At 42.3% G+C, this 288,358-nt stretch overlaps 4 protein-coding genes across 7 annotated transcripts in view; 2 read left to right on the top strand and 2 right to left on the bottom strand.

The window, feature by feature from the left end:
* The window catches only part of Gucy2c (guanylate cyclase 2C), a 76,269-nt gene extending 41,382 nt beyond the window's left edge, over nucleotides 1–34,887 (top strand). The window contains exons 13-27 of one of the 2 annotated variants that reach the window (XM_036182475.1): nucleotides 3,079–3,141; nucleotides 3,928–3,999; nucleotides 4,493–4,597; nucleotides 7,306–7,392; nucleotides 8,522–8,654; nucleotides 10,077–10,214; nucleotides 11,394–11,482; nucleotides 15,006–15,097; nucleotides 17,562–17,720; nucleotides 20,409–20,601; nucleotides 22,029–22,203; nucleotides 26,622–26,720; nucleotides 28,174–28,268; nucleotides 31,817–31,893; nucleotides 34,470–34,887. In XM_036182475.1, coding sequence (XP_036038368.1) covers nucleotides 3,079–3,141; nucleotides 3,928–3,999; nucleotides 4,493–4,597; nucleotides 7,306–7,392; nucleotides 8,522–8,654; nucleotides 10,077–10,214; nucleotides 11,394–11,482; nucleotides 15,006–15,097; nucleotides 17,562–17,720; nucleotides 20,409–20,601; nucleotides 22,029–22,203; nucleotides 26,622–26,720; nucleotides 28,174–28,268; nucleotides 31,817–31,893; nucleotides 34,470–34,644 — 1,752 coding nt within the window. In that variant the 3' untranslated portion in view covers nucleotides 34,645–34,887. The remainder of the gene's footprint in view (nucleotides 1–3,078; nucleotides 3,142–3,927; nucleotides 4,000–4,492; nucleotides 4,598–7,305; nucleotides 7,393–8,521; nucleotides 8,655–10,076; nucleotides 10,215–11,393; nucleotides 11,483–15,005; nucleotides 15,098–17,561; nucleotides 17,721–20,408; nucleotides 20,602–22,028; nucleotides 22,204–26,621; nucleotides 26,721–28,173; nucleotides 28,269–31,816; nucleotides 31,894–34,469) is intronic. The other variant, XM_036182476.1, reaches the window with a different exon arrangement.
* Nucleotides 34,888–68,602: 33,715 nt separating this feature from the next.
* Plbd1 (phospholipase B domain containing 1) lies at nucleotides 68,603–125,079 on the top strand. Its single transcript, XM_036182426.1, has 11 exons — nucleotides 68,603–68,862; nucleotides 77,288–77,507; nucleotides 86,788–86,871; nucleotides 88,352–88,490; nucleotides 91,437–91,577; nucleotides 92,239–92,383; nucleotides 111,566–111,766; nucleotides 111,884–112,024; nucleotides 121,385–121,570; nucleotides 122,827–122,933; nucleotides 124,803–125,079. The coding sequence occupies exons 1-11, from the start codon at nucleotides 68,733–68,735 to the stop codon at nucleotides 124,983–124,985; spliced, it is 1,677 nt and encodes a 558-aa protein (XP_036038319.1). The 5' UTR covers nucleotides 68,603–68,732; the 3' UTR covers nucleotides 124,986–125,079.
* A 574-nt stretch (nucleotides 125,080–125,653) lies between these two features.
* On the bottom strand, nucleotides 125,654–216,785 carry LOC118579450 (activating transcription factor 7 interacting protein). Of its 3 annotated transcripts, none has more exons than XM_036180733.1 (15): nucleotides 216,627–216,785; nucleotides 170,710–172,256; nucleotides 168,001–168,078; nucleotides 166,490–166,635; nucleotides 164,599–164,736; nucleotides 159,734–159,799; nucleotides 155,958–156,031; nucleotides 155,348–155,436; nucleotides 151,259–151,894; nucleotides 146,284–146,348; nucleotides 142,134–142,212; nucleotides 139,690–139,842; nucleotides 136,238–136,420; nucleotides 133,530–133,642; nucleotides 125,654–129,898 (listed from the first exon to the last, which is right to left on the bottom strand). In XM_036180733.1, the coding sequence occupies exons 2-15, from the start codon at nucleotides 172,247–172,249 to the stop codon at nucleotides 129,479–129,481; spliced, it is 3,780 nt and encodes a 1,259-aa protein (XP_036036626.1). In that variant the 5' UTR covers nucleotides 172,250–172,256; nucleotides 216,627–216,785; the 3' UTR covers nucleotides 125,654–129,478. The 3 variants fall into 3 exon arrangements, with proteins under 3 accessions (XP_036036626.1, XP_036036625.1, XP_036036624.1); XM_036180732.1 differs by lacking the exon at nucleotides 216,627–216,785 and adding an exon at nucleotides 202,419–202,777; XM_036180731.1 differs by lacking the exon at nucleotides 216,627–216,785 and adding an exon at nucleotides 193,058–193,652.
* A 32,267-nt stretch (nucleotides 216,786–249,052) lies between these two features.
* On the bottom strand, nucleotides 249,053–252,201 carry LOC118580331 (zinc finger matrin-type protein 2-like). The gene is made up of 2 exons (XM_036181989.1): nucleotides 252,161–252,201; nucleotides 249,053–249,650 (listed from the first exon to the last, which is right to left on the bottom strand). The coding sequence occupies exons 1-2, from the start codon at nucleotides 252,199–252,201 to the stop codon at nucleotides 249,053–249,055; spliced, it is 639 nt and encodes a 212-aa protein (XP_036037882.1).
* Nucleotides 252,202–288,358: the final 36,157 nt, after the last annotated feature.

Raw genomic sequence — 288,358 nt, 5'->3', positions numbered from 1 at the left:
CTCCAAGGACCATGGGCCTCTTCTCCAGCTCTATCCTCCACAGTACACACAGCTTGTCTTCTAAGCTCAGGCTGTGACTCCACCTCTGCTGCCGTCCTTGGCGGTCATCCCGTGTTACTGGCTGTTGGTTAAGCGCTCATGGCTGGCCGCCACGGGATGCCGACAGATATTTTGGTGGCAGAAGAATCACGGGCCATGGTTACCTTTCTAGAGCTTTATTGAGAGAGAAAGAGAGAGAGAGAGAGAGAGAGAGAGAGAGAGAGAGAGAGAGAGAGAGAGAGAGAGAGAGAGAGAGAGAGAGAGAGAGAGAGAGAGAGAGAACGAACAGAGGAGAGAGAATACAGGAGAGGTGATACAGAAAGAGAGGGCACAGAGAGAGCATGCTTGCTTTTTAGGCTGGGACGCCGTCACAGGCTGGTGACATAATTAAGGACATAATCCTTACACTGGCATCTCCAAAATCCTGGGGCCTTTTGCTGCACCTGGGCTGCGCTTTCACCAGTAGCCTCTCCTGGGCCTCTTCAGGGACTCCAGCCTACCACACAGTACCAAGCCTCAGCTGCTTTCCATGACCCCTCATGCCTTCAAAACCAGTACCACCTGGGTGACTCTTACATTACCAAGTTTGGCTGCCAGCACGAGGCACAACCTTGCTCACTTCTAGAACACAGTTCCTGGATGCTGACTCTGTGGAAGCACTTCTCAGAAGATTTTACCTCAGTGATGCTGGTCTCTTCTTTATCACTGCTAATTTCTCAACTCCAGTGGACCAGCGTCAATTGTCCAGTAGAGCAAAGGTTTTACTTCAGTGGTTCTGGTATCTTGTTAATCACAGCTGACTCTTCAGTGCCAGCTAGCCAGAACCATAGATTAAGTCCAAATAGTAAATGGCCCTGATAGTGACTCTCAGACTTTCCTCTGGAATTCCACAAGCCAGGCATTTCTCTCAACATTATTATCTCCCAAGTATCTGCAGAGCAGCTCACCAAGGTTTGAACACTCAGTGGCTTTTCTGGTCCAAAGTTCCAAATCCTTCCACAATCCTCCCCAAAACAACATGGTCAGGTCTGTCACGGCAAAACCCTACTCCTGGTACCAATTTCTGTCTTAGTACAGGATTCGGTGCTGTGAGGAGACATCATGACCAAAGCAACTTGGGAGAAAAGGGTTTATTTGTCTATGCATCCACATCACTGTTCATCTTTGAAGCAAGTCAACATAAGAACTCAAACAGGGCAGGAACCTGGAACCAGGAACTGATGCAGAAGCCATGGGGGAGCTCTGTTTTTTGGCTTGCTCTCCATGGCTTGCTCAGCCTGCTTTCTTATATATGGAAGTACCCAGGAGTCCCGGGGTTTAGCTACATCTGGTGTGGGATATCTGAGGGGAAAAAAAAAATCTACGTATACTATGTTCTTATGTCTGTTAAATATTCCTCCAAGACAAAATTCTATCATTTCAGCTACAGCTCCATCAGGCATTCAAGGCAGGAGTAACTCTAGACATACCAAGCTCTTTATCCGTCTACTTTATTTCTCTGGGATGAAATCCTGTCTCCATAACTACAGTTCCGTCCAGTTCCCTAGCTCAGAGCCCTGCTAACAACTAACTCCTATGCTTACAGCCTCATCTTCGTCCCCTGTGTCCTCTTTCTCCATCTCTGCTGCTCTCTACTCCTGCCACTCGGAAAACTCTACTGGAGATCTGCTTACCCTCTACGGAGCCTCTGTGGTCCTCTCTTCTCTCGCCATGCCGTTCTGTCGCTGTCTACAGAAAATGCCTGCCCTTTCTTTCCCTGGGCACATGGTTCTCTGCTTCCTCTGGAATATTGTTTTACTTCCCACCTTGATATGTAGAAAACCTCTTTTGTTCTCAGTCAATTGCTCTGGAGAACCACCTCCTCAAGGCCAGGGGTGGGGGGTGGGGGATGGTCTGAGCTTCATTAACATAAGAAACAAAGCTATGAGTCTTCCCCCAGCTTGTCTCCTAAGCTCAGCAAGGCAGTTAGTAACTTAGTTCAGCAGGTCTGGGGAGCTGAACTGTTTACCAATTGGTCTGGACACACAGAATTTCATAGCAGAAGACAGCTGGGATATCAAAGGCTGGATAACATCAAATATTCATAATAAATGGCTTTGCCTTTTGATAGACCCTTGGCTGGTCAAAGTTTGGCTTTAATACACAGCTGAATATCTATGCTTGCAGCCCACAAGACTTATAGAACCCAGGACCACCGCTCAGGGGTAGCCCCACCCATAATGGGCTGGATCCTCCCCCATCAATCACTAATTAAGAAAATGCACTATAGGCTGCCTACAGCCTATAGTTCATTTTCTCAACTAGGGTCCCCTCCTCTCAGGTGTCAAGTTAATTTAGCAATAGCTAACACAGCACCCCAAGTTTTTATGATATGAAAATTGAAAGGTATACAAGTCTTAACTTTTTTCATGTGTTTAAACCAGAAGTCAGAGGCAGGAAAGGCAGGAGCCACATCTAACCTGTAGTGGTGTACATATGTTCATCTATGTGTTGTTCTGTGTTGACATTTTTTAAATCAATTCCCAACATATAAAATCACAGAATATCATATAAAAATCCACATCTCAGGTTTTTTGTTTGTTTGTTTGTTTTTTGAGAAGCCAGCTGATCTGGCAATTCTAAGCCAAACTCAGGATTGATGGACACCTGGTCCTCACACCCCACTGGCATCTCTGCTGGGCCTTTAGGCATAAAAATACAACTGAGCTTTTGTAACATCCTTCTCCAAGAGCCTCTGCCTGGAGATGGCACAGGCCAGGGTTTCCAACAGGAGGAGAAAGAGGAAGCAAAGTGGAGAAAGCAGAGAGAATTCTTGGTACTAGTAAGACCTTGAGATGAGGGGGGGAGCCCAGAAATTGAGGTGGTAGACACCTGGGGAGAAGGGTAGGCATCAGGAATCAGAGGAAGCAAAAGGGTGCGCCCAAGAAGCACCTCGGGGGACCTGCCCAGCATGCTGTGGAGTACTCGCAGACACTCTAAGAGCCTCTTGGCAGTGAAGGGAAATTGAAGTTCTGGAACAATTGGTCTTTTCTCTGCCAGATCGATGATGACAGGAGACGAGATACAATCCAGAGACTACGGCAGTGCAAATATGACAAAAAGGTTGGTATGACATCCCCCACCCTGCACCCATTGTCCCGAACCCTTTCAGGTAGTATAGCACCCCACTGTCCTAAACCCTGTTAGTTTGTACAACCGTCATCATCTCCCTCCCCTGCCCCGTTCTAAACCCTTTCAGTTAGTAGGGGTTAGTTCCCCTACCCCACCACACCACACTCCTGCTCACTGAACCCTGTTGGTAGTTAGACTAGCCCTCACTGCCCTGAACCTGTCCAGGGATATGCTGGGTGTTCTGACACACAGTTGTCCTAGCCCCTGACCTTGGCAATGCAATGGCAGAGGTGCCCAGGTGGCTGCAAGAGTTTCACATGGAAGGCGCTCTGGGAACATGGACGAACAAAGGAAACATTCTTGTGAGAAGTACAGGACAGGAAACGTGAGATTCAGGTCACTCAGGGAAGCCCTTATACATTGGTTTCAGGAATCCCCTGTCAGGGAGGGGCTCCATTCTTCCTCCCTTGTTTTTCCTTTCTTTCCTCCATCCTTCCCCCCTCCTTCCTTCCTCCCTTCCATTCCCCCTGGTCATTCTTCATGAAACGTTTAAACTACTATATCCCAGTCACTAGGCACCGGAGATAGAAGCCTTAGTCAAACACTGTGGGTGCTCCAGAAAGTTTACAATACAATGGGGCCCTCAAGCAAACTTCTACGTTACACATATAATGAATTGCACCGCACTCTGCCATCCTGTGGCTCAACTGGTTGGAGACTGTCCATGAAAGACTTGGGCCACAGCAATCCCCCTCTTTCCACAATTGATCTCGGCAGAAAGTGATTCTGAAAGACCTCAAGCACAGTGATGGCAACTTCACGGAGAAGCAGAAGATCGAACTAAACAAGGTATGTGCCCTGTTAGGCCCTTTAGAGTGAGCTTCATCCCATTTCCCCAAACACTGAGGTCCCCAGTGGAACCACTGATGAGAGTCCCCAGGCAAAGGAAAGGGTGACTTGGCTTCTTGTTGACAATCTACCAAGGGATGCTGGAGACTGAGACCTCATGTTGCCTACAACACAACCCTGGTATTATTTAAAGGTCCTTAGAATTTTTATCCAGTGTATGAGTAAGATGTGACGTGTGTGGGAAGGAGAAGATGCTGGTGTTCAGTAGTAGAAGTCTTCTTGCCAAAGACCTCAAAGAAGCACACTTTACTGGCACATAAATCTCCGTCATAGCACCCCACCCCCATCTGCCCTCTGCTGCTTTGCTTTGTAAGTTGCCTAGCTGCCTGTTCACTGCCCCCCACACCCTACTCCCCCCCACCCCACCTCCTATCCCCCATTCCCCACTCCCTCAGCTTTACTCTGTAAATAGCTGATTCACCTGCTCTCTTAGCTGCTACAGTCCGACTACTACAACCTGACCAAGTTCTACGGCACTGTGAAGCTGGACACCAGGATCTTTGGAGTGATCGAATACTGTGAGAGAGGGTCCCTCCGGGTAAGGAACCATGGTCGCTTCCTATTGCCTAAGTGGTCCACGATATGAAAAAGAAAAAAAGACATACTGGAGATGATTCCATGTGCACCTGTAACTCCAGTTCCAGGGGATATAATAACACCTGCTTCTGGTCTCTATAGACCCCCCCCCACACGTGGTGCACAGACACACGTGCAGGCAAAATGCTCATACATATAAAACAAGTGAAAAATCGTACTCAATGAAGTGACGTCAGAGGGTTGTCAGGCGCAGTGATCAGACTCATCGGATTGCATCACTCAGTCCTATGACATCATTACAGGCAAGCCAGAGAGATTCAGAAAAGCAGACCAGACAGGAATGCGAGCAGAGGGAATAAGTGACCTGCCCTAAGTCCTGCTTCTGCTCTGTCGAGGTCTCAGAGTCCCCCTCTCCCTCAGGAGGAGTGGAAGAGGACTCTGCAGGGCCAGGTGGGCTCCGGGATTCTGGACGAGCAGGTCCAGAGCTGAAAAAGTAGGATAGGGCTGAGTCAGGTTTCCCAGAACCTAGCTCAAAGCTGGGACCCTCAGGCCACTGAGCACTCTGAAGGGCCTACACAATTGACATGCACAGGGGCAGATGTCAGAAATGGGACTAGAAGAAAGCAACAACAGGCTGGCATCCAGAACCAAGGGGCTAAAGCACTGGATCCCGCTCTGCAGAATGGCTGGGCTCTGGTGCTCTGGGCCTTCAGACACCTTTGGGCAAGGTGGCCACGAAATTCATCAGGATGCTTTGAGAGCAAAGGAGACTATGTTTATGCCAAGCAGATAGGAACCGACTCTGGCAGGGCCGTGTGCTTTATGTGAATATACATTAAAGAATTAAGGAAGAGGAGCCCCAGAATAGGTCAGGTGATGTAGCCAGTGGCGATTTTTTTCTACCTTCTCATATTTTGTAAATTCTGTTCATACTTTATGAAAGATACATGTTTTCCTTTTGTATTTGAGGCAGAATCCCACCAAGGGGTGCACGTTGGTCCATGAGAACAGGCTAGGATGGGCAAGTACTGAGCCAAGGAGAGGAAGTTCCTGCAGATTCTGGCTGCTTTCAGCTTCCATCTTGCCCCAGAGCCTTGTCTGAAATGACTAATAACTCTAGAACCTCCTGAGAAATCGTTGATGCCACACCCAAATTAAACCACAACTCCAGTCCTTGTTTTTCCTGAAACAAGACAAGATTGGTCTGCTCCAGGTCATACTGAAAACAGTTGCCTGCTGGTTTAACTAAACCCCATATAGGAACCACACTAATGTGAGATTAGTTCAAAGCCTAGCTCCTCCAGTTCCTAGGAAAGTCAAGAGCTCTCTTAAGGACAGAGATCTTAGCTACTTAAAGAAAACTCAGAGCAATTAAGTCAACTGAAGTAATTAGCATTGAGAGTAGAGACAGAAGCCTAATGAAGGAATTCCCAGGAGCAATTCCCTGCTTAGAAACACTGGTCCAGCCAGGCGTGGTGGCACACACCTGTAATCCCAGCTCTCAGGAGGCAGATGAGGAGAGAATCTCAACTTCAAAGCAGCGTAGGGAGTTCTGCCTATGTGCCGTGTGCCAGATACAAAGGGTGCTTCAGGTCTCATGGACTACCAAGGGAGACCCTGCCTCAAAACCAAAGTGTTTAAACACATACCAAACAAATCCATTCATCCAGTCTTCGTGAGATGGAGCAGGCAGGGCAGATACTTTTTGGTCAGACTTCCCAAGGCCAGCCTCCAGGCAGAGTCTGTGTATCTTTCTCTCCTACCCGATGCTGAATACACCTAACAATGCCTGTTCTGTTTATTTGGAGGTTTTGAGACAGTCTCACATAGCCCAGGCTGACCTCAAACTAATTATGTAGCTCAGGCTGCTCTTAAAATTCTAGTCCTCCTGCCTCCACCTCCTAAGTACAATACATGTTTGATAATGACAACCAATGGCTATGATTCTGGTTTATGTATTTACTGTACTATATGCTTTATTGTTATTTTAGGTTACTATGCTGTAGTGTTATTTTAGAATATACTTCCATTTATTTAAAAAAAAAAAAACTTACTGAAGAGCAGCATGCTGTGTTAGCCAGCAACACAATACATCTCATCTTCCTTTTCCTCCCTCCCCCTCTCTCCCTCCCTCCTTCCCTCTCTTTTCTTTTTTCTTTCTTGAGAGAGGGTCTCACTACATAGCTCAAGTTGACCTCAAACTGGTAGAAATTCTCTTGTTTAAGACTCCCGAGTCATTTTGATGGCACTTGATCTATTCTTGTGTTGTTTTGTTCTTTGTGACCCTGGGAGCAAGATTGTGGAGAGAGACAGACAGAGAGGCAGAGAAAGGAAGGGGGGCAGGTCTGTGTGTATGTGTGTGTCTGTGTTGGCGTCAGAGCATGGGAGAGAATACCACTCTACACCAAAGCATGTCAGTGATATCTAGGCTTTGTGCCCCGTGGCCTGGACTTTGAAGGTCCTAGGCTCTAGGTCTATGTGAGAACGCCACATGACAGTCACCCAATAAAAATGCCAAACATACTTCTCAGCCTGTAGCTCTGTCCAACAACCTGTGATGGCATGTGATGATAAATGATGGTGGTGGTAACCCAGTTTGTTCCTGACTCAACAGCCTCATGATTGGCTTGTTTGACTCATGATCTCTCCATGCTGTCTTTCCCTGCAGCGGTTCATGTTTTCATCGTGTGTGTTTTCTCTCCTATTCAGGAAGTTTTAAATGATACGATTTCCTACCCTGATGGCACATTCATGGATTGGGAGTTTAAGATCTCTGTCTTATATGATGTTGCTAAGGTAAGAGACATACGTACACAAAAACATTCGTGAAAATGAAGTAGTATAACAAGCTGTGGGCATCAGCCATGGTGGTTTCGTCCATAAACAACAACAGTGGTAGCTATGTAGGACTTGATGAAATAATGTGTGCGCTCACACATTCTCACAGACTTGTTAGAAATAAAATACCATGTGAAATAATCTCCAAATCTGTTAGATTTTAGGAAATAATTGAGTCCAGTCATTTCCTTCATAAATGTAATGTTGTCTTATCAGTCTTTTTAGGTCAAGACAGCAGAGAGCTAGAGACATGTACTTGATCACAGTTCACATAAGTAAGAACATGCAAGCAATAAAAACAGGGCTGACGAGATGGCTCAAAAGGTAAAGAGTTTGCCAATAAAACAGGGAGAAGTGAATCCAGTTCTCAGTACCCATGTAAAAATGATCAGATATGGTGGCACATGTCTGTGATTCTAGAACTGGGGAGGAGGAGATAGACAGTTTCCCCAGGGCTCACTGACCAATCAGCCTGGCCTAATTGGCAAGCTTTGGTCCCAGTGAAATACTGTCTCAAAACACAAGGTGGGGGCTTTGCAGATGGCTCAGTGGCTGACTCGCTTGTCACACAAGCCTGACAATATGAGTACCATCCCCAAAACCCACAGCGGAAAGAGAGAACCAACTCCTGAAAGTTGTTCTCTGACCTCCTCATGTGTGCTGTGGCATACATGTACCCATATGCGTACTTCAAACACACAACAATAATAAAACATAAATTAAGAAAAAATAACAAGGCAGATGGAACCTGAATAACACAGCCAGAGACTGACCTCTGACCTTCCCACCCACCCCACACATGCATAATCACAAAGTCCTATGCCTTGTATAGCATGCAGCTTCTCAACTGGAGTTTACATTCAACTTTTTTTATTTTTGTTATGGAACTATACCTCACAGCGTATAGGCAAGCAGTAGGGTTTTCATAATACCTTTAAAGCAAAGTCCACAGCACTGAATTTAAAATTGGATAGCATGGCAACATGTACAGAGAAATAGATTCAAAATGCCACTTCTTTCTTTCAAAATGTCATTCAGCCAAAGTGTGTGATGTGTCTTTGTTTTCCCACCATCTGGAAAACCTCAGGGCATGTCGTATCTGCACTCCAGTAAGATTGAAGTCCATGGGCGTCTGAAATCCACCAACTGCGTGGTGGACAGCCGAATGGTGGTGAAGATCACAGATTTTGGGTGCAATTCCATCCTACCTCCAAAAAAAGGTCTGTGCCTCTCTTATTAGCATTTTTTTCTTTTTTGAAATTTCTACCTAATTTATATAGAATATTCAAAAAATGGAGATGAAGTGGGCAACATTCTGACTCATTCTCCCACACCCCTTGCCAGTCAATGAAAGCTTTCAAAAACTGTGTTGTTGTTTGTTGTTTGTTTTTTGGTTTGTTTTTTTTTAATTTTATGGGTATGGGTGTTTTGCTTGTGTGAATGTCTGTGCACCATGTGCATGCAGAGTCCAGAAGTGGGCATCAGATTCCCTGGACCTAGAGTTACAGATGGCTATGAGCTGCCATGTGGACACTGGGGACTGAAGTCAGGTTCCTTGTAAGACCAGAAAGTGCTCTTAACCACTGAGCTATCTCTCCAGCCCCTCAACAAAGGCTCTTTGAGTTAAACGGTATTCCACTGTGTCTCCTGAGATAAGTGAAAAGATTGAGGAATCTACAGACTGTGGAAGCTAGGATGGGAAGAACCATCTCACTGAACTCATCCTTTGTAGGAGACAGGAGTGAGATTCCAGGCTGGGGTTTTGCACAGGAAGACAGAGAACAGAGACCCAGTTTCCATGTGGACATTACCACGCACTTGTCTGTGGTGACAAGATATGTATGCATACATATAATATGTGAAATAGAGCCTCATTGGTCATTCTCAGTATTGTCCAGGAAAGGCACATGAAGACTCGCAGGTTGGATGAGGGAAGTCATACAAGCATTTCTCCTCCATTCTTTAGTGTAAGTCACAGCTAAGTGGCCTCAGAAATCTAGGCCTTATTTCAACAAACTTCCTAGCTCCAAAAGTGAAGGTCTTATGTCCAATTCTGTGTAACAGTCTTTTGGGTCTCATTCTCCTAAATAGAAGAAAAATTATAATTCTGCCTCTATTTTCACAATCCTGTGAAGTTTAACATGATATTGGACTAAATATTTCCATTTGTGTGTGTGCACATACATGTGTATGCTCAGCAGAAGCCCGGGGCTATGGCAGGAGCCTTCTCCACTTTATTTACCGAGGCAGAGTCTCACAACTAAACCCAGAACTTGTTGATATGTCCATTCTGATTGACCAGCCCACCCTGGAGAATCCTGTCTCCGCATTCTGAATGGCAGACAGTCACCACACCCATCCACTGTTCACATGGGTACTGGAATATCCAAACTCAGGTCCTTACGTTTACACAGGTGCTTTGCCTACTGGACTATGCCCTCATATGTTCTTATAAAGATTTGCTGGGGTGCCAAGTTAATTCATTAAGCAAAGAAACAGAGCTTTTAATCAGATAAGACAAACCCCATCCTCCTTAGTATTGCTAAGCTGGATCTGCTGATCATGGATGTCTGTAACCTGAACTTTCAGCCTAAGTAAAACCCCCTCCCTCCAACTTTGTCTTGTGGATGTCTCACACACAGACCTGTGGACTGCTCCTGAGCACATGCGCCAAGCCAGCGTCTCTCAGAAAGGAGATGTGTACAGCTTCGGGATCATTGCCCAGGAGATCATCCTTCGTAAGGAAACTTTCTACACACTGAGCTGTCGGGACCAGAATGGTGAGTCAGACTTCTTTCACAGCCTGGCACAGAGCCAGAAGATCCCAGGCCTCTCCTCTGCTAAAAGAATGGCTGTTTCTCTGAGTTGCACATTCTAAGAGGATTGCAAAGACCTGGTGTTACAGAGCTCAGCCAGGTGCCATTATTACGCATCTCACACATCAGTGTTAAAGGATCTTCCTTTACTTGCTAGCTGTGGTGGTCCACACCTGTGATCCTAATACTTGGGAAGTGGAGTGTCTTAGAGTTTTCTATTGTTGTAAAGAGACACCATGATCACAGTAACTCTTATAAAGAAAACACTTAATTGGGGTGGCTTGCTTACAGTTTCAGAGGTTCAGTCAACTAGCATCATGATGGGGAGCATGGTGGTGTGCTGAGAGTCCTATATCTTGCAGGCAATGGGAAGTCAACTAACAGTCACACGGAGAGAAGCTTGAGCAAAAGAGACCGCAAAGCCCGCCCCCACAGTGACGCACTTCCTCCAGCAAGGCCACACCTCCTAATAGTGCCACTCCCCTTGGGGGCCATTTTCTTTCAAACCACCCCATGGAGGCAGGAGAATCAGGAGTTCCTAAGCACTTTAAAGCCAGCCTGGCCTGCATGAGACCCTGTCTCAAAAAGGCCAACAGAAAAAGAATGCCTCCTGCCCTCGCAGCTCTCCTCCTGATCACAGAAGGGAAGGTACCTGCTTCCTAGCTAGACTAGCCCATGCTAAGGAGACAGCACCTGCACTCCATTCTCATGGGAAGCACGGCTTAGTTTCCTGTCACGTTCTCACTGAAGGAGAGCACTTAGTTCAGTTCCTCCAGTCTTCACTTTCTGAGCACTTACTGGGCACTAACTCATGACTGTCTTGGAGGTCAGATGACTGAGGGATCTGGGGGTCAGGGGATGAGTGTGTGTGTGTGTGTGTGTGTGTGTGTGTGTGTGTGTGTGTGTAAGAGAGAGAGAGAGAGAGAGAGGACCTGCTGAAACAGTAATAGAATCTGAGGTGTTCAAGAGATGGCTGTCTACTTGTAAGTCGCTCCTGGGTTGTGAGAGAAGACTCTTCCCACTTCACTCACATCTGTCACATTCCTATTGGCTGAAGAGTCATGCAGGGGTGAACCAATTCAGATGTGCTCAACAGTCCTCGTTGGGGTTCTTCTTGTAATGGAATTATTCTCATCCAATCAGAGAAGATTTTCAGAGTGGAAAACTCCGACGGGATACGACCTTTCCGCCCAGACCTGTTCCTGGAAACTACAGATGAAAAGGAGCTGGAGGTGAGTCGATATTCCTGGTCTTCAGTAGTCTGTCTACCTGTAATGGTCTACCGCAGAGTCTGTGGGCACAACAGCAAACATGTTCACAGAGAGTTTTAGAAGCTCTACACAGCCTCCAGGTTCTTTGCAGGTGGCCCTTTCCTCCTTTCCAAGCTCCCAGTGGCTTCCCTTGGTTCGTTGCCCCTGGTCACATCCTCCTGCTTCTCCTCTCTTGCTTCTTCTCATCTTGTCTTCCAATTAGAACGGGAGTGACTCCATCTGGACCCACCCAGGGAACCCAGTGTAATTGCCCCCTCTCAAGGTCTTTCAGTTAATCACATTTGAAAAGGTCAGTCTCCTCTATTGGTAGTCTTTTCTTTGTGGCTTCAGTTACCAGAAACTACTGAGGTCCAAAATTACTAAATGGAAAATTCCAGAGTAAACCATTTATAAATTCTACGTTGTGCAGCATGATCAAACTTCATGCCATTTTGCTATGTTCTATTGAGACAAAAGCCATTCCTCCAACGTGTCCACTCTATGTATGTGCCCCTGTTAGCCACTCAGGGGGCATCTAAGTCATAAGTTTACTGTCGAGGAGCTGAACAGTGAGTTCAGCCCTGTGACTCAATAATGGCCCTCAAGTAGGTGAGCCGTGATGCTAGCACACCTAGTAATTATAATTGTTTTACTTTATCATTAGTTATTATTATGAATTACATCTAGTGATAAGTACATACAGGACTACTCTCTATACTTGAAGTTGTTGGGTGGGAATGAGAATCGTCTCTCCCAGACAAGGAAGGGCTGCCCTTTGGTGGCATTTACAGGACACAGGGATTAGGACGCAAAGATCTGAGACAGTTGTTCTTACCCCTCCCCCAAGGCCTGTTCCTCCCCCAGCTCAGGAAAGAGCTGGTGGTTAAAGTACGCATCATAGTCTACATGTGTATGTGATGTGTGCATGAGGCTTATAAACACCTCTATTGATTTAAAGAGAAGAAGGAGCCAGGTATGGGCGTACACGTCTGCAATCCCAACACTTAGAAGGCAGAGGGAGGAAGAGCAGGTATTGGAGACTGGGATACATGAGATGGAGTCTCGACATGAACAACGACAAACTCTCATGTGTGCAGATAAGGAGTTAATATTCAGATACAACTGATTTACGAGCTAGGACTAGTGCTTTGTAAGCTAAAAGAATTTGAGTGTATTTTGTTGTAATTCTACTTTAAAATTTACTAAACTGGGTGTGGTGGCACATGCCTGTAACCCCTGCCCTGGACAATCAAGAGTTCAAGGCCATCCTCAGCCACAAAGTGAGTTAGAGGCCAACCTGGGCTACGTGAGAGCTGGTCTCAAAATAAAACCAAATCAAAACAAAAGAAACTCAAAACAAAAAAGTAGTATGCTTCACTTAAAAACATAGAGAAACATTTAAACAAGCCTTCAAGAAGACTTTTAAAAGTTAGGCACGGTGACTCATACCTATAATAATCCCAGCGCTGAGGAGTCTGGGGCAGGAGGATTTTGAGTTTGAGGCTAATGTAGGTTATATAATGAGGCCTTCATAAAATTAAGGAGAGGGGAGGGGAGAGGAGGCAAAAATGAAAAGAAGGAACAGAGGATAGGAAGGAAAGAGAGAAGGTGAGAACACAAGAGAGGGAGTGGGGGAGAGGACACTTTAGCCCTGTAAGAAGAAGAGGTAGATTCCAGGATCCTGCAACCTCCCAAATGTTGCCTGCTAGAGCCCATCAGATGGTGTGGCATGTGTAGATAACCTACACACAGCATCCTGTATGCTTTAAACAACCTCTGCATTACTCATGATCCCACAACAACATACAATAAATCCCATGAAAAATCACTGTTACATTATATGGTATTGTATGTGTTCAGCACAGACTTAGTTTTCCCATGAATAGTCCCAGCCCGTAGTTAGTTGGATCAAAAATATAGGAGAATAAAGAGGGCTGATGGTGTGCACAGATGACTAAAGCCTCTGCCACCAAAGCAGCATCCTCAGTTCAGTTCTGCAGCCCAATGGTCCTGCAACTGGAAACCAGGCAAAGGTCTCAGGCCCAGTAACTGGTTTCAGTAGGAAACAAGCCTGAAGCCCACCCCTCAGCAGTGCCCATGGCTCACTCTGTTTTGCTCCCTAGAGGTGTGTGCCCGTGCTGAGGCAGGAGCATTACCCAGAGGCTAGGTAAGCAGACAGAGGCAGTTGTGGCCTTAGTTTCCTCCCAAGAACCATTTTCCAAGGAAAGGAAGTATGTACTGAACCATTTATCAGCCTGTTTTTAACCAGAGTGAAGAGCAAACTCGTTAAATAAATGACTGTGTGGTGATATTTTATTTGTGCTGAAATGTGGTGATATTTTATTTGTATGTTAATAAATAAAGTTTGCCTGGAGATCATAGGACATAGCCAGCCATAAACAAAAGTCAGGCAGTGGTAGCACACGCCCTTAATCCCGATCACATGGCAAGCAGAGTCTCTGTATGTTCAAGGACACACTGGGGAACAGCCAATCATGGTGACAGTACCAACCATAGAGACCTGGAGGTCTGTACAGACAGACAGTGATGAGGAAGTGAGGTAGCTGGGCTAAGAGCCAATGGGAAGGCAGAACAACAAGGCAATAAAAGCGTGGGTAGACAGGAATTAGCTCCCTCTCTTGGGAAGCATCATGGTGAGCTAAGGTTAGCTGGTGACTCTCACTATTTCCCTGATATCTACGGCTTTCACCCCTGTATTTGGCTCTGTGTTTCTTATTTAATAAGACTGTTTAGAAATTTGTCTGCATGACTGTTGCCTCCCTTTTGGATCAAGTCACAAATATTGTGGCAGGTAAGATGATGGTCCCACAGGCTTCCCCTCTATTGGCTCTTCCTCTCCACCTTCCTTTTCTCTGTGCACGTCACCACCACAGCTGGGCCCCACTGCGTTGAGGAAAATTAAACATATACATTGCCTTTTGCCCATACAAAATTCAAAGTTCAACTGGGGTGAAGCCTGAACGCAGGAAGTCTTCTGCATGGTCCTCAGGGGAGTGACTCCTCGCTACAGTTGAGATGAGTGGACCCTCAAGCTTTGTCCTTATCCATTTGCCTCATTCCATTGAGACTTACTAGTTTTTGTTTATTACTTTTACCTCTGCTTGTGTGTGTGTGTGTGTGTGTGTGTGTGTGTATGTGTGTGTATGTGTGTGACCTTAACTTGCTAAGGTGTCTCGCCAACCAGAGCCTTATTTTTTTTACCCTCCCTGACACCTAAACACCACATGTTCTCATAAAGCATTTAATCCTTCCCATAAACCCAGCCTTTTCCAAACTGTCAGTATGTTTTAATGAATTGCGAGAGACTGGCTGGGTGTGGTAGTGTAGGTGGTGGGGTCCACACCATGAGAAGTAGAGAACTGCAGAGGGGTTCTCATGGCAATCCTTGTGAGATATCCCCTGCCTTGATCACGCCCATCATAGAGGAGAACACAGTGAGACTATTCTGGAGTCCCAAGCTAAGCCACCCGCTTCTTCTTTGCAGGTCTATCTACTTGTCAAAAACTGTTGGGAGGAGGATCCAGAAAAGAGGCCAGATTTCAAGAAAATCGAGAGCACACTGGCCAAGATATTTGGGTATTGCTGACATTTTTACTTTTCTTCCCATAACTGATATTTAGTGGCACCAAGGAATGAAAACACTTATGCTGATAAAATTCTCAGGCTATCACCAACACCTGCCATATAAAATGCAAAATTTCAGAGATAAAAAAAGGACCACTTCTCAAGGACATACTCATAAAGTTAAACACTCAAAGTCAAAATAAATCATAATCATACTTTTATTAAAAATAGTTTCTAGGGGCTAGAAAGATGGCTCAGCAGTTAAGAACATGTGTTGTTCTTGAAGAGGACCCAAGTTTGATTCCAATAACCTACATCAGGAGGCTCACAACACATTTAATTCTCCCTCCAAGGGACAGGATGCTTCTGGTTTTCCTGGGCAATTGCATTCAGGGGCACAATTACACACACACACACACACACACACACACACACACACACACACACACAAAGAATAAATCTTTAAAAAAAATATAAAGTTTCCAAGAGAACATAAAAGTTGGGGTGCATGGGCAAGTGGGGAGGGCCTGGGAGGAGCTAAGAGAGTGGGAAAACACAGTCAAAATATATTGTATGAAAAAAATTTAATTAAACATATAATTTCCAGACCCTCTGTAAGTCTAACCTGGGCCCTGAGATTCTATGAAGCTCCTGGGCAATCCTTTTTTAAAATTTATTTATTTTATATGTATGGGTGTCTTGCATGCATGTATGTCTGTGTGTCATGTGCATGCAGTGTCCATAGAGGTCAGAAAAGGCATCTGACCCTGGGACTGAAGTTACAGATGGTTGTGAGCTGCCACAAGGGTGCTGGGAATCAAACCCAGGTCCTCTGGATGAGCACCCAATGTTCTTAATCACACACTCATCTCTCCAGGCCCAAGTGGGTAATTCTTAAGATTAGCAAGTTCTTAATTTTTTTTAAGATCTAGTTTTCATTTTTTTATTATTTGTGAATGTGTGAGTTTGTGCACATGTATGCAGGTGCCCGAGGACAATAAAGGCATCAGATTCCCTAGAACTGAACAGGGATTGCTGGAGGCTGTGAGCTGGGAGATGAGCTCAGGTCCTCTGGAAAGCCAGAATGTCCTTTTACTGAACCATCTCTCCAGCCCCCAAGGTCAGCAAGTTTTAAAGATCTTCAAAATCACCAGCTTTGGACCTAGACAATTTAAGATTTGCATCTCTGAATCAGAACAGCATTCAAGGTCAAAGAGGGGAGGGTGTTCCTCATTATCCAAGATCTGGGTGCTCTGTGTTTTCTGGTAACTCGGTGCAGATGGGAGAAGGGATAGTATCGTGAGAGCTAGAAGACCATGTTTCTGTGGGTAGACACAATAATGGCCTGCTGAGAGACAGGGCAAAACACCTCCCCTCACAGGCTACCAACTTCTTCATTCATAAAATTGGAGTGCCCCAGACGGTTTCCATCATTCTTCCATCTCTGACTTTCTTGAGGTACCATAGGTCCAAAGATTGAGATACCTGCTGTGGTGTCCAAGGCTGGGATGGCAATTGAAGTTAATTGAGACCGTGTCTGACTGGCAGAACTGTCCACTGTTTGAATAGAGCAGGAAATAACCACAGATTAAATTCTTGTCTTTTCACTCCTTCCCTGACCTGTCACTGAGGTCAGAGGGGGCTGTGCAGTATCAATGACATGGATTCTCATGGAGATACAGGGGCCCCTAGTCTTTAGCCTTGACTGTGGTTCTCAAATATGGCTGCACATTTGAAATCTCCTGAGGAGCTTTAAGAAAACTGACACCTGAATTCTACCCTAGAGCATTTGATGCACTTGGTCTCAGGTGTAACCTGGCATTGGAAGTTTTAATAGTTCCCTAGGTGATGAAGATTCAGTCAAGGCAGGGAAACTTTTAATTGAATCTATTCATATGGAATAAAACAATCTCTCATTATTCCTTGTACCTGCTCCTGACCTCTACCTGGTAGAGTCAAGTTAGAATCCCTTGTGAGCTCATTAAAAAAATAATTCCATCTCTTGGCCCACACAAGACTAGCCACCTGAATCCAATCCCCAGAACAACCAAGTTGTTCTCTGACCTGCTCTAAACCCATACCATAGTGCGTGTACACACACACACACACACACACACACACACACACACACACACATTCACAGAGAGGTGGGGGAGACAGACAGACACACAGACAGGAACACAAAGAGACAGAGACAAAGACAGACACAGAGAGAGAGAGAGAGACAGACAGACAGACAGACAGACACACACACACACACACACACACACACACACACACACACATACATTCACACATTCACACAAACAAGCCTTCTCCTGAGGGCAGAAGTGGGAGCTTGCTGATGATGTGACATCTTGGAAGCTTCCCCCCATGCCTTCACATGCTGTAAGCATTCTCTTTAATTCACACAACACTGAGAACCTCACATGAACCTTCCCCGAGATAGGTAAGAGTTCTTTGTTTCCACCTTCAGCCTTTTTCATGACCAAAAAAATGAATCTTACATGGACACCTTGATTCGACGTCTACAGCTGTATTCTCGAAACCTGGAACACCTGGTGGAGGAAAGGACCCAGCTGTACAAGGCAGAGAGGGACAGGGCTGACCGCCTTAACTTTATGCTGCTTCCACGGTAAGACGAGTCTCCTGCAGCTGTGGCCTCCCATGATTCCACAGTCAGGCTCCTTGACTCTCGGTTGAAACCTTCAGCATGCCCGCCTCTCCCTGGTACTGGTTTGTTCTGGATTTGGTCTGGCCTTGTATTTGTTTGGGACTGTATAGGATGGTTTCCTTTTATAGACCGAAGGCAGATTATTGGGGTTGAAGATGCTTATGTCTTGCTGAGCCCCGCTCAGATTTCACTCTGAATTCCTACAGCAAGAAGTTTTGGGAGAATCACGGACTAGGCAGATGGCAGTGAATTCTAACACCTTATTAAGCCCGCAGCCTTCAAGCAAGGCACTGTCTGTCTGTCCTCAGTCTCAAAATGGTGATTTAAGCCTGCCTCTGCAGTGTGTGAACTGTGAGACATTTAAGTATTAAGCATTAGTTTCTTTGTTTTCCTTCTTTAAATCACAAGGGAATTCCAAGTCAGTGGGAGAGGAGGTGGTAACACTTGTCAGATGTCTCGCCACCCAGGCATCCGCAAGCCAACGTTGGCCTCTTCTTTGTGAAGCTATGGTTTAGTAAGGACAGAAGAAATAGGGCATTAATACAGAAACCCCAAGATAGAGTCATGTTTTCCAAACACTGACATTCGAGTAAGTTCCTGAGGAATGTTAAGATGAACGGGAATCACACCAGGATGGTTCGGCCCATGGCTTAGAAGCAACGGTCTCTCCCCATCAAGGTGTGGCGAGCTGTTACTTCAGTGTAAGGAGAAGCTCTAGTGAATTCATGGGGACTGAGGCAGGCGTCACAGAAAACGCTGACATCCACGCCGGGTTACACAGTAATGGTGGCTTGTCCGGGTTACCCCTTTCTCTCAACCCCTCCCAGATCCACCCCTCCAATACTAATGACTGTCTTCCAAATAAAAAAAAAAAAAGTCGTTTCTTCTATATTAGCCTGGGCAAACAGGTGGGGACACACACATGCCCCACTCAATCCCCAAAACTAAAAAAGCCTAATTGGAACTGTGAGCCTTTCAGCTCCTACATGCAGGCTGGGAGAGCATTCTGAAAATATGCTAGAAGCCGTACCCCCACTCCCACACCCCCATTCCCAGACCACCGCACTATGTCAAAGAGAGTAGGTATTGCCCATAACCTTGTTATATTATGCAGAAATCCTTGCCTGGAGACTAATGCCTAGTTGACAAAATAATACCTTGGTTACCTGGCTGATAGGTATGGGGTTTCTGGAAGATCCACAGGCATTCTACAATTGTTGTTCTCGCCTCTAAATCTTCTCCATCTCCCTGAACACCCAGGGTCTGGGTCACAGAGGCTCAGAGTGCACAGGATTGATGTTGCTTCGTTCTAGCAATAGCTCTGTCCAATGGGATCACAGGATTCCCACTTCCTTTTCAGCCCTTCATTTTCTTATCTGTATAAAAATGGAGGATTTAGGGACTGGAGAGATGGCTCAGTGGTTAGGAACATTTGCTGCTCTTGCAGAACACCTGAGTTCCCAGTACCCACATGGTTGCTCACAACCATCTGTAACTCCAGTCCCAGGGGATCTTGTGCCCTCTTCTGGCCTCTGCAGGTACCAGGCACATGGGTAGTATGTACTATACATGCAAGCAAACACTTGTATGAAATAAAGTAAAATGAGGGATCTGTTCTCATAGGCTGCTGTGGCATTTCCCAGCTTCTAGGTTCTGATGCTAATGTTCTATATTTCTACTCAGGCCCCCTTCAAAATGACCCCAATGGCAACAGAGAGTGCTTGACCTCAGTCAGCCCCCATGCCTCTTCTTCCATGGGAAAGGCAACTTGGCCCCTAAAGGAAGGCCCAGTCCATGTGGTTGCTTCTGTTGTATTCCCTGCTCTGAGAAGCTGCACCTTCTGTCTCTTCAGTGAGGCTTTCTGAGTGGCTTCCTTTGGCATCCTTTGCTGCAGTTGTAACTTATACAGGGTGTGGTTGACTTTGTTTTATTGTATTTAACATTATGTGCATTGGTCTGAAGGTTTCAGATGCCTTGGAACTGGAATTACAGACAGTTGTGAGCTACTATGTGGGTGCTGGGAATTGAACCTGGGTCCTCTGAAGAGCAACCAGTGCTCTTAACCACTGAGCCATCTCTCCAGCCCTGGTGGACTTTACTTTTCAAAGGACCCAAACCTAGTTCAGAATATCCAGTGAATTCTGATATAAATATATTATTTGGCATGATATTAAACAATACCCTGAAGTACACAAGAGGAGCAGAACCATTGGCTTTGATGAGAGAGGCAGTACTCATAGCCTTGGGGTCATTTTCTTACATCCATGACACGATCCTCATCCAACCTTCTGAATGTGGTGCTGTGCTTGGTTAACATTGATTATCAGTGGAGAGGTAAAGAGTGGACATGTGGGTGTTAGAGATAGACAAGTGTCAGTGTTGTGAGTTTATGTGTATTATTGATAATCTGAGTTAAAGTTGAAAATGCTTCTATTCATCCAAGTTCAACTACATACACACATGTATGGGCCATGTATTCATATACACAGTGCATGCAATCTGTTCACTCTGCTTCCTGGACACTCACTGGAATTCATTAGAAATCTCAAATTTTTAATCCAGTTGACAGCGGCTTCAATCTGAATTGTTTATGTAAGGAAAGAAAACTCTACAGAGGTTAAAAGTGGTTTTCTCCCCTCCCTCCTCTAGGCTGGTGGTAAAGTCTCTGAAGGAGAAAGGCATTGTGGAACCAGAGCTGTATGAAGAAGTCACAATCTATTTCAGTGACATTGTCGGTTTTACAACTATCTGCAAGTACAGCACCCCCATGGAGGTGGTGGACATGCTAAATGACATCTACAAGAGTTTTGACCAGATTGTGGATCACCATGATGTCTACAAGGTGACTGATTGCCCTCAGGCTGAGACAGTTGGGCAGCCCAAGGCCACCAGAGCCTGGCACAGTTGCTCCTGTTAGGTACACCTCCTGTCTCCCCATCCAACAAATAACAAAAAGCCAACTGAGAATGCTTCCTATTCTTCCACAGGTCCCAAGTTCAGTTCTCAGCACTCAAGTCAGGGTGCCCAGAACTGCCTGGAACTCTAGCTCCAAGGGATATGGCTTCCCCAGGCACCTGCATGTCTATGCACAAACCCACAAATAGGCTCATACAAGTATGCCCATAAAGATAAATAAATCTTTAACACTTAGTGAAGTGGTGGTTGAATCCAAGCTGAAATGGGGGAGATGTGGAAGAATTAAGAAAGGTCAAATGTCGGGGCTGGAGAGATGGCTCAGAAGTTAAGAGCACTGGCTGTTCTTCCAGAGGTCTTGAGTTCAATTCCCAGCACCCACATGGTGGCTCACAACCATCTGTAATAAGATCTGGTGCCCTCTTCTGGCCTGCAGGGACACATGCAAGCAGAATGTTGTATGCATAATAAATAATAAATAAATTTAAAAAAAGAGAAAGGCCAAATGTCAAAATGACCCCCTACTTTAAAGAAGTAGCACAGAAGAAATAAATTAGAGCAAAAATGAATTTGGGGTGACAGATATAGAGGAAATGGCAGAATTTCAAAACACCTCCAAAGCAATGGGCAACATTTAAGTTGGCTGAAAATGAAGTGGAGACAGTGGAGTTATGATAAACACAGCACAAGACCCCCAAAATGCTTCATTCTTGAAAGAACCTACAATTACTATTGGTAAAATACTATGTAGGAAATGACAATCACTGAAGAGAACTTTGCTGGTAATTTAGTGTATTGCTAAAATTATATAGGATCGGTCAGATTAATTATTTAGTTTTAATTTTAGCTAAGTGCATGGGTGTGTATGCCTCCTTGTCTGTACCGCTTATATGTAGGTATCCACAGGGGCCAGAATAGGGCATCTGATCCCCTGGAACTAGAGTTACAAGCAGGTGTGAGCCACCATGTAGGTGCTGGGAGCTGTACCCTGGTCTTATGCAAGAGCAGCAGGTGATCTCAATCACTGAGCCATGTCTCCAGCCCCACAACCAGATTATTTGAGCATTTACAGGATTTTCACTACATTTGCACAATCTATATAATTATGAAACAATGTTTTATGGTTAAAATCTTCCATAGCTGTTTTGTCATCCAGTTAACTATACTAGGAAAACAAAAACAAAAACAAACAAAAAAACAACAAGAAACAAAAAACCCTGGCAAAACTGGCATAGAACTGGCCCTGATTGAGGTGGCAGAACTGTGCTCATATCTATATTGCAATCAATTCAGGCCTCTCTTCAATTCTGGTGCCTTCCCATAGGGCAGAGCCACTGATAGAAAGTGTCCCCACAGGTAGAAACCATCGGTGATGCCTACGTGGTGGCCAGTGGTTTGCCCATGAGAAATGGCAACCGACATGCAGTAGACATTTCCAAGATGGCTTTGGACATCCTCAGCTTCATGGGGACCTTCGAGTTGGAGCATCTTCCTGGCCTCCCAGTATGGATTCGCATTGGAGTTCATTCTGGTAAGGAGTTGGGCATCCTAACAAGTGGGGGTCACTCACAGCAGAGGACACAAGAGCATCTTGATGTGGTTGGTTTTTCCATCTGACACATTTTAGATTCTGTGTGCCAAATGTGGGGTTCATTACACATCCTGACACATTTAGACCTGGTCCCTAGAGAACACTTGAAATGACACCATGGATGGCACTGTTGTTGCTGGATGCACAAACACTGACCACCCCGGAAAACAAGAAGTTCTGGACTCCCCATTTAAATCATCACATCTACTGTCTCACTTATCGCCTCCCCACACAGTCCTGACTGTAAATGGACGGTTCTCTCCCACCTGCCAGTTCCTGAATACCCAGCAACCACTTCCCAAATTACCACACAGAGGCTTATTTTAACTATAAATGCTCAGCTGATAGCTCAGGCGTATGACTAACTAGCTCTTACACTTAAATTAACCCATAGTTCTTATCTGTTTAGCCACGTGGCTTGGTACCTTTTCCCAGTGTGGCGTTCCCATCTTGATTCTCTGCATTTTCTGGTGACTCTCTTCATTCCGCCCTTCTCCTTCTCATCATCCTTTTGGTCACCTGTACTTCCTGCCTGGCTACTGGCCAATCAGCATTTTATTAAACCAATTTGAGTGACAAATCTTTACAATGTACAAGAGGATTATTCCACAGCACCCAACTCCTGTTAATATCCCATTAAAATAATACAATACTGGGGCTGGAGAGATGCCCTAATGGTTAGGAAAGTACACTACACTTGTAGAGGACCTGAGTTTAGTTCCCAGCAGCCATGCTGAGCAGCTCACAACTACCTGTAATTCCAACTCCAGGAGCTTTGATGCCCTCTTCTAGCCTCCTCCAGCACCTGCATTCACTTGTACCTACCCACAAACAAATGGACACATACACATAATGAAAACTAAAACCTTTTTTAAAAAAGAAAGAATACTATCTGAGAAATATGTGGTTCATAGATATAGGTTCATACCTACTCCACTGCAGTGCTACAGAAAGTACATGGGTCCCTAAGAGAACCAGGGAAGTTTGATAGCCCCAATGAGAGGAAAACTCTAGACAAAACTGATAGTTTATTTAAGAAAGAACAATTCACAAATTTGTGTCACAAAGTGCTTCAGCAGGCAATATGGGCAGGTAGCATCTACGGACAGAAAACAGAAGTGAGTGGTGCCTGCTCAGAATCCTAGCACCACAAGGCCAAGAGAGGAGGATCTCAAGTTTGAGGCCATCTGAAAGAATGAGGTAGGGACAGAAAGAGAGAGAGCAGAGGTGAGAGACAGAAAGCATCTGATTGATTAAAGCTCTAGGCTACCACTATCTGAGGATCTGATTGCTTAAAGTTCTGTGCTACCACTCTCTGAGGATCTGATTGCTTAAAGTTCTGTGCTACCAATATCTGCAGCATCATTTGATCAGTCATCAGCCTGTGACTCACTGGAGCTTGGGGACTATGACTACATATTTCTAAATTAGGCTTTTAGTTTAGGTAGCAAGTTAGGATGCCTCAGGCTTACAGTTTAACTCACAGCCTTGAACATAGAGACTTGAGTAGATAAGGAAGCAGTCTTACAGAAACGCATAGTTGGAGGGGAACTCATCCAACCAGCAGAGGAATGGAAAAAGAACACGTGGCATGTAGGCACAGTGGAATATTTTTCAGCCATAAAGGAGAAGGAAGTTACATTGTTTACAAGAAAATAAATACAACTGGTCGTAATCATAGTAACTAAGTAAATTAAGCCAGTATCAAAACCAAGACCATGCTTTCTCTCATATGTAGTTCCTAGATTTATATACATATGTAAAGCTGTGTGCATGTATATAACATGAGAGAAGGAAAGCTGTCTGGGGAGACAGGGGACTAATGAGGGGAGAGAGGAAGGGGAAGCTGGGGAGGGGGAGGGAGGAATATATATGAGCAGTGAACATATAACTATGGGAAAATGTCTTTCTGTAACACAGCACCATGTACAATGAATATTTAAGAAGAAATGTTTTTTTAAGTCATCCTCACTAATGCTTCGCATGACACATTGTCTTGCCTTTCACACACACACATGCAAACACACATAAGTCTTCCCTATTCCATCTCTTCTACATTTTCATTAGGGGCTTGTTTGTCCTTTTTTGTTTTGTATCAAATCCAATAATGTAGGGCTCAAGACTCAAGGTAAAATCCAGTATTTTGAACTGTTTTGGTTTATTTTGATCTTCACTGGTAGGATAAATGTATAAAGAAACTCTTGTGCTCTAGGGTTTTTTTAATTATGTACATGTTTGTGTGTGTCTGTACACATGAGTGCAGGCACCTGCGGATCCTAGTAGAAGGTGCCAGATCCCCTGGAGTTGGGGTACAGGCAGTTATAAACCTCTAAACTTAGGGCTTGGGACCCTACTCAGGTCCTTACTCAGGTCCTCTAGGAGAACAATACACATTTAATCATAATGGCAGCACTCAGGAGGCAGCAGATCTTAAGTCTTAGCTACCCTCATCTACATAGTGAGTTCCAAGACCCAAGAAGGCAAAACAACATAGTGAGACCTTGTCTCAAAAACAACAACAACAACAAAAGAAAGCCAGGTATGTTTAAATAAGAAAAGCCAGTCAAAAAACTAGTAAGTCCTCTAGCTCACTGGTTCTCAATCTGTGGGTTACAATCTATTGGAGGTCGAATGACCCTTTCAGAGGGGTCGCCCAAGACTGTCAGAAAACACAGAGGGGGCTGGAGAGATGGCTCGGCCGTTAAAGGCTAGGCTCACAACCAAAAATATAAGAAAACACAGAGGTTTACATTACAATTCATAACAGTAGCAAAATTACAGTTATGAAGCATCAATGAAAATAATGTTATGGTTTGGGGTCACCACAATAGAAGGCACTGTTTAAAGGGTCTCAGCATTGGAAAGCCAGTCTTCTGTTTCCCTGTCGATGTTTATCTCTGCATCCAATCATCCCTGCAAATGCTGATTGATGCAAAGACCCTTCTTCTCAGTGGTCACATTGACCTTTCCTGGGGAACTGTGAACGTCTAATTAGGGCAGCTACCAGAGAAAGCCTAGTGAGTGACCAAAGAAACACTGACATCTAGCTTGGTGGGCCAGGGAGTAGTTTAGTGGGTTTACGTACAAGAGTTTGGGTGATGCCAAATAACCACATCACCCAAAAGGCCCCAGGATGATGGCTCCTTACAGCTGCATAGATGGTGTCCCTGCTTCAAACCATCCCTCACCTCATATGTATGTACTGTAGCAACTCCCTAGAACACATGCAACTGTGCAGAACCACAGCTGGGAGGAAGACATGGGAGGGAAGGAGAAGGAGAGAGAGAGGGAAGGAGGGAGGGATGGAGGGATGGAGGGAGGGAGGAGGGAAAGGCTGAAATATCAGATAAGGGTCTAAGGATCCTCCTATAAAGGAATATCAACAGCTGCTCTGATCAAGACCATGCTGTTTATACTTAAGGAATGGAAGTCCACAACACTCACACTCTTTTCTTGTTGTTGTTGTTCTCTGTGTTAGAACATCCTTGTGCCATAGACTTAACCCGGCAACATTTGTGTGCCTGTGATGCTTACGGAAGACTCTGCCAAGTCCTTGTCTGTAGTCGGAACTTTCTTGGGTCCCATCTGGACCCATAGCCACTTATAAAAGAATCATTCAGAGGCTTAATTACCAACTGTACAGCCTTTGGCAGGCTTCTTGTTAGCTAGTTTTTTCATCTTAACATATTTTTATTAATATATATATCAACATGTGTTCCGTGGCTTTACCTGCGACCCATTACATGTTGCTCCGTGGACAGCAGTTCGGCATCTCCTCCCCACTCTCCTTTCTCCTTTCTCTGTCTCTCTTGGGTTTTCCCACCTGGCTCCATCCTGTCCTGCCATGGGCCAGTGCAGCTTTATTTACTAACCAATGGCAACAGCATACATTCACAAGGTACAGAAAGACATCCCCAGCACTTGTCTTCCGAGCGTTCTGTTATATACCACCAATCCTAGAAATAGCACCATGAAACAAACATAAACATGGGCAACTGTGTCTTCGGCTCTGTGGTTCCTTCTAACAATCCAGAGTTCAGGGTTGTATGCTTTAGTACAGCAGGCAAGCTGTGGGGTCACCTGAGCTCTTCTTGAGAGTCCTTGATTTTAAATGTTGGCATTTTTGTGACCTGGATCTATGAATGCCTTTGTGTTCCGTGAAAATATAAGTGTTTTGTTTTGTTTTTGCTATAACCCAAACCTAAGAGCATGCATTCATTCATTAAAAGAATCACACATGTGTTCAGTCATGTCTCCATGCCTTGAGTATTCAGCCTCATGTCCTGACTGTGAGAAAGGCTAGTCCCAACTCCATTCTTCCATGTGCATGATGCCTCCTCTTCCTTCCTTTTCCCCAGGCCCCTGTGCTGCTGGTGTTGTGGGGATCAAGATGCCTCGTTATTGCTTATTTGGAGATACCGTCAATACCGCCTCTAGGATGGAATCCACCGGCCTCCGTAAGAAGGGGGATTGCTGTTTTTCCCAGAGACCAGAGATTCTCTCTTCCAGGAGATGCACTTGTAGAATTCACTGTATAGTGCTGGGATGTAAAGTGTCAGCGAAAGGCAGATGGATCCCTCACAAGGGCTAGACTTGAGCCTGTTTTAGCAGGATTCTGACATTTGATTTTGTTGCAATTACTGCTGATTGTTTTAGCCTTTTTTTTTCCTTCAGTTTTAGACTGCCTCTGTATTTTTGGTCCACATGCAATGAATTCAGGAATGTTCTAGCTGCAATAGTCATGAACTTTAGCATAGATCTATGTGAACTGTGTGGTATACAATGGAAAAGATGTGCATCAGACACACCCTGGATCAGATTCACCTTTGCTGTTTATTTGGTTTTTCTAGAAACTAGTTTTAGCAGAGAAAAAGTGTCTAGGGATTTGTTAATACACAAAGGTTTCAAGTTCCTCTTCAGATTGGATCAACCTTTGACATTTTACAAAGGCATGTATCTGGCAAAATTGAGGAACCATGCCCTACATGCAGTAGATGCTCTATCAATATTAATAACAGTAATAGGAATGAAGGTGTGTAGTAGAAGGAAGAAAAGCCATGGTAGATGATGTTTAAAAGCTAACAAAAACAGGACCCGGGACAGGATTTTGGTAGTTAGACTGGCAATCTGTTCTTAGCATGTATCACAAAATCAAACTATCAAATAGATTTAGATTAAAGTAAAAACTGTGTTAACCTTCATCTGCATATGTTGGGGGAAGTAATTCCATCTTTCAAGGCCTCAGGAAGATGAACACAGAGAATGAGGTGACAACCTTGTTAGGAGGATTTCTGCACAGGACTTGGATGATGCAAGGTTAAGCACTTGGCAGGCCTCTGGCCTACGGAGAATGTCCACTATTCTGTCCTGTGTCATGGCTTGTAGTGGCCGTTGAGCATCCATCAGAGAGCCTTTGGGTGGGAATCCCTCATCACTTGTTTTTCAGAAAGATAATAGTGCTGCCGAAGAGGAAAATTGGAGGAAGCCCAGAGCCCAAATCTTTACCTTGTTCACAGCGCCTTAGCTGTTTCCTGTAACTTTAAACTGCAGACTGCTCAGCCAGAGCCCAACCCCAGGCTCAGCATGAGATGCTCCATCTAAAGCCAGGTCCAAAGTTCCCACTCTGAGCTGGAATGAGACTCAGTGGACAAAACTCAGGGAGAGACAGCATTCAGAACCCTAAAAACACAGTGCCGGGGACCCTTTTTTTCTTCGTGGGTAGTATTTCCTCTTCTCACTGACGCTGTGTTTAAAGTGACACATATGTCTACTCAAATAGACACATATGTTTCTCCATGATGAAGAATAGGTGCTTAGGGTGTTGTTGACACCTAGAATCAGAGAGAAATAAATGTGGCCATATCAGATTTCAATGCGGGAGACTTTCACTGATCTGGTTTGTGTTTCCAGCCTTGAGGATTCACATGAGCAGCTCTACTATAGCCATCCTGAGGAGAACGGATTGCCAGTTCCAGTATGAAGTGAGGGGAGAAACATACTTAAAGGTGAGGAGGCTGCAGACCCGTGTGAGCAAGCACTCAGACACATGTGGGCCACGTGTGACCCTCCACCAAGAAAGTTAGAAAAGACAAAGGTGAAGGACCCTTTCTGTCCTCCTTGCGGCGACCTCCAGCATCACTAGAGAAAGAGCTTGGGTGGAGACCCAAGCACGTGAATCCAGAACTGCTCTGGACTCCAGCAAGCCCTTTAGATAATCTGTGCTGTGACCCGTATGCTGTAAACCATTGCTACCAGGCTGGAGAGGTGGCTCAGAGGTTAGAGCACTTGCTGCTCTTGCAGAGGACCTAGGTTCAATTCCCAGCACCCACAAGGTGGGTCACAATCATCTGTAACTCCAGTTCTAAGGAATCTAATGCTCTCTCTTGATCTCCATGGGTAATGCATGCACACAGTGTGCATATGTGCATGCAGGCAAAACACTCACATAAAGTAAAATGAATAAATCTAAAAATAATTCTAAAAATCAAACAATACCAATGGCAACAACAAAACACTGCCACCATTCCCTCCACACATATACACCGTCTGTTCCCAGTGTCCCCTCCCAACCTAAGCGTTCAAACCAGTCAGGATTTATTGAAGTCACAGCCCTGTCTGCGCACTTTTGAATATCGCTTTCTTGACAGCTGCTTTTGTCTCTGAGCTCTTGACGGTTGGCTACCAAGATGTGGCCCCATTGTCCTCACGACTGAGTCCTTGTTAAACTTCAGGAGTCTAGACACATTGCCAGGCCTCCTGAGACTCTGAGCGAACAGAACAGGCACGTGTACTTTGAACAAGTATTCTGATGTTCGTGACACGTAGATGTTTAGGATCAAGGCTCTAGGTTCTCCATGCTGTGTCTCACTTTTTCTCTCTCGTGTAGTGTGTTTGATACATGTGCATCTGTGAGAGCACACCTGCATGTGTACACACTTGCGAGATAGAGACCTGAAGCTGATATCAGAACTATCCCTTACTCTGCGAAGCAGAGTCTTTCATTCAAATCTGAAGTGAATACGGCTCATCTAGATGCCCGGCCCAGCCCAGGGCTTCTCTCTCTGTTTTCTGAGGCTGGCGCCCACCCAACATTGATGTGGGTTTTTGGAATTCAGACCCTGATCCTCTTGCCAGTGTGATAGCACTTGCTGAGGCTTCTCCCCCACCTTGCTTCTCACTTTTAACACAGCTGCCCGGTGAAGCTACCACTTGTCCCCAGCCAGCTCTCAGATGCTCTTTAAAAATTGTCAGAATCTTTTACAACTGGTCCGAAACCAGCAACTGACCGGACATTATGCTTTTGTCTCTAGGATCCATAAATTCTGTAGCATGTACTTTGCAGTTGCAAATTGGAAAATGTCACCTTTTACATAAAACTGTCTAATAACTGTAGCTGGAAGTTTTCTCTGGTCCTGACCAGCCCCACAGACCCCTAGCTACTTATAAACTAATCACTCAGAAGCTTATATTAATTAAAACTGCTCGGCCATTAGCTCAGGCCTACCACTCACTAGCTCTTACATTTAAACTCAGCCTATTTCTGTTAATCTGTATGTCACCACATGGCTTTACCTGTGTGCCATTACATGCTGCTCCCTGGACAGTGGGCTGGTGTCTACTCTGACTCTGCCTTCCTCTCCCAGAATTCTCCTTCTCTGCTTATCCTGCCTATACTTCCTACCTGGCTACTGGCCAATCAGCATTTTATTTATCAACCAATCAGAGCAACACATTCGCAGCACACAAAGCAACATCACCCATCATTTCCCCTTTTCTTTCTATTTAAAAGGAAGGTTTTAACTTCAACATAGTAGAATTACATATAACAAAACAGTTATCTAGCAATAATTACAGTTATAATATCTAAGTGGATGTGGGGTTCATGGGGCTGGTCAGGACCAGAGAAAACTTTCAGCTACAAATAACACACTCTGCTTTTGAGTCTTCCACTAATATATTTACTAATTCAAGATCATTTCCCTAAAATGCTGCTTATAGTCTTGTAAAAATGTACATCTGTGGATACTTATTTAATCTAGACCCGTCTGATCTCCTTCTCAGATGCAAAACTTAGCAAAAATAGAATTTCTTGTACGTTTTTCCATTCATTTCATGACCCCATTCACCCATCATGAAACAAATGTCACTTGTAGGTGCTTATTATGATACATGGATTTGTAGTTACATACCAAGGTAATGAAGCTGTGGCAACAATTTTGTCTCAAAACTTTGTTGTAAAGGGTTAAAAGAAAACACAGAGCTAGAGAGAGATGGCTCTTAACTTCCAAGTCTGATCACCTGATAGAAGGAGACTACCAACTCCTGAGAGTTATCTTAAGTGCACACGAACACACATACACACACACACACACACACACACACACACACACATACACACACACAATAATCAAAACAAAGAAAACATACACAATGGAAACTGGTTATGTTTGTTGGCATGGCAGAACTGTGGGTAGATCTCTTCCTTAATTTAAAATTTACTTTGTGTGAGTGTGTGTGTGTGTGTGTGTGTGTGTGTGTGTTTTGAATATGCTCTTGTATGTGGATGTACAGATATCAGATGTCAACACTGATGTCTTCTTCAGTTGTTCTGAACCTTATTTACTTTATTTATTAGTGGTGTGTGTTTTATACACTAGAGAACACCTCTCTCTCTCTCTCTCTCTCTCTCTCTCTCTCTCTCTCTCTCTGCGTGTGTGTGTGTGTGTGTGTGTGTGTGTGTATACACCAGGGAATACCTCTGTGGAGTCTGTTGTCTCTCTCTCCACCTCTGGGTGTGTCCAGGGACCAAACTCAGGTTGTCAGGCCTTAGTGGCAGATGACACATGAGCTGTCTGTTCCACTGTCCCCACTTTGGTCTCCCTCTAAACCTGAAGCTCACTGGTTTGACTAGACTGGTGCCCAGTGCACTCCAGGAACCACCTGCCCCTGCTCCCTAGAATGGGGGTTAAAGACATGTGCCTCACCCCGCTTTGTTCTGGGGTGCTGGTGATCTGAACTCAAGTCCCCATGCTCTCACAGCAAACACTCTCCACATAAGCCATCTCCTTGGGCCTGAATTTCTTTCTCTGGAATTCTTAAAATGTTGGTATATTGTAATCTGAAATATTTTCTGGGGACAAAGAAAACTCTATTTTGAAAACAACCAATCTGGCTGGGCATGGTAGCTCATGCCTGAAATCCTGGTGCTCAGAAGTCTGAAGCAGGAGAGCTGCTATGAGTCTGAGGCAACCTGGGTTCCATGGTGAGCTCCAGACTTGCCCTGAACCGTGCGTAGTGTGAACTCCTGTCTCCAGATAAATAAGTAAGTTAACTTATTAATTAATAATAAAAAAGAAAGGGAGGGGAAAAGAAAAAGTGAAAAGGCCAGCCTGGTGGGAGACTTCTTAAATTTTTTCTAAATTTTAGGGATGTATAATGTGCTTAAATACAGGCACTGATGAGCAACGTGGGGGTAGTGTGCCTCCTGGAGCAGATCACCCTTGGGACAGTGAGTGAGAACAGCCCTTCAAGGGACTTTCTTTTGTCTCCATAGGGCAGAGGGACAGAGACCACATACTGGCTGACTGGGATGAAGGACCAAGAGTACAACCTGCCAACCCCACCGACTGTGTAAGCTTCAGGGGTGGCGGGGAGGGAGAGGAGCCCGAAGTCCTGGGTCGTCAGTTAGCACACTAGGCTACTTAGAGGTATTTAACCCAACAAGTGCCTGGGGACATGAGGAAGTCTAGAATGTTCCCTTCTCCAGCTGCTGAACTGGAGTGTCCAGAATGCCCGTATCTTTCTGAGACGCAGTGACACAGGAACACATCTGCTGCTCTGGAGCGCTAGATTTCTCTCATAAGTAAGATGTGTGTATCACGCGGGGGCTACCGTTGTCGTGTTTTCCCAGGGAGGCGCCACCTGGGAAAGGGGGAGGGGATGCTCTAGAACTGGAAGAGATTCTGTTCTTATTTCACTGATTTTGGTTTCATTTTGTCTCACTGACTCCGTTTCCTTCTGTCCTCCTAAGGGTTAATTTCTAGTTGTGCCAATGATGTAGTTGCAAGATGATAGATTGACAGATGAAATAGAGTAGATACTCCATGAATATGCAGAGAGAGAGAGACAGAGACAGAGAGAGAGAGACAGAGACAGAGACAGAGAGAGAGACAGAGACAGAGAGAGAGACAGAGACACAGAGAGAGAGACAGAGACAGAGAGAGAGACAGACAGAGAGAGAGACAGACAGAGACAGAGAGAGAGAGAGACAGACAGACAGAGACAGAGAGAGAGAGACAGACAGACAGAGAGAGAGAGAGAGAGAGAGAGACAGAGAGAGAGAGAGACAGAGACAGACAGAGACAGACAGAGACAGACAGAGAGAGAGAGACAGAGACAGACAGAGAGAGAGAGACAGAGACAGAGAGAGAGAGAGAGAGAGGGAGAATATGTCACTATGTAGCCCAGATTGGCCTCTCAATCTTCCTGTCTTGATCTCTCAAATGCTGGCTTTCTAGGCATATGCCACCATGCCTTGTCCAGTTCCATTTTAAACAGCATATCCCCTTTAAAATCTACTTGATTTGCCAGCTGTGATGGCACATACTTTTGACCCCAGCACTCTGGAGGCAGAGGCAAGCAGATCTCTGTGAGTTTGAGACCAGTCTAATTTACATAGACACTGTCTCAAAAACAAAGGTGGGCGAGGCACTGGAGAGGTGGCTCAGTGATTAGGGGACCTGAGCTCAGTTCCCATCTCTACATTGGTTCTGTAACTCTAGTCCCAGGGGATATGACGCCCTCCCCTGGACTCTGTGGGTACTGCAATACATGTTACCCCACCCCCATCCACACATAATTAAAAATAAAATAAGTCTTGGGGCTGGAGTGATGACTCAACAGTTAAGAACACTTGCTGCTCTTCCAGAGGACCTGAGTTTGTTTCCCAGTACCCGCATCAGGTTCTGATTACCTGCAGCTCCACTTCCAAGGAATCTGATACTTTCTGGTTTCCATAGGCACCTACACACATGTGGCATACATTCATACAGACACAAAAATACACAGAAGAAAAATAATGAGAATACAATCCTCTTTCGCTGGCTGAAAAGCTGGTTGAATTCTGCTTGTGAAGCATCAGAAAGCTAAGGTTGTGTTCCTGGCTTGCTCAGGAGAACAGAAGGCAGCTTGGAGCCCACTTCATGCCTGTTTGCTTCTTACACCGGAGCTAGAGAGGTGGCTCAGAGGTTAAGACACTGGCTGCTCTTTCAGAGGACTTGAGTCAAGGGGACCCAGGTTTGATTCCCAGCACCCACATGACAGCTCACAACCATCAGTATCTCCAGGTCCAGACACCCTCTTCTGGCCACCTGGGCACTAGGCACACACAGACAGACAAGCAGACAGACAGACAAAGCACCAATACACAATAAACAAACAACAATGACAAGATGGGAGATGCTGGAAGCTGAGAGGCTCTCTGCATTTCCACCCCTGCCTCCTGTCTGCACTATCCCCAAAGAGGAAGACACCAGCCTTGCCTAAAGCCATGGTTCTGGGGTTTAACATGGAGTCTGCATTCTCCCTATGATAGGAGGAAGATTTCCTATCTACCTAGCAGGTTTCCATTCTGAAGGTGACTCAAGTTGTCCTGCTCCATTAGCAAGCCTCCAGCCCTCAGCCCTGTGGCTGTTGTGATGGCTTTGGCCGAGAAGAGACCCTATGATTCAGAGGCCAGACAGACAAAAGGCAAGCTACTAGAGATGCTGAGTCAACCTGGGAAGCCTGGCTTCAAACTAGGATTTCCTAGGTCTGTTCTAAACTTTGGAGACCTCCTGAATCCTGAGCCCTCTCCAAACAGTCCTGGCATTCACAGCTATGTGGGCACCAGTGTGTTTCCAGGGTTGTGTGGTGAAGTCCTGACCTCCCCTCCTTTCCCTTCCCGGGTCTCAATGGCTCCTCTACCATGTTCCCCAATTCCAGCAACATGTTTCACTTTGAAAAGGAAAGATCTGTTTCCTGTCTGTGATATATTACACTAACACATGGCGGGGAAGACAGTTCTTTGGAGTCATTGAAGGCAACGGTGATATGCTCCCTGCATTTCCTGTGTGTAGCACAGACTAGACACCCACTGGGTAAGGTCTGAAACTAAGGAACATTCTGTGTGCATGGCTGACAACTTTCTCTCCCCACCCTCTTTCCAGGGAGAATCAACAACGTCTGCAGGCAGAGTTTTCTGACATGATTGTCACCTCCTTACAAAAAAGAGAGGCCTCGGGCATTAAGAGCGGGAGGCCCACACGGGTGGCCAGCTACAAAAAAGGCACCTTGGAATACCTGCAGCTGAACAACTCAGACCACGAGAACACCTATTTTTAGACCAAGGTGAGGTCTAAGAACTGATTGCAGCAACCTCCAATGTCTCGAATCTGCATTTTCCAGAGACCTCAACAACACAGACAAGTGCCTAGGCTCACACTGCCCTGCCTACACATAGAATTCCTCTTCAAGTCGCATGGGTGTTCCGGTTTTGCTTTTTGGTTTCTTTGTTTGTTTGTTTGTTTGTTTGTTTTATTGAGACTGAGTCTCTTGGATCCCAGAATGTCCTCAATCTCACTGTGTGTGTGTGTGTGTGTGTGTGTGTGTGTGTATGTAGCAGTGGATGGCCTTGAACTTCTAAGATCCTCCTGCCTCTACCTCCTGAGTGAGATGTGTGTTCTTGTCAGAGTGATAGTCCTATACTCCAGAGCTGTGTCCCATGGTTGTCTATGGAGCATCAACCTGGAAAAGAGGAGGGAGGAATATGCTACATAGAACTTGGGGTTTTGTTCTTATTTTTTGTCTTGTTTACTGGCTCTTTCTTCTGCACACATGAGAGAATTTTTTTTAAATTGTCTCAATTGTATTTTAAATGGCCTATCTCCATGAAAGTGTGCTTAACTCATAATTTTTGCAGAAATCATGCAGGATATTAAGAAAAATAAAGGTTTTTAGAGTCTTGTATATGTTTCTACTGTCTGTTCTTCTTCCTGGGTCTACCAGCCATCAGCTCCTGCTTGCTGAAAGACAAGTGGCCCGTGGAGAAATAAGGCAAAACTAACATCACTGCTCAGGGGCAAGAACCTTGAAGGTCACTAGTGCCCTCTGTGTATGGTGAGATTATTGAGTTTAAACAATGGTTTTACCTTGGCCTGTCTACTTAGCATCATGTAGACAGACATTTCCTGTTCTGACCGCCTGGTCCAGAATAATGGACTCAGAGGCTGAATATGAATTATAAATGCTCAGCCGATAGCTCAGGCTTCTTACTAGCTGACTCTTACATTTAAATTAACTCATATTTCTATTTGCTTTGCCACATGGCTCATGGCTTATTACCTCATTTTCTGCATGTCCTGCTTGCTTGGCAGCAGGCTGGCCAGCATCTCTCCTGACTCTGCCCTTCTCTTTCCCATCATCTTTAGTTTGGTTACCCCGCCTATCCTTCCTGCCCAGCTACTGGCCAATCAGCATTTTATTAAACCAATTCAAGTGACAATTTTTTTAAGATTTATTTATTCATTATGTATATAGTGTTCTGCCTGCATGCCAGAAAAAGTCACCAGATCCCATTATAGATGTTATAGATGGTTATAGGCCACCGTGTGGTTGCTGGGAATTGAACTCAGGACCTCTGGAAAAGCAGTCAGTGCTCTTAACCTCTGAGCCATCTCTCCAGTCCTTCAAGTGACAAATCTTTACAATGTGCAAGAGGATTATTCCACATCAGCAACATGAATGTGCAATACATGTCATGATGGAGACCTAAGAGGTTTGATTCCTATGCTGCTCTGTTCTGTCTAGGAAGTCACCAGTATCCCTAAGTGTCTGCTTTCTCTGACTATCTAGCTCCTTCATAAGTGACACATGGCTTTCCCTGAGTATATGACAGTTTATACTTATCACATGTGATATATATATATATATATATATATATATATATATATATATCATATATACCCTATAATTTTAATACATACTCTGTATTAGCTAGTTTTTATTGCTGTGATAAAATACCCTAACAAAGGCAACTTACAGTTAGAGTTTATTTTAGCGTGTGGTTCCAGAGGCAAAGAGTCCACAATGGCAGGGAGTCATGGCAGCAAGAGCCCGAGGCTGACAGAGTATATCTTTATTGGCATTCACGAAACAGCAAGAGTGAACTGGAAGTGAGGGAGTCTAGAGAAAGCCCATCCCTGTAGTTGGAGAGCTTCTCTCCAGGTTCCACCAAGCCCCCGCAGTCTCACAACCCACATATAAAATAATCATACAGACACGTATTATTTAAACTGCTTGGCCATTAGCTCAGGCCTACCATTGTCTAACTCTTACTCTTAAATTAACCCATTTCTGTTAGTCTATACTTTGCCACGTGGCTTGTGGCTTACCGGTGTCTTTACATGTTGCTTCTCATGGCAGGGGCTGGCAGTGTCTCCTCCCAGCCTTCCTGTTCCCAGCCTTCTCCTCTTCCTTGTCCCTCCTACCCTATCCTTCCTGCCTGGCTACTGGCCAATCAGCACTTTATTTATACAGAGTGATATCCACAGCACTTCCCCTTTCAGAAAATCTATAAAAAAGACAGGACACACAGAGGTAGCTCTCTTGCGGAGAGGAAGAACAGCAGAAGCAGTGAAGGGTAAGGTTTCCCGCTCTTGCTCTGACCTCGTGGTTTTTAACTCTGCAATTGGTTCTGTATTTCTTATTTAACAAGCCGATTACATCTACACATCCCCAGTGACTTCCAACCTCCAGCAAGGCTCCACCTCTTAAAGGTCCCACAACCTTCCCAAACAATGCTACCAACACAGGACCAAGTGTTCAAATACATGGGCCTATTGGGCACATTTGTTCAAATCACCACACTCACCTTATAAATTTTTAGATTCAGCTTGTATGAAATCAATATGGAACTATTAATTAGACATTTTCATGGTAATTCTAAAAGTAGTATATATTTTAAAGCATGTTAAAAGCCCTCAGTAGTCAGTCACATATCACTTATCACTACTAATTACTGCACAGCGGTGCTCAACTGCACAGGCACAATCAGCATGCATGTGATAAAAATCAGGTGCATTATAGGAAGGATTATGGGCAGTAAGAAAAATCAATAATGTATGACCTAACCTACACCCAAACTTTGCCCTTTAATAACCAGCTCCTTCTCTTGAACCCCATAAAAATGAGCCCAAAACAGTAACTAGGACTTTTAGGGACTATCACTTATGTGGCCCACTGTCAATCTGGACAGTGTCTCCCTCTATAACCTGCACTACCACTTTGCTCCAAGTAGAGCTGTCTCGCATCTTATGCAAATCTGTGTGAGCCCTTACTTTGTTTTTTGACCACCACCATTGACAACAAAGCAGTTTGAAATTACATTACAGATCTTTTTTCTGTTTTCTGGCTCCCTCTTCTGGCCTCTTTGGGTACCTGCACACAGGTGAAACAAAAATAAAACACATTTTAGAAGGGGAAGACCTTAATTCCCAGATTCAAGGATTTGGTTTGTTCTTTGACAGGTCAGGAAATATCATAGAAAAGGAGCATGACACATGGAAACCTGTGGTTTAGGAAAGGCGTTCTGACAGAAGCACATGAGAACATATGTAATAGACAGAGAATAAAAGCTTCTCACATCCATGCAGCTGGAAGTTTTCCTGTGTCCCACTTGGCCCCGCAGCCACTTGGTCCCAAGTAAACACACAGAGGCTTATAATAATTATGAACTGTATGGCCTATGTCTCAGGCTTCTTGCTAGTTTATCTCTTTCATCTGAAATTAACCCATTTCTATTAATCTATGTATTGCCACATGGCTGTAGTAATACCAGTCTGTTGGCATGTTGCTACTTGGGCGGTGGACTGACGTCTCTCCCATCCCACCTTTCTCTTTCCTGTATCTCTGCTTGGATTTCCTGCCTGCCTCTAAGCTGTCTTGCCATAGGCCAAAGCAGCTTATTAATTAGCCAATGGAAGCAGTACATATTCACAGTATACAGAAAGACATCTCACAGCACATCTACCTTTGATTGGGAGCCTCCAGGAGTCTGGACCTGAGAAGACATATACCTGCTGTGGTAGCAATGAGTATTTGAAAATTCAAATAGACAGAATTCAGTGACCAATTAGAACCAGAATGTAAGGAAACAGGAAAACAAACAAAACCAGCATTTGCATTTATGTAAGAAGGGAAATATAATATTCTTGGTGTGACAAATGAAGCCATGTAGCAAAGCTGCTTCTAGGGAGAAGGTGCTGAATATGACTGTAACCTTGCAAACCTTTTGCATGGTGGGTCTCCTGTGGCATTTTGATCTCAGGGTAGGAAAACAGTGATAAGTAGTTTGGGAATGATACATGAACAAATGGATTAGTAATCAATGAACATACAGATGGGTATGTTTGTCAGGTAGTAACTTAATGACAGAGCAAGGATGAAGCCAAAACTCTTAACAGAAATTTAGAAATGGTGCGTCCACCTTTTACATCACTGAGGCCAAATTCCTGATAGGGGTAACTGAAGGGAGAAGGATTTATTCCAGCTCATGGTTCAAGGGCTGCAATCCACTATGGTACCTGAAGGGGAGAGGCCTGGCTAATATACCATTCTTGATGTTTTGTAAAAGCATGTGCACCTTTTCCTGTGCTCATTCATGTAGTTATTGTATCTGGATAAATAATATGTGTAAATAATGAATTCGTGTTAATGAACCACCTAGCTCACAGAGGTTCAGAGTGACCCCATCTTGGCATCTTATGTACTAGCTCTTTGTCACCTCTACAGTCTCATGCTATCTTCTCTCCCCAGAGGACTTAACATGGCCTTGGCTACTTCATCAGCTACTATTTATATCTATTCCAAAATGCATTCTAGTCCTCTGCCTCTCAGCATAATGCCTGCGATTGATTTCAGATATCATCGTTCAAAGAACCACAACAACGAGAATTTTGAAACCTCTGAGATTGCACAGATCATCATTTCACAGAGTAAGAAGAGGGTTATGGGTGTGTGCTGCTCAGCTTGTGAGGGCCAAAGTTACATTTTAAGTTTTAATTACTAGGACTAAGAGATCTATGAAACAAAAATGTCTCTGATCTGCAAGTCCCTTGCCCAAGGACAGATAGTTCCTGAAACGCTGGAGGCTATTGTTTATGGGAGATAACAAGCCACATGTTTACACTCCCCTAAACAAGTTTGTTTAACCCATCTGCACTGGATGTGCTTGATCATATGTGGCCAGGAAATACGTCAGGATGTATGCTTGCCCCTGATTGGATGTAGGCCAGAGGAACATCAGGATGTACACTTGCTCCTGATTAGACCAGATGGGAAATACTTAAGTCACTTCAAAACTTGATTCAGGGCCATTTTTCCGTGGAACTAGAAGTGGACCTGGCCAGAGCCCATCCACCTGGCCAGTATTTAATTAAAGCTTGCTTCAAATTTGGCTTTAAACTGTGGTAGTGGTCTTGTTCTCAACAGGTGGGTTAACAAGTTCCCATCTGAAGCAGGGAGCTGCTTGCTCTTTTTCCTCTGATGTCTGAATCTAAAGGCACTATTGGACATGCCAGTCGGTCGCATGATACATCTTCATCTATACAAATGTTATACTTATTGTGAGTGAATGCACTCATTTTTATGCAGTTCACTCCTGTTTCTGAACGAAGCAGTCCCCAGGAGAATAGCACGTGCCAGTGAACTTCCTGCACATGAAAAGCTGAACTAAAATCCCAGACTATGGGGATACCACCTAAGCGATCTCCTCGCCGGCAGTGCCCCATCTGGGCTCCCAGCCACCGGGTTCCGTAGAAAGTATTGTGTCACTCTGCCTGCAGCGATTCCTGCTCTACTCCACTCCTGGCAAGGAAAGCTGCATCTCCTTGTTATACCGTCTCCTAACACCTTCTTTCTTACACATCTTTCTCATGGGCCGGTAAGTGTCAAATGACCTTGTAGGGTTATAACTTTGATTTACCAAATGAAGTGTACGTGCCTTTGAATTGAACTGTGAGGACGGAGACACTTTAAGCCTGTTCCCAACATGCTTCTGTCTATTGCTAACATCCAAGAATCATCTCAGTTGGCCTCACTCTGGATGACTTCTTGCATGCCCCTCCTTAGTCTAAGCCGTGCACTTCCCTCTTTGAACTTCCAGAACAGCCTGTGCTTGTCAATTACTGAAATTACTAAACTGCATTTGAATGGTGTGTTCACGCCCTGCCTGACCTAAGACCGTGAGATCACCGAGAAGACAACTCTAGTCCATTCTTCTGTGTCCCCAATGCCAAGCGAATGACGGGTCTAAAGTACTCGCCCAACCTGTAGGCCAAGGATGGTTGAATTACTGCGTGTTTATCTGCATTTTAGCCATTTAGTATATTTTCATATTTAGTTGAGCAAGCCTGTCCATCTAATCATGTAATTATATTACAAAAACAACAATGAGAAACTTTAAACATGCTGGGATGTGGGGCCTTTGTATCCACTAGCTTTGGGTTGGTTGGTTTGAGACTAGGTCTCACTATGTAGTCCTTGCACCACAATGGTCAAGCCTGTATCCTTTATCCTTTGAATCTTCAAAATAATGCCACAGCAGTAAGAGGCAGCTATTGTTCTCTTAGATTTTCAGACAAAGGGATGAAAACCAGACCCATATGAAAGTCCTGGTCTTTGAAATATACTAGTTTACCAAGCAATAGTTAAAGGCCCTCTGGTGGTCTGTCACAGCCTCATGTTTCCTCTGTAGCTTCCCCCTCTTCTCAGTGTCCAGAATTTGTGTATGAGTTGTCTCTATTATGTACCATAAACCCCAAGATCTGTGACTTGAGAAATTAGGCTATGAAGAAAAGAAAAATGGCCAGTGCTTGGAGGAAGGAGGGGGATGGTTTTGTTACTGTTTAGGTTTTGGATGGCTTTTCTGGTGGTAAGGATTGAACCTAAGGCCTTGCATATACTTAGCAAGGACTCTACCCCTGAGCTGCATCCTCAGCCCTGCCCTGCCTTTAGAGTTATATTTCAACAGGCTGACACGCTTTGCAAATGGAAAGCTAAAGAGGGAGGCCAAAGATAGATCAGAGAGACTAGAGCCTTAGACCCTAAGGCTCAGTCGTGAGTGGAAAGGGGAAAGAGGCTGGAAGGACCAGAAAGCAAGTGAGAGGGTGGGACTTAGATGGCGGGGAGAATGCATCACTGGAACAGAAAGATGCTAAGTGGAAATCTAGGTAGTTGTCTACGGTTCTTAAGGGGAAGTTATGGGGGTTCCCACACTACAACTTCTGCTTTCTCTTTGTAGTAGGAGGCAGGCTGCCTACTCAGAACAAAATCAGTGCTAAGGGAAGTTTGAAAACTGGAAACAGGGGTTGGGGATTTAGCTCAGTGGTGGATCACTTGCCTAGCAAGCACAAGGCCCTGGGTTTGATCCTCAGCTCTGAAAAAAAAAACAAAAAACAAAAAGGAAAACTGGAAACAGTTTGAAGTACTTTGAGGAAGTGAGGAAGGTGGGCTGAGCAAGGAAATCTAATAGGATGGCTGTGGTGGTATTGTGTTCCCCAAAATATTGTGCACCCTAATAAACTTATGTGGGGTCAGAGACCAGAACAGCCACTAGATATAGAGGCCAGAAAATAGTGGCACACACGCCGTTAATCCTATCACTTGGGAGGCCGAGATCCATCTGGATCTCTGTGAGTTCAATCTGGATCTCTGTGAGTTCAAAACCACACTGGAAACAGCCAGGCATGGTGACTCACGCCTTTAATCCCAGGAAGTGATGGCAGGAAGCAGAAAGGTATATAAGATGTGAAAACCAGGAACTAGAGCCTGGTTAAGCTTTCAGGTTTTTGAGAAGCAGTTCAGCTGAGATCCATTTGGATGAGAACTCAGAATCTTCCAGTCTGAGGAAACAGGACCAGCTAAGGAATTGGCAAGGTGAGGTAGCTGTGGCTTGTTCTGCTTCTCTGATCTTCCAGTATTCACCCCAAAACCTGGCTCCAGATTTGTTTTTATTAATAAGACCTGTTAAGATTCCTGCTACAGATGGCTAAGTAGATTTTTCTTCATGTGTGTTCTGCAGCAGACAGAGTAGCTGGCTGGATTCATTTAGGTATTTTGGTGGCTGATGTCTTATTGTCTTTGTTCCTATGATAAAACACCATGACCACCGGCAACTTAGAGATGAAAGGGCTTATTTTACTTTATACTTACAAGTATCAGTCCTTCAGGGAGGGAAGTCAGCAGGAACTGGAAGCAGGAACCTGGAGGCAGGAACCAAAGCAGAGGCCAGGGAGGACTGCTGCTTACTGGTTTGCTTCTCATGATTTGCTCAACTTGCTTTCTTATACAACTCAGGACGACCTACCCAGGGGTGGCAACCTTCATCCAGCATGGGCTGGGCCCACCCACATTAGTCATTAATCAAAAAACTGCACTACAGACTTGCCAACAGAAAATCTGGCTGGAGGCATATTCTCAATTGAGGATGCCCTCTCCAAGATAACTCTAGTGCATGTCAAGTAAAAATCACCAACATAGACAGCTGAGTTAACAACTGTGAGGCCTCCATAGGTCTGCTGTGATGCACAGAGGTCTTAACCAAGCCCTAGGAACTCTGTAATGTCAGTTCTGTCTTTTTCAAAGCAAGCTATTTTGGTCCAAAGAAGTCAGTTTACAAAACAAGAAGTTTGAATATAAAACAGAACCATAGCAAACCTTATCCAAATCACATCTCAAATAAGTGGCCTGGTGACTTGACATTTATGATTTCACTTTAATGGAAACATAGCAGTGACACGTGTGTTTTCCTTATTTACACATTACATAAAAATCTACAATTGCTTTACTCTTTACCTTATCTCCAGTAGTCAGCATAACACCTGATACATGTTCAACGTTAAGTGTCTTATGATTAACACCATGCCATGACTTGCTTTTTTAACAGTAAACATAAATGTGTTCTTAAGAACTGTGCTCTGAGGTAATGAGATTCATCGGCATAAAGATGTTAGGGTCTGGCCTAGGTGTGTTTATGGGTGCCTTGACTCCCAGCATTCAGGTGTGTCTACATAGGAAGTTCCAGGCCAGCCAACAATATAGTGAGATCTTGTTTAAAATAAATAAATAATATTAGACTTCTTAAACTAATTTACAAAATGAACATGATCTTAACAAATACCAACCAAACTCTTGTAGAGGTAGACAAGGGTTTATTAAAGTATAAATATGTAAGAGCAGACAAGAAAACACTAAGACAAGCAAACCAAGAAGGACAAATATAAACATATAGTGTAAAACCTTTATGGTTAAAACAACATTATAGATACAAACAGCTGGATAGAAGAGGAAAGAACTAGAATCAGTTATGCATAGAAATTAGTGTATTGTAAAGATGGTGTACCAAGTCACCTAGGCAACAATGACCTTTTGCAATAAGTATGCTGAGACAACTGTGCAGCCATTTGGAAAAGGTAAAATTGTATCCCTCGTGCATAAGAATAAATTTCAACAGAGCATGTTGCTGTACACTGCACACTTGTAAACCCCAGCACCTGGGAGACTGAGGCAGGAGGATCATGAATTTGAGGCCAGCCTACATAGCAAGACTGCATCTCAGGTGAATAAAATCTCCAAATGCATCAGGCATATAAAAGTAAAGAAAGAAGCTATGCAAATATTGAGATAAAGCTTGGGCGCACTCTTGTTCAGCAGTCACATGGGGAGGAACTTTAAAATCGCCAACATGCAGAGAAAATAAAATTAAAGGTTTATCAGTGTGACTGCATGTTTGTACAATTCTTCCTGGCAAAGACGATTGTAAAAAGCAAAGCTTAAAGGCAACTGTAAGCTTTGTATATGTGTATGTGCATGTCTGTGTACATATGTGTGTATATGCATGTGTGCATCTCTGTGTGTGTGTGTGTGTGTGTGTGTGTGTGTGTGTGTGTGTGTGTGTGAGTGCTGGGAACTGAACCCAAAGCCTTGTTATGGCAGGGTCTTCCCCATTGAGCTACATCCATAGCTGCCTAGTCACTGCAAACATGTAAATATTTTTTTGTTACATGTGTCACCAATGAGACCTAGCATCCCCCACTCAGAAAGAGCTCTACAGTTTCAGGAACTAGTGACTAAATAGCCAGCAGAAGGAAACCATGCTGAAGCTGTGAACAGTTAATAAGAAACGTATAAAGTGGCTCTTAAACGTATGAAGGAGTGGTCAAGTTCACTGCCAGGGAAACAAGCTAAAGCAATCCTGAGATGCTCAACTTTGCTCATGAGACTGGCATAAATTCTTTAGGCGAGACCTGAGGCAGTAGGCACTAACACACTAGGTGCTGGGCACAGGGTCTAGCACAGTGCTGTGGAATGGTGGGCATCCAGAAGAGCTAGCGTAACTAAACTACACAGGTATTTACCTTTTGAATGTGAAATATCACTTCTGGAGACTGACCTTGAAAACACCTTGGATGAAAATACCTATCAATGAATAAAGAATAAAGCAGAAAGCTCAAACATCTCCTAGCTAAGTTAAATTTCAATAGGCAGCTTCAAAACCAGATTAGAGCAAGCAGAGGGAAGAATTAGTAAATCTGTGCGTAGATTATTTGAAATTACACTATTAGAGAAGCAAAAATTAAAAAGGATGTTTAAAAGTGAGAAAAGCTTTAGGTATTCCATGAAATGAGAACCACATCTAGCCTAGTCTCAGAAGAAGCCAAAGGACAACAAAATAACAATAAATATAAAAGGCAAAAACTTCCTAATTCTGGGAAAGAATTGGACATCCAGGTCTAAGCAGTTCAGAGGACACTGGTTAAGATGGACCCAAGGAAGTCCAAGCCAAAATTTATTATAATAAAGCTGCTGGACGTCAAAGGCAGAAATCCTAATACAGCAGAGGAAAATCAGGTTTTTTTCTAACCAGAGCAGGAGGAGCTTCCTAGGGTTTTGTTGTTGTTGTTGTTGTTGTTGTTGTTGTTGTTGTTATTTGTTTGTTTGGTTTGGTTTGGTTTGTTTGAGACAGAGTTTCTCTGTGTAGTTTTGGAGGCTGTCCTGGAACTCACTCTGTAGACCAGGCTGGCTTCGAACTCACAGAGATCCGCCTGCCTCTGCCTCCCAAGTGCTAGGATTAAAGGTGTGTGCCACCACCGCCTGGTGCTTCCTAGGGTTTTAAGTGGACTTATTAACAGAAGACTTGCAGACCAGATATGAAGGATGACATATTCAATGGACTAAAGGAGAAACTTCTGGGGCTAGAGGCATGGCTCAGCGATGATAGCGATCTGAATGAGAAATGTCCCCATAGGCTCACATACTTGAACATAATCCGCAGGCAGTGATGCTGTTCGGGGAGGTTGTGAGACTTCTAGGAAGCAGAGCCCTGCTGGAGGAAATACATCACTCAGGGTAGGCTTTGAGGGTTTATAGCCTCACCCAATGTCCCATCCACCACTCTACCCCCAGGCCCTTCTTTCTGTATGTCATATGAAACAAGATCATCCATCATCTGATCCTGCTGCCATGTTCTCCCTGCCTGTTGTGACACCTCCCCCACCATGATGGACTCTGTCACTGTGGGGGTTAGAGTTCATGATGGCAGAACCAAGGCAGTGGGCAGCGGGCAGCAGACAGCAGGCAACAGGCAGTGGGCATGGTGGCTTGTTGTGGAAGACTATTTTAAGATATGTTACATTTGTTTATGTTGTGTAACATTTGTTTAATAATGCAAATCTGTGTTGCATTCTTTTATATTGTATTTGTTTAACTATGTATAGCTGTGTTACTTTGCCAATAGTGAGGCAGGAGAAAGGATAGAGGGGGCTGGGAGGCAGAGAGAATAAATAAAAGGAAAAATCTGGGAGGAAAAGAAGCAGAGCAAGAGAGATCAAAGAGCAAAAAGAAGAAGCCCGCCACACAGGCACACAGGCAGACACAGAATAAGAAGGAAAGAAAAGATGTACAGAAATAGAGAAAAGTAGAAGGCCAGAGGCAAAAGGTAGATGGGATAATTTAGGTTAAGAATAGCTGACTAGAAATAAGCCAAGCTAAGGCCAGGCATTTATAAGAAAGAATAAGCCTCTGTGTGTAACTTATTTGGGAGCTGGGTGTTGACCTCTGCAAAGAGCCAAAAAAGTAAAGAGTAAAAATGACCAACTACAGTGGCCAGCACAGCAGCTGGAAGCTCACATTCTGAACCCCAAGTACAAAGCAAAGAGAGTGCATTTGAAATGGCCTTGTGTCTCTTCACAGCAATAGAAAAGTAGACAAGACAGAGTTCAAGGCCAACCTGGTCTACAGAGAGAGTCCCAGGCCAGCCAGGGCTACATAGCAACACCCTGTCTCAAAACAAAATAAACAAAAAAGGCATGACAGCATAAACCATTAGGGTAATGCGAACTAAAACAATAATGAGATGTAATTAAATAACTATTAGTAAGTAATGGCTAAAGTTTGACATAGATCATAATAAGTGTTGGCAAATACCTAGGGCAGTGGTAATATTCTTACCTTCTGGTAGAAGTATAAATTGTGCAAACCTCCTCATGGAATGAGTTGGAGAGTCTTTAAAGGTTTAACATATTCATCATATAACTCATCCACTTCACTCTAGGGCAGTTTCCTAACTAATAGCCAATGTCCATACAAAGGCTTAGACATACATGTTAGAGAACCCTTAATTATAACAGCCGAACACTGGAAACAATTCAAATGTTTATAAATAGGGTAAATGGTTTGCCAGCTATGGTGGTACATACCTACAATCCCAGAGTTGGAGAGGAAGATGCAGGGGGATTGCTGCAACAACAGGGGGATTGAGACCAACAACAACAAATGTAAGTGAGTAACAAATTATGGCATCCGGACATGACGAGACAGTGCTCAGCAGTATTCGGAAACAACTCCTGTAGGTCTTACAGTGATTAGGCTCTACAAATGCAACCAAGTGAAACTAGAAAAGGAACATACAACGCAAGATTCCACTTACGGAGAATTCTAGAAGCTGCCGAAGGCATTCACCGACAGAAAGCAGATCCGTGACTCAGGATGGGAGAATGGGATGGAAGAATGACCAAGTAACTCAAAGCACAGGGCTAGCCAGGTGTGGTAAGACGCAGCTGCAAACCCAGCACTTGAGAGGTTGAAGCAGGAGGATCACAGGTTGGAGACATGCCTGAGCTAAATACTAAGAACTGCCCCACATCCACATCAAAAAAAAAAAAAAAAAAAAACGACAACAACAAACTATCAGGAGTCTTTATCTTGACACAACAATGATCTTCGTGTCCAAGCACACCAAGGTATACTTTGAAGTGTGTGGTTTCTTGTAGCCCAATTACTATTCCACAATGCTGCATGAAACAAAACAAATCCATTCCGCAAAACTCAGGATCAAACTTGTTGGACAGCATCCTGGTGTCTTCAACAAATCAACAGTACAACAAATTAAACAAGAAGAAACAGATGTGATAGGCTGAAATGACTAAAGATGCATGTTAATGAGCACGTACTCTGCTTGGATCCTAGTCCAAGGAAATGAAATTTTAAAAATCTGCCTAATAAATGGAGAAAATTATAAATTGACTAAATAGTCAATATTCACCGCTAACTTCTACATGTAACAATGGCATTGCATATTTGTGTGTATACATATACATGTATAATAAATATATTATGTGGGAGGCCAGCTCCCACCTTTTCCAGGGTTCCTATGAAGAGGAAAGAGGGATAAGAAAATATTAGGTAGAAAGATAGCGAAGAAGAGAAAGAAGAAACACAGGATAGCTTCAGGAGGGCCTGGGTCAGCCTTTTCTGTTTGCTCAAAAGGACTTTTTATAACAATGTCAAGGGGTGGGGCAGAAGACCTCCCCCTTGCTAGATCAAAGCACACCACACAGCCAAGGGCAGACCCTTCCAAACACCTGGTAACTCCCCTTATCATCCCCTTATGCAGCCCTGCTGGGTAAAGCAAGTTCAAATTCTGGGACCCTGAGTAATTTGGACCTCCACAATATTATGTCCCAGTGCTTAGATCAAACCCAGGGCTTTGTACATGGTAGACAAGTGCTCTGTTCCTGAGCTGATGCCTAGCCTTTTCCTACTCTGTTTTTAGAGAAATATTCCCATTGTAAAGGGAAGAGGATATGAGGCACATCAATAGGTGAAAACCGGCCAGATTATTGAACTGATTTGTACAGTGTGGCTAAGATTCAAGATTTCCATGATAAAGCTGGATTTTCATAACCTGGGCAGGATGGGGACACACCTGTCCTCTCGGCACAGAAAGTGGAGTAAGAGGATGAGGAGTCTGTCCAGTGGTTACTCCCCCTGATGAAAAATGACAACAGCCATCTAGGGGAGGAGGGGCTTGTTCGGGCGCACCTTCCAGAGCCAAGTCTTTAATGGAAGAAAGGGGATCGGGAAAGAAACGGGGACTGAGCTCGGGCCCTCAAGCTTACACAGGTCGAGCCATCTCCGCAAAGGCACAGCTTGTTTCTTAGGACCTCCGGAGAGAGCGCCAAGCCACAGGAGGGCCGCAGTTGCAGTTGCTGGTGGGCTCAGGCGAGCGGGAGTGACAGGGAAGGGTGTGCCTAGCAAGCAGGATGTGTTTAGCTCAGTCGGGGGCTTCCTGGGTGTTCGCAAGCGTTTTACAGGCTGGAGACCACTGACAGGATGGCTTGGATAGTGTGAGTCAAGGGTGGTTGTGAGTCCAGAACTGGACCCCGACCAGGGAAGCAGTGGGCACGGAGGAGCTTAGCAACCTGCCCACAAAGCGGAACTGGGAGAGTTTAGCTGTGACTTCAAAGCTGGGTCAAGGAACACTGAAACATCACCCAGGCATCCTTCAAACAGGGTAGGCTGAGGCAGGAGGATTGCCAAGAGTGTGGCTTCATAGTGAGTTCATAAATAGCCTAGGGCCTGAGGCCTTGTCTCAGAAAACCAAAACAGCTAAGCTAAACAAAACAGAAAAACCTATGCACTGGAGACTGTCATTATGGTAGTTATACAAAGAGAAAACAAGCCCGTGGAACTGTAAGTTACTTAGTAGTTAGTGGCAAAATGAAGTTTTGAAATGGTATGATTTTAGCCCAAAGCCATGCACTTTACCATATTTCACTCAGCAGAATGACGGAAGGAAGGAAATAAAAGGGTGCCCAGGAGCTGAAGAGATGGGTCAGTGGTTAAATCTCATACTGATCTTGCAGGGAACCCCAGTTCACTTCCCAGCACCCATATCAGGAGGGTCACAACTCCCTGTAACTCCACTGCCAAGGAAATCTGGTGCCTCTGCCTCCTCAGCGCCTGTACTCACATGTACATACCCACACACAGACACACAGGCATCTACATAATTTAAAATAATAAAAAAATTCAGTCTAAAAGAAAAAAAAGGGGAATATCCAATCTTGTCACACTGTGAAACATTATCATCTCCAAAGTTTATACCTAAGAACAAGAAAATCAAGTTACAAAAGAAAATCTCTACCCTACCCCACCCCTCTGCACACCACTGCAGCTCACTGCACTCCCCACCCACCCCACTACTGTGTTAAGTAAATTTACCATTTTGTGTGAGGTTGCTTTCAGAGCTGAACTTGGCCCCTTGTGGTCTTCTGGTGGGTTGAGGATCGGACACATCTCAGAATGTCAACAAGGGGTTTGTGAGGCTGTTGTTCCCACATCGCAAGACCCCTGAGCAAGACCACCACAGAGCCGATATCCGATGCAAAACACACAGGGGTTTATTGATAACAAGCAAGCCCAGGCTTGGTCCGTGTCCAACACACTCTGACTAGCAGGTGGAGGAGGATGGCCCTGAGCTCTCAGGGTGAGGGGTTTTTAAAGGGAAAAACCACAAGCAGGGTGGTACAAGCCTTTGCATCGTATGATTGGGTGAGGGTGTGTAACCTTTGAATTTACTGGTTAGGTGTTACAATTATCATTTTTGGGCAGGCCTGGACAAGTCCCAGGCTCTGTCTTTGAGCTGCCATGGAGGCTGGCTGGCCTCGCACATTCACATTGACCCATGCACGTAGCTCTAAGTTGGTGAGGGGTCCCAGACAGTAAACAATTGACTGAACCTTGAGCAATCCCAGTAGTGCAGAAAGGGAGCTACTGCAAGGACTATGTCTTTTGTTCATGGCCCTCCCAGAAACTGCTTGCTCAAGTCTCAGGAAACTGAAATTGAGGCCTGATCTCTGCAAAAACACTGACAGCCTGTTATGGCATCTGCTTGGTCCTTTGAAGGCATACAGAGAACATCCAAAGGCAAAACTCCACCTTCATCCTCTTAAGCACACCAGAATTTCTGCATGTGAAACTTGGTCCATGGTGGGGAGGTTAGAGAACACACTGGCTGTTTGATTTATTGTCACTCAGAAAGGCAGAGCCATCTCTCATGGGAGGGTGGAGAGTCTAAAGCCATTTCCTTTTCAGAACTGTGTGAGGCCGTCATTCAGACTTGATAACCCACCTCAGCTGCAATCCTGTTACAATCCTGAGCACACGGAGCCCACTGTGTCGGGGTGCTCTAGGGAAAGACAGAATTCATATTGATTTGACCCTGAAAGCCAATAGCTCTGTAAGGCAAGCACTTTGGAGGCTGAATCAAGAAGATGTTGTTGGGTTCACGGCAAGCGTAGACTACAGAACAAAACTCTTAATTCAAACAAACAAAAAACCAAAACAGCAGACTTAGCTTGATTTCAAGGGCTCTAAAAGCGGATCTGTCTGCACCAGGCATGAACTAGATGCTGGCCCAGATGGGACATACAGCCGTAGTGCATGGAGGAGTCAGTCAGAGCTAAAGCAACTGACTAAGGCTGTGGGCCACTGTTTCCTCCCTCTTCGAAGCTCTTGGGACTGAGGATTACTGCGTGTCTGTCTGTCTGTCTAGTAGGAAAGCCTTGCGTGTAGGGGGTGATCCCTCTGAGGGCAGTAGCTGGAGCTTTTGACTAGACACCATTGCAGCGTGTAGCATTGTTTGCTGAGCACATCTCCCTTGGATTACAGCTGAGGTCTGTATAGGTCTGGTGATGTTAGGTGATGTTAGGAAAGGAGGGAGGGGATAAGATAGGGACATGCTCTACTCAAAACCGAAGAGCAAGAACAAAGCCGATGAGTGGTAGTCCAGCAGAGAGCTCACTTGGCAGAAATAAAACTCAGGAAAGACTGACTTGTGCCGTGAAGGCTCAGATGTGGAATCTAGCTGTCCCCAAAAGGACGTGGACTTTCAACAACACTACCAATATGGGAAAACTAGTGTTCCAGGGAAAGGTTTTAAAGTTCTGGGGAGTCATTGTGGTAGTGCACTGTTTAATCCCAGCACTCGGGAGGCAGAGGCAGGCATATCTCTGAGTTTGAGGCCAGCCTGGGCTGCAGAGTAAGTTCTAGGACACCAGGGCTACACAGAGAAACCCTGTCTCAAAAAAAAAAAAAAAAAGAAAACAAAAATCCCAGGGAAAATAAGAGCAAACTGAAAAGCTCACAATGGTGCATTGAGCAACCACGAATGTTTTGAAAATGATTCTGATGACTCACATGCCTACTTAAAGCTTTAGGCCAGGGAGTTTCAGAAGGAAAATACAGCAACTACATAAAAATGTCACAAGTGCTACCAAAGTCAGAGGAGGAAGGCTTGATATGAACTATGTTGTGTTTCAAAGAACACATCAACCCATTTAAAACTCCTGGTTTTAGTTATTCAGTTAGAAAATTTATTCAACCAGAGCTTTGCAAACATTTTGATGTTGTAATGGAAAAACTATCACATTCTTGTTATAAACACTTGGACAATACTAGCATAGGAGGGAAGAAATCATCACCCAAAGTACGGGGGGCAGCCATTATCACAAGCTCTCATTATGCATTTCAATAAAGCAGAGATATTCCTGGAGATAGCTCAGTGATTAAGAGCACTTGCTGGTCTTCTGGAAGACCCAAGTCCCGTTCTCAGCACCCATGCCAGGCAGCTCACAGTCACCTGTAACTCCTGCTCCTGGGAATTAGAGACCTCTGGTGCCAGTGCGCGCGCGCGCGCACACACACACACACACACACACACACACACACACACACACTATTAAAAACAAATCTAAAAAATCCAAAGATTCTCCTAGGATATAATATAATTGACAACTAACTGCCCCCCTCCCTCTGGCGGCCACTTTCATTTGATTAGCCCCAGCCACTAAACTGTTGAAAAGTTTTATTCTTCTACAATGTCAGAATTTACTGACTAATGGTGAATTCACAAAGCCCAGTATGCCTGTAACCCAAGTGCCTGGGGAGTGAGGGGTAGAGACAGAAAGACTAGCTGTAAATTCCAGTCCATGTTTTTCTGCAGAGTGAGTTCCAGACCAGCCTGGGTTACAGAGCGAGACCCTGCCTCCTAAATAATAACAAAAATAAATAAACAAAAATCCAACAAGCTTTGTCAATCTGTTGGCAGTAACTGCCTAACTATTTCTAATTTTACTTGGTGGTGTGGCCATCAGCAATGTGTGTGTGTGTGTGTGTGTGTGTGTGTGTGTGTGTGTGTGTGCAGGTGACTATGCACATGTGTGTAGAGGCCAGAGGTCCACATCAAGCACCTTTTTCAATTACCCTTTACCTTAGTTTTTGAGGCAGAATCTATCTATCACTGGACCTGGAGCTAGGATGGCTGGCAGTTGGCTGCAGGGATCTCGGCCTCCCCAGCGCCGAGCCTACTGGCATATACCAACCATACTTGGCTCTTACGTGGATGCTGAGACTCACACTCAGGTCTTCGTGCTTACATGGAAAACACGTAATCGATTGAGCCATTTCTCCACCCCCGTTTATTCCAACTTTATTGCCTAATATTAATACTCAGATCAAAATTATACCTCTCCCAGTGATGAACAGGTTACAGAAGGCAAGAAAGTGTAAGGATGCTACAAGATTCAAAGAGGCCACCCTGAAGACACAGGCGGGGGATGATAAGATGCAAAAAAGTCTTGGTACAAGACCCTATATGGTTTTTCTGTTTGTGTGTGTGTGTGTGTGTGTGTGTGTGTGTGTGTGTGTGTGTGTGTGTGAGAGAGAGAGAGAGAGAGAGAGAGAGAGAGAGAGAGAGAGAGAGACGTGTTTGTGAGTGAAGGTGTGTTCATGTCATGGCATGCATGGGGAAGTCAGAGGTTAGCTTTTAGGTGTTTATTCTCTCCTTCCAGCTTTATGTAGGCTCCATGGATCAAACTCAAGTTGCCAGGCTTGCAGTAAACTGTCCTGTAGGCCCCAGGACAAATAAGATTATTTTGTTGGTGGTGGTGATAGTAGTTCTGTTCTGTTTTGTTTTCTCTTTTTGTTTATACATTTACACATCCACCCATGCATGTCATTTTAAATCTCAGTTCTACATGTGAGAAAAATGCCATCCATTGTCTTTCTGACTTTAGCGTGTGATCATTTCCAGTTCCACCCATTTTCCTGCAAATGTCATGGTTTCATTTTGGGCACAAGCTGTTTAGGGCCCAGAGTTTTCAAATGCAGTGGTGGAAGCTGACTCTCCTATTTCTGCCTTCACTGTTGATTTTTAATATGGGTAAAATAATTTACTTCACCCACTAAAAACTAGCAGCCTCCATCCCTCTTATTATTCAGCTCCTAGACCTGCCCTGGAGTCCTGATGTTTATACTTATATTTCTAAGGTGAACTAAGATTCAGGTTCCTATCATGTAGACTGTTTTTTCAAACCAACAAACCATGAAGACCTTCAAGACCAGGTAGACTCAATGAGGCCTCTGAAACTGGCCAGTCACAATTATCTCAATAACTGTAGTCCAGGCCAACTTCCAACATGTAGAAATTGTCCTGCCTCCATCTCCAGAGTGCAGGAATTACAGATGTCAGCCACCACATCTGGCTTCTTTTATCTATTGCCTTTTGGATTTGAGACAGGGTCTTGCTGCATGTCTAAGCTGACCTTGAAATGGTGATCTCCTGCCTCAGTCTCCCTTGAGCTACTAGACCCTGCTTCTGTTTGTTTTCAAGTGTTTTTTGGTTACTTATAGGGCCTACTGTAAGTGCTAAGTAAATAGATGTTGTTGAAATTAAAAAAAAAAAAACTGCACAGCTAGGCATAGTGGTGCAAGGATTGTAATCTCAGCTTGGAAGGGAGGTGGAAGCTTTCAAATCCCATGAGTTCTAGGCCAGCCAGATCTACACAGTGAGAACTTGTCTCCATAACCTAAAGTGTGTACATGTCTAATATGGTCACCATTTCTGTTTCTCCAATACTTGTGACCTCCAGTTGGCTGACTCTCCAGATGCATAGCCCATGGACAGTGAGGGCCAACTGCATAGCTCCCTGTGGTCATTTGCTTTTCATAGCTAATCTTAAAAATGTACGATTTATTATTCAATAGGAGTTGTCAGGATGCACAAAAGCATTGCTCAATTTATTTGGCAATGGAAATGGCCATTATGGTTTTTTATGTAATCCTGCTTCTGTTATGTAATTCTTGTTGACTACTGAGCCATCCATGTTACTTGGTAGTGAGTGACGCACAGAAAAGCACTCACTCAAAAGTGCCTTATGCCATCATCATTCCAAAACAGACATTGATGGGAGCCATACCGTAGAGGGTATAGCTTGTGGAACATAACTATATCACTTGGCCAAAAAGATATGTTAGACTTGATGGAAATGCTGAGGTCAAGCTGTGCCTGAGTGGCAGAAGCCACATGAGAAATCCTTCTTTATTCCTGGATAAGGGTCCAGAGTTTACTAAACCAGGTGGAAGATACCCTTTGATTTTTTTCACATTGTTACTTCTATCTGCGTTAGTTCGTAATTTGAACTTGTTCGTCAGTTGGCCTGCATCAAAGTAATTCTTTCAAAAATAATTCCTAGAAGTTATGTTTCCCATGACTTTGAAAATTCACCTTCATGTCTGAACTAAAATTAACTGTGCCTAAAATGTGTGGTCAACATCTGAGGATGGGGCTGGAGAGATGGCTCTTTGGTTAAGAGCACTGGCTGTTCTTCCAGGGGATCTGAATTCAGTTCTAAGCACCAGCATGGTGGCTCATGATCATCTGTAAAACTAGTCTTCAGAGATCAGAGACCCTCCTTAACCTTTCTGGGCACCAGGCATACACAAGGTGCATAGCTATGCATGCAAGCAAAACATTCATACATGTAAAATAAAATGAATCTAAAAAAATAACTGAAGGTGGTACTCCATACTATTTTTGAATTTTGTAACAGAAGTGAAAGCCAATCTGACTTTTAATACTCTTCCAATGACATCTTCTCCCTCTCTCTTCTGGAATGTTCGCAGTATTTATTTTCTTTGAGTGGCTACCAATTCCAACGTAAAAAAAAAAAAAAGATTTATGTTACTCTCTCTTCTCTCTCTGTCTCCCCCACCGTGTGTGTGTCTGTGTGTGTGTGTCCTCAGAGGCCAGAAAAATGGAGTCAAATTCCCTGGAGCTAGAGGTCTAAGCAACTGTGAGCCAGCCAGCATGGGTTCTGGAATCAAATTCCTTTGCAAGAGCAGTAGACACTCTTAACCACTGAGCCAACTCTCCAGTGCCCAAGCCTGCTATTTTCCTTATAACTGCTCTTCCACTGCTGGTAGCTACCACCTCTGTGGAGAGGAGAGAAGAGAAGAAGAGAAGAGAAGGGAAGGGAAGGGAAGGGAAGGGAAGGGAAGGGAAGGGAAGGGAAGGGAAGGGAGAAGGGAAGGGGAGGGGAGGGGAGGAGAAGAGATGTGCAGGCTCCCAAGAGGAGCCTCAGGCTTAGGCAGGAGCAGTGGAATGGAAAGGAAGGTTCTTGACCCAAGAGAAGCTACCTAGGAGGCCAGTGAGCGAAAGTTCATTAAAAGCTGGTCTCTTTAAACAATGTGGAAGGTTCAGGGGTAGAAAGAGCACTTGCCAGTGTGTGTGAGGCCTGTGAAGAGCAGATTCCCGCACATTGTCCGTTGTCCTCCACATAGATCCACACACTAAACAATGAAGTTTGAGTCCCAGAATGCACGTAAAATAAAGCCAGGTGTGGTGATGCTGGGACTCACTGGCCAGCCACCATATCCTAGTTGGCAACTCCAGCCAGTGAGAGATCCTGTCTCCAAAAACTAGATGAGGGACTAGAGAGATAGCAAAGTGGTTAAGAGCACAGACACAGTTCCCAGCACCCATATCAGGTGGCTTGCAACCACCTGTAACTCCAGCTTCAGGAGACATGATATCACTGGCCTCCACAGGCATCTGTACTCATGAGCACATACCCCCCCACACATGCACACACACACACATACATATAAATAAAAATAAAAGAAATCTTAAAAACACATGGACACACAACTAGATAGACGGTGTCAAGAAATGACACCAAAAGTTGAACTCTGACCTCTGTAAATTGACATTTTTCTCCCACCTGCCAGTTTCCAAATAACCACTCAGAGGCTTAATGTGAATTATAAACTTTCGGCCAATAACTCAGACTGGTTACTAGCTAACTCTTGCATTTAAATTAACCCATTTCTATTAATCCATGTATTGCCACGTGGCTCATGGCTTTGCCTGTCCTCTAGCATGCCTTGCTTCCTGGGTGACTGGCAGGCATCTCTCTTGACTCTACTCTTCTCCTTCCCATCATTCTCAATTTGCTTTCTTACCTAACTTCCTGCCCAGCTACCAGCCTGTCAGCTTTTAATAACCAATGAGAGTAATACATATTCATAGCGTAGAAAAGGTTTGTTCCACAGCAGACCTCTACACTCACTCACACACAAACACACAGAGAGGAACACGTACCCAAACCCAGTGGCATAGCACTTGCCAAGTAAACACAAGACCACAGTTTGATCCCTAACTGAAGGTGAAAAGGGGGGCTGCAGGTATTTGACACAGAAAGATTTTGCATCTACAGTCACAGTTAAACACCACTAGGGAAGGGTCTTGGTACTTGTCTTTACTTGTCCCTTGTAACATCTTGTACAGTGAAGATAAGCACCAAATATGTAGCAAAGAGAGGAAGCTGACAACAGCGTTGGGATGTGGCCATCCCACTTAGGAAAGAGATGCAGGAAGATGCCTAAGGGAGCAATGAAGAAAGACCCTCCCTCCACCGTGTGTGTGTGTGTGTGTGTGTGTGTGTGTGTGTGTGTGTGTGTGTGTAGTTTAAAGCTATGTGCTTTAGACAATGCAGAGAGTGGTCAGTTTTTAGCCTCTTTGGAGATGAGGATGGGAAGAGGTTTCATAACAGCAGGATGGGATGTTGCTGACTTTGCCTTTGACCAAAATAAATGAGCAAATTGATTGACCAATTGATAAATAAATAATCCACATGCACCCTCGCCCAGTTGGTATCCAACTTTCCCAGAAGCCTCCTTTTTAGCCTCTACTGTTGTGGTCAGCACATTCTTGGTTCCCATCTCACAGGGTTTACGGAGCAGCGGCATCCCTTCCTTTCTGTGCCCAATTTACAAGACACCTGCAGGCTGGATCACAATGGGAGGTGGCATACATGCAGGGCTAGCAAAGATACCACAGGTCCTGGTTTAAGTGAATGAGACCAGTACCACCGGCTGGACTAACCCAAGCCCTGGACCTCTCTGGCTTGGGGAAGGGTTTTTGTTTTTGTCTTTTAGGAGAATGAAGGCTAAGGAATCTGAAGAACACTGGACAAATGAGACAACTGAAGAAAAAGGACAAATCATCTGTCCCAGGAAAAAGAGTAAAATGGCCTATTGGCATATCATCTACAAAATTTCATAAATCTTCCTATATGTTTGTTTCTGCTCTCCTCTAAAAAAATTAACACTATTGGACTTCTTGTAGTCCCAGTTCAATTAAAATTTAAAGCTGACTTTGGAGTTGGAGAATGGCTCTCTCCTTCTTTAAACTCAAGCATGTTGTTAAAAGGAAAATGCAAACTCCCTGTATCATACCAGAAGAAAAAGCCATCTTCTGACATGGGGCAGGAGAAAAACCAAATTAATTAAGGGACTATTCTATTACTAATCTCAATTCTTTGACTCTATTCTGATTCTTTAAACTTTTCTTAAAGTATGAATTTTATATCAAAATTTAATATATATATATATATATATAGATAGATAGATAGATAGATAGATATAGATATAGATATTAAACTTTGTTAAGATAATAATGGTCATATGAGTACTAATTAATTTAGAGAAAAGGCTTCGATTAGCTACCTATACATGTCTTTGTGTTCGAGTCTCTTTTCAGTTTTCTGCAGGAAATCATGGCCAGGCCTAACTTCAACTGAAATCTCCAGGAAGAAGATGGGATCCCACAACGACAATTCCATGTGGACAATAATAATATCACTAAGCTGACAAACATCATCTACAGATCAGCTTTGGACTACAAAGTGCTTACAGCAATTCTGAGATGGCTAGCTGAGATGATCCAGTTTCAAAGACTACTTGAATAAGGACTTGAGATAAACCCTGAACTTTGGCATTATGGATAACAAAGAATATAGTTACTTTTCCTAGAACTTGACAATTAACCCAAAATTTTTCTTTTCAGAATAAAGATACCTTTGCCCATACCCAGCAGGAAGCAATTTTAAGAATACGACTCCCACATTCCCAAAGGGGTGGTGTGGGGTGGGTGGTTTTTTGGTCTTTTAATGGGTCTTGGGTCTGGGATAGTTTTCATTGTTTAGGAGGGTTGGTTAGAAGTTGTTAAGGGTTAGGAAAAGGGCTAGGCAAAGGAGATTAGATTTAAGGTGCTTGTTTAAAAAAAAAGAGAAAAAAGGAAAAGACAATTACTAGTTTTAAATACTTTACATTGGATTGGATTGTTTTATATTGTATACAAATTATATATATATTGAGATTGAGATTGTTAGAATATGCCATACACATATTTCTAATCTTGCTTGAGATGTTGTACTTATACCATTCATTTAACAATGTAATGCAATTTACTAATCCTTGAATGTTAGTATTACCAACTATTAGGATATATAGAAAGGAAAATTAGTAGGTAGACATTACAATTGAACTTGTAGTCATATTAGGTGTGTTTTCAATATCGAACAGATATATTTTAGATAGGCAGGTCATCTTCAAACCCTTCAGAGATCTACAGAATATGGCATTTAAAATGTTTTAATAACTTAGGAATTTTTCTTTTTTCCTATGACTATGAGACATGACAGCTCCTGGCAGTACCAATCTACTTCAGAGAAAATATGGGCATTGAAGAAACTGCATATGGAGTTAACTTTCATTGTGGCGAAAGTTAGTCACTGGACAACAAAGTATCCTCGAATCAACTGCTGACAAACAGGACATGAAACCAAGGACTACCGATTCTTGCCAAAACAAGTGTGGTTGTGGCTTTAACAAAAGGCATCTTCTGAAGCCAGGACAATATGGCACCATCCCTGAAGTGAGTGACCTTTGCAATCTGTAAAAGGTACTGTGCCCTTTTCTTTGAAGGCAGCTGAACAGGGAGTGAGCCAATGGCTTCTGATGTGCAATGGAACAGCAGATGAAACAGTTATTCTTGAAGAGTAACTAAGCTCACCCCTCGCAATAGTAGACTGGCATTTAATAGAGGGATGTGGAGAAGAACGGGATGCCGAGATGAAGCCACATATACACAGCCAAGAAAAATGGACAGCTGAATTGAAGAAAAACATCAATTATTTCCAGAATTTAAAATCCTGACATGACATCACACTAATGGAATTCAGGTGTTTCTGGTACATGGACTGCTCTCACCAAATGTGAGGTCAAACTGTTGACCTTGTATACATCCTAGTTCACAAATGAAGCTGAAGATGATGCCCCAACACTGTGGAGAAACCTCATGTGACTGTCCAGGCAGCTGACTGTTTCTGTCAACTCACATTTTTTTTTTTTTTGGAAGCTGCTTGCATGCACTTCCTGTTTTTATTTTTTATTAGGTAGTATTATTTCCCTCTTCGGTCTCTGAGGGAGTTGAAGATCAGTTGGTTATAGTTATAATTTTCTTTGTTAAGGATTTCAGAAAAACTCACTAAGAGCTGTAAGTGTATAAATTTGAAAGACATTATAAGACAGTTCCGACAGTAATATAAGTTAGGATAGAAAGTGAACCAGGTACATTTTGGACTTACCAAAATAGGATAGATAATGGAATTATTTTCTCTGAATTTGTCAAATGCAAATGGACTAGACATTTTTTAGGTATTTATTGCTTGTATATATGGTATATAGTTATTGTACTTTTGTATATAGTTTTTCTTATATTAGTTATAACTTTTTTCCTTTTTTTCTTTTTATTAAAATAGAAAAGGGGAAATAAGGACAGGTCCCTGGTCCTACAGCCTGGATGCCTCCCAAACAGTTCAAGCTATTCAATTGTCTCACTTATCCAGAGGGCCTGATCCAGCTGGGGACTCCACAGCCTTTGGTTCATAATTCATGTGCTTCCATTCGTTTGGCTATTTGTCCCTGTGCTTTTTCCAACCTTGGGCTCAACAATTCACGCTCTTACAGTCCTTCCTCTTTCTCGACAATTGGACACCTGGAGCTTCACCTGGGGCCTGGCTGAGGATCTCTGCATCCACTTCCATCAGTTATTGGATGCGAGTTCCAGCACGATTGTTAGGGTGTTTGGCCATCTGATCACCAGACTAGGTCAGATCAGGCTTTCTCTCGACCATTGCCAGCAGTCTACAGAGGATGTATCATTGTAGATTTATTTCTAGGGACCTCTCCAGCACTCTGCCTATTCCTGTTCTCATGTGGTCTTCATTTATCATGGTCAGTTATTCCTTGTTCTCCCTTTCTGTTCTTGATCCAGCTGGGATCTCCTGTTCCCCTTAGCTTTCTTTCCCTCAAACCTTGCCCTTCTTTACTCCCACTGTTGTCCAGGTTGTTCATGTAGATCTCATCCATTTCTCTGTCATTGGGTGATCCCAGTGTCTTTCCTAGGGTCCCGTTTTCTAGGTAGCCTCCCTGGAGTTGTGTAGCAGTCTAGTCATCTTTGTTTTATATCTAGTATCCTCCTATGAGTGAGTACATACCATATTTGTCCTTCTGAGTCTGGGTTACCTCACTCAGGATGATTTTTTTCTAGATCCATCCATTTGCCTGCAAACCTCATGATGTCATTGTTTTTCTCTGCTGAGTAGTACTCCATTGTGTATATGTACCATATTTTCTTTATCCATTCTTCAGTTGAAGGGCATCTAGGTTGTTTCTAGGTTCTGGCTATTACAAACAATGCTCATATGAACATAGCTGAGCAAATACCTTAGTGCATGAGCTGGCTGTTTGGAACCTTGGGCTTCCACAGGGACACTTTGTTCAGCCTGGAAGGAGGGGACTAGATCTGCCTGTACTGAATCCACCAGGTTTAAATGAATCCCCAGTGGAGTCTTGGCCCTGGAGGAGATGGGGATGGAGGGGAGGGGCTGGGGGGAAGGTGGGGGTGGGAGCAAGAGGGGGGAGGATAGGGGAACCCATGGCTGATGTGTAAAATTAAAATACAAATATAATAATAATAATAAAAGAAAAAAAGGGGGAAATATAGTGATAATTTTATTTGTATTGAAATGTGATTTTATTTGTATGTTAATAAAGTTGCCTTGGGGTCAGAGCAAGCCATAGCAGAAGTTGGGCGGTGGTGGCGCACGCTTTTAATCTCAGCACTTGGGGGGCAGAGCCAAGTGGATCTCTGTGTGTTCAAGGATACAGCCAGCATGGCGACATATGCCTTTAATCTCAATACCAACCATAGAAGACCTGGAGGTCTGTACAGACAGGCAGTGACGAGGAGGTCATGTGGCTGGGGTTTACAACCAATGAGAAGGCAGAACAGAAAGTCTATAAAAAAGAAAAAACACACAGAAGTATGTCTCTGGTGGAGAGGAAAGACAGCAGCAGCAGTGAAGGATAAGGTTTTCAGCTCTCAGTTATTGCTCTGACCTGTTGGCTCTTAACTCTGCAATTGGCTCTGTGTTTCTTATTTAACAAGATGGTTACATTTACACCCTGGACCTCTCTGGGATACTCATTCATACTTCATTTCTACAGTAAGTTGACTCCACACTATGATATCTATAACCAATGGTAGGTTTAACTGCTGACCCAATGTACACAGAGAGGCAAAAAGAGCATAAAAGACAAGCTCAGTGATACATATGAATGCACGTAAGATGCTAGACATTACACTGAGTAGCGCCTTGCAAACTTTCAGTCTCAAAACATTCTTATGCTGGTGAGATGGCTCAGAGGGTAAAGGCCCTTGCTGGACAAGTCTGATGACCTGAAGACGATCTGTAGAACCCATATGTGGTGGAAGAAGAGAGGTGACCCCATAAAATTGTCCTCTGACCTCCAGAAATGGACCATGGCATGTGTATTCATTTTCTCTCTCTCTCTCTCTCTCTCTCTCTCTCTCTCTCTCTCTCTCTCTCTCACACACACACACACACACACACACACACACACACACACACACACACAAAATTTAATCCAATAAGTATTATTCCACAAGCATCATTCTAAGAGTTGATTGCTCAAGGGAGGAGAAAACAAACACATTGGAAAAGCAGAACACTTTGTGGCTTTGGGAGGCCTCGTGTGTACAGAGACAACTGTCTTCAAAGCCACTAAATTGTAAGACTTTGAACAAGGAAAAGTGTTTTTGAAATAGTCAAAAGCTTGATTTAGAAAATGGGACAACATAAATAGAGATACAGGGTGCAGGGCATACTGAAGAAGGGTAAATTAGAATGTGAATACACCTAACACAGGATCAGCTCCTAGGCACAGAGGTACCGGACACATCTGTGGAGCTGCTAAGGGAAATACAGGAGCCAAGACAATGGGTACAGGCATGCAGGGGTGGGGCCACACTCTCAAGGGTGTTTCAGGGTGTGGAGATATTTAGTAAGCAAATGCAGGACCGGTTTTTGAATTACCAGGAGACGATACTACAACTTCCCACACTGTAGCCCATGAACTTGCAGGCCTTATAAAGCAGCCGTAGACCCACGTGGTGCTGGGGCTGTGTAGCATGGCAGTGAGCAAGGAAGGCAGAGGAGGTGGGGGACGAACCCACACCAGACCAACTGATGCACACTGGATCAAAACATCTTTAAGTCCCTACTGCCAGTGCCACAAGGTTCAGAGGCGGCGGAGCAAGAGCTTAAGGCCTCAATAGGATCTGTGTTGGGTATCAAGGTCTCCATGAAGACACCAAGGCTGTGTGTGGTTTCTGTAATGATCGGTGACATCTCAGCTCTAAGCTGCACTTTCCAGCCTTGTTAGTGTCATCATCACCAGGACAGCAGGCCTAGCTCTTGTCAATGAAGGTGAGCAGAAGTGATTGCAGAGCAGGTGTAATTTCCCACTGCCCTTTGCCTCTTCTACGGTTGAAAGGAAAGACTCTAGCCTTTGGGCCATGCTCTTCCCTAACATCTGACAATCACAGTCAGTTTGCAGAGTGTAATAACAATATCTTTTGAACACTTCAAATGGAGAAACAGGTGAGTGACTAGTATTAAACTGACAAACTGTTGAGCAAAGAAGCCGGAGAGATGGCTCAGTGGTTAAGAGCACATGGTGCTCTTCCAGAGAACCTGAAGTCAGTTCCCAGCTCCACATCAGAAAGTTTCTATGGACCTCGATGGGTACCCAAATACATATACATGAAAAAAATTAAATAAACTTTAAAGCTGTTAGGTATTTCTTTTGGTCTGAAGCCTTGGGTATATATTACTGAGACTCCAAGATCATTTATCAATAACAAAAAATGTTTGGGAACTTCTGCCTTAGAAGGATGATAGATCAAAAGATGAAGGAGCGCAAGGCTCCTAAATGTCTACATGGAGAAAAGGCAGTTATTAATGAGGAACTCCCACACCAGGTTGGTAGAATAATAAACTTTTGTTGCATTAACTCTATGGAGTTTGTTATCACAGATAGCATTACTCTAAACGAGGCTCAGAGTATGTGGGAATCTTTTCCTGAGGCCACAGGTGGTAACAGTAGAGCACTCACAGTCCCTGACAGTAATGAGCCAAACCACATCCCGCTGGAAGCCACTAAGTCAAGAGAAGGATATACCTATGGAATACTCGGTCAATACACATCTCCCCTATCCCTCTTGAGCTAAGGCTGACCTCAAGGAAAAGGAGAAGAATGTGGACAAGGCAGAGGAGGCTAAGGACTTATTTTTTCTAGTTCCATTTCTGTGACTGTGACGAAACACCCTACCAGGAGCAGCTTAGCAAGGAGAGAGTTTACTTGGCTTATACTTCTAGGTCATAGTCCATCACTAGGAGAAGTTGAAGCAGGGTTTCAGAGCAAGAATCTGGAAGAGGGGACCAGGGAGGAACACTGCTTGGTGGCTAATGCAGGCTTCTCCTTAGCTGTCTTCCTTGTATAACCTGGGACCACATTTCCAGGGAATTGTAGCACCCACAGTGGCCTGAGCCCTCCTATATCAATTAACAACCAAGACAATCCCTCATAGACATGCCCATGGAACCTCCTGGGGAAGACAGTTGAGAGTCTTCTCAACTCTGTGTCAAGTTAATCTAACTAGGACAGAATCAAATGGTATCATGTAATTAAAGTAGTGTTTGTCCATCAGAGGGTAAATTGCGAAGGGTTTGTGTTGGGTTTGTTTTTCAACTAGGTCCCACTAGTCTAGGCTGGCCTTGAATTCATGAACCTCCCTGCTTCAACCTCTCGAATGCTGAAATTACTCGTCCTCCCCACTTTGCGGGGGTGTTGGTCCAGCTGATGGGGTTCTCTGCCCACTGGGTCAGGAGCCTGAGCCCCTGCGGTGCTGCTAAAGTGGCTACTACTTTAAAGTGGCCCATTAGCCATTTCTTTAGGGCACAGTTGTTACCAAGGAAGTCAGGATTCTATCTTAAAAATAACTCCTGAGGGGTACCTTCTGAGGTCCACGCATGTGCTGAAAGCGTGTGCCCCGCTTCACAGTGGAATAAAGAAATATAATTCCTTAAAAATTCAAAAACAAATGCAACTTCTAACCCTAGACTCAAAACAAAACAAAAACCTTTAAAAACAGGCTCAGAAGGAAGCTCAAGGAGTGTTTTTATTTTGTTTGGTTGTTTTTGTTAGATTTTGAAAGAAAAACACCAGGGCAGGGGCAGGGCAGGGCAGGGCAGGGCAGGGCAGGGCAGGGCAGGGCAGGGCAGGCAAGCTTTAAACTTCAGTGGCTGCTAGAAGGAGGTAAAAGAGATTGACTTTTTTGAAGTTCAAGGAAGCCAGTGTGCTCGGCAGTCAAGGAACTGCATGACAGTTAGAGGACTTCAGAGAAAGAGAGAGGAGGCCCAGAGGTCAGGGAAATCATGGGCCAGTGTTCAAAAGGAGAAAAGGAAGGAAGATGGAAATTTATTTTGTTTTGTTGGGATTCGGAAGAGTGGGTGAGGTGCAAGCTCTGCAGAGTTGGCAGGGGAGGGGCTTCGGGAAGGGCGAGTCAGGTGATGATTCCTCCCTTCTCTCCAGTACATCTCCAGGTAAATCAGTTTTCCCCTGAGGGTCTGTCTCCAGGCCAGGCAGTTGATAGGCCCAGCTGCCGACATCAGGATGTGATGTTCTAATCTTTTTGGAGCAAAGATGAATGTCACGTCTCCACCCAGGGCCAGAGGCAGAACTCCATTCTTTTGGAGAGGAGGAGACATCACTCCATCAGAGAGCCTCCACTGATACTACCAGTTTTTCTAAACCCTAAAGAGGGACAGTTGTGATGTTTTCCTTGTGGTGTTTATAGGGGAATGGAAGGATGGGGTGAGGATGGGGGCCCATCTGACAGACTGTCTCCTGAAGCTAGTTTGTGGTGGTGCTGGAGATGGAACCCAGTTCTTCACTCGTGGTAGGCAAGCGCTCTAACACTGAGCCACATCCTAGTATCATCTTCAGGGGACCTTTAAATGACCAGGGAGAGTTTTCAAACTCCATTTCAGTAATACTAGCAACAATCTCCAAGTGACTGGAATTTTTCTAAGACTCTCATGCTACAACAAGGAATATTGAAGCTTGGTGCCAGCCATGGGAGTGTAGGGGGTACGCCTGTATCCCTGAGATTCCACTTGTGATGACTTGAAGAAGAGGGTGGAGCCAAACAAAGATGGGTCAGTGATGGGCAGGACCACACCATGACCAGGATTGCTTGGCCTTGCATGCCCTTTCCCTAGGATCCTGAGGGTGGTGGACTTGGGGTGACTGGATCCCTTTGCTTGTCTTCCCATTGTGGCCACATCGAATGGGTCTCCTCTGTTTTCTACTCTTCTTTATCTCTTTCATTAGTGTGGTGGGGATGTGTTGCTGTTGGCTCCCCCATTGCTGTGATAAAATACTGACTTAGGGAGGCAAGAGTTTACTTCAGGTTTTAATCCATTATTTAGGGATGTCGGGACAGGAACCCGGAGGCAGGAACTGAAGAAACACTGCTTATTGGCTTGCTTCCAGGCTCCTTTTCTGTTACCTTTCTTATACAGCCCAGGCCCACCCTGTTTAGGCATGGTACTGACCACAGGACTGGGTCCTCTGCATCAGTCAGACAAATGCCCCCACAAACATGCCTGTAGTCCGATTTGATGAAGGAGTGTCTCAGTTGCTTTTTCCAAGACATGTGAAGTTGACAAGTAAGATTAGCCATCACAGGGTATGTGGCTGAGGCCAGCCTGTTGGGGCTGTTGAATCTCCAGGTTTTGCCCTATGGATTCCAATTACAATTTTTAACCAATATCCTTGGGATTCTAATGTAGAGTTTGCTGTCACTATTCTCCATGTTTAAAACCTCCACAATTTAAATGTGTCCAAATGTACCACAACTTACATCAACGGAGCTCAGCAGCTAGGGACAGTATTTCAGCTAGGGGAACACTGGACATCATCTGGAGCATTTTTAATGATTGTGTGCAAGGCCTCAGAGTGCACAGGACACACACACACACACACACACACACACACACACACACACACACACACACTCACACACCAAAAAAATAACTGGGCCAGAATTTCAACAGTATTGAGGTTGAGAAAGTCTAATCCAATTAATTTGCTTATAGGAATAGTCACTTCCTCAACTCAAATGGGGTTCTGTAAGGACAAGGTGTCATATAGGGCTCTAATCCTGGAACACTGAAGACAATAAATATGCACACAGCCAGCAAATTATCAGGTGAGTGAGCCCAGCTCCCATTAGGCGCCTTCAGAGAATCACCTCCTTAGTCATATCCTCCAAACAGTTGGCTCCTTGGATCAGGAGGGTCAGTAAGGTTACCGAGGCTGGGACATGGAGACATGCCTGGAATATTTGAGGGGACACAATTCATCAGGTGTGCACCACAGGACCCAAAGGTTCAATTTGCATTCATTTTTATTTTCTGCACAGTCCCTACATTGCCCTCAGCTTCTCCCTCCATTGAATAAATGCCACCAAACAAAACTGTGATTTGCATTCCATACTTCACATGTGTCATTTCTAATAATTACAAATGTATTTGTAGTTCCTCTAGCAAAAGTACTCCTTCATTGGTATTACTTCTTTATTATTTGGTATTATTTATTTATTTACCTAGTATTTTGTTTTGTTTGCTCTTGGGAGACAAAGTCTCATTCTGTAGCCCAGGTTGACCTCAGACTTCCAGCCTCGGCCTCCGGAATGCTGGGATTTCAAGCCTACCTGTAGGGGCTTGCTTTTAGCTGTCTTAACGGGGTCCGGTGGCAAAAACTGCGTCCAGTCAGCCTGAAGTCTGTTGCCTACTTCACAATGTCACCTAGGGCACCCTGGACCAACTCACAATGTTACTTTCAGTGAGCCCTGCCCAGAAATGGGTCTCTATAGAGGGTCAGGGGTAGATCTGCTTCCAGCCCAGTGTGAATCAGTTCCAGCCAATGAAGCCAAGGCCGGGAGGTGTCGAGCTCCTGAGGTTAGACAAGCTGGCACAAGAGGCCCTGGTTCCTGACGCATGAGGGACCCGAGAAGACAGAAGGCCACAGAATCCGATCTGCGTGTAGGCAGAGGCATGCGACCCAAAGCTGCCTGGGGTACCTCATCTGCTGCCACAGGGGCCAAGGCCACCTTGAACTGATTCCTTAGCCCTGAGCCCCAAACCTGCAGGAGGTGGCCAGAAGCAGCGCAGCCCCTGAACTTCCCAAAAGCGCTACTGAGAACTCTCCCGGCCCGGCCCACAGGTGACTAGAGGGTCAGACGAGACGGAAAGGATCCGCCTATCCCAGCCTGGGGCTCAGAAGGGCGAAGGTTGGTTCCCAAGGCCACGCGAAGCGCCCAAACAGGCAAAACTAATGCCAGAAGAAAGTTAAGATCGCCCAGGCCTCTGCAACGCAACGCCCCACTGCCACCCCCAAGTGCGGCTCTTGCAACAGCTGTCACCGCCGGCGCCAGCGGGACCTAATCCAGCCCGGGCCGAGGTCACAGCGGAGGAGCGATGTCCCACCGCAGTCCCGGCAGGAGCCTCGGGCCGCCCGCGCCGCCGCCGCCGCCGCTGCCGCTGCTGCTGCTGCTGCCGTTGTTACTGCAGCTTTCCTGGGCAGCCGCCCTGGAGCCTACATCAACAGGTGAGCAGAACGAGCGGCCGAGGACGGGGGGCCGTACCCCCCTCACTCGCCCGCGGCTGGCCAAAGTCCCAGCAAGTTTACACCCAGGGGCGTCTTGGGTCGCACTGCTTGGTGGGGAGCTTGGCGGGTTGCGCTCCAGCCCTGCCGTAGATCAGCGGTGGCATTTAAGGCGGGAAACTAGGGGTCTGTCAACATCTACGTATGTGTACCCAGATCGGACAGAGGTGTGATTTGAGGCCGGCCTAGGTTCTGCTTCCACAGGCAGGCAAGCGACTTTGGCTTAAGAGAATCGATCGCAAACGGGTAATGTCAGCTTGATTCGGGACAGGGACAGGACAGAAGGGAACTATGTTCTTGCCTCCCAATGGCCTCATAACCCAAGAGGATAAAAATCTCCATTCTACAGCCCAAAGAGCTGGGACGGGGAGGAAGTCAGGAATTTGCATAAAGATAAGACAGCTGAATTGCCAGAGGGCACTGGTGTAATCCTTCCTGTCAGTAAAGCAGGTCTCAACAAGCGTCCTTCCAATCTCATCCTTCCATTTGCAAGAAGACCAAAATGAATTGTTGGGTTATGCAGACTTGGAAGACTCCAAAAGTCAAATTTGGAGAGGATTAATTTGATTTCATAATCTTCTCCATGCTGGCCTTGCCCAAGAATAGGGTGGGATTTGGGCAGGGTCTCCTTCCCAAAATCGCTGATTCTTGCTATCTTCCAGTGACAAGCACCTGCACCCTGGGGGATTCTGAGGCATTTGCTTTCAACATCTGCTCCAGTCACTTGTCACACATTACTTGTCAGGCATCTTTCCAGTAAGCCCTGGCCCGTGGGATGAGAAGGCACTGGTCCAGAAGCAACTGGTGTCTCCCCTGATTGAGCTGCATGTTCTTTGGTCTCCCCCCTCCCCCCCCCCACACCCCTTTCAGTCCTGAGAAGTTACTGGTTCCTTACTGTGGCCAGCAGTCCTGAAAGGCTCCTCAGCATGGGTTTGAGGATAGTTCAGGATGCTGTGATGGCTCTTTGAACACATGTAATTCCCTTTGTTCCTCTTTATTCATCTGTTAGTATTAATGTTGGTTCTCAGTGGAGCTTTCTCAAACTTCCGGTAGATTGCGTCAATTTTGAATCGTAAAGAGCAGGGACTTTGCTATCTATCTCCCTGTGCTCCCTTAAGCACCTAGCTTAATACTGAGCTTAGTCAGATTTTGTCCTCACTTTTCCTGTGGAGAGGTGAACTAACACATATTCACCCCAGACAGACACCCCCTAAGCCATCTTACTGGCTCACTTCTTTTATTTTTCATTTTGGGTTTCTTTTTATTCTAGAAATTGGCAAATGATATTACAGCCACCTCTTCATATTGTTCCAGGTGGCAGAGGACCTGTCCTTGAAGGCTGAAAAGCCCATAAGTATTTTTCAGAACATCCTTGTATGTATGGTTTTACTGTGCATGCATGCATGTGTGCATGTGTGCAAAACTGGGAATTGAACCCAGGTCCCCATAAATGTTAAAACATACCCTCTACTATGGAGCCTCCCCAACTCTTGCCAATCGAGAATAACCCTCTTAATGGAATGAATGGCAGAGTCGGATGATCACTGGAGAGAGAGTCAACCTCTCTGAGACTCAGAGTGTAGCACATTCTTTTGTAAAACTGGTTCTTCATCTGGCTGTCAACCTTGCAGGGCAAGACTCCAGAAGTCAGTATTTGCAGCATGGCAGATGTGATCAGATCTATGGGAGCCAATTCACCCTGATACACACCCAAGTCTGTTCCCAGGCTCATCGTTAATTATTCATTAGAAATATAACTGTCAGGCTGACTGGGTGCTCCTGTAGCAAAACACACATATTGGGTTCTACATCTGGGGGTCTGACTCATCTGCCCTCAGAAGAAACTGGAATCAGCAGGTGGGAGCACCCATTTGGGTAGCACTTGTCTGGTTGGGCCATCTAACTAATGGTGGGCATCTGCCTGGCCACACTGCCAAGCCTCACCAATGTGCTCTTACTGTCCTGGATGTCATTTAGTCTCCTTGAGGTGTCATGGCCGACTGCTGGCTGAGTCCAGTCTCAATGAATGCTTTAACTCTGAATTTACTAGTGGGTCTCAGGGTTGCTCCGTGGGCTTATTTGTAGCATGGAAGTTCTTTATTATCTTTTATTCTCTTAAAGACAAGTTATCAATGTGTAGCCCTGGCTAGCCTAGAGCTCACTGTGTAGACCAGGCTGACCCAGAACTCAGAGAGATCTGCCTGCCTCTGCTTCCTGAGTACTGTACTTAAAGTCATGAGCCACCACACTCATAGGGTCACACGGTCGCGTTGTCCTTAAGCAGTGTTCTAATTGCTCCTGTGTGCTGAATTTTTAACTTTAAAGGGTGGTTGGTGAGTTATTGCTAGAGTTATGATGTTGCTTCTTCGTACTAGGGCAAAAGAGGAACTTACTTAATATTGTTTAAAAAGAGAGAGGTAGTGAAATTATGGGGAAATGTTTGTGTAAAACCAAACTTGTAACTCTGTCCACACTGTTCTAGATATCACATGACATGTGTCAATCTTTTGGGGGGAAGTTGTGGAAGTCTTTTGATTGAGGTTTGAAAACAGAACAAACAAATCCCTGAGAGACTGTCCTGCTCTGAAAGACATCTGTCCATCCATCAGTCTGGCAGGTGCTGCAGTGGGCCCAGCATGAGAGCTGGCCAGCTACTGAAGCATGGTTCTCCTCAAGAGCCTCCGGAAACTCAAGTGACCACCATCTTAATTCATAATTTGAAATCATGAATCAATACACCTGGGCCAGTGGGATTGTTCAACCGGAAAGGCTCACAGGGCATGAGACTGGCCTGAGTTCGATCCCTGGGACTCACAGGGGTGGAGAGAGATACCCGATTCCACTCTCCACAAAGTTGTCCTCTGACCTCTACTCTGTGCTGTGGCATGCGCACTCACATACATCGGCATACTATGAATTCCATGTGAGTGTGTTCCCATGTGTGGCCTTCCAGTCAGGGTTCCAGTTTGGGATTTAGGTGGCCATGTAATCAAGAAAGAATTGTGCTAGGCCTGAGGGAGTGGATGTGATGACAGATGAGACTCACCTCCCGTCCCCAAGGAGCTCGTAATGGAGACTATTAGGCCAAACACACACAATATGTCTCCTTAATGAGTGCTCTAGATGAGTGGTGACTCAGAGTACCAAATCTGCCAGGCATGGTGACACACACCTTAACCCAGGCAGAGGAAAGATGATCTCCATAAATTGAGGCTAGCCTGGGCTACACAGCAAATTCCAGGTCAGCCAGAACTGCATAATAAGACACTCTCCCCAAAGTGGAGGGTAGAGTGGTGGGGAGAGTTGGGAGGGGAGAACACAGGCCAAATCAGAATGAGGCCAAGTTGATGTTCAAGGGGGTAAAAGAGAAGGACCGCTTTGGATCTGAGAAATCTCCAGTTGTTCCCTGCATTCATGTTTTGTTGTTTCTTAGCTATTCTTCAGGGCCATTGGCCACTTGCGCCAGCTTCTCACAGGTGTGCCCTACTGTGCCTCATGCCTTGCTCAGGCTGCACAATGTCTTGCTTTCCACTTCAGCGCATCTCTGACTGCAGACTTTACACGGGGCTCTTACAAGCCTGCAGGGGAGGGCTTTAGCCTGAGGCAGGGCACCTTATGACTATGTAGGGCAGGAACAGAGAGAGAAATGTGCCCTTTTCCATCCATGTTTGCATCTTTGTTTGTCTGGAGATGATGTCTGACTATGGAGCCCAGGCTAAGCTCAGATTCACAGTGATCCCCTGACTCAGTGCCTCAAGTGCTGGGGTGACAGGAGTGAGCATGGTCATGACCTGTTGTTCCTCTCCCATCCTTGGGATGGGGCCTGCAGAAGCTTGTTCCACACACTTCCACAGCAGGGCCAGTCAGATCAGTCAGTCCACAGTTGGGTGGACTCATCGGCTTCCCCCATTTTCTCTGCTCTCCCAGCCCTTCCTTCTAGTCCCAGGGAAAACTTGCCCAAACATCTCTCCTCTGAGCCAGAGATGTGTGGGCTTTGATCTCTGCACAAAGAGGCAAGCTGAACCCCATTTTCTTGTCTGGACACTGCAAGACTCACAAACCAGTTATTTCCTCAGTAACTCTGATGGAGATTCAAAGTAAGTCTAGAAGCCAGAGTGCAGCTTCCTGGGGGCCCCTGTAGGAGGAGAAAGTCTGAGGAACCACTGCACACAAGCCAGGTGCACATAAAAGAGGAAGGAAGCGGGAGGTACATCAGTGAACATGACCTCAACCCAATCCGAACAGAATAAACCTCAGTGTTGGTATCTTATTTCTCTCCCATATCCTACATGCTCATCTCTTTTCTCTCTCTCTCAAGGACTGACCCAGAAGGCCAACACTGTTGCCTAAAGTTAAAAGCCATTCACTCTTCCATAAAATGAGATGCAAAGAAAATTAGGTTCTAGACATGAGAGTTAGCCAGACTGGTAGCTCATACCTGTAATATCAGCTCTCAGGGAGCTGAGGCAGGAGGACCGTCATGAGATAAAAGCCAGTCTGCGCTACATAATGAGTGCCAGCTCAATCTGGGCTACAGAGAAAGATCCAGTCTTAAAGGATAAGTGGAGAGAATGCATCTTACAAATTTTAAGGGTTAGGGTTTGCTTGTTTGTTTTTTCAATTGAAAATAAGCTCATACAGAATAGTAAAACGCACAAGAAATGTAAAGAGGACATTTGAAGTTTGTTTCATGGAAAATATGAAAACCACTGGAAGTGCCCCAGCTTTATTAAGAAAAGAAAAATCCTCTCTTTGTAAGGTAACCTTTGTACAGTCTGACAAATGATTTTCAGTTTTGAATGAGTTTATTAGGTAGTAAAAGAGGGATACAAAACATCGTCACATTGGGTGCTCAAAGCAGCCTACAGAAACCAACTGGGAAAGCCCCGTTAAGGCGACCAGATTCAGTCCCAGGCAGAGTTGCCCTGGGCTGAGGCTTCCAGACAAAGGAACAAATAACTGCTAGAGACACTGTCATCAGATTCAATGCTCAGGACTTCCTGCAGAAACTGGCTGGGAAGTTGAGGTGTTACCTGGACTTCAAATTGAGCTTTCTCTCTGTGGATGAACATCCACTGCTGAACTTCCAGCCCCCCCCCCCCCCACACACACACCTTTTCACTGCAGGCACCTTCACATTTTGGGATAAATAATAGTGACCTTGGATGGAAGTGGTTTAATTTCTAAGCTGTTCTGAAGGACACTGGGTTTTTAATTCCTGGGCTATTTAGCTGTTCTCTGCTCTCCGACAACCCCCAGCCCCAGCCCTGGTCACAGATTGGGGTGGGGAACCTATCCCCAAACCTTGGAGGACTTTTTGAGACAAACATGCTTGGGTCTGAAATGAGGTCAGGACAACCCTGATCCTAGGTCCAGCTTCTCAGGGAATTCAGAGAACACACACAGTTTAACAATATAACGCACATTACAGCAGCATTTCAATAAAGTCAGATGTGGATCCAGTGTGTTGATTTTGAGGGTGCTGCTGTTAAACAAGCTTGAATCTAATCTTTCATTGCCACAATTCTAAAGAGAACACCTACCCACTTAGCACTTGCCTCTTGGGCTAGACAGACGTCAGCAGAATGGCCGAGCCATCCTCAGGCCTCTTATGTTTGCAAACAAAATTACAAGAGTGATGTTGGGCCAACCTCTATGAATGAATTAATGTCTGAATAACCTTGCTTTGCATTAGAAGGATGAGCACAGAGCTGAGAATTAGATAGCTCAGAAGGAGGAGGCCAAAGGGTCAGAAGTTCCAGGTCTTCCTGGGCAGGATATGGAGTTGGAAGGCAGCCTGGGCTACATGAGATCATTTCAAAATACATAAATAGGGCTGGTGAAGTGGCCCAGAAGTTGAGAGCATAGCTCCTGCAAAGGACTTGGGTTTGATTCCCAGCACCCACATGGAGGCTGATAACGGTCCTTAGCTTCAGTCCCAGGGAATCTAACACCCTCTTCTGACCTCCAAATCGACCAGGCACACATAGGCACCAGACATGCACATGATACATGGCCACACATGGGAGCAAAACCCTCATAAAATAAATCTTTAAAAAAAAATCACACAATGAGAATCCTCAAAGGAATAGCATCTTGTTAGGGACAGCAGCCCTTGGCAGAGGTGGGTGGATATGCTCTTTTGCTTTCAAGGAACTGCTGAAAATGAGGTCAGGGTTAAAAAGACACAGTCTTCCCCTCCAGGCCACTTTCTCCAACATCTGCCCCTGCATAGAAATGCTCTTCAACAGTAGAAATGTATGATGGATTAACATGCTAGAGGATTTGGAAAAAAATAGTACACACACTAGAAAACAAGAAGGAACCGATAGAAACCACGGAATGAGTGAAGTCTATTAGGAGTGGACCAAACCCCTCAGATTTGGGGTCAATTTTGAAAGCATACCCTGTGGGTAGTAAGCTGTTTTTGGTGGATTCTCCTGAGGATGGGGCTGAGGTGTCATGTGGAGGTATGCTGATGTCAGAGAAGCTGGCGTTGGTGGTCAGGGAAGCAGGTAGTTCTAGCAGGAGCGAACTGAGAGCCAGCCTCAGCGTGCAGCGGAGGGCTTTGGAGAAAGATACATCTAGGTGTGTTTAAGGGCGCAGCAGAAAGGGAAGAGACCTGTGGGCTCACTTGCCTTCCCTCTTTCTCTTAATGGTTCCTGTTTTGTAATTTCTCCTGGCCTCAGTTTTTGTGGTAAAGCCAACACTGCTTCCTCATTTCCAGAGGTGAGGGATATGTGTGTGTGTGTGTGTGTGTGTGTGTGTGTGTGTGTGTGTGTGTGCTGTTGTTGTTTTGAGACTGTCATTTTGCTCTGTAGCCCTGGCCAGTCTGGGACTAGAAGGCTGGCCTCAAACCTGCAGGTATCCTCCTGCCTCTGCCTCCTGAGAGCTGGGATTACAGTCATATGCAACCATGCCAGACCCACCAGGAATGTAATGCAAAACTTCACTTCCATTTAAACCTTTTGCAGAAAGGCCTTCTGCTTAGGTCTGATGACATATATTTGCAATTCCAGCAAATGGGAGTTTCAGGCAGGAGGGTAGTGAGTTCTAGTCCAGCATGAGCTATATAGTGAGTCTGTGCCTCAAACAACAGCACAACAAAAACCCCTTCTTCCTGTGACCCTGTTTATCTTCCAGTTCAGTGTGCATGGTGATTCTTATCTAGTCCAGAACCCTAGCCAGGGGATGGTGCCACCCACAGTGGGTGGGTCTTCCTACCCCAGTTCATGAAGTCATGAAAATCCCCCACAGGCATGCTCAAAGACCCATCTCCCACATGATTCTAGATTCTGTCAGCTTGACTGTTAACATTTACCATTACACAGTTGTACACCACCATGCTGGACTCCTTCCACAGTTATTTACCGAGCACCTACTATGTGCCAGGTACTATATCTGATGGAAGAAACTGTCTCTGGATTGGAGCGGTTCGCCATGTAGGGTTAGGTGTCAAGGAGTGGGGACAGTGGCCCCTGTGAGGCGGGACAGTTTCCTGAATCCTCAGTAACCATTTCCACACTGTTGGCCTGTTAACAAGAGAGGGATTAGCAGGAGGAAGAAGTGGCAGGTGTGCATCAGAAGGGCTGACCCAGTTCCTGGCAGGATGGAGAGCTGGATGTAGGGTTTTGAGTCCTGAAGTGCTTGGACCAGTGATGTTCCAGCTAGACACCCGGATAGAAAGTAGGATCAAGAGGATGAACTGACGAGTTTATTTTTAAAGTTTTTTAAAAGTGTTTATTTTGGGACAGGATCTCACTGAGCTGTACTCAAACCTGAGGTCCTCCTGCTTCAGCTGTCCAAAAACTGGGATGACAGGTAGGCATGTGTCACCATGCCTGGCTTAAAATGGAAATCTGTCTGTCTCTGTCTCTGTCTCTGTCTCTGTCTCTGTCTCTGTCTGTCTCTCTCTCTCTGTCTCCTCTCTCTCTCTCTCTCTCTCTCTCTCTCTCTCTCTCTCTCTCTCTCGTGTGTGTGTGTGTGTGTGTGTGTGTGTGTGTGTGTGTGTGTAAAGCCTGAGGTCAGCCTCAAGTGTTCCTTGGAATGCTGTCTACCTTTTTCATTTATTTATTTTCAAGACCCGTTTCTTACTGGACTGAGGCTAGACTATCCAGTGACCTCTGGGAGCCAATGGTATCTGCCTCCCAGCACTGGGATTACACACACGTCACCACACCTGGCTTTTACTTGGTGCCAGAGATCAAATTTAGGTCCTTACGCTTGCTTGGCAAGCTCTTCACTGACCGAGCCAGGTTTCCAGCCTATAGGACAAAACCTTTAAAAACAAACACTGGAATTTTGGCCACACGGGGGAAGGCACAGGCCATGGTTGAGTGGCATCCCTCACGGCTCCCTTTTCCTACAGGAGTCTACTATGCAACCGCATACTGGCTACCTGATTCGAAGACAGTGGAAATCAAGAATGTACTGGACAAGAGTGGGGATGCCTACGGCTACTACAATGACTCCATTAGAACCACAGGCTGGGGCATCCTGGAGATTAAAGCTGGGTATGGCTCTCAGGTCCTGAGCAATTCCATCATCATGTTTCTGGCTGGCTACCTGGAGGGCTACCTCACTGCTCTGTAAGTACACCATCCCTTTGCTTCATCCAGCGATGGCTCCTGGACCCTGGTGGGCTGTGTTAGGAATGGAAGGTAGCGGGGTGCACTCAGCATCCCACTTTACCCATAATCATACCTGCCTAAAAGACTCAAAGCACCCATTCATTCTCATAACACTTCTTTCCTGACATCTTCCACTTTTTTGTTTGTTTGTTTGTTTTGTTTTTTGAAATAGTGGTTTTTTGTGTAACAGCTCTGGCTGTCCTGGAGCTCACTGTGTAGACCAGGCTGACCTCAGCTTTCCATGTTTGTTCTCAGGGTCCTCATGCCTATGTGACAGGCACTTTACCAGCAGCCATCTTCTCAGCCACCAATTCTTTCTTATGAAACCATTTTTGAAACATTATGCCATTCTACTAGTCATTTGCCATTGGGTAGAGAGCAGATAAGATGTGGGATGACGTCCTGAGAGGACAAAACGGAGGATTTATTAAATGTAATATGTAAGGGGTCAAGAAATGGTTCAGTGGGTAGAGGCAATTGCCGCCAAGCCTGACAGCCTGAGTTCAATCCCAGGGACCACAAGACGAAAGGACAACTCTCCTTAGGTAACCTCTGACTTCCTCCATATACCATGACACACTCACTTCCTTACATCGTCAATGAATGGAGGAATGAAAACATAATGGAGATTGTTTAAATTAAGAAAATGTAAGAGCATTTATTTTCTTCCATTTTGAAACAATACTTCCTAGTAGACCAAGAGGTTTAAATGGAAATCTTAATGAGTAGACGGTAACTATTTCTCCTAAGTCTATTGTTATTCAATCCTGGCGTCTCCACCTCGTTTTATAAAGACAACAAGGACATATCTGATAATCCAATCACCATCGTTAAGCTTTTCTGGAGTTTGAAGTAGTGTCTCATGTATCCCAGGCTGGTCTTGAACTCATGAAGTTAAGAATGACCTTAAACTTCTGACCTTCCTGTCTCCACCTCCCAAGTGCTGAGATTATAAGCGTGGACCACCATGCCCAGTTTCCTGCTGTGCTGAGATCTTAACCAGAGCTCCAGTACTCTACCAACATCAAGCTACCAACTAAGCCGTGTCCCGGTCCACTTTGTTTGCTTGAAACAGGGTCTCATTCCACCTCACTTATAGCTATGACTGGCCCGGTAGACTGGGCACACTGACTAGAGTCATTAGAGAGGAAGGAGCTTCAGCTGAGGAAATGCCTCCAGGAGATCCACTCAATTAGTGATCAGGGGGAGGGCTCAGCCTGTGGTGGGTGGAGCTATCCCTGAGCTGGCAGGCCTGGGTTCTATAAAAACCCAGGGAGGGCAGAGTAAGCAGCCCTCTCCATGGCTTCTGTATCAGTTCCTGCTCCCAGTTTCCTGCCCTGCTGGAGTTCCTGTCCTGACTTCCTTCAATGATGAACAGCCATGGGGAAGTGTAAGCTGCATAAACCCTTCCCTCCCCCATTTTCTTTTTGCTCATGGTGTTCCATCACAGCAATAGAAACCCTAATTAAGACACCTGGGATTCATTAAGCAACCCAGGCTGACCTCAAAGATGCAGTGATCCTCCTGCCTCAACCTCCTGAGTGCTGGAGAATTACTTTACAGAGAAAAACCTTTAAAGGGAGCAAAGTTGCATCTTGCTCAGTCTCATCACATTTGATATAAAACTGTCTTTCCAGCTTGGCTTGCTTCTTTTATTCCCTGTGACCTAGTTAGGTACAGTTTTATCTAACCTTCTGGGGGCTATTAGACGCTCATTGTGATGAGTTAAATACGGATCTTAACCTCCTGAATGGTGTCAGTTCTGAACCCTGGCTCCTCTTTTATTATTTAGATGTAAGTGCGCCATGTGTGCGCAGTACATGTGGAGACTGGAAGAGAGCATCAAGAGCCTCTATAACTGGAATTGCCATGTGCATGCTGGGAACTGAACCCAGGTCCTCTGCGTGCTTAACCACTGAGCCATCCCCAATCCCTTGGAAATACTTTTAAAACATGGTTAAAGCTATATTATATGTGTAAATCCAACGTCTAGGTTCTACTCAACTCTGTTTACACTTCCTTCTCCAATGAGTTGTCCTTGTGTTATTCAACTGAGTTGCAAGTTTGGAGACATAGTTCAGACTGGAATCGTTTGACGATGAACGGATAAGGTTAAGTCTCAGCGACATGTAGAGAGGCACTGAGGGAAAGTGAGTTCTGGGGGAGCAGCTTGGGTCTGGGGGACATGCTAAGGATAAAGGCATCTTCCTTGGGTGTTTCCACCGAGACCCACTGTTGGAGAGAGCCCATGGGGTTTGACAGGCTTCTGACTGGGTGTGTGATGTCATTCTCATGTTGCAACATCTCACTGCAGACACTGGGGGTGGGTTAGCATTAGGGCATGGGTTTTTCAATACTTCTCTCTCTCTCTCTCTCTCTCTCTCTCTCTCTCTCTCTCTCTCTCTCTGTGTGTGTGTGTGTGTGTGTGTGTGTGTGTGTGTGTGTGTGTGTGTATCATGGCATGCATGTGGAGGCTAGAAGACACTCTGTGATGCTTAGTTCTCTCCTACTGTGGGAATCAAACTCAGGTTGTCAGGCTTGCTGGCAAATGTCTCTACCTGCTGCGCCACCTCACCAGCTCTGTACCTCCATTCTAGATATTAAGCATTTATCTTTGAATAACTTTATTCATTTGCCCCACTACCACCAAAAAAATCCATTAAAAGCACGTCTGTAGTAAACATTACATTAATTTTTTTGTCCCTCTGGGTTTTTTGTTTGTTTTGTTGTTTTGTTTTGTTTTTGAAACAGCATCTCACTCTGTAGCTCTGGCTGTCCTGAACTCACTAGCTGGCCTTTGGCTCACAGAGATCTGCCTGCCTCTACTTCTCGAGTGAGTGCTGGGCTTAAAGGCATGAACCACTGTGCCCAGCTGTTTAATTTTATTTTTAAAAAAGCAGCTATGATTTAATGACTATGATTTCTTTTTTTTTTTTTTAATTGATCAGCTTTATTTTGTTTTTTGAAGTAAATTCTCATGTTTTGACTCTGTGTTTTTGTTTTGCTTTGTTGTTTTTGTTTGTTTGGGTCTTTTTTTTTTTTTTTTTTTTAATTGTGAAAGGGTCTCATGTAGCCCTGGCTATTTTGGAACTTGTTCTGTAACCCAGGTTGGCCTCAAACTCACAGAGATTCACTTGCCCCTGCCTCCCAAGTGGGATGATGTGGGCATGGTGGTTGCTACAAGTGACCTGTGAGAGTTCTGTGAGCATATTATGCACAGTTCCAGGGAACCCATATCCAAAGGAACTGCCCCTCAAGATCTGTCGTCCTGTTTACTGAAAGGCAGACGCAGGCTGGAATCTCAGCACAAACCCACTTTCATAGTGACTGTGCATGCTTCAGACCCACACTTGGCCAGAAGAGGGCATCAGATTCCCCCAGAATTGGAATTGTAGGTGGTTGTGAGCCACCTGATGTGCGTGCAGGGCACCAAACTCAAGTCCTTTGCAAGAACAGGAAAGAGCCCTAACCACCAGGCCATCTCCCCATCCTCCAGCGATGTCTTCTTGATAAAGTTTCTTAGGATTGTATCCCCACTGACTTACAGCTCCATCTCTCTCCTCCTCCATCTGTGGGAGCTTCAAAGTAGGGTTCCTGTCTTAACCACATTTATGCACCCAGACACCTGGCTTGGCGCTTCTGCCCCAGCTGTTAGTTATATGCTCATTAGGTTTAATTGAATCCCGTTGTTGTAGTTGATGAGTCAGAAAGAGCATGCATTTCCATATAACACAGCAGGTTGTAGTCCCAGCCATGCCGAGTTTCTTGCTTTGTTTTTGAACTTGATTGGGTGGCTCCCCAAGAGTTGTAAATTCAGTCTCTGATGTCTTCCTGATTATCTAAAGTTAAGTGGTCTTGGATGGGTTATTGATAAAAGGAGGCATTGAAACCTTTCTGGGAAGAAAGGGGAAAGAGGATGTGGGGCCCTAGGATGCTCCTTCTAGTTGTTTAACTAAAGTAGCTTAAAAAAATGGGGTGTCTGAGGCAGCTTCTGAAGCCTTCTCCTCTGTGTTACATGGAAGGAGTGGATTCAACACTACACACCTGTTTTGTTGCTCAGACAGAGAGACAGAGATGGGCACAAGGGCATTCTTTGGTGGACAGTGTTTAACATGTTGACACAGCATTACTCAGGCTGCTAAAGTTTGCCAGCACCATGGTCCCAACAGAAGAAGCCAACAGTCCATCTCTTGTGTTTGGATACTGTCAAGAAATGCCTTGAGGATTTCTCCCACATGCCTGGCTTGCTCCTGTTGATGTTAGAAACTGAATATGCTTTCAGGTCAGGTCTATAAGCAAAGGCAAAAATTAAGCTAGAGCCCCACCCTCAAAAATATCTAAGGAACTATCAACTTGTAGATATTTGGAGCTTAGTGAGGACGTTGACAATAGAAGACAGGATGACAATCCTGAGACGCACGACAGTGGTCACTGCCAGCTAGCTGCGAGCCAACTAGTGCCCCAGAGTGTTCAGAGAACCTTTGTGCTAACTCTTCTGTCTGTACTAATTCTGTGTTCACTGGTGTCCACACACTAGGAACATGAAAACCTGGGCACAGAGAATGTTTTAGGTAGTTGAAAGTTAGAAAGCCAGTAAGTAGGTGTCTTAGTTAGGGTCTCTATTGCTGGGATGAAAGACCATGACCAAAAAGTTTACACTTCCACATTGTAGTTCATCATCAAAGGAAGTTAGGACAGGAACTCAGGCAGGGCAGGAATCTGAAGGCAAGAGCTGATGCAGAGACCATGGAGGGGTGCTGCTTACTGGCTTGCTCTCCATGGCTTGCTCAGCCTGCTTTCTTATAGAACCCAGGACCACCAGCCCACCCACAATAGTCTGGGCCCTCCCCTATCAATCACAAACTAAGAAAATGCCCTACAACCAGATCTTATGAGGCATTTTCCCAGTTGAGGTTCCTCCTTTCAAATAACTCTAATTTGTGTCAAGTTGACATAAAACTAGCCAGCACCATAGGACTCCAGATCGGAAACCAGGCTGTTCAATCAGAGTTTGTCCATTTGTGCAAACACATGCATATAGGTTAACTACTGTGGAAAATACTAAGCACCCTGTCTGGTCCCTGGCCCAGGAGAGCCAGACAAACAGAAGAGTAGGATTCAATGCTTGACAAGTGCTAAATGATGTGATATGGACATGAGGCAAAAAGATGGGTGGTCAAGTGTCTTCGAGATTTTCCACATCTGAACGCGTATGACAGGACACGTAGAGTGAACAAGTGTTAGCCCACTTAGGAGGAACACAGCAGGACCTGAAGCTAAGCTTGAGAGATCCACAAAGTTCATGCTAGTGCCAGCTCTGCTGCATGAGACACGGAACCACGGAGAAGTCAGCAATCTCGCTTTAGTCGTTAGCAACTGTAGGAGCAAGCTTTGAACTCAGAATTCAAAGTCTATGTCCTTGGGGCTTGGCTTAGCCTGTAAAGGGCTTGTCTTTGCCCGCATGAGGACCTAAGCTTGATCCTACAACCCACGTGACAGAATAGCGTGATGACACTCCCGGGAGGCAGAGACAGGCATGTCTCTGGGCTCACTGGCCAGCCAGCTCAGCCTGCTTGGTGAGTTCCAAGTCAAAGGAAAACACTGTCTCAAAAACAAGGTGGAAAGTGCCTGAGGTGCAGAAATCATGGTTATCCATGTTCATGCATGCACGTGTACACACACACACACACACACACACACACACACACACACACACACTGTGTCCTTGAATGTATCACAGATAGCTTCATAGCTCCACTGCTCACCTAATATATTTCTTCCCTGTTTGAATGTCAGAACAAGAAATAAATAAATCTAGTCTTAGGGCTGGAAAGATGGCTCAGAAATTAAAAAGTATGTACTGCTCTTCCCAAGGACCAGAGTGGCTCTCAATCCCTAGGATCTGATGTTCTCTCCTGATATTCTCAGGCCCTACACACACACACACACACACACACACACACACACAAGAATATGATAAAAAAAAATTTAAAAATAAAGCCTCAACAAAATAAACAAACAATAGTTTAGTAATTGTATCTCAGCTGTCTTTCTGTATTTCCATCTGTCTCCTGGTATGTAGGTCTCCTTAGCAACCATCTCCAAGTCAAGATTGACATACCTCTGCTTCGGGATTTCTCTGTGTTGAAATACTGACATTTGGGGTGTGAGTGTTTCTGAGGGTTGTAGGATGTTTGACAGCCAACATGTCTCCACAGATGCTCTCTGGAGCAGAATCCACAGAACTTTCTTCACTTGAGACGTAGTGTTGCTATTGACAGTGAAATGTGCAAAGAGCTGAACCCTAGTTCATTTAAGGTGCAGGGATGGAGACTGTGAGCAAAATACCCAGTATTTTTGTTTCCTTGCTTAAGTGAGCATTGTATATCAAAGTCCACAGTTTACTTTTTCTTTTAAAAAATTAAATTTGTATATAAAGTATATTTTATATACCTTTAAAATATTGTTTAATTTAGTGAGTGTGTGTGTGATGAGAGAGAGAGAGAGTGAGTGTGTGTGTAAAACGTGGTGGGGAGAGGAGAGGGTGCTTGCCATGATGCACCTGTAGCTGTCAGAAGTCAACTTTCAGGAGTCAATTCTCTCCTTCCACCTTTATCTGAGTCGTGGGGCTTTGCAGAACAAGCACTTTTATTGGCTGAGCCATCTTGCCAGACTTCTAACAACAACATCAAAAGCAACCTTGTGGTTTCATTGTTTTAGTAACAGAACCAGCTTAGACAGTTAGCCCTGTCTCTTAGCACCTCCCAGTTCAAAAATGCTTGCATCCTTACTACCCAGCATTCTCGCAGATCTACAGGTGACTCCTTTTCCAGAAAACAGGTTTTGTCTGTCCATGGCAGCCGCTTGGCTTCTGATCCCAATGCCACTTTCCCCAGACAGAGAGGCCCCTTGTGCCTCCTGTACTGTGTTACTTAGAGGGCTTGGTGTTCTAGGAACACTCACCATGTTTGTAGGAGAGCTTGCAGCTCAAAAACTCATGCACTTGTAAAACTTGTTCTGTATTTATCTTATTTTGTTCAAGAACGTTTTGCCTGCATGGATGTGTATGCACTGTGTGTGTCTGGTGCCCATGGAGGTCAAAAGGGAGCATCAGATCCTCTACAACTGGGGTTACTGATGGTTGTGAGCCACCCCATGGGTGCTGACACACTCAGCAGCAAACAAACACTCTTAGCCACTGAGCCATCTCTCCAACCCACAAAAATTATATGAGCACATAAGAATATAACACGGAGGGGTTGGGGATTTAGCTCAGTGGTAGAGTGCTCGCCTAGCAAGCGCAATGTCCTGGGTTTGATCCCCAGCTCAATATATATATATATAACATGGAAAAACAAAGACTTTGAATTCAGTATTCAAGATTCAAAGTTTGACTCCATTATCCTGGGCTAGATTCTATAAGCAAAATCCTGACTTCTCTGTGGTCTGAATCTCCTTCCTCCAGACAAAAGTCTTAGAGAAGTCACTTCTACATAACCCAAATAAGGTAAGATTTTAAAATAATCAATCCATACTTCTCCCCACCTCCACCGACCAGTGACCCCCCAGAATGGGTCTATGTTACTGATGGATCTTGTAGGGAGGAAGAGGTTTAGTCAATGGTTGTGTTGTGCCATCCCCCAGCATCCACCACAATAGAACAATCCTTTATTCTTTCGCTTTTTTGTTGTTGTTGTTGTTTTGTTTTGTTTGTTTTTCGAGACAGGGTTTCTCTGTAGCTTTGGAGCCTGTTCTGGACTAGCTCTGTAGACCAGGCTGGCCTCAAACTCACAGAGATCCACCTGCCTCTGCCTCCCGAGTGCTGGGATTATAGGCGTGTGCCACCACTGCCCGGCTTCTTTCTCTTTTTAAAAATCATCTGATATATGACAAGACCTGCGCACTCTCCATAGTCTGAATCTGTGTAACCATTGCTACCTGAGATTTCAATAGGCATCCCCTATGCCTGCCAGGTCTATGGTCTTCAGTGTCTTCTCACTTCACTCAAGGCCATAAGGAACTTTTGGTTATCTCCTGAAACTCATTGAGATGTGTAGGGACGTCTTGGACTAGGAACCCCTAAATCTGTTGCCCTGAGAAACCAATTCAAATCATCAACACCCTCACCCAGGGTTCTCGATTAGTTTCCCATCTGTGACAAGACACTTAAGGTGAGCAGCTGTAAGGGGAAAGGCTTGCTGGGCTCCGGGTGTCAGAGGGTTTAACCCCTGGTCATTTGGGCCCATGGAAGTGGTGTGACATGTGGGGGAGCCTGACAGGAGGGAGCGGTATTAGTGACTGTCCCATTACTGGTATAAAACACTTGCAGGAGGCAACTTTAAAGGAGGGAAGATTTACTGAGGGTTCATGGTTTGGGGAGTAGAGCCCATCATGGCAGAATAGGTAAGGCCACAGGAGTAGCTTGTGGCTGTTATCAGCAGGAGCATGTGCAGGTGGTTACACAACGTCCAGAGTCCGAAAGCACAGGACTCCAGTAGGATGACCCAGAATTCTCTAGCCCCAGTCTCACAGTTCTACCTCTGACTTCTAGGTTGCATGTCCAAAAGATTTCAGTGTCCCCAAATAGCACTGTCCAAGAGGAGCTACTGGTGGACAATGCACATTGAAACCACAGACCGCAGTCGACGTATGGTGGCGTGTGTTTGTGTGTATGCGCACGTGTGCATGTGTACACACAAGGAGACAGAGACATGTTGGATTCTTTGGTGCTGGAGTTATAGGTAGTTGTAAGCTTCCTGATGTGGTTGCTGGGAATTGAACTCAGGTCCTCTACATGATGCATATGCACTCGACCACTGAGCCATCTCTCCAGTCCCACTGCCTTATTTTTTAAGGCAAGGTCTCTTCGCTGATCCTGGAGCTCATCATTTCACCGGTCACTGAGCTGGCTGGTCAGCAAGCCCCCAGCATCCATCTCTCTGCATCATCCCATCACTGGAGTTATGTTCACATGCCACCACACCTGGCATCTATGTTGTGTGCCGGGAACCAAACTCAGGTCCTTTGGGAGAGCAGTGAGTAAGTGCCCTTAGCTGCTGAACCATCTCTCTAGCTCCTGGAAGTGTTTCTCAATTTTAAGTTATGCATTTGTTTAATTTAAATTTTAAAGAATGATGGTGGAGGTTTGCAAGTGGTGTACATTCCAATTAGATGGAACAGCAAGTTATTGCAGCCGTGAAAACTGATAGAAACTGGAGTGTAATGTGTTTTGTTTCAGACACATGTATGACCACTTCACAAACCTGTACCCACAGCTGATCAAGGACCCTTCCATCATGGACAAAGTGAAGAACTTCATGGAGTATGTATAAAAGCTTCCTGTCCTCATCACCAGGGCTGCCTTGCAACCCTGCCCTTGCCAAGTTCCCATTCTGTCTCTTCAGCAGAGCCTGGAGTGGGTCACATTTTCTATAACAGTAAAACCTGTTGCTAGCAAGCTCAGCTCTTTCAGGGTCAGCTTGAACATTACATTACTAATAGACAAGACAGCTAGAAGTCATGTCAGGGCAAACAGACTAAGCCATATCCCGGAAGCCTCCCACGCAGTGTCCCTCACTTTCTTTCTAGGCATCCCTTCTCCTCTTTCTTTGAGGTGTTTCTTGGTCGTGCACCCAGCAGTTAACTCTAGCTGGGTGTTAGGGAATATCTAAATCCCTAGCCTGGAAGGTGGGGAGACCATACAGGGTCTTACTGTATAGCCCAGACTTACCTCAAATTCATGATCCCCCTGCCTCAGCCTCCAGAGTATAGAGATTACTCATGTACCCAATTCTAAAGTCAGACTCCTAATGCTTTCTAGGGGGTATTTCCATTTTAATTAAATTTTCTGGAAAATAAATTTTAAATATAATCAAATCGATGGCATGACAGGAGAGTCACCTGAGGACACAAAGGTTCTTGTGTGGCCTGCTGAATCACACATTAAACATCCCATTCGTGAAAGGCTAAGAAGCCAAACTATGAGGCTGGATCCCAAGGTGTGCACTGGATTGTCTTAGCAGAGACACCCTAAACAAACCAGAAATAGCTTTCTGTGTGAAAAATTATGTCAGACCATTAAATCATTCCATAGAAAGAACGGAGAACTACAAGAAGTGAAAATGAAAGAACTGTTAAAATAAATCATCTGTGGCCTGGAGAGATGGCTCCACAGTTAAGAGCCCTCGCTGCTCTTGTAGAGGACCTGCATTCTGTTTCCAGAACCCACGTGGTGGCTCACAACAATCTCTAACTCCAGTTCCCGGGGATTCAGCGCCCTCTTCTGGCCTCCACAGGCACTACATGCACATGGCTCACAGACTTATTGGCAGGCAAAATAATCATACTGCATAAATTAAAAAATAATCTTTTTTTTCTGAGAATGCTAGAACAGAAATGTTGAGGCAGATACCAATAACAAACTGAGAAGGGATAGAGAGATGTGAGACAAGCAAAACCATGTTTAAACAGCCTTGTCCTCAGAGCCTTGTCTCCCGTTGTCCGTTCAATTCTTCTCCACACAAAAGTGAAGTTAACCTGCCTGTCTTTATTGCTGAAGCAGTTGCTTTAAGGGCTGTATGGTGACAGTCTGCACTTGGCTTTCACATGCTGGATAGGGCTCCCAGGAAGCTATGAACAAGTCAACATCCTAGGGTGAAATTAGAAACATTTGACGTGTGTACTGAAATTTAGAATTTAATTATACCAGCATGTGTGGGTAGGTGACCTCTAGACTCCTGGTTTGATTTGGCTTTGAGTGAGTCACCATTGAGATCTGTGGTCAGATCTAATTTCTCCCCCAGTAAGCAAGATACGTGGACTCGGAAAAACATCAAAGAACAGACGGATGACCCGTTTTGGAGACACACCGGCTATGTTGTGGCACAGCTGGACGGGCTGTATGTCGGAGCCCTGAAAAGAGCTACAGTGGAAAACGTAAAGGTAAAACTTCCCCAAGGTGCCTCGGAATGTGTGTGGTCTGAACGATGAAAAAGGATTTTTAAAGCCAAGGTTAGGGATATGGCTAGATGCATGTTCTGGGTTCTATCACTAATCTATAAACAAAACATAAAATAAAATTTCCTCACCTAATTGTCCTTTCTGCAGAAATCCATTTAAATAAATCCAACTAACAAAACAAACAAGCCAAATATCAAGAGTTCATGGTCAACCTGGGCTACTTAGTTACTTCCAAGCTAGCCTGGGCTACATAGTGAGACTCTATCTCAACAAAGCAAAAAAAGCATTCCAAGTTAGTAGCCGATCAAAGTGGGATAGAATATGCATTCCTCCCCGACAAGCACCGCTCTGTCTGTCATACTGTGATGTCTAACTGCCCAACACGAAGTGTTGGTGCAAAGCAGCTTGTTTCTGTTGTTCCAGTCTTCTCTATACACAGCTCAGGCTGACATCAAAGGGCGAGTTACAGATGTGCAGGCCTTTTAAGCCAACTTGACAGGAGTTTTAGTGTTTTAGATTACCATCTCATTAAGGCAAAAATGTCTTAGTATATAAATTCTGATTGCCACACCCAGTGATAAACACATCAATGTGCAAAACTATGTGTATTCCTTCTGGAAGGAAACTAAGAAACCTTGAGGCAGCTGACAGTCCTGAAAGTTATGGATATTTTGTTCCCTTGGGGTAATATGTGGTGTGTGTGTGTGTGTGTGTGTGTAGATCTTTATGTGTATACATAGGGCAAAATATTTGAAAAAGCTCACCAAAATGATGTTCATAATCCTTAATCATAGGAGACTACCCTTGCTCATAAATTAGAAATACAACTTAAAAGCTGGGCATGGTGGCTCACACCTGAAACTCAAGCCCTTGGGGTGTGGAAGTAGGGGGATCAGAAGTTCAAGGCCATGTGCTGGTTTGTTTTAACTGTCAACCCAACTAAGAATCATCAGGGAAGAGACTCTTGAGGGATTGTCTAGGTCAGGTTGACTTTTGATGGTTAACTGAGATGGGTAATGCACCCTTAATGTGGGGGCACCATGGGATGGGCTGTGCCCTGGACTGTAGATGAGGAGAGAACGCTGGCTGAGTACCAAGTACACAGCAAGGATGCATTCTCTTCCTCTTGGCTTGGATGTGTCTTGACCTCCCTGACATGATGGACCGGAACCTGGATGTGTAAGCCAAGCAGATCCTTTCCTTCCCTCAGTCACATCTTGTCAGACATTGTATCACATCAACAGAAATGAAACCAGACAGCCATCTTCAGTTGCTGAGGGAATCTGAGGCCAGCCTGGGCTACATGAGACACTTTATGTGCTGGCTGGTTTCATGTCAACTTGACGCAGGCTAGAGTCATCTGAGAGACAGGGGCCTTTACTGAAAAATGCCTGCATAAGATCTGGCTGTAGGCAAGCCTGTAGGGCATTTTCTTGACTAGTGATTGATGGCAGAGGGTTCAGCCCATTGTGGGTGATGCCATCTCTGGGTTGGTTTTCCTGGGTTCTAAAAGAAAGCAGGCTGAGCAAGCCATGGGAAACAAACCAGTAAGCCGTGCCCTCCATGGCTTCTGTATCAGCTCCTGCCTCCAGGTTCCTGCCCTGTGTGGGTTCCTGCCTTGACTTCCTTCAGTGATGGACTGTGATGTGAAAGTGTAAGCCACATAAGTGCTTTTCTCCCTAAGTTGCTTTGGTCATGGTGTTGCATCACAGCAACAGGGACCCTAACTAGGACACTGCATAGGAAAGAGAGAAGGAAAGGAAAAAGGAAGGGCAGGGGAGGCCGGAAGGAAATGTGAAACCATCCTGATAAAAAGTTCCGCAGCAGTCTGGTGCTGATGAGGCTGTAAGAAAAGAGGACATTGTCCCAAACACTGGTCAGAACTGGTGTAGTTTGTATGAAAACCAGGCACTCGTGCCCCTGACCCAGCAGCCCCCTTCTAGTGTTATCCCAAGGACACACTGGCAAATATGCAACAAGGTGGGTGTGCGAAGCTGCTCATTACAGGTCAGGAATCAGATTCAAACTATCCAAATGCTAAGAGGACCAACGTGCAAAGGAAGGAGCTCTGACAAATCTGTTTGGGGACAGCCTCAGGGGTTGACACCAAGTATAAAAGAAAGTAAGATAAAGAGTGTGCTTCTTACATGCTGCCTTCTACATAGGAAGACAAGGATGGATGGAAGGGTAGAGACATACATATGACAGGTAGGTGGGTAGATGGTAGATAGATAGACAGAAATAGATAGATAGATAGATAGATAGATAGATAGATAGATAGACAGACAGATTTTTTTTTTCTGATCAAGAATAAATAAGTCTAGTGAGGGAGTTAGGGGTAAGGTATCTTGTTGTCAAGCCTGATCTGGGTGCAATCACTATGTAAACATAGTGAAAGAAGAGAACCAAATCCTACAAATTGTCACCTGGTCTCCATATGTGCAGGGTGGCATGTGCGCACACACACACACACACACACACACACACACACACACACACACCTTCCATTCCTCCTATACAAAAATATAAAATATAATTTAAACATTTAAAATAAAACCCTCTGGGCGGTGGTGGCACACCCCTGTAATCCCAGCACAGAGGCAGGTGGATCTCTGTGAGTTCGAGGCCAGCCTGGTCTACAGAGCTAGTCCAGGACAGGCTCCAAAGCTACAGAGAAACCCTGTCTCGAAAAACCAAGAATAAAAAAAAGCCTAGGGCTCTGAAGAGACGGCTCAGCAGTTAAGAGCACTGGCTGCTCTTGCACAGAACTCAGGTTCAATTCCCTCCACCCCCAGTTGGGTTCATAACATGTATGTGACTCCAGTTCTTAGAAGATCTTGTGCCCTCTTCTGGCCTCCTTGGGTACTACATGCATAAAGATGACACGTCACCAGTCAGGGCTCAGTGATATTGTGTGTCCTTTCACAGCCCTTGACGATGTCCCAAGTTCAGTTTCTGAATGCCGTTGGCGACCTGCTGGACCTCATCCCCTCGCTATCTCCCACAAAAGACGACAGCATGAAGGTGTTTAAGAGATGGGATATGGGCCACTGCTCTGCTCTTATTAAGGTGAGACCCAGATCTCCTTATCTTCTTCCCCACATAGACTTTTTGTTTGCATATACTTTGAACCCACTTTTTCCATATGTCTGTCGCCCATATATAGCAAACCTCCCCCCACCCTGCTCCCTGGCTGGTTATGGACCACTGCATAGACCCTCTGTGGTAGTAAAGAACCAGCAGGCACCTGGATGGGGGAATGGGACACGATATTGCCTACTTCTTCCACAGTTCTGCCTGTGCTGGATACATGTACCATTCCTACCTTCCAGATTCTTCTGTTTTGAAGGACAGTCTGTGTCTCAGACATTAAATGTTAATGTTGGACTCTTTGGCCATATTTTCCAACAACAAAGAAAGCAATAATAGTGGAAGAGATTGCTCAGCAGGTGAAGGCTCTTGCCCCAAGCCTGATGGCCTGAGTTCAATCCCTGAGACCCGGAAGGAGAGAACTGATTCCACAAACTGTCCTCTGACCTCCACATGCACACCACAGCACCCTCAAATCCATAGGAATCCACACACATGCTCACACAAGTAAACAAATGTAATTATTTTTAAGAAGAGAGCACCATAAATATGAGTTGGCACAATCCCTGAGGGCCACCCACATGTGTTATGCACCCAGTTACTATGCGCCTACAACACTAACTGCGATTTTTGCCTGCAGGTCCTTCCTGGATTTGAGGACATCTACTTTGCCCACTCGAGCTGGTACACATATGCAGCCATGCTCAGGATCTACAAACACTGGGACTTCAGCATAAAGGACAAAGACACCAAAAGCAGCCGGCACTCCTTCAGCAGCTACCCAGGTAAATACACTTAGTGGGAGATCTGAAGGTGTTTTCAAATAAAACTTTGGTGATCTGAAGTTAACTGGAAGGAAAGATGAAATGTCCCTAGTTGGGGTACAGCTGGATGTTTAGAGGGTTGTTGGAAGAAATAAAGTTGTCTTATCTGATAGAATGCCGTATGTGGGTTCACAGAGCTGCCAAGTACTTTGCAAAGGTAAGTAGATGTGTCTGAACTTCTGTCAAATGCCAAGAGAACACTGAGGTGTCTGTTTCCCAGGCTGTGTGGTGCTAGCCAAGGAACTCCCTGTGTAGCTAGAGTTTTCCTGGGCCTATCTGGTCCGCAGTCAGGACAAATCTCTCACCTACCAGTCCCACAGACGCCACTCAGACCCAACCAAGTAAACACACAGAGACTTATATTGCTTATAAACTGTATGGCCATGTCAGGCTTCTTGCTAACTATTCTTATATCTTAAATCAACCCATTTCTGTTAATCTGTAAGTTGCCACGTGGCTTGTGGCTTACTGGTATCTTAACATGTTGCTTCTCATCATGGTGGCTGGCAGCATCTCTCTGCCTCAGCCTTCTACTTCCCAGAATTCTCTTCTCTGCTTGTCCCACCTATACTTCCTGCCTGGCTACTGGCCAATCAGTGTTTTATCTATTAACCAATCAGAGCAACACATTTGACATACAGAACATCCCACAGCACCCCTGCCTTCGGTGTCTCCGTTTCCCCCATTCACAGCGGTGGTGCCCATACTTCACCTGACCTGTGAACCCTAGGACATGGCCAACGGATGACTGAGTGTGTAGACTTTGAGCCCTTGCACAGCAGACAGGAGATCTGGGACTGCAGTATCATTGCATAGCATGGGTTCTGTCTTAGTTACTTTTTCTGTTGCCGCAATAGAATGTCCTGACGAAAGCAGCTTAAGGGAGAAAGGTTTATGTTGGCTGACAGTTAGGGGTGTGGAAGTCCTAGAGGCAAGATCTTGGCCATGTTGTATCCACTGCATGAAGCAGAAAAGAGATGACTGCTCCTCTTCAGCATCGTTTCTTCTGTTTCTCCAGTCTGTGACCCAAGTCAGGGAAAGGGGCTGTCACCTGCTTTTAGGCTGGTGTTCCCACCTCCATTAACCTAGTAAAATAATCCTCCACAGGCTTAGCCAGAGCTAACCTGATCTAGGTAATCTCTTACAGGTATGCCCAGAGGCTTGTCTCCTGGGTGAAGATCCTATCAAGTCGATGATCAGTATTAAATTAACCATGACAGCTATAGAAGGTTTTTTATTTGTTTGTTTGCTTGGGGATTTTTGGTTTTGTTTTAGTGTGGTTTTTGGTTTTGTTTTTCAAAACAAGGTTGCTCTGTGTAGACCCAGATGTCATAGAACTCACTCTGTAGACCAGGCTGGCCTCAAACTCACAGAGATCAGCCTGCCTCTGCCTCCCGAGTGCTGGGATTAAAGGCGTGCGACACCACCACCCAGTGAGCTATTGAAGTTTAATAAACTTTAGGATTAGCCCAGAGAGGACAAGCACCACATCTGCTTTGTGAGGAAAGAGCAGTTGACATTTAAGATGAATTGTAACTAGAATTAGAACAGTAGAGAGGGATAGGAGTTCTCAGAGAGGAGGACTAGCAAATGCCAATGTCTAGAAGACAGTTGGGGATTGTCTGTGAACAAAGGCCAAGGATAATGAGACAGAGAGGGCACAACTGTAGTGGTCAGTGGGCATGTTGAGAGATGGGGGCAGAAATGTGAAGCCAGTATTTCCAGAGCCCCAACTTCTTGAGAATAGAATATAGATTTAGGGATGTGCACAGTGAAGCATGCCTTTAATCCCACCAGTCAAGAGCAGGCAGGGCCTTGTGATTTTGAGGTCAACCTGGCCTACAAAGAGAGTTCCAGGTCATTTGGGACTATATAGTGAAACCCTTTATGAAGAAAGAAAGAGAGAGAGAGACAGAGAGAGAAAGAAAGAAAAGAAAGAAAGAAAGAGAGAGAGAGAAAGAAGAAGGAAGGAAAGAAGGAGAGAAAGAGAAAGGAAGGAAGGGAGGAAGGAAGGAAGGGAGGGAGGGAGGGAGGAAGGGAGGGAGGGAGGAAGGAAGGAAGGAAGGAAGGAAGGAAGGGGGAGAGAGAGAATGAATGACAAAGAGAAAGCAGAGAAAAGAGGAAAAAGAGTAAAGAAGGATAGACAGACAGACAGACAGACAGACAGTTAATGAGATGACTAGTTGGTTAATGAGCCTGCTGCCAAGCCTAAGGACCTGAGTTTGATTCTCAGGACCCTCATGGTGGAAGGAGAGAACTAACTTCTGCAAATTATCCTATGACCTCCTCATGTGCATTGTATGTTATATGCTCCCACATACAATAAATAATTTAAAAATGTAATTTTAAATGTTTTAAAAGAATACGTAAGTCAATACAAATAATACAGAGACCCTTCTAGATCAGCTGAAACTCCAAAGACAACAAAAGACTTTTAGAAGCAAGGTCTTGCTGTGTGGCCAGTCTGGTCTCCATACCCCTGCCCTGACTCCCCGACCATCACCCCCTGGGCCTCCACACCCAGCACAAGAGGCATTTTCATCCTCCAGGTATTTTTTCAGGAGCCCACAGAACAATGTAACCCATGTGTCCTCTAATTAGTCCTCTGTTTTCAAAAGGGGCTAGAAGACTGAATTGGAGACAACTAGTTGGTTAAGGGATCAACCATGTTGGATTCATGCTGTAGATGTGGAACTGGCTTTGGCATGAAGCTGGCACCTTGGAGATTGGTGTTCTCCTCTGTGGAGAATGCCAGGGTGGTTAGGTAGAAGAGAAGTAGGGTGTTAGTTTGCAGCTGAAGAGCTGTGACCTGGAGGCTCTTCTAAACCTGAGGGAGGAGATTAAGAATCCCTCAGTCAATAGTTGAGTGCAATGTGTCACACTTTTGAGATTTCCTGGCAGCAGATCTTACATGTTCTTACCATGTACACACACAAAAAGGTGGCTATGTGAGCCGATGGAGGTGGTGTTTGGCTACTGTACATGTATAGTCCGTATAGATGGCTTAGTAGTTAGAGTACTCTCTGCTCTTTGTGAGGACCCAGGTTCCATTCTTAGCACATATATCGAGCAGCTCACAGCTATATGTCGCTTCAGCTCTAGGGATATAATGCCCTCTGGCCTCTGCAGCACCTGTACACAAGTGTTACATATAAACTCATGAAGACACACATATAACACACACACAGAAATACAAATTAAGATTTTTAAAAACATGTTAAGCCTTGAATATATACAGGTTTTATATGTCGATTATGCCATAGTAAAGCTTGAAGATGGAAATTAATTAGGACATAAGCAAATGACTTAAGATAATAGTTCAGATATATTATACTAAAATTAAACAAAAGAAATATAAAAATTTTTAAATTCCTGTGTCTGAACATACATATCAAGTCATGAAGCAAAGACTCAACACTTATTGGAAATGACGGTGACTGGGATGATCTAGACTCCTGCAGATTCAGTCATGTTGGACATTTCATATGTTCATTTCACAATGTGCTATGCTCTTGACCTGGGTTTATGAAGTGGCTATTGAGATGATTTTCATGGAGCTAGGTATGGTAACTCAAGTCTATAATCACAATACTTGAAAAGCTAGGACATGGGCTGGGTGGTGGTGGTGGTGGTGGTGGTGCATGCCTTTAATCCCACCACTTGGGAGGCAGAGCCAGACAGATCTCTTTGAGTTCAAGGCCAGCCTGGTTCCACAGAGCAAGATCTAGGACAGGCGGACAGGCACTAAAACTACACAGAGAAACCTTGTCTCAAAAAAAAAAAAAAAAAAAAAAGAAGAAAGAAGAAAAGCTGGAGCAGGAGGACTGCTGTGGGTTCAAGGCCAGCCTGGGCTGTGTTGTACTTCTGTCCTGTAGTCCTGGTTTGTGGGAAAAGGAAGCAGGAGGATCAGGTCAGAGGAAACCTCTGTTCACAGTGAAACCCTGCCTCAAACAACTGCTAATAAGCATTTTCTTTGAAGTTTCTAAGCTTGAATGCCTGTTAAACTGTGCTCAACATTCCCATCCTGCTCCTTAAATGTTAGAGAGCTTCAGTTTTTTTCAAAAAAAAAAAGGGGCTAACAAAATGCCACTTTGTAAAGGTGCACACATTAGAGTGTATTTATTCAACCTTGATTTTCTATTAAATCGTTTTTTATTTAGTAATTATTGTTACATTTTTGGCAAGATATTTTGATGAGGAGCTGGAGCTGCTTTTGCAGAGGACCTGAGTTTGATTCCCAGCACCCACATGGCAGCTCACAACATCTGTAACCCAAGTCCCAGAGGATCCAATGTCCTCTTTTGCCCTTGTGGGCACCAGGCACACACATAGAATAATAAAATAAAACTAAAAAAGCATGATGGAGAGCAAGAGAGGCACAATGTTTAATAGTACAAAATGTACATTCTTATGACACATGGATGAAATTAAAATAAAAAAGTAATGGCAGGGATGAGCAGTTGGCTCAGCAAAGGGACTTGCTATCAGACCTCATGACCTAAGCTCCTACCTCAGGACCCACAAGGTGGAAATAAAGTGACTCTTTTTTTTAATTTTAATTTTACATGGATGTAAGTTTTGCCTGCATATATGTCTACATGCCACCTGTGTGTCTGGTGCCCATGGGGGCCAGAAGAGGGTGTCAGATGCCTTGGAACTGGACTTACATATGGGTGTTGGAAATTGAACTGGGTCCTCTACAAAAGCAACAATTGGTCTTAATCACTTAATCTCCATCCCCCTAAATATTTTTTAAATAAAATAAAATTTAAGTTGAAACACAGAAGACAAGCCAAGTTAGCCATGCATTGGAGGGAAGTTAGTAAGACAATATTGCATGGGGATCAAACATTGCATGGGTGAAAGGTCATGTAGAGGAGGCCAGGAAGAAGGAGGTCAGTGCAGGACCCTTACAACAACATGTGGAAGTGACCTAAACAGAGCTTTGCTTTCGGCTGCCTAGCTCGTCAGATGTGGAGAACTGGAGTGCTAATTGGAATATGGGAAGCCAGTGCAGCCCTTCAGGTAGCTGGCACCACCCTAGTGCTTCCTAAATGGTCTGTGTAGAACACCGTTGTCCATCTTCCAGAAGGACACAGAATGTTAAAAGAAACCTCTAAAGTGCTGCCACTCATCATGGCATTGTGTGTGCCCTTTGTCCTACCTAGCCAGGATCTTGTCAATTTAGTGTGTGTGTGTGGTGTGTGTGTGTGTGTGTGTGTGTGTGTGTGGTGTGTGTGTGTGTGTGTGTGTGGTGTGTGTGTGTGTGTGTGGTGTGGTGTGTATGTGTGTGGTATGTGTGTGTGTTATGTTGTATGGTGTGTGTGTGTGTGTGTGGTGTGTGTGTATGTGTATGTGTGTGGTGTGTGTGTGTGTGTGTGTGTGTGTGGTGTGGTGTGTATGTGTGTGGTATGTGTGTGTGTTATGTTGTATGGTGTGTGTGTGTGTGTTATGTTGTATGGTGTTTGTGTGGTATGTGTGTGTGTGTGTGTGTGGGGGGGGGTGTAGTGTGTGTGTGTATGGTGTGTGTGTGGGGGTTGTGTGTTATGTGTGTGGTGGTGTGTGTGGTATGTTGTATGGTGTGTGTGTGTGGTATGTTGTATGGTGTGTGGTGGTGTGGTATGTATGGTGTGTGTGTGTGGTATGTTGTATGGTGTGTGTGTGTGGTATGTTGTATGGTGTGTGTGTGTGGTATGTTGTATGGTGTGTGTGTGGTATGTTGTATGGTGTGTGTGTGTGGTATGTTGTATGGTGTGTGTGTGGTATGTTGTATGGTGTGTGTGTGGTATGTGTATGGGTGTGTGTGGTATGTTGTATGGTGTGTGTGGTATGTTGTATGGTGTGTGTGTGGTATGTTGTATGGTGTGTGTGTGGTATGTTGTATGGTGTGTGTGTGGTATGTTGTATGGTGTGTGTGTGGTATGTTGTATGGTGTGTGTGTGGTATGTTGTATGGTGGTGTGTGGTGTGGGTATGTTGTATGGTGTGTGTGTATGTGTGTGTGTGGTATGTTGTATGGTGTGTGTGTATGTGTGTGTGTGGTATGTTGTATGGTGTGTGTGTGTGGTATGTTGTATGGTGTGTGTGTGGTATGTGTGTGTTAAGGGAGACAGCTTGTCGGCGTCAGTTTTCTTTTTCCCATGTGGGTTCTGGGGATTGAACTCAGGTTGTTAGGCTTGACCGCAGGCCCTCACCACTGAGCAGGAATCCTTAAAAGTTAATAACCAGGGTTGGGGATTTAGCTCAGTGGTAGAGTGCTTGCCTAGCAAGCTCAAGGCCCTGGGTTCGATCCTCAGCTCTGGGAAAAAAAAAAAAAGAGTAAAAAAAAAAAGTTAATAACCTACAGCAGGTGTGTACCCCAGCACAGGGAAGTAGAACGAACAATATTTTCCTTCTCACTCTGTCCGTCAATATGACCGAGGGGATTTACTTGTAGCGAGCACACTTAAGCTTGTCAAAGCCGACCTGTGTTCAGCCAAGCCTCGGTTCGCTCTGTGGAGACAGGGGAGGTGGTGTGCCTTGGCCGGGAGGGCCAGTGCAGAGTTTCTCTCCCATCCTCATGTCAGTTGTTAGGCAAAGCAGACCATGACGTTTCTAAATATTTCTAGCGAGGGGCAGAAAGCTTCTAGAACAGTGGTCCTCAGCTTCCCTCATGCTGAGAGCCTTCTGTTCAGCTCCTCATGTTGTGGTGACCCCAACCATAAGGTGATTGTGTCGCTACTTCAGAACTGTAATTTTGCTACTGTTATGAATCATAACATAAGTATCTGATATGCAGGATGGTCTTTGGAGACCCCTGTGAAAGAGTCCTTCAACCCCCCCTGAAGGGGTCGTGACCCACAGGTTGAGAACTACTGTTCTAGAATGAAGCTGCCCAAAGGCTGTCTCTAGAGCTTCTGAAACTGTGAACAAGTATCTTCTTGTAGTATCACCACCTATGGAGACAACTTTATGTAACGCAGTGGGAGGCAATAAAGCCCTTGGAAGCCAGGTTTGTCTTTGAAGCAGCCTCCGAGGGGGCAGGAGCTGCTGCTCTGAAGACTGCCTACCACATGAAAGGAGCCTGGGGGTGAGCTGGCGCCGCAGGGCCAGAGGCGGAGCTGCGAGTCCGTTTCCTGTCGCGTGGTCCATCCCCCTCCCCTGGCCAGAGCTGGAAAGGGAGAGGTGCCGCCCTGTGAACAAGGCCCACAGGTGACCTTGGCGAGTCTGAGGCTTTGAGCACACCCTCTGAGATAAAAGTTGCTCCAAGTCATGTTATGCTCATACGACAGCTCGGACATGAGCATGCTGCAAAGAACAGACCGAGGGCCAACTGAAGGGGTTTGCTCTCCAGGACCACATAACAGGCACTAGTTCTGTGTGTGCGCGTGTGTGTCTGTGCGTGTGTGTATGTGTGCATGTGTGTGTGTGCGTGTGTGTGTCTGTGCGTGCGTGTGTCTGTGCGCGCGTGCGTGTGTGTATGTGTGCATGTGTGTGTGTGTGTGTGTGTGTGTGTGCATGTGTGCATGTGTGCGTGTGCGTGTGCATGTAGGGAAGCTAGGAAAAAGGGTCCCAGGAAAAGAAACAGGTAGTAAGGGCCCATACGAGTTCCTCTCTGCTCTCAGAGATGCCTGGGCTCGCCCAGGCATTCTTGGCCAACAGAAGGAGATTTAGAAATTTTCTAGAAAGATTGTTTCTACGCTAAACACCAATCAGGAACATGGTATCTACTGTGATCTGCCTGGTTAGTCACAGGGTGGCAGAAGATGTAGATGATGCTAAGGAAGACATTTCAGAGCCAAGTAGGTAGGTGTATGGGTGGGGTGGGTCTTCAGCCCAGAGCTAAGGTTAGTGTTTAGACCAGCAGTACTTGGTTGGCCTACCTTGCTATTTCTGCAGCTTTCTCAGGACATCGCATGGTAAATGCTACAGACCATGATAACAATTAACGAAATGACTAGTAATTATCGGCATTATTTGAGTGTTAGTACTTAAAAAGAGTAAAACTGAAGCTGGGTGTCGTGTTTATCTATATCCTTGGTACTAAGCACTAAGGAGTTCAAGGCAGCCTGGGCTACATGAGACCTTGTCACAAAACAGAACAAGCAAACAAGATCAACCAGGTTGGTGTAAACACCAGATTCATAGCAAGTGACCCTCTTCTTGACTTGAGCATACATATTCACTGAAGTGTTGGGGTGATGTTTTGTAGTTTTACATACAGCATTAATCAGTTTTTCATCACTACAATGAAATACCAGGTCAGGCATAGTGGCTAACCCCTCCAATTCCAACACTCAAAAGGCCGAGATAGGCAGACTCTGTGAGTCCCAGGCCAGCCAGGGGTACATGGAGAGACTCTCTCTTAAAAATAAATAACCAGAAAAAAATGCATAAAAATGCCGGGTAGTGGTGGCGCACGACTTTAATCCCAGCACTTGGGAAGCAAAGGCAGGCGGACCTCTGAGTCTAAATCCAGCCTGGTCTACAGAGGGAGTTCCAGGACAGCCAAGGCTGCATAGAGAAACCTTGTCTCAGAAAAGGAAAAAAAAATCCAAGACAAACAAATGAATACATAGACAGATAGATGGATAGGTGGGAAAAATGAAATGCCTGATAGTCGACATGAAGAATGAGTGGTTTACTTAGCATGTGGTTTGGGGAGTTCCACAGCAGTGTCGGCAAAAGCTTAGTTCTGAGCTACATCACAAAGCCAGAGCATTGTCAAAGCCACTGCTTCTCAAGCCAGGAGCAGGGAAGAGGGAGGAGTGCTGGACAGCCCTAAGACCTTCTCAAGGAGACCATGAGAAGCATTGGTCAGCTTGGCCTCTTGGAAGGTCCCACCTCCCCAAAGTGCTACTGTCCCCCCAAAACAACAGTAAGACCCCAATCTTAATAGACCCTTGAGGGACCCTAAACCATATTGAAACTTGGGCATATATTTTAATTAAATTAATTCTTGAATAAGTTTTGGTGCTACCGTAATCAAAATGAATTTTTTTTTATTCCTTTTTCCAATTGTTTATCATGTTTGTGTGTGTGTATTAATAAGTCCTTGCTACCTAACAAAGAGTCCTAAAAGTTAGCAGCTTAGCACAGTACTAGTCATTAGCATCTCATAGGTTTTGTGGACCCACAACTCAGATAGGTACAGTGAGTAAAGAGTGTCTGGGCCTCAGCTAGAAGACACACAGACAGAGGGCCTGGAGGGCTTGATGTGCTGGGGATTCCAAGGGCACTCACTGGGCTGGTAGGGTAGCTGCCACTCCTTCCTCTCCTCTTTAGGCTCTCCATGACAGGGTGCTAGGTCTCCACTAAATCAAGAGACACAGGAGACCGCGCTAATCTGCCTATTGTGACCTAGCTCAGAAGTCACACATGACCTCGCCTGCCACATTCTATTTATTAGGAGTGAGGGACTATGGCCAGCCGACACTAAGGCAACAAACTAAGATAACTTTTGAAACAAAAAGTGTCCAAGTGGTTGTGGGCAATTCAAGGCCACCACTGTACCCTGCATTCAGGTGGCTGCAAGAGAGTATTGTGAGTTTGAGGCCAGCCTCAGGTACATAGTGAAACTCCCTCAAAAAACCCAAAGCGAACAAAACACTATGTACATAGACAGTGATTTTTTTTTTTTTAATTTTGTTTTTGAGACAGGGTTTCATTATATAGCCCTGGCTGGCCTGACACTTGCTATGGAGACCAGGCTGGTATCTCTCACAGACACACCCCTGCCTTCACCTCTAGAGTACTGGGATTAAAGGTGTGTGCCACCTGCCTCAGACAATACCTCTCATTGTTACTCACTTCCCCAAGACCTTTCTATATTTGTTTATTGTACATGTAGGTGTTTTCACATGTGTGTGGAGAACCAGAGGGACTCTGCTCTCTCCCTGTCATGGGTCTGGGACTAGAACTCAGGTCTTCGGGATTGGGGGCAAGTACTTTTTTTACCCACTGAATCGGCTCTGAGTTCCGTGAATTTGCTTCTCACCAGCCCAAGACGTCTCTAAACTGTTACTCCTACAGATTTTGTAGGTGCCTTGGGTTTTTTCTATACCCAAGAGAATATCACCTCTGACGGACGTTTTACTCCTTCCTTCCTTGCGTACCTTTGATGACTTCCTCCCATGGTTAGTCTGGTAGACCTTGATGGAGACTTGGCTGGATGAAAACCTTCACCTGCCTCCTGCTGTCAGGAAGCAAAGATTCAGGCTTCAGCGCAGGTTCCTGTTAGCTGTGGGCTCTCTAGCGATGCCTGTGCTGTGATAACTAACCCTTCTCTTCCTACTGTGCTGAGTGACTTTGTCAATGAGTGTTTGGTTTTTACCAAATCCTTCCTCAGCACCTATTGAGAGGAGCATTGACTTTTCTATTAACATGGTGATTGCTTTATGTCTATTGATTTTCAGATATTAAGCCAGTTTAACATTCCTAAGTTAATCCTAATCATGATCCATTGTTCAGTTTTTTTTTTTTTTATTTTTATTTATGTTAAAGATTTTTTTTGTATATCCAAGAGATATACAAAAGGTATTTTTGTAATGCCAAGAGATATTGGTATGTTTTCCTTCTGTGTTAGCACCAGGGTAAGTGCACCTGTATGTCCTAGAACTATTCCTTCCTCTTAAATCCTGTGAAGGAATCTCTAAGACTGTCATTATTTTCTCCTGTAATAGGATTTGAATAGGCTTCACCAGTGCAGTCACTAAGGCATGGGATTTCTCTGGAATGTTCTTAGGAATTTAGTTGTTTTGTTTTTGTTTTGTTCTTTTTCCCTTGTTACAAGCTCTAGTTGTCTAATACTTGAATTTGTGTCTTCTAAGGGTTTTTTAGGAAACAGTAAAAGTAAATAGGGAGTTCTTTATAACATGTCCCTTGACATTTGCCGTCTACGTTGACTGTGGTCATGTTCCCGGTCCTTCTCATTATCGTGCTAGTTTGTATTGATCTTGTGCATTTGATTGATTTTTCCAAGAGCCAAATTTTAGTTCATTCATTTGCTCTTGGTTCTTCATCAGATCTTCTCCTTCATTATTTCCATTTTATCATTATTTTCTTTCTTTCTACGTACTTCACAAGCTTATATAAATGATTGTGATCTATCATGAGCAAATAAGACTATAAACTATTGACAATATCCTTTCACAGCAGTGTTTGGTCCATTAACAGTTAAGATAATACATATTTGGATTTAAGCCTGCCAGTTTAACACAGCTTCCTGATATCATCTGTCTTTTTTCTCTGTTCCTCACTCCTTGGCTAATATGAGCATTTTAACACAATAGTCTAAAAACTTCTGTATTTGGGGCTGGAGAGATGGCTCAGTGTTAAGAGCACTTGCTGCCCTTGCAAAAGGGCCTGTGTTTGGTTCCTAGCACCCATATGCAGCTCACAGCTGCCTGTAACTCCAGCCTCAGGAGATCTAACATCCTCTCTCAGGCTCCACAGACACCAGGCATGGACTCAGTACACATATACAGGCAGGCAAATACTCAGGCACATAAAATAAGTAAATCTAGAAAATTCTAGGTTACTAGCTAGGTTGGTTGTCTGACTGGCCATCTCTGTACTATCACTGATACTTAGGGGCTATAGTACACATCTTTAACACACAATTTACTTCATGTTAATATTTGATTATATCTATCAAAACATGGGTAGGGGTGGGGATGTAGTTCAACTGGCAAAGTGCTTGGAAGTCTCAGGTCCAATCCCTGTACCATATAAACTGGGACTGGTGGCTTTTACTGATAATTCCAGAACTTGGGAGGTGGTGGGAGAAGGATCCAAAGTTCAAGATGATCCTCAGCTACATAGTGAGTTAGAGGTTAGCCCAGGATACAGGAGGCCCTGTCTCGAATAAATAAATGATAGGAATCTGGAATAGTTATAATTCTTTGCTATTCTTTTCATATGCACATATACACACATATACATATATAATCTTTATTCAAATGTCTTCTAATGAAATTAGGATTATATATATGAAGATTGAAGTAAATTGCCAGTATTTTGTATTTATATTTATATTTATATTTATTTTATATTTGTCTATGTGGCTGGTGGTTTTTGTTTTCTTTGTGTTTATTCTCATTTGGCTTGTTGAACTTACAGGATTTGTAAAATAATATTTTTCATCATCTTTCAAGATTTTCAGCAATTACAGTTTCAGGTATTTTTCCATCCATCTCTCCTCTCATTGGGAGACTCCAGTTCCAGCTGACTACGTCCTGAGGACGGGGTTTACAGGTGTGCTACCACACCTGGCTCTTACTGTTCCTCTAAAGACTGTAACTGGGTTAAGCCCCCACCACGGGGTCTCAGATCACCTAAATGACCTCTTCCATGACCCCGTACACAGGAGGGGTCAGGACTCCAAACCTTTCCATTTTAGGGATCATAGTGCATAACAGATGGGGGAAGGGAGCCTCATTGTCATTCTTAACCAGGGTTGTGAAAGAGTTCATTTCTTCCCACATTTCGCCATTTTCCAGAACCTTCCTAGTGATTCTGATGAGAAATAGCATGGAGGCACACACCTCTAATTCCAGCACCCAGGAGGCAGAGGCAAGCTAATCTCTGTGAGTTTGAGGCCAGCCTGGTGAACTCCAGGACAGCTACATAGTAAGACTCTGGAGAGAGAAGAAAATGGCAAAGATGGGGCCTGTTAAGCACTGTGAGAATTAGACCACACTCAAAGTTTGAATTAATTGCTATAAAGCTTGTTTGTGTTCATCTGTTATAGAGTAAAAAGAAAAACAAAATCTCTTTTTTTTTCTTTTTTAAATTCCCTACTGTGTGCCTGTGACTGAAATGTTGATAAACATTTGTCCCATACAGATTGGGTCATTTAATTTCAACCACAAAACAAAAACAAAAACAAAAAACTGACCAAGGGTATTTTATTCAATTCTTCAAAGACAGAAACAAGTAGAGAGAAGTTAAATAGGTCACATGGATAGATCCAAGTCACACAACAACATATCTACCTGTCGATACCCATGCCTCTTTCCAGAAATGGCTACAAGGAAGGGAACCATGAACTCAGCCCCCAGGTTTGAGGAGCATTTGCTGAGGGACAAAGGCTGGAACCCATTCAACGTGTCTCTAACTGAATCCAGTAATGGTGATCCCCAGGAGACTGAAGCTTCAAGCTTAATTATCTGTAATGGAGGCTTTCTGGAACATTCTGAGTGTGTGTCACCAAGCCTGCATGTGTTCCCACCTTGCATTGTGGCTGAGGCTCCTGTCTCCACCCAGAAACACACATCTACAAACCTCTTAAATGCAATTGCCCCTCAAAATTTTGGGGGGAATTTGCTGAAAGTCCATATACAGTGTCACCAAGGGAATACTCCTCCTCCTCCTCCTTCTTCTTTTTGGTTTTTGGTTTTTGGAGACAGGGTTTCTCTGTGTAGCTTTACGCCTTTCCTGCAACTCGCTTTGTAGACCAGGCTGGCCTCAAACTCACAGAGATCCACCTGGCTCTGCCTCCTGAGTGCTGGGATTACAGGCGTGCGCCACCACCGCCCGGCTAGAATACATCTTCTTTAAGTGCCACAGTGATTGTGTGAGGTCAGAGGACAACATGGAGGGAGGGATCAGTTCTCTCTGCCCACCTTTCCATGGATCCCAGGGATCAAACTTGGGCCACTAGGCTTGTGTAGTAGGGACTTTTACCCACTGAGCCTTCTGGCTGGCCCAAAAGGGCTTCTTTCTTATTCCCAGGTAGGGGTGTTTAGAATAGCTCAGTAATGCTAACATGCTGGGACCAAGCCCATCCTGTGTGGTCCCAAAGAGCACACTTTGCAGCAGGCACACATGAAAATGGAAGCCCAGGCTCCAAGCCCCAGGAGAGTTTAGTCAGTCTTCCAGGCCATAACGTGGTGACTTTCCTAGGTTATAAAGTTGTCTGTTTAGTAAAAGTATGCTGTGAACCTTTTAACATACCATAATTGCTTTTCCTAATTTCATGTTACCTCTTTGATCTTGGAGACTCTGTCTTAAAAGTGAAATCTATAAAAAACAATTCACAAGCATGCACAGGCCAAAGTCCCTGCCCCCTGTTTGGAAAGGCTTGAAGCTAGAGAGTCAAAGCCGGACGCACTCCCGCAAAAGATGACAGGCAGATTTTGTAGTGTTTGATTCCAGTTACCTTAGGCTCCTTTTGTGTGTGTTTTACCTTCTTGGCACCATTCCTGGACAGGATAGGATGTCTTCTGTGGGTCACACCTCTCTTAGTCAACCTCCACAGCCTGGCTCAGACAGCATCTCTCCCTGATGAGCTGGCCACTCACTGATCCCCCAGTTCCACCCCGTGTAAACAGCTCCCTGAGTCAATCTGCTTGTTTCTCATGTAGTTGTGTCGTTGTACATGTGAATAATCAGTTCTCTTTCGCATGACTACACATCTGTTCCCATCACCTTTGTCAGGTATGTGTGGCCAGAAAGGAACTGTATTCAAAGTCTGTCTGGGATGATTCCTGACTTGTTTACTAGCTTCGAGTAATTTATCTTCAGTGTGTGTGTGTGTGTGTGTGTGTGTGTGTGTGTGTGTGTGTGTGCATGCTTACGTATGTACATTAAACGGTGGCTTCTACCTTTCCAGAGTGAGAAGCCCCACATGTAGTAGATGCCTAAACATTATTCACTATCAACTTCTTTTTCAATTAATTTTACAATTAATTATTGAGTACTTACAGTATGTTAAACCTTTTTGTGATGCCAAAATGAATAGGTATGAGGCAATAAGACAAAATTCCCTTTCTTGGTAGAATTTATATGCTGTGGGACAGAAAGAAAAGATACAACAGGTAAATAAATAATGAGTCCAGAGGAGAGGATTGGGTCCTCGGGGACCTGGAGTCACAGGCAGTTGTGAGCTACTCAATTTGGGTGCTGGGAAGCAGACTCGGATGCTCCTGAAGAGCAACCAGTGAACTAGTTATCTTTTATTTGGGTCTTACCCTTTCAATCCCCCTGCCTGGGCCTTCTGAGTTCTGGGATTAAAACAGGAATCATTACACTCATCTTTATAAATCTTACAGTCAGCATTAACCTTTTTTTTTTTTTTTCTTTTTTCGAGATAGGGTTTCTCTGTGTAGCTTTGTGCCTTTCCTGGAACTCACTCTGTAGCCCAGGCTGGCCTCAAAATCACAGAGATCCTCCTGGCTCTGCCTCCCGAGTGCTGGGATTAAAGCCCACCACCGCCAGTGCATTAACATTTTTTACTTTTATTTATTTAGTGTGTGTGTGTAAGTGCCATAGCATGTGCTCACCTGTGAGTGTGTGTGTGTGTGTGTGTGTGTGTGTGTGTGTGTGTGTGTACATGCCCATAGCATGCATGTGGAGGTCAGAAGATGACTTTCAGGAGTGGGTTCTCTGTTTTCACACATAGACCTAGATCATCAAGGCTTGGCGGCAAGTGCCCTTACCTGCTGAATATCCTCATTGGCCCTTAAAGTTTATTTTACGCTTTATTTACTGGAAAAGCCCCTTTCATTTCTTAATCTCAGCAAGAAAGTTACCACTGGAAGTTTTCACTTTTCCCTAGCTGCTAGCAATTTGCCTTTCAGGGCTGCTAGTGGAGGATGGCAGCCAGAACAGAGTTGACAGCCATGGTTCCCTTCAGGGCCCTGTGTGGGGACTTTGTACCCTCTTCAAGTCTTACTTGATGTCTTTATGCTGTACAATATCGAGTCACCCTCCCCAAGTAGTCTTTGCAAACCAACTCGTCCTTTTGTTTTTGCTGTTCCAAAACTCTGGGCAGCCTGTGTTTTCCCGTCTCTTGGTAAGGAAGATCCATCCTCTACAGTGCGAGTTCATCCCTCAAGCGCTCATTCACCTAAGCACGCCTGCCCTCTTGTGTCCAGAGAGGCTGCTACAGCAGGACGGAGTTAGCAATCCTGCTGCATCGAGCACTGGTTCTAGGACCAGGATCAGATTCCTCCGAGGGCTTACTCACCTAGGCCACACATGCTTGTACAGTTTGAGCACTTTGAAGGAAACTCAGACATGAACGAGATGTCCCTGAAAACTGACCCACCCTCTGTCCTGTGCCTGTGTCTTCCCAGAAATTGCACTCAAGGGTGCCATCCAGCCTGTATAGACTGGAGCAGATAAGTCACTCTGGCTTCCGAATCTCCTTGTGTAAGCTGATCCACCCTGTGGAAAAGCTCATGAAGTCGTTTGGACACCCTCTTACAGCTTCACCATCTTACTCTGAGACCCTGCGGATTAAAGTTAGGCTGTGCGAGCAGACGGTGTCGCGCACTCTCAGGCTCTCAGAGGGAAGATGGCCAGTGCCAGGTTTGGGGTGAGCCATGACGTGATTGAAATGCAGTCTCAGCTCTCAAGCCATTTTGTTCTCATTTATTGAGGTGGATGAGAGTTTCATGTGGCCCAAGTTGGCCTTGAACTTACTGTGTAGCTGAGGATGACCTTGAACACATGGTCCACTTTTCTCTACCTCTGATGCACTAGAACTACAGATGTGACCACCACATCTGGCTGTGCTTCCAAGACTTTGCCTTGATGTGACCCCCTTTTTGAACCCATCCTTCCTAGTCCATTCCAGGCTCCCTGTGGTTGCACAAAGACACACATCATTCTGCTGGTGTGGTTTCAGGTATTGCATGCATGCTTTTTTTGTCCATAAGAAGACATTTATTTTAGTGTTTTAGGAGAGAGAAAATGAAAATCAAACCCCTGTTTCTTTAGATATTAATGTATATGAAAAGCCTAACATATTTTTAGTGTCAAAAGGAAGTTAGTATAAAGAAAAACATTAAGTAACATATGTTAAAGAGTTTGAGGCCGGGCGGTGGTGGCGCACGCCTTTAATCCCAGCACTCGGAAGGCAGAGGAAGGTGGATCTTTGTGAGTCTGAGGCCAGCCTGGTCTACTGAGCGAGATCCAGGAAAGGCGCAAAGCTACACAGAGAAACCCTGTCTTGAAAAACCAAAAAAAAAAAAAAAAAAAAAGTTTGAGTTAGCCACTCACAATGTGTACATTTATTTAAATATCAGATGTACTCCATAGATATATACAGTTTTACCTTTCAGCTAAAAACCCAAACAAGGGAACTCCTAGGGATGATTCAATGGTTAAGAGAAGAGCACTAGCATGCTGTTTTTCAGAGGGCCTAGATTTGGTTCCCACCACCCACATGACAGCTCACAACTATCTGTAATTTCAGGCTCCAGGGATTCTGATGCCCTCTTCCAGCCTCCTCAAGCACTGAACATATGTGGTATAAGGTATACATACATACATGCAGGCAGACTATTCATACACATTGCCTGTGTGTGTGTGTGTGTGAGAGAGAGAGAGAGAGAGAAAGAGAGAGAGAGAGAGAGACAGAGACAGAGACAGAGACAGAGTATTTGCTTTTCAAGACAGAGTTCTCTGTGTAGCCCTGACTGTCCTGGAACTCACTCTGTAGACCAGGTAGGCCTTGAATTCAAGAGATCTGCTGGCTTCTGCTTTCTAAGTGCTGGGATTAAAGGTGTGCACCACCACTGCCTGGCTAAATTTAAAATATCCAAAAACTATAATACAAAGAACCAGCAAGATGCCTCAGTGGGTAAAGGTGCTTGCTTCGAAATCCTTGGAACTCATACAAAGGTAGAAAGAGAGAACTGTTGATTAGAGTTCCTACTGTTCTGATAAACACCATGACCAAAGTATGTTGGAGAGGAAAGGATTTATTTCAGCTCACAGCCTATAGTCCATCACTAAGGGAAGTCAGGGCAGGAACCTGGAGGCAGGGACTGAAGCAGAAGCCATGGGGGATGCTGCTTCCTGGCTTGTTTAGTTTGATTTATGTGTATCAGAACCACCAGCCCAGAGATGGCCCACCCACAGTCATCTGGGCCCTCTCAGAGCAATCATTAGTCAAGAAACTGCCCCACAGGCTTGCCTATAGGCCATCTGATGGAGGCATTTTCTTAGCTAAGACCCCTTCTTCCCAGGCATGTCCAAGTTGGTGTCAAGTTGCTGAAACCAAATGAACAAAACCAGGATAAGAACCAACTGCACAAAGTTGTTCTGTGGTCTTCACTTGTGTGCCACAGCACAAGTGTCTGCACACATCACATACACACACAACACTGAGAAACTGAACACAATAAAAACAAAATAGTAAGTGAGTAACAGTTTAGATAACAAAAACGTAGATAATAGTACTCAGATATGCCAGAAAGAATGGGGAGGATATAAAATGGTAGACATCTGAGCCCAAGTCATCTGCTCTGTCATAGAAGAAGAGTTTAGACAGGGTGATTTTCAAATAGAAGTTTGTTACCTGCCGTTCTAGACACTGGGTAGTCCAAGCGAGGGCAGGGGCAGACTCGCAATTGTCTGCTCCCTCTGGCCCCTCTTCTGAAAGCTCTAAATTCACCTTTGAGAAATGATCTGAGGGGCCTGGCCTGAGTCTGGGATCTCAGACATCCCTTTAACACTCTCCATTGTCGACCTCCGCCAGCGATGCCGATGCTCTGCCTCGCACTGCTCCAGCTGAGACTGAGCTGCCTGTCCACACTAGCCACAGCACAGATCTCAACACAATTCCACATTGTCTCCAACATTTAGAAAACTCCGTGAACCAGGGTGTCAAAGTCTACTTTCAAAGCCATGTTCAAATTTATACATGTAGATTCATCTATGTTTAAAAGTCTCAAGTAAAATTTGTAAAGCACAGATTAGAAAAAGGAGGAAAATGTCTACATTCTTAAGTGCCTAGCAATGTAGCCTACTGATAGCCTCCCTAATTACAAGTTCCTCAAAGACCTGCCAAACAGGGATCTAGTTCTGTCTGCTGTGTAAACACATAGCACCTATCCCCTAGCATCCATACACACACACACACACACACACACACACACACACACACACACACACACACACACACACACACACCCTCAGGTTGCCAAACTTTTCTGAAAGAGAATCTAAGAGCATGTGGGGTACCTAAGAAGCACCTGTGTATGCAGGAGCCCAGTAGCTACAAAGTAGCCATGTCAAAGTTGGGAGGGGCTGCCCCAGAGAAAAGGAAATCACAGCTGCTACTTTGCCAGATCCACAGTGTGTGTAAAGTGCTGTGCGTGGCTGCCTGGACTGTGTGTACATGTGATGACCTGTGCGTACATCATTCCTCTAGGGTTCTTGGAGTCTCTGGATGACTTTTACATTCTTAGCAGTGGCTTGATACTGCTACAGACCACCAACAGTGTATATAATAAAACCCTGCTGAAGTTTGTGGAACCTGAGACTCTCCTGGCCTGGCAAAGAGTCCGTGTGGCCAACATGATGGCAGACAGTGGTAAGGACTGGGCAGAGATCTTTTCAAAGCACAACTCTGGTAAGTGGTTCTATGTAATAATCCTCAGGCATGCACCTATGTTAATTAAGCTTTCAGTTGTTAATCAGTTGACAAGTTGATATACCCATGTTGCCCTTGTGTCTCCCAACATTTCAGGTACCTACAACAATCAGTATATGGTCCTGGACTTGAAGAAGGTTCATATCAAAAAGCGCCTTGATGAAGGCACTCTGTATATCGTGGAGCAAATTCCTACATACGTAGAATATTCGGAACAAACCAATGTTCTAAGAAAAGGTACCATCTTCCCAGACTGTCAGGACTGAGTGCCTGTCTGTGTGTTCTGGTATCATTTCTGTTGTTGTGATACCCTGAGAGAAAGCAGATTAGGGGTAGAACGGTTTATTTCACTTGCAATCCCATGTTACATTCCATCATGGTGGAAGAGTCAAGGCAGGAATCTAAAGCAGCTAATTCTTCATGTCTGTAGTCAAGAGCAGAGAGGAAACACACCCATACACATGCTTACCACTCAGCCAGCTTTCTCTGCTCTTCCATAGTCCAGGATCCAAGCCCACCTACTTTTAGGCTGTCCTCCAGACAGGCACACTGATTGAAACCATCCCTCACTGAGGTTCTCTGACTGGATGAGTCTAGGCTGTGTGAAGTTGAAAGTCTATGTATGATGGGAAATGTGCCATGTGACAGTGGGTGATGGGTCTGTCAGTGACAGTTATCCTGGTAAAGAGTTATCATGTTCAGCACAATGTGTGAGAGGGTACCTCATTCTCTCATGGGGGGTCGGGATGCCAGTCGATCCCCTCTGACCTCTAACAGCTCTAACATTGCCTTCTGTCTTGAATTCTGGAAGTTAAGTTTTAAGTTCCACTCAGCACATTTCTGTGGGGTGTTACTCTGACTCAGGTGTGTCTATAAACTCTGGAGCATCATAGAGCAAAGGTCATGAGTCCAGAATGGGGAGAACTGGAACAGGCCTGATGTACTGGGCCTAGCAGAACCTAACTAGAGAGTACCATTAGTGTGAGGGGTCAGAGATGGTGGCTTTAGCCATCCAGGGTACAGTCCAGACAGATGGAGCCCAGGAATTGAATCTTGGCTTCCCAACAATCTCAGGTAAATGTCTCAACCTCTCCAACCCCTGCTCTCATCATATATAAGTCTGGGCAATTGTGATGCAGACCTACCAATCACTTACTCACTATTTTAAATGCCAGAAGTCAAAAGTCAAACGTTATTGTCTTGCCTACTGCATTACTTGGTAGAAAAATATGATCCAAACTAAACTAATTTGGTAGGAAAAAAGCTTCCCCCAAACTACAAAACTGGGCTTGAGTGGTCTTCTGTCTTCACCCCCTCATAAAGACATTGCTTATCATGAAAGTCATTTTTTTGTGTCTCTGTGACAAATCACATGATGAAAACTTAAAAGAGGCAAGATTTATTGTGAGTCACTATCCTGTGTAACAGGTCCACAAGTCAAAATTTAAAGACTTGCCACTTTCCTACTTCGACTGTTTAAAAGTGTTTTCCTTGATACATATTGATTGTCTGTAACATCAGATTTCACGCTGCCATTCTTACCCAGGTGCGTGCTTTTAGCATTCTCTCCCTCACTTCTACCCACGCTAATCCCTTTCCTCTTCCAAACTGTCCCTTCTGCTTTTATGCCTTATTTTTCTCTGGGCATGGGCGAGACACGTCGAGTTTAATTAGGATGATTGACAGCAGCTTGGGTAACTTGCCAGTGGTTACACTACAGAGGAAAATGTCTCTAGGTCCCCTTAGGCCAGTGGTTCTTAACCTTCCTCATGCTGAGACCTTTTAATACAGTTCTTGTTGTGGTGACCCCCAACCATAAAATAGTTTTGTTGCTACTTTATAATTGTAATTTTGCTACTGTTATGAATTGCAGTGTAAATATCTGCTATGCAACCCTCAAAAGGGTAGTGACCCACAGGTCGAGAGCTGCTGCTCTAGACACCCTTCCTCATGTTCTAGACACCCTTCCTCATGTTCTAGACACCCTTCCTCATGTTCTGTTGCTTGGTCTTCACAGGAAAGTTCCAGATAAGCATCATGTTAACCATTCCACTGAGAGGATAAAAGGCTCAGGAAGAAATAGGAGATGCTCTCAAATAAAGATACTGTGTAACCATTCTTTAAATTAAAAAAAAAAATACCTCCTAGCCTTTGAAAGCAGCTCTGGGATGGAGGTAGTATTGCTTTTGAGAGGCAAGGCAGGCAACTGAGCTTGGTATCTTGCTTACAAAAGGGGATGGTAATGCTTAAACATCACCAGGTTGATCTGGAAATAAATAAGCTTTCATAATAAATCTATCTATCTATCTATCTATCTATCTATCTATCTATCTATCTATCTATATTTATTTATTTTGGGTTTTTTGAGACAGAGTTTCTCTGTGTAGCTTTGGAGCCTGACCTGGAACTCACTCTGTAGCCCAGGCTGGCCTTGAACTCAGAGATTTGCCTGCCTGCCTCTGCCTCCCAGTGCTGGGATTAAAGGTGTGTGCCACCACTGCCCAGCTTTTTTTTTTTTTTTTAAATTATGAGACTTTATGAGAAAGTGAAGGACAAAAGAGACATTGTTTTGAGAGAGCTGTTCTTATAGTATTAATTATCAATAATTCATTTAATACAAAGTCTGGCACTGCTGTAAGTAACTGCAGCTGCTTGAACACATTTAGTGTCTACAGTGAGCCTTAAAAAGAAAGGATTATTTATTTGTATGATACTGGATTAGTTACATTGTATTGTTGTGATAAACACTGTTGTTGCTTGAATTCTAAAATGATCTTTTAATAAAAAAACCCTGGTGGCAGATAATAGGGTAAATGCAGAAAGATCAGAGAGACAAAAGAACAAGCCATTGTCACGTCTCACCTCTAGGACTCTTCAGCCTGAAAAAGCTCTAGCCAAAAGGCCTCAGGTCAGCTGAAAGGGGTCCAGCCAAAAGCCTTTCTCCTGTCTCCTCATGCCTTATGTACCTTTCTCCTCCCAGCCATCATTTTCTTCCTAGTGCTGGGATTAAAGGCATGAGTTCTCCAGTGCTAGGATTAAAGGTGTGCGCCACCACTGCCAGGCTCTATTTCTCTCCTAGATTGAGTCAATCTCATATCGTCCAGGGTAGCTTTGAACTCACAAAGATCCAGAAAGATCTCTGCCTCCTGAGTGCTAGGATTAAAGGTGTGTGCCACTACTGCCTGGCATCTATGTTTAATCTAGTGGCTTGTTCTATTCTCTGATCTTCAAGTAAATTTTATTAGGGTATACAATAAATCACCACATTTCCCTTTTGTCTAAAATAATAAAAGTTACAACTAATATAAGAAAAACTACATACAATAAGTATATATATTATATACAGTCACCTGGCGGTGGTGGCACATGCCTGTAATCCCAGCACTCGGGAGGCAGAGCCAGGAGGATCTCTGTGAGTTTGAGGCCAGCCTGGGCTACCAAGTGAGTTCCAGGAAAGGCACAAAAACAAAAACAAAAACATTATATACAGTCAAGAATTACATTAACAATGTTCAGTCCATTAACATTTGACAAATTCAGAGAAAATACTCTATTATCTATCCTATTTTGGTGAGTCCAAAGTGTTGTACCTAATTCACTTTCTATCCTAACTTGTATTACCAACTGAAAACTATCTTTTGATGTCTTTCAAACTTTTACACTTTACACCTCTTTAGTGAGTTTCTTTTCTGAATCTGATAGCAAGGAAAACTATAACTGTCTATTCTTCAACTCCCTCAGAGACTCCAGAAGGAAATAATATTTACTGAGTTAGCAGAAAGTACAAATAAGCGAGTTCCAAAAAATGTGAGAAATGACAGAAACAGCTGGCTGCCTGGACAGTCACCGAAGGTGCCTCTGCAATGTTGGGGCATCCATCTTCAGCCTACAGGCCTGGTATATCTGACAGACTTTTCTATGAAGCAGGATTTTCTGAAGGGCCTTGCTACCTTGTCTTGGCAGAGTTTGGCAGTCCTTTCTTTTGTGTCCTGCTTGTCCATTTTGGACAGCATACTGTCAGCAGTCAAGCAAGGACACTTTCTTGCCCAGTGGCTAACTTTTGCTGCAAAGAAAGTAAACTCAATGTAGACTTCAATGCCCATCATTTTCTCTGAAGTAGACTAGTGCTGCCAGGAGCAGGCATGTTTCATTGTCATTTTAAAAAAAAGAATTTATGTTATTAAAACACATTAATTGCCATATTCTGTAGATCTCTGAAATGTTTAAAGATGACCTGTCTATCTATCTGTCTGACTTTGAAAGTATACCTAACCTGACTACAAGTTTGATTGTAATAGGTGACTAACTACTAACCTGCATTTCTTTATTTCCAAATTAGTTGGTAATATTAACTTTCAAGGACTAGCAATTTGCATTACATTGCTAAATGAGCTATGTAGGTACAAAAAAATATTTAAGACTAGTAGTTGCTTTTTAAAAGTAGATTCAATAATTTACCTTTTTATCTTAATATATATATACATATATATATATATATATATTATGTATATATATATATACCCTCTTTTCTTTTCAGAGAAGATTCAATAATTTACTTTTTTATCCTATCATTTCTATATCTTTTTTTCAGATTCAATCATCTACCCTCTTATCTATATGCTCTTTTTTTAAAAACAAGAATCCTGAATCTAATCTTCTTTGTTTAGCTTTTTGTCCTGACCATTATCAATTAGCAACTTGTAACCAACCATCCTAAACAATGACAATTATCCATAATCCATATTTTGGGAATGTGGGCATAGTCTTCTAGGCTAATTCCTGCTGATTGGGGGCACTGGTAATCTTATGGGGACACAAAGAAAATTTAGGATTATGGTCAAGTCTTGATTGGAATAGTCTGTGAGGTTGTATCATTTCAGCTAGCCATCTCAATAATTGTCCTGAGCAGTTTGCAGTCCAAAGCTGATCTTTGGATGGTATTTGTCAGCTTGGTGGCATTATCATCATCCTGATGGGATCATCATGTGGGGTCTCATCATGTTTTTGGATACTTCAAAGATCACATTGGGTTAGATTATTCCTTTTCTTGGTCATTTTTTCTGGGTAGTTCTCTCATCTTTTTTTTTTTTTTTTTTTTTTTAGCTGAGGATTGAACCCAGGGCCTTGGGCTTACTAGGCAAGCGCTCTACCACTGAGCTAAATCCCCAACCCCTCTCTTCTTTTTTGAATGCTTATTTGTCCAAAGGTCTTTAAATTCTTCAAGATGATTGTTTTTATTTTCCTGAAAGACAAAAACAAAACCTTTCCCCAACCTTAACTTTGGGGAGGTTCCCAATCTAATCTTTAGCAATTTTGATTTATAGTTTCTCCTGATTTTTTTGTTCTCTCTTATATAACTGTTTTATCATCAGAGCTGTATGGGTTTTTTTTAATAGTAGATATTAGGTTCTTTAATTGTTCTGGGAAGGAGTTTCCTCCACAATTACAGGGAAAGACTGGATGGAATTTGACATAGAGGCCTGTGAGAGTCACCTCAGGGCATTTCCTGAGGGGAAAAGATTACCTTGTCTGTCCCTTGTTGATCTACATTAATTAGTCCAGTATCTGTTTTTACCACATAAAGACATAATCCAGAAGGGAAGGGTATTCTGTTGGGATTATTCCTTGAGAAAACATTATTTCTAGAAACACCTTGTTTATAGTCCCTTTTTAGGTGACCTTGTTTACCACAGTTGAAACATTTGCCATTACTATTTTTCTTAGTAACCTCTGGAAATCACCTCTCCTATCCAAGATCATCATGGTCATGAGATTCAATATTAATTGTATCTTAGATCCATTCTTCCAAGGGTGCTGATCTTGCATTTAATGGCCTAATTACCCTTTTGCATTGTGCATTAGCATTTTCAAAAGCCAGAGATTCAATTATTATTTGTCTAGCTTCTGAATTTGGTATCATTCTATTCATTGCTGAAGTCAATCTTTGTAAAAAATCAGTGAAGGTTTCTTTGGGCCTGTATAACTTTAGTAAATAACTCAATTTTCTTTCCTACTTCTTCAATTCTGTCCTAAACATTAAAGACTGCCATTCGGCATAAAGCTAGGGTATGATCATCATATAAAGCTTTGTCTTTGAATATCAGCAAAATTGCCTTCTCCAAGAAGTTGATCTTGGGAGATTTCAAGACCTCTAGCTCTACTTCATTGTTCAATGGTCTTAGCCTCAAGCTCCTACCAGGTCCTCCATTGTAATTGGGGACCAGCTTCTAAGACTGCTGTAACCAAATCTCTCAAGTCTTGAGGGGATGATTCTATTACAAGTTGACTATAAGTTTAACATCTGCGTCACAAAAGATGAGTGGATGTCATATGAGACTATTGCTTCTTTGAATCTCCTCAAAGCTAACATTTGCACAGGAGTCCAGTTAGCTCTTACACACAGCCTTGAGGATATCTATCACTGGGTTGTTCCTGTAAGGTTACTGGATAGATTAAGGTTGGCTATTTGAAAGCCTTAGGCTGTTTTTCTGTAACCTTATAATGCAATGTTGAGATTGGTTCTCCTTTAAATTCTTCTGTCTGGGTCTGTATATCTCTATGATTTGTTTTACCAAGTTTTCTAAAACTTTTATCTTGGCACTCATATTAACCAACATTTTAAATGATAAAACAGAAATGATCAAACAAATAATATTTATAATTGACATTACAGAAATCCCATCAACATTATCTTCTCATGTTCCATTTTTAGACCATCAATCATATTATCAAAGACCAAACTCCCTTCATTGTAAAAATGTTTCTCATTTTTTAATGTGTGTGTGTGGGAGGACTTTCTTTCAACTAATTCCTCCTCCCTTTAAGAAATCCCAATTGACTCACCAAATCTGCTGACAGTGACAGTTCAGATGACGGTAAAGTGAGACAGCCACCTAGTGTGGCAGCAGCCAGAGGAGGTGGTACAGGGAAAGCCAACAAGAAGAAACTAAAGAGCCAGCTGTCTGCACAGGGCACCTGTGAAAGCAGCTAATTCTTGTGGTTTTGGAGCCCCAAACCTATGGAGTCTGCTGCACAGAGGCTGCAACAAAAACCTAGCTGGCAGGGCAGGGACTCTGGCTACGTAGCTCTGGCAAGTGGCTTTTTCATGAATTCATGTCCCCAAATTTGGATGCCAGATGTTGCTCTAATCTTAAATGGTCTTTTAATAAAAACCCGGAGCCAGATATTGAGGCAAATGCTGAAAAGATCAGAGAGAGAAAGAAACAAGCCACTGCCATGTCTCATTTCACCAACTCCATGAATCCTCTGATTGGATGCCTCTGAGTCCTCAGCCAAAAGCTCTCTAGCGAAAGGGTCAGTTGTAAAGGGTCCAGCTGAAAAGCCTTTAGTTACTGTCTCCTCATGCCTTATATACATTTCTCCACCCAGCCATCACTTCCTTCCTAGTACTGGGATTAATGGTGTATGTGTCACTACTGCCTGGCTCTGTTTCTCTCCTAGACCAAATCAATGTCATGTAATTCAGGATGGAACTCATAGAGATCCAGATGGGTCTCTGCCTCCTGAGTGCTAGAATTAAAGGTGTGTGCTACCACTGCCTGGCCTCTCTGTTTAATCTAGTGGCTTGTTCTGTCCTCTGATCTTCAAGCAATTTTATTAGGGTACACAATATGTCACCACACATCATCATCAAAAGTGACTCACACAAAGGTGTATTTTGGCTGATGGCTGCAGAGGGAGAGTCCACAATGGCTTGGGAGGTATAGCAGCAAGCTGCAGGGGCAAGAAACTGAGAGATCATATCCTCAGTCACAGGCAGGAAGCAGACAAAGCAAACAGGAAGTGGGGCCAGAATATAAACCCTCAAAGCCCACCCCCACTGATGTACTCCCTCCAGCAAGGCTGTACCTCTTAAAGTTCCCATAACCCCCAAACAGCACCACTAACAAGAAACCAAGTGTTCAAAGATAGGAACCTATCGGCAGCACTGGTCACTCAAAACACTACACATGCCAAAAAAACAAAACAAAAAACAAAAACAAAAACAAAGCACTGCTGACATTATAAAGATGAAGACATTAGCACAGAGAGGTGAATAATTTGGCCAAGGTCACATACCTAACAATGTTGGAGCTAGGCTCTGAGTCCAGTCAGTGTCACTTATGAGTCTGTGTGACCTAATGTGTCCTAGCAATGAGTCTGTCTTCACCCAATAATTTCAGTATTGTCCTTATCTCCATTCTGCCTGGTGCTGGTTCTGTGCCCGGGCAAGGTTAAACATTTGCTTTGTCTCTATAGTTTCTTCATGGATTAGGAGAGTCCCGCACAATAGTAAAGGACAAAGACACACAAGGGCCAAGAGAACACAGAGGTAGGAAATTATTTCCTGGAGTAGAGAAACCCCTCATTTGAAAAACTAGAATAGCTCCACTGTACATAATGATGGGCTTCATAAAGGCGTTTTCATTCAAGTCCATCATGCACTTTGCCCTCGTCCACCCAGGATACTCCTCCCTGGCTCCCTCCATCCACTCCTTTCCTGCTAGGCCCCTCCCTTTGTCCACACAGTCTCAGTTCTGCTTTGAACCATATATACAAAGCACGCGGGAGGAAATGCGATGTTTGTCCTTCCGAGTCTGCTCATTTGCCTTCCAATGACCATCTCCAGAAGCATCCGCTCCAGCAGATGACATTCTTTGTGGCGGAATGTCCCATTTTCTTCATCTACTCATTCGTTGCTGGACAGTGAGTTGGTTTACTGGTTAGCTACTATAAACAGTACTACAGCCAGCGTGTATTCACAGGTGTCATAGCTTCAGATTTCCATGTGTGCATTCCCAGGAGCTCTAGAGCTGAAGCATATTGCAGCTGTTTTTTTTTTTTGAGAAACCTCCAGGTTGATTAACATAGTGGCTAGAGACAACACCCTTATTTTAAATGATGGTCCTGTGGGCAATAATCTAGGCTGGTGCAATCTACGATGTTCCTAAAATTGTGTCACATGTCTACTGCTTAGTGACTTGAGGTGCAAATTTGGGTGACAATGGGTCCTGTGAAATTTTTCAGCCCTGGAAGTTTATAGCTTGCTGGAACATGAAAGGCAACCCCCACTCCCATACCCACTCCTCTTGGGCACCCCCTTCCATTCTAGTCTCACAAAAGGAAAAATGGGGTGAGGTACCTAAGACCTAATTACTCATCCATGAACTTAGCTAGACCTTGTGTTTTCTGATGTCAGTACTGTATCTTCCATTAGTGTGATTAGTAGCTGCTGTCCTTTGCAGGGCACCATATTCACCGGTGGACTTCAGAACACTGCAGCATCCTTCAATCTTCTGGTCTATAGAGAATAATGCTGTTCTCTAGGTTGCACTAACAACTTGGCATGAAAATCAAAGACTTCTTAGGCACTTCTTCCCTTACAGTAATGTAGAGGCATACCAACTCTGGGGGTTTAGAGGGATCATTGTGGCTGGCAGGTTCACATTCACAGCTGCATTACCTATGGCATTTCATTTTGTAATTACACATGTGGCAATTCTCAAATATACTATCATTCAACAACTTCCTTGTTTTGTTCCCCTTCTCTCCTGTCTCCCTCTGTTCAACCCCCCTTTCTCTTCCATTCCAAATCAGGATACTGGCCTTCCTACAATATCCCTTTCCATGAGAAAATCTACAACTGGAGTGGCTATCCGCTGCTGGTTAAGAAGCTGGGTTTGGACTACTCTTATGACTTAGCTCCCCGAGCCAAAATCTTCAGGCGCGACCAAGGGAAAGTGACTGATATGGCTTCCATGAAATATATCATGCGATACAACAGTACGTAGCACATTTCTCAAGAGTCATTCTTCAAAACTCCTTTTCTTCCCCATGGAATAAGAATCTGTGTAAGTTTATGTACTAGAAGGAATTATAAAGTTATCTGAATACAGTACTCAGGATACTAATGCTGTGCACAGATTGCTCAACAAATAGAACATTTGCCTCCTTTATAAAATCTCAGAAAGTTTTTGAAAGGCTCAGCAGATAAAGGCACTTGCTGCCAATTCTACTGGCCTGAGTTCCATCCCCTAGACCTACACAGTGGAAGGAGAGGACTGACTACCCCAGTTTGTCCTCTGACCACCACATACATGTCATGCATGCTTACGTGCACACACACAATTAAGCACAGACACACATACACAAATTCAATTTTTGATCCTATCTTCACTTCCCAAATGTTGGAATTGTGAATGTATACAACCACACCTGGCTGTACAGATCTTTCACCTGACTGCCCCCCCCCATTAATGTAAAATATAGAAGAAATGATCCATGTACAGCCTTTTCCTTAGCACCTCATGACCTACTGACAGCATAATTCCCAAAGACAAAAGCCGCTAAAATACTCACAAATGCTTTCTTTTGATGAAGACTCTCCAAGGCTAATTTGTATGTATTTTATCTGTTAGAAAATGATGATGCATATAAATCTTCTCTCTCTTTCTACTCTGGGTTATGGTTCTTGAGGCAGGCTGGGCCTGGGGACAGAGGATTTGCAGCTAGTCACTCCCTACTGCAAGCCTAGAGCAATGCCTGTATTGGGAAGCAGGCTGGGCTAGAGTCTTAGTTAGGGTTTCTATTGCTGTGAAGAGACACCATGACCATGGCAACTCTTATAAAAGAGAATATTTAACTGTAGTGGTGGCTTACAGTTTCAAAGAGGTTTAGTCCGTTCTCATCATGGTGGGGAACATGGCGGTGTACAGGCAGACATGGTACTGGATAAGCAGCTGGGAGTCTCCATCTTGCGGAAATAGGAAGTGATCTCCATGTCACACTGAGGGGAGCTTGAGCAAAAGAGACCTCAAACCTACTTCCTCCGACAAAGCCATACCTATTTTAACAAGTCCACACCTCCTAATAGTGACACTCCCTTTGAGGGCTATTTTCTTTCAAACCACCATAGCTGGGGAAGCCTGTGGGACATACTCTTTGATGATCCAGGCATGACTAGATCAGAAATCTTACTTTGGATAAATGTACCTCAGAATAGCCAACACCTGTTCCTTCCCCATCACTGTGTCTCCTAGATTATAAGGAGGACCCCTACAGTAAGGGTGATCCCTGCAATACCATATGCTGTCGTGAGGACCTGAATGAAGCCAGTCCAAGCCCTGGAGGTTGCTATGACACCAAGGTAACTAACACACCATTGCTTTCCAATTTACTTCTAATGAGGAGTTAGGCTAGAGGCAGAGATTTTTGTGGCATAAGGCCCAGTATCTCCAACCATATATTAATTAATTCAGGAAGCAGACTATTCCTGCAAATAATAGAACATCCCTACATCTAGAAGTGCTTTAAAAAAAAATTTTTTTTTTCTTTATTATGTATACAATGCTCTGCCTGTATGTATATCTGTATGTCAGAAGAGGGCACCAGATCTCATTCTAGATGGTTGTGAGCCACCATGTGGTTGCTGGGAATTGAACTCAGGAGCTTGGAAAGAACAGTCAGTGCTCTTAACCTCTGAGCCATCTCTCCAGCCCAGAGCTCTTAATTATAAATGTATTCATGGGGCTGGAGAGATGGCTCAGTAGTTTAGAGCACTGACTGCTCTTTCAGGGGACCAACTTTTGATTCTCAGAACTGACATGCTTGCTAAGAACTGCCTGTAACTCCAGTTCTGGGGTATCTAATGCCCTCTTGCCCTCTTCTGGCTCCCACTGACACTCTATGCTGCTTGTGCACATACACACACACATGAAGAAAAAATATTCATACACAAAAATACTTTTAAAATTTTAAATGTATATAATTTAGTGGTATTAACATTTTATCAGGATGGCCCTAAAGCCAAAGAACCATCTTGCTGAGAGTACTGTGACTGTGTATTAATCATGAATTTAGCTTAAGGTACACATTTTAGACCAGGTGGCCAAACCACTTCAGGTTTTTGCAGCAATACAAAGCTAGCTCATGTTGGTTTCAAGAAAAGCAGTAACAAAAGCCAACTAACAGCCTGTTGACTGACTGCCATCGTGGAAGGACATGAACACCAGAGACCAGTGAGGGCTACAAACTTTTTGTATGCCTCTTTCTTGAGAGCAGGCTGCTCCAGACCTTCCTGTACATCAGCTGGCCTTTTAGTTAGTGTGCTCAGTCTGCACATACAGCTTGAAGATGTGTCTTTCATCTCTTTGGCTAGTAAAACAAACTATAGAACTCCCACATCACTTACACTTACCTTCTGTCAGTCATCCTTCAAGTGGGAGATGCTTTTCAGAATCCGAGTCCTAACTCCTCCTTCCAGCCAGCTTCCTCTTCCCATGCCATACAACCCAGGTAATGAAGAGGAAAGTGGCATCAGGAAGCCCCAACACGTGTTGGTTCGTTTCCATGGTGTTCATATATATTCAAGAGCAAAGGGTGGCATTTGTCTCAGACAACATGCAGAAAATCATCTCTGTAGTCTTGTGTGGAAGAACCCAAGCCAAGCTTCCATCTGCCAGATGCTGCTACCAGAATAAGCTTAAAATATAATTTGTCTTTCAGCTACTTCAGATACATGGTGTACTTTCCCCTCTAAAGCTAGACATGGTTCTATCCCCAGGGTCAGGTATTCGAGAGCCCTTTGAGTGTGTGGCTCCTCCTTTGGAACTCTTGTTACTGCCCTAATTAACACCAGCCCCCAATGAGGATTTGCTGGCTCTAGGCTTTGTTACTCCCAGTAATTCTTTCTTTGATCTAGGAGGAACAGACATGAGCCCACTTTCTGAGGAGGAAAACCAAGTCATGGAAACGCTAAGGTGGTTGTAAAGTAACTTGTGGAGCTACAGTTCTGAATTAGTTCTCACACTGCAGATCTCACGTCTATGCTGCTCTCCTAGTCAGTTCCCATTTGGATGCCAAATGGATACAGAAGTGTGTCATGGAAAGGATGCAGCTTCTAAGAAACTTGTCCTTTCAAGGAGGCTCGCAGTATGCCCTTGAGAAGAGGGATGAAGTCTGCACAGTCACATTGTAGATGCTCTGTTAAAATGGTGTCCTCTCTTTCTTTTTCCAGGTGGCAGACATCTTCCTTGCATTTCAGTATACAGCCTATGCCATTAGTGGTCCCACGGTACAAGATGGTCTCCCCGCTTTTGACTGGAATCGGTTTAACAAAACTCTTCATGAAGGGATGCCAGACATCTATAACTTTGATTTTGTTACCATGAAACCAATTTTGACAGAGGACATAAAGTGAAGGATGAGGAGGAAAAAGAAAGCTGCGAATAAGACTCCAAAGGCACTATTTTAGCTATATTTTCCCATCTGTACTCTTAATAAAGAAATATTAAATTCCCTTCCACCTTACAGACTTTTGTTTTTAACAGCAAAAACATTTCCCTGCAGGGTGGAAAGCTACAGACTAAACATTATGTGTGAGATGAATACATGAAGATTGCAGAAACCCTCTGTCCGAATCCATTATCCTCCGTTGATTCCTGCAGATGCCAATCACAGTCCATGGTACAACCAAGTTCTGGCCAATTGAGCTTGAGGTAATATGAGGGCCATTTCCAGGCTTATTAGACACCAGCACTTCCCATGGTCCTTCTTCCCCTGATGGTCAATGCTAACAGCAAAGCCCTAGGGGTTTAGGGAGCACAAACAGGAGGCAGTTTGTGGTCCTTTCTGGTCATCAGGCTAGACAAGTAGTTGAAATCACCCTGTCTAAACCGGGCAGCAGTTCTGCATGGCAACTTCTTTAAAGCTAGGGAGTATCATGTGGGTTGAGTGCTAGGGGATTGCCAAATAGATTAAATGTGGCGCATTGAACAGTGAACAAGGGGTAATTCTGAGCAAAGTGGGTTTGTTTTTTAAGAAACACACAGAGGCTGAGAACTCTCTGAATGAATAAGAGTACCCAGGAATGTTAAAAACCCAGTCATTTATTTCAAAGTATAAATTTCAGGCTTGCTGGACAAATCCCCACTACAGTTAACATTTACACAGACAGTATTCTACTGTACATTTAGGAAAGAAAATTAAAACTTTCAAAACCTAATAAAAAATGGGGCAACTTGCTACAGCCCAGTTAATATTAGACCTTAGAAAGGTCTTACATCATCTTATTATTTACACTTCAACTGTAACAAACAAAATCAGGATGCAAGTTTTCCTACGAGGGGTTTATTTTTACATTTCCATTTGAAATTGTTGATAAAATCCTCAAGCTAGGATCTCCAGAAGGTGTTGGATTGCTTAGTTCCCTTATTTACAAAAGGAAAGGGGACGGGGTCATTTACATATTTAAATGATAGGTATTCAGCTATCTCTACATATAAAACAAAAACAAAAGCTCGAACATGATAAACCATTTGAAGATGAGAGCAGTGTGTCCTCAGCTCCTCCCTTTCAGCTGGCTCAAGGAGATTAAGAATTAAGTAAGTCTCCTCCACTGACAAACCCCTCATGGTAACTGCTCTAATCTTGTGTGCACCGCTCAAATCTTTCTTTAAAGCCATTTGCCCTGAAAATAATTAAGGAAGGCAGAAACACACACGACTATACAGTTATTATCTATGCACAAGGACAAGTGTATTTCCATGAGAATCAAACAGTTGACCCAACCACAGGGAAACAGAAAAAAATATATATATCATATTGAGGATACTGAAATGGCTTGAGGAAGTGTCAGGGAGAACACTTGGAAGGCTTTCTTGTAGTACCTATGGGGTGAGACCACAGCATCTGAAAGTGAGCCACACACAGCATTTCGAGGACGTTTAAAGTAATGGAGCAAGCAACAAGAGGAGCCATTCAGCACGTCAAGAAAGTTCTGCAGAGCTGCACCTGAAATTCCCGAGACACGTTTTTAAAGGTATCCCATATCTGGCACACGGGTGGGGGTTTGCAGAGGACAGCTCTCTGTGAGGTAAACAGTATCCCAACAAGTATTTTCAAGGAAGAAAGCTCGTTTCTTTCATACTGCATCACACAGTACGAAGTATTCTGCAGTTTAAAAATTGAGCCCAGAAAAACAGAGGGACAGCCACCTTGTAAGTTAGCTATCACAAAGGATGCTGTCTTTGTATGCCATTAGCAAGAACACAAATGAAAGAGGTGTACTCGCACTTAAAATAGGGTGAAAAGTACTCTAACAAAGCGCAAAGTGGAGAGTAACAGACATTACTGTTACCACTCATTACTGTATAAACACCTGACAGTTCACAATTAAATTTCAGGAGTTTCCAGGATTCCCAGTAAGGAAATACTTACCAGTATTGTCAGGCTAAAAATGTAGCAAACTTGAATTCCCAAAATGGGACAACTGAGCTTCTTTGGAATACTTTGAGAAGAGATACCAGGGGGTAAAAGAGAGCCCCCAATGTGAAGTGCTATTAAATGTTCTGATGGCTAGAGCCTGCAGCTACTTCTGGAGAAGTCCTCCTCCTCCCCGCCCCTCCTCCTCCCCCGCACAGGACAACCTTGACAAAAGCCAATGCCCATCAGCACTTAACGTTTACCCCAAGGAAAGGCCCAGCACATCCCAGGAAACCCAACACGGCCACTGCCCAAAGCCTCATGGCAGGTTATATGAGGAGACAAGTGTATGTTCCCCCCAACAATTACAGTCTCTCCTAATACATTCTTTCCAATCTGGAATAGTTTTCAGTAACTATTTTCTGCAGTAAATCTACATCTAGAGCCATTATTTGACATTTTTTTCCCTTTGACAAAAAACCCCCAAGTAGAAGCCAAAGCAATGAAATAAAGTAATTCCACTAGGCTTTCTTCGCCTGATTATATAACACTATGAAAACTTAAAAAAAAATAAAATAAAAAAACTAGAAAATATAAAATGATTAGTAAATAAAAATATTCATCCAGGGAAACCTCCATTGGCTACTGAGCAGACCAGCCAGTGAAAACAATTTTGAATATGTTTTTCTACTATTATAGACAGGAATGATGTTGAACAGAATACCAATCCTGTGCCTCCCACAACAAGTGAAGACAAAACCATTTTGGTACAAAGAGGTGCTCATACAGTCAGAAAATAATTTCTTCCTTTCCAATCTCATTCCCGTAACACTGACAACACTTTACTATAATCACGAATCTAAGGAGTCCTTCCTACACAACTGCTCGCCAAACTTAACTTGTGGAAAATGATTCTCCTGTGGGCTCCTTTTTCTCGAAGTGGAAGGTCAGGAGCATTTGCAGGCTTCCTTCATCAACCAAAATTCACTGAGGATGACAGAACAGAAGTGAGAAGTCACCACAGACAATTCCTTCACAACTCAACGATTCCTGCTCTAACCATCAAAGGAATAAATGCAGAGCTGCCCACTTTTAATGCCAGGAAAAGTGAATGATTGATGCATTTTCAGAAGGCAGAAATAGGACTTAAAATGTTGTAAGGGAAGATAGCCTGAAAGTGACTTCACAAATTCCACAAGGCCTCACTCACTCATCCCTAGCGCTCACCCTGATGTCTTCAGCTCTAAAGTACCTGTCTGACTCCACTGCAGCTGGCGTTTCTTGAAAATGCAAGGTGAGCCTGCATCTGTTTACTCTGCAGAGGAAGGAGGAATACTGAAGTGATTGGGTCTAAGAGCTATGTGCAATGACCCAAAAGGATATGCTTCTAAGTTCTGTCCAACGCTACTGAAATCAAAACACACTTGGCACCACCACAACCAAGGGGAGACAAAAGGAGGAAGGGCCTCAGAGAAGGACTCTGCTCTTTTATGAAAGTGAACATTTACTGCCTTGGAAAGGATACTTTCCCACAAGTGATGTGATGAACCAGAACTTCCTTCAGATTCTCTAACAATGCAACATGGATAGCAAAACAAGTTTAAGGAAAAATTTTCTTAAACAACATGGCCTATTTTATGCATATGCAGAGTTAATAATGGGCAAAAGTAAAAGTATGTTCTTAAAGCAGAAAGTCAAATTTCTGGAGTTAAATCTGGTGATGTACAGAAGATGAAGAGAACACGCTCTAACACCTTGGTTTTCAAATGGTAAAAGGTGTGGCGTTCTTGGTGGCGAGGAAGAAGGAAGCTGAAAGAAGGATAAAGTGGGCATATGGTCTGTGTGTTTCTGTAGCTTGTAAGGCACAACACAAAAAGCCAGATTAGGAGTTTGGGGTGCAGGTCCAATGTTTTCACCTAATCAGCAACTCAGAAGAAATCAAAGAAAATATGGAGAGAATACATCCTCTGTTCAAATTCATCTATTTTATGCTAAATATTTTTCTTTTTCATTTCTTTGGGTTTTGTTTAGATTCTTTGATCTTCTAGATTCCCCCCTTAAAGGCAGAGCCACACCAGCAACCTACCTCAGAGTCTTTCATCTACTGACTTCCTACAAGAAGAGAGGTAAATTGAGAGCGAGAATGGAGACTGCACTGGGAGAAACACACAACGAGAAATTTAAAAATGAAAACAAAACAAGACAAAGAACCAAAGATGACACACACAAACACCTATACAAATTCCCCAGCCTCATAACTAAAGCAAGGACCAATGTACATTTCAAACCCCTGAAGCTTAACTTGTTCAGGGGAAGACTTGCTTTATGGGCTGAATTTATTATACTTCAGTTATAAACAAACGTAGTGTACACACTCATCTGTCCAAGAGATCTTGCACAAGGTGGATTTTACATTGAATTTCATGCACAAGATTAAAAACAAGCCCAAAATGTGGAACTTTGAAAAGAGGAAGCTAAAGGCTCCAAGGTCTAACTGTTCTGGGAGGAAGAAATCACGTCCGTGGACTGAGGGTCACAGAAAGGCCCAAAACGGCCGTATATGTCCTTTGCGCGCACTGCAAAGTAGTACTTGCTGCCGGACACAAACTGAGTGAGGGTGCAAGCCATCGGCAAGGGGAGGGCTTTGACTTCGCCAATCTTTTTCCACTGAGAGGGCACAGTGGCACTGGGTTCCTCGTGGTAAGCATAGAGATGGTAGCTGTCAACAGTAGCACAACTTCGATCCACTTCCAGGACACTCCACGACAGCACAATGCCATTCTGACTCTGAACGCGTGCTAACTTCAAGTGTGGCTTCTGAGGCAGAGAAGTGCTGGCCGCTTCCGGGGGCAGACGCTGTGGCTGTGGGGCTTCTGGTAAGGGTGCTGGATGCATAGGGCGTGGGGGCTCCTAACAAAAGAAGAGACATGTTGATTTCTAGTGATTACAGAATTATTTCAGAAGATACCTTGGTGATCACAGAGATACCATTTTATATCAAGAACTCTGAAAAACGCCAATACCAATTTTGGCAATTCTATTCAGGTATCCACAAATCAATAATGCCCCAAACAATGGTGCTGAACTTACTCAATTGTATTTCCTAGACCAAAAATACTAAGTTCTCCTTGGAAAACAAAAATCCTTTCCTAATGGACTATCACTGAAGAGATATTATGTTGATACTAATGGGAATCATCTATGTCTAACAAATAATTTACAATTTAATCTACTGTAGATTCTCATTTTAGGAAAGCAATTTAAAATTATGTATTACATATAAATTGGCACATACAACCATAGTCACTTTAAACCTATGCTGTTATATAAAGAGAGCAGCACACACATGAATAATGCCGAACATGTGTATGTTCTTGGTCAGTCTGGATGAAGAAGGTGATACTACACAAAACACAGGAGGACCTATAAATGCACAAATGGCCGAATGCCCCTACCCAACAGGAAAAGTATGAGCAGAGACGGGCAGAGGGAGCGGGAGGTTAACAGACAAGTTTGAGTGTTAACACTTTCTTGGGCACTGGTACATGAAGCAAAAAAAGATTGGGGGTGGTAAGGCTCAGTGACTCAGAGGCATGGCACTAACCTTGGAAGGCCTGTTAACTTAATGCTGCACAGCATTGCAGTTACTGCAAACATGGCTGTCACAGCTATTTTAAGATGACAACAGTCTTCCAAAATAGAGCCAGAAAATAGATGCCGTGAATCCAAGTGCAACATACTACTTGCTGACTTTGTACTGGAGTCCATTCCTTACCAAACTTCATGCAACAAAATCTATGTCTAGAACACATGTATTTCAGGGTGGGATGCTCAGTGCAAACACAGATGGATGAGGCCCTAGGTTGATACCCAGTACGCAAACAGAACAAAGTAAAGCAAAGCAGTACTTCATTAGACAGTTGGAGTAAACTAGTGAATTCTATAAGGTCCAATAATACACTACTGAATTCCAATGCTTTATTACAGTCAAGCTGTCAGAAGTTTAAGACAAAATATTCTAAAACCTGCAAGGAAAAAAGTGCCAAAACACAGCTTCAGTGTGACTGCCCTAAGGGATCAGCCTGGCTGGAGTCCAATATCCAGAAAGGGAGGTCTGCTAACTTTCATCAAAGAGAGCGTGCAAAAACACAAACCCTACTAGAAGAGATACACAAAGGACAAAGACCAGAGCTGAAGCCTGAGTCATATACTGATGATTTCAAGGAATCTGCAGATGTTCTGCTGCAAGACACTACTTCTAGTAGTAAAGAAATCATACACACATTTGTAGAGAGATGTCCAAATCACCAGTTCACAGACAAAAATCAAGTTGAGACAAGGCCTGACAGAGCAGCAGCCAGAGCTATCCTTCTTCTACTTATGTCTTCCTGAGTGACTTGATCATCTCAGATCATTGAATCCGTACAGCCAGGCTTAGGAAAAGTACTGGAAGTGAATGGATTTGCCCAGAGCTTGTGTGGCCTGCTCTATTCCTTCTAATATTCTGATTATTTATGCTTGTTCAATCTACTCATGCCCCCTTGCCCCACTAGTTAAAACTAGTCATGAGTTTTGTTTGTCAGTGCAGATGGGGTTTCTGTGAAATTTTGGAAAAGAAATACATCACTAGGTATTCACTTAAAATAAGCAAGTGTGGCTACCCAGGTCAGTGGACCCTCTGGAGACTAAGGCAAGAGGGCCATGAGTCTGAGGCCGGTGTGAGATAGATGGAGACCAGCCAATCAGTGCCGCCAGTGCTGTTTGAACACAGTGACACAGACAAAATCAAGCTGTCAAGTGACAAAAACTGTTCAAAGTCTTATAGGGAGGCAGAAAGTCACACTTTAAAAAGCTTTGTAGCCAGGCAGTGGCGGCGCACGCCTTTAACCCAGCACTTGGGAGGCACAGCCAGGTGGCTCTCTGTGAGTTCGAGGCCAACCTGGCCTACAAAGCCAGTTCCAGGAAAGGTGCAAAGCTACACAGAGAAACCCTGTCTTGAACCCCCCCCCCAAAAAAAAAGCTTTGTAATTGGGTTGGGGGTTTAACTCAGTGGTAGAGTGCTTATCCAGCAAGTGCAAGACCCTGGGTTCGATCCTCAGCTCCAGGAAAAAAAAAAAAGCAAAAAAAGAAGCTTTGTATTTGGATTAGAATAAAATTAGAAGTCAGTATCTCTAACAAAACAATTTAAGTTACTAGGAGTTCTAGATTTTCAAACTAAACATTTCAAAAGTTTTGGTGGATTATAAAGTGGGAAAACATCCTTGTTTACTGCTCTATTATAACTCCCTGAAGAAAGCAAAGCTTTCTTTTTAGCTCCAACAGTAATGGCAAGCTTGCCATGCACCTCAGCACAGCTAGACCTGAGGCACGGGAAGCTCAAGAGGCAGAGGAGATCTGGTTGGCTCTGGGCGCAGCGTGGGTAAGGACACTGAGCAACAACCTGACACTTCATGACATACTATCCTTATATACTTATGTGAATTTTTTTGCAAAATGTGAGTACCACGGCTAATACTCAAGGATTATGTGGGCTAGAGCAAACAATAAAGTTCTCAGAGTGGCCAGGACACAGATGCTAAGTCAATGATTGTACTTTTCCACTAAAACTAAGTAAGAAAAATCACAGCTTTTCAGTTCTAGGTTCTAGGGCTGGGGATGTGGTTCATTCACACATGTACATACATAAGCACTGGGGAGTATGGCTCTTAGGAAGCACAAACAGCATTGTTGATTATTCAACCTCTAAGTATCAGCTGCCACACATGCAATAAAGACTTCAGAAGCTCCTTCAGCAATAGCCTTAAGGTGCTCTGTGTGAAAAGAAGCGTATCACCATGTGGGGAACACGATGAACTCCCTAGGAGAACTGTGGGTGCCGTAAAATCACATGTGGCTAGGTAACATCTGTCAGCCTTGACTTCCTGCCTTCCCTCTCTGAAAGCCAGCATTTCTCCTCATATGTCATCATGACCTGTATCCTTTATTTGCTATCCTTTTGTAACAAATGCATCCAAAACCAATGGCTTGTTTAAGATAAACTGGTGACAATGAAGTAGTTATAAGTATAAAGTTACAACCCAAGGAAATACAAAGCATCCTTTAACTTACATCTGAGTTAGAAGTGCTGTCTGTCACCTTAAAAGCCCTGGCTATCCCTGTCTGTACTCAGGGAGCAGTGGCCCTAGCTAGACATGTTCTCAAAAATGGGCGTATCACTTTCCCTAAAATAACCTTCTACTCAAGGGGAGACAGAACTATCTCCTTCCTTTGATAATATTACTTTAATATAAGTTAAAAAAAGGAAATAGTAGCCAGTTGGTGGCAGCACCTGACTTTAATCTCAGATGAGGGAGGCAGAGGCATGCAGATCTGAGTTCAAGGCCAGCCTGGTCTACAGGATAGCCAGGGCTACACAGAGAAACCTTATCTCAAAAAATCAAACAAAACCAAACGAACAAACAACAACAAAAAAGGAAATGTTTCTGGAACAACAGGACAGCTTAGTAACTGAGGATGTTTGAAGGCAAGCATTGACATTTACAGTATGCACTTGTGGTGGCCGATGATGCACCGTGAGCTGAGGCCCTGCTGATCCCAGGGTCAGGCCGTTGTTTACAACATAGGTGGTTGTCTGAGGCACTCGAACTGCAACACCTGCAAAAGAAAAGGAAATAGAACATAAAGGAAATATCAAAATTCTACTGTAAATTTGCTGGGGCATTGTAAACATTGCTAATAAAACATTTTCTAAAAAATTCAAGAGATGGAGGGTGGTGGCATACACCTTTAATCCCAGCACTTGGGAGGCAGAGGCAGTGGATCTCTGTGAGTTCAAGGCCAGCCTGGTCTACAGAGTGAGTTCCAGCACAGCCAGAAAGAACTGCTTCACAAAGAAACTCTGTCTCGGGGAAGGGAAAAAAAAATTCAAGAGGAAAAAATCTTTCCAACTGAAAAGTCTCCAATCATCTAAACTGTGACTTAACCATGAGGATAAAGAAATCATAAATTCTAGCACTTTCACAAATGTTTCCTTAAGGGGCACTGCAGGCTATACACAGCAACGGGACCCACAAGCACAAACACAAGAACCCTCAGTAGGAAGACTAGAAATAAAACCCTACAACACTGGCTGTGCACCCCAACTGTGGGCAACAGTCAACAATTCAAAGGATGGCAGACGGAAGCTGGACACAAGGTTCAGCAGTGAGGAGCACAAACTACTCTTGCAAAAGACCTGACTTTGGTTCCCTGAACCCACATCAGGTAGTTCTCAACCTCCTGTAACTCCAGGTGATCTGATGACCTTTTCTGTCTGATGCAGGCAGACACACACACACACACACACACACACACACACACACACACAGAATAAAATCTTGTTTTAAAAAGTCACCATTCCTATGTTAGTGGGGTTTCCAACTTTCTCTATACTGATAATCAGCTGAGGACACACTTTACCCAAGAAGAGAATTAGGAGCTATGTATGTACTCTCCCAATCCTCTTTCCACCAGACATGCAGTACCTGATCCAAACTAGTCTTGCCAGGTGCCCTGGCTGTTCCAGGACTTATTCATGCCCCAATCAAACAACTGACTAGAGAAAATCCTTACAAACTTGAGAAAGTTAAAGCCAGACTACGATCCCAAGACTCTATTTAGTTTAATTTCTCATAGAAGCTAACACTTAAAAATGGAATTATTACAGTTTTTGAAAACAGCTAATGTGTGCTATTTTACAAATATAAGTATATATACACAAATACATTATCAGCTTTGTTTTATATTATATGTATATCTGTATGTAAGATAAACATACACAACATTTAAAGGACAACTACATTGATGGCAATAAATAAAGAAAAGTGAGGATGGTGGACAGGAAGACAGGGAGGTAACAGGGAAAGACAGAAGAGTGATAAAGTTCCACTTCCTCACATGGTAAAAGTCACTTGTGGTTCACTTTTATTATTTTCCTTTAAACTTTATGCATTTTTGTCTGTTTATTTGGGCTTTTTGAGATAGGGTCTCATGTAGCCCAGGCTGACCTTGAAATCATTATGTAGCCAAAAATGACCTTGAGCTCCGGATCCTCCTGCCTCCACTTTCCAGGTGTGTGCACCTCATGGCCAGCTTCTAAGCTTTAACTATAAACCTTGATTTCATATACTACATTCTATTATGAAGACATATATTCTATGCTACTAAAAGACGGTATCTTCATTCAATACAGAATGAATGACTCTAATTAGAGTTTAATAAACTCTAAATTTCCTTTAATATTTTTCTTCCATTAATTTCTTCAGCTGCTTTCATGCCTTTAAGACTGACTACAGGGCTGGAAAGATGGCTCAGAGGTTAAGAGCACTGACTGTTCTTCCAGAGGTCCTGAGTTCAATTCCCAGCAACCACATGGTGGCTCACAACCATCTGTAATGAGATCTGGTGCCCTCTTTGTATACTAAATAAATAAATAAATCTTAAAAAAAAAAAAAAAAAAAAGACTGACTCCAGAGACTAGCGTTACCATGACTTCCCTCTTCTGGGTTGAGCCACAACTTACCATTCCAAGATGGCAATTATTAAGAGTAGAGCATAACATACACACCTCTATACCTCAGCATGCAGGGGCAGAGGGTGGGCAGACCTCTGAGAGTTTGAGGTGATCAGCATAGCAAGCGTCTACCCAGCCAGGAATATGTAGTGAGACCCTGTCTCAAATCATTAATACATATCAAATGGGGTGCTATAATACAGACCATTAACAAAGTTAAATTGAAGACAATATGAAGACTACAAATCCTACGGTATATATGGCCAATTTCTTTTTTAATCATAAGAAGGGCTAGATATAGTGGTGCACACCTCTAATCCTAGCACTTGGGAGGCAGAGGCAGGTGGATATTTGTGAGTTCCAGGTCAGCCAGGGATACATACTGAGTAAGACCCTGTCTCTAAATAAATAAGTAAGTAGGGAAGAAAAAGTAATAATTTATTTCAAAATCTATCTTAATGGATAAAATTTTTGGTGCTCTGAGAAATGTACACATTGTGGAATGGCTAGGTTGAACTAACTACCTCACATCCTTACATTTTTTTCTATGAAATCATTTACAATCTCCAGTATCAGCATCACTAACTACATCATCACTAACTATACCATGCAAGTGGTATGTCCCCTAACTTGATAATCTAATGTCAGCATAGAGCAGGACATGTACTTCAAAGCCATATATAAGAAGAGTCTCTTACTATTCTGAGGATTGACCTGGCGGACAGCAGGAGCCTGCATAACAGTTCCTCTCAGGGGAGTCTGAGCTGGTGGTGCTTGGACAGTTGTATAAACCACCTGGTGGTTTGCAGGAGCTCTTGGTACAGGGAGTCTCGTGGTCACCTGAGTTACTGGACGATGTGTTACATTCACGGTGGTTGGAGCTAATGGAAGCCAACAAAAGATATAAAGAATATAGTCAATTCTATGTTAAGACAACATAACATAGTATTTACCATTACACAAAATCTAACCATGGGAGGAAAGGCTGTCAGAACCACGCGTAGATCACATACCACAAGACCTTCCTCCAGTCCCTTGGGTCACATGCATTTTCCCCTCTTCAGGTGTCTCTGTCTAGCTGAGTTAACTATATAGCAATGGACAGAGGCAGAACAGGCTATTGCCTACCAATAAGGAACAAGTTCAGTTGAAGCCTATCATCCAACACCCAGCCAGACTCATCAACTCAGCAGACTGAACAAGAAAAAGCAGGCATAGCTCAAAAACAGGCCTTATCCAATGCTACGTAACGGCCCCGGACTGGGGAGCGGAGGGGTGTGATCTGTAGGAGGGACTTGTGCTCCAGGGCCAAGTTTGGTTTGTGCAAGCACATCTATGGCCTGCATTGTACAGATGGCTGGCTGATGAGGTCATCTTCATCCCTCCTGCACCAAGCCTGCTTTCATCCCACAACAGTCTCTCTCGCCTGACCAAGCCAACCAACACTTCTGGTGGTTTGGTCTTTTTTCACTGAACTCAAAGCACCAAGAACTATGAATCAGTCACACGCGCATGTTTCTGAAAACTTGCTGGGTGGCTATAGATAAGTATGTAGAAACATAGAAGTAGGAGGCTTTGTGAGCAAATCTTGAACCCAGTGTTTATTAAATATACAACTTCACTTAGATCTGTTCCTGCTCCAATACACAGGCATTGTATACAGTGTTCTAGCAACTGTTTAAGTTGTGTTCGATGAAATTGGGAAACAATGTTTTTTTGTTTGTTTTTGGTGGTGGTGGGGTAGGTGGTGGGGAAGCAGGATATGAAGTTATTCTCTTTCCCTTTCCACATGAATTCTATTCTGAGGGTGCCAGTGTCCAAATCAAAGCCTTCTTGAAAGTGACATTTTATAATTGCGACACAAAAAAGTTAAGATGTTTTTTTTTTCTACATTTTATTTTTTTGTATGCATGTGTGATGATCAGATGACAATTCTGGGGAGTTGGTTCTCTCCTTCCACTATGTGGAAGTTAAAGATTGAACAAGCTGTCATGCTTGGCAGGAAGTGGCTTTACCTGATGTTCAATCCTGCATCTCTACAGTTCATAAAACTGCCTGGGTATTATAATTTACTGTTTGAAAAAAAAAAAACCAAAAAACCCAATCCATGTCTTTGGCTGGCCACTATGATCTGCATTTTGTCCCTCCTCTGTAGGTGGAGTTCTCCTCTCCCAGCTTTCCTGCCTAACTTTATCATGTTCAGCTACTGGCCAGTCAGCTTGTTTATTCAACCAATCATAGTGACATACTCACAGAATGTGCAGAAAGATTATCCCACAGAACTCCTCTCCTTTAATGTTCCAAAAGCATTTCTTTAAACAATGTTAGCAGATGCTCATCAAAAATAAAAATAAAAAAGCTGCAACAATATGGTCATTTTCATTTCTATAAATGATGTTTTGCCAGTGAATCACCTATGTGCCCAATGGATGAAGATGGCAGAAGAGCCAGAAGAGGGCATCTGATCCCCTGGAACTAGAGTGATAGACAGTTGTAATCCCTGATGCAGGATCCTCTGAAAGAGCAGCCAGTGTTCTTTACCTCTGAACCATCTCTGCAAACCTAGTTTCCATTCATTTTAAGAGATGAGGCTTCACTATGTTTCCCAGGTATACTGTAGGTGCAGGTGACCCTCTGTCTCCCAAACAGCTGAAACTATGCCACCATGTATGTCAACAATGGGAATTTTACTTTTAAATAATTATTTTGAACTCTGTACTGTATGTCTACTCAATTCCTCTGTTCTATTTGCTTATTTAAACATTTACCTATTTATTTTTTGTGGTGCTGGGGATAAGTCTAGGCTCTCATGTATGCTTGCTAAATGTTCTATCAGAGACAAAGAATCAATATTTTCTTGTTAATACGGCTTTGAATTAGAAATCAAGCATAATTGAAAACAGTAACAAACTACTTTCATGTGGAGACAATGGGTTCTATAATAAAATTAATGTGGAGAAAAACAGATTTAACAATGTCAAAAAGGCTTCCTTACTAAAGTCTTCCCATATAAGTGGTGATACTTGCCTTGCAAAGAATGTGGGGCCTGGATATGGTCTCTAGGTGAGAGTGTGTGTGCACGCACATGCATGCAAACACACACACACACAGCCCCTAAAGACCCTCAGGCTTTCTATGCCTTGACTCTCCATGAGAGCATTCTGAACAAGAAGTATATAAGAATTCTTCAGCACCTGATGACAAATGCCAATGTATCTGTTTGCATAAGGACACTTCCTTCTAAACTATAAATTAGGTAACTGTCACTATAACTTTGGATCAAGGTAAGGAGACACAGAAATGTTAAGGGTTGAATGCAATAGTAGTTATGTTTATAAAAAAATGGGATTTAAATATAAAGACCAACATAAAACATCTATACCCAAAATACGTCACATAAGCACATATTTTTGGCTAGAAATGCCAGCAGGATAGACAGTAGCTTAAGTGACAGGCCATGAGATCACATCAGGATTCTGAAAGGCAAAAGATGTGCAGTCACCACACTAACCAGCATTCACTTACCACACCAAGACTAATTTCAGAAGTTAGCAAATGACTTGCCGAACCACTAGAAAATACCCCTTCTACCCACCTATGATTCTGGCACGCTAACTTCCCCAGCTGGAAGGCCATTTAGCCCGGTGTCTTCCCACAGAAGAGCGCTAACGGAAGTGCTCTGCAGACAGATCTCTGAGCACTCACCTAACTTGCAGAGGCCACACGACCTTGGCTGACTCTGAACAGCTTAGGTGAGACAGGCTGTGTACTCTTGAAATGCAGCAGGCAAACTATTAGCATGGACCTCCTGATAGACAGTGTGGTAGGCTGTTAAAACTAGCTGAAGCCTCAGACCCTGCCTCCATGGTAGACTGCTTATCAAGCTTGAGGCCCTAGGTTATATCTATTTTCTGCTCTTCTGTGCAGCCAATGACAATGGCACAGATAAAGTATCAGAATTATTCTCTACCTGTGTTGCTCTTTAGGACAGTGAGCAAAGCCAAGTCACATTACACGTTCAAAATCACAAACATTCTCTTGAAAGTAGTAAGAATTATTTTTAAGATTTTCCTGGTTCTTCCCATGATTCCATAACCACAGGGTTCAATACATGAACCATGGTTCCCGCTTGGTGACTCAGCCACTTTACCTGTAGGCAGTAAGTGGATAGTTGTCTGAGATGGCCCACTTGTCGGCACCCCAGATGGCTGAGCAGGTGGTGCTGGCTGAATGGGCTGCAACGGTCGAGACATGGGCTGCGAAGTGCTCAGAGTTGGCGCAGGATGATTTAGTCTTTTGGGATCTGGTAATTAAAATGTAAGAAACATGGCTGATGACAGGCAATACAAGGCAACCCAGGCCTGACATTTACTGGGAAACTTCTTTGCTTTTTACCTGCACACCAAGTCCTCTTTTGAGAAACAACTTCTTTCTGTTCTCATTATAGTGCTGATCTGAAAACCTAGCCAGAAGCTACTTCAATAATTCACCAGTGCTTCTTAGCAGATTCAGTTCATACTTTTAGAGGAATACATTTTTTTTTTCCTCAAAGCAGGTATCTTCTGGATTCAATACTGACTAGAATAATTTCATTGCAAAAATGCATGTATATGTATTTATACACCTGCATTAAAGACATCCTTTTAGACAAATACTGTGAACTGATAGCTTTCCCTGACTTTTAATTTCAATTACTCGGAGTTGTTTAGATTTGTATGTAAGTGGTTACTCATCATCACTATTTGTTTCTTAAAGTACAAAGGCTTATTAAAATATCAAAAAGGGTCTCTGATGGCCTACAAAATAAAAGCCTGTATCTCAGCAAAATCTAACATTAGAAAAACACTTAGACAGGATACTATTTTCTACAGAAGCTGACCCTCCTCCATTTCCAGCCTATGGAATTTCTTTCTCCCTAAACTATAATCGATAGTTGGGGTTCACTCAGCTTGTCTCTACAGAACAATGCACTTCTGAATGGGAGAATTAAGATGCTCCGAAGGTGAGGCAATAAAAGCTGGCCTAAGAGGCCAGCATGCCAGTGGGCAGGGTGCCTGCAGCTCAGGGTCAGCTCTGCCCTCCTAGCACCCTGCTTCAGTACTTATTTTTGTTCTCTAAGAATTCCCAAGTCACATCAATCTATGAAAGCAAAATGAACAAGCCTGACGGTCAAATGACAATTTGAAATTTTAAAGTCACCATCATATGTGCATCATCACACCAGCATAAGGTCAGCCTTAATGAAGGACAGGATAAATGTTTCAACTGCACCTCAGCTTTACATAGTTCTATAGTGATTAAAGTTAACTACATTTATTTAATTTTATTTCTCTCAAATCAACTGTCTAATACCCTAAAATATGACTTTGTTAAACCTTATTTTTTAAGTTTATTGACTTCAAGATAAAAACAATTACCATTTTATCTTTCCAAATGCACACACTATCATGGTTTTACATATGTCTGTGAAAAAAACACACTTTAATAGCCAAAGAATTCTGAAAAATACTATACTCTGAATCATGACTGGAGATTTCTATTATAAATCACAACAGTAAAGGCTAGATTAATATATGATAATAATAATAATAATAATAATAATAATAATAATAATAAACAACGCTGAATTTTAACTCAGAACTTTTCCAATTAGAATTAACCAAGGAACATTTATTCATCAAACTGCAGAATACGGTTTAGTATCTATCCAATTTAGTCTCTGAATACTGCAACTAAGAAAAATATTAGGGATGACTGATGAGAATGATTATTAAATTTTTATTTTTATTCATAATTAGATGGACATACACTTAAAACTATCTACACTAGAAGAGGCAGTGAAAGGGAGATGCTGGAGATGTCTTTCTGTATGCTGTAAAATGTGTTGCTCTGATTGATTGATTAAAAAAAACAATGACTGACCAGTAGCCAGGCAGGAAGTATAGTGTAGGCAGGATAAGTAGAGAGGAGAATTCTGGGAAGTGGAAGGCTGAGTCAGGAGACCCTGCCAGCCACCATGAGAAGAAAGATGTGAAGGCAGAACTGGGAAAAGGTACCAAGCCATGGACTAAACATAAATAAGAATTATGGGTTAATTTAAGTGTAAGATCTAGCTAGCAAGAAACCTGAACCATTACGCCAAACAGTGTTAATATAAGTGTCTGTGTGTTTATTTGGGTCTGAGTGGCTGTGAGCCGGGTGGGACCAGGAAAACTTCTGGCTACAGGGAGAGAAAGGGAGGGAGGGGTAAAAGGGAGAGGGAGAGAAGTCAAGAGAGCAAGCAAGCCAAAAACTAGACATGACTCCTGGGTCTCCTGCTGATTCCTTCATCTCTAGACTGAGGTTGAGGTTTCATTAGACAGAGCAATGGGGCTAGCAGAGGCCCTCCACAGGCCAAGAAGCATCTACTGCTGCTTTCCTGTGCAGCAGTTCATTTTCTCTAGGAACTGGTTGCTAACTTTTTAATTCTACCTTTAAAGACTCCCATTCTAAAAGTGATATAGCCACATCAATGCTACCGTCATAAAATATTACCAAATACTAAGAGGAGAGCTGTCACTAAAGCATTTCTTCAAAGAATTACTATTTAAGTACCTTGTGTAGTTCCACTCTCTTCATCATCTATTGTGAGGTCAATGACACCACTTGAATCATTGCCAGAAGCTTTGCCACTCTGAAAAACAAAACTTGGTTGATTCTGTAATACAACTGGCAAATACAAAGTAATTGTGTGGAAATGAGGGGGGGGGGGTGAATGGTCTAGTTCAAGCTAGGCCCCTATATGCCAGTTTGACAGGTAAACAGCAAAGCATACCTGTGAGGTACAACTCACAGGGCTGGCAGATATCTCAGCAGGTAAAGGCACTTGCTGCCTGCCTGAGCCAGTGTGAGCTCCAGGATGCTTATGGTGGTAGGAAGGAACTGACTCCCTCCCACAGTTTGTCCTCTGACCTATCCAACTACCAACACATAATAAATAAAACACAGAAACACTAACTAGTGCAATACAACAATTTTCAAGTACTGTCTAAGAAAATCCTAATAGTTTTAAAAATGAAGCTGTCTGTTACAGAGTTTCTATAACTGCTACATGATTAAATACAAACAATATCCGTTTTCTGACAATGAAAACACCAGCCAATCTTTCCCTAAGTGATCAGTTATGAATATACCAAAACACTAAGGACTACCAGACTACCTTTATAGTGAGGCTGCAAAGAGAATTGAAATCTGTTTTTTTTTTTACCCTAAAAAAACAAAAAGCAAAAAAAAAAAAAAACACAACACACATGGCTATGTCATTCAGGGATGTTCAATTTGACCAAACTCAGCATAGTGTCCACAATCATTATAAGACAATTAGGATTACAAACAAAAACAATGCCAGCAGGAACAGAAGAAGGCAGAAGAGCGCTGGCTGCAGAGCCAGTATCAGACAGATGAACTGCAGCTTACATTCCAACTCGTGAGCTCTGTGAATGAATCTCGAAGGGTAGACATATAAGTAATTACAAAGATTAATCCAAATGGATGCACAAAATGCTTAACATCACACATGAAATGTGGTAATGCTTAACAAATGATAATCATAATTTGTTTTGACATTAGGATGTTCATCTGTAAAACTCAAGTGGAAACTAAAGATAGAAACTGGGCCACAGATATGGCTCTCCAGGTAGAGGTCCTTGCTACAGAGCCTGACTACAAGCATCTGCTCTCCAGGACCCATGGAATGGAGGAGAGAACTGACATCCACAGTCACCTTCTGCCCATGAGAGCGCTGTGGCACATACACACGATAAATATAATTTAAAAAAAAGTTAAGAAAGAAAGGAATTCCCTGACTTTAGAAAATCCAGTCCCAATCCAAACATAGTAATTTTAGATCTTATAAAACTCTTTCTACAATAATTTCATAGACATTTATATATTTACGAACACCACAAATTGGCTTAATTCAAAATTAAGTTTCTAGCCTTCAAATAATTCAATGTCATTTATTACTATCACACATTATTTACAAGGTCCAGTTTTCAAAATCCACCAAATTTTGAAACTATGAACCACAGGTAATACAAAACATGGAGGAGGAAAAAAGAAAAATAGACAATAAAGTAGATTTAAAAAATAAATCAACAAAACCAGATTTTAGTCAGATATTCTAGATATTATGAATGCAAGCAACTGTTGACAATATGATACTAACGACTGAATAAATAAGAAAAACTTGAAAGAAAGGGAAAAAAGGAAAGAACAGGGCTGAAAATGATTATCAGTAAGTAACTGCATGTGCTAGAGAGGATGGCTGAGTGGTTAAGAAGCACAATATTCCTGCAAAGACCTGAGTGTAGCTATCAGCACACCAGGCAGCTCATAACTGCCTAAAACTCCAGCTCCAGGGGATCTGACACATTCTAAGTACCTTATACACAGATATACACATGCTCACATAACTAAATTAAAAATATTTTTTTAATTAGCTGGGAGGGCCTGGTGTGGTGGCACACACCCCCAGCACTCAGGAGGCCCAAGCAGGCAGATCTCTGTGAGTGTGAAGCCAGCCTGAGCTACATAGTGAGACCTGTCTCAAAACGAACCCTCCCCAATAAAATAAATAAAAATAGCTTAAATCTATTTTTTTTTTAAATTAGTTGAAGCAAGGATGGGGTTGGGGAGATCAGGGAAGAGTAGAGAGCAGGTTCAACAAAACTAAGGATATATGGAAAAGCCTTACAGAAAATCACTACTTTGAAGATAATTTAAAATTATAAAGCCAAGGGAATTTGAACGGATGTTTGCTGCATGGGTGGACAATGTCACTTCCAGGAGACATGGGTTTGGGTCAGTCATGCATGGTGATTAGTCATGGAGGCCCCCAGAACCACACAGACTATCATTATACCACTGATCTCCTTTGTCCACCATAACTACATGGCAAGAGCACATGCTGAAGACACCACACACTTTGGTTGCAGCACATGGAGAAATCAATCTGGAACTGACTGGAAAACTTCCTTAATGTTGTCTTTCACAGTGTTGGCAGGCATTATGCAGACCACTGGGAGAGGAAAGATATCAATGGTCTTACCCAGTACTGGTCCCTGCATGGCACAATACTGATCTTCCAGGCAAGACATGTGACATTCCCACTGGTACAACAGTAGTAATGTTATGCTATGGATGCAATTATCTATTTTCCAATCAGATTTGAAGCCTGCTCCACAGAAGGCAATGTGTGACTGGTATTATAAATCTAGTCAAATTATGGTGGTGGGGGGAAGGGGGGTTATTATTGCTGTTTGCTAAACTGTCAAACTGTCCTTTAAATATTTATGTTTACAGCCATGGATTTTTACAGCTCTTGACCTTGGTGAGGGAAACTTCTTTTTGCAGTGTGCGGCTGTTAATACAAAGCTGGCTAAGACTGTGTGTGCTCAGCCATAAAAGGAACAATCCACAAAAACAAGCCACCACCCCCCCCCATGCAAGGATGAGTACACATAGTGGAATAGTAACTGGAAACAACGTAAGAGTCGAAGGATGTGGGAGTACAGTAAAATGCTGTCTTCTGGACAGGACACAGTAACAGCAGTAATGGCCTGCCGGTAGCTGTGACTACCTACACCAGAACCCCTAAGCCAGTCAAATTCAAGCACAGCTAAAGAAGGGGCTCCTGAGCCCCACCCTAGCTAAGGCATTAGTAGCAGTTGATGGCTACTGGAAGAAGGTGTGGCCACTGGTAGGTTATCCCTCCTCCATGCACATATGCACAACACTGACTGGACTTTGGATTATTTGGGAAGGACATGAAATTGGGAATAGATGTGTTCAAGGGGGACTTAGGGGGGAACTGGGAGTAAATGTGATCAAAATACATTGTATACGTATATAAAATTCTCAAAGAATAACTATCAAATATTACATTAAAAATCCTCTGGCTGGGCTCCAAGACAATGTCTAAGATGTGGATGAACTCAGTGAAATTGATAACCCATCAATAGAATTTTTCCTGCCCATGGACTAGAGAATAAAAGACAAGGACTTAGCAATGCTGCCTGACAGAACTCTGACTGAGGGCCAGTGCAATGGCTCAGCAGGTAAAGGCTCTTGCCGCCTGCCAAGCCTGGGGACTTGAGTTCAACCCCAGGACCTAGCTAGACTAGATGTCAGAGAAGTGACCCTATTAGTTGTCATCTAATCTCCATGTGTACACTGTTACACTGCAAATAGGTCAATGTAGTGAGATTCCTTTAAGTAAAGGAGAAGAAAGCTGAGTACGTGAAGAAATAATGACTCCTCCCCCGCAAAAAACCTGAAGAAAACAAAACCATTTACAAATTCCCAAGTTTCAATGAACATCAAGCAGAACACTTAAGAAATGACTCCTCTGTGAATCACAATGACACTACTGAAAATCAGCAATGGACAGAAAATGTTGACTACAAACAGGAAATGCATGTGTAGAGGAGCAGCAAGTCATTGCAACACTGAACAGTTCATCCAAATGCTGATGATTTCATTAAAATCTTCTAAACTAAAACTTTTAGCTACAACAAAGCTCTCCCTAAGAAAAGAAAAAGAAACAGAAAACTTATATTCAATGAGTATGAGACTAGCCTGGGCTACGTAAGATCCTGTCTCAAAAAAATAAAATAACAACAAAACCCTACAATTACTGATGTAAGGAAAACCATAATTTCTGTTGATCCTAACTTGACTCTGAGGGGAAGGGGAACAATCTTACCTGTGATGTGCTATCTGCCACTTTCTTATTAACAGAAGAATCTACTGTTTTGTTTGTCTGGTTTTCTGAGAATTAAAAAAAAAAAAAAATTAACATATGTATAATATGTAAAAGGTCAGGGTGCAACTATTTTATTTTTGTCAGCATGTTACAAATGGTTTCTCTCACAGATCAGAAGGCAACTTCACATTATAAATTTTAAAGCTTTATATACTCATTACCCAGCAACTTAAACTATCCTAAAGAATACCTGAGAAATGTAATTTAACATTTGTACAACATGAATGTTCCAAGATGAGAAAACACTTAAGTGAAACACCATTCTTTCACAAGACGTGGAACTCTTTGGGGGAAAATTTTAGATTAAAAAAAATGTTCATAATAAATTCATTACAGAAGGTTACAATAACCATGAGAAACATCTATCAGTTCAAGTAGACTACTTTTCTTTTGTGTGCTTTGTGCAGGTATGCATGTGTTCATGGCTGTGTCTGGAGGCCAGAGGGTGACATCATCTGTCTCCCTCATCACCCGCCACCTTATTCTTTTAGGAAGCCTTTTGGTGAACCTGGAGTTCATGGATTCGGCCAGGCTGGTTGGACAAGGAGCTCCAGGAATCTGCCTGCATCTGCACTTCTATGCTGGGCTTAGATTCTGCCACCAGGCCAGGCCCTGAACTGGGGTCTCACACTTGAGGCAGTTCACTGAGTCATGGACCCACCCAGATGACTTTTCTGTATCATGGGAAAGTTTCTGTAGGAAAATTGTTATATACATGAAAACTGAAAAGCAAGCATTCCTGCCCAGTTTCTAATAGACAGAAGAGAAACTGTAAGATTTTATAAAATATCTTTTACATCCATTGAAGTGATTCACTTTCATTCTTTAATAATAATTAGTCGCATTATCAATAGTGTTCTTATGTCAAAACATCCCATCCTTTTTCTGGAGATAACTTCTTGGCCAAAATATGGTATTCTTGTTCTTTTCAAACCCTCATACACAGAGAAGGCCATTTATACTTAAGAACTGATAAAACTGTCTACCTTACATATAGAATTCTACACTTAAAGAATCAAATAAGATAAACACCCACATGTTAAAATCCAAGGGCAGGAAACTAAAAAGCAAGTCTTCATGATTTTTTCCAACCTTCCTTCAATTTTATTTCTGGAAGTAACATATTAATATAAACTTACTTTTTAAAAAATATTTTTAAATTGGCAGGATGCCTTTAATTCCAGCACTTGGGAAGCAGAAGCAGGCAGAGCTCTGAGACAGAGTAAGTTCTAGGCCTACAGACTCTACATAGCAAGTTCTAGGCCTGACAGAACTACATAAGACTCTGTCTTAAAAACAAAAATATATAAATACTGAAAATATATAAACACTCACACACACACACACACACACACACACACACACACACACACACACACTTCCTGAAAGACTTTTATCATAAAACGAGTCCTAGGTTACTTGTCTTACATGCTAAAGAATTAATATACACAGGTACTATTACCAAAACATAAGATTTTGTTTTTTTACATACACACTAAATGTATGTTGTAGCATGAATCTTAAAAGGTCTTATTAAATAAAAACAGACCCAGAGCCAGGTATTGGGGTGAACACTGAAATATCAGAAAAACAGAACAAGCCACATCCAACCTAACCTTGCCAACTTCTCAGCTGATCTTGTTTCCTCAAACTGAAGCCTCTGAGACCTCATCTGAATGGATCTCAGCTGAACTGCTGATAAAAGCCTAAAAGCGTAAAGATGTTCCTGGTCCTCTGCCTTATATACCTTTCTGCTTCCTGCCACCACTTCCTGGGATTAAAGATGTGTGTGTCACCATGCCTGGCTGTTTCCAGTGTAGCTTTGAGCTCAGAGAGATCCAGATGGATCTCTGCCTCCAGAATACTAGGATTAAAGAAAGGTGTGAGTGCCACCATTTTCTGGCCTCTATATCCAGTGGCTGTTCTATTCTCTGACCCCAGATAAGTTTATTAGGGTGCACAGTATATTGGGGGGGGCACAATATCACCACATTTCCCCTTTTTTGTCTAAATAATAAAGGAAGCTTATAACTAAGGTAAGATAAAGTATATACAATATATAGTTAAGAATTACATTAACAATGTCTGGTCCATTAATATTTGACAGATTCAGACAAAAAACACCATTGTATAAATTAACAATGTCCAGTCCATTAACATTTAACAAATTCAGACAAAAAATTTCATTATTTATCCTGTAAAAATCCAATCCAATGTAAAATATTTAAAACAAGTAGTTCCTTTTTAAAAGTAGATTCAATGATCTACCTTTTTATTATATCCATATTCTCTTTTTTCTTTTCTGAGTAAATTCAAAAAAATCTACCTTTTATCTTATCATTTCTATATCTTCTCTTTTTTCTTTTTAGAGTAGATTTGCTAATCTACCCATTTATCCTATTATTTCTATATCTTTTTTTCAGAGTAGATTCAATGCTATACCTCATATCTATAGTATGTACGTATGTGTGTTTATGTGTGTGCATATATATGTGTATGTATGCATATGCTGTTTTGTTATCCAGAATGATTCTATTGTTAGCATAACTGTCTCAGGGTAAGGTAATTATTCATAAAACTGTAACAATATTCCTTTATCTAGATTTTCAATATGCCCTGTCCTTTTAACTTTTTACAGGCTAAAAATTTCTTCAAATATTTGTTTGTTTTTTGTTTTATTTTCTTGAGACAAGTTTTCTCCATGTAACAGCCCTAGCTGTCCTGGAACTTACCCTGTAGAATAGGCTGGGCTCAAACTTACAGAGATCTGTCTGCCTCTGCCTCCCGAGTGCTGGGATTAAAAACGTGCGACACCACTGTTCAGCAAATTCCCTCAATTTTTAATGCAGCATTTTTCAGTCTCAGTGCATTTTCCCGTTCTACTATCTACCTGAGCTACTTCTCAAAATAGGAAGTTAGAAACCATCCGTCAATTAACAAAATTAACCAAGATGAGAAATCAAAGTATGGCCTAAAATCGTTCTATCATGTAGGATACACATTTATTTTGTTACCTGCTTGATGGATTATGTTATCTAACATCAGTGGGTCATTTTTAACAAGCATTTGTATTTGTATTTGTGTGTGTGTGTGTGTGTGTGTGTGTGTGTGTCTGTCTGTCTGTCTGTCTGTCTGTCTGTCTTGAACGCCAGTACGTTTATGAGTATGCAGGTGCCTCTGAACGCTGTAAGAGGGTGTCAATCTTCTGGAGCTGGAATTGCAGGCCATTAATTTTGCAGTGTGGATGCTGGAAACTGAGCGCAGGTCCTCTGCAAAAGCAGCAAGTGCTCTTAAGTGCTGAGCCCTCTCTCTCTCCTGCAGTCTTACTAGAGCCCTCAAGGTCCGTTTCCGGTCCAGACTGGCAGTATCCTACTGTAGGTCTGGACAACTGTATGAGTACAGGTGGGAGGCAGAAAGCATGCAGAGACTCCAAGGAAATTATGGGTGAAGGAGTAACTTCTTAGTGTTATTAAAAATCTAGTCTTCCCGTATTTTGGAATGAAAGATGTTTAGTAAATTCTATACAACTACATAACTCACTTACAAATCAACCACCCCTTAATATCTATCTCACTGAATCAAACTAACATTTAATGTTTTACAAGGCCCAACCAGGAGCTGGATCAATGGTTAAGAGCACAGCAAACTATTCCTGCAGAGGACCCAGATCTCAAGTTCCAACACCCTAATTTTATTCAAACCATTTTCCACATTGCAGTCAATATTCATGGTTGCCATACTCCTCCACACACTAAAGAATTATGTAATGTTTTATTTCCCCCATTTCCTGTTCTATGGCTCATACCTTTCAAGGACTCTCACCTGCTTTTACATCTTATCAAACAGCCTACTTTTTGTTGTTGTTGTTTTTGTTTGTTCGAGACAGGGTTTCTCCGTGTAGTTTTGGAGCCTGTCCTAGAACTCGCTCTGTACCCCAGGCTGGCCTTGAACTCACAAAGATCCACCTGCCTCTTCCTCCCACATGCTGGGATTAAAGGCGTTCGCTATCACCGCCCGGCCGAACAGCCTACTTTAATATTTATTACATTTAGAACTATGTAGTTAATGGCTAGACTATATATCTAATCTATAGTTAGTGAGAAAAGGACTATCTTAAATGTCCTTTTCTATCTTAAATGTTTCTATGTGCCACAGAACATTAGAATATTACAAGCACCAATTATTTCTTGAAGGAATTATGTACAATTTGAGCCCTAAAGGGCAGTACTTCATTATAAACAAGAAATATTTACTTAAAATCCATTAAGGATATAATGAACTACAACAAATATGTACAAATGTAATTTAGTTATATAGCACATATTTTATCAAGTAAATATATGTATATAAATATAAGACCTGGCAAGTTTTAGTTATATGACCTAATAATTTATAACAATATGGGTATATAATTTAACATCAATTTTCATTTTCAGCATAAATTTGCCATTTGATTCCAGCTTAAATTATGGGTATCATTTATGGCATCTCTGAAATTAGGCATGTTCAAAGAATATGGGTTTTTTGGTTGATGGTTTTTGTTATGTTTTTTTGAGACAGGGTTTCACTGTGTGGCCTTGGTTGCCCTGGAGCTCTCTCTGTAGCCCAGGCTAGCCCTGAACTCAGAGATCCACCTGAGTCTTCCTCCCAAGTGCTGGGATTAAAGACATGCGCCACCAGTTTCTGGTGATAAATGGTTTTTAATTATCTCTTGAAATAAACTTCTAAAATTAGACACTTAAAATGTATTTACTCAATTGTCCTGGTCCACCTGATCAATTATAAAAACTATATAATGTATAACGCTTGTTACAAAACCTGTTTACCCCATTTTTCCAATAATGCTAGAAAGAGCTTAATCACTGAAAGGCCATTAATGTGTTTTTGTTTCTGTTAATAAAGCAAACCAACTTACCGGTTCTTGGGGTGGCAGAGCTATTTTGTTCTGCAGAAGATGAAGTGCTAAAAGCAGATATTGGGATTTTCATCTGTATTGGGCCTCGGTTGTTTGATGAGCTATAGAGTCCAGATGGGCCTACTGTGGGTAAAGAAGTCCTTGTGGCTTGCACAATAGAATGTGCCGTTGGAACAGCCTGTACAGCAAGTGTCGTCCCCAAGGGCGCAGCAGTGGTGGAAGAGTTCCTCTGAACACTAGGACTGGGCACTGACGGGATGTTTGGTTTAGTGGGGTTTGGCATGGGTGGCAAGGACACTGGATTTTTGGTAAGTCCACTCACTGTTGGTGGGCTTTGCACAGATATGAATTCAACGCTGCCAGATGGTTGATTCGTCATTATAGTCCCTGGATGGCTTTGTAGGAGCTGAGGCTGAGAGCTTACGGCAACGGGAACATGCAGAATCACTGGCAAGGGCTGCAGCGAGATTGTAGGCTGAGGGTTTCCACTAGGCACCTGAGTAGTGGCAACTACTGTGGCTGTGCTGGGAGCAGGAAGAAGAGGTGCTGCCGGCAGAGAACCTGAGGTCGCTGAAGTCTGCAGTTTAGGCTGACTACTGACAGCTGCTGGAGCAGTGACGAGACTGGCTGAAGACACTAAAGAGAAAAACACAAGTCTCAGGCTAGATAGCTACCTTAATTTATCAGCGAAAACCAAATCACAAGTTCAATATTTTATATACAGAACTACCACAAAAAAATTTCCAGATTTAAGTTTGAAAACACTGAAATGTTTACAAGCACTTTTGTGTGTACACTTGGTGTCTTCATGAAATGCCACATGATTTGATATTAATATACAAGATTGCTATCTCAGTATCAAAACAGATCTTGAAAATTACAACATTCACTTCAGAGGAACTGGAAAAACAAAAAATACTGAAAACTAAGTAAAAATATGCAGATATTTTTTAAACCTCATTCTATTCAAAGCAAGTAAGAAATGTGGAAAGAACTGCCCATTAGTGAGTGAACCTGATTGCTGTGGGATATCATTCTGTATGTTGTGAATATCAGTTGCTCTAATTGGTTGATAAATAAAACGCTGATTGGCCAATAGCCAGCCAGGAAGTATAGGCAGGATAAACAGACAAGGAGAATTCTGGGAAGAGGAAGGGCTGAGTGAGGAGTCGCCAGCCAGATACAGAGGAAGCAAGATGACAAGGCAGAACTGAAAAAAGGTACCAAGCCATATGGCTAAATATAGATGAGAATTATGGGTTAATTTAAGTGTAAGAGCTAGTCAGTAATAAGCTTGAGCTAATGGCCAAGCAGTCATAATTAATATAAGCCTCTGAGTGATTATTTTATAAGCGGGCCATGGGGCTGCATGGGCTTGATGGGACCTGGAGAAAACTTCCACCTACAGCTGATGGCTGTATTTTACCACTGGAACCAGAGGAAACCTGATAGTCTTACTGAGTTCTTTGGGAAAGAACTCACTCTGGGAGGAGAATCCCTTCAAGAAGAGCATATAAATACTATTGATAGAGAGGAAAGCACTTAGTGAAAAATAGAGATGAATTAAGAAATAGAACACATACCAAAGAGGGAAAAGAGTAAGCACTGACCATAGAGATTTACAGTAGCTGACAACTCAACTACTTAGGTTTAGTCTCATTGGAACAGGTTTAAAATATACTTCACTGACTACTCAGCTATCTAGTCTTTCCAAAATCATAGGTACATCAGACTACTAATTCTCAGTGAGTGCAGAGGGATACCTACAGTTTCCTGGGAACCTTGCATGGAGTTTACAATGCCAAAACTATCTTCATAATAGTAATGAGACATTTGACTTTTATACTATGTGGACAAAAGGTGAATGCCTGTTGGTTTAGTTCAGCAGGTCCCTACCTGTAAATATTACATCCTAAGAGTCCCAGTGATACATAAAGCAGAGAATAGAGAACCTTACACACACTAGGTCTTTTCCAAGTAGCCATGTAACCTTCAACAACATGGGTATGTTTTGAGAAATGTGTCATTACGTAATTCTAATGCTGTATGATCACAAGACTGTACGAATCTAGCTGGAATACATCAATCATTCAATGGGTCAAGAGACAGTAAATATGAAATATATGCAGCTGCTACAAGCATAAAATGGCATATCAGTTTACAGTAAACTATTGGTAATAGTAATAAAGCAGTAAATAGTTGTCATTAGGTATCCTACACATTAGTTATAGCTCACAATGCTGGATCTCTGTTCCCATGAACATAACACACTTGGGAGTAACATAGTAAGCTACAATAGTAAAACAGCTATGGCCCCAGCAGCTGATAAGAATTTCTCAACTCCATTATGATCTCACCAGATAACCGTTTTAAATACATTCACAATTCATTGAAATGTTATTATGTGGCACATGATCGTACAACTATCTTTACAGTAAAGTTTAATTTGGAAATTAGGCATAGTTAAAAAATAATGCCTTATAATAAAATAATTATCACAGAAAAAGGCATGAATTATTAATGAAATGTTCCATGTAATACTTGTAGTGGTAACAAGCAATGGGAAATGAGACTGTGATAAGGAGAAAACTACAGAATCCAAGGCAGTACAGAGGTACCAAATACTCCTGTCACACTAAACCTTCACTAACAAATGCTTACTATATAATATATATATTATATGGGTTTTTGAGACAAGGTTTCTCTGTGTAGCTTTGCAACTTTCCTGGAACTCACTTTGTAGACTAGGCTGGCTTTGAACTCAGAGATCCACCGCCTGCCTCTGCCTCCCGAGTTATAGTATTTTTAAAAAGTAAATTTTACTTTAAAATGTCCATAAAGAAGTAATAAAAACTACCATTTCTATTATGCCCTATCCTCCAGCAAAATCATATGCTGGCCTTGAATTATGATCTAGTGGCCATAGCCTGTCGAGTTCTGGAATTACAGGCCTGCACAAGAGTCAGTTTCTTGAAAGAGTGACTTAGAACAACAGTAAGAACAGCATGTGATTTCTGGCATTGCTCTGCACTAGCTCCACAGAAACCACCATCAGAGGGGAGCATCCAGCTACCTAGCCCGTTCCCATCTGTCTGGGTGAGGCTACATTTCTTTCCTAGATGAAGTCAGCAGACTGGAAGAGATTGAAAGCAGGTACAGAACTAGAATCCAGCCACCATTAGCTGCTTACCGTCTTAACCAGGAAATACGGAAAAGGCAGCACGTCCCACTGGTAAAGTCTATGTCCACGGATGCTCACATGTGTATATGAACATGGGGAGGTCAGAGGACAGCTCCAGAGTCGTTGCTTGGGGGCATTCACCTTTCTCTTTAGTTATTTTCTATTTGATCCCTGGCACCAACTTCACACACAACCTTCTGCATCTTGGTGACAGCCACTCTCCACCTCCCTTTTGTCCCTTGGCTGAGACAGGGTCACTTCCTAGCCTGGAGCTCCCCATGCAGGCTGGCTGGCCAGAACCTGTCCCTTTCTCGCACTGGGACAGCCAAGTGTGGTGGCTGCCTTTGTTTGTTTGTTTGTTTGTTTGTTTAGTGGGGGTTCTGGAAATGAGAGTCAGATCTCTACCATTTCACTGATTATTTTTTAACAATACAGTTATTTTCTATTTTAAAAAAGTTTTTGTGTGCATATTACAAGATTATTGTAATTTATTTCTGTGGGGTTTTTGTTTACTCAAGACAAGGGTTCACTATGGAGGCCTGGCTGTCTTAGAATTCACTATGTAGACCAGGCTGGCCTCTGGGGTTATTATTAATTTTAAGGAAACAAAAGTTCTTAAATTTTTATTTTAACTCAATTGATAGTACCAATTAGTTTAACTCAAAAATTCTCTGGAGTTCTTAGCAATTTCCTGAGACTGTAAAGGGCCTAGAGAAAAGAAAGGCGAGAAGTACTATACTGGGAATTTCAATGTCTATCTTTTCATGCATACTTATATTTCATCCTGAAATTTTTTTTGAAATATATTCATATTTATAACAAAGTGTCCTGTTTTCTAACCCATTCTAACCACAAAAGAGTAAGAGAACCAAGAAAATGTATTTTTGGTATTTAGAAAAAAAAGTTACCTGTATTCACAGGAGTTGGAAAGGATGGTGGTGGACCCTCGCTAACATTTCTTTTGGACTCCAGCATCTGTCGTACTGTGCCTGCATTTCTATGAAACATATACACAGACAGTCAATGGCAATGCCACCCTATGGGGAACCCACCAAAGCACAGGAAAAACAGTGGTCCATGGTGGGCAAGGGTAAGATCTGAGGTTTGCACTCTATGCCTGAAGCCACACTTGGTTCACAGACTTCTGCCATGTCAGATAACACTGCAGCAGAGTTCCTGTCTGTATCCACTGTTAGAAAGTACCTAAATAAAGGCACATCCTCATCACTAACCAAAGCAGTTCTCAGTTGCTAAAAATTATTAATGACATGTTCTTAAAGAAATATGTAGGGTTTGGGGGAGGGCTGGCCCCTAGATTTAATCCTCAACACTGCAAAAGGAAAGAAAAACGTCTTAACAAAAGAAAACATTCTAATAAATTAGCAAAAACAACACATAATATAAAGGGAAAGTAGAAAAGCAGCTATGACTTGATGCACGGGTAGTTACAGTTTCATGCCAAGACTAAGCAGAACCTTGCTTTCTAAGTTATACACAATGAACAGACTGCGGTCATACCTGTAGGTCACATTGTTATTGCTGCTGACATCACTGGCAGGCTTTCCTGGTGATATAGGTGGGTTTGGAGGGCTCTGAAAAAGGGGAAATACCAAAGTAAAAAATAAAACCCAATATATAGGAATTTTTAAAAAAAAAAAAGACATTCAAGTACTTTTTCAATATTTGATCTAGTATTTAACTAATAAAATAGAAAAACACTGCAGGATCACATATCAATACTTTGTCTTTTCCTATTTTCTTGTAGAAGTTTTTCTCCATAAACCTCAAGTTCTCTCATACTGTCCATCTCCAGATGGTAACCTTGGTCACTTTTTCTTTCAGATGGTGTTCCCTCTATCTTAGTAGCTAGTACTACACAATTTACTTCTCTTTAGGAGCTGGCAATTTTCTTGAATGTTTCTCAGAATACTACATAGGGCTCTGTGGTCATCTGGAAACGCTCTATGTGTGTAAGGCAAGGACCTCAGTGCAGTAAGCAGCAGCCCTGGCTGGGCAGCAAGCTCATCAGTGCATTCTCTTATTTAAGGGAGGATTGGAGCAATGCTATTCATTGCAGTGATGAAAGGCTCTAGACTGTGTGCATGTTCACAGCTAGGAACATTGCTGCAACTTCTTTATCTCCTGATCACTTTACAGAGCTTCTTGTTTCTTTAAAATAACATTAAATAACTACTTCACCCAACATTTTAAATAAAACAAAATAGTAAAATATACTGTTAAGGTAACAACATTGATAATGTTCTTCAGTCACACAAAGGCTTCGCTTGTCAGTCTAGAACAAGGTCTGGGGGCAGCAACTTTGTGATTCATTTGTGACCCACTAGTTTCAGATGCTTTTTCTTCATTTTCTTGACAATATATGAAATCTAAAGCTCTCTTACTTTCTATAGTAACAGGACAATGAATGAATGACTATATGGGGAAAAAGAGAAGAGAAAATGGAATACAAGAAGACACAGAAGACTAAAATGTTTTAAGGGAAAATATAAACTAAACTAAGACACTAGTAAGAATGTCCTAAATAAATAAACAAGGTAAGACTAATCTCCAAAACATAACCTTTGTTTTGTGAAGCAGTTTTATGTAGTCTAGGCTGGCATAAAACTCTCTATAAGCCAAGTTTACAGCCTTATGCTTCCCTCCCTTCTCTCTAGTACTGGGATCACCGGTATACAGCACCACGCCCTGTCCCATGTGGTCTGGGATGCAATCCAGTGCTTCCCATGCTAGGTAGGCACACTACCAACCAAGCTATATGCCCAGCCTTTAAAAACAGAATTTTAAAGACAGAAAACAAAGTTTCAATAATTCTGAAACCCCAAAGAGATGAACAGAAATGCTGATATTTAAGAATACTGAAGAGAAATAATTAGTTTAAAGGTTCAGTTCAAAAACCTACACGAATTTGTGGAAGAAAACGAATTTCACAGTTATGATAAAGGAAATGTTAGTCAGCATCTCCTAAAACTACACAGGTAACTGAATATAGTGTTTTGAGTAAGAATTGTCCCCACTGGCTCCTAGATTTGAATGCTTGGTCAACAGGGAATAGTACTGTTAGGAGGCATGGCCTTTGGAGGAAGTGTGTAACTGGGGGTAGGCTTTGAGGTTTCAGAAGCTCAAGCCAGGACAGTGTCTCACTCTCTCCCTGCTGCCTGACAATCCAGATGTAGAACTCTCAGCTGTCTCTCCAGTCCATGTCTGCCTGTGTGCCACCATGCCTTTTATCATGATAATAATGGAACCTCTGAAAGTGTTAAGACAGCCCCAATTAGAAACCCTAACTAAGAAATTGGTACCAGGGACTGGGGTACTGTTGTTGTGTAGGCCTGACCATGTTCCTTGTTGGCAGAGTGTGGACTTTGGAACTTTAAATTGGAAAAGCAGTAGCACTTTAAGTGGGGGCTGAATGGGCCATCCTAGCAGAAAGGTGAAAGACAGTGGTGCTGAGAGCAATACGGATTATGAAAGCTGGGCTCAAGAAGTTTCAGAGATGAATAAAATTAGTAAGTGGCCGACAAATCGCTATTCTGTGATAACTCAGCAAAGAATGTGGCTGCTTTTTGCCCTTGTCCAAAAAATGTGCTTGAGGTTAAACTGAAGATTTTTCGACTAATGGCAATAGCAGAGGAGATTTCAAAACAGCCTAGTCTTGACTGTGTTGCATGATTATTAGTGAACAGTCTTATACAGATCTATAATGGCCGAATAAGAAAAAGTCTGAGGAGAAAGGGGCCATCAGAAAGTATAATAAAGTCTTATGCTCATAGATAAACAGATTGTTTTAAAGCTTGATACAAGATGAAATAAAGAGTGAAAACCTCAGGGTAAGACCCCACCCAGCTAAACTTCCAATTTGTGAAAAGGAATTAAAGAAAAGCTTAGGATTGGGTGTGGTGATACATGCCCTTCTCCTTAGCACTCAGGAGGGAGAGGCAGTCAGATCTCTGAGTTTGAGGCTAGCTTGATCTACAGAGCAAGTTTCAGGACATCTAAACTTATTCAGTGAAGAAAACAATTGAAAACAGAAAGCTGGTGGAAATATATTTGAATAACAGGTACATGTACCAGCCCTAGCAAGTGGCAGAACTTGGCAGCTTTGGCCACATAATTCTGGCTTCTGGATGTAAGGAAGAAGTTGTGGAATCTCCCTCTGCACCTAAGGAAAGCCACTGAGGCCAGGGAGGTGGCATGGGTGTCCCTGCATAGAGGAGGCCCACAGAGGACAGTGCACGAAGCTGTGGAGGTGAAGCCTGGATTGCCTTGAAGACCCCAAGATGTTGGAGATGGCAGTCATGGGATACCTGCTAAGGAGAGCTACAACAGGAAGTGAACCAGCCTGTGTGTGCAGTCAACAAAGCTGAGAAGAGCTGGAGATCTGAAGAGCATTTTGGTATCAGACATAGAGATGCAGAGTCTGGAGTTTGCCCAACTGGTTTTTATTCCAGCTTTGGCTCAGTATTTCGTTACTATGTTCCCCTTTACTCCCTTTTGGAATAGTAATGTATATCCTATGCCATTGCTTGTTGGAAGTATGTGATCTGGTTTTTTTTTTTTTTTTTTGGAGACAGGGTTTCTCTGTAGCTTTGGAGGCTGTCCTGAAACTCGCTTTGTAGACCAAGCTGGCCTCGAACTCACAGAGATCCACCTGCCTCTGCCTCCCAAGTGCTGGGATTACAGGCGTTACGCCACCACCACCCAGCTGTGATCTGGTTTTTTATTTTGATTTTATAGAGGGTTACACTTAAGAGATTGCCTTGAGTTTCAGAAGAGATTTTGAACTTTGGACATTTGAATAGACTATGGGGACTTTTGAAGTTGGACTGAATGTATTGCATTATGATATGGCTATAAGCCTATGGGGGACAAAGAATGAAATGTGGTAATTTGAATAATAAGAATGTCCCCCATAGGCTCAAAGATTTGAATGCTTGAGCACCAGGAAGTGACACTATTAGTTGAAGTGGCCTTGTTAGAGGGAGTGTATCACTGAGGGTGCGCTTTGAGGTTTTAAAATGCTCAAGCCAGGCCCAGTGTCATTCTCTCTTCCTGCTATCTGCCCATCTGAATGTAGAACTCTCAGATACCTCTCCAGCACCATGTCTGCCTATGTGCCGCCATGCTTCCTACCGTGATGATAATGGACTAACCCTCTGAACTGTAAGCCAGCCTCAATTAAATGTTTTCTATTATAAAAGTTGCCATGGTCATGGAGTCACTTCACAACAGTAAAACACTAAGACAATGAATATGGCTAGAACATAAATGCTTACTTCTTGTCTTTTCTTAAGATCGTCTTTGGCTGCTCCAAAACGTTTGGTTAATCTGGCTATCTTGGCCTAAAAAACAAACAAAAGTCAAGTGGTATAACTCCTTTAAAGTCTGGTATACAGAGAAATCTAAACATAACAGGCTCTTCAGAGGAAAGACAAGCTGATTATAAAATACACACTTGGAAAACACAGAAAATTTCAGGAAATCCACTCTAGTCCCTGCAGTAACTGCCAGGTGTAAATACTAATAGACCAGCTTGCCCTTACCCACAACTAGGTGCATTCACTTTCCACCAGAATATTTTGAAATATGTAAGATTTTATTTGTAGTTATTTTTCAAAATGGTGATAATCAAATTTAACTTTCTTACTGAAAACATACAGGCACGTAGGCATACATGAAAGTCCTAAAAGACCCCTTGACAAACTACTTGGATATCTAGGTACTGTACAGACTCATCTGTACATGCACTTTTCTACTACAGCAGTGGTTCTCAACCTTCCCCACACTGCTACCCTTTAATACAGGTTCCTTATATTGTGGTGACCCCCCCCAAATTATTTTGTTGCTACTTCATAGCTATAATTTTGCTACTGTTATGAATTGTAATGTAAATACCTGATATGCAGGATATTATATGTGAGCCCCAACAGGGTCATGGTCCACAGGCTGAGAACTGCTGTACTAGATAGAGGCTGATTATATGTTTTTTCTACTGGATAAGGTGAATGTTTTCCAATGCATTGATATAGTCAAAAAAGGCTATAAATGATGGCTTTATAACTTTTCTCTTTCAGAATATTTCTTGAGGGTCATTCACAGAAGTGGAATTCCCAGTGACTAAATGTTTTTCAGAAAGGCTTTACTGACCCTACAGCAGGTAAGATGAGGGTCTATAAATTACCCTTTCAAGGCAAGAGGAGCTCAGAAGGCAAACAACCCTTTCAGATCTCATCTGTTTAGAATTCACAGAGAAAACAGTTCAGTGACACTTTGCCTTCTAACGCAAGTGAACTGCCAACTGACAAGCTCAGGGAAAACACATCAGAGCATTCTTAAACTCTCTTTAACTGGTCTTCTACTTGCTTTTGTTTTGTTCTGTATTCCTTTGTGTGTCTCTCTCTTGCTCAACTCAAGCATCGTGTGTGTGTGTGTGTGTGTGTGTGTGTGTGTGTGTGTGTGTATGCACGAGTGTGTGCACACTTAACACTCACTGCAGCTTCTCATTCCTTCACAACATGTTTTTCCTGTCTTTCATAATTTGTTTTCCTGTTCTGTCCTTTTCCTATTCCCTTTTCTATTCTAATTAACTATGATTTAATTTTTAAGTCCTGAGTTTATCATATATATGTGTCCTGGGTTTTTGCTCTTCTATCCTAAGTAGGAAAACAGATGTTGTTTGTAATTATTACTACATTTAAGGATGTTGTGCAAGATGGCAGCACTTGCAACCCCCTGAACCACATACCAGAAAGGGAGTAAGCTGTCCTGATTCCACATGTGTACCATGTATGTACATACACACACATACACGTGCATATATATATATATATATACACACACACACACACACACACACACACACACACACACATATACACACAAACTAAATAAATGTAATAAAAATTTAAACATCTAGGGTTTTTTTCTAATATTAATTGTTACTGTGGTATACTCTCTCTCCTCTGAGTGGTAGGAGACTGAAACCTCAAGAGAAAGCAGCCAGCTAAAACATGAAACCAGAAGAAGTATCAATCAACAGATATATACATTAAGATGTAGAAACACAGACATGTGAGAATTCTCCACAAGTTAATGACCCTTTAATAACTGAACCCAAAGATAACATGATTGAAATGCCAAAGAATTCAAAAATATAATTTTAAAAAGAACTACTTCAATGAAAACAATTAAGTTAAATGAAATAAAGCAACTTAGGTATTTAGATAACAAATTCAAATTTAACAGAGATATTCTGGAAAATAATAAAAAATAATGAAACTATCACAAATTAAAAGGCCAATAAAAAATTTAAAACTCGGCAGGATGCATCACCCAAAGACTTATCAGTCAGAAAAAAGAATATCAGAGATTGAAAGCAAGGTAAGGAATTCTTATATTCATACAGCAACAAAGGAAAATAATAAGAATAATGAACCACAACCACAACTTTCAGGAACTCTGATCAAGAGTCCTAATTAATAATCCCTGAGGTAGAAGGAGCTGAGATACAAACTAAAAGCATAGAAAATCTATTTAGTCACATTATAACAGAAAATTTCCGAATTAGAAAATGACATTTTGGGCTGGAGAGATGGTTCAGCGGTTAAGAGCACTCACTGGCTGCCCTTCTAGAGGTCCTGAGTTCAATTCCCAGCAACCACATGGTGGCTCTGTACATTACAACCATCTGTAATGAGATCTGGTGCCCTCTTCTGGACTGCAGGCATATATGCAGACAGAATTCTGTATATATAATAAATACATCTTTAAAAAGAAAAAGACGTTCAAGTGTAGGAGGTATTTAAAACCCTAATCAGACATGACTAGAAAGAAACTATTCATGGTACATTATAGTTAAAATAAATGATCAAGAGTACTCAGCAAAGAATGCTGATAACTACAAAAGTAAAGGGCCATCTTACAAAGGCAAACTCATCATCATTTTATTACCACACAAAACCTAAAAGTCAGGAGAGCATGGAATGATGTATTTCAGGCAAATTACTACCAAATAGTTTATAATATTCAGAAGTTATCCTCTAAATTCTAATGAGTGGGGAGTCATCCTAAGATGAACAAACACTAAATCAAACCATGACCACTTAAATCAAAATTAGAAAAAAAATTAGAGAATCCTACATAAAGAAGAAAGTCTCAATCACAAAAGCTTAGGGAAAAATGAGTTCCATGAGAATGTATGAAAAAACAGAATTAGGGAAGAAGACAGAATTCCAGGAATGAGCATAAAGTTCTTAGTAATAAATGTAAATCATTCACTCTCCAGTTCAAAGATGCAGACTGACTGAGTAGATTAAAACAGGAAAAAAAAAAAAATCCAACTGATTACTGCCTGCAAGAAACACATCACACTGACAAAGATATAGAGTTAATGTGAAAGGATAGAAAATGATATTCCAAGCAAATGATAACTGAAACCAAGGTGGAGTTTACATTCATATCTGATAAAGCAGAACTTAAGCCAAAGTTAGAATAAAGAAGTACATTATAATACTAATAAAAAGGAGCCAGGTGGTGGTGGCACATGCCTTTAATCCCAGCACTTGGGAGGCAGAGGCAGGCGGATCTCTGTTGAGTTCGAGGCCAGCCTGGTCTCCAAAGAAAGTTCCAGGAAAGGCGCAAAGCTACACAGAAAAACCCTTTCTTCAAAAACAAAACAAAAAAATACTAATAAAAGGGCAAATGATTATACATCCATTTTCATTCTCAATGCAGAATTGTTGGGGAATATACTACACATTTTGTTTGAGGAACTCCACTGATTGAATAAAGAAGCATTTAGGTGGGGAGTGAGAACAACTGGGGATATAGCTCAGTTGGTAGCGTGTTTATCTAGCATGAACAACGCCTTGTGTTTGAACCCAAACACCACAAAATCTAGGTGTGATGGTGTATGCTTATAATCCTAACGGTAAGTGGAGGCAGGAAACCAAAAATTCAAGATCATCCTCAATTATATATACAAAAAAGTAGATATCTTTAATATGGATTAGTAAATTAACATCTTTTAAAAATTACGTGTATAAACGTCTCCACCAGCATATATACACATGCATCATATATGAAATGTGTCTTGTGCTCAAGGAGGGCAGTAAAAAGTATCAGAACCCCACTGGAGTTGCAGACAGTTGTGAGTCATTATGTGAGTGCTGAGACCTGAACCTGGGTTCTCTGCAAGAGCAGCCACTGCTCTTAACCACTGAGTCATCTCTCCAACACTATTTAACATCATTAAAACATAATAGCCACAGAGAAAGTAGACTGATAGAAAAATAATCCTTCACAACTATTTTGCATCTATGGTATGCTATATACCAACTTTTCTTCAGTGACAAACAAACAAACAAAAAAACTTCTTTTAAGTACCAATTTAGGTACTGAGTCTCTGATGTGGGCTAAATTATGCCAAAGCTCATATTATAAAGTCGACAACACTAGTATCTAAGTGTCACTGTAAAAATAATCAATTAAGCTGGGTGGTGGTGGTGCACACCTTTAATCCTAGCACTCCGGAGGCAGAGGCAGGCAGATCTCTTCGAGTTCCAGGCCAGCCTGGGCTACCAAGTGAGTTCCAGGAAAGGCGCAAAGCTACACAGAGAAACCCTGTCTTGAAAAACAAACAAACAAAAAAATAATAATCATCAATTAATATGAAGTCTATTGGACTGAGGTGGTTCCCTCCTAATCTAATTTATATAACTGGTACCTTCAAATACTGAGAAATTTGAACACAAATTACACACAGAGAAAATGCCATGTGAAGGTAAAGCCAGGAACGGAAATGATGCCTCTTCAGAGCTGTCAGCAACCATCAGAAGAGATGTGGTGTATATTCTTCCTCACAGTACTACAACTCAGAGAGAACTATCTGCTAGCACCTTCATTCTGGGCTTCTATTCTCCAATTGTGAAGTAATACATTTCAGTTGGTAAAGCATCTAGCTATGTACAGTTCTGTTTTTACAGCAGCCCTAGCAAGAACTACTAACAGACACCTTTTACTTCTTACACAGAATGTAAATGCATTTTGTAGTCAGCGTCAAGTACATCAAAATGATACTACATAATCAGAAAATAAATTCTACAATGAAACATGGAAGATAAAGTGAACATGGTGCACAAACCTGTAGCTCAGTAAGAACTGCTTTATGCCTTTTGTTGCATTCTATCTTTTCTACTCGTGTTTTCAATTCTGCCAAAGTCTTATCAAACACAGCACACTGTAGAGCACACAATTTTTCTTCTAGTAACCACTGTATGACCTAAGGGGGGGAAATTCCTTTGTTACAAAAGGGCAACTCAGCAAACAAAACTAGTAAATATTAAGAACTAGTAACAATAATATGAACTTATTTATGAATAAAACAAGGTTAACTAAGTTAAAGAATAAAATCCTAAACTCAATGCTACCTACTACCACTCACCACTATGTCAAAACAGAAGTCCACACAAAGGATAACATTTCCAGAGTGGAATTCTGAAAATAATTTGAAGATTTTTATCATTTTCTCCTCATCCTCCTTATTATGCTGAACCGACTTTAACAAAATTTTTTAAAGAGAACAGTTTCAAAATTTTTCTTATCTATTAAAGACTGGCAATATTGTGAGATGCAGTAAAAATGTCATTGGAGTATCAGAATTGATAAAATATTTCTAAGTGTTTATTCAACTATTGCCTCATCTGAACCACAACAAACAGGACCCTGGCATATCCATATGCCACACCTGAGAAACCGGCTCTAGAGATGGAACTCCTCGACCCACAGGTGTTCATGACCTTTCCAATTCAAACAGGGCTGGATGCAATACTATCTCAATATGCACAAGAGAAAGAAACTGGGCAGTCATCGCACTTTTATTACTTATTAATTTTCTTTTTAAAGGAAGATAGATATTTGTTCTATTTCTCCTTGTATCTTAATGGAAGAACTTTGGTTTGTTAATCCATGACTAAGGCCCTGAAAAACAAAACCAGATTTGGTGACTCAAACCTGTAATCACATCACCTAGAAGTTGAGGCAGGAGGACACCTGCAAGATTAAAGTCAACCTGGGCTACAGCCTAAACTATTATGAACTAATATCTCATGGGGGAAGGGAGACCTGAGTTTCATGTCTCTCTATAAAAGGAATTTTGAACACGTTGATGTGCATGTGTGGTGTACATGCATGAGCAGGTACATGTGATCATACATGTGCCGATGGATTCCAGAGGTCAACATAAGGTGTTTTCCATGATCACTCTGCACCTTGTTTTGAGACAGGGTTGAACCAGAGTTCACCAACTACCTAGACTGGCTGCTTACTGAAACCCAGGAGTCTCCTTCCTGCCTTAGCTTCCCAGGGTACTAGGTAGAATTAGAGGTGTACACTACCACATGTGGCTTTTCATATGAGTGGGGTGGATGAGAACTCACTTGGTATTTACCCTCTGAGAGATCTTCCCTTTCTCACATTTTGAAAAATATATGTAACATTAATTATTTTCAATATTTGTATGCTAGCATAACAGATATAGAGGAAAATTTCAAAAAATCTTTACTCTGAACATTCCCTTTTCCTAGTGTATCTAAAGCATTGTCTTTATCATTCTTTATATTAACATTAAAAATGTTTAGAATATATTAACTTATAACATTAAGATTATTATAGAGATTAAAGTCTACTATAAATATTTAAAATAAGTAAAGCTTGTTTCTTCTGCACTGTAAAATAATGTTCAATATAGGGAAAAAAAAGCTCAAGAACTATTCAGTTTTACTATAAAGAAATAGAGAAACATTACATCTCCCTTTCATTTAAATAATCACTACCATGTTTTAAAATAAAAATACTGTGGCCAAACAGAGTCAGATGAATTTAAAAATGAAGTTAACAAAAATAATCACAGACTTCATAGCTTCTCATTGTCTTCAAGTTCTGACTGGCTATGTAAACACAGAATGGATCATGCTAGAAATCTCGAAGCCTGCAGACAGTGGTCCTCTGGCACACTGAAATATAGTGTCCAGCACCTTTTGAAGCTTCTGGTTAACGTCTCCTTTGGCTGTAATCTTGACCTGGAACTCTGCCTCGTATTCTTCTTCCATGTAGCGCCGTCGTTTGGACTGCACATTGTCCATGTCTTCTGATTTAGAACGTTTCCGTCTGGAAACCTCATCTGACAAAACAACAAGAAAACCCCCGCCCTGATCAGCCCGGTGTTCTAGTGACAGGACTCAACACACAGTGTCAGCAGATGCAGCTCTCAGTCGGTCACTCTGTGACTGTGCTTAAGACGAAAGAGCTCAGCAGGCATCCAATGTTCAGCTTTAAAGCTGAGATCATGTTCAGTGTGCCAAAGAGAACCTCCAAGCTGCTAAGCAATGCACACTGAAACATGGAGCATTCTTTCCTTGAAATTCTCACATTAAGATAGAGAATGCTCTAGGGTTGGGGATTTAGCTCAGTGGTAAAGCGCTTGCCTAGCAAGCACGAGGCCCTGGGTTTGGTCCTCAGCACCGACAAAAAAAAAAAAAAAAAAAAAAAAAAGATAGAGAATGCTCTATAGCTTTGTCACGCAGATGACAGGAACTCTCCCATAATCTTCCCTCTACTGAATTTCATAGCACATATGAATACCGTAACAACATATAATGGCCATCCTATGCCACAGACTTCTCCTGTCTATGTACATTCTGAATTACTTAATTCTTCTTCCTCTGTGGAAACAGGTGCATGGCAGTCATACTGACTGGGCTGCTCCCTAGTCATCCAACCCTGAGCAGTGACAGTCTTAACATGTTCGCAGAGTTCAGACACACAGAGACAGTAAAACTAATGTCATAAAAGTATAACTGGCACAGAATAGACATTCAAAAGTTTTGCTTCAAAAATTTTCAAATGTTAACATTCATGAAATAGTGAAAAAAAATTAACTGTTTTTTCAGCATTTCAAAGAGGAAAAAAAACACTAGTATTTCAACCTTTTATGGTTATACCAATGTTGCTCCATAAATGAAACCTATTTTCTTTGATCTGTAAAATAACGTTCAAGATGAGGGGTAGAGAGGAACTCAAAAACTATTCATTCAATTTTATTGTAGCAGTAGATAAATATATCCACATCTATCTATGAATTTATTTAATGCAGTTCTATTTTACAACTATTTAATACAAACACAATAAACCAAAATTAACCCCTGGCTTCAAGCTGCCCTATCCTTTTCAAAATCTAGGGCATCAGTTCTAGTATCCCTTCCCTAGGAATCTGTTATAGTTAAAAATATATTATCTCTCACAACAGCAAGACAAATTCTCCTGCCCTGAGCTTAAAAACAGCTTTAAGACAAAGTGTATGTCTAACTCCTCTCTGTGGAATGATTAACTTAAACACACATATGAAATATGAAATAACACATCCAAAAACTTGAACTGGTCATCAACAAGATCAGTGAATTGTGGCTTAAATTTAAAATGTTGGGGCCATCTCTGGCAGACGGTCCTGGCTAAGGCCCACTACGAGGCAGGCGCTGTACATGCATACTTCTCACAGGTGGCCGCTCCCCATCAGGCACTTGCTCCTCTTCCTCAGCTCTGCTGTCCTTTTCACTCCTTCCTACTTCTGTTAGGACAAATGCAGAAAGGGAACTTTATTTATTTCTGCGGAAATCAGTAACAGCTCATTAATTCACATTTCTGGTCACCATTCAGCTACCAAACAAACATTTTACAAAATTAAAGTCATAAAACAGCAAATCTGGAGAACATGAGAGCACAAACTGAGAAGTTAAAGGCCAAGTGCACATTCACATTGTATTTATTCCTAATATTAAACTCGATATAAAAACTAATATATACATTTCAAAGCCAACAATTTTACTTAATTTGCCACTACCAGTAACAATTATAAAGATTAGATGTCTTTATTTTCAATTATTCAAACTAAAGCAGAGCCAGCAAGGTAGCTCAGAGGCTAAAGGCACTAGTCAGCACGTCTGACAACCAATTCCCAGGTCTTACATGGTAGACAGAGAGAGCTGACTCCCAAGTTGTCCTCTGACCTACACACACACACACACACACACACACACACACACACACACACACACCACACCACACCTTACAATAAATAAATGTAGTAAAACTAAAACAGTAGTTAAGACATTATCAAAATGATGATGATATACTTAACATACTTGTAAATTCTAAATAACTCAAAGATCTCCTATGCTGAATGACCACTTTTCAGATCTGCCTACTAGATTCATGGCACTTAAGACATGCACTGAGTTTTAGAACAGATTAAAGGATTAGTGCATGCAAAAGTTTTAAATAGAACTCTGTTAAGAAAAAATGTTAACAGATTCTTACTAGGAAGTAGAGCCCATATTTCTTTAACTTTTGTTCAAACATTCTTGGGATTTGAGCAAATTGACCTTTTGGAAGATTTAGGAAAGTGCGTGTGCATACATGTGTGTGTACACATGCACATGCGTGTAGGCACCCTAGAGCCAGAAACAAGTGCTGAATCTCTACAGCAGGTAGTTGTGAGCTACCATATGGGTTCTGGGAACCCAACTTTGCATAGAGTAGCAAATGAATATTCAGCATTAAGCCATCCATCTCTCTAGGCCCAAGGAAACCTTTCAACACAAAATAATAATCAAAGGCCCTTGTACAGAAACAATTTGTGTATCATTCCAGGCAGTGTCAGGGATTTCGAAAGTCCATCCAAACATAAAGCTTCCTAGTTCACCTGTACTTATATAGAACCTATCCTTATGCCTGGCAAGCTTGTTCTGATACCTCTGGTCTTCTCAAATACAGCCTTCTCATTAAGTTGCTAAGTTTTCACAGTTCTATCTTCCATGAACTTTGCTCTGTCTGTCAATGCAGACAGTAAGATCACTCAAGGTAGATAACCAGATCTTATAGTTCTGGTAAGCCCAAAACCTTTGAGAAAGAGCTCAAATAAAGCATTTACTAACTTCTTGACAGGTATTACCTTTAATAGTTAATGACCAAAGAGTACAGGGTCTGACACAGCACTACTGCCACCCTGTGCAGGAATAGCAATACTAGAACAAGTAAACAAACGGACTTGCCTCTGTCCAGCTGAACTGTACAAAGCTCAGATGGACCACAGGCCACAGTCTGCCAACCCCTTTGGCTTTGGATCGAATCCTTAAGGATATTTAAAACAAAACAAAGTCCTACAGGCTACTTGAAAACAACATACCCATTAGGAAAAAAAATAGAGGAAGTAACAGGTAAATCATATATAAGCAAATACAAAAGGCCAATAAACATAGATTTTTCAATCTTACAAATAAAACACATCAGGAGAATGTAGCCTGCAGAAAATCTAACTTCTCCAGACATTTTCAAAGCTTTACACTAATAAAAAGGTACAAATACTATCTTCTACATCATCTGTCCTCAACCTATAGGTTATGACCCCTCTGGGGACTGGATGACCTTTCACAGGGGTTGGGAAGACCATCAGAAAACACAAATATTTACATTATGATTTATAACAGTAGCAAAACTACAATAATGAAGTAACAATGAAAATAAGTTTACGATTGAGGGTCAACACAACATGAGGAAGTGTATTAAAGGGCCACAGCATTAGGAAGGTTGAGAACCCTGTTCCACCTGATGTTTGATAATAGACAGGATGGGGTCTAGCAAAATGGAAATCTAAATTCAAGTAAGCTGAAGACTTACTAGGAGAACAAGGTGCTAACTTTGTAAATGTGGCTGAAGGTCTAGCTCTGAAAGTGAGGGTGGACTAGCAGTTAAAAATGTCTGAAACACACACTGAAGATAGTAAGTAGACAGGAAAGACAAAAGGTGGGAATGCAATACCTCCACTAGTGTCTTAACTTTCTCAGGAAAAGATACTAGTCTAGCCTCCTTAGACTCTGACTTAAAGTATTCTTTATCATTCAGCAATATGCAACAGCCTGTCTCCAGATGTACTATACATTTGTTCTTCTATTTTTATAAGAGTACTATTTTTTTCTACTTGTCTTTTGATAGGGTCTCATGTAGCCTAGGCTAGCTTCAAACTACTTATGTAGCCAAGGTTAACCTTGAATTCCTTTTGGTCCTCTCTCTTCTCCCCTCATACCACCACACCTAGCTGAATTTCTATAACAAGTTATTCAAGGATCACTGATATCAACATTAAACGAGCAGGTTCTATTAAACAGTTTATTAAAGCAAATAAAATCTTTAATCAGCTAACCTGGAGAGCTCGGCTTATTTTGTGATATAACTTCAGACTCGGACTCATCTTTGCCACATGAAATATCCTCTTCATCAGAGAGGACCAAAAAGGCTTCTTTTGGCAAATTCTCACTACTTTCTTGTTTTGATGGCGAGCCAAAAGAACCCTCCATTTTCTCTTCCAAATCTTGACTTGTCTCAACTGGAAGGAGAGAAGTTTTTGAAAAGCATGTGAGTTCATCCTCAGCGGGTGCAAGTTTTTCCAGAATAGGAATGATCTCATCTGTTTCCATGGAGTCTGTGTTGTCTAAGGCAGTCTCCTTCTTGTCTTCTGTAGTATTTTCACTGATAACTTCGACAACTTCTGCAGGACTTTCCCGATCATCTTTTTCACTTTGGTCCACTTCCATACTGCTGGAGATGGCCTCTTCTCCAAGAGCAAGCTCAGCAATGGGCTCTTCCTCTACCTTCTTTGTATTTTCTGGAGGTAGATCAGAACAAATAATTGCACTGTGTGTTTCTATAGTTTCTTCCTTCTCACCAACATTACTGTTAGTTTTATCTTCCTCATCAAATGAGTCTTTATTTTGAATTTGGTCTAAGTTTTCATTGTCTTCATTTTTTTCTGAACAATCATCATTGTTATTGCTACTCTGCTCTGCCTTGTCAGTTTCAGGAATCGGCTCACAAACTGGCACAGAACTTGGTTTAAAAGTATCAGTGGCTGATTCTGCAGTCAGCTCACCGGGAGCCAGCTCACCAGAAGCCAGTTTGCTACAGGCAGGACCACCAGAGGATTCATCACTAGAAGGCAGATCATCGGAAGGCAAATCAACAGAGGGAGCACAATCATCAGAAGAGGGTTCCCCAGAGGCCAGTTCACAAGATGCCACTACACCAGCAACTGGTTCATCTGAAACTGGGTCACCAGAGAGTGGTGCACCAGACAGTGGTTCACCAGACAGTGGCTCACCAGAGGTGGAACCACCAGAGGCAAGATCATCAGAGGCAGGTTCTTCAGAAGCAGTATCTGCAGAGGTGGGATCACGGGAGGAGGGTTCACTCGAGGGCGACTCCTCGCAGGGAGAGTCACCAGTGGCTGGGACTCTGGCAGGCAGCTCTCCTGCAGTCAGGTCTCCAGAGGCTGGGGTGCCCGAGGCTGGGCTGCCAGAGGTTGGTTCAGTGGTTAGTGTAGAAGCAAGCTCAGAAGTTACACTAGGAGACAAAGACTCACTATTTGAATCCTCTTCTTGTTTGTTTTTCACACTAACACTGGGGATACACGGTGTTTCTTTCAGTTCTGTTTTACTTTCTTCAGACTCAAAACAAATCCCTTCAATACCATTCACTTCTTCTCTATCTGGAATACAATCTGCACTTTCTAAAGGTGAAGTGGGCTCCAGATCTCCATTTTCATGGTTCCCGTTTAAAAGCTTCACGTCTGTTTTCAGCAGCTCTTCTCTGACTTTGTACACAGCTTCAAGCTGCTGACGATCACTCACTCTCATTGTTTTTCGAGCCTTGAAGACTTTTTTCTGAGGTTCTTCTATACTATCCATTTTGAATCTTCAAAGAAAAAGAAAAAGATTTTAATCACTGAGACAAGTCATTTAATTACAGGTTTACTGAAAAATTAAAGTGAACAATTTATTTAGCTCATATAACATAAAATTGAGAGACGACACAGTGCACATCAGAACATCAGTTGCTAGGAAAATGAAGAGGGAAAGGAGCTAGTGTTTATTCTCAATACAGAATAAAAAATCCAGAAGCAGCCAGGCAGTGGTGGTACACACCTTTAATTTCAGCACTTGGGAGGCAGAGGCAGGAGATCTCTAAGTTTGAGGCCAGCCTGGTCTACAGAGCAAGTTCCGAGACAGCAGGACAGTCAGAGTTATGCACAGAAACCCAGTCTAGAAGGGAGAAAAAAAATAATCCAGACTATGTTTCAGGAGCATGAAAAAGCACATGCAGAAAATGGGGGCTAGGAATCAAACCCAAGTCCTCTTCAAGTGCATCAGCAAGTGCGCTCAACCACTGGGCCTTTCTCCAGCTTGGCTGTAGGTTTAGAGAAAGTAGGTAATGGATGCTAAAGAGTACACGATTCTTCTATGGAAAAGAAAAATGTTCTAACATTCATTGTGGTGATAGCTACACAACTCTGTGAGTCTACTGAAAACCCACTAATTGTACATTTTTGTGGATGAATTATATGTTATAATTATACCTCAATAAATATCAAAGGATTAAAAAGTACATACATTGTAGTACGTCCTCCTTTTTGGTCAATTGTGTTAGAGTCCTATCAACTCTGTTTACCAAAGAATGGACTGTTATCCTTATTGATGCTTCTGTTTTGCATCTGCTTTGGACTTTTGCTGGTTTCTCCTCTGCATCATCTCTTTGACTTTTTGGATGGGTTTAATTTGCATCTGAGGAGTTAATTTTTCAGTGGCTGTGATAAAATATTCTTTGACAGTATCAACTTGGGGAGAAAGGGTTTGTTTTGAAGCACAGTTCAAGAGTATAGTCCATTACGATAGGAGGTCAAGGCAACAGGAAGTTGGTGAGCCTGGTCACACTGCATCCACAATTAGAAAACAAGGATGAACTTTGGTTCACTCCTCATTTTTTCCTTTATGAGACAAGGACCCAGCCCAGAGAATGGGGTGACTCACAGGGGGTGGGTCTTTCTACCTCATTAACTTAAGATAACCCACCCACCAGCACATCCCAGATGCCCACAGCTCAGGTGATTCTAGAGCTAAACTGACAATGGAGACTAACAATGGTAAAATCTTTTTGTTGGACTTGTGGTTCAAGTTTAATCACTAATTTTCAAATAAATTTCATCTTTCATAATGTGTGCACAGAAAGCCTAACTGATGGTTTTTCCTTAAAATGTGCCTAACTGATGATTTTTCCTTAAAATTAGTGAGACTGTGGTACTATAATGTTACTTCTTAAACTGTAGCTGAGTATCAGGTTATTAGGGTGGGCTATGTGACTATGCACAGAATCAAACCACGCTAAGACAGGAGCTGTGCTATCATCACAAGACAAAGAATGAGAAGAATCTAGGAGACATGTCTGGACAAACGCTCCCTCAGGCAGGACCTTCCAAGAAAATATGCCTTGACAACATCTTTTGAACTTGTAGCCTGTAAAATTAAGACAATATATTGGTGTGTGTGGGGGGGGGGAGATTTACCTCATATACACAATAGTGAGAGTGAGACATAAAATATCCACTAGACAATATTCAACATTACCTCATAATTAAAAACAAAACGGAATTTACTCAAATCTGATAAAAGGTTTTAAAGATATAGATGCTACATTTAATGGGGAAATGAGGTTAAAAGAAGAGAACAAAAGCATCCCATATCACCATTTTTATGTAAACATAAATATTTCTGCTTGGCATGTGAGCTCCTGGATATGATCCCCAGCACCGCTGAAGGGCAGCACTGCCGGTTGGAGAGAAGACAGAAGGAAGGGGGAACGGAGGGGGGAATGGAGGGGGAGAGGAACAGCGAGATCATCCATAGTGGAGTAAAACACATGTACATGTGCACCTGCACGCACGCGCGCATACACACACACACACACACACACACACACACACACACACACACACTTACTGAGGTACTTACTACCCAATGTCACCCAATCAAGAACGAGGCTCTACTGCTTTAAACTCCACAGACCACCTAATTTACACTACAGCAAACCAGGTTTTAGCACTGTCACTTATAGAACTACAAGATTACCTACAAGAAATAAGTCAACCCAAGGGGTTAATAAAAAATGTCTTTCAATAAGCCCGACCTATTTGTCAGAGACCAATACGGCTCGAAAGGACATAGCATTTTGTCAAAGAATGTCTAGATTGTGTTAAAGTCTACATTCATTTTCTAAATTTAATTCAATAATTTAAACATTTCTTAGTTTTAAATTAAAGAATTTCTTGAAAAACATAATCTTTCAACTATATAGAAATCCTCAAACAAAATCACCACTGACACTACTTTAAGAGTCTAGAACTTGCCAGGCGATGGTGGCGCACATCTGTAATCCCAGCACTCAGGAGGCAGAGGCAGGTGGATCTTCGTGAGTTCGAAGCCAGCCTGGTCTATAAAGCGAGTTCCAGGACAGCCTCCAAAGCTACAGAGAAACCCTGTCTCGAAAAACCAAAAAAAAAAGAGTCTAGAACTTAAAGTTTTTCCTTCCTCATCCACTTCAAAGTCATGTTACCTACACATTTTTCTGCATAGAAGATATAAAATTGGGCTGGAGAGATGGCTCAGCCGTTAAAGGCTAGGCTCACAACCAAAAATATAAGAAGATACAAAATTTTGGGCCTACTTTTTGGTGCAGGAGCTAGAACCCAGGGCTGATCAGTGCTCTCCCAATGACCTCTATCTACCCCAGACAATTCAAGCCTGGTACTCACCCTGCTGACTATAAACGTAGGAAATGTAGTTTGGTTCCCTTGAAATATGTTCAAATACTGAAGCACCATTCCTTTAGACATTGAAATATCTATTTTCAGATAGTCTATGCTTATCTAAGTTATCAATTTACATTAAAATTAATCATTAAAAAAAACTTCATAGCTTTTCATAATGCAAATAAGAAATGAACTCTGCTGAGAGCTGTGAATGTGAACCCACTTCTCCCAGGCTATAAATTGAATTTCATATTTATTTAGTTGGCCCAACACTTCCACTCTCTTCATTTAAAGTACCTTAAAAGGAAGTCTATCCACACACAGGCTTGGCTGAGAATTAAATGATGTAACTAATTAATAAAATTAATTCATATTAAGTAAGCCAGGCAAAGTAGAAGACACTGGTAATTCCAGCATTTGGGAGGCCAAGGCAGGAGGATCACCACATGTCTGAGGCCAGCATGAGGTACAGTAATCTCCTCTCCAACCTTGGCTACAGAGTGAGGCTCCACCAGAGTGAGGCTCCACCAATACAAATGTAAAAGGCAATTAGAATGTACCAAGTGCTCAACATTATTATCCTCATTAGCCTATTTCCTCTGGGTATTTCTAGGCATACCTTTCAGTCTGAGACAAATTAAATAACATTGACGTGTGTGTGTGTGTGTGTGTGTGTGTGTGTGTGTGTGTGAGAGAGAGAGAACTAGAAAGCCCAGTGTAAATAACAATATTAAACTGTCATCACCAAGTAACACTTAATAAAAATAAATATAATCCAAGTCAAGCTGGTTTTAGCAAAAAAGCCATTAACTTCAGTAATACTAACCAAAAAAACTGCCAGAAGAGAATAGGGAACTACCTTTCATACCCACAAGGGAGCACACTACAGTCATTTACAGGATTTTCATAGTTCTAAGCATAACAAAAAACAGACAAAGCATTAAGAAGTAACATGAACAACCAGTTCAAACTAGTCCAGCCATTTCTGTGCAAACCAATCAGCAATCTGCTTTGAGAAATCTATTTTGCGTAAGCAAAGCTCAATAGGAAAAGTATACATGAGAGAAGGGCGTGTTGGCTGCAGACAAGTCTCTATGGCTGTATTAGCAGAAGGTGTTCCTAAGGCCCATTTTAAACACTGTCGTCTGTACATAGTCTGTAAAATAAATGCTCCTTCTTATGGCAGCCACACTAGTCACAGAATGTTCACACAACTTCAATTCAGTTACAGAAAACCCATTTCTATTTTATAGCAGAAAATGTCTGTATCTAGAAACAACATGATACAATGAATTAGTCTCTCCTGGAAGTGCTTTTTTAATGAAAAAGAAGAGTTTAAAAATAGAATGTTTGAGCCCTTACTTTACATACTCAGATCTAAGAATTCTGCAGAAATGTCATGAACATTTTTCTATAGAAATCTATATGTAAATAACTAGAGAAATGTGTTACAGGAAATATGTCTCTCTATGGCTTGTAATTTTTTTTTTCAATTTTTTGATAAATTCTTTTTTAGGAAAGCTCAATGAGCCTCTTCTTTAAATGAAACATTTTTCCTGTGTTCCACTCCCCTCCACCCACTTCTTTCACTTTCTTTCTAACAAGAAATCACAGCCATGAAACAAAGGGAAGCTGTTTTATCTTGGCTTATAATCTTCCTGCTCAAAACACTCAAGAATTTAAATGGCTGTTCAAGAGCTAGATACAAACTCAGCCAATCAGCAGCCAGAATTCTGATTCCTGCCCAGCAACAGGAGACAGACAATAAGGTCAGAGAAACAGAGTTAACAAAACCGGATCTAAAATACTGCACTGTAGTTCTTTGTCTGAAATAATAATCTAGAACACAGATTTCGTGTCTTAAATCCATGATATCTATTAAATACACAGCACACAAGTGAATAAGATTTACATCTTTTATACTACTTTATCATGCTCTAGTACTGATTATAAATGTTTCTAAAATATAATTTTCCTGAGGAATCTGTCAAACAGGGACAACACATAAAAATATCCTTTGTACACAGTGAAATTCAAATATATTTTCTTTTAGATTAATAGTTTTTGCATTTATAAGACATTTATAAATAAAACCCATCAAAATATTAAATCCAAATACTGAAGATATTTTCTCATGCTAATTCACCTACCATTACCATAGACACTTCCAAACCCAAACTCAACAGTATTCCGGACTACGGGCAGGGTGACAAAGTGCTGTGTTGTCTGCTGCACGGAACTGACTCTGCTTAATTCACTTAACAAAATCAACATGTCTTATTCTTGGTGATTTACGTGGTAAAAATATAATTACTACAGTAAGCACAATGAATTGCCTTTCACAGCAGTTACAAAAAGACCACACAAGCTCTGCTTTTGAAGCAATAAAAGGTGTGGATTATAAAGTAATTCTACAGGATTTTTTATTAAATATTTTTTTAAAAATCTGTGATCAGTTTCTTTTTCCTTCAAATTCACTATCTATCAGCTTTCCCTAGTCAACAAAATTTTAAACTAATCATCATTTTCCCTCTTCATTACAGGTAATCTTGCAATTTTTCCAACATACCCCAGAGGGAGCTTGCTGCAGCCATAATTTTAGTTTATATAGTCTCCCCATAAGAGAAATAAATCAACAGCTGTTTCAGTGCTTCAGTCCTGTGAGGGAACCGAAATTCACTCTGATTGGCTCAAAGCCTTACCTGCCTAAAGCCAATCAGAGGAAAGTATCCCAAACCTTACCCAGCAACAAGGGAAGCAGATGCGGGCAAGTGTTCTACTAAGAATTACAGGCACTGTGAAGTCAAGGGAAACAATAAAATTGAAACCTATTGCACCTATAATTTCAAATGCTTTATTTGAATAACAGGTATCTATAGTGCTGCTTGGTTTTTGTTTTGAGTGCCCCCCCCATTTTATTTAAACTAGGGTCTAGACAGTATGTACCGTCTTCTAAAAACAGCCATAAACTGGTTCAAATCACATATACAGTCACCATGCTAATTCAAACTAATATGATCTAAAAAAAGATACATAAAAATAAAATTCACACAAATACTTAAAATATGAAGCAAAAAATCACATAAGTGCAGCACTCATCTGTGAGGAACACTTCAATCATGCCCAGGCTGTTAAGAACATTATTAATACTTTTCCAAATAATTGAATGCTAAAAAATCATGTGGTTTTTTAGGATTTATTTTCGTTTTTTTATTTATGTATATGTGTTTGTGTCCTGTTTGCTACAAGTGTGTAGGTGCTGTCAGAGGCCAGAAGAGGGCATCAGACACCCTGGAGCTTGAGTTACAGGCTCCTGGGAACTGAACTCTGGACCTCTGGAAGAGCAACAAGAGCTCTTAACCACTGAGCCATTCATCTCTCCAGCCCCTGAAAATATGTTTTCTTCAATTTTTTTTCCTTAGATAGCTTAACAAAATCAACTCAACAGACCTGACATGACTGACTCCTAGACAACATTTTCTCATGACCCATGCATGATTACTGCCCATCTGTTGTCTTTACCACACATCCCTATCCCCTTAGAAGGGCAGCTCATTTCTAACCTGGATATAATGCTCTAGCCTGTAATCACATCACTAGGCAGAGGAGATAAGATGCTGAGAGACTTTCTCAAAAAAAAAAAAAAAAAACAACAAAAAAACAAAAACAAAATCAAGTTAGGCAGTGTAGTAGCACACATCTTTAATTCCAGCACTCAGCAGACAGAGACAAGTGAGACACTGTGAGTTCCAGGACAGCCAGGGCTACAAAAAGAGATGTCTCAAAACAAAACACCAGGACAAGGGACATCAAAGTAACTCACCAGGGAAGGTGCTTGCCACTGATCTTGATGACCTCAACTGGGCCCCTGGGACCCAGAGTGGAAGGAGAGGACAATTGCCAAGTTGTCCTCTGAACATCCATGGGGCAAGGCACACACAAACCCACAATCACACACCAAATAAGTAAGTGGGTAAGTAGGTAATATAAACTAAACAAAACTCTCTTTCTCAGTTGAGAGCACTGACTTTCTTGCACTGCTTGAGAACTCACAGCATTTGTTGATGAGAACAGGGCTATCTACACAACAAATACGAACCACCCTTCTCACTGTGACTGCCCATTAGTCACACCAGTCGGAAAATACAACTCCTCACCACTGACCTTATCCAATCCAAGTTAGTATATATTCAATCAAAACTTTAACATTTTTATCTTAAAAACAAGATGATATTTTGTTTTGTTTAAAACCCATTATCTTTCTATAACTTTAGCTTAATCCCTTTTATTGGATCTATTTTTTTTTTTTTTTTTTTTTGGAGCTGAGGATCGAACCCCGGGCCTTGGCTTGCTAGGCAAGTGCTCTGACACTGAGCTAAATCCCCAACTGCACTGGATCATATTTTTAACATTTAAAACAAACAAACAAACAAACAAAACAGTACTGGAGAGATGGCTCAGTAGCTAAGAACATTGGTTACTCTTCCAAAGGACCCAGGTTCAATTCCCAGCACCCACCACCACGCTGACTCACAATTTTCTGTAACAGCCTCTTCGGGCACATGTGGGGTGCACAGATATATATGTAGGGAAAACACACATACTCAATACATAAATAAATGAACCCTACAAAGGAACTGAGTGTTAGTCATCCTTTAAGAATTCACTGTGATTTTTGCTTCTGAGAAAGGTAAAATTGGACCAACACTGTTCTTCTCCACACACTCTGCTCTTCCTTTTCCTTCTCCTAAACAGGACAAGACTCTTTCTATAGCATGTCTGTCCCAAGACCACCGTGCTTTGCATTAGACCCACCATAAACAAAGCAAGCAGCACTGAGGGTTAAGATCTAACAGTCTCACTCATGGAAAACTCAACTCAACTGTCTTTTACCAGGACAACCAGAAAGTCTGAAATGAAGCAAATGTTCTCTGAACTTAATCAAAACCTTACATGTAACTAAACCTGGCAAGTTTCAGGAGATGCATTTATTTGACTTACTGTGACTTTATCACATCTTACCAGTATGCCTAAGTACCATGCTACCAGTTACTATTCTGCCATTATTTTAAAGGCATCACTTTAAAAATAAACATTATTCAATTCTAATACTTACATTTATATTGTTTAATGAAGCATTTTAGCATATATCACTATATCACTAGTATAAGATTTTTAGTATAAGGCACATTTTATAAATCCAAAACTTTGATAATAGAAAAAAATCTTAAATATATCAATGCCGTGATGTGCTTCTGAAGCCATTCACAATATAATGAAAAATGGAGTGTCCTTAATGAACACATACTATATGTGTTTGGGATATAAAATCTAAAGTATAATATGTTACATACATAAAACTAAAACCTATAGTAATTACTAGATTTTAAAAATCTGTTCTCTTAGAAAGCAAAGGTAGTAATCTAGAACATTCTAGCAGCTACTAAGCTAGCGTGCTCACATACTTACACATAAGTAATAAAATGTACCACTTGCTGGGTGGTGGTGGTGCACGCCTGTAATCCCAGCACTCAGGAGGCAGAGGCAGGTGGATCTCTGTGAGTTCGAGGCCAGCCTGGTCTACAAAGCTAGTCCAGGACAGGCTCCAAAGCTACAGAGAAACCCTGTCTCAAAAAAATAAAAATAAAAAATAAATAAAATGTACCATTACACAATTCTAAGCGTCAAAATAGAACACCATTAGAATCAAATCTGACAAGAGGCATTTTTCAGTCTTAAAGAAGCTTGCAGAACTTGCAGAGAAATCTACACTATTACTACATAACGATGGAAACCCTCTTTGAAATAATAAACACACCCCAAAAGAGTCCCTTGCAGTCATCTCTCAGTTCTTTGACAGGAACAGAAACTGAAATACAATTTGCACAGTCACTGTGATTGGCTAATGACAGAAGGGCCATGTAACCAATCAGGAACTTGGGCAACCATAGGAGGAGAAAACTTAAATCCACTTGGCAACAGCCTAAAAATAGAAACAATATGCAAGTATGAACAGATGTGAACCTAGGAACAAAAATTACTAGCTGAAATACCTTATTTTCTTAAAGATAGTGTCTTGCATTTTAACACCTAACATTAATCTGACACGTTTTCTTATTAGATCCCAGTTACAGAAAACTGAATGCTACACTAAATAGATGGATCACTGCCAAGTAACATTCCATTGTCTGTATTTTTTTTTAAACCGGAGCTGAGAACCGAACCCAGGGCCTTGTGCTTGCTAGGCAAGCACTCTACCACTGAGCTAAATCCCCAACCCCCATTGCCTGTATTATTTAATTTGTGCACATGTGTGCTTTTGTGTGCAGTGACATGCTTGTTTTCCTTTTCCCAGGAGAACAATGAACCACTTGAATCAGTTCTAATCAATTCCAGACTTTGAAAAAATCTTAATGTCTGGATAACACTGCATTTCTCTAGCACTTTTTGTGCAATTATTTGAGAGTGTGATCTATTGATTTTTAAAAGCCTGTTCGTTGTGTACTAAAAACACAACTGAATAAAAGCAGACCTCTAAATAAGGTAAGGATTTGTCTATTCATTTTTCAAACATTAACTTCTAATGATAGTGTATCATATACACACTAGACATCAATAATTATTTTCTCAATAAAGCTGTTACTAGCACTGAGGGGAAATTTTATCTTACTGCTCATGTCAAACAAATTAATTTTAATATAAATAATTTGTAAAAAATTTCTATTTCTGATTTTCAATTGGTTTCTAGTAGAATGGAGATGCTAAAACTCACAATGTTTAAATTTTCTTCTGTTGTCTAGATGTGAGACACATTTCTTCACTCTGACCTTGCAAACTAGTGGTTCTTAGTAGGCATGTGCCTTTTTCTCCGTATATTACAAATTTACTCTAAGGAGAATTCTCATTCCTAAAGGTGACAATCTGCAGTCTAATGTATGAAAGAAGAATATAAAGGCAAGGGATTTGGCTCAGAATAAAGAGGACTCACCAAGCATGTATATTTGAACCCTAGTATGGGAGTAGGAGGACAAAGAAGGTAATGGAGAAAATTATAAAATAGGAAGAAAGAAAAGGTCAAAGTAAGACAAAATAGAAAGCCAAGAGGACACTCTGATTTCTCTTTAACTCAAGTTATAGCTGCTGAACTCAAAGGCTAACGCGTCAGTCAGGTCCTGTTAAAACACCCACTGTCTTCTGTGTTTTTCTTGTTTGCTTGTTCCTGATTTTGTTCTTGTGGTGATGGGGATCAAACACAGACCATTGTAAACAGTAAAAGCTCCAGTAAACAGAAACAAGAGTTAAACCCACCTTCTAATAACACAATGGCTAAATTTTAAAATGGAGTTTCACCTAGCATATAATTACTCTTTAATAGTTTACATAAAATGTAAATAAAGCTAATTTTCTTAATGTTCTTCTTTGTTGGGGATCCAAAATCTAACTATATTTATAGCTTAATAAAAAGGATTAAAATAAAATCTTGAATATTGTTTCTACACTGTTATTCTCATCACAAAAACAAGCACTATGAATTAACCTGTGAGTTACAACTAATTACTGGGTTTTTCCTCACTCGTGATCTAATTTTTTGTTATAAATTTCTTTCATAAATCTAGATCATCAATATGACTTTAAATACAAGTCTTAATATTTCCATTTTCTTTCACTATATTTAGAGTAGTTAAACTTGGGGGTTTTTTTTGCATTTTTACTTATATGGTCAGTTTTACTTGGAAAAAAAAACAAGAAAGAATGGAATCTCAAGCATTATTCAAATAGTCAAACAATATTAATCCTCATTTTGTAAGGAACTGCATAGTCAAGGTACCTTCAACCAACCAACTAGCCACTAACACGTGGAAAGAAAGGTCAGCTCAGATCATAAGCCACTCTTGAGCCTCGCTCCTCTCTAAAGCCTCACTGATCTCAAGTGCCAGCTGAGAACCAGATGTTCCGCAGCTAGCCTCTGTGGACAGAGGTCTTGGGGCATCACAGAGCCAACACCCTGATCCAGGTTCTGGGAGAAACCCCAAATGCCTCCTTGCCACTGTCTCCTTTTTGCCAGCACAGTACACTGCTGATCACCCTTCCTTGTCATTCTATTAGAATTCTTTTAGCACATTCTTCTGGCCATTCATTCTATCTGTAAACCTCATCTTTACTCTGTTAGACTGCTCCACAAGAGGTACACTCTTACACAGTAAGCTCTCTAGTCAACAAACAACACAACAAAAATTACCTTCCCATTCTAAGATTTTCCCAGCAAAAAGTGTAAGAATATAATCTACTTGTTGCTGGCAAATATTCCTTAAAATCTTAGCAATACAGACTGAGCTACTAGAGAGGATGACCTTGAATTCATGGGTCTTCCCACCTCCATCTCCCAGTACAGGGACCACAAGTACACACCACTACAGCTGGCTCCATTAGGTATATTATTATCGAACACTTTTTTTTTTTTTTTTTCTTTTTTTGGTTTGGCTTTTTGGGACAGGGTTCCCTGTGTAGCAGCCCTGGCTGTCCTGGAACTCACTCTAGACCAAGCTGGCCTCAGAGATCCACCTGTCGAGAGCTGGGATTAAAGATATGCACCACCACTGCCTGGCTACTGAACATTTTTTTTAAAGACACTATAAAGAAAGAATGTAATTAAGCATATAAGCATATAAAATATTGTATAACAGGAAGTGTTGTTATAAATGGATTATATATTCTGTGTGTATATGAAATATGGATAGTGTGTCCAATGAGTCTTTTTCTACATGCATGACCACCAAATGTAGGAGTATTATATATAGTATTTAATCCTAACTATCAAAAGACTTTGGAGGCTGAAGAGATGCCTCAGCAGTTAAGAGATCTTGTGACTGTTCAAAGGACCCAAGTTCGTTTCCCAGCACCCACATCAGGCAACTCACAGTAATATTTGTAACTCCAGCTTCAGATGCTCCAGTGGTGTATACTAGCTTCTGACACCACCCTCATGGACAAACAATTACAAAACAGATCTTTTCTTTGGTTTTTTGTTTTGGTTTGGTTTTTTTGTCGGAGCTGAGGACCGAACCCAGGGCCTTGCACTTGCTAGGCAAGCGCTCTATCACTGAGCTAAATCCCCAACCCCAATCTTTTTAATCTTTTAAGAGAATAGACTTTAGGGGAATGGAAAGATGGCCTGGTGGTCCTTGAAAGGACTGGATTTTGGTTCCCAGCACCTACATCTCTAAGCTCACAACTGCTGTTAACTCCAGCTCCATAGGATCTACAGCCCTATTCTAGTATCCAAAAACACACACAAGCACATACAAACACACACTTGTGTGCACACACACACAAATAATAAAATCTTGGAAAAAAACCCAAGTTTTTAAATGTTTAACTACAGACATGAACAATAAAGCCTTTATTGTCTTCCTGATACACTTAAATTTTATAAGCCAGATTTCTAAAGACTACATTTAAAAAATTCTTTAAACCCTCAAATTCACAGAGTATGACTTTCTTTCCAATTCCATTTTAAATGGCACTTCTGCTCATAACCCTATTTATTTATAATTCAGTCATAGACAAAGACTTCACAAGTAGTTGCTAAGCAACAGCAGCATGCTCAGTTTGGGCCTATTGGAAATTTGGCTGTCTGCCACATTAAAGGATTTAACTGAGCCTAGAGCCTCCAGAATTTAAAAAAGCAGATGAGGAGGAAGAGAAAAAAGAAGATCAGAAAGAGACAGAAAGGGAAGAGGAAGAGGTAGAGAAATGAAGAGGAGGAAGAGAGAAGGCGGGGGAAATCTCCCAACAATCTACAGTAAAATGGACAACAAGCCAAGCCCCTTAGCCCATATCCGGGTATTTGTGCAAACTTACAATCCTCAGAAGGGTGTACAGTTCTGAAGCTCCTCTTCTAGTGAACACAGCAACCGCAACAGCTTGGGAGTCTGCAAGCACACTCGCGAGGACAATGTATAGGACTACGATTACATCAGCCCTTTAGGACTAGAGAAAACCAACCGACTCCATTCCCTCAGATCTCTTTATCTCTGTCTGCCTGGCTAACAACTAAAAAAGAATGCTTCCACACTAAACCACACTATTTTTCTCTTTTAACACTGTAACAATTTAAATGTAGTAACAACCAAAATCAATTACAAACTATATCTGCCATTTCTTAATAAAACTAAGAAAGCATTGAGTATTTCAAAATTCATTCATTTATACAAATTAATACTGATAAGAATAAAACTTAGCAATGTCAAGATCACTCCTTAAGCAAACAAGGATAATTTCAATGAGAAATCTTCCTACTGGAACCAGCAGAAACACTGTGACACTGCTATATTCACTACTATAGAAACCCTAAGCCATCAGTAAGAGCTCAAATACCTCAAGATACAGTAAGAAAAACATCCATTCAAAACATCAAGGAAAAGGTATCTAAAAATCATTTACATGGATTTTAAAATATGTGAAACATTAGAACTATGTAAGACATGACTCAATGTAGAAAAATACATCAATCTTCCTTAAAAAAAATTCTAGTCAAAACTTCACCTACATAATTTTTGTATCATAACAGAAATTTTAAGATTAATATGTAAAACAAAAAAGTACTTTATAAAAATTAGGGAAGTTTTAAGAATTAGAAATGTTTTCCCATCAGATACAAAAGCTTACACCAAAGTAATAATTGTTTAAAAAAACAGTGCAATAAAATAATTGTCCAAAACATAAATAAAGACACAGCTTCTTAAATAAATGATTAAGAATAACCAGATTAGATATGAGTACAACACCAAACAGGTTATATGGAAAACAATGGATAATCCAAAGGTTCAGAATGAACATTAAACACAAATTCTTGAGGACCACTTGGAAAAGGGGAATGGCTACAAATGATTCAGAAAAAGAAACATGAACAGAAAATTCAAATAAAAAAAGATTTCAATTTTACTACTGCAAACTACTTCTGACTAGCATTAAGATATAGAAGTTATATCACAGACGGTTAGAACAATTAATCCGGATCCTTTACGAGGACTAACGGCCATTAACCCTGACATTCTTCTCCCGGCTGCTCTGCTTCTCCCTCTATCTCAGGATATGCCTGACTGCTGACAAAGGGACAGAGCAGAGCACACAGCTACACTGTAAACAGCACAGCAGGCCTGGAGGGTCACTAAGAAAAGAGTTTCCAAAAACAATGGAGCATCCCAACTAACCTTAGACAGTTTCAAAGAGTATAGTCGGTATTTTTAAAGGCATGAAAAGTTGTGTCAAAATATGCACCGCAGAAGGCTGGAGAGACGGCTCAGCCGTTAAGAGCACTGGCTGCTCTTTCAGAGGACCTGAGTTCAATTCCCAGCACCCACATGGCAGCTCAAAACTAGCTGTAACTCCAGATCATGATCTGAAACCCTCACACCAATGTATTTAAATTTAAAATTGCACCGCAAAAGTCAGTAATTCATCACACAATCCCTGGGCTAGACTTGCTTGTGAATATTGTCCCTTCCTGACTGGCTCTGCTGCCTGTTTAAGGCATGTTCTTTTCCTTGTGTCTGTATCCTGTGTGATGCTAGTACTATAATAAAGTCTCTGCACAAATATCTGATATCATAAGCAGTCAATAGTTTCCTGTTATAATAACATTACACTGTCTCTCTGTCTCTCTCAAATACATACATACATACATACATACATACATACATACATACATACACACACACACACAGAGTCATCCATGTATATCATAAAAGTTTAGAAGGATAAATGCCAAACCTGTAGCTCACTTGAAAAGAGACAAGGGAATGTAAACACAGACTTTCACTTAGACCAGATACACCACTTTCAATCTTCAGATGAAAACACACTGAATCATCTGTATTTGACCAGCTAATCCTGCTGCACTTACTGTCTTGCACAATGGTACTAAGGGGGTAGGTAAGTGTATGTGACTATAGCTAGGGTAGCTCTAGGCTGAGACAAGTAGGCCACTACTCACAAAACAAGTTAACAGGATACAGTAGCATCACTCTTGCATCTCTTATAAACAAAGAAAGGCACTGAGGAGAGATGGTAGAGCTGGGAAAGTTCTTCCCCTCCAAGCATGTGGACCAACAGTTGGAATCCTCTGGACCTACATAAAAAGCCAGGCACAGCAGCAAGCATCTACAATCCTAGAGCTGGGGAGGCAGAGAAAGGAGGGGCCCCAGAGCTTACCAGCCAGTCTAGGGAAATTGGTAAGATTCAGGCTTAATGAGAGATTCTGTCTCAAATAAAGTCAAACGTAATCAAGGAAGATGTCCAACATTAACCTCCAGCCTACACAAACACAGTGCCAAAACACACAAAACATTAATGAATAAATAAATAAGGAGTACAATGAAAATGCAGATGAAGGGTCTAAGAGAGATGGATCAGTTGTGAAGAGCACTAGTTGCTGCTCTTTCAGAGGACCAGGGTTCAATTCCAATCACCCACATGGTGGCTAACAACTTTGTAATTCCAGTTTCAAGGGAACTCAACACTCTTCCGGCCTCTCTGGGCACTGCACACACATGGTGCAGACACACATGCAAGCACACACATGTACATTCAATAATTAAAAAGAAAGAGGACAAATGAGTTTAGGTCGGAGGGATGGCTCAGCAGTGCATACTGTAATCCAGCACTCGGAAGGCAGAGGCAGGCGGATCTCTGTGAGTTCAAGGCCAGCCTGGGCTACAAAGCGAGTTCCAGGAAAGGTGCAAAGCTACACAGAGAAACCCTGTCTCGAAAAACCAAAAAAAAAAAAAAAAAAAAAGAGTGCATACTGTTCGTCCAGAGAACACCTGAGACTGGTTACCACCTCACAACTGCATGGAACATCAGCTCCATGAGGAGTCCATGCCTCTGGTCTTCACAAGTACCTGTACTCAGGTGCACACAAGACACATAACAAACATAATTAAAACTAGTACATATAAATATGTTAAAAGAAAGTGAACCCTAAATCTTAGAAATTAAAAATGAGAGCCAAGTGAATACAAGTAAAATGACCTGGCTAATCAGAACCCAAAACTTATGTTTTACAAGGGACAAATATTCAGACTAGTAAATATGGAAGAAATATTCAGAAGTCATTTTCACTCCAGAGCATTTGGGGGGAGGGGAGAGCAGGGTCCAGGAAAAAGAAGAAAAATAAAACAAGAAAAACTTTCAGAGCTGAATAAATTAAGAACTACTGAATACCGAAAATCAAAACAAGCAAAATAAAATGTTGATATTCAGCATATCATGGTAAGATTTCATAAGCCCGGTAAGGGAAGACTAAGAACTTCAAAAAGTTTGAAGTAACGCTTAAACTGACATTGGATTTGTCATCAGCAATAGTGAATGCTAAGAGAAAACACCACTCTCAAAGTTCAAGGAGAAAGGGTTGTTTGTTTGGTTGGTTGGTTGGTTGGTTGTCCTGGGAAGAGCGTAAAAGCAATTAACAAGAATAGAGAAATAAAGATGCTACTTCTAAACAAAGACTGAAAAAAATGGATTAAAATAATTATATCAAAATATATTATAAGCACAAAAATGGCAAAAAAAAAATCCCTAAGAACAAAATCAGATAAAGGAAACTGCAATATTTCAAATAACAAATTAGCTCATAGGCAAGATGAAATAACTGCAGATTCATCTCTGAAACAAATATTCAGAACTACAATTAAATCCTAAAGTTCACAGCATAGGGGACAAACTATACAGAAGAGATGAAGACAACAGCAGGCCAGAAAACATCACTCAGGGAAAAAATGACACACATAGAGCTGAATTTCAAGTTATTAAAAGCATTTATTTGCCGGGCAGTGGTGGCGCACGCCTTTAATCCCAGCACTCGGGAGGCAGAGGCAGGCGGATCTTTGTGAGTTCAAGGCCAGCCTGGTCTCCAAATCGAGTTCCAGGAAAGGCGCAAAGCTACACAGAGAAACCCTGTCTCGAAAACAAAACAAAAAAGCATTTATTTAAAAAAAAATCATCATACAGGTATTCCACCTAAGAGACATGTCTTATAATAAAGCCATATAGAAGCTATGAAAATTAGGAATAAAAAAATTACATGCTAGCCAAATGCTGAGCCAAAATTAGAGGAACATAGATAAATGCTATGTACAACATATTTCAAAGATTCAAAGTGAAGATCAAGTAAAGCAGCCAAGGGGTTCACCCGAACAAGGGAGGTGCAAGCCACTGCACCTGCCTATATCAGACACACTCAATAATGTATGTACTTCAAATCACACAGAGCAAGACACAAGTTCAGGAGGAAACAATCCAGCCACAGGCAGTGAGACACACACTTCCTCCTAAAATCTACAGATGTAATAAAATAGTGAGTCTTTTTATTAACAACCTAGGATGCTAGGGAAATATACAGAATCATATACCAATGCAGCCAAAATGTAAAATTCTTACAAATATACCCAACAAATATAGTGACCTCATATGACAATAAAATTTTCATAAATTCAGTAACAAAAAATCCACATAAAATTATATATGCCAGCAGAATAAGATGATTATCTCTAAAATTTAAAAAAAACTCAAATTAAGGAGGCAATTTGTAAAAAATAATAGCAAAGCACTAACAGAATATATTGTAATATATAATTCTACTAAACTAGTCTTAAAAAACTTGATATTCTTGGGCACTCGGAAGTCAGCAGCAGGCGGATCTCTGAGTTCAAGACCAGCCTGTTCTACAGAGTGAGTTCCAGGACAGTTAGGGCTATGTAGAGAGACCTGGTCTCTAAAGGAAGAAATAAATAAGTGAATGGATGAATGTATGTTATCAGTGGGCTTAATAAAGACTCTACGTCACTAGTTGACAAGGTCAGTTTCTTTAAAAAAAAAAAAAAAAAAGACAGTCTTAATTGCACTAATTCAAAAATGTTAGTGCATTTAATTGTACTGACCAAAAGACACTAATTAATAAAGCTAGAAAGGTTCACTGCCAAATCAATACAACAAAAGCAGAAACCAAGAAGAAACTCAAACATGACTGTCAAATAGTGAAAAGATAAAGGAGGGAAATTTAGCAAGCAAAATTCAGAGACAGCATAAAAACAACAGAAATACGAAAGACACAAATGTTAAGAAAACCTACCTGTCTCAAATATTCAAGTCAATTATAGATCATCAATGGACACCAGAAAAGACTGAACAGCTTTAATTTATTATAACTCTGGGCTGGTAAGAGGTCTCGGCGGCGGGCAAAGGCTTTTCAGATCTCCTGACCTAATTCAATCCCCAAAGCCCACACAAGTGAAGTGAAAGGAAAACACGGACTCAAAAGTCGTCCTCTGACCTCTCCACAAATAATGAAATAAACGTTAAAAAAATAATAAAATTAAATTAAATTAAATTTAAAAAAGCCAGGCAGTAGTGGTGCACTCCTTTAATCCCAGCACTTGGGAGGCATAGTCAAGCAGATCTCTGAGTCTGAGGCCAGCCTGGTCTACAGAGGGAGTTCCAGGACAGCCAAGACTACACAGAGAAACCTTGTCTCAAAAAAACCTAAATAAACAAACAAACAAAATCTTCAACAGCACAAAATGGCTACCAAAAACGAAGTTAGACCACAGAACAGAGAAAGGAAGTCAAAGAGAAGGAGGTACACTTTTAGGGCAGTAGGTTTGTCTGAACATCAGAGACAGTCTTTTAGTACCTATAAAATAAAAATCAAGATGCCCATCCTAAAGAATGATCTGGAACAACATGTTGTATGAGGAGAAGTAGTGAAAAATAAAAACTATTTAACCTAGGAAATACAGGGTATTTTAATGGCTTCAGGAATAAAGACATGGGGCAGAGATATGGCAAAAGTCAACTTTGTCTCCAAAACCACTCATCTGTCTGTGGCATCTTTCCCTGATGACAGGGACTACAGGGAACTGCTTTCTAAGCCCGGGACCATTAGAACTCTGACACAGACACAAGAGGGTCCCTGCCAGGAAAGTAAGCTCCTGTGCAGAGAGCAGTCTTCCAACTACTCCAATGTGGCTCCGCTCAGTGCCAAGATCCGTGGTTCTACAGTGTACTAAGTAACTTTTGTCTAAGAGGGAAAAGAACCAAAACTCATACTTTTATCCCTCAAATTTTGCTTGGTTTTTGTTTGTTTTTTTTTCATTCAAGGACTCACTCTGTAGCCCAGGCTGGCTTGAAACTGTTTGAGTTCAGTAAGTCTCTTCTTTTCCTATATATAAATACTAGGACTGCAGAGATGGCTCAGGGGTTAAGAGCACTGGCTGCTCTTCCAGAGGTCCTGAGTTCAATTTCCGGCACCCACATGGTGGCTCACAACCATCTGTAGTGAGATCTGGCGCCCTCTTCTGGCCTGCAGGTAAACATGCAGGCAGAACACGGTATACATAATAAATAAATAAATCGAAAGAAGGAAGGAAGGAAGCAAGGAAGGAAGGAAGGAAAGGAGGGAGAGAAAAAGAAAGAAAGAGAGAGAGAGAGGGAGGAAGGGAGGGAGGGAAGGAGGGAGGGAGGGAGGGAGGGAGAAAGAAAGAAAGAAAGAGAGAAAAAAAATAAATACTAGTATATTAACTACCTTTCCAGTCCAACATTTTCCTAAAATATAATGGCTCAAAATACATGAGAACATTTCCTAAATGTTTCAGATGTCTTTGTCCCCTACACCAATAAAATTATGACCTTCTTCCCATGTAACCTTAAAATTACTAAAAATTGCTTTCTATTATCATTGTAATCATAGTGACTGAGTTACAACATATATGAAAACATAAATTTCTGTACTTTATAAAGACTTACACATTGAAACAATATTGATGAGCAAAACTATCAAAAGACAACAGTCAACAGTCCACCTTGTGAAACATGGCTATACTCTATCGTAGCTAGCTCTTTCAATATATAATGTAGTAATAATGACCAGTTACCTTTCAGAAGCTAGAGAACTAGAACACCCCCCACCCACCCCCCCACCCCCGCAAAGAACATTCTATAGCTGCAGGGAAAGCCCAGTGTTTATCTTCTAGAGAAGAAGACAAAGAAGAGAAAGAATGGCCTACTATAGCATTTTTTCCTATTTCCCTTAGCTGACATCACTACTTTGCACTTTATCCTACTTATACCTATTCCCCAAACATAATGACATCAATTTGAAACATCGAATCTCTGACCATGACATTAATAAACACACATGTGCATTTCTCCACAAACATATACCTTTCTATCTTTATAGTAATTATAGAAAGCCTCTATTATACAAATTTATTTTTATTTCATTGGGACATAGTATTTTAGGTACTACAGTAACAATGCCTGTGTACCACTAGCCAACTTACAAAATAAATGTTCAGAATTCTTAATTAACTCATGTTAAAATTACGGTAAGTTGAAATATTTGGAAATGAAATGATTACAAATACGGAATGAAAAATGTTCCTGTTCTCTTTGTATAAACACCTATTATCTAACACATCATTAAGTCAAATGTGAATGCATAAGCAGTCTGATCTATAATGCTGAACTGTTAAATGTACACTAAAACTTTATAGTCCTTTTTCTTCATACACCAGCTGTGTTGGCTTAACTGATGACATGGTAACTGGCTATAATGAAGAAAGATCTAAAACTGATGCTTATGAAGTATGGATATATTATATACATGAGGAATAGCCACATAAAGCTCACTTCGTTTATTAGTTAGCTCAATTCAAATGTGAAGGAATTTTGTAAAAATGGAAATGATGTCTCTTTAAAAGAAGAAATCTAAATATGTCTCTCAAAACCCTCCTAAATATTAACATTAATAATCTCCCAATCCTGTTATTACTAGAGCTAAAACAAGCGAAGTCTGCCTAAAGGCAGAGACACATACAGTACCTGGGGTAGGGAGGCACAGAAAAGTGACTCTTACCTGAGGGCAGCTTGATACTGTAAAAAGATTTCCTCTTCATTTAAGCCAGTGGAAATTGGATAATCTAGTGAGACTACTAGGTTAGCCTTGAGTCGAAATGTATTTGATTCATACTCATAAAAAACAAAACCCAGGACTCTACTCCACAGTTGGCTACATATTACAATTCCTTTCCGTGTTTCACATCTGCTGTGCAGTGTGTGTGCAGCAGACATCCCATTAACCACGAAGCCAAAAACTGTCATTCAATCTATCAGTGATGCTCACAGAACACAAGAGTTTATCTTCAAAATGACTGCTTCCAGTGCAAATGCCTAGACTCCAAATTCCTTGTGCTGCTTTTCCATGCTGTCAACTGTGGGTCTGCAGCAAAGGCAGACACTTAAGCACCTCTCACCTCTCACCAATGGTTCAGCAGGCAGTCTTGCAGTTTCAAAGGGCAGACTCACAGTTTAAAAAGCTCCTAGCTGCTCTCACACCCATGCTCACTGTCAACTTTGGAGATGTCATGACTGTAACACAAATACTTCAACTCTGCTCTATCAATCAGCCTAAAGGCTGAATTCTCACACATTCCAAAGAGGAAGTCCACGACACATATTATCTACTGCCACTGCACAGCCAGACTGCAGTTCCAGCTAGCTGGCACCAGTAACAATAATTGACATAAAACAGTCCTTTCTTCCAGAGCAACCAAACGGGAGGATTGGTAAGAAAACCCTCCCTATCTGTTCTCCAATAGGCACTGTGGTTCTAGAAGACACTAAAATAGCATCTATCCTAGCGATCCACTAAAATAATTCAATTCCAAGGAACAAAACAAAAGCAACTCTAAATTTTATGTAGCTAAAATTCAACTCCTGCCACATAAAACAATTTATTTCTCAAAGATTTGTTTAAAATCCTTAGCTTACTTGTTTCAGACTAGTAAATAAAATTTATCCCCACTTACTTTAAAAGTACAGATTACCTAAACTACACAGTCAAATCCACAAACTAGTACCATATTCGAAATAAACTAGTAAACTAAGAAGTACTTAAAATGCTAAGAGATTATCAAACAACATGTTATTATTTTTATTATTTTTAATTACCTGTATGTATGTCTGTTTGCATATAGGAATGTCCATGTAAATGCTAGACAGACAGACAGACAGACAGACACACACACACACACACACACACACACACACACAAGGTCTGAGGTGTCAGATCTCTGGAAGGAGGCTGAAGGCATCCACCCGAAGTGGATGCTGGGAACTGAGTGAGCTCCTGTCCTCTGCAAGAGCTAGAAGCACTCTTAGCCAATGAACCATCTTTTAAGCCCATATTCTGTAATTTTAATCTTATTTTTAACTTACTTAAGTTACCCATTATATGATAATGAAACTCTTAAGTGTGAACAAAGAAGTTACTGTTGTATAAATAATAAATGGTAGCCTCCTGATATGCAGATAATTGTAAGTATTACCTGGGAGAGACAATCACTGACAGGAAATGATAAATTCTTCTGAGACAACTTCACTGTCCTCTTGAGATCTGTCCACCTAGCCCATTCCATCCCAGCAGATGAAATGACAGCAAAAACAATGTAACTTCAGGATTAACCATAACTTCACACTGGGCGGGAGTAAGAGGCACAGGTCTGAACACCAAGCACTTGTTAAGTATCTCATTCATCATAAAGCCTTAGGAATTGAAAAGTAGAAATTATCCAGGTTTTATATTACCTTAGTCACCGTTCCATTACTCTGAAGAGCTATCATGACCAAAGAAACTCTTATTAACTACTATTTATCTCCATGAGCATTAGACTTAGTTCCATTAATTCATTGTGCTTTTCTCCTCAAACTGTACATTTTGTATCTCTCTTTGTCTAGCTTGCTCCATTTCATAATAGATCTGTATAAGAATGGCCACTAATAATCACACATCCCAGTCAATATTAAGCTGTCCTGAAATCTCCTCTGCAAGGGTCATTTATCCAAAACATCAATTTAGCCTCAGGCAGATTTTTTTCAGCCAAGGGCAGAAAGCAGCCACATTCTTTGCCAAACGTGAAAATGTCTCTAGGCCATTTACTAATACTCTTCCCCTCTGAAAAACCTCTGGAGTCCAGCATCACAATCTAGATTGCTCTCAGAACCGCTGACTTCCAGGCTCCCACTAGTATGGCCCATTAAACACTGCTTAAAGCATTTAACCACTTTCCTAATCTAAAGTCCCCAAATCTTCCATATTCCTCCAACAAGGCGCATGGTCAGGCCTGTCACAGCAATACCCAGCTCCCTGGTGCCAACTTCTGTCTTAGTCAGTGTTGTATTGCTGTGGAGAGACACAGTGACCATGGCAACTCCTGAAAAAGAATTTCATTGAGAGCTTGCTTAAAGTATCAGAAGTTTAGTCCATTAGCATCATGGTGAGAAGCAGGCATGGCAGGCATGGTACTGGAGAAGTAACTAAGAGCTACTTCCTGATTCACAGGCAGAGAGGAGAGGAGGGAAGTGGATCAGACAGACAGACAGACAGACACACACACACACACACACACACACACACACACACACACAGCTTGGCATGAGCTTTTGAAATCTCAAAGTCCACCTACCTCTCTTCTCCTCTCTTCCTCCAACAAGGCCACACTTACTAATCCTTTCAAATAGTTCCATTCTCTGGTGGCTAAAAATTCATCAACTATATGAACTAAATGGGGACATTCTTATTCAAACTACTACATACAGTCTTTTTAATTTATTTACATTTGAACCCAGGTTGACCTTTAACCATGTATCAGAAGTTCTCAACCTGTGGGTCACATGTTAGATATTTATGACTCATAGGAGCAAAACTACAGTTATGAAATATAATGAAAGTAGTTTTGTGGTTGGGAGTCACTACGACACAAGGGACTGTATTAAGGGGTCACAGCCTCAGGAAGGTTGAGAACCACTGGGCTAGATCCTCCTACCTCAACTACTCAAAGGCTGGGATCAGACTCTGACTCCAGTCTCTAGCTTTTTGGGTGTCTTCTCCCCCTCTTTGCACTTGGTCAAGCATCCAACTTTGAGTTTGGTCCGGCATAAAACATGGTGTCAATAATAAGCAGTTAATAATACTTTGACATCAAATGAGCTCATTAATCACTTGCAGTGAATTAATCAATAACAGCTCAACATTCTTGCTACTGGAAGTGTCTAAAACAGAAGGACAGTGATCTAACTCACAGCTTCTTAAGCCAATCACAGTAGACGACTGACATTTTAGTTCCAATACACCAGCGGATAAATATTTTTGTAATGTACAATAAAAAGAGCTACCTGAGAAGGCATTAAAATAAAATGAACTTAACAACCAGCAAAAATCAGTTGCATAAAATTTATTCAACTGATAAAAAATGTCTAGACCCTCTCACAGCTTGTATGTTATGGTGAACCAAGACTGGGCCCTATAACAAACAGTTCTTGCGTGGAGCTCTTACCTACTCTACCAGCAAAGCCGGGATTCTTGCCTGATAACTTTTATGACAGTCATGCTAGGCTGTCTAAACTAGCCTCAAACTTAGACTCCTCTTACTCCAGACAGTTAACATGTACTTTCTAATTCTTTAATCATCTCTACTGGTTCAAGAATGGCACAAAGAGACTAAAGGATAACAAACTGAACAATAAACAGCACTAGCAGAAAGGACCTCCCCTAACATCTTTGTTAGTGCTTCTCACTATGATGCATGAACTTCATGTCCCACAAAATAGCCAGTCAGAACTCTTCACGGGCTGCATCTGGCTTACTTCAGAGGGGATGACGGCTATCCTCAGGAAACTCAGAACTCTTCAGACCACTCTCAAAGTCAATCCCTCCTCATTAAATTCACACTGCTGCAGTAGTCAACTAATGCGGTTCTCTGAGTTCCGGTAACAAACTATAATGAATCAACAACAAAAACAAAACAAATAAAAACTCACTTGGTAAAGGTCTAACCTGAGCTATTCAGGTTATCTGGACAGTGGTTCTGTTTTCTTTGGGCAGTGTGGGAATAGAGGAATCCAGGGAAGTCTGACTCCTGTACAAGCCAGCCACCTTTTCGTTCTCTACTAGTCTCACTTTTAGCTTGAAATCTGGTTCCAAAGGGAGTATTTTCCTTGGAGTACCTGCCATCCTATGGATGTCGAGAAGCTGCGAGGCCTGCTCACACATGCCTGTAATCCCAGCTCTCAGCAGGTTGAGGCAGGAAGACTTTAGACCAGCCTGGGCTACACAGTAAAGAAGATCAACCCCCTCCCCCTAAAAAAAGCTGGACTGACATTCTGGAAAACCTATATTCAAATTCTCCCCAGCAAGAAAGGTAATTTACCAGTTCATGCACCAGCAAATCAATTTTCACAGCTGAGACAGAGCTGTTAACTAATAAATGTAAAGAGAAGCATTTTCAAAGTAAAGTTTATATTGGCTTCCAATATTATCTATGCAAGAAAAGTACTTTATCAGAAAATATTTTCAACTAAGAAAACTTCCTATTAGAAAACTCATTAATGCGGGGCGGTGGTGCACACCTTTAATCCCAGCACTCAGGAGGCAGAGCCAGGCGGATCTCTGTGAGTTCAAGGCCAGCCTGGGCAACAGAGTGAGACCCAGGACAGGATCCAAAGCTACACAGAGAAACCCTGTCTCGAAAAACCAAAAAAAAAAAAAAAAAAAAAAAAGAAGAAGAAGAAAAAGAAAACCCATTAAGTGTTAAAATTGTTCAATTTTTGGTAGAAACTTTTGACAAAGTTACTTTATACTTACCTGTAGCAAGCAGTACATCAATTTAATGTTTTCTTATTCTACGACACCATCAAGACTGGCTAGAGCCAATGATGTCTTTAACAGTGATACCATTAAGAAACAAAAGAAAACCTCAAGGTCCCTTTATACATTTCTACTTGAGTATTTTAATCTTCTCACTCTGACTCTTTTTTGTTTTGGTTTGTTTGTTTGTTTTTTGAGGCAGGGTTTTTCTGCGTAGTTTTGGTGCCTGTCCTGGATCTCGCTCTGTAGACCAGGCTGGCCTCTAACTCACAGAGATCCACCTGGCTCTGCCTCCCGAGTGCTGGGAATAAAGGCTTACGCCACCACCGCCCAGCTCACTCTGACTCTTAAACTGATGTCACTAAATCGTTCTATTAGGTCCCATAGTACTCTAACGGGGAAAACAAATAGAACAGAGATTGGAGAGATGGTTCAGTGGTTAAGAGCACTGACTGCTCTCCAAAGAACCCAGGTTCAATTCCTAGCACCTACATGGCAGCTAACAACCATCTTTAACTACAGGTCCAGGGGAGACAATGTCCTCTTCTGACATCTGTGAGCACTGCATACATATAATGTACAGACATACACACAGGCAAAACACCCATACATGGCTGAGCGGTGGTGGCACATGCCTTTAATCCCAGCACTCGGGAGGCAGAGCCAGTCGGATCTCTGTGAGTTCAAGGCCAACCTGGGCTACCTAGTGAGTTCCAGGAAAGGCGCAAAGCTACACAGGGAAACCCTGTCTTGTAAAAACAAAAAAACAAAAAACAAACAAACAAAAAAAAAAACACGCATACACATAAAATAAAATAAATCTCAAAAAATTTTAATTAGAAAAAGCATGCTATCAAAGGTACCACATTTTGTAAAGAATAAACTTCTTTTACATATGTTAGGTCTCCCAAGGTTGGGTAGAGTAGACTAGATTTTATTTATGTTTATTTTCTTCTGGGTTAGAAACTGGATTATAGATATTTAAGGATATCAACACTCCCACTAATTGCGTACAAAAAGGATTATAAGGGAACTGGGAGAAGCAAAATAATAATGAAGAGGACAGAGCATCTGAGAGACCTGTCTACTCAAAGTATATTTACTGGGAAGAAATATAGGCATACCATTACCCCATCTAACATTTAAGAGGCAAGACGTGGATTTTTAGTAAAATTTCATGTTAGATGTTAACTAGAAAATGGGCAGTAGTTCAAGGATTAAAAGTAAGTCTAACAGCTGTCACTGTGGCCATTGAAAGAAAACTGTTAAGGTCCTCCCTTTGTACCCGAAGCAGGTAAACACTTGGCCCTGAATTCAAGTCATCTTTTCAAGAGCTATTTTCCTTACAATACATTTAGAAGACACAGCCAGACTACAACTAAACCATTTACCCTAACTCCCAGTTCTGTAATAACAACATTCGATTCAGACTTCATTTACAAGTGTACTGCATCTCAGATTATACAAGAAATTCCCCATCCTTCCCCACGATCTGCTGATCTAGTAACACACGACAAGATGTGTGACATTTGAGAAGTAATAACTGAAGAAACGAGGGAGCCAGTTAGATCAAAAGAGAGCCAAAAGGTAATTTATATTTAAGTGTGGAATCTTGAGTAAATAAACTTTCTACCATGCTGACATTTCCTTTTGAGAATTATATTAATTTTTAAAAAACAGCTTATGAAAAGGGGTAAACAATAAGGAGGAGAAAAAAGAATAGATAATATATGGCCTCAAGAATTCAGTTCCCAGCCAGGCAATGGTGGTGCACGCCTTGAATCCCAGCACTTGGGAGGCAGAGGCAGGTGGATCTCTGTGAGTTCAAGGCCAGCCTGGTCTACAGAGCGAGTTCCAGGGCAGCCAGGGCTACATACAGAGCAACCCTGCCTCAAAAAACCAAAAGAAAATAATTCAGTTCCCAGAATATGTATCATGCCCCCAATTATCCAGCATAAAGTCTAATCTGTAACTCATCACAGAAAATTTGAAAACTGCCACCAACCCAAAATAATCCAAACTCTAGTTTATGTTTATAAGCAATAAAAATGGAAAACGGCAACAAAAAAAAATTACCAATAGCCCAAATACCCACAGTGTTTAGAATTTCCCCATGCAAGACTGGTAAGTATGAGAGTAAATTCTACACTCAGCAGCAGAAGGCAAACGTGAAATAAACTGCTCAATAATTTCAACCTGATGGGTTTTCCTCCACATTGAAGGCCAGTGGCTATCTTAGACAATTTTTTCAACCCTACATTTTTAAATACTGTGCTCTCCCCTCCCTCCGTCCTTCCACCAAAGACTGAACTACCACTCAAACAAGAGAAAGAGTGAGCCAGGCCGGAGCAGTTCACTCTCCCGTCATGCTGGAGCATGGCCTTACACAGAGGAGGGGCAGACTCTCCAATACACACCAATTTTTCAAGTTTCTGTTTGGGGGCAGATTCACATGACTAGATGATTTATATAAATTATCATTCAAATTATGATGAGTCATCATTTTAGTTAAGATTAGATTACCAAAAAAGAGCTACCTATTATATTTAAAAATAAATAAACAACCAAGAGGAGGTACAAATTTAAGTTTGTGACAGGGCAGCAATTTTCAACTATTAAGTAGCAGATCTAATGTTCTAGTCTAAACCTTTAAGAAAATCAAAAAAGAAAAAGGGGGGCTAGAGAGATGGCTCAGTGGTTAAGAACATCTGGTTGCTCTTCCAGTGGTCCTGAGTTCAATTTCCCAGCAACCACATGGTGGCTCACAACCATCTGTAATGAGATCTGGCGCCCTCTTCTGGTGTACAGGCATACATGTATACATAATAAACACTGCATACAATAAATAAATAAATAAATAAATAAATAAGTAAATGAATAAGTAAATAAATAAAAGAAAAAAGGCAAATGCATTCAAGGGTACATTTCAAACAGAATCCCATAGTGCAGTAGAGGCTGATTTCTAAAAATAAGTGAGCTAGATCTGGACACTAAGATAAACTTCTCAAGGTCCTATGTGATCTCATTTCAAAGTTTTGTTATAGATAATAGCTTATTTATTAAATACAATTATGACAGGTAAATTTTATAAATCCATACTATAAAAATAGGTACAAAATAAAACTCCATGTGTAGCTCTTAATGTGTTGGGGCCTCCCCTAAGAATTTAATTTGCAAAAATTTGATCTGCTGTTTTAAAAGTTGCTTTAGAACTAGACATGGTGGTACTTGCCTATGATTCTGGGGGGTTGAAACAGGAGAATTCCAAGTTCAATGCTAGCCCAAGCTACAGAACAAATGTTCAAAGTCCAGCTTACATCACATGAGATACTTTTTTAAAAATGGGGGGTGAGGTGTCAAAAAGAGTAAAAACTTACAAAAATGGAAAATAAAAGTTCAGAATATTCAGAACTAACTGTTCTCTATTGTTTTAGTCAAGAATATATTTAAAATATTCTATTGTCACAGTTACAGGAGTATACTATATACCATTCAGAAAATAATTTAGTAACTACTAACAACTGAAGCACCGCTTAAAATATAACTATTCTCTACCTGAATGATGTGAATAAATTCCATTCAATCTTTTGGGAATACATGGCAACATGTATGCCTGTAAGCCTAGCACTGGAGGGGCAGAGGCTAGAGGTCAGAAGCCCAAGGCAAGCCCTAGCGACTTAGCAAGCTAGAGGCAACACTGGACCACACTGAGACCATGTCTCGAAAAAGAAAGAAAAAATTATTCTCCTAACTTGTGAGGTAACCATGAAATTGTATGTTATAGTAGCTCAGCAAGCATTTCTGCTTTATAATGATAAAAAAAAACTTTAAAATTATAATCCCTTTAGGTGTTACGTTTTAAATGTACATAATGATGTCACTTAATTAACTAAAACATTATTATTTATTCCAGTTCTCTAGTTATCAGACTGCACTAAATTTTAAAAAGAAAAAGGTATGAGGTGTATAAGTAAAATTATTCTGAAATTTAAAATCTTAATTCAAATGTCAATTCAAACAAAAATAAGGAAAAGGTGAGACACTATAAATATATACATTAATTATGAAATAAAAAGGCAGCATGTGAGAAAGCACTGAAGCATATAATAGAAAATGGAAAGACAAATTTTTTCTCTGATTTATATAGCAAATTTGCATTCTTTTTATAAAGCTACCAAACAATAACTCATTTTTTAAAAGCAGAAAATCATATTCTTTCCAAACAAAGCTGATTTATGGCTTCTTAAAAAATACTCAATATAGTGTTTGAATTTCTACAACTGTCGAATGAATTAACTACCCAACACACAATTAGAAGTAAGTTACTCCTGTGGTAGGAAAGCACTGCTTTGCTGAGCCAGTGTTCTGGCGAGGACAACAAAATGGTGAGAAATCACAGGGATTTAACCTTTGACCTCACCATTCTAATATACTGTTTCTGTAATACAGGTTTACAGCTCTTAGAAAACATTTCAACTTCTTCACAAGCAAATTTTCTTTCCTCTACAAAGCTGGTAATATTCAACTGGTTTCTAATTGTAATGCTGAAAGATAAAAGCTTACTGGTTCTTACCTCAGATCCTGGTGCATGTGACAAGTCTCTTCACTGGCATACTTGCTGCTAAGCAGCCTCAGAGATTGGGTCAGCAGCCATTTTGAGACAGCTGCACAGTCTCAGTTGCACAAAAGTGTAATTAAGATGGCTGCAACGTGCACTCAAGAACTCACACAGTGAAACTCAGCTATGTATCAAAGAAAGCCCCTCCCACTTTGTCAGCCTGCAGGAAACTGAACACAAACAGCTAATGCATATACTGCAACAAACAATGCAGTTACTTAGCACATAGAAAAAGAAAACAGAAGACAACAAGCCAGTTTTGCAACAAAATGCCTGTGAATCCGGACTTGCAACAGTTTGGGCACATTCCGATCCAAACAACTTGAAATCCATGCCACATATTAGCAGTAACAGAGATAGAGCCAGATCACACAGAGCAAACACTAGGGAATTCGCCTGAAAGAAAGCCTCCATTTCAGTCCAGAAAAAAAGGGGAAGAAAAAAGTCAAATCCCTCAAACCCAGCTCAAGACTCTTTTTCTTTTACTTTTTCTTCTTTACCTTTAATATAATACATCCATTAAAAGAAGAGTGTTAAATTTGTTTAAATCTTATATTCATTTAATCAAATTAATCTTAATTTTAAAAGCTAATTAAAAATTTCCCCACAGAATCTAAGCTTCAGAAGTGCTCAATCCAGCAGAATGGTTAAGAGTTTACAACCACATTTTTCAATTTTAACAACAGTGTCTTAAAACTAAGGTGGCAACAAAGGCTAGTTTAGTAATTTCTCATAAAATCCAACATTTCTTCTCTTTGTAGTCCAAGTGTCACAAATACGTTCTCAGGTGACAGAACTCATCATTTTAATACTAAAAAAAAGTCCATGAAGAATGTAGTCTCTCTGGGAAGGACAAAGAGAGGACACAAGGGCATCAGCCAGTCTGGAAGAGGAACTCGGCCAACTCTGAGACCAGGGCAGCAGGAGTGGCGGAAACAAGGCGGCTGCGGAAGACCAGGCGGAGGGAGGGAGAGAGGGAGAGACGGAGGGAGGGAGAGAGGGAGAGACGGAGGGAGAGAGGGAGAGACGGAGGGAGGGAGGGAGGGAGGAGGGAGGGAGGGAGGGAGGGCACAAAGGACCTCTTCTGCTTCCATCCCCATCTGCCCTGGAGTCAGCAGCTTCTGACAGTCTTGGATACAGTCCTCAAGTTTAGCTTCCTGTGCTGTGCTTTCTGTCTAAATGCTAGTGTGCATCACACTTTCTAAGGGCAGGAGAGAGGTGACAGAAGACAATTGGCCTCCTGAGATGCTAAATCATGAGGTTCATTGTCTCAGTCTATTTCTCTATAGATTTGAGATATACCATAAAATTCTCCTAATTACTTGGCCTTGAAAGAAGTCCTTATTCAATTTCCCATAAGAAGAACTGGATAACATCTTTGAAAACTGCCTTAAGTTCAAAAAAAAAAAAAAAGAAACATTACACATGATCCAAGCTATATCAAATTACAGCCTGGGGCTCAAGCTTGGGCCTTCAGTATGCTAAGGAAGTGCTCCATACCACTGAAGAACACCACCAACCCTTGTTTTGTAGTTTTTGAGACAGTGTCCCAGTATGTAACCAAAACTCTGTTTTCCCGGTATGCTCAAGCTGCTCTCAGACTTGCAATCCTCCTGCATGTACCCCTGGAATGCTAGGATTATAGGTGTTTGTACCACCATACCTGGCCAACCATACCAGCTCTTAGGCTATTGTGGCTGAGGGTGGCTTCATCTAGTCAGTAAAAGCAAGATGTTAGTAAACTGAAATATTTGGAATAGACATGATTAGTGTAAAACTGGGATGTAAATCTAATGGGGTCAGGCATTACCAATAACCAAAATATATATAGCTAGCTGGTAAATTTTGGGGGGTAAGGGGGTTCGAGACAGGGTTTCTCTGTGTAGCTTTGCACCTCACTTGGTAGCCCAGGCTGGCCTCAAACTCACAGATCCACCTGGCTCTGCCTCCCAAGTGCTGGGATTAAAGGTGTGCGCCACCGTCACCACCGCTGCCACCACCACCACCTGGTGCTTTCTCAATTGTTACTCTGCTCCTAATGGCAGGTTTTATCACCAATTTGTGATAACTAAAACAGGCTCAGAGATTAATAACAGTTAAAAATTAATAAAAGCTGAATGAAATATAACCCAGACTACACTCAGCTTCAATGTATAGAGCTTCACCCAACCCTTTCAGACACTGGGTCTCTTGGTCGGATAAAAACAGGAAAGGAAAATGAAGGCTGTTACAGTGACTGGTGTCACTGTCTACATCTTGCATTATGTGTCTCAAAAAACCAGCCTCCTTCACCAGATAAGTTCTAGTCTGGATTCACATTTATTGTAGGCCTAGATGAGCCTTAAAATTATATCATTCCTCCAGCCTCAGCCTTCCAAAGTCCTGGAATAAGAGGCCTGGGCCAGAACACCGACCATTCATTAACTATTACTCACAGTCCTCTTCTTAACCCCCTTTCTCCTCACTATGTCCATCATCTAAACCTGAACAACTGCTCTCAAGATCCTCGATTCCTATCTTTGCTGCATTCACCACACTTCAGAATTTCTCTCTTCATAGATCATGTAAGATTAGAAACTGCATCTGCTCGTCTTCCATTTTGTTTAATAGTATAAAACTACCTCAACACACAGTAAGTTGAGATTCTCATTATTTTGTTTCTGACACAAAAATCTCTAAAAGTGTTCATTTTCTGGTAAGGTCTCTTTTCTTCCGAATTTTCTCCTACAAGACTGCAGTTCAGAGTCCAATTAAAGATGCCTTTTGTAGAGTACACTCCAGTTTTTAGGAGTTTGACAGGGACTGCACAGTGTCTACTGTCTGTACACAATAGTTGAGCTCTGAACCAACTATAGTAGATTGTTTGCTTTTGTTCAACCTTATTATTACACACACACACACACACACACACACACACACACACACACAGTTCACACAGGGAACACAACATGCACACTGCCAGTGGCTTGTGCTCAGACAGCAGAGGACAACTTGTAGGAGTTGGTTCTCTCCTTCCAGAGTGAATTTCAGGGACAGAACTCAGGTCAGGATTGTGCAGCACCCTGAGCCTTCTTCCAGGCTGGTTTTAATTAGAATATAATGTAACAGATTTCATTATGACATTTTCACATAGAACTTAATTATTTGTTTTAAAATTCTGTTAATATTTCTAAGTCCAACATAGCTATGACTTAATGTCATAAATTATCTTTTAGGAAATTTTAGATAAGATCATTTATAAAAAGCCCCATCATTTATTTGAAAAAAATAAATGATTTGGGAAAAAAACATTTTAACATTAGGTAAATAGTTCTTTGACAATCTCACATTTAATCTCCTCCAATGAGAAACTAGCATGCTTTGGCACATTCTTCTCAATCATTATTACAATGATGCAGCCATGTCCAACGCTCCCAGGATGTCTCGGAATACCAGTCTAATGCATTTGTAAATGACAAAGTCATGTCGCAATGTCAGTGTCTAGATATCCCTGAGAATAAGTGTCACTTTCACCAACTTTTATGTCCCGAGAATATAATCTTTTGCCAAGAATTACGAGTAGTAATGAGGGAATTAAAAGAATTCACTTGAGTCAACTATTGTATTTTTTTGTTTACCACATTAGTGAAATAACAATGCATGTGTAAATTATTGAAAACTACTTAAAGTCTTAACTGTGTTTTGGTAGGCTGTTCCATTTACTTAGTTATGACATGCTACTCAAATTATTGTTAACATCATATCTTGGGCGGGGGACAACATAAAAGGGCACTAAGGTACAAACTAAATCTTCACTAGCTTTTCTGGGTTCTGCCTCAGAAAGTGTAACTTTTTCTTTTCTCTGTTTTACTTCTTAGATTACTGACCAATTCCTAAACCTGCTTGCCCTTTTCTGGACATCCTGCCCCTCCCTTGCAATAATTACAGAACTCCACAGCTCAGTCTGCTTGCTTTCTGGAAATGCAACAACAAAGGCATGCATTTCCCTTCCCCCTCATCTCCTTGGAGGCAGCTTGGGGGGCGGGGGTGTTTAAACCCTGGGACCCACATAGTAGAAGGTAAGAATCAATTCCCTCAAGTATTTCTATGACCTCCATACCCATGCAAAGAAACACATGATCCACCCTACAAAACAGAATAAACTTGTAATTTAAAAAAAATTAAGATACAAACTGAAAACACCTCACTTCTCCACATCTCACTAAGTCTAGATGCCCTTATCAAGCACAGTCCAGTGAACAAGAGCTTTCCCTAAACCTAGCAAAGGTCTGAAAATAAGGTTCCCCAACTAAAATGATAGTTCAAGGGTCAGCGATGTAGCTTTATAAGAGGGCTTGTGTAGCTTTTACAAGGTGTTGGATTCCAACTCCAGCAACAATAGAAGTTTAAATCTATCTAAATTTAGATATTTCAGTTGACTTTTATCTACAACATCATATTATGCAGTAAGCCCAGAAAAAAGAAACCCAACTAAGGTTTTAACATGGAAGACAGAAAGCAAAAGCCAAAAATACTGAGCAAATCATTATGCATCAAGAAGAAAACTTCAAAACTTATTATTGTATGAAGGAAAAAGTTGCACTTTTATGACCAGAACAGAATAGTACAAGCAGGAAATGAAAAAGAAGTTAATACAGAAAATAAAAAAATTCAATAAAACTATCTGATGAAATTGAAGAAAACTGCTTCAGCAGAAGACAAATTATAGAAAGAAAATGGAGTTAGAATATATATGTAAATACAAAATTATCTATACAAAAAAATCTATATAAAAATTCAAAATGAAAGAGCAGAATGGCAGAAGATCTCACCAATGAAATCATTTAAGAAAGTGCTCTAGGATATGGTTCACTAGTGAGTACCTGCTTCCTGTGTACAATCTTTCATTGCAAAACAAAGGAAAATGACTTCAGATTAGAGTTCTATACCCAGCCAAACTATCAATCAAACATTAAAATACTGAATGATATTTTTGATATAAATTATCTTTAAAAAACAAAAACATCTCATATATCCTATCTAAAAAGTAAATAGTACATAATAGTTTCCTCCTCCTCAGAGACAAAGTCAATCAAAATAATGGCATATGGAAAACAAGGGTCCTACAAGAAAAGGAAGCCTCCACAACTGTGAACAGAAGCATTAAGATTACACCTGCATACAAGAGAGGCCAAAGAGGCAGTTGCGGGGGTGGGGCAGCCTGGGAAAGTCAGCAGTACCATGGCGAGAACCACAGCCCTGGAATCTCCCAAGCCTTCATCCAGTAACTGAAGCAGATGCAGCAAAGCATCCACAGCCAAGCACCAGGCTGAGCTCTGGGAGTCCAGGTAAAGAGAAGGAAGAGGGATTCTATGAGCAGAAGGGGGGGGGGGGGGGCGCGTGTCAAGATCATGATGAGGAAATCTACAGAGACAACTGAACCAAGTTCATAGGAACTCACAAACTTTAGACTGACCGCTGTGTAGCCTGCATGGGACCAGACTAGGCCCCTAGGCATACAGGAGACAGTTGTGTAGTTTTGTCTGTTTGAGGAGCCCCTGGCAAGTGGGATCAAGATCTATCCCTGGTGCATGAACTAGCTTTTTGGAGCCCATTACCTATGGTGAGATGCCTTGCTCAGCCTTGTGGAGGGGGGAGGGTCTTGGTCCTGCCTCAACTGAATGTACCAGGCTTGGCTGACTGCCCATGGGAGGTCTTACCCTTTTGGAGGGGATGAGGGTGGGGAGAGGGGGTCAGAGGGGGATCTGTGGTTGGTATATAAAATGAATTAAAATTTTCTTAGGGAAAAAAAAAAAGAGAAGTCAAAGAGAGTCATTGTGACATAAATGAGTTATTTATTACCCTCATGAATCAACATCTGTATCTAGGAATTAGGTCAGGACTTTTCATGGCAGTATTAATACAAAGCAGACAACTTTGTGAAAGCAGTATTTAATATTGATAAATTTATTCAGAAAGCCCTTACAGATAAGCTAAATTATCAGAGACATTTTAAGAGTAGTTCTGTAGAAAAAATACTGCTCAAAGTGATTAAACACTGCATAAGGTATGATTCTTTGGTTTTTTAAATTATATTTATTTATTTAGGATGAGGGCAGAAGCTACGGGCTGTGTGTGGAGGTCAGAGGGCAACCTGCAAGGACTCAATTCTTTCTTTCCACTTTGTTAAGTCCCAGGCATTGAACTCAGGTGATAATAATGCTTGGCAGCAGTTTTACCCAGGTTACATCACAGACCATCTCTTACTTTTTATAAATCAGTGTATATGTTTTCAGTAAGAGGCTTACATTGGTCACACAGTGATAAACACAATTACCTTCAATGATAATATGCTTTCTGGACAAGCAAGACAGCTTAGCAGTGGGACTTGCCACAAAGCCAAGACCTGAGTTCAATCCCCAGAATTCAAAATGAGAGAACCTTCTTGAAAGTTGTCCTCTGACTTCCACATGCTTCTCTCACACACACACACACACACACACACACACACACACACACACACACTTTTTTTTAATTTTTAAAGACTCTAATTTCCTATGTGTAACCATAACCACACTAAAGTGTGACATTTAAAAACAGACCTCACGTGGTTTAGTATGACAGCAAACAAGGAAAATCAAGTGGAGTGATGACTCTTCAGAAGAAACCAATTTCCTATCTCTTCTGCAAGTCATATATTCCGAGCTTCAATAAAACAAAGAACTCAAAATTGATAACCGTCCACATGATTCTCAGCCATGTATTTATCAAAACCTGATAAAATCTAACACTTCATAAAGTATCTGGCCAGAAGTGGCTATCTCATTAGAACTAAGTAAATTATTAAGTGTCTGGCACAGTAGCACATGCCTATAATCCCAGCATGTGGGAGATAAAGGCAGGGGGATGAGGAGTTCAAGATCACCCTCCTCGCTGGGCGGTGGTGGCACACGCCTATAATCCCAGCACACAGGAGGCAGAGGCAGGTGGATCCCTGTGAGTTCGAGGCCAGCCTGGTCTACAAAGCGAGTTCCAGGACAGCCTCCAAAGCTACAGAGAAACCCTGTCTTGAAAAATGGAAAGAAAGAAAAAAAAAAAAAAAAAAGAACACCCTCCATTCTCCCCCCCCCCATGTAATGTGGGTCAGCTTAGCCTATATGAGAACTCATTTCAAAGCATCAAAAATTAAAAATAATCAGAAAATACACGCAATAGTTAAATCTATGTCTTATGGTCAGGGCCCGCTTAGAAGTCTGGATATGGAAGAAACAGGATTATTTTCTTTTGCCTCAAGAATCACTATCCAGCCTGGTATGGTAGCTCTCAGCATGGAAGGCTGAGGCAGGAAGACTGCTGTGAGTTAGTCAGACTGGCCTACAGTATGAGCACCTGCCACAAAAACAAACTAAATTGCACTCAGCTTCAGCTCAGCCTCCCAAGAACCAAAACTGGAAGGGAGGGTTACCACGCTAACCTGCTTTAGTTTTGGTTGAGCATGTCTGGCAAGCCCAGAACTGGAAGGAAAGGGGAGTGGAGAAAAGGCAAGCTTTGTGCCCTGAGCTTTTGCAAACAGTGGAGGAGATGGGGTAATCCTGCATGGGTCCAGTCCCTAAAATACATTATTCCATCCCTAACTTTGGAAATGACAACTAGATGCTGTTGAAATAAATGTGAGTATCTCTACAAATAAGATTACTATTGGGAAAAAATCTGCTTGTCCAACATGAACAGGTTCACTGTAAATCTAGTGACCTTAATAATCACGTGGTTTATTTAGTTTTTATTTAATTGGTCCAAAAACCAGATTCCCACAAATTTGCAAATATTTTTTCTAAATGTTTAGATTTGTTATAAGAGTATATTATTAAATAATGTTTTCTAAATTACTTTTCAAATACATTTAAATTCTAGTTGTAGTGTCATTATTGTCCATAAAATTTTAAATTTTATTACGTGTGTCTATGTTGTGTGTGAGGAGTGACGACATGCCACAGCACACATATATAGGTCAGATAACAACTTTGAGTCAATTAACTCTGTCCAACTTTAAGTGGAATAATACACAATTAATACACAAATAATTAATTGCATCCTTCCATCTTGTCTTCAAATCTTTACATATATATTTTTTTCTTTTTTCTCCAGAGCTGTGTTTTAGGATCTTAGGTAAGCAAAGGTAGAGAAAATGGAGCATGAGGGTGATGAACTTGTAGCCAGCCTGAGCTATACCAGGACCTTAGCTCAAGAAAGTAAACAAAGCCTGCCCTTTAATCCCAGCCCTATGGAGGCAGGAAGAATGGCTCTGAGAGAATTTAAAGCTAACCTGGGCTACATCTAACAAGTTCCAGGCCAGCCAGGGCTACACAGTAAGACTGTCGCAAAAACAAAACACCACCAACAACAAAACCCGAAAGAAAGACAATAAACCAAAGAGATTAGCGATGCAGCTCAACTGGCAGAGAATGCCTGCCTCACATGAAGCCTAAGCTCCAGCTCCAGGACACCATGACCCAGGCCTGTGACACCAGCACTCAGAAGGGGGAGGAGAGAGGGCAGGGCGAGAGGAGAGAAGGGAAAAAGGAGGGGGGGGTTGATGAACAGAAGAAAATAAAGCAGGGAAGAAAGGAAAAACCGGAAGAAGAAAATGACAACTTTTTGTTTTTAACACTTCAGCGGTGACTCCCCTGTTGAGCCAACCTTTGTGTAACTGCCCCTACTCACAAGCCCTTCTCTAGGGCACCTCTGTGGCAGGCTAAGGAAACAAATGCTAGAATCCACCAGAAAGCAAAAATTCTCATCCAAGGTCAAAAGTAACATTAAAAAAAGCAAAATACCTAAGTTTTTCTAAGTAAATTTCCTTGAAAAAGGCCCCAAAGCAGACAGGATTAAATGCCTAACAAAAGCCAGTATCTTAATGCTTAGTATCTGTTTCCTAGGTTCATTTTCACAAAGCCAGTAAGATTTTACTATGAGTTCTCTTGATTTCTTTTCTTCTTTTCATGCCTCCACATGTTCAATAAAATAATATCTGGGCAATAACCAGACTTTCGATATTAAAAACATAAAAAGTAAAATGTCACTATTACTTAAGTACTAATAAATGAACAGGCACTTGGGAGGCAAAGACAGGAGGATCTCTGTATGAGTCCAAACAACATAAAATTTAATGAATGAAGGTATACAAAATAGGAAGAGTATATCAATTTAATGAATGAATGGTATACAAAATAGGGAGAGTATATCAATTTAATGAATGAATGGTATACAAAGTAGGAAGACCACCATAACAATTTGATGCCACCAAGGAAAGTAAAATTGTGTTTATATTTATTATGTGTGAAGGTTTGTTCCATCCTGGCCAAACATTGAGTTACATAACTTTTCAAAATTCCACCAATCAAAATAATAATAATAATGGTTTCAGGTAAAATACTTTCTTTTGAAATCTACTTTCGAACCTCTAACTTCCAACTGGCTTACTTTCTTATCAATATGTCCAAAAACACAGGAACTTATTAGCCTTATGCCCTCTCCTCATCCATCCTCTTACTATCACCACCCAGAAAACACTAAAATTAAATCAGGGGGATCATAAGTTTTCCAAACATTTCCTAAAACAGTCCATTTTAGGAGTCAAGAAGTATACCCTAATTCATGATTTTTAAGAATATGATTTAAAAATTCCTCAAATAGACTTACTGTATATAATTCTAGTCAAAGAGTATTATTGTTTTAATTTAACCAAAACAATCTAATGTTCATCCAAAAAACCACACATTAGTTAATACAACTGTGAAAACAAGTTGTGGGTATTGCAATTAAATAGTATACAGCATTATTAAATATATTCATATAGTATTTTATATAGCATCTGACTATATAGTGTCTGGCCCTACAACGCCTTGCAAACTATGAGGACCTTAGTTCCAGCCCCAGTACCCACATAAAAACACTGAATATAGTTGTAACCCCACTACTGCAACTGCAAAGTTCATACAGGAGGATCCCCAGAGTTTACTAGCCAGACTGTCTAGTCTAATTGGTTAGCTCCAGTCTAATGAGAGACCCTCTCTCCAAGGAGGCAGATAACACTCAAATGTCTGTGAGCATACACACACATAAAATTAACTTTAAAAATCAATGAAAAGAGAGCTGGAGAAATGAAGAACCTGAGTTCAAATCCCAGAGCCCACAGAAAAGCAGACATGACAGTACATGTATCTGTAATCCCAGAGCTCTCACAAGAAGAGACAGAAGGGGACCCAGACACTCACAGGTCACCTAGCCTGGTGTACACAATGCAAAGCAATTAAGATATCTGCCCCAAACAAAGTAGGTAACAAGGACAGGCACCTGAGCCTGTCCTCTAATCCTACTTCCTCGCAGACACCAAGGCAGGAGTATACTCATACTCACATAAACAAAGACACAATTATATGCATGCACATCATACACAAAAATATTATTTTTAAATAATTATAAAGTTCTAGAAGAAAATGAAATGGATAAATTCATCTCGCAGCTCTGGAATAAATCATAAATTAAAGAGTAATGCTGCCAGGCATAGCAATACAGGCCTATCTCAGGGAGGAAGAGGCAAGGGGATTCCTGTGAGTTCCAGGACAGTCTGATCAACATAGTTCCAGGACAGCCTGGGGCAGGCTACACAGTGAGACCCTTACTTAAATTAAACAAAAATACAAATAAATAAATAAGGCACTGTATTTCACTAATAGAAACAAAAAAAAAATCTCAAGACATAAAACCAAAAGCGATTTGAAAGGTTAAAAAAATAAGAAAAAACAGCGACACTAAGTTGCCATAGCTGCTGCTGACCAGCAGAAAGGACAACATCCATAATGAACACACACAAACACCTGAAAATATTTCGTTCATTTCACAGAAAAAAAATCAACTTCACCACTTCAAGTAAGTAAATACCATATATTCAACCCATCTAATTGGTGGCAATATGAGAAATCTTCTGGAAAAACAAAAAAAACAAAACAAAAAATTGGTCTATTTTGTAAATTACTATGCTATCAAAGCCCTTAAAAATACTAATACTTGTGTTTGTTTTGTTTTGTTTTTCGAGACAGGGTTTCTCTCTGTGTAGTTGTGGCTGTCCTGGAACTCACTTTGTAGACCAGGGTGGCCTCAACTCAGAGATCCAACTGCCTCTGCCTCCCCGAGTACTGGGATTAAAGATGTGTGCCACCACCGCTCAGCCTAGAAAGTCCACTTTCAAATAACTGCTGTTATAGATTATGACCTTGTGTGGAATGTTCACCATAACACAATTTCTAGTAGAAAAGTAAGCACCAGCTAACCTGACTACCAACACCAGCAACCAGCACTAGGGACTCAGGCAGGACCATCTCAGGTCCAAGGCCAGCCTGAGCTCTATCTGAGAAGCTGAGGAGAGGAGAAGAAAAAGAACAGAGGAACAAAGTGAGTGGGGTGCTGGAGCGAAGCAAAGCGAAGACAAATAATCTCCAGACTTTTGAAAACATTTGAGCCAGGCACAACAGAGTGCTTTTAATCCCAGCAGAACCAGGTAGAGCTGAGATTCTAGAGGCCAGCCTAGTATACACAGCAAAGTCTAGTCTGGCCTGGGCTACATAAGGAGACTTTCTCTCCCTAAATGAATAAATAAATTAATTATATCTGATAATTGAGATTTTCATAACACAGTATTGTGTAATTATTTTAAAAATAAATTTTATAATACTAAAATGGGAAGATATTCATACTGTAACACAAAGTTAAAAGAGTAGGAACGGGCTGTGGCTGAACATGAGAGTAGCTGAGGCCCTGGGTTTGATCCATAGCACCACCAAAAAGGGAAAAAAATTAAATTAAAAATTAACTGGTAAGTATTTATAGGCTGATACACTGGGGCAAAAGTGAAGTCAGAAAAATCACCAGAACAGTTAAGAGGGCTTATTCCTAACAATTAACTGAATACTTTCTAAATCTCCTATAATGTGTAAGTTTAAAATATTTAAACATACTTAGCACAAATTCAAATAATTTTTAAAAAGTAAAATTTTAATTTTATAACTTAATCATTCCAGTCTGTTTCTTCTAAACTATATACTTAAAATTTATAAAACTACAATGATTTTTAAATAACTCCAGTAATCATTCATGCTTCAAGGAACCTAGTTCTTATCTATCAGATACTGTACACATAAACATATGCAGGGCATAGGTCATAGCTTTCTTCATCACCCAACTAAAATGTCAGAATTCACCTATTTCTGACAAAACACTAAAGAACAAACCATTGACATTCAGACAATCCATTAATTTTTGTAAATTTAAAATCACATTTACCTTCTAAGAAATATGATAGCAAAACCGTCCCCTCAATATTGATTGAAATTTTTATTCTTCCAGTACCTCTTATGATCTCCAATATTAACCCAAGACACAATCATCTGTGTATTCAAACAAAAGTATAAATTTAAATATATAAGCCAAAATAATAGGAGTACAAATACAGGGTGAGGGGAGCCACGGCAGAAGCATGAAAGTCTCAAGAACGTAAAAACTGCCTTCCTTCATCCAGTGTACAAGACAACAGAGGTTCACGAATCACATCAGACCCAATTTAGATCTGTTGAGGGGACACTCTTCACTATCTCCCTCCATTCTATGCCAGGTCACATCATTTCAAAAAACAGAAAACGATCAAAAAACAAAAAACAAACAAACAAAAAAACCAGTCATCCAAAAGTGAAGTGCTCCTTTCAATTATTTCTAAGAGTATATAAGAGTATAACCTTATTTCTAAGAGTTTATTTCAGGTAAAAAAGTTATCCCAAAATCAACCAATATTCTATGCAATCGCACTTCTTCGTTTGACAACACACTGGTTCAAACGAGTTACATAATCAACCAAGAAAGCAACTGTATATATAAATAACAGATGAAGTTTATGAAGCCATTTACAAGTTTTTAGACTAGTAAGAAACAAGTGGCAGAATAAGAAAACCATACTAAATCATATGTGTCTTGACCCAACTGTGCCATAGAAAGTTTAAATTTAGTGGCATTAGTATTTTAAAGAGATCAGTAACAAACCAGTTATTTTAAGAAACTAAAACCAGAACATATAGAGCTAAAAAAATTTAAACAAGTGTACATACACACATACTACGGTGCACATATTTCTTTTTAAAATTCAAAATTTTTCAATTGGTTCACTTTAATTCATAAAGGCCTCAATGTAATTTGAAATATTTTGAAGAATTCTTCATCACAAAAAGGTATCAGGTATAATAACTTCTACGTCATCATAAAATGATGTCAAAAAAGTTCATTAGTTATTTTTAGCAATTATCTAACTGAAAAAAAATAATAAAATTAAAAACATGCAAGACTGAAATGTTTTAACAAACTGTTCAATATTAAAACTTCATTGATTTGGAATATTTCTATAAATATTTCTTTAAAAAAAAAAAAAAAAGACCTGAGAATATTGAGATTTCAACTTAACTAACTTGAACATTCTTTTCTTGTTCTTCTTGCAAACTATCATTTCAAATAAAATCGTTTCTATTTTGTAAACGTTGCACATCCAAAAGCGAACTGGTAAAAACAGGGTTAAAAGTTATTTACAAAAGTGCAGTCAAGTACATGCACTTCCCCTGAGAACACCACTAGGTGCCGATCTTATCTCCCTAACCAGCGCATGAATCCAGAAATACCTAACTAAACGCGAAATTATAATGGAGAACCACAAGAGGCAATTTGTATACAAAATGAAGTCTGCAGCCTGGAGAGACGAAGAGAATTAAAGGATTTTAAGGTCGGCTAAGTGTAAGACATGAGAGGAACGTTTTCCTCAGAAAATGTGAAAAAAGAAGGGTAGCGAGATGAAACCCCCTCGAGAATGAGAAAAATTAAATCTAGAACCCAAATGGCGTCCAACAAGAACATTAGATCTTGAAAATGAATATTGCGCTTGCGCAGCCACCGCCCGGCCAGCTGCTCAACTGCAGCTAGAGCCCGACCCCAAACGATCACGTGCTCCCATGCAGCGCCCGCCCGCAGCTTCGCAACCGCGCAGGCGCAAACTCAACTCCCGCAGCCGCCATAATGCGGTCTTGACTCTTCCGAAATACAATAGTCATTTCGCCGACTGTAGTTACAACAGCCCCTGGCAGTCGCATATACCTTCAGGGGCGGGAGGTGAGGGACGGGGACCCGAGTTCCTTCCTACACAGCCGTCCCGCGCAGCCGTCCCGGACGCTGCCGTCTCAGCCGTGCGCTCCACTCCGCCGCCTCCGCAGATTCAAAAACAAACCCGCTTCTCCCCTGCACGCGCCGGGGCCGTTATGCAAATAGGTGGGGGCGGAGCTCCGCGAGCGCACTGGGTACTCCGCCCACTCTGCCATCGGCCAATGAACGCACGCGGTGCCTGTTCGCCATGCAAATCTCCTGGTTTTTTATTTGAATGAGGGACTTTGGCCACGCCTCCTGCCTTGAAAATGAGAACCGAGCGTGCTGTGGTGGCGCTGCCGGCTTTGCTATCGCATCCGGAGGTAATTTTTTTTTCCGTTGGTACACACACACACACACACACACACACACACACACACACACACACACAGACACACACACACAGACACACACACACACACACACACACACACACACACACACACACCTCCGAGGTATTTTTTGCATGGAGATTCCTCAGTGAGCACCCTCCGTGAAACTTAAGAGAGGAAGTAGGTGAGTGTTTAAAAAGCGGATTTTCCACAAAGTCTAGAATCCTAGAGTAGGATTTATTCAACATTTTTTTAAATTTCAATTTTTACCTTTTTTTGTTTTGTGGAGTCAGATTCATACAGTTTAGCACAGTCTAGCCTTGTAAGTAGTTATGTAGCCCACGTTGGTCAGGAATTTGAAATCATTCAGTTCTCAAGTGTTGGTTACAGGTATTATTTATTTTTAAATTCACCAAATGAATTGTATTAATTGTCAGGATGTGGAGAAAAACAAAAACAAAAACCTCCTTTTTTCAGGTAATCTGCAACAGAGCAAGCAGTACCAATCATACCTTCACACTTCATACCATAAATTCACTTATCTGAAATAGTGATAATAATAACTGATAAACAAATTGAGAGAACTAGAATGTAGAAAAGAATCGAATTGTGTTTTTAACAAACCAGGAAGAGCCAGAAAAATATTATATGGAAAGATTAATCACTATTTAATTAACTAAATGTAATTTCTCCTTCAAAGTATTTAATAGTAACTTAAGTAATCACTGTGTTCCAGAACTATGTTATGACTGTCAGTGCTGAGGAAATCTATACTCTCCTAGCCAGCTGTAGTAGCTCATGGGTGGGATCCCATTGGCACTCAGGGAGGTTGGGTGGGACAGTACCTTATGCCAGAGGGAACAAGGACAACCTGTGACCCCGTGCTTCCAGATCATCCTGGGCTTGAGACTCTGTCTCCAAAAAAGCTTTAATTGTTGTCCTGTACTTAACAGTTCAACTAGGGTGTTAAATAGGCAAACCCAAAGAATTTTAAATTCAAGAAACAAATGTGGTACAATATCCATAATCTTTCCCATGCCAGGCCTGCCACGTGCTAGTGCTTTACTACTGAGAGATGGCAGCAACCCAAAATGGCCAGAACCATGGACAAACCCAGAACCCTCATCACTAAGCTTACTTAATCCATGCCCTGCATAATGTGGGTGGAATTTGTAATTATCTTTTTGAGTATAGCAAAGGTGAATGGGCCTAGAGGTGGTGGCCCACGCAATTAATCCCAGCACTGGCGGCAACAGGCAGGCCTATCTGACTTTGAGGACAGCCTGGTTTACAGAGGGTTCCAGGAATGTTTACACAAAGAAACCCTGCTTGGGGGATGGGAGTATGCATGTTTTTTCTAGATATAATTAAGATCCTAAACTGATTTTGAGTTGAGAGAGAGATTATCTTGAGTAACCTAATTTAATCTACTTTAAAAAAAAAAGAAAAAACCTAAATAGACCAGAGGTGGTGGTGGTGCACGCCTTTAATCCCAGCCCTTGGGAGGCAGAGGCAGGCGGATCTCTGTGAGTTCAAGGCCAGCTTGGTCTACAGACTGAGTTCCAGGACAGCCAGGGCTATACAGAGAAACTTGTCTCAAAAAAAAAAAGAAGAAGAGGAAGAAGAAGAAGAAAGAAGGAAGGAAAAGAAAGAAAGGAAGGAAGGAAGGAAGAAAAGAGGAAAAGGAAAAAAAAATGTGAGTTCCCATCTTCCTACTCCAGCCCAGCTCCCTCCCCCCCTCCCATCCCCCATGTCGGAGGAGTCTTCAGAGGTATTGTTTTTGACAGACCTGAACATGTTTGGGGAAGGATTGTGGAAGGGTGTTCAGAGTTTGGTGAGCTGTTATGTAGGAGCTGGAAGATAAGAATGTTGAAAGCAGTGCAGACAATGGAAGCCTGGCTTGTGAAGTCTCCAAAGGAAGCAAAGACTACTGGGCAATTTTTGTGAAGAGATTATGGTGTCTGGTCAGCTGGAGAATCAGCTGTGCTTAACAAGAAACCAGCAAGACAGGTGGATGTGACTCATGCCTCTAATTCCAGCATTTAGAAGGCAGAGGCAGAAGAATCTCTGAATTTGAGAAGACCAGCATCACTGAGATTAAATCTTCTGGGAAGTGTTTCCTGAGAGTCAACACACAGAAACTGTGTTCCAAGGTGGCCAAGGTTGTACCTTGTGCTGAATTTGGTAGTGTAAGAGTTACCCAGGTGGTGATGGTTTTGAAGGTGTAAAGGGGTTACAGACAGCAGCTGAGAAAGGAAGAAAAGACAGAAAGAAAGTAATAAAGAGGCATAGCATAAAACGCAGACAAGACACAATTCTTTAACAATGAAGTTTTTAAACTTTTCTGAGATTTTTTTTAGATGTGTGTGAGTGGTTCTGCTTGCACCAGTGTCTGCTCACCATGGAAGTGCAGTGCTGGTGGAGACTCAGAGATAGTGTTGACTCTCTAGAACAGAATTACAGCCATGAGCCTCCCTGTGGGTGTGGGCGATCAACCCTTAACCACTGAACCATCTTTCCAGCCTCGAGTCCAAACTTTTAGGAAGCATGTTGCCTATTTTACTCCTGTATAGTGCTACATCTTCTGAGAACAGATAGTGCACACTATCCTGCTCTTTATAACATCAAAATCCATGGTGTCAGCAGGATCAGATTTCATTCATGAACCCTGAGCAGCACCAACTGTCCCTGCCATGGAGACCTAGGGCAGCTGCAGGGCTGGAGGTCGCTCTAAGGCTGACTTCTGCAGGCTTCAGCCTTTCCCTGAAAGAAGGAGAGCTAGCCCTGATCCAGGTGAATGCAGAGGGACAAAAAGCAGCCCTGTTGAAAACTCAGCAGCCATAGCACCTTGAACTGCTTGCATCCAGAGCATTTCTGGGAATAAGCGGAAGTTGTAGGAGAAGTTCCGCCTTCAGAAAAAGGACTTCTCCTCAGCAGGAAGCCCTGAGGTTCTGGGTTCTACATCTGGACTTCTGCAGGGCTGTGGGCTACTGAGACAGTCTTGGCTATTTCAGTGGGTGACTGTATAAAAAAGGAAGTGAATAAAAAAAGTCCTGCAGTGGAGTTGTAAATTTATGTGGGTTTTTCTTTGGGGGGGGAGTTAAATTTTTAAATATTTCATGTATGCTCTGAGCCTGGAGCACACACAAATGTGCTCTGCACCTTGGCTGGGTAGAAGGGGCTTATGTTTTAGTTTTTAAATATTATCGTTATGACCACTTTTGTGAAGGAAACCCTGTATTACCTTGTTTTTAATTTCAAGGCTGTGTTTATGTCCTTAATCCATTTTGCAGCTATTTGGTTTTGTTTTCTACCATTAAGCCATGTGCCCAGCCCTCTCTTAACTTTTTATTATTTTTGTTTGATCTTTGTTTTGTTTTTTCTCCTTTAATTTTTTTTTTTTTTAGTTTTTTGAGACAAGGTTTCTCTATGTAGTTTTGATGCATATCCTGGATCTCACTCTGTAGACCAGGCTGGCCTCGAATTCACAGAGATCCGCCTGCCTCTGCCTCCCAAGTGCTGGGATTAAAGGCGTGTGCCACCACCACCCAGCCTCTCCTTTAATTTTGTACAAGTTCTATCAAGTTATCTGAGCTGGCTTGAACTCAAGGAGGCCCAGACAAGCCTTCAACTTGAAATCTTCCTACCTCAGACTCCTAGGTATCTGGGATTACAAGCATGTGCTACCAGTCCTGCTGAGTTGAATTTTTTGTATGTAGTGTCAGGAGTCTTAATTTTATATTCTGTTTGTAGATCACAGTTTTCCATGGTTAAAATCGAACCGTTTTGCCCCTTTGTGCAATGAACAGCCATGTTATTACTGAGAGCAGTATCAAACAATTCTTTTCTGTTTAGGCAAATCAGAGAACGAAACTGAAAGTCTTATCATCATGCTTCTGTTTCCCTGGACCCACTTCCTGTACCAATAATATACCACTAGGGGTTTGGTAAGAAAACTGGACAGCCTCATGAGTTCTGGGGTTAAGAAATTTACTTAAGCCCCATATACCTGCAGTTAGAACTGATGAAAATAGCAATCCATGAGAGTTAGCTAGAACAAAAGGAAAGGAGTCCCCAGCTGATTGCCAAGAAACATCAAGCATATTCATTGCTTAAGTGTGATTACAGAGGAGCCTCTGTCCAGTGGTCGCCACTCCTTGTGCACAGTCATGGTTCTGTTGGTTGCTTAGGGTCTTTGTTTGGAAAACAAATTTGGCAGCTAAAAAAGCTAAAGGTGAAACAAAGGAGAGAATATGACCCCAGAAAGTGTCATCCTCTCTGTTACTACATATGAGTAAGAGAACTGCCAGTGTTTTGCTTCTGCCGTCCAAGTTTCCTCAGATCCTCTTCTAGCACTGAAAAACAAAGGGAGAGAAACTAAGAATTCATAACTCTAGATTAAACAAGTTGAACAGGATCCAACCACAAGTACTTAGACCTGACCAGATTTCACTACCCAGATGTTAGGCCTTAACTTATGAATGAGGCCAATCTGATCATATTCACTACCGCCTCATTCTGTAAAGATAGTCATAACCCTTAACATTGTCCTTTCTTAAAATCCTAATGGATTCTTTGAGGTTCCACTGTATATGTGCTTGGAAAAAATAATCAGCAGAAACTAGCTGCTCTTTCAAGGACTTCATAGTTGCTGTAGTGATTTAAATGAGAACTCATAGGCTCATACATTGTTATGTTTGGTTCCCAGATAGTGGAACCGTTTAGGAAGGATTGGGAAGTGTGGCCTTCTTAGAAGATGCATATCATGGGTGCTGAATTTTGAGACTTTAAAACCTCTAGCCATTCCCAGTGCATTCTCTGCTTCTTGGTGGTGACTAGAATGTGAGCTCTCAGCTGCTGCACTAACTCTATGGCCATTCATCTGATGCCATGCTCCCAACTATGATGGTGACAGACTCCTATCCCTCTGAAACCATAAACCCAATTAAATGCTTGCTTTTATTAGTTGCCTTGGTCATGGTGTTTTATCATTGCAATTTAAAATACCTAAGACAGTTGCTGTTGTGGTTTGAATGAAAATAGCCCCCAAAGGCTCATAGGGAGTAGCACTAATAAGAGGTGTGGCCTTATTGGAGTACATATGGCCTTATTAGAGGAAATGTGTCACTGGGGGTGGGCTTTGAGGTCTCAGAAGCTCAAGCCAGGCCTGGTGGCTCACTGTTTCTTCCTGCTGCCTATGGATCCAAAGGTAGAATTCTCAGCTAGTTCTCCAGCACCATGTCTACCTATGTGCCACCAGGCTTCCTCCTATGACAGCAATGGACTAAAACCTATAAGCCAGCCCCAATTAATGCTTTTATGCTTTTCTTTTCTTTTTTTTTTTTTTTTTTTTTTTTTTTTTTTTTTTTTTGGTTTTTCGAGACAGGGTTTCTCGGTGTAGTTTTGTGCCTTTCCTGGAACTCGCTTTGGAGACCAGGCTGGCCTCAAACTCACAGAGATCCGCCTGCCTCTGCCTCCCCAGTGCTGGAATTAAAGGCGTGTTCCACCACTGCCCGGCAATGCTTTTCTTTATAAGAGTTGCCTTGGCAGGGCAGTGGTGGCACACACCTTTAATCCCAGCACTGGGGAGGCAGAGGCAGGCGGATCTCTCTGAGTTTGAGGCCAGCCTGGTCTCCAAAGTGAGTTCCAGGAAAGGCGCAAAGCTACACAGAGAAACCCTGTCTCCAAAAACAAAAACAAAAAGAGTTGCCTTGGTCATAGTGTCACTTCACAGCAATAGAAATTCTAAGACAGTTGCCAAGGATGTTCTTTTTTCATGAAATAAGAAAGAAATAAAAGGGAGCATTTGAGGAAATGTCTTAGTTATTTTCTGTTGCATGATGAAATACCATGATTATAAGTGACTTAAGGAAGAGTTTATTTTTGCTTTCAGTTCCAGAGGGCTAGATGTCCATAATCACAGAGGAGGAAGGAGTTAAAAGTTAAGATATCACTGGGCAGTGGTGGCACGCCTGTGAGTTCAAGGCCAGCCTGGTCTACAGAGATAGTCCAGGACAGACTCCAAAGCTACAGAGAGAAACCCTGTCTCGAAGGAAAAAACAAAAGCTAAGATATCACATCTCAATTGCACACAGGAAGCAGAAAGCAAGCAGGACATAGGGCAAAGCTGTAAACCCTCAAAGTATGTCCCAGTGGTATACTTCCTCCAGTATAGCTACCCTTTCTACAACAGTACCACCAAAAGTCCCAAATAGCACCACCAGCTTCAGACCATTATTCAAAAAATGAGGTTATAGGAGACATTTTTCATTCAAACTATAACAGAAAGCCTGATGAACACCAGCATTCATTTATTCATTTTCTGTATTTCCCAACTGATTCAGTTTGAATGAGAATGACCCCCATAGCCTCATAAATTCAAATCATTGGTCCCTAGTTGGTGGAACTGTTTTGGGAAGGATTAGGAGGTATGGCCTTGTAGAAGGAGGTGTTTCACTGGGGAGAGGCTTTGAGGTTTGAAAAATCCACATCAGGACCAATTCCTCTCTTTCTGCCTCCAATTTGCAGATCAAGTGTAAGCTCTCAACTATTCCTCCAGTCGCTGCCTGCCAGGATCCCAACTGTAGGCAGAAGTTTCTCTCTCTCCCACCTGCCTATTTCCAAATACCTGACAGCTGCTTTCCAAATAATTGACTGGAGGCTTAAAATTACTTATAACTGCTTGGCCAGTAGCTCAGGCTTATTACTAACTAGCTCTTACACTTAAATTAACCCATAATTCTTATCTATGTTTTGCCATGTGGCTTGGTACCTTTTCTCAGTGCAACATCCTTTTTTTTTTTTTTTTTTTTAAACTGAGGATTGAAGCCAGGCTACCACTGAACTAAATCCCCAACCCCTTTTTTGGTTTCTCAAGACAGCATTTCTCTGTGTAGTTTTCATGCCTGTCCTGGATCTCACTGTGTAGATCAGGCTGGCCTCAAACTCACAGAGATCTGCCTGGCTCTGCCTCCCAAGTGCTGAATTAAAGGTGTGCGCTGCCGCCACCACTACCGCTGCTGCCTCCACCACCACCTGGCTGTCAGTGAAACATTCTTATCTTGCTTCCTCTGCATCTAGCTGGTGACTCCTTGACTCTGCCTTCCTTCTTCCCAGCATTCTCAGTTTGGCTGTCCTGTCTAACTTCTTGCCCAGCTACTGGCCAATCGGTGTTTTATTAAACCACTTCAAGTGACAAATCTTTACAGTGTACAAGAGTATTATCCCACAGCATCCCACTGTGATGGTCATGGACTTACCCTCTGTCTCAGTCACTGTTCTATTGCTGTGAAGAGACGCCATGACCAAGGCAACTCTTATAAAAGAAAGCACTTAATTTGGGGGCTTGCTTACAGCTTTAGAAGGTTAGTCCACAATTATCATGGCAGGAAACAAATGGGTATGGCCCTAGAGCCGTATCTGAGAGATCTACATCATGATTGTAGAGAGCAGACAGAGACTGGGCCTGGCAGAGGCTTTTGAAATCCCAAAGCTAACTACCACTGGTACACCTCCTCTAACAAGGCCACACCTACTAATCCTTCCCAAACAGTTTTGCTAACTTGAGACCAAGCATTCAAACATAAGAGCCCATGGAGGTGTGATATTCTCATTCAACAGACTGCCACACCCTCTGAAACTGTAAACAAGCCCCTAATTAAATGCTTTCCTTATAAATTGCTTCAGTCGTGGTATATCTCTTCACAGAAATAGAAAAGTAACTAAGACGCCAACTGCAGATAAAATGTGACTAGCCACCTGATATTCATGCTGTCATTCTCTGTGGACTACAGTTCTCAAACCATGAGCCAAAATAAGTTCTTCATACTTGAAATTACCTTTTGTCAGACATTTTGTTATAGCAAAAAGGAAGTAACAAATACATATATCATCTAATTGAACAACATTTAAAATTTAATATCTTGGGGATGGGTGTATAAGCTCATTACTAGGGTACTTGTCTAACATGAGACCCATGTTCATAACCAAGTACAATTAATTACTTAATAAATAAAAGTTTCAAATGTTAAATAAGCTACAATAAGGTTATCTGGCAATGTTCAAAGCATCTCTGGTTTAAAGTTCCTCCTTTTATGAAAGACACTGTAAATGCACAAAGAACTCAATTAGAAATACAAAGTTGGTAGTTTATAGCATAGATAAACTTGGAAACCACAATTATCTTTTGAGGATAATAAATAATAAAATAGAAGTCAGGGCAGACCTTGGGGAATACCAATATTTATGAGCTTGAAAGAAGAAAAGAGCTGTTAATTTCATTTATTTGCTTTATTTAGTTTTTGCCTTTGCTAAAAATTTTAAGAGAATTGTCTCATTTGATCCTCATAACAACTTGATGAGGGGAAACTGCTGCTACTGTCAGTTTACATCTCGCCCAAGGCTGTGCAGTTATTTAATGATAGAATAAGGTTTAAAAAAGTCTGCCTGCAGACTACTGCATCCTTCAAATTAAATATGCTCACTGGAAATTCAATGAGCAGTGATACAACAAATGTCACTTTTGTAAGGTTCTCAGTGTACTCTTATTTTTCAAATTGGATAAGTGGTACTTTCTAATTTTTTTCTTGATAATTTCATACATGTATACAGTGAAATATGGTCACATCCATATACACCCCATTTCCCTCCTCTAAAACCTTCCATGTCTCCCCCAAAATGTCCACCTTCCAACTTCATGTCTTCTTCCTTTCTGATTTTTTGTTATTATTGTTTTGGGGGGGTGTTTGTTTGTTTGTTTGTTTGTTTGTTTGTTGGAGCTAAGGACTGAACCCAGGGCCTTGCCGATTGCTAGGCAAGTACTCTACCACTGAGCTAAATCCCCAACCCGATTTTTTTTAAAAAATAACCTACTAAGTCCAGTTAGTGCTGTCCATTTGGGCCTGGGTGTGGACCACCCATTGGAGCATAGAAAACCTAACAGTAGGAATACCCACAAAACAAGAAAAGAGAAGAATGATTCTCCCTCCTCTAGCAGCTGCCATGCAGACCACCAACAGCTCCCCAGGAAGTGATGGGGCCTGGAGAGACCCTTCCCCATTGTTCTCAGTCATTTGGTTGGTTGCTGTGGCAAAACACTCACCAAAAGCACCCTGGAGGAGGAAAGGCTAGATCTGGCTTCATTGCCGGGTTATGCTCATCTAGCTTCTGTGGTGATATTTTATTTGTACTGAAATGTGATTTTATTTGTATATTAATAAAGTTGCCTTGGGGTCAGAGCAAGCCATAGCAGAAGCCAGGCAGTGGTGGCACATGCCTTTAATCCCAGCACTTGGGAGGCAGAGCTAAGCAGATCTCTGCCAGCATGGAGACACACGCCTTTAATCTCAATACCAACCATAGAAGACCTGGAGATCTGTACAGACAGGCAGTGACCAGGAGGTCATGTGGTTGGTTTTACAACCAATGAGAAGGCAGAACAGAAAGTCTATAAAAAAGAGAAAAACACAGGAAGTAGGTCTCTTGCGAAGAGGAAGGACAGCAGAAGCAGTGAAGGGTATGGTTTTCAGCTCTTGCTCTGACCTCTTGGCTTTTAACTCTGCAATTGGCTCTGTGTTTCTTATTTAACAAGATGGTTACATCTACAAGCTTCCTTATACAGCCCAGGATTTCCTGCCCAGTGATGGTGTAGCCCACAATGGGCTGTTCTCTCCTGTATGAAATCAAGACAGTTCCTCACAGACATGCCCACAGACTAATCTAGTAAAGACAATACTCAATTGGAATTCTTTGTTCTGGTGATTCTAGACTGTGTCAAGTTGACAGCTAATGCTAACTAGGACACCCTAGGTTGGGATTTTGGTTGGCTTGATCTTTATAGGTCTTATTTAGGTAACCACAGCTGCAGTGAATTTAGGAGAATACTAGCCATGTTATGTGTAAGTGTTGCAGCTCGGATAGAAAGGGAGCCTGGCAGTCAGGAGCCAAGGAATACCACAAAGTCACCATAAGTGTAGCAGCTTTCAGCCCTGCTCCAGGGAAAGGCCTCACTAATGTAACAACTGTGCTTCGGCAGGGGATGGTTTCCCCAGTGATGTTGTGACAGTTCTGCTCAGGTCCCCTGGATTGTAATAACTCTGATGCCCAAGGGGAAGGTTTCCCAGCAAAAGTGGTATAGTTCTGCTTTGTTCTTCTCCACTTCAGCTTGGAAAAGTTATTATTTTTCTGCTCCTCTACATTCTGGCAAAAGAATGTCTCACCCAAACCTCATTCAAGAGATCTATTGGGAGAGAAGAATCCAAGAGACTGGCTGCCTCTGCCATGGTGGATAAAGGCAGCAGCAAACTGAACAGGCACAGGGCTTATACAGGGCTTCTTAGGGGCAGAGTTTTTCCAGGGTGAAAATTTTCAGGGAGGGAATTGGTTAGATTTCAACCCCTGAGCTTGGATAAGCTCTGAGATTGGCCAGATTTCATGTTCAAGAATTGGTTGGTTTTCCTGCTCAGGGATTGATTGGTTTTTGTACTGAGTTAGTCAGGGACAGAGTGTGTTTCTTTCACTGGCCCCTTTTAGCTTTTTCGATCTGGTTTCAGGGCTAGGGTGGGTTTATTTCAGTGGCTCTGGTTTCAGGACCAAAGTGTGTTTCTTTGGCTCTGGTTTCAGGACTAGGGTAGGTTTATTTCAGTGGCTCTGGTTTCAGGACCAGGGTGGGTTTATTTCAGTGGCTCTGGTTTCAGGACCAGGGTGAGTTTATTTCAGTGGCTCTGGTTTCAGGTCCAAACTGTGTTTTTTGGCTTGAGTTTCAGGGTCAGGGTGTGTTTCTGTCACTGGTCCTTTTACCCTACATTATGTCCACAGCATTTCAAAACACTTGTCCCCATCCTCTGGCTCTTACATTCTTTCTGCCTCTTCTTCATTATTCTAGGTGTCTTGGGGTGAAAAGGATTAATAAAGTTGTCCTGTTTAGGGTTAACACTCATGGGTTGGGTATTTGGGGGAAGGTTTTGGTTTTGGTTTTGGTTTGCTCTAGTCCACATCTTGGCTTGAGAACACTTGACTCTCATTCTTCATGCTGACTCTGAGAATATAATGTAGCCGTTGTGGTGGCCCATGCCTACTCCCAGCTCTATGGAAGGAAGCAGAGACTGGATCTTCATGAAAGCTAGGCCAGGTTAGGCTGTATAGCAAACTCTCTCTAGACAGATGACAGACAAAGGGAACAGGGAGAGAGAATGAATTAGTGTTAGATAACAGAAGGTTTACTTGCTCAAGGCTTAGGACCAGGCAAGTATGATCCTCACTGTACAAAATTTATATATGAACTCACTCTCAGGACACACATTTGTGGACCAGCAATGAAAATGTGTACCTCCATAAATCTTCCCCCTTGGGCCACTCTTAGTCATGTACACAAAGCAGAATGTTATGAAAAGTGTTTAAATTTTGTGGTAAGAAACAAAGAAGTGTCTAACCTTGTTTCTGTCTTCTCTATAGAGTACACATTAATTTGGCAGACAGGGAGAAGACTGATAAAATATGAAGTTTGAGGAGGTGTGAGACTATTTGAAATGTATTTTTTCAATTCTGAGGTACTTAAAGAATTTTTTTTTTTTGCATTAAGTTTTTTGAGATAAGGCCCTACTATATAACCCAGGCTAGACTCCTAAATCCCGGTTTCAGCTGATCCTGTTGGCTCAGCCTCCCAAAAAGTTAGGCAATAGGCATTTAGCACTCAGTGGTGCCTGTTTGGCTGTTTGGTTGCTTTTAAATTACATTTATTTATTTATTTATTTATTTAGGGGGTGATGCCATGACGTGTGCGTGGTGGTTGCTAGTCTTCATTGTCAACTTGATGACATCTGGAATTAGCTAAAGCCAAAGCGTCTCAGTATGCCTATGAGGGATTTTTCTTAATTGAATTATTTGAAGTAGGAAGACCTACCCTTAATCTGGATCTTTGGAGATGGGAAGATCTGCTTTAAATCTAGGCCATACCTTCTGCTGGCAGCCTATATAAAGGACATAGAAGAAGGAAGCTCTTGTTATTTACCTGCTTGCCCTTACTCTCATTGAAAAGTCCATTCCTTCACTGGCATTAGAGCCTACTTCTTCAGAATTCCGACATACACTGAAGACTCACTGAGACATCCAGCCTATGGACTGAACAAGTAGTGGTTCTCAAACTTTCCACTGATAGAAGCCATTGCTGGACTAGCAGGATCACAGCCTAGAAACTGTTCTAATAAACCCCCTTTATTTATTAATTACACACACACACACACACACACACACACACACACACACACACAGACTAATAAATATGTATGTCGTAGTCAGAGGACTAATTGTACCAATCGGTTCGTTCCTTCTGCAATGTGTGTTCAGACAGAGACAGGTGGATCTCTGTGAGTCTGCCTAGTGTGTCCCAAGCCACCCAGAGCTATACAGTGAGTTCCTATCTCAAAATGATAAAGCCAAAAAGAAATTCTGTCATATGTGCCAATGTAGATGGACTTTAAACTAGAAAGGTATAACGTAAATATGCAAACTAGAAATATATAAAGAAATAAAAAAAAAATTGCCAAAAAAGCTTTGGCAGTTAAAAAGGAGACTAAAATCTACCTCCTACAGTCAATCAAACTGTGTGCTTCTTTTAAGACATACATGATCCTAGCTTACATGGGTGGCCAAGTCTCTGCTATGTTTTCACATCTCTGCTAGGTTTAAAGTTTTGGGGGGTTTTTTAGTTTTGGGGTTTTTTGTTTGTTTGTTTGTTTTGTTTTTTTATTGTTGTTGTTGTTGTTATTTTTCCAAAGATGAGGACATATTTAAAGGGAGAAAATGCCTTTAAGACTTTTGGAATCTTACCAGATGGTGATGGTACACACTTTTAATCCCAGCACTTGGAGGGCAGGGGCAGGGGCAGGGGAAATCTCAGGGTTCAAGGCCAACCTGGTCTGTACAGTGATTTCCAGGACAGCCAGGCTACATAGAGAAACCTGGGGGAGGGAGGCTGTGCAGAGCAGGGCAGCCTGGCATGGAGTGGCTATTGGGATCTTAGGTGCTTTCCAGAATCACTTGACAATCAAAAGGATTTGATATTTTATCTTACTAACATTCAAATTTAAGTTAAATGTTCCATATTTTATAAGTATTTCAACACTATTTTAAGAGTCATAGAACCAGACCTTTGAAATGACTTAGCAGGTAGGCATGCTTGATCTCCAGGACCCACAAAGTATAAGGAGATAACCAACTTTTGTAAATTGTCCTTTGACCTCAATGTATGTATTCACACTGTAGAACGTACACAAACATATACCATAAATAAATAAGTGTGATCCAGACATAGTGGCATATACCTTTAATCCCAACACACAGGCAGAGGCCAGAGGAAGTCTAGGTTTGAAACCAGCCTGCTCTACATGGCAAATTCCAGAACAGCCAGAGTTATGGAGAAAGACTCTGCCTCACAAAACAAACAGATAGATAGATAGATAGATAGATAGATAGATAAAGCAATAAATGCACATCCTATGAACCCTGAGATCAAAACAGAGTATTTTGAGACAGGATAGCATGTAGCCCAGAATGGCCTCACACTCATTTTGTAGAAGATGGCCATGAATTCTTGGCCCTCTGCCTCTTCCACCTGGGTCCTGGGATTACAGGTAATGTGGTACTACACCCAGTGTCTGTGGTGCTGGGAATTGAACCAGAGCCCTGTATGTGTTAGGTGAACATGTTACCACTGAGGCACGTCACCAGCCTCCTCATTTAACTTTGAACTGGAAGGAAAAAAACAACATAATTAAATATTATGTACACAAGTTTTAGGAGAAGATCTTTGCTAATTATTTTACCCCAATATATTCTTTCTTCAGGAAAACTGATCGACATTTAGCACAATTTCAATAATGTTTACCCTATAAATTTTTGGTTTTGAAACAGGGTTTCACTGTGTAGCCCTGTCTGACTCAGAACCCACTATATAGACCAAGCTGGCCTTGAACTCACAGACATCTGCCTGCCTCTGTCTCTCAAGTTCTGAGATTAAACATGTGAATCACTATATCCATCCCCCTTATAATTTTTTATTCTTTGTACTGTCATAATATTTGCTGTTAATAATCAGAGCCGTTCAGCATCTGTCCTCCTGTTCTGTCGGATTTGCTATGATAATTAGGGTTTCTATTGCTGTGATAAAGCACGATGGCAAAGCCAGCTTGGGGAGGGAAAGGGTTTATTTAAGCTTACAGCTCCACATTAGACCATCACTGAGGGAAATCAGGGCAGGAACCTGGATGGAAAGCCAATGAAGAGGCTATAGACGAATGCTGCTTACTGACTTGCTCAGCCTGCCTGCTTTCTTAACGCACCCAGGACTGTCAGGCCAGAGGTGGCACCACTCACATTGAGCTGGGCCCTCCCACATCAATCATCAATCAAGAAAAAGCACCACAGGCCAATATGGTGGAGCATTTCCTCATGTGAAGTTCCCTCTTCACAAGTGACTCTGGCTTGTGTCAAGTTGACATAAAACTAGCCAGCACAATCACCTACAGGGTCTAACATACCACATGTAAACCCTAGGTTTTTGTCTGGCATGGCCACACATTTGTCATACTAGCATTCAGGAGGCTGCAGCAGGAAAAGGGGCAAGGTCAAGAGAAAGCCCAAGATCCTGCCTAATTACTTTTAATTAAACAGGTCTTGGACAAGAGCTATGTAGCTGCAGAATGTTTGTGCTCCGCCATGCTCCACCACAGCCTATGTCAACCTGCGTCCCTGGAGCAGCTGCAGACACTGGCGTGCACCATCACAGCCAATCCTTCCCAGTTGTAATATCTGAATAGTAGACTCATGAATATAGGCCCCGCACACTGCATCACTTCTACCCTGTCCTACTGCACCAAGGAACTCAGTTCTGAGTCCCACATTTTCTCAGTCACATTGCCCCCTTCTGATGTTGAGGAACCTCCTCTGAGTGTGTCATCATGTGTGACAATATTTACTATTGATTGGGACCTATTTTGTAAAGTGGCAGACTAAGTTGTAAGTTTGTTCCAGAGAAGGAGACAAATCATTTCTTGCCTGTAGAAACATATAATACCCCCTAAATTTTGTCACAAACCTATCGAATACATTATCATTGCTGTTTTGAAACAAGATCTCTGTTGCACTGCTCAGCCCCAAACGTATCATGTGTAGCTGGAGAGTTTTCACCAGGTCCCACCAAGCCCCGGCAGTCCGACAGCCCACTTACAAAATAAACACACCGACGCTTATATTATTTAAACTGTTTGGCCTAATGGCTCAGGCTTCTTGTTATCTACTTCTTCTATCTTAAATTAACCCATTTCTATTAGTCTATAAGTTGCCACGTGGCTCATGGCTTACCAGTACCTTACATCTTACTTGTCATGGCCGCGTCTGGCAGGTCTCTCTGCCTCAGCCTTCCACTTCCCCGTATTCTCTTCTCCTTGTCCCGCCTATACTTCCTGCCTGGCTACTGGCCAATCAGTGTTTTATTTATTACCCAATCAGAGCAACACATGGAACATATGGAACATCCCATAGCAATCATGCATCCCAAGCTAGCCTTGCACTCCTGATCCTCTTGCCGCCAACTCCCAAAAGTGCTTTTGATTCCAGGTGTATGCCACCATGATCCCTGCAAATGTATTTCTGTGTGCCTTTCCAGCTGGATTTGTTAAACAATTGCCATTGCACATGTTCATTCTCTATTTGTAGGAAAGCTGTGCTTTTAGAAATGATATACTTAGGGGACTGGAGAGATGGCTCAGCAGTTAAGAGCACTGAAAGCTCTTCCAAAGATTCCCAGCACCCACAGGCAGCTCACAACTGTCTGCAACTACCTTTCCAGGGGATTCTTCACTCTCTTCTGGAGCCAGGAACACACTCTATGCAGACAAAACACCATACATAAAAATTAATTAAATTTTAAAATAATACCATGACACATCTCACCAGTTCTGATGCTTTCTCTCTTCTGTTCTGTGGTCCACTGGGATTCCTAAAACACTGTTTATGCCATTTATTCCCTTCCTTGCTGAACTTCCAATCAAGATAAGTTTCCCCAAGTCATTAGCCTGGCATCCACAGTGCTTCCTGTTGAGCTAAACAACCTTCACACCTTATCATCTGAAAACTCTCAATTTTGCCTAACAAAAATAGTCCTTATTTCCTTTTAAACAATTTGTCATTGTAATATAAGTCTCATGTGAAATGCTTTCTTTGTCTTTCTCTTATTTAACAATTTCTTTTCCCAGACAGGCATGGAGGGTTTTGACTGTAGTCCTAGAATTTAGAAGAGTGAAAAAGAGAAGGATTGCCATAATTCAAGGTCGGGCTAGGCTATAGAGTAAGGCTCTGTCTCAAAACAATAACAACAACAACAAGTACAATTCCTTTCCCTCAAGGTCAGGCTAGGCTATAGAGTAAGGCTCTGTCTCAAAACAATAATAACAACAAATACAATTCCTTTCCCCCAAGCCTGCTCATTCTATATCAGCCAAGGTGCCAGATTCTTTTTAAAAAGTTGATATGACGTGAAGATATAGCATGTATTTTATATATATATATATATATAATTTTCCCTTAGCTCCTGTCACAGAACTTCAAAATCCCTTTGAACTTCCAGGGAGATACATCTCTCTTATGCTGCTGAAGTGACTCATCTTGGACCCCATGAAAACCTCAGAAAAAACAACCACGTGATTATTGGATTAGGTGGTTGGGACTCTGAGTCACATTAACCACTAAAGAGGTCAAGGGAGAGGGAGACTGAATTTAATAATATGGGCCATGGTTTTATCAGTCATGTCCAGGTAATGAAGCACCAATAAAAACTGGACACCCAAACCCAGTGGGAGCTTGCTGGTTGGTGAACACAGTGATGGCCAGGAGAGCAGCTCGTCTGGAGCCACTGAGCAGAGGGCACGGGAGCTCGTGGTGGCCCTCCTAGCCTCTGCTCTATGCACCTCTTCCAGTTACTTCTGAGAGTTGTCCTCAGCAAGAAAACTGACCCCAGGAATAGCATTTTCTGTGACTGTTGTAATGGTTCATCAGAACTGAGGCAATTATGAGAACTCTGAATTCCTCGTCCTCTTGGCCAGATGTAAGGGTGGCAAAAGGGATATGAGAAATACAACCCTCTGTAATAGATTCAAAAGACTGGTGAAGAAAATCAGAAAGGGATGCCAGCATAGAGAAAAGGCAAACAAAAAAAATGGCAACATTGTGGTTCTCAAGTCCCTGATTATGAGAAATTCTACCTCTCTTTTTCCCATCCGCTGGAATTCCAGAGTTAAAATTTTCATGTTCATCTAGCACAGTCCTCTTTCAAATCCCCACTCTGCTGCTTCAGTAAGCAAAGCCTTACCTAACTACTATCCCAGAGTGTGTAAATCAGGTTGGCCTCAAATTTGCCTCAGTTCTCTGGCCTTGGCCTCTGGAACGCTGGGATTACAGGCACGCACTGTAGGTGGGCTGGGTTTCTAGTTGCTGTTGTTGCTCCTTGAGACAGGATCTCAGGTAGCCCACAGTATCCTCAAACCTACTAACGGAAGCTGACTTCGAACTCCTGCCTTTCTTACCTCTAACTTCTCAAACAGAGGTTGTAGGTGTACACCACCACATAAGAACTGAACCTCTCCTAAACCACAGTGCCCCTCCTGTCTTTACCATTTATTTTCAAGCACTAGAGCACTGCAACTGGGCTAGCTCAACTGTCAGGAGGATGCTAAAGCCAGGTATGGTGGTGGCCCATGCCTGCAATCTCAGCACTCAGAAGGCCTGTGCGGGCTAGTGAGTTCCAGGCTAGACTGGACTACTGAGTGAGATGTCTCAGAAGGAAAATAAAAGTGGGGATTTGCTTGTGCCAAATGCCAGGGGGGCGAAAAATGGGTCAGCCTCAGGAAACTAATGTTGATATGATAGAATAAAAGATAGCTATTAGGGTTGGGGAGATGGCTCAGTTAGTGGAGAGTTTCCTATTACGTGCCAGGGCCTGATTTGATCCCCTGCACCCCCATAAATTGGGTATGGTGGTACACACCTGTAATCCTAGCTCTGGAGAGGTAGAGGCCGGAGGATCAGAAGTTCAAGGTCATCCTCAGCAGCAGCAGAATGAGCCTGAGGCCTTCTCTCAGAAGCGGAAAAACAAATCAACAGAATCTGATACTGTCAACTTTAAAAACTAGTTTATGTAGCTAATCATGAGACCTTGAAAAATGAGGGTGGAGTTCTTCCTGGATGCCGACTGTGGGAGGCAGGAAAGCTTGTCCTCCACAGAGATTAGCTGACCTACTTTGAGTGAGAAGGCCAACACTGACCTTGGTTCCCACACCTTTAGCTGAGTGAATGTTGACTCATGCTTGAGAAAATGACTGTAAGCCACAGGACAAACCATCAATTTAGAATGTTTACGACAAGCCATGTGGTAACTCAACCCTTGTAATACCAGCATTTGGGAGGCTGAGGCAGGAGAGGTGCTGTGATTTTGAGTGCGGTGTGGACTACAAAGTGAGACTGTATCTTGAAAACAAAACTCCAGCATACTTTGAGAACTAACAGAGAAGAATTCTGGGGCCCACTCTCCCTGTACAACTCCAGGTGGTTTTTTCTTTGGGGGTGAAACCTGTCTCCCTAAAGAAAACCAATAATAAACACATTACTTCAAAATATGCTTCTCTTAAGCAAGGAGTGGTGGCAGGTGCTGTTAATTCCAGCACCAGGGTGGCAGAGGCACAGGTAGACAGAGCTCTGAGTTCTAGGCCAGCCTGGTCTACACAGTGAATTCAGGACAGCCAGGACTACACAGAGTAGCAGTTTCTCAACCTGTGGGTCACAACCTCTCTAGGTTCGAAAAACCCTTTCCCAGGGGTTGCATATCAGATATCCTGCGTATCAGATATTTGCATTACAATTCATAACAGTATCTAAATTACACTTATAAAGTAGCAATGAAATAATTTTATGGCTAGAGGTCACCACAGAAAAAAATCTAAGAATATTGAAATTGTTAGGGTCTGAGAGAAGTCCCTAAGAAAGACTAACAGTCATGTATGCAATTTAACAAGAGTGTTTATTTCCAGCATGTTAGGGCAGCAAATAGCGACCCCAAAGGAGGTCACAAGCTCTTTTGAAGTGGCGTTAGGGGAATTTCAGGGGGAAAGATTAGTCTGGAAGCTGATTGGTTGGAGGCTATAGTGGTTAGGGGTCTGTTGACAGGAGGGTAGGAAAAGCTATCTTTAGCTAGCAGAAGGCTGGGGGTGCGGGGGTGGCATCTGCTGGCAAAAGGCTGTGGGGTGCCCGCTGACTGGTTGCCCCTGAGTTGTGGTCTTCCCAAGAACTGCTTGCTCAGCTCCAGCCAGGTCCAATAAACGGAAACTAAGGCCGGGCCCCTGGCAGAGCTGTTAGAAACATGTCATGGCTCTGCCCTGGCTCCCCAGCCTCTCAGAGATGAGCTAAATGCTTTACTGTAACTCTGCTTTAACTAAGGCCTTATTCTTTAGTCTCTTTGAAGTCCTGATTCCACTTTGTGTCCACCTAGAACTTTCTCAACCCTCTATCAACCCCTCAATGCCACATCCACTTTAGCAACACATTTGTGATTGTCCTTGACTCTGATCATGCTCCAGATGTATTAGCCAAAATAGTGTATGTACAAACTAAAAATAAAATACGTGAAAAGGGTATAAATCAAAATTAATCGTCATGTTGTGAAACTACTATGTTCTGCTCAGTGTTACAGGATTACTCTGACCATCATTTAAGATTGATGTATGTAGTTGGTGATAGAAATTCCCACCACGCCCCCACAGTCAGGCATGGTCGCACATGCCTGGCAGGACACTTAGTTATCTCTGCCTAGTCATTTCCAGGTCATACATCCCGAGTGACCCATGCCCCATCGTTACACAGTCACATAGTTGCAAGGACATGACCACGTGATCTCTGCGCATGGGCCTGTGTGCACAGGTGTGTCCTGATCTTTATAAGGCAGCGCCATGTTCCCCTGTCTGTCTGTCTCTCTCTCTCTTTCCTCTCTCACAAGTGTCTTTCCACAGTCCTGATTGCATCTGTCCCTTTCTCTTTGTCATGATAAAACTCTTGTTAGTGGATTCTGTGGTGTCGTTTATTTTCCTTTGGGGCAAGAGCACTGCAAAAAACCAACAGTTGTCTTTTTCTTTGGGCCACCGGCTCACAAATAATGAGAGGGAGACTTACTGTTTATGAAAGTTCAGCCTATAGCGTAGGCCTGTTCCTAACTAGCTCTTAAAATTTAAATTAATACATTTATATTAATCTACTTCCTATGACGTGGTATTACCTCTCTTCCATCTTGCACATCCTGTTTCTTCCCCATGTCTTTTGACTTCTCTTGCCCCTCAATTCCTCTTCCTTCTTTCTCTCCTTGGAAATCCTGCCTATACCTGCTGCCTACCTATTGGCCATTCAGCTTTTTATTATACCAGTCATGAGCAAATATATCTTCATACATTGTACAAATATCCCACAACAGATATAATTGTAATCTGTATGATCTTTTGCCTTTAAAAACCCTATACCCTAAGCTTTGGCATCAACAGTCTTTCTAAGGCACTAGCCCGTTCTTGGTCACTAACTGAAAATAAACGACATTTATCATTAGCATTCAGACCCACTCCTTGGGGACCCAGCCAATAAGCAGGTAATACCTTGGCCTGCCCAGCATCCTGACAATGTCATCCTACAGAAAGTCCCCTTTAAGAGAAAAACCCTCCCCCTTCTCTTTCTCTTTCCCCATGAGGTTGAGTTTGCATCTCCTCTCTTCCCCCTTTTCTGTCTCTTTTTCTCTTCTCTTCTTCCTCTTTTCTCCTCAGCTCCACTCTCTCCCTTTCGCCCAATAAAATCCTCTATGGGAGTGCTGTCTTATGGTATGAGTGACTTTCTGCCATGCCCCTTGGATCCACCCACCAGGGACGAAGTGGCAACATTTTTAAAATACAACATTTATACTTTTAGTTGGCTTAATAATTGTGGTGGTCAGTAACTTTCTTGAGTCAATTATATCATTGCAAAGTCTTCATGGGTTTAATGTTTCAGTTATTGTAGGTTGGTAGAAGCTACAGATGCAGAATCCACAGATAATGGAAAGCCAATTTATTCACATGGTACATACACTCAAAGATGAAGCAAAAATACTATATTGAAGGGCTACAGCTCTGAGGAAAAAGGTAGCCTGACAGGAGCCAAAGAATACCACAAAGTCACACTGAACAACAAAGCTCACAGAAGAGATTTATTGGAAAAGACCCAAGAGGGTGGCTGCCTCTGCCCAGCAGAGAAGCAACAAAGAACTGAGCAGTGCTGTGGGATGTTGGGTATGCTGTGAATGTGTTGTTCTAATTGGTTGATAATTAAAAAGCTGATTGGCCAATAGCCAGGCAGGAAGTATAGGCAGGATAAACAGACATAAATAAAAGAGAATTCTGGGAAGAGGAAGGCTGAGGATGAGACACCAGCCCACTGTCCAGGCAGCAGCATGCAAAGGCACACAGGTAAAGCCACAGAACATGTGGCAACATATAGATGAACAGAAATGGGCTGAGTTTAAGTGTAAAAGCAAGTCAGTAGTAAGCTTGAGCTAATGGCCATGCAGTTTTAATTAATATAAGCCTCTGTGTGCTTACTTGGATTACACAAGTGGGAGAGATTTGTCCCGACCACTGGCCAGCCGGGACACAGGAAAACTTCCAACTACAGAGCAGGAAGCAAGATTTTTTTTTTTTTTTTCAGAGTCAGGAGTTGAGCTTTCCAGGGTGGCCTGATCTTGGGCATTTTTTTTCCTCTGTAGGGCAGAGCTTGACCACCTGCATGTCAAGGAGCTGAAATGGCAGTTAAATCAGTTAAATAGTCTTGGGAGAGGGGCCTGGCCACTTAAGCACCAAAGGACTTAAACTGTTGACTTATGCTTACCTAATATTGTTCAAAGTTTTTTTGTTGTTTGGTTTTCTTGGAGGTGTTTGTTTGTTTATTTGTTTTTGAGATATAATCTCTCTACATATCCCTGGCTGTCTTGGAATTTATTATGTAGACCAGGCTGGCCCTGAACTTATAGAATCCTTCCTGCCTGCCTCTGCTTCCCAAATGCTGGGATTAAAGGCATGTACCACCATACCTGGTTGTTTAAATATATTAATCATATAAGCATAGGAAAATGTACAGAGCATTGGTTTTTGTCTTAGCTTTGTGAGCCTGACACAGCCTAGAGTCATCTGAATGGAAATTCTTAACTGAAGAATTATCTGGATCAGATTAGTCTGTAGGCATGTCTGTAAGAAACTGTTTTAATTGTTTATTGATGGAAAAGGACTCATCCCATTGTGGGTGGCACCATTCCCTTGGCAAATGGTCCTAAGCTACATAAGAAAGCTAGCTAGGTATAAACCAAAGCAAAGTGTTCTTCTATAGTTTCTGCTTCAAATTTCTGCTTGGATTTCTGCTCTGACTTCTTGCATCCCTGGACTGCTATCCTGCATCCTGGACCCACATCCTGCATCCTGGATATGCTCTCAGTGATAGACTGTGGCCTGGAAATGTAAGCCAAATAAATCCTTTCTTTCCCAAGTTGGCTGGTTTGTTTTGTCACAGCAACAAAGAGGAAACTAAGACAATTTTATTCCCTAAAATCCACTGTGCAGCTGGGTGTGGTGGGATGAGATCACCGTCCCAGTTCTCAGGAGGCTAAGGCAGGAAGAATGCCCAGAGTTCATGGCCAATTTGAGCTATATATCAAGTCCCTGTCACAAACACCACAGAAAACAAAAAAGGGCCAGGAAAATGGCTAGGTGAGTAAAGGTGTGACTGTACGAGCCTGGCAACCTGAGTTCCCCGCTAGAACCCATAAAAAGGTAGGAGAGCATCCCCTCCACAAACTTGTCTTCTGACCTCCTCATACCTTTAGGGACAAACACACACCCATTATATACCTATGTCTACAGGATAACAATATATAAATTAACATTTTCAAGTGTATGCACTGTGGTGGTCTAAATGTAAATGGCCCCCATAAACTCATAGGGAATGGCATTGTTGGAGAAAGTGTGTCACTTGGCAGTGGGGATGGGTTTGGAGGTTTCAGAAGCTCAAGCCAGGCCTAGTGGCTCACTGTCTCTTCCTGCTGCCTGGGGAACTCTTAGCTACTTCTCCAGCAACCTGTCTGCCTATATGCTGTCTTACTTCCTGCTGTGATGATAATGAACTAAACCTCTGAACTATAAGTTACGCCCCAATTAAATGTTTTCCTTTATAAGAGTTGCCATAGTCATGGTGTCTCTTCACAGCATTAGAAACCCTAACTAAAATATGCACTAAGGGCCAGCTTTTATTTCATTGTCTGGGACAGAGACAGATCTCTGTAAGTTTGAGGCAAGCCTAGTTTATGTAGCAAGTTCTAAGCCAGTCAGAAGTACATACTAAGACTTGTTTTTGTTTGTTTGGTTTGGATTGGTTTGTTTGTTTTGAGGGTTTTTTGTTTATGTTTTTCAAGACAGGGTAACTTAAAGCAGCTAGAGTTATTTAAGAGGGGGATCTCAATTGAGACAGCCTTGTAGCTGGATTTTTCTCCAGTCCTGCCTGGCCCACAGTCAGGACAAATCTCTCTCACCAGCCAGTCCCGCAGCCACTCAGACCCAACTGAGTAAGCACACAGAGACTTATATTGCTTACAAACTGTATGGCCGTGGCAGGCTTCTTATTATCTGGTTCTTCTATCTTAAATTAACCCATTTCTATTAATCTATACTTTGCCATGTGGCTTATGGCTTACCGGTACTTGACATCCGGCCCTCTGGGGGCTGGCAACATCTCTCTGCCTCAACCATCCACTTCCCAGAATTCTCCTCTCTCTTTGTCCCACCTATACTTCCTGCCTAGCTACTGGCCAATCAGTGTTTATTTATTAACCAATCAGACAATTAACACAATTAACATACAGAACATCCCTTAATGCCTCTATTACATTAGTATGTAGGCAGGCCTGTGGGCATTTTCTTAACAGATGACTAATGTGAAGGGGCCCAGCCCAATGTGGGTGGTGTCATCCCTTGGTTGGTGGTCTTGGATTCTATAAGAAAGCACACTGAGCAAACCATGGAGAACAACCCAGTAAGTAGCACCCCTCCATTGCTTCTGCATCAGCTCCTGCCTCCACGTTCCCGCCCTGTTTGAGTTCCTGTCTTGATATCTTTCTTTGATGAATAGTGGTGTGGAAGCATAAGCCAAACATCCCTTTCTTCCGCAGGTTTTTGGTATGGTACTTTTTCACAGCAGCAGTAACCCCGACTAAGACACTTGCTATGGTCTGCACCTGCTAAGGTCTGCACCTGCTAAGGTCAAGACTGTGAGTTGCTCATATGTATTTTTTCTGGTCTTGTCCACAATGATAAAAGTCTCCTTTAAAAACAATGCAACTTCAATATATATCATAGGTTTGGCCATGAACTCATAGTCCTCTTGAATCAGTCTCTTAACTATGGAGATTATGTATCACCATGCCTACCTAATTCCTCAGGTTTGAGTCAGACATTTGTTGCTCCAGTATGAACATCTTCTCTTTTTAGCCACTCTTTCTTTCTTTTTGGCTTGTTTGTTTGTTTGTTTGTTTTCAAGACAGAGTTTCTATGTTTTTCCCCTTTTCACTGGGAAAATCCTTTTTTTCTTGATTAAAATTTTCTCCCTTTTCTATTGGGAAATTTCCTTTCCTTCCCTCTTATCTATTGGGAAGATTTCCTTTTTCATTCATGAAATCTTTAGCTGCCATGCTCTTAACAGTGATGCCCTGCTGCTTCAGCAGTCCAATTAACCATTCTTCAAGGAGTGACTGCTAGCTAGCTGCACCCATATCAATCCACCTGTCCTTACCTTCTCTTTTCTTTAAAATGCTGGCCAGCCTTACTTTCGGGTGTCCATCAGCAGCAGCCCTTCTTTCTCAGATCTCGGTGGAACCTCCACTTGTATCAGTAATGCCCTCACTACCACCACCCATTCACCATGTCTGAGCAAGGGGTTGAGGATCAAAGAACAGAGACAAGACAGTGGGGCATTTGTCTCAGCAGAATGCCGAATGCCGTTTATTGAAGGAGGGAGGAGGCCTTAAATACAGGCTTACAGCACAATGGGAGAACCCCAGAGGGCAGAATTTCATGACAGATGGTTTACATTCTTGCATTCTAGCTATTTACGCCAAATGCAGGATACACAAACAAAGAACCTCCAGTGAGCATTCAGGAAGAAGGAAACCAGCAGGGAATAAGCATAGGGAGGAAATTTGGTCAAAGTCAGCAACAAGAGCAACAGCTACCCAAAAACGTGGGGGGGGGGGGGGGGGGCACCACAGCCCAATATAGGTTGGCCTTCAACTCAGAGATCCTTTTGCCTGAGTGTGGGGATTAAAGGCGTGTGCAACCACTGCCCAGCCTTTCTTGCCACTCTTATAGCAGATACAGTAGTGACTAAATTTCTGGCATAGGAATAGACCATAACTGGAATGGATAAGTATCTTCCTGGGCATGAGGGAAAGAGGGTATGATAGCAAATCTCCACTGTCAACTTGACTAAATTTAGAACCACATAGGAGACTCACTGTGTACATGAGGGCATTTTCAGAACAGGAAAGAACCACTGTAGTATTTCCTTCCCTGTTGCTGTAATAAAATACTGTTTGAGTAAGGCAGCTCCACAGAGAGTTTATTTGGGCTTATGGCTCCAGAAGAGTAGGAGTCCAGCATGATGGCAAGTGGCAGGTGTAAGGATTCTGTATATCCCAGCTGAGGTCTCCTCTGGCACCTTATTACATCAGCAGCAGGCGACTGCATCCCAGCCTAAAAGCCAGACGTGCACTCCCATGTGCTCTCTCAGTCTCTGTGTCTGTCTCTCTCTCTGCGTTTGGTCTCTCTCTGTCTCTCTCTTTCTCTGCCTCTCTCTCTCTCTCTCTCTCTCTCTCTCTCTCTCTCCTATCCCCTCTTCTCTCTAATAATATTTTTGGTTGTGAGCCTAGCCTTTAATGGCTGAGCCATCTCTCCAGCCCTTCTCTCTAATAATAAAGCCCATTCTAACTCTGGTAACCATGGCTCGTGAGTTTTTCACCAACAACCAAACCAGTGCCGCTGTGGCTGCCACGGTAACCAGTACTAGCCAAACCAGCACCATATATGCTTTTAGCAGGCATGGCAGCAAAAGCAGGAAACTAAGAGATTACATCTTTTTTTTTTTTTTTGAGACAGGGTTTCTCTGTGTAGCTTTTGGAGCCTACCTTGGATCTCACTCTGTAGCCCAGGCTGGCCTCAAACTCATAGAGATCCTCCTGGCTCTGCCTCCCGAGTGCTGGGATTAAAGGCGTGTACCACCACCACCTGGCAAGAGATTACATTTTACTATAATTCCAAAGCAGGAAGGGCAAGCTGACACTTGGACGAGGCTTTAAAGGCTCAAATCCAGTCTCCAGCAACGCTGAACCACCTAAGCCTCCTCAAACAGCACCACCAACTTTAGACCAAGTACTGGAGCCTATAGGGAGTGAGGGGGTATGGGGGATTCCTCATTTGAGTCCCACACTCACCCTGCAGTCAAATGCTATACAACTGAGTTACATCCCCTAGATGCACCTGAATGGTGCCATCCCATGAGCTGGGGATCCAGAAGGAGGAACAATTAGAAAGTGAGCTGAACAGCAGCATTCATTACTCTCTACTTCCTAATTGCAAACACATGACCAGCTGTCTCATACTCCTACAGCCATATCTTCCCAACCCTGTGTTCCCTGAAACTGTGACCCCAAACAAATCCGGCCTCCCTGAAATTATTGTTGTCAGGCATTTTCTTACACCCACAAGAAAAATAATGACAGTAACCTTTTACCTTTCTTACTGCTCGCTTATAGTTTAGCAGTGAACTTTTATTGCCACAGCACTTGAAAGCACCCCTTTAAGCTACAGGTTGCTAAACTAATGTTTAAGCAGTATCTGTGTGCACATGTGAAAAACAGTCTTGAAAAGAGTTTGAATAGTATCTGTTATTTATTAAGTGGCACAATGTTATTCATTAAGTGGTACTGCTTACCATGGGAGAAAAGCCATGAGGTAAAACAAAACCCACTATATGTGTTTTTTAAGGGAAGGGAAAAGAAGGGGATGCTTAGGCCTATGGAAAGATCATACAGGAAGAAAGAGAAAGGATAGGTTTCTTTCTTTCTTTCTTTCTTTTTTTTTTTTTTTGAGCTAAGGATTGAACCCAGAGGCTTGCACTTACTAGGTAGGTTACTAGGCAAGCACTCTACCACTGATATAAACCCCCAACCCCAAACCTGCTTTTTTTTTTTAATTTGTTTGTTTTGTTGTTGTTGTTGTTGTTTTTGATTTTTGAGACAGGGTTTCTCTGTGTAGCTTTGGAACCTGTCCTGGAACTCGCTCTGTAGACCAGGCTGGCCTTGAACTCACAGAGATCTGCCTGGCTCTGCATCCCAAGTGCTGGGATTAAAGGCGTGTGCCACCACCACTTGTTACTTATACGTAATCTGCTTTTCATAGGTTCCCCCCACACAAACACATATGGGCTTACATAGCTAAGCCATGCATGCGCATAGATTGTGTGATCATGCTGCACACAAATTATGTGATCACGCAACGCACAGATTACATAGGGCGTAAGGCCCTGGGATGACTAAGAATCTTGCCTGGCTACTAGAGAGCACATGTGTAGTCATGTAGCTGGGAGAGTGGCTAGGAATTCTAACAGTCTTCAAACACTCTATCTTGTTATTAGCTAGAAACTGCAAATGTTAAAGATTCTATTTTTCTTGTGTTTTGTTGGTGTTGAGGATTGACTTTAGGGTGCTTGCTATTCTAAATTCCATGTCCAGCTCCAGAATGGATTCCTAATGGATATAAGATTAAACACTGTTGATAACAATTCCCTCAGAATGGAAACTCTCTCTAGGAAGTAGGGAGGGCAGCTTGTTAGAAGTCAGCAAGCAAACAAACTTCACAAGTCTGAGAAAGATAAAATTTACAAGACTTCCTAGGGCCCTTATCCGAGGTTGTGGAAGCAGTAAACAGCTGCTGTCTAGGGGAGGAGACTGCCCTGCCAAGCTGCAGCTGGAGAAAAGAAAATGTATGAGCTGAGCTGCATAGAGGATGCTCTGACTTGACCAGCTACCTCCAAGTTGTGCAGAGAGCTCCAGGGCTGTAGCTCTGCAAGCCCCTTCTCTGTGTTGGGGTCGACATTTTGATGGTCTAGCTGCTTTTCACTGATCTTTGAAGTAACCCTCCAAAAAATCATTAGGTCACTGTGGCAGGGTCCTTTGCTGTTGTTCCCTTTGGGGGAGGGGGCAAGTAGGAGCAGAGTTACACCACACAGACCAAGGGAGAATGTCAAAACAACATGCTCAGTTTATTCAGGAAGAGGCGAGCCTTATATACCCTCCACCCCACCCTGGGGGAAGGTCTGATGAATATGCATCAGCTGGTGTGACATGACTGCCTCTCATTGGTCCAGATCATCTCCAGATCATGTCTCAGCTGCTGTTGCTAAGGCCCTTAGGCAGACCCAGGTTGGCTCTCAGAAAGCATCTTTTTTACTGGTTTGGGCTAGCTGGTCCACCAGCCTTTTAGAGATGAGTCATCCCACAGGTCACTAAGTTGGATTTTGATATATTCATTATTTTGGTCTGTTGTGGGTTCTTAATTTGGATGAGTGGACATGTGTTGTGGAATATTATTTTAAGATGTGTTACATTCTTTATGCTGTGGAATATTTGTTTAATGATGCAAAGATGTATTGCATTATTTTATGTTGCATGTGTTTAACTCTGGTAAGTTGTGTTGCTGTGCCTTTCTGAAACACCTGAATGGTCTAACAAAGAGCTGAACAGCCAATAGCTAGGCAGGAGAAAGGATAGGCAGGGCTCCCAGGCAGAGAGAATAAATAGAAGGAGAAAAAGAGAAGAGGGGTATCGAGAAAAGAAGGAGAGGAGGCCAAGCAGTGATAGCTCATGCCTTTAATCCCAGCACTCAGGAGGCAGAGGCAGGCAGATCTCTGTGAGTTTGAGGCCAGCATGGTCTACAGATCGAGTTCCAGGATAGCCAGAGCTACACATAGAAACTCTGTCTTAAAAAAACAAAAAGAAAGTACAGGAGGATGCTGGCAGGGTTGGGGGGCAGCCACCCAGCCAGACATGGAATAAGAAGGAAAGAAAAGAGATACAGAAATACAGAAAAGTGAAAGCCAAGCAGCAAAAGGTAGACAGGATAATTTAAGTAAGAAAAGCTGACTAGAAATAAGCCAAGCTAAGGCTGGGTATTTATAAGTAATAAGAAGTCTCCATATATTTATTTGGGAGCTGGGGGATGGGCCGCCCAAAGAGCAAAGTTTAAAAAAGGAAAAAAACAAAACAAAACAAAACAGCTACAGGTGTATGTGTACGTGTGTATTTTTTCTTCACCTCAAACATACTTCAAAGTAGGGTACTACACACTACATGTGACAAACCAAATAAATGGTGCAGTGGGTGGTATAGTATCAATGTCAGTGAGCTGGTGATGTGCTGGGAAGTGTTCACCCACTTCAGCATGCAAAGGAGACCACATGCTGATTGAGTTTGTCCATTCAGAGGAAATGATAGCAAATATCAGTGACTTTTGTCTGTAGCATCTGCTTCATCACATTAAAGCTTAAATGCTAGAAAATGACAGGACAGACGCAAGAGAACTGCCACTTGGCTATAAAAGCTGCTATTTGAGGTATGCAAGTGGACCTGGTCATTTATACCCCTGCCAGCATAAAGATTGGTACCTCAAAGTGGAATTAATTCTAGCCAGCTGCTAAAAACTGTGGTCGTAGCAGGATAAAAATCAGTGCTTCACATCATCATACAAAAACACTGAGTCCTGGAAACTCATGGATATTTTGTTTCACTCAAGTCTGTTCTCAACAATTTTAAAATGATTGCCCTTTTACTGAGAGCAAAATGGATGAATGGCTGGAGGGAATACTATTGTGAGAGACTTATTTTTTCCAGTCAAAGTTAGTCTGTTAAAAACTCATAGTCCTTTTCCTTCCTCTTCCACTTTGTACCAATTAGCCAATCAAATTGTGAAGTTGAGTTCCCACCAATGCAATGAGACATGGTGGCCACCTACATCAGGGATAAAAGATGGAAACTATCTTGGCCAAGTGTGCTTGCTAACTGTTTCGGTCTTGGTGCTCCCTTTTAGCAGAGAGAATTTCCGTGCCAAGCTACCTTCACTTAGTTCACAAGTTTGTGTTCTGTGGCACTAAAATTAATCTTTGATTTTAACACTACAATAAGTAAAACATCAATTTTCTGCCTTAAAATTATACTTTTAGCTCTGAATAGGATGAAGAATTAACAGAAAGTATGTTAAAAAAAAGTAATTCTACTTGACATAATTATATTGAATGCAAAAATTTATGAATGTATTCAGACTTAAAGCAATCCCCAAGTCTGCGTAGCTAGGAAGTGAAAGGGGTTTGTGGCTGAAGAGTACCTTGGCAGACCAGGGCTAGAATACAGCAGAAATTACAACAGATCTAACCCAGGAAATTTGGAGGGCGGTGGGGAGGGAGATGGCAAAAGGCTGCCTCTGAGCAGGGACAAGAGAGAGACAGATGCAAAGGAGGCCATGATGGCAAAGACTTTATAAAGCAGATGCATGCCACACTTGGTGGCTGGTGATGACATGGCTGCTGGACCTAAGTTGAGAAGCACCTGGTTCCATTAGGTTCCATTTCTCCCTTTTGTTTATTTTAAACGGTCAGGAAATAGGAAGGGGTGATGGTGAGGTAGGAATAGGGGTACTGTGCTCTTCAGACTGCTTCCTGTTGTTTGGGGGCATCAACATCTTTGGGGACCCAAAAAAGCTGGGATGCTGGCCAAGTCCTGGAAGAGCAGGGTATTTCACTTGTTGTCCAGGCTCTGCAGGACCATCTGGAGCTAAGGAATTACTGGCAGCATCTGTGAGGCTGGACTGCCTGGAGCTAGCCACCTGGAAGCTCTTCAGGATGAAGTTTTTTAGGGAACATCTAGAGCTGGCAGGTTGCTGGAACAGATATATATTAGGGACAAAGGGTAAAGTTGAGTTAGGGGGAAATTTTTTCTTAGGTATATTTGAAACTTTTTTTTTAAACAGGCCTAGTCAGTGTCATTTATTGTACATGTTGAACAGTGTCTGAGAACCAAAGTCTCCCAAAGTTTGTTTGGTTTTAGGGTTCTTTTGTCTTGTTTTCATTCTTTTGTTTTTTTTTTTTGTTTGTTTTTTGTTTTTTGCATCAAACAGGTTCTTCCAAGATCCTGTTCCTGAGGAAGACAAAAAGAGAAATCCTCAGTGAAGTGAAACAGAAGAAACAAGGTTAAAAACTTGCCAGACACAAGCCACACCAAACACTCATCCTGTTACATGCACCGAGGAAACCAAAACATTAGGCCCCAGGGCAGCAATGCTCTGAGATTCTTGCTCAGGCCCCTCTTTGTGACATCTCATGCACACATACCCACACACATGTAGACCCAGGCAGAAGTCACATGCATGCACAGGTGGCTAGAGAACCGCTGGGCAGGATGGGAGGAGGAGCTGGCCAAGGCTAGGCCAGACAACTCTCCTGTTGCGGGCAGAACAAGAGTCAAGATGAAAACAAAGGCAGAACACAGGATAAAGGAGGATGTTCAGACAAGAGGTTGGACAGATGAAGAGGGAGAGATGCAGGGGAATTTGGGGAAAGCAGCCTCAAAGAGGGAGGACTTTCTTTATTGGAAACACAGATGGGCAGAGGTTCTGTGACTCCAGTAATATACTGAAGCTGACAGAATCTGCCACAGCATCACCTCTACATCCTGTGCCCTCTCCCAACGTAGAGGGAAACCACAAAAACCCACCCTCCAACCCTGCCCATTAACACTCTTAAGGACTTTCTCCAGTACTCAAAAAAAAGAAATGACACCCCACCCCACCCCAACACACACTCAAAGTTAGGTCCAGTATAGGCCAAAGTTAGGCCCAAGAGAATGCCTCAGTAACTCTTCTTGGCGGAGCCAAAGCCAGAGAAGCCCATCACAGCTGCCATCTCGTCATCCTCCTCAAACGTCAAGTCCTCCTCAGCCCTCCTTTTCTTCTCCTTCTGCTTCTCTTTCTTGTATGCTTTAGCCTTTTCCTCCTCTTCTCTGAGTTCCTTCATCCTTTCCTCAAAATCATAATCTTTCTGCTTCTCTTCCATCTTCTTCTTGTTGACCTCAAAACATTTCTTTACCTGATCCAGAGTGGAGCGTTCTACACGCATAGACATACCCAGGTTTTGCTGATGTTTCTTTCCATTAATGTGGTCCAAGAAGTTGATGGAGTCTTTCACCACACAGTCACAGACATTGCGGTAGTAGCCTCCCATTTCAGACTGTGGGGTTGTCTTGGTAATGACAATTGTCTTCCCAAGCTTGGACTCCAAGTCCACCTTGTAGTCTCTGTGCTGAAGAAGCTCCCGCTTGACGGGCTGCACTGGTTTTCCATCCTTCTTTTCTCTCTCTTCTGTGAATCTCTTCTCTGCGAGCTTCTCATATTCATCTTTGTCCCACTTTCGGCGAAAGTCCAAGGTTTTGTCCTGCTGCCGATGCCATCTTCACAGCGAAGTGAATGGAACGCCCTATATTTGAAACTTTTAGACCCATAGTCCTGGTAGCTGGGGGAGGGGAGCCCCAAGACCATGGAAGTGGGGTTGGGGGAATCCTACCCTCAGGAATAAGCAAAATAGACAGGTGGGGAAACAGGCTGTTGATTGACAGTACTTATCTGGAGTCCATTTGATGCATGAGAGGTTGATTCAAGTCAATTCACTGAAACTTATAAGATTGTTCTTTTAAGTTTATAAAAGAGATACAATTTTTAGATATTTTACCATTACCACTGTTTGTAACCTGTACTGAAATTCAGTCTCATTGTAGAAAAGGCAATAGATTCACACCTTTGAGTCACAGTAAAACCCAAAATGGTTTTGGGTTAAAAGCATAAGCACACTTTCCTCTATACATCCTCTGGATGTATATAGATTAGACAGATGTTTTAGCACAATGCAAAGCACGTTTAAGTCTATACTTACACAATAGCTAAAGGAAATTTAAAATCTTGAGTTTGTGACTATGGTAATAGTAGTCAGTGCTCACCAGAGTTAGATGAATAGCTTCTCAGAACTCCATTGATTAATGTTAAATTTCTGAATGTTTGAAGTCTTAATATAACAGTAGCATATAGAGAGAAAGAAATGTGGAACATTTTTATATACTTTAAATCACTTTATTATACCATTACAAGTCGCATTTACACACCTTAAGACACCTTCTTAGACACTCACAACTTAAGCTTTCATATCCTTAGACCTTTATAACTTGCATTTACACATCTTAAAACATTTCCTCAGCCCTTTTATAGCATATATATGTGTATGATATATATATATACGTTAGAACACTTTCTTAGGTCATCAGAACTTACAATTTAAGCTTTCATATCCTGAGACCTTACATAAACTTTACACCTTTTTTCTATCCAATCATTCTCCATGAGACACAGATGGTTGATTACTGAGAACAATCATTGTAAAGCAAGGTCCTTTTTTTTTTTTTTTCCCAAGACAGGGTTACTTTGTGTAGTTTTGGAGCCTGTCCTGGATCTTGCTCTGTAGACCAGGCTGGCCTCGAACTCACAGAGATCCACCCAGCTTTGCCTCCTGAGTGCTGGGACTAAAGGCAAGCACCACCGCCGCCACTGCCAATAAGTAAACGTTTTGAATGCTATATTCAGCAGATCTCTGAAAATTTGAAGACCATCTATCTATTAAGTACATCTAAACTAAACAAACTTTTGCTTGTTTCTAGTAACTTGTTTTTAGGCTTCAGTTTGAAAATATATACAGGAGGCTAACTGAAGCTTATTTCTGTAATTAATTGCATTAGTACTTAACATTACTAGAAGTATAGTTCTGAAGATATTTAGACAAATATTACTGTGAACCTGAGTAGACCTGAATTTATAAATCTTTTTTTTTTTTTTTTTCCGAGACAGGGTTTCTCTGTGTAGCGTTGCGCCTTTCCTGGAACTCACTCTGTAGACCATGCTGGCCTCGAATTCACAATGATCTGCCTGCAGTGGTGGCCACGCCTGTAATCCCAGCACTCGGGAGGCAGAGCCAGGTGGATCTCTGTGAGTTCGAGGCCAGCCTGGGCTACCAAGTGAGTTCCAGGAAAGGCCGCAAAGCTACACAGAGAAACCCTGTCTCGAAAAACCAAAAAAAAAAAAAAAGTATTTATAAATCTTGATTATAAAACATAGCTTATTTATCAAACATATGTTGTTACCTATCTAAATTTTTTAGAACCTTGGTGTTGAACACTTAGCAAAGACCTAAGTAGTTAGGTGTAAATCTCTAAGTCAGCTTTAGTTAATCTGAGTAGACCTTTATAACCTTAAAATTGTATAATCATGTAGAATATATTCTAAACCAGAGTTGAATCACATATATAGTATGTTGTAGCAAATATAGCCTTAATTTTTTATCATTATAGAAAAATCTATACCAATCCAAAATATTTGAAATTTGTTTTGCTTCCTTGGTTTAAAAGGAGATACAGTGATAAACAGAGAGGGTATTAGGACTAAGAAGTTTTCCAATTGTTGTTCTATGCTACATTGCTGGGGATGATTGATTGATAAATAAAACACTTATTGGCCAGTAGCCAGGCAGGAAGTATAAGCGGGACCAGCAGAGAGGAGAATTGGGAGAATTAGAAGGCGGAGGGGGAGGAGACACCAGCCTGTAGTCCAGGTAGCAGCATGTAAAGGCAGAAGGTAAGCCACGAAACACGTGGTGACATATAGATTAACAGAAATGGGCTGAGTATAAGAGCTAGACAATGGTAGGCCTGAGCTAATGGCTGAGCAGTTTAAATAATATAAGCATCTGTATGTTTATTTTATAAGTGGGTTATGGGACTGCCGGGGCTTGGCGGGACCCAGAGAGAAAAACTCTAGCTACACTACATAGTTATCTGATGATGATGATTCTGTCACATGTCATGTACTCTTTAACCTTAGTTAAGATGGCTACCAGCCTTTAGTAAAAATGGCTGCTTACATTTTGATGAGGTCATCAGCCAAGATGGAGGAAAGCCACATGGCTGCTACTTCAAAACATCTGTTTTCCTTGTAGATCTATTGTTTTTAATTGGTGTTGAATCCAAATTACATACATATACACACACTGAGCAATGTAATTTACATACATATACACAGACACAATTGAATCCAAGTTACCTATATACACACATAGAGTTGAATCACACACACACACACACACACACATATATCCATGTACATATTTTTAGTTATAAGCATTTTATGTTTAAAGCCAAAATTTGTTACAGATTTAATACATTTTAAACCATAACCAATGCATTCACAAACCTGAGATAGAGTTTACAGCATAATTTTTTAAATAGCGGAGTACAAAGAAACCATAGAGAAGATTCTTTAACAGTGAAAAGTAGAGAATGTGTAGAACAGAGCAAGTTTAGATATGTTTGTGGATCATTTGTCTGTGCAGTAGCAGATTTATGATTTGTGAGAATTTGGAAATCAAGTTCACCACTTTTTGGGCATTGATCTTTACTGAGGCCAAGCTAGTCTATAAAAGCTGAGTCTGTGGAGGAAAGGAGAGAGTTACAAACCGGAAAAGTGCACTCTGGGGAGGGTGTTTTCCTAGAAGCTCCACGAGGGATCTGAGAGTTGAAGCTGCAGGACTGCTTCAGAAACAACCAGGAACTCCACCTGAGGGAGGGGTCCAATTTCATAGGGGTCACAAAGCTGCAGGACTTAGCAGGCAGCATCTGGAGAAAGGCAAAGAGATCCATAAAGTCTAGGCCCGGGAAGGCACAAAGAGAGAGAGAGAGAGAGAGAGAGCAGGTCAGAGCGGGAGGAAGCAAGGAAAGAGTCCCAGGCTGCCATAGGTGAGAGTGCAGCTCCTGGTGGAGGGGAGAAGCGAGAGAGTTGGAGAGAAGGGAGAGAGCAGGGGAGAAGGGAGATGGCCACATGGGTACAGCAGGCCAGAGGCCCAGCATGTCACAGGAGCCAGAGAAGTACACAGATGCCCACGTGGAGGGCACAGCAGGCCAGAGGGAAGGAAGCAGCAGCTGATGAGTCAGGCTCTAGAATTTGGAATCAAGTTCACCAATGTTCAGTACACACCTTAGGAGAGTTAGACCAGCAGCTTGGTTGGGAGTTGGCGCTGCAGAGAAAAATGGGTGTGTGCATGCTGCAGCTGGCCTATATACCTTTGCTTTTTCCCTTCCTGCCAGGTACGGATCCAGGTTCCTACTTTGCAGAAAACTTACAGATCCATCCACCATAACTTAAGTGAATAAGTTTGGAGCCTTTCAGGTCGGGTGCCAGGAGAGGCTGGAGGTTTTCTATGGATGACTTCTTTCCCATAGGTGAGGAAAAGGGGAAGGTCTAAGGCCTGAAGTCCGAGGCATCCCCAGGACTCAGGAGGACAGAGGCAGAAGACACAGCTGGTCAGTGGATCCTCAGAGCACTGGCCAGGGGTCAGGGCTGAGACCCCAGGAGACACAATGCCTGGTACCAGGACTGTCGGGTGAAGCCAGAAAGTGAAATAAGAGCTAAAGAATGAAGCCTTGTTGAAGGGAAAGGGTCAGAGGTGGGCGCCTCTGTATCCAGGAGTACCAGAGACTCAGAGAAGCACTTACACCAACTGAGCGACCACTCACCATTGCCAGTGATGGATAGAGGGCCAAGTGTTTGGTGGACCAGAAGACAGATCTGTTGTGGGTGGAGTGGAGATAAGGGATAAGGTCCTGGTATGGCTTAGACCCCAGGTGGGGAGCACAGGCACCAGGATGTCCTATCTGAGTCATTGGCAGCACCAATGTTAGGGCTTAGCAACAGAAGAGTAACTTGGTGGATTAGGGCCAAGAATGCCGCAGAGATCACACCATGCTACAGATATCACACAAGAGATGTATTGGGGGTGTATGGGGGACAGGTAAGTCTGCCTCTGAGTGTGGATGAGAGGTTGGAAGGAACCTGGTTCCTTACAGTGGTGACAATGGAAACAGTTCCCAGTGGTTGTGCTGAGTCATTGAAGGCATAGAGGATGGGGAGGCACCTAGTTCTGGAATGTGGGCGGTTCTTAGTTGACTAGCAGGAAGTAGGCTAGATAAACAGTGCATTCCTCAAGATAAGCACAGTTCTTCAAAATTAGTCCTAGATATGGTCAAGGAAGGTGTTGCTCAAAGAGGAACTTCTGAAACAGGAAAATATAAGGGAGTGTGTTAGTCATCCATGCTCGTCATAACAAAATACCTCTAGCCTGTGGTTCTGGAGCCTGGGAGTTCTGGATAAGGTATTAGCAGACTTCATCTCTCCCAAGATGATTTTATTCTTAATGTGTCTCCTTGTGGACTCTCTACTGTGTACACATCCCTGGAGTCCTTCCTCTTATAAATCAGTCATGTTGGATTCAGTACCCACCTTTATGACCTCATCTAACCTTGATCTTCCCTAAAGCTCCTGTTTGAAAAAGTAGTCACATGGGAGCTTAGGGGTTCAACATAGTTCTTTCTTCCTCTTCCTTCCTTCCTTCCGTTCTTCCTTCCTTCTTTTTTCATTTTCTATAGTACTTCATGTAGCACAGGCTGGCACCCAACCTAGTATGGCACCCTGGATGACCTTCCATTGCTGATTCTTCTCAGTCTACTTCCCAGGTGCTGGGCTTACACTCAAGTACCACCACATCCTGCGTCAACATGGGAACTTTCTGTGGGGAGATGACTCTGTAGATAAAAATGCTTGGTGCACAAGCCTGACAACATAAATTTAGGTCACTGGAGTCCTTTAGAAGCCTCGTGCTATGTGACGTGCATTTGCAGTCTTAGTTTTCCTAGGGTGAGATGGAGCCAAAGTCAGTAGGGTTGCTCAGAAGCTCATAGGCCCGATGACCCAGACTATTCAACCTAGCAGTAGAACAACGAGAGACCCTGCCTCAAAAATAGATGGAGGCTGTGCTTGCCTGCCTCAAACTGGCTCCTGAAGCTTATCTTCACACTTCCATTCTCATGCTTTAGTTCACACTTGAGGAATTTTGAATGGACACACTTTAGTTACCAACAAGATCAATAAAATGAAGGGCTCTAGCAGGCCCAAACATGGTAAACATGGTACTGGCAGGGCCTGCTTTCCCTTGCCCCATCTTTTCTGCTAAACCACTGGACTTCGCACTAGGCTCCTTATTTGGTCACTTCCTCATACCTGACTCATTCCTGAGGCTGACCACCATTATTCAGCCATGAAAATTCCTTATTTGACTACACTGACCAGTGCCCAATTGGGACTTGCCAACTCATCCTAGCATGGACTTCCTCTTTTTTCTCCTTAAAAACCACTCCGCAGAACAACCTGCTGCCATTTCTGCTGGATTTGTATTCAGCCACCCTGCCTGACGATCTGGCTTAATAAAGGATCTCTTTGTGTTGGAAATGGTGTTTGGCTGTGGTCTGTGCCTAATCCATGGTCCAGAAGGGAATAGCCTGAAAGTCAAGATGCGAGGGTCTCTTTAATAATTGAAATAATTCCATATGCAATGGAAGAACCAAGGGCAGGTTAACCGGTTAGTGAAGGAAGTCCCTTCCTTCACACACCAGGAAGTTGCTGCCACTACTGCTGAGAAGGGGGTGGCAATTTAGAAGGCCCACAGCCAGTAAACACTGTTTCCTCTTTTCCTTTGTATGCTTTTCCCTTTCTCCTCCTCCTTTCTGGCTATCTTTTTTTGTTTGTTTGTCAAGACAGTGTTTCACTGTAGCCCTTGGGTGGCCTTGAACTCAGATATCTAGCAGCCTCTGCCTTTCTTTTTTTTTTTTTTTGCCTCTGCCTTCCTAATGCTGGAATTAAAGGTGTGTTCTCCTACACCTGCCCCTCTGAAAAACAGACTAGTTTTTCAGCATGTGCAAGACTGAGTGCCCTCTCCAACACTGCAAAATAGAATAAACAAACAAATACATAGTAAGCACACGAAAAATAAAACAGATCCAAGTCTTATTTTAAAGATAAAGCAGTCCGCCGGGTGGTGGTGGCACATGCCTTTAATCCCAGCACTCAGGAGGCAGAGCCAGGTGCCAGGTGGATCTTTATGAGTTTGAGGCCAGCCTGGTCTACAGTGCAAGATCCAGGAAAGGCGCAAAGCTACACAGAGAAACACTATTTCAAAAAGCCAAAAAAAAAAAAAAAAAAAAGAGAGAGAGAGAGAGAGAGAGAGAGAGAGAAAGCAGTGCTAATAGACTTGGTATGCAGGGTGTATTATGAGAGAGAGCAGTGCTGATATACTTTGTGTGCAGGGTGTATTATGCAGGGTATATTACGCATTGTTCCCATTGCTCTGACCAAATATCTGACAGAAGGAACTCCTTTGACTCACAGTTTGAGATGTGACAGTCCGTGGAGCCTGGGAAGATATGGTGCAGGCATCTCTGTGGTGACACAGCAAGAAGCCTGCCATAGGCCATACAGTTTGCAAATAATATTAAGCCTCTGAGTGATTATTTTATAAGCGGCAGAGGGACTGCGGGACTGGGTGGGACAGGAGGAACTTGGGACTGGAGAGAGTTCAACTACAGGGCACTCTCCTGTAATCTCAGCACTCAGGATCTAGAGACAAGATTCAAAATCATTCACGTTCTACATAATGAGTTAGAGACAAGCCTGGACTATCTGAGACCCTATCTCAAAAACCCAAACAAAACACTAACAGGTGCTAGAGAAATTAGTTATTAACAGCACTGGCTGCTCTTCCAGAAGTTCAGCTATAATTCTTAGCACCCACATGGCAGCTAACAACCATATATATGCAAATCCAGTCCCAGAGGATTCAACACCAACCCACTTCTGGCCTGATGGGCACCAGGCAAGCATGTCATACACATGCATACATGCAGGTGAAACACTCATACACAAAAAACAAACAAACCCACGACAAACAACAACAGAACATTGCTGCCACTTTGTGTGACTTTGATTCTGTACCCCAAGGCAAGTGCCTGGCAGTGGCTGGCTCCTCTGCAATGGAAGCTCTGAGCAAACACTTGCTTATCCTCATTTGATTGGCCTTTGCAGTAATTTGAACAAGAATGACCCCCATAGGCTCAAACATTTGAATGCTTAGTCACCAGGTGTTGGTAGTGGTGATGGTGCTCATGGCTGGCCGGCACTTGTGGAGGCCATGCCGATGGAAGAGAGTGCTGGAGGAGAGTAACGAGCCATAGTTACCTTTTTAGAGCTTTATTGAGAGAGAGAGAGAGAGAGAGAGAGAGAGAGAGAGGGAGGGAGGGAAAGGGGGAGGGGATAAAGAGAGGGAAAGGGAGAGGGGAAAGAGAGAGAGAGAGAGAGAGAGAGAGAGAGAGAGAGAGAGAGAGAGAGAGAGAGAGGAAAGGACCAGAGAAACAGAGAGGCCACACGGAGGGAAGAAAACGGAAAGAGAAAAGGGAGCGCACTGAGGGCCCGCCTGCTTTTTAGGCTGGGACACTGTCGCAGGCTGACGACATAATTAAGGATATAGTCCTTACACCAGGGAGTGGCACTTGAAAGAATTAGAAAAATAAAGAAATATGGCTTTGCCAGGCTGTGATGGCACACTCCTTTAATCCCAGCAGTTGGGAGGCACAGGCAGGTAGATCTCTATGAATTCAAGGCCAGCCTGAGTGAGTTTCAGGAAATCCAGGACTGCACAGAGAAACACTGTCTCAAAAAAACAAAAACTTTAATTAATTTTCTTTTTTTTCTTTTTTCTTTTTTTTTTTTTTGAGCAGAGGATCGAACCCAGGGCATTGTGCTTGCAAGGCAAGCACTCTACCACTGAGTTAAATCCCCAACCCCTAATTAAGTTTTTAAAAAGGGTTGTGTCCTTGTTGGAGGAAGTGTGTCCCTGAGGGTGGGATTTGACTTTACACGAACTCGTGACAAGCCCAGAGCTTCTCTCTCAGCCTGTGGATTAGTGTGTAGCTCTCAGGCACTTCTCCAGCACCACATCTGCATGCTGCTGTGCTCCCTGCCATGAGGAAAGTGAACTCAGCCTCTGAAACTGTAAGCCAGCCCCACGTCAAATGCTCCTTAATAAGAGCTGGCTTGGTTGTGGTGTCTCTTCACAGCAATAGAACAGGGACTTAGGCCGGGTGGTGGTGGTGGTGACGCCTGTAATCCCCCACTCGGAGGCAGAGCCAGGCCAATTTCTGTGAGTTCGAGGCCAGCCTGGGCAACAGAGCGAGATCCAGGAAAGGCGGAAAGCTACACAGAGAAACCCTGTCTCGAAAAACCAAAACCAAAACAAACAATCAAACAAAACCAGTGACTTAAGATAGTTTTGATTCATTGCCTCTTAACTATGCGGAAATACTTGAAATGGATCTTTTTCCTGTGGAGGGGCCTCAAAACACCTTGATCACACAGCTGCCATGACAGGTTAGAGGCCCAGGCACAGCTTCTGTGACAGGCTTACCCTCAGGCAACACCCAAACCCTGGAAAAGCCATAAGCTGATCCCACCCAGGAAGGGCCTACATCTAAGGGAAAGTATCTGACATCATAAACATTCCAACCACTACATAAGATGAGCAGATGTCCCTGAGTCTAGCACACACCTATTTTTGTTTTATAGAAACCCCTAGATAAATGTCAGCCAATCAGGGTTCTGAACCCTAGAAATCCCCTCCGCCCAACTACTGCTATGATAAAACTCTACCCTGCCTCGGCTCAGAGCTCTCTGCTCTCACCGCTGTGTCAGACAGACAGAGAGACCAAGCCCCAGAGCTTGAAAACAAAGGCTCTTTGCTTTTACATATAGGGTTCGGTCTCCATGGTGGTCTTTTGGGGGTCCCTGTGATCTGGGCATAACAATTCCCTCAGCACCCATAGTTATAATACTAATGACAATTATGAGCACCCAAATATGAAGACTATAATACACTCCTTGTTGTGATCAAACACCACTCACAAGGGAGGAAGGGTTTATTATTCTGTACAGCTCATTACTGCAGGGAAGGAGTAGAGAGAATGGAGGAAGTATTATGATGTGTGGTCACTTTGTACCCACAATCAGGAGACAGAGATGAAAGCCAGGGCTCAGCTCCCTTCCTCTTCCTTTTTAGTTAGTCTAGAACCCCAACCCATGGAATGGTACCACTCACAGCTCAGCTGGGTCTTCCCACCTCAATGAACCCATTCTAGATATCCCCTTACATCCACATCCACCGAGTTGTCTCTTGGATAATTTTGGATCCTGTTGACAATCATCATAACCTGTATTCTGCTCAGAAGGCTGGGAGTGTATATGGTTAATAGCTTGGTGACCTCTCACTATGTAGCTCTGGCTGGCCTGGAATTCATTACAGAGAGCAGGCTGGCCTGGAACTCACAGAGACCCACCTGCCTCTCCTTCTCAAATGCTGGAATTAAAGGCCAAAGGCATGCACCACTACACCTGGCAACACTGGTGGGCTTTTTTTGGTTTTGGGGGTTTTTTTTTTTGGTCAGAATCTCAGTCTGTCATGTCCCCCCACCTTTTAAATATATTCAACACAAAACTGTCCTCTGACCTCCCTGAAGTGGCTGATCATGTCCACAACTAGAGTGGCGTCGGAATTGGAATTTTATTGTTTGAGCCAACCCCAGCCTCAGCTCTCTTATCAGCCCAGAGGATGCAGTGATCCTTCTGTAGGAGTCTCTATCAATGCCCCACCCCTGTGACTCTTGGGTCTCTCCCTGTAGTGCCTGCTACTACCCATTCACCATGTCCAAGGGGGCGGGGCTGAGGATTAAAACAGAGACAAGACAGCAGGTCATTTGTCTCAGTAGAATGCCCTTTATTAAAGGAAGGAAGAGGCCTTAAATATAGGCTTACAGCACAGTGGGAGAACCCAGGAGGGCAGAAGTTCACTACAGATGTTTTACATTCTTTCATCCTACCTGTTTACACCAACATGCAAGACACAAACAAGGAACCTCCTGTAGGCTGTTCAGGAGGAAGGAAACTGGCAGGGAATTAGCATAGGGAGGACCTCTGATCAAGGTCAGCATCAAGGCAACAGCTACCCAAGGAACCCAGGTCAGGGTCCAGCTTCTCACCCTGTGGACCTTTGGGCAGAGAACTGCAGCACAGAGTGGCAAGTATGATCTCAGGAGGTGAGTGCATGTATCGAATGCATCCATGCATAAGGTGCCAGTAGAAATGTCTCCAGGCAAACTGCTCCTTCAGGTAACCACTCGAGGCTTGATAGACTATGTGGCTTTCATTACATGCAGGTTAAAGATAGTCTTGTCCAGCAACTAAGGGTATTTGAGCATATGGACACTTTTCGTGGTGACTATCACTCCCTCCTTAAGAAGCTTATCAATGGGAACCCAGAAATTCTTAGGCATTACTATTGTGAGGCTATAGAATCTGAAGCAGAGGCTAGAAAGTCACTTTGTAGCTTAGGGTAGCCTCCAACTTGCTATGTACCCAAAGACCGAGGTGGTCTCTGCAAACACCATGGCCAGAAGTAATGATCCATGAAGGGCAAGAAGCTAGTTCGGCTCAACACAACTCAGTAGCTGGTGTTGGTTCAAGCTTCGGGAGTCAGACCCTGAAGAGTTTATTTTAGGCATATTTAAGCATAGCACAATTTTGACCAAAAAATTTCCTGGTGATAAATAACTATATCTCATGTACACAATAGAGTGTAAGACACAAAGATGTCAAAGCTCTTTATAAAGTGCATGTGACATCCTGCATAAAGATGGGTTCTATAGATTGAGTCCATGTGACACCTGCAATGAAAATGGGTTCTGTAGATTGACAAGCTCATGATAAGGGTCTGTAAGAGGACTGTGTATGGTCTGGGCCACACAGATAATACAAGGTCACTAGGCTATTAATCACATTTGCTCCCAGCCTTCTGGGTGGAAAATAGGTTGTACATTTATCCCTTTGAAGAGACAACACTGTGTTTTTTGTTGGTGGCGGTTTTTGTTTTTTTGTTTTTTGTTTTGTTTTGTTTTGTTTTGTTTTTTCGAGACAGGGTTTCTCTGTGTAGCTTTGCGCCTTTCCTGGAACTCGCTTTGGAGACCAGGCTGGCCTCGAACTCACGGAGATCTGCCTGGCTCTGCCCCCCCCCCCCAATGCTGGGATTAAAGGCATGTGTGCTGCCAGAATTTCATATAATGAAGGTCTCAAATTATGAATATAGAGGAGGGTAACCTTGAACTTTTCATCTTCCTGACTCCAACTCCCAAATGAGTAGGCTCGGCTCTCTGTGAAGTCTTTATTGAAATCACCAGGGTAATATTTGTGTATGAAAAAGAGCAAAGCATCTGGTGTGGTCTGCATAGCTCATTTGCTCTCCCTTAGTGCAGATGTGCCAACATTCTCCAGAAGGGCACTTGGCTCCTAGAATTACACTGTTGTCTCAGTCACTTTTTTATTGTGAAGAGACTCCATGACCAAGGCAATGCTTAGAAAGCATTTAATGGGGTGGGGGGAGGGGTGTTGCTTACAGTTTTAGAGAGTTAGTCCATGATTATCGTAGTGGGAAGCAGACAGACATGGCACTGCAGCAGCAGCTGAGGGCTTTACATCTTGATCCACAGGCAGCCAGTAGAGAAAAGGACACTGGGCCTGGCATGGGCTTTTGAAAACACACCTACTCCAACAAGGCCATGTGTACCCCAAAAGGCCACAACTGCTTCAATAAGGCTGCAGCTCCTAATCCTTCCTAAACAGTTCTACTAACTGAAGACCAAGCATTAAAACATATGAGCCTATTAGGGCCATTTGAATTCAACCCACCACACCCTGAAGCCCAGGCATTACAGCACTTGGCTATATAGGGAGTTTGAGGCCAGTGTGAGCTATATGAAATACCTTTTTGCTGGGCAGTGGCGCATGCCTTTAATCCCAGCACTCAGAAGGCAGAGCCAGGCGGATCTCTGTGAGTTCTAAAACTACACAGAGAAACCCTGTCTTGAAAAACAAAAAAACAAAAGAAAGAAAGAAAGAAAGAAAGACCTTCTTTATTAAAAAAAAGTGAGGGGGTGGTAGCACATGCCTTTAATCCCAGCACACAGAAGCAGAGGAGGCAGGAGGATCTATGAGTTTGAAGATACCCTGGTCTGCAGAGTGAGTTCCAGAATAGCCAGGGCTACACAAAGAAATCTTGTCCCAGAAAAAAAAAAAAGTGTATGTTTTGGGGTGACACTTCCCCCTTTTTTGAGACAGGGTGTCTCAACATGTAGCCTTGGCTATAGTCTTAGAACTTGCAATTTAGAACAAGCTGGCTTCAAACCCACAGACCTGCGGGCCTATGCTTCCTTAAAAGTATGTACCACCACACCCAGCAAGAAAACCCTTTCTTCAAAAATAAGCTGTTTATTTTAAAACCAGGAAGGAGTCACACCATACAACGGGGCCCACGTGGGGGGTTTATTGAGAGGAGGGTGAAGAAGGGGAGAGAAGGGGCAGAGACCAGGTTCTGGGGACGAGAGTGAAGGAAGAGAAAGAGACTGGAGGTGGACGAGGCCCCCTTTTATAAGGAAACAGCTAATGCACAGGGGGTGCTCTTAGTGGCTGCAGCTGAGGATGTATCCTGTCAGGACCCTAAGGGCAGGCCAGTACAGACGCCTGAATGCTAACATTTCTCCCTTTTGTTTATTATAAAAAGGTGAGGAGTTAGAAAGGGGTTGGGGTGGGGGATGAGGGCACTGTGTTCTTGAGACTGCTTCCTGCTGGCCTGGGGGGAGCATTGATCATCTTTGGGGGAACCTGAGAACCCATGTCCTGGGGTGGCTGGCTGGCTCACTTCGCTGTCCAGGCTCTATGGAAGCATCTGGCGACACTTGGATCTGGCAAGATCCTGTTTGAGGTGGATCCAAGTCGACTCCCTGGAGCTCATAAGAAATCATGATGAGGTTACCAGCCAAGATGGAGGAGAGCCACGTGGTTGCTGTTAATAGTTACATGCACGTACATACAGAATTAAAGAGTTGAGTAAATAGAAAGGGAGAACTGGTGTGTGTTGAGCAAGACAAAGCTGGCTTCTCCGTCTCTGATTCGCATGTTGCAGCAGAGAACGTTTAGAAAGAGCAGACACACACAAGCAGGTCTTGGAGCAAAGAAAAAGAAAGTGGAGAATACTTTCTCAGTTCTTCAACTGCCTGGTCCAAAGAATGGTCAGTGGGTCTCCAAAAGACACCCCAATGGGAGGGAGGAGGTGTATGACACTGTTCCCAAGGATGAGGCAGAGAGAAGAAGATCCAAAGGCCTGAATGTTCTGGCAATCCCGGGGATCCAGGGATGATCAGATTAAGTGGGCACAAGCTGTTCAGTACATTGTCACGAAAGAATAAGGGCCAATGGCTAAGAGCCTGAGAAAGACACAATGGCCTGGTACCAGGACTTCGAGAAAAGCCACTAGGCAAGGAGAGGACTGTGCTTGAGAAATGAAGCCTCACTTCTAGGGAAATGGTCAGAGGCGGGTGGCCCCACCTGAGACCCTAGTATTGAATGGAAGGCTGTTGTATGAATCCTAAATTGTCTTATAATAAAAGAAAAAACCCGGAGCCAGTAAATACTGAAAGATCAGAGAGACAAAGTAACAAGCCACTAGAGAAACTAATCACCATTACTGAATCCTCAGGCCAAGTGGAAGGCAAAACAAAATCCTCTGATTGAAAACCTGAGTCCTTAGTGGAAAGGCTCTAGTTCCTGTCTCCTCACCCCCTATATGCCTTTCTCTGCTCAGTCATTTCACTTCCTTCCTAGTGCGGGATTAATGGCGTGTGTGCTTCCCAAATACTGGTAGCAGAAGCATGAGATCTCAAGTGCTGGGATTTAAGATATGTGTCACCATTGCCTGGCTCTGTTTCTCTCCTAGACGGAATCAATCTGATGTGGTTCAGGGTAGCTTTGAACTCACAGAGATCCAAATGGATCTCTGCCTCCCGAGTGCTATGATTAAAGGTGTGTGCCACCACTTCCTGGCTTCTATGTTTATCTGGTTTTTTTGTTTTTTTTTTTTTTTTTTTTTTTTGGAGCTGAGGACGGAACCCAGGGTCTTGCGCTTGCTAGACAAGCGCTTCTACCACTGAGCTAAATCCCCAACTCCAGGCTTCTATGTTTAATCTAATGGCTGGCTCTGTCCTCTGATCATCAGGCAAGCTTTATTTGATACACAATATCTCACTCCAGAAGGCAAAGCTATCAGTGAATGAGAAAGCAAATTTATTTATTGCTGGTGGAAGAGAACGGATCTGCTGTAGGTGGAGCAGGTAGGTAGGGTCCTAGCGTGAAGTGGGGACCTTTGGCAGATCTTGCCAAGGTATGCCACTAAGCAAGCATGCCAAGTGCAACATAATTAGTGCACGAGGCTTACTGGGGGGGGGGGGGGGGGCTGAAAGTGAAAGGGTGAAAGGCCACATCAGAGTGGGGACTTGGCAGAGGCAGGCAGACAAGAGGGAGAGACGCAGGAGAGAGAAGAGGCAAGACAGGAATAAGAAACAAGGAGAGGAGGAAGAGGCAAGAGGCAAGGGAGGGTGCTCTGCCTGGCCAGGTGCACATCTCGCCTAGCTGATGGGAAAGGGACCTGGCAACAGGTCATGCTGTAACTGCTGTAGCAGGCAGCACAGGCAGACTGCTGCCGCTGCTGCTACAGGAACCCACACTGGGGTTCTTTAAGCAGAGTTAGATGTGTAAGACCCCAGCTGTGGTGGTATTGTGTTCCCCACAATATTGTGCACCCTACTAAATTTATCTGGGGTCAGAGAACTGACAGCCACTAGAACTCACAGTCACTAGCCAAAAATGGTGACTAGAAAATGGGTCAGAGCAAGCCATAGCAGAAGTTGGGCGGTGGTGGTGCTCGCCTTTAATCCCAGCATTTGGGAGGCAGAGCTAGCCGGATCTGAGTTCAAGGCCACTTTAGAAACAGCTAGGCGTGGTGACACATGCCTTTAATCCCAGAGATCCAGCCTTTAATCCCAGGGAGCGGCAGTAGAAAGATATAAAAGGTGTGAAGACCAGAAACTAGAAACATTTGGCTGGTTAAGCATTCAGGCTTTGGGGCAGCACAGTTCAGCTGAGAGCCATCCAGTCTGAGGAAACAGGATCAGCTGAAGAACTGGAGAACTTTGAAGTTTCCCGCTACATCCAGTTGTTTTGTTTGTTTGTTTGTTTGTTTGTTTGTTTGTTTTTTCCCTCTCTGTGTAGCTTTGCGCCTTTCCTGGATCTCATGCTGTAGACCAGGCTGGCCAACCCCAGCTTTTTTAAAAAATCTATTTGAGAGAGTTTACTTAATGAAAGGGGAAATGCCGCTTAACAGGCTTCCTAGCTAGCAGGAGGTGAGAGGAGCAGGTGGAACAGGCAGAAAGAAAGAAGGACAAAACTTGAAAACAGGGTACCCCCTTCCATCTGTTGGCTCACTGGTAGAAGTTGCAAAGGTCCTGTGGAATACCGGGATATGGGGTGCCGGTAAGCAGCAATTTGAATTGATATCTAAGGAGTATTGAGGCAAAGACTGATACGTTTGGGCCTTAATTCGAGTGGTAGGTGCATTTTCCCTGAGTGAGGTAGAGAAGATCCAAGAGCTGGACTCTCTAGCATCCCAGAAATTCTTCGAGGACCAATGAGGAGACATAGGCTGCTCAGTGGATCATCATCCAAAACAGCAGGGGCAGATGCGCCAAGAACCCGAGTGAGACACAGTCACTGGAACCAGGACTTCAAGAAAAGCCAGAAGGCGAGGACTATGCTTGAGAAACGAAGCCGAAGCCTCGCTCGCTCGTGGGAGATGGCCAGGGTGGTGGTGGTGGTGGTGGTGGTGGTGGTGGTGGTGGTGGTGGTGGTGGTGATTACCAATTATGCTGGTATTGGAAGAAGGAGCCTAGCAATTCTTTAGTGGGAAAAGTGACGCTGTTGAAGGTTCCAGGGTCCCAGCGAGTCTCGGACTGCCGGAGGGCAGGAGAAACTGCCAGGAGAGCCTGCCGAAACTCGTGGTACCAAATACTGTATTTTTAAAACGAGGAGTCAAATCATACAACAGGGCCCAGGTGGGCGGTTTATTGAGGGGAGGGAGAGAAGGGGCAGAGAGCTGTCCCCGCGGATAAGAGTGAAGGAAGAGAAGAGACTGGAGGTGAGCAAGGCCTGCCTTTTATAAGCAAACAGCGAACACGCATACAGCAGCTGAGGCTGTATCCTATCAGGACCCTAAGGGCGGGCCAGTACAGATGCCTAAATGCTAACTCAAGCAAACTGCATCATGAATAACAGTGGCATGGGAAGACAAACTGAAAAGCTATTTAGTGTGAACTACTTAAAGATGGTCACTTTGTTAGGCTTCTAGCTGAGAATGAGCGCTTTGAAGGCTGTTTGAAAAGGGCTCCTTCCTCTCAGGAACCACACTTCCGGTTTCCGGGGCAGCACTGAAGGAGAACCTTCACAACTATACCTCTTAAGATTTAAAATACCACAGAAAAAGTGGAGGTTTCAAGACTTTGTTGAGGCGAATTAATGGAAAATTATTTCTTCCTTGCCTAACAAATGGAATCTGAGTTCAGCCTCAGGCATTTTGCTCTGCTCCAAAAAATATAATATCGCATACTATCTTCCTCCTTTAAAAGTTAGTGCCGCTGGGCTTGTAGAAGGCTGAGTCAGCTGGAAGGCACGCTAAGAGAGGAGGAAGAATTACCCCTTATTAAGACAGGTGTCCTCCCATAGGCTCCTCCCTGGTGCAGGGGTGGCACATCCTTCCTGATAAGCCTAGCCACTTTGCTGAGTTCTGACTCCAAGAACCTAACTTTTCCTTCTTCCTATCTTTCAGATCAGACCTTCCTGCCTAACCTAAAAGGCATGACTCACCAGGTGTGGTCATGCTCACCTTTAATTCTGGTACTCAGATGCAGAAGCAGGTTGATCTCTCTAAGTTTGAGGATATCCTGGTCAACACAGCAAGTTCCAGGCCAACCAGAGCTACAGAATGAGACTCTGTCTCAAAAAAGAGGGCGTGGTGGTTTAAAAGGAATGGCCCCCAAGAGTGGCACTATTAGGAGGTGTGGCCTTGTTGAAGTAGGTGTGGCCTTGCTGAAGTAGGTGTGGCCTTGTTGGAGGAAGTGTGTCACTGTAGGGGGTGGGCTTTGAGTCTCCTTTGCTCAAGGTTTTTAAAAATAATTTTTATTAAAATTTTTTCCATTTTACATACCAACCCCAGTTCCTGCTCCCTCCCCTTCTCCCACCTCCTCACCTCACTCCCTCTCTAACCCCATCCCTCCTCAGAGTGGGTAAGGCCTCCCATGGTAATCAACAATGTCTACCTTACCAAGTTGAGGGAGAGCCTAGCCCCTCCCCATTGTATCAAGGCTGAGCAAGGTATCCCACCACGGGGAATGGGCTCCAAAAAGCCAGTTCATGCACCTGGGATAAGTCCTGGTTCCACTGCCAGGGACCCCACAAACAGATCAAGCTACACATCTGTCACTCACATTCAGGGGGCCTAGTTTGGTCCCATGCAGTTTCCTGAGCTGTCAGTCCAGAGTCAGTGAGTTCCAACTAGCAATGGTCAGCTGTCTCTGTGGGTTTCCCCATCATGATCTTGACACCCTCTTTTTTTTTTTTTTTTTGAATGCCGAATGCCATTTATTGAAGGCAGGAGGAGGTCTTGAATACAGGCTTACAGCCAATGGGAGAACCCCGGAGGGCATAAGTTCACTTCTGATTGGTTGTTTGGTTGTTTGTTTGTTGGAGCTGAGGATTGAACCCCAGGCCTTGCGCTTGCTAGGCTAGCACTCTACCACTGAGCTGAAATCCCCAACCCCACTTCTGTTGTTTTACAATCTTGCATCTAAGCTGTTAATGCCCAACATGCTGGATACATAGACAAGGAACATCCCTTAAGCATTCCGGAGGGTGGAATCCGGCAAGGAATTGGCATAGGGAGGATATCAAGGTCAAGGTCAGCAAGCAAGGCAACAGTTACCCAAAACGGGGGGCCAGGGCCCTACAGGTCCCCCCCCCCCTTTTACTAAAAAATGAGCTTCTAACTTAGGTTGTGTGGGACATCAGCAAGTCACCTTACCCATCATGGAGACACCTGTCCAGGCCACACAGGCACTCTGTCTTAGGTTGGTGAGCACCCCCCAGGCATTACCCGTCTCTGAATACTCATTATCATACAGGCTCAATAGTGTGAGAGCTGCAAAGTTAACTGTTGCCAAAGATCTCTAAGTGGCGCTGGGCTTGCAATCTGTTTGTTTGACACAGAAAAGACCAACAGAAGTCTTAACCCACCCATAGTCTGTAGGCTAGAGGCAACTGAGTCATTCCCTTCTTTAATGAGCCTTACTGCAAATTGGAGTCCTTGTAAGATGGTATCCCAAGAGCAAATGGAACTTGAGTTTGTAAATTTATAACTTTCAAAACCAATCGAAATGTATATAACTATTAATTTAAATTTGTCATGCCCAATAGAATGAAATATTAATTAACTGTGGTAGCTACTTTTGCTGCCAGGGCTTCCACTGTGCTAACTGTAGTAACCAATTATGAAATGGCAATCCCCGAAACAGTAGTAGTGGTGGTCATCACTGTTATAACAGCAACAATGGCAGCAGCAAGATTAAATTCTCTTCTGGAGCGTGTGGGCATTGACTGGCATGGACGCAACTCCAGGAACACGAACTGCCGAGACCCATTTTTCTTGATCCTAGCACAACTTAAGCTGGCAGCTCTTAATAGTGTAATGTTTCATTGAGGGTTGCTCAGTAATTGAGTAAAACCAAATCTTATTACAAGCAACAGTCATCCTAGGGTCCCTCATGCCATACATATAGCCTTATGGTTCTGTGGGTTGCAGTCTGATTGTTTTTTGTTTTATATCTAGAATCCACTTATAAGTGACTACATACCATGTTTGTCCTTTTGGGTTTGGGTTACCTCAATCAGGACAATCTTTTCTAGTTCCATCCATTTGCCTGCAAATTTCATGCTGTCATTGTTTTCTCTGCTGAGTAGTACTCCATTGTGCATATGTACCACATTTTCTTAATCCATTCTTCAGTTGATGGGCATCTAGGTTGTTTCCAGGTTCTGGCTATTACAAATAATGCTGCTATGAACATAGTTGAGCATGTATCTTTGTGGTATGGTTGAGCATTCCTTGGGTATACGTCCAAGAGTGGTATGGCTGGGTCTTGAGGTAGTTCGATACCCAATTTTCTAAGAAACTGCCATACTGACTTCCACAGTGGTTGTACAAGTTTGCACTCCCACCAACAGTGGAGGAGTGTTCCCTTTGCTCTGCATCCTCTCCAACATTGACTGTCCTTAGTGGTTTTTGTTTGTTTGTTTGTTTGTTTTTCAAGACAGGGTTTCTCTGTGTAGCTTTGGTGCCTGTCCTAGATCTCGCTCTGTAGACTAGGCTGGCCTCAAACTCACAGAGATCCACCTGCCTCTACCTTCCAAGTGCTGGGATTAAAGGTGTGCGCCACCCACCACCCACCCACCCCCTTTTTTGGGGGGGTTCCTTAGTGTTTTTGATCATAGCCATTCTGACAGGTGTAAGTTGGTATCTCAGAGTCATTTTGATTTGCACTTCTCTGATGATTAAGTATGTTGAGCATTTCTTTAAATGTCTTTTAGCCATTTGTGATTCTTGTTTTGTGAATTCTCTGTTTAGCTCTTTAGCCCATTTTTAAGTTGGATTGTTCGGTATTTTGATGTCTAATTTCTTGAGTTCTTTATATACTGTGGAGATCAATCCTCTTTTTTTAATTATTATTATTTCTTTCTACCATTAGCTTGATACAGTACAGATTCTTATCCTAATAGTGAAATGTTTTACTGAATCTTGCCCCGTGATTGAGTAAAACTAAAACTTATTATAAGCCAAAGTCATTCTAGGGTTCCTCCTGCTATGTATGTAGCCTCCCTGATCTGTGGGTTGCAGTCTGATTGTTCTTTGCTTTACATCAAGTATCCACTTATGAATGAGTATATACTATGTTTGTCCTTCTGGGTCTGGGTTACCTCACTCAGGATGATACTTTCTAGTTCCATCCATTTGCCTGCAAACTTCATGGTTTTGACACTGAGTCTGACACTGAGACCACATTCTGTTGCCTTAGAGATGTAGGACCTTCAGCTCCAGCTCCAGCACCATGTCTGCCTGCACACTGCCATGTCCCACCATGATGATGATGGGCTGAACCTATGAACTGTAAAGCAAGACAGCCAAAATGTTCTCCTTTATAAGAGTTGCTGTGGTCATGGTGTCTCTTCACAGCAATAGGAACCCTAACTAAGACATGTGTGTGTGTGTGTGTGTGTGTGTGTGTAAAGGCAACTCTTCCATCTTTTCTCTACCTTCCTCCTTCCAGCATCTGTGAAGATTTACAGTCTTGTTTTTAGTTAGTTAGTTAGTTAGTTAGTTAGTTAGTTAGTTAGTTTACCCTGCAGTTTTTCTCCAAAATACTACAAAGTTCTTCTAAGATGGTTCATTGGGTAAAAGTGCCTGTTGTCAAGCCTCACACCTTAAGCTCAATCATCAGGACCCAGGTGGTGGAAGGAGAGAACTCCTAGACACCATTGTATATGTGTATACACACACATAAAGTAAATAAAAATATAATTTAAATTTTTTGAACTAATAAAATTGTTCTTGAACTTCCTCTAAGTCCATTTCTAAATTCTTTTATTAACAAAACTAAGAACCTAGATTTTCCCAGGAGAAATTTCAATGGGATGTGTCAGTAGAGCTTTTCACCTTTGTGTTTATGAAATCCTGGCTCAACTTGGCATATCATTAAGCTAGTGTAAACTGGGATAGAAAATAGCAATGGTCCCTGGTGTAGCTCCATACAGAATGCCTGCCAAACACTTGCAGGGCCCTGTGATCGCCCAGAAGCAAAAAGCTAGGACAAAACAGAACACCAAAGTGTTTTTCTTTCAGCATTACTATGGATTGAATTGAGGGCCCTGTACATGTTACACAAGACCTCTAACGCTGAGCTGTATCCTCTGCTCATGCCAATGATTGCTTTTAAAAATCATCAACTTCTTCACATTTAATCAACTGTGTAGGTGCTGTCTTCCGCAATGGGGCCTTGTCCTCAGTTTGTGGAGAGCAATCTATAATCTTGACAACAGCCTAGGTTGCTTTGGGGTTCCCATGGGAGCCCTTTGGACAACAGCTCAATTAGATGTAACCCAATTCTGGTACTAGAAACTTCACTTGGTGATGAGATGGCCAGTTGGGGCTGTTTCCCCCATTATTTGGCAATTTCATTTAGATTGCCTTCATACATACATACATGTGTGTGTATGTATGTATGTATGTATGTATGTATGTATGTATGTATGTATATTGTAGGAAGGTTCCACTGTATTAAGGTTTCATACTAATTTTTAGTATTCCCTCCTTGGTCTCCTTCCTCCCTCTCCCTCCCTACTGGATCCTCCCATTCCAGTCCCCCCCTCCATCCATCCATGACTATTCATTCTATTTTGTTTATCTTTTTTTTCCTTTGGTTTTTTGAGACAGCATTTCTCTGTGTAGCTTTGGAGCCTGTCCTAGAACTCACTCTGTAGTCCAGGCTGGCCTTGAACTCACAGAGATCCGCCTGGCTCTGCCTCCCAGTGCTGGGATTAAAGGCATGTGCCACCACCGCCCGGCTATTTTGCTTATCTTAAGGGAGCTATCTGCATGCCCCCTGGCGCCACTCCACCCCAAGTCCCTTACTCTATACCTAACCTCTGTGGTTCTACTAAATGTAACTTGGGTATCATTGATTTAACAGCTACTATCCATATGTAAGCAAATACATACCAGATTTGTCTTTCTGGGCCTAAGTTAACTCAGGATGATTTTTTTTCTAGCTTCATCTGTATACCTAAGAACTCCATTTTTTAAAGGCTGTATAATATGCCAATGTGTAAATGTAGTACATTTTCTTTATCCAGTCATATGTTGAGAGACATCTAGATTGTTTCCAATTCCTAGCTATTGAGAATATAGCAGAAATGAACATGGTTGAGCACTGTGTCTGTGGCAGGATGAAGCATCCTCTGTGTATATGCCTAAGAACTGTATAGCTAGATCTTGTGGTATATCCATTCCCATCTTCCTGAGGAAACCCCACACTGATTCCACAGTGTCCACTTTTTTAATTCTTTATATATTTTGGATATTAGCTCTCTATCGGATGTGTAGTTGGTTAAAAAACAAAACAAAACAAAAAAACCCAAAAAAACCCTTTCTCCATTCTATAGGCTGCCACTGTCTCCTAATGATGGTGTCCTTTCCTGTACAGAAGCTTTTCTGTTTCATGAGGTCCCATTTATTAATTGTTGGTTTTAGTGCCTATGCTAGCCATGTTCTGTTCAGAAAGTCTTTTCCTATGCCAATGAGTTCAAGGTTACTCCCGATATTCTCCTCTCTCAGGTTCAGTGTTTCTGGTTTTGTGCTGTGGTCTTTGACTCATCTGGAGTTGAGTTTTGGGCGGGGAGAGAAATATGGATCTATTTGCATTCTTCCTCACGCAGCTAGACAGTTTTGACTAGCACCATATATTGAAGATGCAGCCTTTTTCCAGTATTTACTTCTGGCTTCTTCATCAAAGAGCAGGTTTTCATAGGTGTGTGAATTTATGTCTGGTCTTCAACTCGACTCCATTTAGCTATGTGTCTGTTTTTGTTCCAGTATCATGTGGTTTTTATTACTATAGCTCTGTACTACAGAGGTCAGGGATGGTGCTACCTCCAGCAGGTCTTTTATTATATGGGATTGTTTTAGCTATCTTGGGTTTTTGTGTTTCCATATGAACCTGAAAATTGTCCTTTCAAGATCTGTGAAGTATTGTGTTGGAATTCAAATGGTGACTGCATTGGATCTGTAGACTGATTTAGGCAGGATGGCCATTTTTCCTGTTACTCCTACCAATCCACAAGCATAGCAGATCTTTCAACTTCTGGTATCTTCTTTAATTTCTTTCTTCAATGTTTTGAAGAGTTTATCATACAAATCTTTCACTTGCTTTGTTAGAGTTACCTCAAGATGTTTCATATTATTTGAGGTGTTGTTTCCCTGATTTCTTTGTCAGTCCATTTGTCTTTTATACATAGGAGGGCTACTGATTTTTCTGAGTTCATTTTATATTCAGCTACTTTTCTGAAAGTGTTTATGAGCTTGTGGTGATGTATTGTGCCCCCAATATTTTTTACACCCTAATAAAGTTTATCTGAGGAACAGAGGAAAAAGGCAGCCACTATAGTATACATAGTGGTAAGGCAATGGTAGCACATGCTTTTAATCCTATCACTTGGGAGACAGAGATCTGTCTGGAACTCTGTGAGTTCAAGGCAACCCTGGGAACAAAGCCAGGTGTAGTGGTGCATACCTTTAATCCCAGCACTAACCATAAAGGTCTGTAAGTCTGTATAAACAGACAGGAAGTGACAGAGCTGGGCAGGAAGAGGAAATAATGTAACTAGGCTGAGAGAGGAAATGAGAGATGGCAGAACAGAAAGGCATATAGGCATAGGTGTACAGGAAGTAGGTCTCTTTGGAGACTGAGGTGTCAGTGAGGTGAGGTTGTCTGTGGCTTGTCCTATTTCTCTGATCTCAGGCTTTTATCTCAATGTCTGGCTTCAGGTTTTTTATTAATAAGACCATTTAGCAAGTTGTCTTACATGAGCTGAAGGAGTTTCCTGGTGAAATTTTTAGGGTCATCTATATATACTATCAACATATGGAAATAAAGATACTTTGACTTCTTTTCTCATTTGTATCACCTTGGTAGCCTTCGTTTGTCCTATTGCTTTAGCTAAGACTTCAAGTACTATATTTAATAAATATGGAGCGAGTGGACAGCCTTGTCTGGTTCTTGATTTTAGTGGAATTGCTTTGAGTTCCTCTCCATGTAAGTTGATGTTAGTTATAGGCTTGTTGAAAATTGCCTTTATTATGTTGATGTTTGTATCCCTAATTTATCTAAGGACATAGCTGAGCAAATGCCCTTGTGGTATGATTGAGCATTCCTTGGGTATATGCTCAAGAATGCTACAGCTGGGTCTTGGGGGAGATGGATTCCAAATTTTCTAAGGAAGCGCCATATTGATTTCCAAAGTGATTGTACAAACTTGCATTCCCACCATCAGTGGAGGAGAGTTCCCCTTGCTCCACATCCTCTCCAGCATAAGCTGTCTTCTGTGTTTTTGATCTTAGCCATTCTGAAAGGTGTAAGGTGGTATCACAGGGTCGTTTTGATTTGCATTTCACAGATAATTAGGGATGTTGAGCAATTCCTTAAATGTCTTTCAGCCATTTGAACTTCCTCTGTTGAGAATTCTCTGTTTAGTTCTATAGCCCATTTCTTAATTGGACTGTTGGGCATTTTGCTGTCTAATTTCTTGAGTTCTTTATATATTCTGGATATCAGCCCTCTGTCAGATGTGGGGTAGGTGAAGACCTTTTCCCATTCTGTAGGTTGTCGCTTTGTCTTGTTGACTGTGTCCTTTGCTCTACAAAAGCTTCTTAATTTCAACAGGTCCCATTGATTGATTGTTTTTCTCAGTGTCTGTGCTGCTGGTGTTATATTTAGAAAGTGATCTCTGGTGCCAATGTGTTCAAGAGTACGTCCTACTTTCTCTTCTATCAGGTTCAGAGTAACTGGATTTATGTTGAGGTCTTTGATCCACTTGGACTTAAGTTTTGTGCATGGTGACAGATATGGATCTATTTGCAGCCTTCTACACATTGACATCCAGTTATGCCAGCACCATTTGCTGAAGATGCTTTCTTTTTTCCATTGTATATTTTTGGCTTATTTGTCAAAAATTATATGTTCATAGGTGTGCGGGTTAATGTCAGGGTCTTCAATTCGATTCCATTGGTCCACATGTCAGTTTTTATGCCAGTACCAAGCTGTTTTTATTATGGTAGCTCTATAGTAGAGCTTGAGGTCGGGGATCATGATGCCTCCAGAGGTTGTTTTATTGTACAGGATTCTTTTGGCTATCCTGGGTTTTTTGTTTTTCCATATGAAGTTGAGTATTATTCTTTCCAGATCCGTGAAGAATTGTGTTTGTTAATTTGATGGGGATTGTGTTGAATCTGTAGATTGCTTTTGGTAAGATCGCCATTTTTACTATGTTAATCCTGCCTATCCATGAGCATGGGAGATCTTTCCATTTTCTGACATCTTCTTTAATTTCTTTTTTCAGGGACTTAAAGTTCTCGTCATATAGGTCCTTCACATGCTTAGTTAGAGTAACCCCAAGGTATTTTATATCATTTGTGGCCATTGTAAAGGGTGATGTATCTCTGATTTCCTTCTCAGCCTGTTTGTCTATTGTATATAGGAGGGCTACTGATTTTTTTTTTTTTTTAGTTGATCTTGTATCCTGCTATGTTGCTGAAGGTTTTTATAGCTGTATGAGTTCCTTGGATGAATTTTTGGGGTCACTCATGTATAGTATCATGTCATTTGCAAATAGCGAAAGCTTGACTTCTTCCTTTCCAATCTGTATCCCCTTAATCTCCTTATGTTGTCTTATAGCTCTGGCTAGAACTTCAAGTACTATATTGAATAAGTATGGGGAGAGGGGACAGCCTTGCCTTGTTCCTGATTTTAGTGGTATTGCTTTGAGTTTCTCTCCATTTAATTTGATATTGGCTGTTACCTTGCTGCAAATTGCCTTTATTATGTTTAGGTATAATCCCTGTATGCCAGATTGCTCCAAGACCTTTATCATGAAGGGGTGTTGGATTTTGTCAAATGCCTTTTCTGCATCTAGTGAGATGATCATGTGGTTTTTTTCTTTGAGTTTGTTTATATTGTGTATTACATTGACGGACTTTCGTATGTTGAACCACCCTTGCATCCCTGGGATGAAGCCTACTTGATCATGGTGGATAATTGTTTTGATGTGTTCTTGGAGTCTGTTTGCCAGTATTTTATTGAGTATTTTTGAATCAATGTTCATGAGGGAGATCGGTCTGTAGTTCTCTTTCTTTGTTGCATCCTTGTTTGGTTTAGGAATCAGGGTAATTGTAGCCTCATAGAAGGAGTTTGGTAATATACCTTCTGCTTCTATTGTGTGGAACAATTTAAAGAGTATTGGTATTAAGTCTTCTTTGAAGATCTGGTAGAATTCTGCAGTGAAACCATCTGGTCCAGGGCTTTTTTTGGTTGGGAGACTTTTAATGACTGGTTCTATTTCCTTAGGGGTTATTGGACTATTGAAATGGTTTATCTGGTCTTGATTTAACTTAGGTATGTGGTACCTATCCAGAAAATTATCCATTTCTTTTAGATTTTCCAGTTTTGTGGAGTAGAGGTTTTTGAAGTATGACCTGATGATTCTCTGGTTTTCCTCAATGTCTGTTGTTATGTCCCCCTTTTCATTTCTGATTTTGTTAATTTGGAGGCTCTCTCTCTGTCTTTTGGTTAGTTTGGATAAGGGTTTGTCTATCTTGTTGATCTTCTCAAAGAACCAACTCTTTGTTTCATTAATCCTTTGTATTGTTCTCTTTATTTCTATTTTATTGATTTCAGCTCTCAATTTGATAATTTCCTGGCATCTGTTCCTCCTGGGAGACTTTGCTTCTTCCTCTTCAAGGGCTTTCAGGTGTGCTGTCAAGTCACTAGCATGAGATTTCTCCAGCTTCTCTATGTGGGCATTTAGTGCTATGAATTTCTCTCTTAGCACTGCTTTCATAGTGTCCCATAAGTTTGGGTATGTGGTGTCTTCATTTTCATTGATCTTTAGGAAGTCTTTAATTTCTTTCTTTATTTCTTCCTTAACCCATTGGTGATTCAGTTGAGCATTATTCAGTTTCCATGAGATTGTAGGATTTCTGTAGTTTTTTTTTGTTGTTGTTGTTGTTGTTGTTGAAATCTAACTTTAAACCATGGTGGTCCGATAGAACACAGGAGGTTATTCCAATTGTTTTGTATCTGTTGAGATTTGCTTTGTGGCCAAGTATGTGATTGATTTTAGAGAAGGTTCCTTGGGGTGCTGAGAAGAAGGTATATTCTTTTTTGTTCGGGCGAAATGTTCTGTAGATATCGATTAAGTCCATTTGAGCAATAACATCAGTTAAGACCATTATGTCTCTGTGAAGTTTCAATTTGGTCGATCTGTCCAGAGGTGAAAGCGGGGTGTTGAAGCCTCCCACTATTAATGTGTGGGGTTTTATATGTGATTTAAGCTTTAGTAATATTGCTTTTACATATGTGGGTGCACTTGTATTTGGGGCATAAATGTTCAGAATTGAGACTTCATCTTGGTTGATCTTTCCTGTGATGAGTATGTAATGTCCTTCCTCATCTCTTTTGATTGATTTTAGATTGAAGTATATTTTGCTGGATATTAGGATAGCTACACCAGCTTGCTTCTTATGACCATTTGATTGAAATGTCTTTACCCAGCCTTTTATTCTTAGGAGGTGTCTGTCTTTGACTTTCAGGTGTGTTTCTTGTATGCAGCAGAAAGATGGGTCCTGTTTTCGTATCCATTCTGTTAGTCTGTGTCTTTTTATAGGTGAATTAGGTCCATTGATATTAAGGGATATTAATGACCAGTGATTGTTCGTTCCTATTATTATTTTTATTTTTTGGTGGTAGTGTGTATGTATTTCTCTTGTTTGGGGTTTACTGCTGTGGTGTTATTTATTACCTGTGTTTTCATGGGTGTATCTGACTTCCTAAGGTTGGAATTTTCCTTCTAGTGCTTTCTGTAGGGCTGGGTTTGTGGATAAGTATTGTTTCAATCTGGTTTTGTCTTGGAAGGTCTTGTTCACTCCATCTATGATGATTGAAAGTTTTGCTGGGTATATTAGTCTAGGCTGGCATCCATGGTCTCTTAGTGTCTGCATTATATAGGTCCAGGTCCTTTTGGCTTTCAAAGTCTCCATTGAAAAATCGGGTGTTATTCTGATGGGTTTGCCTTTATTAGTCACTTGGCCTTTTTCCTTTGCTGCCTTTAATATCATTTCTTTATTCTGTACGTTTAGTTGTTTAATTATTATGTGGCGAGGGAACTTTTTTGGGGGGTCTAGTCTGTTTGGTGTTCTATAGGCTTCTTGTATCTTCATACGCATTTTGTTCTTTAAGTTGGGAAAGTTTTCTTCTATGATCTTGTTAAATATATTTTCTGTGCCTTTGAGTTGGTATTCTCCTTCCTCTATCCCTATTATTCATAGGTTTGGTCTTTTCATGGTGTCCCAAATTTCTTGGACATTTTGGGTCATGACTTTGTTGGTTTTAGTGTTTTCTTTGACTGATGAATCTATTTCTTCTACCATATCTTCAGCACCAGAGATCCTCTCTTCCATCTCTTGCATTCTGTTGGTTATACTTGCCTCTGAAGTTCCTGTTTGTTTACTCAGATTTTCTATTTCCAGCATTCCTTCTGCTAGTGTCTTCTTCATTTTTTCTATTTCCCTCTTCAGGTCTTGGACTGTTTCCCTTGCTTTTTCATGATTTTCTTTCAAGGACTTATTGTTTTCTCCTGCTTTAATTGTCCTTTCCTCTATTTTTTTATGGTGCTCTTCCCACTTTTTGTTTGTCTGTTCCTCCACTTTATTTTTGATTTCTTCTATATAAGGCTCTAGTCTCTTCATGATGTTACTTATAAGGTTGTTTTCTCCTTCTTCTTCTTCTTCTTCTTCTTCTTCTTCTTCTTCTTCTTCTTCTTCATCATCATCATCATCTTCTTCTTCTTCATCTCCTCCTCCTCGTCCTCCTCCTCCTTCTTCTTCCATTCTGTGATGTTCAGGTCTAGCTGTTGGAGAAGGGCTAGGTTCTGGTGATGCTGTATTGCTCTTTATTTTGTTTTATGTACTTCTGCCTTGATGTCTGCCCATCTCCTCTTGTGTTCGTTCTTGGTCTTATCAGTGTACTTGGTTCAGACAGAGCTGACAGATTTAGGAAGCCTCTCTCTGGTCCAGATGGAATCTCTGGGCTGGATGGGAGCCTGGTTCAGATGAGAGTGCTGGCCCATTAGGAGCTGGGGGGCTGGACTCTGAGTCTCAGGAAGTCCCTGGAGTCTCCTTATCTTGTCCAGATGGGAGCTCCTCTTATCCAGATGGGAGTTCTGGGACAGGATGGAAGCTTTGGTCCAGATGGAAGTTCCGGGGCAGATGGTAGCTGGGGGCTCTCTGGTCCAGATGGGAGTTCCGGGGCGGATGGGACTTGGGGGCTGGTCTCTGGAAGTGGCTGGGGTCTCGGGAAAATGAGTGTGGGGGCAGGGTGTGGAGACTGCAGGGTCTGGCTGAGTCTTGGAAATGGGGAGCCTTCCCGTAGGGCATGACGAATGGTCAGAAACTGGGGCCAAGTTTGGCAGGTCCTCCCAGGATGGCTGGTGCCCAGGGGTGGGACCCAGGGGTGGTTGCCTCTCTGACTACAACCCTAGGCACTCACCTCTGGTCCAGATGGATGTTCTGGGGCAGGATGGAAGCTGGGGGCTGGTTTCTAAGTCTCAGGAAATGGATGGGGTCTCCAGCAGATGGGTGTGGGGGCAGGGCGTGGAAGTTGTAGGGTTCACCAGAGGGTCTTGGAGAGGGCGGAACCTTCCTGGTGGGTATGGGGGATCCTGCCCTATGGCTAGAACCTAGGGCCCAGTTGGGCAGGTCTTCCCTGGAGTGGCTGGTGCCCTGGGCTGTGACCCAGGTGCGGGCCTCTCTGGGTGTGACCCCAGGCACTCACCTCTGGTCCAGGTGGGAGTTCCAGGGCAGGATGGAAGCTGGCGGCTGGTCTCTGATTCTCAGGAAGTGGATGTGGTCTCTGGCAAATGGGTGTGTGGATGGAGACTTCAGGATCTGCCTGCAGTCTTAGAAAAGGGGAGCCTTCCCCAATTTTTTTTAAATTCTAATGAATATAGAGCAACAGCTGCTGAGAGACACTGAATTGTGGAAGGGGCTGATGAATTAAACCAGCCTAGACACTTTATGAATGCCTTATCTTTAAAATGGAAGTCAATAAATTTATTGCTTTGGGGAAGAGGTTATGCTTTTGTTTCTACAGAAAGCAAAAGGCTGTGGATTTGTTCAAGTTTAAAGGGTGTCAGGTTTGATCAGGAGAGACCCCCTGAAAATCCTGGCTACAGACATAAAGAAATAAACCTACAAAAACTACAAGATATGTGATGCATTTTTTACTTGCTCAAACATAAAACAAAAAAAAAAAAATCAACTTTGGCTGAATTGTATACAACATACAGTCCATACTATTGTTAATGTAGATATATATGTTATCTTTGAAAGTTTGTGTGCTTTCAAAACAAGGGGACCAGACACTAATGAAAAGTAGTGGTCCATACCATCCAGGCTCTCAGAATGCCTCTGTTGCAGTTTCTTCAATGTTCTGCATCCAGAACAGCTTCATGACTGCTAGCTGAGATGGTCCAGTCTCACAGACTACTACAGCCAGAATTTTGGATAAACCTATTGTTGGTTACACAGTGACACTGGTGGCACTCATGGCTAGACAGAAGAGTCAGTTCACCATAGTTACCTTTTAGAGCTTTATTAGGAGAGAAAGGGAGAGAGAGAGAGAGAGAGAGAGAGAGAGAGAGAGAGAGAGAGAAACAGAGAGACATCATGGAGGGAAGAGAGCAGAAAGAGAAAAGGGAGACACACAGAGGACCCACCCACTTTTTAGGCTGTGAGACCGTTGCAGGCTGGTGACATAATTAAGGACAGAATCCTTACATCCCATACTTTCTCTTATTATTAAAAATAGCAGGTAGATGGGAATAGGGGCATCGTTCCTCTCAAAAACTGCTTCCAGCTGATTTTTGGATGTTGGTTGGCTCTTGGGGGAATGGAGAAGGGGAGTCTTCTGAGGTAGACAGGCATTGTGGGATGTTGTCTGTCATCCGTTTGCTCTGGAGACATGTATCCCTCTTGGCTGTGGCTGGGAACTTTCTGTCTGACAAGATGCTGGTGACATAGAGAGAAAAGAATCATTACTATTTTATGTTAGCAGATCTATCCTGTCCAGATGGATTTTGAAACATGTTAAACTTTATCAGAGACAGATCATTTTAAAGCATCTCATAGTAATAGGTGTTTACATTAAAGTCTTTTTTGTAGTGCCCAGACATTTTTGGGTCTGGGGGTGTAAATACCTTTTAGCTGTTACAGTTTCTTACTTGATGATCTTTGGACTCCGGCTATGTGGTGGTCCTGTACCATTAGCTGAACAGTGAGTTAGAACAGGGAGCTGGGAATAGAAAAGCTTATGATACATGAGAATTTATTTTTTTGGAATTAGGGATAAGGGAAAGATCAGGGCCCTGTCTGTACGCACATTAGAAATACAGGCCGTAACTTTGAAGTGAGACAATGAGCTCTTTTTTCTGTTTGTTTGTTGGAGCTGAGGACCAAACCCAGGGCCTTGTGCTCTACCACTGAGCTAAATCCCCAACCCCTACAATGAGCTCTTATCTTAGTTGGAAATTTTTTTTCATTAAGTAACTCTGAAAGTGCAATTAAATCTGGTGAGGTGAGTAAGGTTATCCTCTGTACCCGACAACAGAAAGGAGAAGTGACATCCTAAAACTCCCAGGACTGAGTCAGTGGCTCTGGTGTCCAGAAGGAAAGAAACAGATCACTTCCCTGCTGTGTTCTGGGTTCCCTGCCATGACTGTAGCCAAACCTAGGTCTGTTGGAGGTCTTAGCTTGGTGTATGCATGCATCTTGACCCCTGGGGGCAGTCAGCTGACTGTCTGTCTCTCTAGGTGGCACTTTTAACAAAGCTGTTGATGGCCTGGCAGGGCATTAGCTAGCCTGTGGCCTTTTTCTCACTTAAAACAGGGACCCAACAGCTTTTGGGAGTCAGCGAGTGCCAGCACTTGGCAATTTTGTTTTTGGGCTTTTATCTCTTCCCTGGCACACCTTAAATGTCATAGATGACTCTTTTGCCTGTGGAGTCAGGAGCCTTGCTCTCCAGATACTTTACTTTTAGCCAGGAGGTCTGGGGAACAAGAGTCGGATTTTACTCCCTGTCCTGAAATTTTTTTTTCCTGATGATTGGTGGCTTAAGGACAGCTTTTGGAAGATCTGCCAGTAGGCAGACTATAAACCGATCCTTTTGGAAGACTTGTCTGAGGCTATAAGTTGATTATTTTGGCTTAAGAGCCATCCTGACTACTGTAAACTTAATTGTATGGATCTTAGCTGCTTCCAGACCTGTCTGTGCTTACCAAGGCAGTTTGAGAATGAGTGGGTGGAGTTAATGTGAGTTAGGGCTAGAGTCTTAGAAACTGCCCAAGCCTCCCATTTGAACTGCCCACTGCTGGCGGAAGTCAGACAGAAAAGGTTGCATGTGGCGGATGCAGAAGTGGGGAGGGAGAAGGGTTTAGAGCGGTAGCAGAAAGCTTGGGGATAAAGTAACTCTTATTTGCTTGTTCACTGGCAGAAGTTCCTGTGACACTGTTAAGTGGCCAGATTTATTGGTACCTGCTGCATCCGCCAATGTAAGTGGGTGGTATCTGCCCCTTTGTCCCATGGCTGTAGCCGAGAGAAAAATAAAAAATAAAATAACAAACCGGGATCAGACTTCAATCTTGGGCATCCCCAAAGAGTGGGGTTAGATCTAAGAATCAGCTCAAGTCACAGTTCCTCTTTGTCAGGGTAACATGAGGGTTGAAGCTGTGCTATAGTTGGTCTACCTTTGGACCCTAGACAACATTGACACCCTTGTCAGGAGTGAAAATGTGCCTGCGGTTGCCAGCACAGCCCGAGGACAACCCCTGGAGTGTCTATCGCAAAGAACATAGCTCAGACTACAACCGCGAGAATGGCAGAGTCACTGTGAAGAATCACGGCTGTAGCAGGGTAGCTGAATAGGGGTCCAGCGAAGGTGAGGGACACTTAAGCGATTGCAATCTCACTGGATGGGGGAGAAAGCGGCAAGTGTCAGCAGTCATAGCAGGTCTCGGTGGTGTATCCGAGTCACGGCACCAATGTTGGTTAAGGTAGCAGCACTGGTGGCGCTCTTGGCTGGCTGCTTCGGGCTGGATGGAAGAGTTAGTGCACCATAGTTACCTTTTAGAGCTTTCTTGGGAGATAAAGGGGGAGAGTGAGAGAGAGAGAGAGAGAGAGAGAGAGAGAGAGAGAGGAAAAAAAGTACCTCGTGGAGGGGGGTATGGAAGGAGAGTGTGCAAAAAAGAGAAAGGGGGCTGCACAGAGGTCCTGCCCACTTTTTAGGCTGGGACACTGTTGCTGGCTGATGATGTAATTAAGGACAGAATCCTTACACCTATATTTTCCCACCACACCAAGAATAGACAACAGCTAGCTCTCCCAGGACTTGACTAGTATCTCAGTTTTCTCAGGGTCCCCTGGTGTGCCCCCTCAAGTGGAAAATAATACAAACATAAAAGAATGTGTAGGGAGACTTTATCTGTCTTGCCTGCCTGCTCCCAAATCACAACACGACATTGAGACTTATTATTTGTGGTGATATTTTATTTGTATGTTAATAAAGTTTGCCTGGAGATCAAAGGGTATAGTAAGCCATTTTAAGGTAAACACAAAAGTCAGGCAGTGGTAGCACACGCCCTTAATTCAATCACATGGCTAGTAGAGTCTCTGTGTGTTCAAGGACACACTAGGGAACAGCCAAGCGTGGTGACACATGCCTTTAATCCCAGTACCAACCATAGAGACCTGGAAGTTTGTACAGATAGGCAGTGACAAGTGAGGTAGCTGGGCTAAGAGCCAATGAGAGGACAGAACAGCAAGGCAATAAAGCCTGGGTAGGCAGGAAGTCACTCTCTTGGGAAGCTACAGGGGCATGGTGAATTAAAACTAGTGGGCAACTCTCACTATTTCCCTGATCTCTAAGGCTCTCACCCCTATATTTGGCTCTGTGTTTCTTATTTAATAAGACCATTTAGAAATTTGTCTACAATTATTAATTATGAACACTTGGCCAATGGCTTAGGCTTATTTTTAGCTAGCTCACATAACTGAAATTAACCATTTCTATTAATCAATGTGATACCCCAGGCTCACTTACCTTATCTATATACTGTCCATCCTGCTTTCCTGCTTCCTCCATGTCTCCTCACATTTCTACTCTTCTTCTTCTCAGCATCCTCTGTGCCTGGAAATCCTGCCTAGCTATTGGCCATTCAGCTTTTTATTAAGCCAATCGAAGTAATACATCTTTACAGTATACCAAAAGATTATTCCACAACATTTCCCCCTTTTTGTCTAAATAAAAAAGAAAGATTTTAACTCTAACGTAAAATTATAAACATTAAGAACAATTATCTCCTACCTAGCTATTGGCCATTCAACTCTTTATTGAACTAACCAGAAGGTGCCTTAACAAAGACATGTCTTCACAGTGTAGAAAAAGATTATCCCACCACATTTATCTGTTTGGTTTTTGACTGGATAATCTGTCTATTTGGCAAGAGTAGGGTATTAAAGTCACCCATTATCAGTATGTGATTGTAAGCTGTAGTTACATTTCTTTTATGAACTTGGGTACATTTGTGTTTGAGACACAGATGTTAAGAATTGTAATGTCAAGCCAAGTGGTGGTAGCACACGCCTTTAATCTCAGAAATTGGAAGGCAGAGGTAGGTGGATGTCTGGTTTCAGGACAGCAAGAGCTACACAGAGAAACCTGGTTTAAAAAAAAATGAATCATCCCCTTGCTATATATTTCTTTTGATGAGTAGGCAGTATCTTTTCCTTCCCTGTCTCTTCTGATCAGCTGTTGTCAGACATTGAAATGTCTATGCTAGCTTGCTTCTTAAGTCATTTTTCTTGGAGTATCTTTTTCCATCCTTTTACCCTTTGGTGTCTGTCCTTAATGCTAAGGTCTGTTTCTTGGATGCAACAGAATGATGGAATCCATTTTCCCATCAATTATGTTACATCTGTGTCTTTTTATTGGGAAAATGAGACCCATGTATTGAGAGATATCAGTGAGCAGTGTTTTTTGATTCCTGTTATTTTGTTGTTGTGGTAGTGTGTGTGTGTGTGTGTGTGTGTGTGTGTGTGTGTATGCCTGCCTGCATGCTTCCCCTCTGTTGATTTGCTAGTCTGTAATTATTTATTCCTTGTGTTTTTTTTAGATGTGGTTAACCTCTTTAGGCTGGAGTTTTCCTTCTACCACCTTCTATAGGGCAGAATTTGTAGATAGATATTGCTTAGAATTGGTTTTATTGTGGAATGTCTTTTATCTGTCTATTGTTATTGAAAGTTGTAGTCTGATGTTTCTCTCCTACCTGCCTGTTCCCAAGTACCTAGCAGCCGCTTTTCAAATAATTGACTCTGAGGCTTAATATTACTTATAAATGATCAACTGATAGCTCAGGCTTGTTACTAGCTAACTCTTACACAAATTAACCCATATTTCTCATCTATGTTTAGCCACATGGCTTGGTACCTCTTTTTAGTACAGCATTCTCATCTTGCTTCTCTGTGTTTGCTGGCAACTCTCTCACTCCATCCATCTCCTTCCCATCATCCTTAGTTTGGTTACCCCACCTATATTCCTGCCTGGCTACTGGCCAATAAGTATTTTACTAAGCCAAATTGAGTGACAAATCTTTACAGTGTACAAGAGGGTTATTCCACAGCAGAAAGTTTTGCTAGGTGTAGTAGTCTGATCTGTCAGTCATCTATGGTCTCTTAGACCTATCTTTCCAAGCTCTTCTATCTTTTAGAGTCTGCATTATGAAGTCAGGTGTTACTCTAATAGTTCTGCCTTTATAGGTTACTTGGACTTTTTTCTTGCAACTTTGTATATTCTTTCTTGGTTCTGTATATTTGGTGTTTTGATTATTACTTGCCAAGGGAATTTCTTTTCTGATCCAGTCTATTTGGTGTTCTGTATATTTATTGTAACTTCATTGGCATCTTCTTTTTTAGGTTAGAGAAATTTTCTTCTATGATTTTATTTATTTTTATTTCATTTTTTCAAGACAGAGTATCTCTGTGTAGTCCTGGCTGTTCTGGAACTCACTCTGTAGACCAGCCAACTCTCAAACTCAGAGATCTCTCTGACTCTGCCTCCCAAGTGCTGGGATAAAGGGTGTGTGCCACCACTGCTCACCAAGATTTAACATTTTCTTTGACTGATATATTCATCTTTTGTTGTTGTTGTTGTTGTTGTTGTTGTTTTTTCAAGACAAGGTTTCTCTGTGTAGTTTTGGTGCCTGTCTTGGATCTCCCTCTGTAGATCATGCTGGCCTCGAACTCACAGAAATCTGCCTGGCTCTGCCTCCTGAGTGCTGGGACTAAAAGCGTGCACTACCACCACCTGACATATTCCTCATTTCTTTTACCATGTCTTCAATGCCTGAGATTATTTCTTCCATCTCCTGTATTTTGTTGTTGAGACTTGCCTCTGAGATTTCTAATAAAGTTCCCAAATTTTTCATTTCCAGATTTCCCTAGGTTTGGGTTTTCTTTATTGGTGATATTTCCAATTTTAGGTCTTGAATTGTTTCATTCATTTCCTTCTACTGTTTGATTGTAGTTTCATAGATCTCTTTAAGGGATTTATTTCTTTCCTGTTTAAGGATCTTTGTTATATTCATAATAGCTATTTTAAGGTCTTTGTCTTATGCTTCATCTATGTCTTGATTCTTGAGCCTGCTGTGGTAAGGTTGCTGGGCTCTAGTGGAGACATATTGTCTTGGCTATTGTTATGCCTTCATCTAGAGATACGAGTTTTAGAAGATATTAATTCTAAGTGCTGACATCTGGTCTTGTCTTTGTTGGGTGGGTGTTTTATTCCTTGGTTTCTGTTGCCTTTTATTGTTCTCAAGAGGTTGTGGGGCTTGTTCTTTGCCTGGGGAATTCTTCTGGGATCCTGCTAGGTGCGGTCATTGTTTCAGGTAAAATGTATTTCTAGGTTTGTGGAACTGACATTTTGGACTAGGGGTGGTTACACTGAGGTGGTCCATAGGAAGGAAGAAAGCAGGCATTCCACCATGATCTGCTTAGTCCCCTAAGAATGGGGGCAGAGAGTGAGGAAAGGCCACAACTCTAGTCAACTACAGAGCCAGGCATAGGACTGGGAATTGGATTTGGATGAGAGGAGCGAGATTGAAGATCTGAAGCTAGCCTACCTACCTGCTTTGTTAGCCTACTTGCTTCCTTGGCAGGCTTAGCTGGCAGGTTTGAGGGAATGCCTGCTGGGGTTGGGGGCTGGGTAGCAGGATAAGTATAAAGGAAGGTTGGAGAAGATCTGCTGTGGAATAATCAATCCTCTCATACACTGTAAAGAGTTGTCACTCAAATTGGTTTAATAAAATGCTGATTGTCCAGTAGCCAGGCAGGAAGTATAGGCGGGGTGACCAAACTAAGAATAATGAGGAGAAGGGCAGAGTCAGGAGTCACCAGCCAAGTGCAGAGGAAGCAAGATGAGGATATTGTGCTAAGAAAAGGTATCAAGCCACATGGCTAAACATAGATAAGAATTATGGATTAATTTAAGTGTAAGAGCTAGTCAGTAATACGCCTTAGCTACTGACCAAGCATTTATAAATAATAATAAGCCTCTGTGTTGGTTATTTGGGAGCAGTGGTTGAGACAGAAAATACCTGTCTACAAAAATCTGTGTAATCCACTGGGGATGGAACAGAGAGGAGGTGTGGGGAGGTGGGGGGAAGCTACAACAGGTAGTCTGCTACAAGTTGACAATAACTCTGGGATTGGCTTTGGAGAAGTAGAGGGAGAGATGATGATATGCAGTTGGTCTATCTGCTTCCCTGGATGGAATAGCCTGATTTTTCTCAATTTTTGAAACTTCATAGGAATCTCCCCTCTCCCCTTGCATTTCATCACACAGATTTTGGGTCCTGTTGCAATCAAACCAGGGTTGGAGTGACTGATTTCTGTTGAACAAAGCCCATTCCTTAGGGATGGAGCTGGGATCAGCTCCTGCTGAAGCAGAGAGTGAGGACAGTGGCTTCCACTAGGAAGGAAGTCCGACTGGGCATGGTATTAGATGACTTCATCAAAACATTCTAGGCTGCTTTCATAATGAATACTTGCCAGTTCTTACAATATTTAAGACTTGAAAACTTCAGTTCTTTCTCAACAATGTATGTCTATTGTGTCTTCAATAGGACACCCTGGAAAAGATGTCTTCTGCACACTGACTTCACTAATCTCCACACTGACCAGAATAGGAAAGCTGAAAGTTGCTGATGAAATTTAAGGAGGAGCTGTACAGTGGTGGCGCATGCCTTTAATCACAGCACTCAGGAGGCAGAG

Source organism: Onychomys torridus, chromosome 3, assembly GCF_903995425.1.
Source record: "Onychomys torridus chromosome 3, mOncTor1.1, whole genome shotgun sequence".
NCBI lineage: Eukaryota > Metazoa > Chordata > Mammalia > Rodentia > Cricetidae > Onychomys > Onychomys torridus.
The sequence above is the reverse complement of the archived record's forward strand: the minus strand, read 5'-3'. Positions and strand labels throughout refer to the sequence as shown.

Coding starts and splice junctions, on each gene's coding strand:
- Plbd1 (XM_036182426.1), top strand. CDS start 68,733: ATGTCCCACCGCAGTCCCGGCAGGAGCCTCGGGCCGCCCGCGCCGCCG. Junction 68,863..77,287: donor CCTGGAGCCTACATCAACAG/GTGAGCAGAACG, acceptor CTTTTCCTACAG/GAGTCTACTATGCAACCGCA. Junction 86,872..88,351: donor AAAGTGAAGAACTTCATGGA/GTATGTATAAAA, acceptor TTTCTCCCCCAG/TAAGCAAGATACGTGGACTC.
- LOC118580331 (XM_036181989.1), bottom strand. CDS start 252,201: ATGTGGCTTTCCTCCATCTTGGCTGATGACCTCATCAAAAT. Junction 249,651..252,160: donor GCTGATGACCTCATCAAAAT/GTAAGCAGCCAT, acceptor TTCGCTGTGAAG/ATGGCATCGGCAGCAGGACA.
- LOC118579450 (XM_036180731.1), bottom strand. CDS start 193,302: ATGACAGTTTTTGGCTTCGTGGTTAATGGGATGTCTGCTGCACACACA. Junction 156,032..159,733: donor ATCTTAAGAAAAGACAAGAA/GTAAGCATTTAT, acceptor CCCCTTTTTCAG/AGCCCTCCAAACCCACCTAT. Junction 136,421..139,689: donor TATCCACTTACTGCCTACAG/GTAAAGTGGCTG, acceptor GGCTTCCATTAG/CTCCAACCACCGTGAATGTA.